The sequence below is a fragment of the Rhineura floridana genome, chromosome 4 (assembly GCF_030035675.1).
Source record: "Rhineura floridana isolate rRhiFlo1 chromosome 4, rRhiFlo1.hap2, whole genome shotgun sequence".
NCBI lineage: Eukaryota > Metazoa > Chordata > Lepidosauria > Squamata > Rhineuridae > Rhineura > Rhineura floridana.
In genome coordinates, this window is record NC_084483.1 from 50996591 (window position 1) to 51284948 (window position 288358).

The window sequence follows — 288358 nt, forward strand, 5'->3', positions numbered from 1 at the left end:
GGCTGCATAATATGTCGAGTATGAATGGAGATTAGAGTGCCCCCTCCGGACACTCGTGACGTGGCTTTTCCTCACTTCTAGTTACCTTCCCACGCTAGGCTTGTGTAGAGTAGAGCTTCCAAGTCAGGACATACTAAACCAGAGCATGACCTGTGAACCCCAGTTCCAGTCCTTGTTTACAGTTCCGTGGCGGCACTGATTGTGATTGATTCTGGAAAACTAAAGTGCCTCTGAACATTCGCGGAGCGCTTTTCTCGAGTCGTAACCCTGTCACACGTCTTCGGTCGGGGGACGGGTGGACTGCAGAGCTTCTTCCACGAAGACGTGAGCAAGCTTCACTTTTCTTGTACCGCAATGCACCGCTACCGGTGCAAGGGCGATTGGAGGGAACGACTTTGCCGCTTTGGGCGGGGACAGCTCGTTTCCTTCTTTGGCGGCGAGTCGGACGTGAGTCGTGGAGGGCCGCTGGCGCTGAAGCCGCTGCCTGCGGTGACTGTAGGCAAGCGGCAGAACTAGCGCCCGGTGGCAGCGGTAGCGGCGACTTGTCCCTCTTTGTTGCGCGGCCCGCCATGGCCCAGGCTAAGATAAGCAACGCCAAAAGCAGCGCCGGCGACGCAGGCCAGCAAGCGGGCGGGGGTCAGCTCCGAGGCCGCTTCTTTCGCTCTACCTCCATGGCGGACCGCTCCAGCCGCCTGCTCGAGTGCCTCGACCAGTTGGAGCGGAGGTAACCTGCAGGTTTGGCCAGGGAGGAAGGGAGACAATGGCATTTGGGGTAGCTTCGGGGCGTCTGTCGAAAAGGAATAGCGGAGAATATAGTCTATTGAAAGGCTGTGGTGGTTTTTAGGATGAGGAGGGAGACAAAATATAGCTGCTTTCCTGGAATGGGCTGTTATAGTTCCCAGGCATTAAGAAACAGCATTATACTGCCACGAGAGGGGCTCTGTGCTATAGTCAGAGTGGGTTTTTTGCATTCTGCAATGTTAAATTGAAAATACCCCTCAAGTCTTTCTGATGCTCCCCATTAGCTTATTTCAAAACAAACCCTTACAAAACATATAGTACTGAACTCAGAAAACGCTTGCTTAACAATCCTCTAAATGAATGAATGAATAATTTTTATTTCGGTAATAGACCAGCCAGATCCTCTAAATGGCAATACACAAAACAGTCAGAGAGAATCAAGAGTTCAAAGTGTAAAAAGAGAGAGAAAACCCCAGAGCCCTTTTGGACTTTTTTCTGTCAGAGTTCTTATAATTTGTTGAAATTAATTAAAAATCAGCCATGTTCACTGAGTACGTGTAATCCTATTACTGACCTTGCCCCATACTCTGAATTTCATCTTCTGCAGTTTAAAAGTTGAAAAAATGCCTGGCTGATTTTTAATTAATTTAAGAAATTTTACATTGAACTCAGGGATAATGTCGGGCATGCTCAGTAAGAACCAACTGTCAGTTTTAAAAGCCAGACTCACAGCTGCTGGGCTTGCCTAATCAGGGGGCCACACCCAAGCCAGACCTTTATTTCACTTTAGACAGACAGGCTTCCCCCAAAGAATCCTGAGAAGTGTAGTTTGTGAAGCGTGCTAAGAGGAGACTCCTATTCCCCTGACAGTGCTCCAGTGGCTAGAGTGGTCTAACAGTCAGCCGCTCTGATTGAAGCTCTGTGAGCAAAACAGGGCGTCACCTAGCAACTCTCAGCACCTTTAACTAACTACACTTCCCAGGATTCTTTGGGGAAAGCCATGACTGTCTAAAGTGAAATAAAAGTCTGGTGTGGATGTGGCCAGGGACAGTTTTGGTTTAAATTTGGGGGGGAGGCTACATGTGCCTGCTGTAGAATAAAAAGGTGAGGGAAACGCTGAAAAGCAATGATACTGTTCACAATGTTTTCCTTTTCAAAAGGAAAGCGGCTTCCTCTCTGCCCAGTGCCAATCCACCCAATCACCTCCTTGCCCTGCCCTGCCCCTCCCCCAGGTCAGTTTCACCTATCCTAAACATTTGCACAGAAATAAATCCCATTGAACTCAGAAAGTACGCAAATGATCAAACCCTCCCTCCTTTCTCCTCCCTCCTATCCCCTTCCCCTTGCGCCCCTTCCCTCCCCATCCCAATCCCCTTCCAGTCCCCTCCCTCTCCCTCCTTCCCTCCCAATCCCCTCCCTCCCTCTCCCCCTCCCCATGGCCAGTTTTACCTATCCTAAGTATGATTGCATGGGAGTAAATGCCATCGAACTCAGTAAGCATGCAAATGATCAGACCTGCCTTTCCCCTCCTTCCCCGCTTCTCTGCCTTCCTTCTCCCCTCTCTTTTTCCTTCTTCCTCCTCCCCTGCCCATTCCAGCCCCCCTCCCTCCCCCTGGTCAGTTTTACCTATCCTAAAGCATGATTGCACAGGAGTAAATACCACTGAACTCAATAAATGTGCAAATGATCAAACCTGCCATTCTCTTCCCCTCCCCCTCCTGCCTGTTCTCATCTCTCTCCTCCCCTCTGCCCTTCCTCCCCTCCCTCCTCCTCCCCCCCTCCCCATCCCCTGTGGTCAGTTTCACCTATCCCAAGCATGATTGCAGGGGAGTAAATCCCACTGAACTCAATAAGCATGCAAATGATCAATCCATTCTCAGCAAACTTGCACAGGATTCCATTTCTTACTTCTCGGATTAAAAAGAGAAATTCACTTGTTATTATGTGCCCTCAAGTCGATTATGACTTGTGGCTACCCTATGAATCAGTAACCTCCGAGATTGCCACTTTGGGGGAGACACCTGTCACCACCCAGGTATATGTAAGAAGAGCTAGAGTTTTCCAACTGTTAAAACAGGCCGTTTTTCTTTAAATGGATGTCATCATTTAAAAAACTTCTTAAATAGGATAAATCAGTAGATGGGGAGGTGGGTCCATTACCCCCATCCTGGTCGTTGGTCAGGATGTTGATGTTAGAACTTTAAAATACAGAGAGGAAATGGAGATTGATTGGATTTGCTTAAATGTTTCATTAGGAATTGTTAGCTGAGTTGAAGTTTGAATTGAGGCCTCTCAATGTCTGATGAGATGCTCCTCTGATGCATGAAGAACTTCTAGGGAAGTGGGAGTTTGTTAGTTATGTGTCTACAGAAGCAATTGGGCTGTTGGAAACATATGTCAAAGGGGACAGAGGTGATAACATATTACTGCAAACTTACTACAATGCACTCACTGTCTGTGTGTCTGATTGGCAGTTAGTACAAAATATTATTAAATGAAACCAGCTGTACAGAACTGCATGTCACAAACTGCATCCAACCCATTTCTTGGGACCGGGGTTCCTTGGGGACTGGCTTCTCCCATAAAGACTTCCCTTGTGATTCAGATCTCCCTTTGAGTCCTTGCTCAGGGTCCCTCTTTTTGCAGAAGTGAGGCTGATGGTGGCCTGTGATAGGGCCTTTTCAGTTGTGGCACCCCAACTCTGGAGTGCTGTCCCCAAGGAAGCTCAGTGGTGCTGAGGGCGATGTCATTTTGGCCACAGATAAAAACCTTTTAAGTTGCCCAGGGTGTTTTCTTCTGTGCTTCCTGCCTTGTTTTAGTTTAGTCTAACTTCTATCATTCTGTGCTTTTCCTGTTTTATGGGTTTTTACAGATATGATTGGTGATTATTTTAATGTCATTTTATTATTTGAAATATATGTTAGCTGCTCCAGGTAGCTGTTTTCTGACTAGTGCCTTATAAATGCTACATATTAATGAAAGTAACACAGTAGCCTTTTTTTGGCCAGGAGAGTTTTTCATATTACAAAGCTTTTGGGTGAGAATTTTCTATCTGTGTTGATTACAGATTGCTACATACACGTTTATTTTGGGATGGCTTTTTCATACATGTAAGCAATTGTTTGATGCTTCAGTAATTGAGTAAGGAGCATGCGTCGTTCCAATGCTGGATGTTGGTGCATTAGCTGGTAGTGGCCACCTCACACTTTTCCTCTATCTATGCAAGAATGAGGAAGAAATTTGCAGCTGCAAGATGGTCCAACTTTATGAGTGACGTACACAGGTGCTGCGGTGGGAAAGGCCTATATATAGTTCCAAACTGGGAGGGACCTGGGAGTTCCAGCTGTCATTCCAGAAGCCATATGGAGGCTGAGCACCTTTTTTGTTGGCAAGGCTTGGCGTAAGGATTTTAAGCATGTTTATTCAGAAACAAATCCCACTGAGTTCAGTGGAATTTGCTCCCTGCTAAATATGATTAGTATTTCAGTTTAATTTGTTAGGAATATGCAGCTTAAATTAACATGAAGAACATCATTGCAGCTCTACTTTCTTACCACAGGCAAATCATTTTACCAGAATTGTACCAAAGATCAACCCTTCGTCGTTGCCTAGAGCTTAAACCACACAGTTAAGTTGTCTGACTGTTAACGTTCAGGTTGAGGTGTGTATTTTGCATCCAGAGGAGGTGAGAAGTAGAGTCTTAGAATTTGAAGAAACTCACAGGACACATTTCAAAAATAGACACTACAAGATAAAATCTGGGAACAAACCAGGGAGCATGATTAAGGCTGGGCTATTTTCCTGGCCCTGCCTTTGTGTTTTTACAACAGCCTGACCTGCAATAATTTAGCAGATGAAGCTGTTGTTGTGATGAAGATAAAGTGAAGGGAAAGCGTTTGCATGCTTAGTTTCTGCACCATTAGCTTACCACTAAAGGCATAGGGAGCAGACAGTTTTTTAAAAAAGCTGAAAAGCTATATGCAGTTGAATAAGACAAATGCTAGAGCCAGTGTGGTGTAGTGGTTAAGGTGTTGTACTATGACCTGGGAGACCAGGGTTCGAATCCCCACACAGCTCACTGGGTGACCTTGGGCCAGTCACTGCCTCTTAGCCTCAGAGGAAGGCTATGGTAAACCCCCTCTGAATACCGCTTACCTATTCATAGGGTCGCCCATAAGTCAGAATCGACTTGAAGGCAGTCCATAATAATAATAATAAAAGACAAACACTAAGTTATTGCTAAGTAGAATAGAAAATGATCTTCCATTAAAGTGTTAAAGTGGTCTCCTTCATATCCTGCTAAAACTGAAATTGCTACTACTGCCATTCCCACATATATTCCAACTCCAAAAAAGGAAGCCAGTGAGCTTAGAAAAAGAAGGGAGGGTTTACTGGGATTGGACTGTGTTGAGATAAACAGTTTGGCTGTGAGAGTTCAGCTAGTGTACAAGATGTAGTGCTTACTGAAATGGTAAATCAGTGGCAGGGCTACAGCACTTCAGACTGCAGATGGCTGCACACTTGATGAAATACTCCTTACAAAACAAGCCCTACACACAGAAAGCTAGATGTCTGAGAGAAGAGTTCTAGCCTAGCTTTCTCTTCAACATGCTAATTTTCTGTATTATACAGCCATGAGAGTGGCTGTATACTATAGCCAGCGTGGATTTTTCACATTCTGCAATGTTAAATTGAAAATACCCCCTTGCCATTCTGATGCTTCCCATAAGCTCATTTCAAAACAAAACCTTACAAAACTTATAGTCCTGAACTCAGAAACTCTTGCTTAACCCCCCTCTCCATTTTCATGGTGATATACAAAACAGTCAGAGAGAACAGAGAGTTCAAAGTCTAAAAAGAGAGAAAAAAACGCAGAGCCCTTTTGGACTTCTTTCTCAGAGTTTTCATAATCTGTTGAGATTCATTAAAAATCACCAATGTTCACAGAGTACCTGTAATCCTAATACTGACCTTGCCCCATACTCTGACCTTCATCTTCTGCAGTTAAAAGTTAAAAAAAATGCCTGGCTGGTTTTTAATTAATTCAAGAAATTTTGGCTGGGCCCTGTGATAATGTGGGGCATGCTCAGAAAGAACCAACTGTCAGTGTTCTAAAAGCATCACAGTTGCTGGGCTTGGCTAATCAGGGGGCCACACCCACATCAGACTTTGATTTCAGTTGAGACAGTCATGGCTTCCCTCAGAGAATCCTGGGAAGTGTAGTTTGTGAAGGGTGCTGAGAGGAGACTCCTATTCCACTGAGAGAATGTTTTAACAGTCAGCCACTCTGATTGAAGGTCTGTGAGGGGAACAGGGCATCTCCTAGCAACTCTCAGCCCCCTTCACTAACTACACTTCCCAGGATTCTTTGAGAGAAGCCATGACTGTCCAAAGTGAAATAAAGGCCTGGTGTGGATGTGGCCAGGGACAGCTTTAGTTTAAATTTGGGTGAGAGGCTACATGTGCCTGCTGTAGAATAAAAAGGTGGGGGAAACGCTGAAAAGCAATGATACTGTTCACAATGTTTTCCTTTTATTTTTATTTATTTATTTATTTATTATTAAATTTGTTAGTCGCCCATCTGGCTGGTTGTCCAGCCACTCTGGGCAACGTACAAGATAAAACAGTATATCAAACAGTTAAAATTTTGGAAAGGAAAGGGGCTTCCCTTCTGACCAGTGCCCACCCACCCAATCTCCTCCCCTCCCCTTCCCCGCCTGTCCGCCGGGTCAGTGTTGGACTGGACCTGGGAGACCAGGGTTCGAATCCCCACACAGCCATGAAGCTGACTGGGTGACCTTGGGCCAGTCACTGCATCTCAGCCTCAGAGGAAGGCAATGGTAAAACCACCTCTGAATACCATTTACCATGAAAACCCTATTCAAAGGGTTGCCATAAGTTCGGTCGACTTGAAGGCAGTCCATTTCCATTTTCAAACATGATTGCACAGAAATAAATCCCAATGAACTCAAAAAGTATGCACATGATCAAACTAGGGTTGCCAGGCCCCAGTTGTGTAGGGGGAAGGGAGAATTTCACCTTGTGGTTTTTCCCATTACAATGTTGCAAGAAAACCTGTACTTGGCTGAATTTTCTCTTCTTTTAAAGATACAAAATCATTCTCAGGCTCTGAGCCTAGCAACCCTAGATCAGACCCACCCACCCTTCTCCCTCCTATCCCCTCTCTCTTGCCCCTTCCCTCCCCCTTCCTTTGCCCCTCCCTCCCCATCCCCTTCCAATCCCCTCCTTCCTCCTTCTCCCCCTCCCCTTCCTTCTCCCCATGGTCAGTTTTACCTATCTTAAGCATGATTGCATGGAAGTAAATACCATTAAACTCTATAAGCATGCAAATGATCAAACCTGCCCTCCCCTCCTCCTTCCTTTACCCCCCTTTAATACGCTGCTTCCCCTTCCCCCTCCCCCATGTTCAGGTTTTCCTATCCTAACCATGTTGCATAAGAGTACATCCCATTGAATTCAATAAGCATGCAAGTGATCAGACCTGCTTTTCCCCTCCTTCCCCTCTCCTTTCCTCCTCCCCCCTCTTCCTTCCTCCTCCTCCCCTGCCCACTCCAGCCCTCCCTCCGGTCACTTTTACCTATCCTAAGCCTGATTGCATGGGAGTAAATCGGACTGAACTCAATAAACATGCAAATGATCAAACCTGTCCTTCTCCTCCCCTCCCTGTCTGCCTGCTCCCATCCCAGTCCTCCCCTTTGCCTTTCCTCTCTTCCCTCCTCCTCTTCCTCCTCCTCCTCTCCCCATCCCCTGTTGTCAGTTTCACCTATCCTAAGCAGGATTTCAGGGGAGTAAATCCCACTGAACTCAGTAAGCATGCAAATGATCAATCCATTCTCAGCAAGCTTGCACAGGATCCCATTTCTTACCTCCTGGATTAACAAGCAGGGAAATTCACTAATAGGCAAAAAATCTTGCGGTTTAAAAATGTACCTATAGCCAACAGATATTTCTATCAAAAGTAGGGAAGTTGGGCAGCTATAGTGAATGGACCAGGGGAGCAGGAGACCTGACCTCCACTCTGAGATATTGTACTGCCCTACAAATTGGTCAAAATGCAAACACCATTTGGGTTGGTCTTTCATAGTCCAATCCACTTCCTGTGTAGCTTGGAAGGATTTGGTAACGAGCCTCTGAGCAGATGGTGAGTGGTGGCAACACCTGCAACCAGCCCAAAGAATAGAAAGAAGACATGTGCTGTGCTGATCTTGTTTTAGCAGGGAGGAAGCAACATTATTAAGACAGTTGATATAGTTGGTCACTTTGAATATGTCTGATTTCGTTTGCAATTTTAGTGAAGTTTCCTATAGGAAATCATTTTCTTTTGTTTCTATTTCTGTGAATATGTGAAGTACAGCAACACTTTGCAAAATTTACACTAAAAAACCTCCAAACATAACTGTGGAATAATAGCACTGACTTCTGCAGAATAGTCTCCAGTGGACCTCAGGAGTGTCTCAGTTTGCACAAGATAAAACAGTGGTAGGTGAAATATATTCTAGCAAAAATCTAGGTGTGCTCTATGTTTTTAATTGACCGTGCCCACCTTGCCTTAAATGAAGTGGTTTAAACATAGCAGGCTGAAAACATGCATCCTCTTTTTTCCAACAGCTAGAGTCATTGCTTAAGTAGCAACATACTGTAATCAGTCTGATTTTACATCAAACTGCAATTTCAGATTGAACTGTTAATGCACTCAAAATAGAAATAGAACATAACCAACAATTTGAAATACAAAAGGCTGCCTGCACCATCATATGACATTGACCAATAAAAAGGCATTGAAATTAATAAAAATAAATTTGACACAGATGTCTAGGATGAATAATGAGGGAAATAAATTTTTCTAGGTTAGATTCTCTGTAGAAACATTAGTAACACAGGAAACAAGTAAAGAAAGAAGAACACCAACAAACATACAAAAATAAAATTCTCCATCTTTGGAGATGGCAGGTATTGCCACCACTCACCATATGCTCAGAGGCACATGCTACCAAATTCTTCCAAGCTACACTGCAAGTGGATTGGACTGTGAAAGACCAACCCAAATGGTGTTTGCATTTTGACCAATTTGTAGGGCAGTCCAATATCTCAGAGAGGAGGTCAGGTCTGCTGCTCCTCTGGTGCATTCACTATAGCTGCCCAATTTCCCTGCTTTTTGAAGTTTGATAGAAATAGCTGTGGGCTATAGGTACGTTCTTAAACCACAAGGTTTTTTGCCTATTAGTGAATATAATTTTTTTATAATAAATAGCATTCTCTGATGTGAACACCAACCTACAGTTTGAAGAGGTACAGCTCAAGCACAGAACAAAGCCTTAAAGGGTCTTAAGTCTTTTCCATTGCTTTCTTCTTGAAAAAAAAAGTTTTTACTGAGTTTTTAGAACAGAAAAACAAGAAAGGGAATTGAAAAAGAAAATGAATAATTATACAGTACCCCAACACCCCCTCCCCCTCCCTTCGAATGGACTATCATTTCAAAGCAAATAGCTCTATCATGTACCCCTATCAAATAAAAGTATCCTTCCATAGTTCACCGTGTGTTGTTTGTGCCCTTCATCCATGTTCTCCAGTTTGCCTCATACATTCCCAATTGAATAAAGTTGTGTGTCTTTTTATGTGTCCTGCTTTCCTGAAGAGCATCAGTTAATTTTTCAATGAGGGCAAGGTCCCAAAGCTCCTGAAGCCAAATGTCCATTAAATCAGCATATTGGTTCCTCCAAAATCTGGCAAAGGCCATCATAATACAGGTGAGCAAATGTTTATGATGGAGGGCCTGTGTTTCCTCATCATAAATTGAGAGTAAGGCAATCCTTGGATCCCACAATATTGTTTGCTCCTCCTGTGGAAGCAGAAAACCATCCTTTTATGCCCACTTGTCCTGCCGATGCGGTTGACTATGAAATTTTTACAGGGATTTTTAACAAGATGTGTGAATGAAAACGGTGTTAAGCATTACTGTCTATTTTTAAAAACTGCACCAAAGACTATTGATTTTACACTTGAAGGTCTCGTCACGCATTGTATAGAAGCAGGGACCCATTAAATATTTCAGGAGTAGGGAACAGGCTTATCCCCTTATTCTAGGTGAGTTCATGAGTTTACTTCTTTCTCTAGAGAAAATGTTTTTTAAATCTTCCTGCAGAAACACAATTTTTGTCTGTGTTGTGTGCGGGTGTAATCTTGAAAATGGTCAAAGTAGCAATTTCCACAATGAATAGTTCCAGTTTCTTTGTATTCCTTTGGTTGTTGACATTTTTATTTTTGTTTAATTTATTTGGAATACTGCCCTCTCCCTCTTCTCTCCCCCCCTCCCCCACTGTTTTGCAAATACAAGGCGTGGAGAGGAATGAGATGGTGACTGAATGCTACTGTTTTTGCATGCATGCCCTTCTCATTGCACAACCCAGCCAAAGCCCTCTCTCCCACTAGAGGTGGAACTAGATCCAACCAGGATCCATTATTAGGACATCCAAATTTCTATTTTGGCAAATAGCAGTAGCAGAAACCCACAGAGTTGTAGCAGGACTGCAGTGCTGGGAAAGCAGGCGGTTAATCTTTTAACCATGCAATTTTCTCAATACCAGTGGGCCTCTCTCCAACCTTATTTGCTTATTAGGAAAAAGTCTGGGCGCCACAAGGAATTTAGTTATCTACTTTAAATGTAAAATCAATCAGTACTGCTATGATAAATGAATAATATTTTCAGTTGTTCACTAGAAATTGTCTGTACAAGTAATGATTTTAATGATCTCTCTTCCTATTTGTTTTTCCCCCTCTCAGGGTTGAAGCTTTGCGTGATACAGCATCTTCGATGGAGCAAGAAAAGGAAACTCTTCTGGAAATGATCCACAGTGTACAAAACAGCCAAGATATGAGGAACATTAGTGAAGGTGAAAGCCTAGCAGTTCTTGAATCTGTCACTTACTTTGGGCCAATGAAAAAAGATAGGGTAGTAGCCAATTGATGGAGGGAGGCAATTTTTGGCAATTTCCCTTTCTCCCTGTCTCCCCCCCCCATTTGCTCCCAAGTGTTGGGGGATCTCGCAAGCATATGCGAGGGACGAGGGGGGTTGTAAGGAGAGAAAGAAAATCACCCAAAGTTGCTTTCATCACCTGTATGCTCACAGATGCTGTCTGTCAGTGGAGGGACAATTGGATACTATCCATAATAATAATAATTTCATATTCTTGTTACACACACCACAGGATGTTCGGGCCCTTTTGCCTGACAGATGAAACACATCTCCACTCATTATCTTGTATGGAGAGCTGCTAATACTGGTCAAGTCAAAATCTCTCCCAAGAGTCACTTCAAGCATTATTGGACTCCCATTTTCTATGTCATACAGTAGGAGATGCTATACTATTAGTTTACCTTTACTTTTCAATTTAGTACAGTAATTTGGTGTAATATAAAGCTTTAAAACTAAAATGTTTTACTTTCAAAATGCAGGTGAAAGAGAAGAACTCAATCTAACTGCCAAACGCCTGATGGGTAGAACCCTCACAGTGGAGGTCTCAGTAGAAACCATCCGAAATCCCCAGCAGCAAGAGTCCCTATTGCATGCCACACATATGATTGATGAAATAGTCAATAAACTCCTGGATGATTTGGAAGACTCCAAGAGCCGCTTAATGTCACTCTATGGTGCATGTACATCTGAGGTACCACCTGGACCCAATAATCAAAAATTTCAGTCCGTTGTAATTGGATGTGCTATAGAAGATCAGAAGAAAATCAAAAGGCGACTAGAGACTCTGCTTAGAAATATAGAAAACTCTGAAAAATCCATCATGCTATTTGAGCATCAGAAATCTGCTGCAAGACAGTTTTGCAACAATGGAAAAGATTAAAAGCTGTGGAAAACTATTGAAAGAATGAATGTTTCCATAAAGCAAAGAAAATCAAAGAAATGCTGCTACCCTGGAATTTGAAAAAGCAACTACAGAGAACTGTGCATGTCTATGTAGTCCTTAAAGCAATCCTTGGCATTCAGAGCACAGAAGCATAGCTGGAAGGGGAGAATCCTGGGAAAATCCCCTAACTTTAAAGGTAAAGGTGTCCCCGCACTTATAGTGTGAGTTGTTTCCGACTCTTAGGGTGACGTCTTGCAACATTTACAAGGCAGACCGTATATATGTGGTGGGATTGCCAGTTCCTTCCCCGGCCTTTCTTTACCCCCCAGCATATGCCCCTAACTTTACCCTGGGTAAAAAGTGTTCCTGCTTCCATCAGTGATAAGATTACCAATTAAAAAGTGGGCTCATGTGAAGCACTTAATCTGTGGCAACTACAGGATTAAGCAGCTATAGGACCATAGAACCATGTGAACATCCAGCAGTTTTTATTCCATTGCTTTTGTTCCCACCAAGAGGGGTATCTATTTACTCTGTATGGGGAATATTACAGTGCTGGATATATTTAAACTAATAGGTAGCTGTAGCTGTATTTGATATTAGCATTAAAATGTAGACATTTTATGTCCCAAGGATTAACTTTTACATAAGCTGTATCTGGTGTGCTCCAATACAATTAACAGTTCAATATTTTAATACTTCTAACATATCTTCCACTCAATTCCAGAAGCTCCTCGATACCTCTTTTGCCCTTTCAGTTCTCTAGGAAGCTTCCGTGCCAACCATTGTGTACAAAATCATTATGTAGCGCACTTCCCTTCCTCACCCTCCCCACCCCCAATTGAGTGAATGAACCTGCGCATTGGAGCGGAGTGTGTGGCAGGATGATTGCTACAACAGATGTGAAGAAAACAATGTGCACTTTTTTTCTTGCTGAAGGTTCATAAATAAAAAAGGTTGTGCTCTACACTGTAAACACTTCAGTAGCCCTTTTTATTTGTTTAGATTATATACTCCATATCTATAGATCTCTTAACTGCTAAACCCAGGTAAAGTGTGAGAAGCACTTTACTAAACTAGGTACTAGTTGCACTCCCACTATTATTCCACCTGCTCAGAGACATCAAGTTGGATCTATCAGTTCATAGTCACTAGTTGCTTCACCCGTTATGGCCATGGAAGTGAGAGGGATTCTCCAGAGGGAATGCAGAGAATATTGGTGAAATTGCCTCTTGTCCTCTTCCATGAGCAGGACTCCACTCACAGGAATTTTGGATCTAGAAATAGGGGACTGGTTAACTTGGCAGGGGTGCAATATTTACAACACAAGATTCCATACAACATGCACTATAAGCATGCAGCAAAGGTCACAACACTAGTGCACTCTCTCGACGCTCTTCTTTCATGTGCATAAAGACCTACCTATTGCCATTAGGGAAAATTCAGGATGTTAAGTCCTCATAATCACTATGCACACTGATCGCATTAATATCCATAATAAATCTGGAAATGTTGCCACAAAATACAAGTGGGGATTTTGTATTTTTTAAAAGTATTTTAAACTCCTTATTGTCTGTCTAGTTTTTTCAAATTACTCTTATAAGCTAGAGTGTGCTAATTCTGTATATGTATGATTTTTACCATATGTGCCCAATGACCATTGTCTTTCAACTGGTAGACTGATAGAAGCAGCACTTTTATATGCTAATTTTGTTAAATGACAACACTCTGGGTATATAATGTCTTATCAAGTGCTTTAGTTATCAAATTTTGTTTAAGTGTATTCCTCATTAGGTTCTATAGAAAAATATTTTAAGTTACTGGCTTCAGATACCTTGGTGATTATGATGCAAGAGAAAATAGTATGTGGATCAGCTTCTCGGTGTTGCCAAACAGAGTTCCTTTTAGTGATTTTATAGAGATAGCAAAAGCAAAATTTAGGTCTAAAGCAGGTCATAGTGACAAATTCCTTTAAAAATATGAATTTACTCTGTGGGTAAATATACCCACTCATATATTTTAACAGTTGAGATCAAAAGCAGTTTGACCATACCTTTTTGGTCTAAGTAAAAACCAGTGGGTGATATCTAGTGGTGACTGTCCACTGACAGAAAGGAATCAGTTAGTGGAATGACAATCTCCCCCTCCAGTGCTTCAAGCCCCCTCTCTAAATCTGTTCTAGAGGGTTGGGGGACCCTCTGGAGTAGATTTTTAGGGGGCAGGATATTGAAGGGGGGAGGGGGTGTTTGCTGAAAATAGCCTGTCTCCCAGTTCCGCTGGTACATTCCCTTCTGTCAGCAGACAGCCATCAGCGGATATTACCAAATATATATAACTTAAGACACATTTGTAAAATACTTGGAGCAACCAGTCACAGGCCTAGAGACCCTTCATTGTGAACATGAGACTAAGGATATTCTCACCAAATTAAATGCCACTCATTTTAAAAGAACTGAGTATTCCATTTTTGAGATAGACCAATGGTCTGACTTGGTATAAGGCAGCTTTCTGTTTCTATGTTTGGGAACTGGTGGGTGAGTGCAGTGGTGGTTAGTGGGCTGTGTATTGGTGCTGGGGATTATGTAAGGTGAATGGAGGGCTTTGTGATGTGCTTGGGCAAGGAAGGCAGAAGGGATAACACTAGAGGCACTCCTAATCACAACTTGGAGGAGATAGGATGATCACAAGGTAAAATAAATGTGTAGACCATCTCATCTATTGTCCCTCCATCTTTTAAATATCTGGTTGAGTATCAGTCTTCTGGCATGATTTTGCAGTTCATAATAAGACCGCATTAATCTGTGACTTAATTGCAGGTGAGAGAGCTGGCCTGCTGTGTATTACCTAGGCTAACTGGCTGATCTGATCCAGCCATGTCCATCAGGGTACTTAGTGCAGCACCATCATAGGCTGAAGGGCCAGGGAGGAATGCTTATAGTCTATCAAGTTACTGTGTCACTCACCAGAAACCCTCTTTGCCTTCTACCCGGCTTTGGGCCATTGAGATTGGTGATCCTGTTGGTAAACGACCCATTCTGCTGCCCTGCAACTTCACGGACTGAGGTGGCGTCTAGTATGGTATTGGAAAAACCCAGAATTATTCTATGAAACTCATGGCTTCCACAACAAACATGGGGCTGTTTGCATTCCCTTGACACAATCTTTGCCTCAGGGTGTGAAAGGGGTAGTCTAGGTATGGAGGGGGGAGTTTCAAAATAATCCCTATTATCATGGCAAGGCCACTACCTAATCAAGTTTGGTCTTTAATTCTTCCCTGCAGGGGTGGGAGACCTACTAAGGTGATCTGCTCCCAGAGACTTGCAGAATCCAGTGGATTCCTGAACGCTCCAGGGGATTTTCTAGCAGCTAGAGCTCATGAGGCTCTAATCTTGCTATGGAATAGCAATGCACAACAGGCCATGGACAAGATTCCTCCCGAATGCCCTCTCCAACGCTGTGGAGCCATAATTGTCCCCCAATTTTCTGGGAAGCTCTAGCCAGTGAGACAGGTCATTTGATTACTGGAGGTCAAATGCTGTTAAGACTCACCAAAGATTCACTGGGGCTCACCGAACATGCACTGTGCACAAGTATTTTGTGTGGTCATGAAGGCAGCAAAGGCACCTTACTTTGCTGACTTCATTGAATCAAGTGGCCATCCTAGTGGGGTTTATTGGCATCTACCCAGTAGCAGGATGGTGGAAGCCTGCTAAGCATTCCAAGGATAAAAACTGCTCACCCTAACTCAAGTTCTACTATTATGACAGATCTAGGTGCACTGTCCAATACGCTGTCTTACCTGGTTTCACAGGACCAGTTTCAGCTTTTGCGGCCTGAAGAAATGGGCAGACACTTGCAGCAGTCCACTCAACTCCATGCTGTTTGGCCCTTGTTTATCATGGCTCATTCAAGCTAGCTGAGGGTTATGTGGGTTAATCCAGGGGGTGGTTAACGCATCATTATGTAACAGAATGGTACCCTTAAGGCCCTGCAATTACCTACAGAACTCCATCTGAGACCAGCACAGAGGCAGGCCTGTAAGTGTCATGAAATGAGCTCCCGTCTGCAATAAAGCAGGCACCAATCCTAATGTGTTCAAATTGTTTATTAAATACATACCTCTTTACCCAGGCATCCCTTGATGCCAGTTTTTAACAATTCCAGTACTGCAATGATGATGTTTTGCTGTTTCAGGGATATGTTGTAGTACTTTATTAGTGCATTTTTACTATTGTAAACAGACTTGGGATTATCTTTAAAATGAAACTGACTAGAACTGATTTATCAATGAATGTAGTAAAGCCAGACAGAATATCAGTCACTTTTGTGATCCTGCAACAGTTAAGACTTGAACTGTAACTCAACATCAGACACACTACAAAATAATTGGCACTTCTGAAGATTTGAGAACAGGTAAGTGTCCATAACACACTGCATTGTATCCAAGGTACATTGTTACTAACATTTCTCCTTAAAGGCCAATTGACTACATGCCATTTTTTTGGAAACAGTCAGCTTGGTGTTAAATGCCTTAGGCTCCAATTTCCTTAAAGGCAGCAAGGCCATGGAAATATGCTTTGGTACACAGATGATCCTGATGAATTGTGCTCTGTACAGATAAAGGGATAAGTAAAGGCCTTCATCCAGCACCTAGTGCTGCAAGAATACTATTTCTTTTTAGCCTGGGACAGTGGGCAAAAAGAAAGGTAATGTTTTAACCATCTAACAGCACAAATCATCGCTGTGGAGGTATAGCACCACTTGCCTTCTTCCCCTTCAAAATGGCCAGTGATCACTACTATCAAAGCTGAGAGCACTAGCCATCCATTTAGCAGGGAAATCCTTAGCAGCAGCATATGCACAGTCTTCGACTTTGCATAAAACCTCTCGATTAGAGATCTAGCGACTTTCAGTTAACACACACAGACACTAGAATTTGTTCCAAAAATGATTGATAGTGTGGTATGTGTATCTTCTTTCTGTACTTAGCACACCTATATTAAAAATGAATTGCAGATTACTTTTATAATTATTTTCTGGAAATAACAAAGGCCTCCAACCTATAGATATCTATGCACATTCACAATATGGTCAGTTGTCAGTTTTTAGCCTACTACAGGCACTCAAGTCAAACTTTCAGTTCTGAAAATAGGATGTGCTAACACCTTGACAGACAGCACAAAGACATGTTATAAACACACTTTACATTTGCACTATTTTATACAAAGGCAAACAAGTAAAAAAAACTGAGATCAGAGTCCTGTTCACAAGTACAAAACATGTAAGGCTACTAGTTTAATGTAAAAATTTTCATATAAAAATAATGTGCACATAGAGCCTTAGATATTAAACTGACAGTGGACTTACTTATATGCCCCTGCATTTGTCCCATAAAACAAGGCTTAATACAATTTGGACCCGTACATCTACAGCCATCCAGTGACTAAATGCACTTGTTAAAAATAAGGTACTTAATCCAACAGTTCAAAATGAAAAAAGGGATTGATGACTGCAATGCCTCCCTCATTGCCAGCAATGGGAATGGTTAAGAAAAGTAGAAGAATCCTGTGTTATTCATTATGGGTAACCCTCTGCTTTTCATGCCATGTGAAGAGACAGCTAGGGCAAGACTCCACTGGGAAAAAATGCACAGATGTTAGTTTTAGTATATGTACATTCATGGAAGGTTAGAAGCCTTCTCCCAAAATATAACACTTACTGCAGGATGATCTCCTAGTTCAATACAATATTTCAATATTGATGAATACAGTTAGGGAAAAGAATTGATATGGTATCTTAAAGTAATATCCATAAAAAGAGGTAATTATTCAAAAGAACTGTACAATTCAGTTGGTAGAGCTCGAGGTCATGTTATTTGTCCTTGAACGGAAGCATGTTCCTAAACTACTGATATTCCAACATTTCTCAGAATCAGAGTAATTTGGTAGTGGCAGAACATTGCTACAGAAATACTGCAAAAATATTACACAACAACATGTAAGCAGAATCAATATTATAAATACATGCTACAACAAAAAAAACTAGGGTTAAAGTTTTACAAGTGATCTTGCAGCATGTGATGTTGAAAAAGAAGCCTAATACCCTCATCCCAAGCCCCCTGAAAATGTTCCAAGTGTTGGGAGGCCCTGCTGAATGGGGTGGGTTGTGGCATGGGGTGCTGACAGAGAATCTCTAAAGATATCCTTCACAGCCCACCCCATTCAGCAGGGCCTCCTGACACCTGGTACAGTATTTTCAGGGGCCCATTATGGAAAGGAAGGAGCTGGGAAGTCTGTTTCTACCAGACCCATGATGGATGCTTAACTCGGGATCCAACCCATTTTATGGAAGTACACCAACATTAATGGGCAATTGATCCTACGCAGGTTTATACAGAGTATGTCCCATGAACTTGGTGGGCCTTACTCTAACAGCATGCACAACAGTCACTACAGCACAATTAAGAGCAGGTGCATCTTTAAAGTAACAGAACAGAAAACCCCTTAATCTGGGATGCTCAACAGATATTACAACATGCATGGGAGAAATTCCTCAAAAAACCTTTAATCTTTCAATAACAAATCTCTTTCTATTTCATTAAGAGCATATTAATATATAAGGTATAGAGTTCTATTTTTTGAAAAAGGAATTGATGTGTTCTGCCTGGCTGTACCACATGCTTGCCTCATTAAAAGTTTAGAATATATATATGATACTAAATTATATCTAAATGTAGCAGCATAAATACTTGCTTTTGGCATTGTACAATTTATAAAAAAGAAAAGAAGGCCCACAGTGCAGGGAGAGTTAAACATGCACAGTACCGTTGGAGTAAGTTTTGTTCAAAAGGTTTCTAAAAATTAAAGTTATATGTAGGATGCCAGTTTAGAAGTCATCAGGAACATATAATTGGACCAAGTGCCCCTTTTATTATCCCGAATCTTTGACCAAGTTTTTATATATGCACACTGCAGCTAGAATTCATAAGCTATATAAATATTGCACCACCAATGTTGCCAGAATGTGCACAGGATAGTTTAAAAATGATTAGTTCCTAATGAGCTATTTGGTCAGTAAGTAGAAAAAGCCATTTTATCTTTAACAGTACCAACATTTAAGTATTTCAACAACTTTTTTAAAAAATTAAACCTATTTTCACTTTAATATATTGTATCTTTCAACTGGAAGGTTGTCCTATTCAATATAAAATGAATGTGTGGGGCAATGCTTCTATATTTATGCCACCAGGGGTCTCGTTATGTACCGATAATTAACTGCATCAGGAATATCCCCTATCAATGCAAGATCCAATGGGTGCAACATTTGCTAAAGCACAGTTAAAACACTTCTACAGCCAGCTGTGTTCCTCAGGGGCTTCAGTTGAACAGCTGTGTCAGACGGTCTTCTCCTGTCTATTTAGTAGTGTTAGGGTATGCTGCAGTTGCTAAAAGGGCTTCTGTTTTTCTTGGTCCTTTGTTTGTTTGGCCTAAGGTTGATGACATCACCACCATTAAGCAAGTTAGAATTCTGGCCAGAATGGCTTCCACCTGCTGTGTTGAAAACACCTATATAAAATTAAAACACAAATACCAAAAAGGAGTTAAATATATGCAAACTGGCCATCTTTGAAGTATAGAACAAAGAGCATAGACGTAAAGGCTTTATCTTAATTATGAGCATCTTAAACGTTTGGAGATGTGACCTATACTTGTTTTAAAGATAAATAAATGAACTTAAGGTAAAGGCACAATTTGTATTCCATTACAGAAATGCACACCACTACTTCATAAGCCAAACAATGACTCCAAAAGCCAAAATTCCAGCACCAATTTAACAAAATTAATGTATGCCACCATAAACTTTTAATACTGAGACTAAACTTAAATAATTGGACATTGGCACTCATACTCATCACTTGGCAACTAAACAAGCACAGCAGAGATATACCCCCCACTCCCACACACATACAATCTTACTTTTAGACACAAGAAATGGCAAGGAAAAAAGAGGGCTTTGAAAGAAAAAAAAGAGTCAAGCTGACTGTGAAGTACTGTAAGGACGAACTACATACAAAAGTTCAATGTATCTGCACAAAAGGCAGTTTACAAAACTTTTTTCATCTGGTGCCAGATTTTTTAAAACAGCAGTCTCTTGTACATCTTCACCAGCATAATTAGCATTAATGGCAACTACATCCTTTCAAATCTTGACAATATGTGCGAAATTGTGCATTCTCCATTATTTGCACAACTTCTGTGTACAAGATTCTTTAAAAAGTGGCTGGCATGACGAAGCATCATTAGTGCCATAGCGTGACAATCTAGCATAGTAATCATCACCATAAAGGTCTATTTTACAAAAGAAAATTAGCATAGATTTTTCCTGCAATGATTTGGCAAGTTAGTGTTTTTATTTCACTTTCACTGAAATATATTAGGAACACAACAGGCACCCTATAGTTTACGGCCAACTTTAACAGCAGATAATACTGTGCGACTGCAATTTATTGCTGCATACATACCAATTTTGTTACTACTTGTGTGTATTACTTGTGGATCTTCAACTATTCGTTGCTTGAGTTTCTGAAGATACTTCTCAGCTAAATATCTAAAAACTGTACCATACAGAAAGCAACTTTAAGGCATTAAGAAAAATAATGTATAGTTTTTTAAATACTCAAGTCAAGAATATAACCTAGAGCTATTATCTGAGGTCCTACTTTTAAGCAAGAAAGCTCCAATAAAAAGACATTAGAGATAGTTTTTTGAAGGCATGATGGGCATGAACTATCAACAGCAGAAAAAGAAAAATCCAAGTACATAAATGTTTTTAAAAGTAGTCCATATTTCAGGATGCATCTCACATATAATAAGCTAGCACATGATTTTTCAAGAACTGATTTGATGTTCTTCGCCATTCAAGAACAATTTTGTAGATCAAATACAATATGTTAGCAACTAACATCTGGTAAATTTATAATATATACAGTTAAATATGATACCCATTTTCTTCTGTGCTGAACAAGTTGTTCACCCCTGCTACACACCATTAAAACTAATTGGAACATTGGCATTTTAATTCAGAAAATACAGCAAGCCGTGAGTGAGATTAACATAGGCAGGTTTTTATATTCTGCTTGTGTGATATGGTAAATCTAAGGTTGCTTAACATTTCAGAACCAGTAACAGCTCTTTCTCAACCTTAGTAAAAAACACAGATAAACACAACACACATACATTGTGTGGCCAAATTATCAGTATTTATGAAATGAACCCTGATAGCACAGCTGCATTTTTTAAAGTTCACCTTGTCATTATGATAATAGAATATAAATAGCTGCTTTTTATCAAGTCACACCACTGGTCCATGTAGTTTATTACTGTCTACATTGACAGGTCTCAGACAAGAGCATCTCCTATCCTTACTTGGAGAAGTCAGGGACCCTCTGATTGCAAAGCATATGCTCTACCACCAAGGTATGGTTGCTCCCACACATCTCTCTATCAGTCCTAGATCCATTAGTTTTTCAGTCATTCCCTCTGGTATTTGAATTCGGCTTGAGAAGTTTCTTTGCTGAAGCCTAGTTCTTACTGAAGACATGTCACTGGGCTGTACCATTTTACACTTCAGATGGAGACTTGCATGACTGAATGGTCTTCCATCCATAAGAGATTCCCTGAACATAAACAATTAGGTGTCAGGGACAACCATAGATATAGGTTTACCATTTTAGCGAGAACTAGACCTGGTATAAATGTTGGAAAATGAGCAAAGAAAAATGCTTTAAAAAGACTGACTTCTGGATAAGTTATAGCAGTTTCTTACCTTCTGTTACATTTAAGTCCTCCTTCACAGATGCTCGGTAGAATCTTAACTTCAGCTTTTTTGCCAGTGCTTCTGCTTCTTCACTGTTTACCAGAGGAGAGGGGGGGATTGTTTCAAACACTATTTTTTCAGTACAACAGACATAATTCATTTAGATTAACTTTAATTAATCACCTTCATGGAAGTAGATTAGATTATGAAAGTTAACTGTATGCAAGGGCAGTCGAATGACTGCTATTGCCAATATTGTAGCACTGTAGGTTTATTTGCTACAAGGACAGCAGAGGGGGAGCAAACAGATGGTGGACTGACAGACATTATTTAAAAAATGTAATTATTAAAAGCCATTGCAGTGTTCTTATGAAATATATGAAAAAACTCACATACAGATGCAAAATTTCCCTTCCCTACAGTCATTAAGAAAAGCATACTTCTTGCATACACAAACCAAGTTAAATTACATCCCCCTTCTTTATTATTACATTTATATTCCACCTTCCATCAAGAGCTCATATAATCCTCACAAAAACCCTGCAAGGTAGATTAGACTGAGAGACTGCCCCAGTCACCCAGTGAGCTTCATGGCTGAGTGGGGATTATTAACTCTGAGCTCCCAAGGCCTATTCTGACATTCTAACCACTACACTACACAAGCATAGCCAAATAGATATCCCAGTCCTAAATAAACTACTTAGAAATGAGTCACTGATTTTAATGTGACTTGCGGCCAAACTACACTCAAGTGTGCCATACCCATGTCTCAAAATACGGCTCTACCCGATCCATGTGTAAAGTGCAGAATGGGGCATGATTTGAAGTGGAAATAGGCACAGACAGAGCTGATCAGCCACTTCTGCTCCTCCCCCACTCTGCCCAAGCCAGGCTCACTTCCAGTACAAGTAAAACAACCCTTAGAGGTAGAATGTGAGGGGGGAAAGCAGTGCCCTGGGTTTGTGTGTGAAGCACCCCTTTTGAACTTGAACCCCCTACAATACTCTTCCCTGGGCTCGTACTGGGAGGAAGGGCGGGATATAAATTAAATAATAAAATAAAAAATAAACATATATTTTCTATAACTTCCTGTTTCAATTGTTGTTTTAACTGTTCTGCTGTTTTACTGGGCTTAATATACAGTTTAATTATGCATGCCTTAATGTTTTGATGAAATTGTTTTACTATGTATTTTAATTATGGGTAGCTATATTTTTATAATTTGGATTTATATTTCTTATTTTGCAGTTAACTTTTATGTGTTTGTGAACCGCCTTGGTATTTCTTGTTAAAAGGAAAGGCAATATATAAATTCTTTTAGCAATAATATTATCCTTGTTCATTCATGGCTGGAACAGATCCTCATTTAAGGACACAAGTTTGCCCCATCACATGTAGTTGCACCTCATTTGCATGCAGCACAATTAGAAATGCAGTAAAGTGATCAAGAAGCATCCACAGTATGCAAATGCAGTATTTCCATTATCTAAAGGGAGGTGGCTAACCTTTTTCAGGCACAGGGCCACAGTGAACAATGGGGGCCGCACATCAAAGAGGACATGACTAAAGAGCAAGAATGAGCGTGGCCAGTTGATCATCTTTAAATGGACACATTTTGGTTGTCTTTTTTGGGGTTGGGGTGGGAAAGTCACCTTTTGATATCAACGGAATCACAGCAGGGAAGCTACAGGAGCAGTCAATAAAATGTTTTTAAAGTAACACATTTTAGAGGCCTTGAAGGCCACAAAAAAACTCTAGATCATATATGAGCTGCAGGTTAGCCACCCCTGATCATATATACCCATGGCTAAGTATCAATGTGAATATTTGTAGTCTTTAAATTTTGCATTCGTGTGACCATTATAAAGTAATTTAAATGCTTGGAAAATTGATTTCATGAAGTATGGCAACACTACTTACTTCTTGATACACGATTCATCTAGGAGGTCAATCTTATTCTGAACAAGCACTGTAGGAATGTCTCCGACTTCAGATACTACTTTCTCCTTCCAGGTAGGGATTGCTTCAAAAGACTCTCTGTCAACAGTTGAAAACACAAGCACACAAGCTTGGGCTCCTAAAAGACAGAATCAGCACACAATGCTAGTGTCTAATAACTTGGATTAACTACCATACATCAAACCCATTAAGTAACTGGAATAGACCAGTTTCTCCCACTTTTTTCCAATAAAGCAATTTCAAGGTTGTCTGTGTTGAACTTGGGGCTAGAACTCAGAAATTAAGGCTGTGCACGCTCAGGGTGCAATCCAGCTCACCTTTCTGCCGGGCTAGGGTGAGTTGGATGCTGCAGATTCCCAGCTGCAGCAGCAGCAGCCCTCTGCCACGGAGCCGTGGTGTCAACAGGAGCGTACCAGCACTGCTGCGGGTCCACCGGAGATGACCAGCCCGGCGGATAGAGGGCCAGTAGAAGCCCTTAAAACGCAGCGTTCCAGCGGCATGGAGGGGGAGCAGCTGCAGGGTGGACTTATGTGAGATCCTCCTCGCATTGAGAGCCCTCCCCCGGGTCCTGCTCTACCTGGAAACTCTGCCAGCCAAAAGGCCAGGCAGTAAAATAATTTCCATTATGGCCGACAGGGAGGGCTTACTGCCCGGGAAGCCTGTTAGTGGGAGCCGGCACTTCCTGGCCAGCTCATGCGCACAGCTTCCAACGAAGCCGGCATTCAGCCAGGCCAGCGGCTCCTGAGCGGAAAGAGAATCTGATTGCTCTGTTATCTGGGAATAAGCCCATCGACCGCAGTGGGATTTATACCAGAGTAAACATGGATATGGTCAGAAAGATACAAGTACCTGTATAGCTTACACATAGGAGGATTCCTTAGCTTAGCTTACACATAGGAGGATTCCTAGAGCACCTGTTTTGAAAGATGGTTTTCACCATCTGGGAAGAATGCTGCAACCTTTTTTGCTGAATTCTGAGCAGTCACTCCTGTACTGTGAGCGATAAGAAACCTCGTGCACTTGATGCAACCCAACATTCTGTTCCTTAGCTCTAGTTCTTAAGATAGTGGGGTTGTAAAAAGATACCTGCTAAGTCACACTTGAGAGGTATGCCAATGAATTAGCTCTCTCAGTTAGTTGGAACATCAGTTATCAGAACAGTGTAATTAAGCTATGGATTAAAGTCTACAATGTTAAGTGTTTATGGCAGCATCAAACTTCAATTTTAAAAGAAGGCTAGAGGACAATTTTATAATGGCAACTGCAACTTTTTAAATGCCCACAGAAAAGTTGTACATGACATATTATGTGTGTGTATGTTTATCAATTATGTTTTCTGAACCTTTGAATTAATAAGCAATCCATCACCATACTCCTTGTTATCAGTTCTCTCATGGTTATAAACAGGGCTGGTGCCAGGGGACAGCCAGGTTGGGCCCTGGCTGAGGGCCCCTGCAGCCCAGAGGGGCTCCTGAAAGGCCCCTCCTTAGGGTGGGAGGGTAGCACTCCCATCCCTTAATTTGTGGCAGTGTTGGCTTCCAACCCTGCTGTGGGTTACAGAGAGGGAGGTCCCAGGCACCCCCCCATACAACTGCACAGGCCCGCAACGTCTGCTAGCACACCCCACCTACCTCTCCCATTGTGGTAAATGCTGTGTGCACTGCGCACACATACCTGCCATCAACCAAGATGGCAGCCAAAGCTTCCCTAAGGGGCTGATGTCCCGGCTGCCATCATGGTTGATGGCTGGCATGTGCGTGCATGAGTGCCATCAATCAAGAAGGTGGAAGAGACGTCAGCCCCTTGAAGAAGCCCGTGCTGCCATCTTGGTTGATGGCAGGCATGCGCACACAGCATTCACTGCAATGGGAGAGGTAGGTGGTGCATGTGGGCACTGCGGGCCCAGGGCAGGCTGGTTCCTAAGGGCTCAGTCATGCCTGGCGCTGGCCCTGGTTATAAAGATCTACATCTGGGCACTGCTCAGAATCCGTCAGCAAAAAATACTCAATATTACTGGGGTTTGGGAGAGAATGCAGAGAAGTTTCAGCTACAGCAGCCCTAATGCTGTGGAACAAGCTGCTAGCGACACATTGGGGTTCTTCTATATTAATTTTCAGAGCACAAAACTCACCTGTTTAAGTTAGCCTTTGAGTTTTGAAGAAGTGCTGCTTTGGGTTTAAGGATATTGGTACTCTGTATGGCTACGTACTATTTGTTTTATATTTTAATTTTCATTAAGCCCTGTCAAATTTAGGACAGATGGAATATAGACATTAAAATAAACTATATTTTATTTATTTATTACATTTATACCCTGCCTTTCTTTTCATCATAGAAACCCAAGGCGGCTTACATACGGTTCCCAGGCGGTCTCCCATCCAGGCACTGACCAGACCTGACCCTGCTTAGCTTCAGCAGGGAGCTGGCCTTATGGACCTTCAGGCCATAGCCTGGGATATATGAGTGAACTCTTAAATTTTGAGCAGAAGGAGATAGATGAATGGTTCCTAAACTTTGTTGTGTTAAGGGCCACTGTCTGGTTCATTTATTCTTTGCAACTCACTAGACTTTCTTACCTTATAGATACCATGTGGGAAGAAGCCTGAAAAGCTTCTAAATGAAAACTGAACTGCTGCGCTTGTTCTCTACGGTTAGAATCTAACAAACCATGTTATATAGGAATCATCGATATAAGTTAATAGACTATAACCACTCGTAGTCTCCTACAGAATTACTAGCATATTAACATGATCTATTTACCTCTGTAATAAGCTTTTGTAATTGCATCAAATTCTTCTTGACCTGCTGTATCCCACAGCATCAGTCGGACATCTTCATCATTGACTCTAAAAACAAAACAAAACAAAACACTCCCTGTGTTCTCAATACTCAAGCATACTATAAAAAAAGAAACTTGTTTTCGAAATACATTTGTGGTAAGCAGTGGGTTGTATTCAACGTAATGCTATGGCTAAGGTTCTGTAACAATCTTCCCTTTTCCTCCACTTCGCACTCCCCAAATCTGTTCTGGGTTTCCTTCCAACCCTCTGGAACAGATCTCGGAATGGTGCGGGGGAGAAGGGAGGAAATCCCACTATGCTAGCACTAATCCTTGTCCTAGTGCAAAAGCCTAATTGAATACTGCCCAGTGTTTACATCCCACTTCTCAGGAACACTCTAACCCATCCTACTTCTTTGCAAATTATTTATTTATGCCTTTTTTTCAAATCCCATTTTGCAGCACAAGTGCTCTCAGGGTGGCTAACAAATCCAAAGGTTCTCCCCCATCACTTTTTATCTCATGACAACTCTGCATGGTATGTGAGGCTGGCAGAGTATGACTGAGCCAAATCTAACACACAAACAGCCTCAAATGTTGGACTACAATTTCCATTATCGCCAGCCAGAATGACTGATTGACACAGATGATTGGTGAACTATACCTTTTATCAGCCATGCTGGCTAGGGAATGTGGCAATTTCAGTCTAGGAGTATCTGGGGACCCAAGATTATGAATGCTGCTATAACTGATAGACAGCACTGGATGTAATTAAGTCTTGCTTAATTTCAACTGAAAACCATCCTGTTTCTTTTCCACTTTTACTTTGAGAAAATGACTTGACTGTGTGGTAATGAAATTAAATTGTATAAAGCTTAAATTGAAAATGGAAATGGACTGCCTCCAAGTCGATCCCTACTTATGGCAACCCTATGAATAGGGTTTGCCTGGTAAGCGGTATTCAGAGGGGGTTGACCATTGCCTTCCTCTGAGGCTCAGAGGCAGTGACTGGCCTAAGGACACCTAGTGAGTTTCATGGCTGTGTGGGGATTCGAACTCTGGTCTCCCAGGTCGTAGTCCAACACTCTAACCACTGCACCACATTACTTTTACTTAAAAGTTCTTGTCTTCTACATAACATAGCAGTATTCACTGTCAGAAATATTTCCCACTCTTTCCCTCTTTCATAACTGTCCTATCTCACCACTACTGACAAAGGAGCCCTTTCCTTGAGGGCTGGTCTTTCACACAGAGTGTATGCATTTTTGCACGTATTGTTCTACTTGGCAAATCTGGTACTTCTATGGTAAGTCTGCAGAATACAATTATCATATAAATGCCTCACTTTCAGCTCTATAAAGAAAGGGAGAACAGCGTCACAACACTTTTCTTCAAGACACATTAGCCCAGCACTTACAAAAGCATTACACACACACATAGCAGAAAGAAGGAACTGTATGCCCATCTATTAAACACATACTGCATTTCTCTTTCGAGGAAATCAACTCCAATAGTTTTTTTGTAGTCTTTTGTAAAAATCCCTTTGCAATATCTCTGGATCATACTGGACTTCCCAACAGCTCCATTTCCGACAACTACCACCTTGATGGCCACTTCCAGATCTTCCTCCAACATCTTGACGAGTCACAAAAGCCTGCAATTACTTTACAATCTTAGTTGGATCTTTCCTGTATCTGAAGAGAGAGAGAAAAGCAGTGTTAATGGATTTGTGATCAAGGAAACAGACAAGCAAATCTGATTTTGGCTTCTAGTTCTTCTACAGGTTTGCCACGTGATAGTTAACAACAATCCATATCTGGAGGAAATACATACATCTGGGAGGAAGGTCAATGAACACAGTGGGACTTCTGAATAAACACATGTGTAAGAGATTATACTGCAGGTTAATTGTTCATTGTCCCCTCCCCATCAGTATTAAGCTTCTATCCTAGTTACACTGCTTCTAGTCAGAGGGCACCAATGGGTGAATTAGGGATCAAAAGCAATTTATGTGGCTACAATGCCACTAAGTACAAGAAGCTCATCTAAGCATAGAGTCCTTGGGGCAGCATCCACTGACTGTAGGGTAACAACATTGTTAATATTGGAGTGCTAAAGACTACTAGTTATTTTACCACATGTCTAATGTGAACAGAAACCACCCACACTATCAATATTCAAATGTATATACCAACTTTGCATACTTACCTTTTGTATAATGCTTCCCATTTGTGGAACAATTACAAGGCATTTAAAGCATTTCAAATACACTATCTGAACAATTCTTACATTAACTCTGTATGATAGGTTCATATTATTATTCTGGTATTGCAGATGAGGAATGGGGGAAATGATTAAGAGAAGAGCAGTGAACCTAAGGCCAACTAGTGAGTTTGTGGCAGCAGCTGTGATTGAACTGGGCACTTCCTAGCCCACAATACTGGTACACTTACAGCACATTCTTATGCCTTTTTACTCAAAAGTAAGTCCCACTGTTTTCAATGGGGCTTACTCAAAGGTAGCTGTGCATAGGAGTACAGTCCTGACCACCACAGTACACCAACTTTTGAGTACAAAATTATACAGCCACAAGAGTATGCCGTATGCTATAACCAGCATGGATTTTTCACCATGTTAAATTGAAAATGTCCCCATGCAATTCTGCTGCTTCCCATAAGCTCATTTCAAAACAAAACCTTACAAAACTTATAGTGCTGAACTCAGAAACGCTTGCTTATCAACCCTCTATGTTTTCATGGTGATACACAAAATACTCAGAGAGAATCTAGAGTTCAAAGTGTAAAACAAGAGGAAAAAAATCCAGACCCCTGTTGGACATTTTTCTGACAGTGGCCTCAAAATTTGTCAAAATTAATTAAAAATCAGCCATGTTCACAGAGTGCCTATTACTGACCTTGCCCCATACTCTGACTGTCATCTTCTGCAGTTTAAAAGTTAAAAAAATGCATGGCTGAGTTTTAATTAATTTAAGAATTTTAACATTGGAGTCTATGATAGCACAGGCATACTCAGTAAGAACCAACTGTCAGTTTTCTAAAAGCCAGACACACAGCTCTTTGGCTTGGCTAATCAGGGGGCCACACCCATGCCAGATTTATTCCACTTTAAACAGTCATGGCTTCCCCCAAAGAATCCTGCGAAATGTAGTCAGTAAAGGGTGCTGAAAGTTGTTAGGAGACTCCTATTCCCCTGACAGAGCTCCAGTGGCTAGAGTGGATTAGCAGTCAGCCCCTCTTCTGGGGATTGTAGCTCTGTGAGGGGGGATAAGGCCTTCCTCCCCCTCCAACATCCAACCAACCTGAACAACCTGGAGTGAATCTGCCAAGAAGAATGGGCCAAAGTCCCTCCAACACTGTGTGCAAAGCTGGTACATACCTGCCCCAAGGAACTTAAAGCTGTTATTGCAGTGAAAGGTGGTTCTACCAAATATTAATGTGTGGGGAATGAATATTTATGCAAACAACATGTTTCAGTTTGTTATGTTTCTTACAAATATTTCCCAACATGAAACCAATGTCACCTTACAATAATTGATTTTGAGTATCAGCATTTCAAAATAAAAAATCATACAGAACAAAACTACAATGTGCCATTTGTAATTCAGTAATATGAGAGCACTGGTCAGTGGTCTGAATACATTTGCAAGACACTGTATCTGTTGGCTATAGGTACATTCTTAAGCCGCAAGGTGTGTGTTTTTTTGCCTATTAGCGGATAGATTCCAATTTATCTTTGTGTATTTAAAATGCTAACTTCAGAAAATCACATAAACTAGCAAAACTAGGGGGTGGAATGCAAGACTGCCCCTCAAACAGGCAGTGTGACACAGTGGTTAGATACCTACTAGGACCTGGGAGACCAGAGCTCAAATCCCCATTCAGCCATGATACTCACTGGGTGACAGGCCAGTCACAATTTCTTAGCTTAACCTATCTCATAAGGTTGTTGTGAGGATAAAATGGGGGGGGGTGAGAAACATGTATGGCACCTTGAGCTCCATGAAGGAAAGACAGGATCTAAATCTAATAATGAAGTAAATAAAACAAGTAGGGAGTCTCAGCACGATGCCATTATAGATCTGTCTCCTGAATAATGCAGTTATATTAAAATGCCTTGATTATAAATTGTCTAAACAAACTCTTTCCATCAAGACATCCCGTGACAAAAAGAAATTGAACACAGGCTCAGATTCCATCAGTCTGCGGCCAACAGAGACAGTCCAAATTTCTGAGCCATCTGATCTGTTATGATTAATTTTTTCCAGCTTATATGATCTGCAGTGTATAAGGGAGAGAAGTGGTTTGTAGCACATTATATAATCTTTATCTTCTCCTCAAGAAATTATTTATTTATTTGATTTATATCCCGCCCTTCCTCCCAGTAGGAGCCCGTACAATGACACAATCTGTAGCTGAACAGACTGAAGTTGACTGAAGATGTTTACAATTTTATTATGTACATGTTTGATTTTATTCTTGTAAGCCGCCCTGAGTGCCCTATTATAGGGTAGAAGGGCAGGATAGAAATATTTTAAATAAATAAATAAAATATCCACTGTCAGCACACAGGCCTGACTTCATAGGCAACTGGGATAGCCAGCTACTAAGCCCCTGTAGCACATGTGGGTGGCCTGCATGCAGTCCTTGCCAGGCTTCAGTGTGGCCCAACACAGGTGCCCAAGCTGCAACCCTACTGCAGAATTCTGTTGCCTGAGAAGAGGGTGCATAGGGAGAGTATCATTTATAGCTCATTGCTCTGAATGAGTCGCATTAAGGAGGTACTACAATTTACACTCAAATTCCAATGTGAACAGTAACAACAAAAAGGAAATATTAAAAATAATCTACTGAAGATGTTTTGGATTGTGACAAGTAACCACAAATGCTCTTTTACATAGGTGGCTTGTTTTCTAACCAGGCATATATAACACAGATTTCTTCTGTAACAGTACTACATAAAGTATTTATTATTTGAAAAGAGGGTAAAAGCAGAAAAAGATTGGTAAGTAGCCTGAGCAAGTACAGCACAACTAACTGTATCAAAGTTATAGTCTCTGCAGTAATACCTATCTTATGGATGTACATTATCACACTTTACTAACATTATGTCACCCGTTCTTAATCCCTACCCAGGGCTGCATTTTTTCCAGGCAGTTCATTACTACACCAGCGCCTTTCCAGAGATACACCCAGGTTGAAGTCAGATGTCAGTGCAACCTCTCTGAGGATTTAGCCTCATTCCATTCAGTATGATCTGTTGCCTGTTTCCTTCCCCACCCTGTGTAATGTTCCTTCCAGCCTCAAGTTAATCCCATAAATCTAATGTGCTCCTCCCTCCCATCACCAACACAAAAAAACATTTCAGCTCCTTCCTGCATCGTACAGTTGGCTGCCTTGAGAAGCAGCCTCAGAGGTCATATTCTACACCTAATACAATTAGGGTATCAGTTCCCTGGGATGGCCTTAGCAAAACTCCCTAGGTTAATAACTATTCTGACATTTGCAATACAGAGACTATCTACATGTTATGGCTTCTTTGTGGGGAGACACCAAGACTTTTTCCCACATGGTGTCAGCTCCATAGAGGGCTGTAATATGTAGTGTTCATTACAGCATGGATCCACTGTAAATTAGGAAACCCTTACATCACCCACCACCAGGAATGTGCCGTATTAGTGTAACTCTCCATGCAATTTGGAGGACCTATATGGTAAATGGTGGAATGTGCAATAGTCACTGCATGGAGAAGTTACCATGTGGAGAAGAAAATGTACACTAGGGATAGCCAATGTGGTGCCCTCCAGATGTTTTAGACTACAACTCCCATCAGCCCTGGCCAACTCCTGATGGACAGATTAAGGTCTTCTAAGTCATAAGGCACTCTGGAGGATTTTTGTAAATATATACTCCTGATCTCTGAAAGATGCTCCGGGACCTACAGCCATAACAGCAGAGCAAGCATATACAGCCCAATTCAGAGCAGTCCCTGTATCACTGAACCCCACGCTAGCTGGTATCTCTACCTTGAGTTGCTTTCCCCCCAGCAACATTTACATAGTAGATTATGGTAATTCATATCTACAGAAGTGTTCACATGGCTTTTACCATTCTGCAAACAGAAACTACTGTGATGACACTAAAAATATAGCAGATGAATGGTTCTAACCAGACACCATTTTACATGTAGCAGTTACCTCAGACTTAACCTGTAAGCTTTAAAAGCCAACAGGCATTTATCCATTCCAGGAGAATACATACCACCACCATCTGGACAAGAAGGATGTGAGACCTGCCAAGTTACAGGCACGTGACAAACAGACAAACATGTGCAGAACTTCTACTAATATACCTGCAAGAACTCATTACCAATACAATACACCCCCTGGTTTCATTGCCAAAATTTTGGTACCGCATTCTCTCTGCAATCTCAGCAATATGAGGGACCAAAGCTTAAGTACATCTGACTGAGCACTCAATAAAGATATCAGTGTCCCTGAGCATACACTGAGTGCCATGTCATCAGGTGGAGTAATCAACAACTCCCGGAGCTTCCCCATCATACCCAAGGGCTTTGAAACAGACTTCATCTTCTCTTTTATTAGGTTACGTACTGGCTTCTGTTAAAAGAAACCAGCATAGTGCAATGGTTGGAGTGTCAGACTAGAATCTGGGGAAAAACCATCTCATCCCATCTCAGCCATGAAGCTCACTGGGCGACATGTTGGAACAGTTGCTATCTCTTAGCCTACCCTGCAGGGTTGCTGTGATGACAAAATAGGGGAGAAGGAAAACCATGTATGCCATCTTATGCTGCTTGAAAGAAAATCAGGATATAAGTGTAAAGGGGGGGGGAGAAGACGAGTTAAGGTAGCGAAAGAGAAAGGCTGGATAGGTGAAGACTGAGGAAAAACATTTTTGCAATTCTAATCACACACCGGCTCTGTCTTAGCTACTTCATTGCCCCTGCTACTCAGCCAGTCGCTTCTCTCGGTCTAGCCTACCGCCACCACCTCGCCTGCCCAGGCCGTTCTCTCCTCGCCCCTACTAGCTCCACCAAGCAGCCGCAGCAGCGCCCCGCTCCCATCTTCCACCGCAGCCCGCTTACAGCCTCCACCCAGCCTGCGCCAGCCCTCTCCCAACCCCGGCGGCACCGTCTCTAGCTGGGTTACGTGCGTGTGTGAGGAGAAGGCGCCTCCACGGCGACGGGCACCCAGGAGAAGCGTAGAGCCGGCCCAACGCGGACGCATATCGCTCCCCACCCCCCACCCCGGTACACGCACATTCCCGGAAACACCGTCAGGGCTGCGGTGGTAGGACCACTTAGGAATCCGCGCCGCCCCCCTTCCCCGACTCATCTTCCTTGGGGAGCGAGAGAGAGCGAGAAACGCTTACCGCCCTAACCAGCGTTACCCGGTCCGCCGCGTCTCCTCCAGATGGGCGGGAACAGATTCGCTGGCCCGGGTGGGAGATTGGAAAAGGAGGAGGAGAAACGCTGCAGGCGGTGAGCAACCCCTTCAGTCTGGGAGGCACGGAATTCGCCAGAGGCAGCTCAGCCCCGGCTTAAAGGCAAAGCGTCCTTGCCCTCTGGCTTTTTCATCATGGATGTGCAACCGGACCCTAATGCACGTTTACGCTGACGTGAAACCCCGTTCAGTTGCACGGGGATTACTCCTGGATACCACCTTGCAGCTCTCTTACTGGTGTTTGTTTACTGCACCATCCAGGACGCTGATACCCCGATCCTAATAATCAAGGTTTTACAGTATACTCCTATGCATGTCTAGTCAGTCCTATTAAATCCGGCGGGGCTTACTCCCTGGTAAGCGTATAGGATTGATATCTCAGTGTGATACAAGGGTTAGAGCAAGGATAGCGAATCTGTAGTCTTCCACCTCTTGAGACTACAGCTCCCGCCTTCCTTGACCATTGCCCTCGCCACCCCACCCCTAGGTTAAAGTGTTGGACTTTGACCAGCAAGATGAGAGTTCAAATCCCCATTTAAGGTACTAATTTCTGGCTGTTGGGAGGACTCTACCAACACACCGTGAACACACTAGTTGCCAGCACAGAGCGTTTCCATTTGCCACACCTGGAAGGGGAAGGGGTTGATCTGCTGATCAGTTGTGAAATCTCTTTGAAGCTGAATTTATAAAAAAATAACCGCACTTACGCTGATCCCAGGGGGTTTGAGGAATGTCGTGTGCCTCCGTTTTCAGAAGAGAGAGGTAGAGGTGAAAGGGAGGTATACATTTCTTTATAAATAAATATAAAATACCTTATACAGTGGAGACAAATTAACATTTAGGCTGCAGTCCTATATACAAGCTAATCTGGAATAGAAATCAGTCACATTGAACTCAGTGGGACTTACTTCCAAGTACATATGTGTGGGATTGTACTGTTATTTACTTGGATAAATCTGTTGTTTTGAGAACCAGAAAAATCTGTCTGCAATTCTCTTCAGATCAGGACACGTTGACCCTGTTTTTCACAACAGTCATGAGAATCAAGTCCCTTAACCAACCATTTGTCATGGGGTTCCTTAGGTAACCTTTCACCCAAGGCATGAAAATGTGCTTTCACAGGACTTAATGTAGGGATGCTTACACCACTACCATATAGTTTACCTAATTCATGGAAGCCAAGGTTGTCTGTATTTTATTTTTAAACAGCATTTAATAGATTTATATCCCACTTCTTAACTAGAGTCCTCAAAGTTACTGACAATATTTATAAACCACAAGGAGCATCAGACATTCTTTCCCAAAGGGCAAAAGGTGTCAGCTGGCCCTCTGATGAGGACGGGACAGGCTGACTCGAGCAGGCCCTGATGTTGACAATCTTGGACTTCAGATTCCATATTCAGCACAAATTATTGAGCACAAACCCCCATAAGAGGCAGGTTGCTGCCCTTGGCAATGTTTTCCGTTGTCAGGGCCAGTGTTCTGTGGCCACATATTGCTATGTTAAGAGGTTTCTCTGGGGAGTGCCTCTTCTTCACCCTCATTGCTTCCCTACCTGGAACTTAATTTGGGTATTAACAGCTCTCATGGGAGACCCCTTTGAGCCAATGGCTAAGTGCTCCCTTAAGCTGCTAACACTTAAGAATGTTGGTCACAATCACATGGAGTTAGACCTGCAATTTGTGTTTTCCATCCAGAGGTGGTTTTGCAGCCTGACCCTTCCTTTGTGCTGAAAGTAAACTTGCCGTTTCATCAGGCCTAGGAGCTGGTGCTGCCTTCTTTCTGCCTGAAGCTGGTGCATGCAAAGGAAATCAGTTAGCATAAACTGGATGTCCTGTGTGCCATCCATTTTTTATCTAGACAGAATGGCAAAGTTCAGATGTTCTCAGGCTCTCTTTGTCTCCTTGTTTGCTGGTGTTTTTCCTGCTTTTTGTTTCCAGATATAGTCTTGTGAAGTGTTGCCAGTACGGTCTGGGAAGTGAGGGGGTAGCACCTCCTCCAGAGGATGTTATTTCTGGCTCTGCCTTCCAGTAGGAGGCATCATCCACAAGTGGCTAATACCCTCCACATCCTCTGAGAATAGGCATTTCCAGCCTTGAACCTTGGGGAAAGGAGAAGCGAATGAGTTTCTGGAAACTGGGAAAGCAAAAATGCATCCTTTTTCCTTTCTCCTTACCTGAAAACTCCCCATATAACGTGGCAAGCAGAATCACACTTCCCCAACTCTAATTCTCATTAACTGGATACTAAAGCTATTTGGGGCTCAAGCACATCAGTTACCTCCTCCAGCCTTTTGTCCTCCCAAACGAAATCCTTAATATTTGGTGGCAAAACTGTCCTTATCGTTCTGTAGATAAAGTTACTGATCATAGAACCTTTTTGGGGGAGGGGGTTTAGGAATTTTCTTTTTTAATTAAAACATTTTTCTTTTAATTTATAAACTAACATATTTCCACATACCTAAGGAGTCACCTGCATGTGCACAAATCACCACCTTATTTTTAGATGGCCTCATTTCACTTCCAAACAGATTGGCACCAGACCATTGAAGTTCAGTTCTGGAAAGAATAAGGATAAAATGTTGATTGTATAAAACACCTAATTTAGCTGGTGTATCATTTTATTTGAACATGTAACTGTCAACAATACTCCTCCAAAGAAGAAAAGAAAAAATCTAAGGCAATAGTCCAATGCACCCTTCAGGTGGAAGTAAACCTTATAGACGCCGTGTAGTAAATGTGCACAGGACTGGGCTCTATAGGTACAGGACTGAACTGAGTGGTCCCTTAGGTTTTAGAATTCCAAAAGTTGGAATGGCAGACAAGTGCTGGAAAAGATGAAAGCAGGGATTGCCAGCATTATTTTTAGCATGGTATTTGAGCCTTTGAGAACCAGTGTGGTGTAGTGGTTAAGGTGTTAGACTACGACCTGGGAGACCAGGGTTCAAATCCCCACACAGCCATAAAGCTCACTGGGTGACCTTGGGCCAGTCACTGCCTCTCAGCCTCAGAGAAGGCAATGGTAAACCCCCTCTGAATACCGCTTACCATTAAAACCCTATTCATAGGATCGCCATAAATCGGGATCGACTTGAAGGCAGTCCACTTCCATTTCATTTGAGCCTTTAGGCTTTAGCAGTTACATAACAGGTAGAAATTTCTTCCAAATTTGTTCAAGGAACTCCGGGAAACATATGTACGCAATATATAACGATGCTGCCTGGTAACCTTGTATGCCAAGATTCAAATTCAGTGGCAGGTAACACAAACACAAAGACAAAAGCTTTCCATATAGCATTCAAACTGAAACATGTCTGTGCAGTTTAGTGAAACTCAGTTATAGTAGGAATGAAGAAATGTTTTGAAAGTTGCAGTACTGTTGCAAGACTGAAATAAGGGAATGCATGAGGGAAATGAGGTGGACAGGAGAGTGTCTGTGGGGCTGGGCATCATCTTTATAGTCTTACCAAAGTTGCAAAGTACCTTCCTTTTGTTCAGGCCATTGCTCTGTTACAAGTGCTTGGGCTAACCCCCATTTTGGTTCATTTGGAGCTGAAGTGATGGCAAGGCCCTGGAGTATTCTGAAGAACATTTCACACCCCACACCCCATTTTGGAAAGTGTATTTAAGAGCAAGGTTTGAGACCCACAATGGTGATCTGAGCTCCAAAATGTATAACTCTGTTCTCAACACAACACAGGACTGCAGGCCACAGATCAGGAAGGGAGTCTGTGTCTTGATGCAAACCTTGAGGCAAAGAGATTCCTTCCTGCTATTTGGTCAGAGCTCCTTCACATCACTTCAGCTGTATTCCACTACGCGCCCCTGGGCCTAGGATAGGTAATCTCTGCTACCTGTCATTTCTTATAGCAGTAGGGGCCTGTTATTTCTTTAGAGTTATGAATGGGTTAGTATATTAATGATTATGGCTGCCATGTACTCAGTGATTTTGTAATGCTATTCTTCTCTTTTGTCTCAATAAAATAAAGCTTTGCTTTAGTCTGGTTTGGACCTGCATTTTTTGGGTTATACACACACTATTTTGACACATTTCAGGGCAAAGCACTTGGTTTATCCCTAGCAAAAGATCCCCCTCCTCTCACGAAGGTGTGTTTAATAGGACACGTGGGTGGCAGGTTCACACACTCTGGTTCCCAATAGACACGTGTTAAGAGTTCTTAATAGCTAGCTTTCTGAATGGCTAGGATATAGCTGAAATGGAGATACCTCACCCCCTCCGCACCCCAACTACTGTTGCTACAATATATTGGTGTCTCTGTGTGAAGAGATACTGCAGTTTTTGTTTTAAAAAGAGAGAGAGACAATTATGGGTCTTAGGATATTGGCCATCTCACTGAAGATCTGTTGTAGGAGAAGGGGACTTTTGGGTTTCTGTTGGAATGTTTAAGCTGTGTACCTCCCCATTATTTACAATCCTGCATATTTGTAAACACAGTTATAAAATGCCAATAAGCCTCCATACAGTGACATTCTATCAAAAAGAACCAAACCTGGGCAAGCGCTGCACCCTGGAACTTTTCACCACTCTGTGTTTAGGACATGGTTGGGAAACCTCAGGCCCGGGGCAGACCTCTCTGTAAGGCCCTCAGGACTCTACCTGAGCCATGCCCCCTAGGCCACACCCCTCACTGGCCCTGCTCTGTACCCTTCTCTAGTGACTTTACCTGGCTGGAATGTGCCCTTGAACTGTGATACTACCTCTTGCTTGACTGCATGAAGAGTGGTGTGTGCCTTGCCATACCCATCACTGGTATGCAGTCCATGAAAAGCTGCCTATAAAGTAGTGGAGGCTGATCCATTAGGGTTAGAGTTGCCAGGTTCAATCCTTGAGACTGATCCTGTATCTTTAGGAGAAGAGAAAATCAGCCAAGTGCAGGTGTTCTTGCAACCCTGTAATGGGAAAAACCACAAGGTGGAATTCCCCCTTTCCCGTGCACAACTTTTAAAGAGGCCCAGTCTTCTGTATCTTTAAAAGTTGTGCAGGAGGAAGGGAGAATTCCACCTTGTGGTTTTTCCTATTACAGGGTTGCAAGAACACCTGCACTTGGCTGACTTTCTCTTCTCCTAAAACAGGATTAGTCTCTGGGATTGAACATGGCAACCCTATTCAGAACTGTTGTCAGATAAATGGTGGTTGGATTGAAGCTTCCTTCACTTGCTACCTCATATACAATATCAATTATGCGACTGGAATTCCATAGAGGACAGGGCTTCCTTAAAATTTTTTAGCAGTAGTAATTTACTTCTGCATCTCCAATGTAATTATTTCTATTGATGGAAGCAGAGAAGATATTTTCCTATCTAAAGATAATAATCCCAGGTTACATTATGTGCCTGTTCCCAAAATACCATTTCAAGTAGTGTGTAGAACTATAATTTAGCAACCAGCTCTATTTTTTAATCAGTTTCCTGCTGCTACAACTGTATATCCATAAGACTCTACTGAGAAAAGATGAAAGGTAATGAGATCAAAAGAACACTGCTCTTGTTCCTTTAAGAGTTATGTTGAAGCAGATTAAAAGCATGTTGAAACCAACACTTATCATCAGTGATACATTTCCCCCTACAAATTGTAAAGTAGTATTGTACCAAATGGCATTATGCATTAAAACAAGCTTGTGCCTACATTCCTACATTAAGAATATAATCTACCTACACTATATACAACAATACAATATTCATTCAAACTGCAATAATACATTACTTAATGTTTTATTAAAGACCATTTGTCAGTGTGAATATTCTGTTTCTCATTCTAGTAATTCAGAAATTATACTTCTTCTTGCTCAGTCTCTTCCCCCTCCATTTTCACATAATTCCAAAGGTGTTGTCAGCCTCTTTTCAGCATCTTAAATACTGTACAGCGATTCAAGTCAGATGCAATGACAAATCAGGGTTTGGTGATGGAAGTGCACTCCCTCCTCTCTTGCATATTTATTTTTGTTTGCAATAGTTACAGATCAATCCAAAACCTAATCTTTCCTTTTTAATTTTCAAAACTTTTAATTGACAATAATTTTGTCATTACATTCACAGCAAAAAAGTAGCAAAAAAGAAAACTTATAATAGAACATAAAACCAACAAAACCCAGAATTACATTTTAGGTAAAATAACCAAGATTACCAACAGAAATGTATTTATTTGCCCTTACTGATATCTCTGCATGTCATGAAGTCCTTCCACCTGGCAGTGCAGACCACAACATGGAAGAGAGGACAAAGACATGTTATCCATAGCGTTTTGTAAGAGGCTGGCAGGAGTCTTGTGGCAAACAGAAAGAGAGAAAAAGCACCATGGTCAATGGAACAGTGAGGGAGCAAGGCAAGCTCTAGTGCTTCTTATAGTGTTTATTTAGCTTGATGTGTTTCAGAGAAAAGCCTCCTTCATCAGGAGCTGTGAATGCTGTTTTCTTAATTCTGGGCAAGCCTTAAACTTACACATCTGAATGCTAACAAATTCTTCTTAATGCAGTTTTTTGTAGAGATGCATTATGAAGAATTTGTATATAAAATAAAGGGGTGCCAAACTGCATAACACTTTACTTGTTTTGCTTTGCCTTATATTGACCGTACGTTATTAGTAGCACAGGTACCAGGAGCCTGCCAGCTCAGCCAGGGAGTCGTATCCAACTCCCCCCAGCCCAGCGGTAATAAGTGTTGGATTGCACTCTAGGTGTACTGAGTGCTATTGCTAGTTATGATGTGTTGTGATTGTAAGATGTACTCCTTACACAAAAGACACCTATTTTATTTAGAACAAACTGGAACACACATTATGCAAGAGAAAAGCCCACCAGAAATCTATCTCTTCAACTGTCTCAGGAGGACCTAGGTTCCTGATTTTCTTTCTTTTTTTTTTGTAAAACCTGGTCTGGAACTGCTCTAGTCTCTACTAGTGAAACGCATAAAACACTGATTGGCTTCTCTTAACATTTCAGTGATTACTATATATTCCTGCTAGAGCCACTTGCTTCTGCTTTTCTTTTCTTGGCATTTTGGTAAAAGAATAGCAGTGATACACATGTATCATGTGGCTGACTGGCAATAAAGAGTTTATACAGTATATTAGGCTTTTGTTGGGAATCATCTTATTAAATGCAAACAGAAGTTCCTCATTGCTAAAGCAGATGCATTCTGTGCATGCTCATGCCATTTATTTCTGAAGGTTGTAATTTTTAATAATGTCTCACCCAGCCGCCCTGGACTACTGCTGGGAGGAAGGGCAGGATATAAATAAATAAATAAAGTTAAACCACTTAGGCTGTGTCACACTTTGATAGAATATTGTTGTTGTTATGTGCCTCCAAGTCGACTACGACTTATGGCGACCCTATGAATCAGTGACCTCCAAGAGCATCTGTCATGAACCACCCTGTTCAGATCTTGTAAGTTCAAGTCTGTGGCTTCCTTTATGGAATCAATCCATCTCTTGTTTGGCCTTCCTCTTTTTCTACTTCCTTCTGTTTTTCCAAGCGTTATTATCTTTTCTAAAGAATCATGTCTTCTCATTATGTGTCCAAAGTACGATAACCTCAGTTTCATCATATTAGCTTCTAGTGACAGTTCTGGTTCAATTTGTTCTAACACCCGATTATTTGTCTTTTTTGCAGTCCATGGTATCCGCAAAGCTCTTCTCCAACACCACATTTCAAATGAGTTGATTTTTCTCTTACCCGTTTTTTTCACTGTCCAACTTTCACATCCATACATAGAGCTCGGAAATACCATGGTCTGAATGATCCTGACTTTAGTGTTCAGTGATGCATCTTTACATTTGAGGACCTTTTCTAGTTCTCTCACAGCTGCCCTCCCCAGTCCTAGCCGCCTTCTGATTTCTTGACTATTGTCTCCATTTTGGTTAATGATTGTGCCGAGGTATTGATAATCCTTGACAAGTTCAATGTCCTCATTGTCAACTTTAAAGTTATATAAATCTTCTGTTGTCATTACTTTAGTCTTTTTGGCGTTCAGCTACAGTCCTGCTTTTGTGCTTTCCTCTTTAACTTTCATCGGCACTCGTTTCAAATCATTACTGGTTTCTGCTAGTAGTATGGTATTGTCTGCATATCTTAAATTATTGATATTTCTCCCTCCAATTTCACACTTCCTTCATCTTGGTCCAATCCTGCTTTCCGTATGATATGTTCTGCGTTTAAACAAACAGGGTGATAAAATACACCCCTGTCTCACACCCTTCCCGATGGGGAACCAATCGGTTTCTCCATATTCTGTCCTTACAGTAGCCTCTTGTGCAGAGTATAGGTTACGCATCAGGACAATCAGGTGCTGTGGCGCCCCCATTTCTTTTAAAGCATTCCATATTTTTTCATGATCTACACAGTCAAAGGCTTTGCTGTAATCTATAAAGCACAGGGTGATTTTCTTCTGAAATTCCTTGGTCCGTTCCATTATCCAACGTATGTTTGCGATATGATCTCTGGTATCTCTTCCCTTTCTAAAGCCAGCTTGGACGTTTGGCATTTCTCGCTCCATATATAGTAAGAGCCTTTGTTGTAGAATCTTGAGCATTACTTGCATGGGATATCAAGGCAATAGTTCGATAATTACTGCATTCCCTGGGATCCCCTTTCTTTGGAATGGTGATGTATATGGAACGCTTCCAGTCTGTGGGCCATTGTTTAGTTTTCCATATTTCTTGACAGATTTTTGTCAAACTTTGGACAGATTCAGTGTCAGTAGCCTGTAGCAACTCTATTGGTATGCCATCTATTCCTGGTGATTTGTTTCTTCCAAGTATTTTAAGAGCAGCTTTCACCTCGCATTCTAAAATTTCTGGTTCTTCATCATATGGTTCCTCCGTGAATGGATCTGTCATCCTGTCATTTCTTTTATAGAGTTCTTCAGTGTATTGCTTCCATCTTCCTTTTATTTCATCTCGGTCAGTCAGTGTGTTCCCCTGTTGATTATTCAACATCCCTACTCTTGGTTTAAATTTCCCTTTCATTTCTCTAATCTTTTGGAATAGGGCTCTTGTTCTACATTTTTTGTTGTCCTCTTCTCTTTCTATACAGTAACTATTGTAATAGTTCTCTTTGTCCTTATGTAGTAGTCGCTGTACTGTTGCATTTAGGGTTCTGACCGTGTTTCTATCTCCTTTTGCTTTTACTTTCCTTCTCTCTTTAACCATTTAAGAGTTTCTTCAGTCATCCATTGAGGTCTTTCTCTCTTTTTAACGACAGGTATTGTTTTTTTGCATTCTTCTCTGATAACATCTCTGACTTCATTCCATAGTTCTTCTGGTTCTCTGTCAACTAAGTTTAAAGCCTCAAACCTGTTCCTTATTTGATCTTTATATTCTTCTGGGATGTTATTTAAATTGTATTTTGGCATTATGATTGCTTTGTTGGTCTTCTTTAGCTTTACTCTGATTTTCGATACGACCAGTTCATGATCTGTACCACAGTCTGCTCCTGGTCTTGTTTTCGCAGAAAGTATGGAACTTCTCCATCTTCTGCTACCAATTATATAATCAATAAGATGGTGCTTGGGGAACATTGCTTGGCACCCTGGACTCTCCAGTATGGGGTTCTGCAGGGGTCCTGTCCCCCATGCTGTTCAACGTCTACATGAAACCATTGGGTACGGTCATCTGGAGCTTTGGAGTGCATTGCCATCAGTATGCTGATGATACGCAGCTCTATTTCTCCTTTTCATCTTCTTCAGGTGAGGCTGTCAATGTGCTGAACTGGTGCCTGGCTGCGACAATGGACTGGATGAGGGCTAATAAACTGAGGCTCAATCCAGACAAGACTGAGATGCTGCTAGTGGGTGGTTCTTCTGACTGGATGGTGGATGTCCAACCTGTCCTGGATGGGGTTGCACTCCCCCTGAAGGAGCATGTTCATAGCTTGGGGGTTCTCCTAGAACCATCTCTGTCACTTAAGGCTCAGGTAGCCTCGGTGGCACGGAGTGCCTTCTACCAACTTTGGTTGGTAGCCCAGCTATGCCCCTATCTGGACAGGGATAACCTGGCTTCAGTTGTTCATGCTCTGGTAACCTCCAAGCTAAATTACTGCAATGTGCTCTATGTGGGGCTGCCTTTGAAGACAGTTCGGAAGCTGCAGCTTGTGCAAAATGCAGCGACCAGATTGGCAACAGGGACCAGACGGTTCGAACACATAAAACCGATTCTGGCCTGCTTGCATTGGCTGCTTATATGTTTCCGAGCTCAATTCAAGGTGCTGGTTTTAACATATGAAGCCTTACACGGCTTAGGACCACAATACCTGATGGACCACCTCTTCCAACACGAACCCACCTGTACACTACGCTCAACATCCAAGGCCCTCCTCCGAGTGCCTAGTCCGAGGGAAGGTGGGAGTCTCGCAACAAGGGAGAGGGCCTTTTCAGTGGTGGCCCCAAATTATGGAATGAACTTATTGATGAGGTGTGCCTGGCGCCAACACTGTTATATTTTCGGCACCAGGTCAAGACTTTCCTCTTCTCCCAGGCATTTTAGCATGTGTTTTTAAATTGTTTTTTTTGTTTTTTAAAATGTGTATATTTGTTTTTATTGTTTTTAATTGCTGTAAACCGCCCAGAGAGCTTTGACTATGGGGTGGTATATAAATGTAATAAATAAATAAACAAATGAGAACATGAAAAGCTGCTTCTTTATCATTTATCAATGTAAACTGCAACACTATATTCTGCTATATACACATATTTCTTTACACCATTTATATACCTCTTATATTTAAATAAAACTCTAAGCGGTGTACAACATAAGTCAAAACATCTTAAAACAGCAGATACAAAAAACTACAACCAATAAAATACAATTAACTGAAGATCAGCACATTCATGTTTAAACATAACATTCTAAACCAACACTCAAACTTACTATTTTAGCACACCTCAAATCACACTCTACAAGCACTCACATAATTCAGCCTCACACCTTAAAAACATCACACTCCATCCTATAAGAACTACTATGAGAACCACTGAAATCTACATACAGCCTAATAATGCACAAACATATTCTAAATTCACCATTTGTATCAAACACTCCCCCTTGTCTCTCACTCAAGGGGGCAGAAACTATGTCCACCAGGCTCTCACCCTGGGGGTATAGAAACCACGATTTCCAATACAGTAGGGAATGACACTTCCCTCATCTCTCAACTAAGGAACAAAAACCATTCAAGTATCAAATATTAACTCTAAAGAAGGGCAGGCTTTCAATTACAATTTGTTGGTTTGCCTCTCTCCAGCACTTGCAGTAATTATTTTTCTTGGTGGGCGATGGATTCCAGACTCCAAGTGAGATGCTAAGTGTACACTTAGTGTCACACTTTGTTTTGTACATTATACCACCTATCTACATATATCTATTGATTCTTAATAATGTCACTAATTCTGTTTTAGGCTGTAAACATACTAGTCACCAGATCAAAGTATTTCCATTAGCCACATCTTGAGGGGGAATGAGTTCATTTGCAGATCAGTTGTGAAATCTCTTTGAAGCCGAATTGGAAAAAAAATGCACTCAAGCAGCTCCCACCAGGGGCAGGGTTTGACTATCATCTTGCGCTCATTTTCAGAAGAGAGATAAAGACGCATTGCACTGGAACTGACAAAACAGTGAGTGTGTTTCTACCCTTATTCAATAATTATTGAAAAAGGAAGCAGATTTTTATTTTATGTAAAGCAACAAGCTCTTACTATACACAGGTGAGCAGTGAGTAAGACCAGTTTACTTATACCAAATTACTCACAGTTGTTAAGACAAAAAGGATCTGAAGTACTCCAAAAGGATCTCTTCTAAACTGAGTGAATGGGCAGTAAGATGGCAAATGCAATTCCGTGTAAGCAAGTGTAAAGTTATACATATTGGGGCAAAAAAACCTAATTTCACATATACACTCATGGGGTCTAAACTGATGGTGACTGACCAGACCAGGAATGAGACCTTGGTGTAGCAGAAGCTCAATGAAGATGCTGACCCAGCATGCAGCAGCTGTGAAAAAGGCAACATTTAAAAAAAAACCTTTTTTTCCTAAACAATATGTTTTTAACCCTTTTTATTTAAGATGATTTTAAAGCTTTTTTAAAAAAATGTTTTTAAGGTTGTCTTGTTTTAATGTATTTTAAGGTCTGTTTTTATGATGTTTTAAAGTGTTTTTAGTGCTTTTGTTTGCTGCCCTGGGCTCCTGCTGGAAGGGTGGGCTATAAATAAATAAATAAATGAAAACCAAAACATGCTTGGGATTGTCTATGCTCTGGTAACCACTAGGGGCTGCCTTTGAAGATGGTTTGGAAAGTGCAGCTTGTGCAGAATTCAGCAGATAGGTTGCTGACGGGGACAAGACGGTCTGAACACATAACACCAATCCTGACATGACTGCATTACCAATTGGTTTCCAGGCCCAATTCAAAGTGCTGTTTTTTTCTTATAAAACCTTATACGTTTTAGTGCACCAATACCTCAAGCGCCACTTCTTCTGTGCAAGTCATTTGACGTCCCCCCCGGGGAAGTGCTGAGGGTAGTGACAGAATGGGCTTTCTCAGTGGTGGCTTCCTAGTTATGGAATGCTTTCCCCAGGGAGGCATGCCTGGTGCCATCACCGTCTATTTTCAGGCACCAGGCAAAAACATGCTTATTCTCCCAGGTCTTTGGACCTTAATTTCCAGCTTTGGCCTGATCTAGCATGCTCTTAAGTACTTTGAAACCAAAAGTTACCAAAGCAATATAATAAAGTTACCAAAGCAATAATAAAGATAAAATACATAACATTAGACTGAGGGCAATAAAAGCATTTCTACAATTGTGCAATTATTGTTCTATAAAATGTCTGGGTCACACCACAATGAAAGCCTTCTTCACTAAAAATCTCTTCAGTAGCCACCTAAATATCAAAATGCTAGGCTTATTGAATTTCAGATACCCAGCATCTCATCTCTCTCTCTCTCTCTCTCTCTCTCTCTCTCTCTCTCACACACACACACACACACACACTCACACACACACACTTCAGTTTCCCCTAAATTTATCATCCATCCAGGAACACTCAAGGCACTTAAAAGATTCAGGGCCTATTGGCCCACCTGCAGCTATTCCCTGGCTGTTAGTGTGACACCTATCTTTGTTTCAAATACATAAGTAATATGATTGTCAAGGCGCTGCATCCTTTTTTAAAAAAAGGAAGGCAAAGGTAGAGTCCATTAAAGTGAGTTCTGTTCACTTAAAATTTCTGCAGAGATGTCAGAGGACCAATAAATGTTTGTTTTCTTATTAATCATCCTGGTCTAGAGAGTAGCACCAGAAGGAGTTATGAAGATTTAACTGCCTGAAGGAGAATTTTATTTCAGCCAAAACAAAAGGAGAATGAGCCCTCCAGAAAATGAAGCTCTCAAGACAGCATATAGCAGGCCCTCTTGATCAGCATTGTAAAAGGCCATATCTTGGCCATCACAGTTTAGATTTTCTGATCCTCTTGAGTTCACCACTGAGGGGCCAGTACACACCTTCCTTCCCTTGGGTCTAAAGGCAAACTTTCCCTTTCTCCTCACAGACTTTCTGGTGATCCCACAACCCATTCCTTCTCATCTCCCACAAGGACTTCCCAGAAATGCCTGCCTGTTGTGAATCTCTCACATCCCAACATCTCATTAACACAATTTAAAAGATTTTTCGAAGCATGTGTTCAAACTGAGTAGAGAATTGGAAATAGCTCTCGTAATTCTCCTATCTTCTTCCTAACTGGAAGGTGTGTTGTATGACAAAGCAACCTCATATTTGGGCCTAACACTACTGTTGACTAGTTACTGAAATCCTGTATTCGGGTATGGAAGTCTTTGCCTTTCCACTCACTGGTCATCTTAGATTTTCCTTTACTGTTAAAACTCATAAAATGAGGCCTGTCTGTTCCTGTTACATTTAATGTTTCTGAGGTTCAGTAACCCTCAATGAACAGTGATATTTAGTTATTGGTAGGAAGCAAGCATTATAAATTATCAAAATGTGCTTGAAAGAGCAGCCCGTGTGATGTACGTTGAACCTGACATACCAACCAATTAGTAATTTGGATAATAATTACTCTGCAAAAAAATGTATGTTAGTGTCAGGATTTTTAGTTGGCAGTACATCATCATCAACATCATAATTTTTCTAGATCCTGATGAGATTTGTATTTTTGCACCTTAGTAGCAGCTCTTCTCTTAAACTTGGATCTGAATAACTTACTAAGGGACAACATTCACCCTCATACCACAAAAATAGCCTATCACAATCACTGGACTTTCTACAACAGAAGGCGAGACCACCCCTATTTTTTTAAAGTGAGGAAAGTGCTGCCAGGAGTCCTGTTTTCTTGCTATGAACCAGCAGGGCAGTAATTGCCACCTGGGCTCTTTCTGGGAGGAAGGGCGGGATATAAATTTAATAAATAAATAAACAAAAATAAAGTGCCTTATGGCAGCAGTACACTGTACCCTCTCTCAAGATGTAAGTTTCACCCCACTACCTTCTAAAGGACTGCAAAAACACCACTCTCACACAGCCCTTAGAAATGGGGATATTGTACTGCTGCATTAGAAATATAACGCAAAGGTTAACATGTAGCTGTCGGAACATTTGTAAATTCCCCTGCTCTCCTGAGAGGAGCTAAGGCCCTTAGGCGAATGGGACATTATCCATTTGCAAGTGGAAGGAGGAGGAGAAGCCCACCCCGTCCGTTCAATATGGGAGTGATAATGGAAGAAACATATCACCAGGAACAGAAGGCATACCAGTAGAGTTGCTACAAGTTACTGAGATGGAATCTGTCCAAATTTTGACAAAAATTTGTCAAGAAATATGGAAAACTAAACAATAGCCCACAGACTGGAAGCGTTCAATATATATATCCCAATTCCAAAGAAAGGGGATCTCAGGGAATGCAGTAATTATTGAATTATTGCCTTAATATTCCATGCAAGTAAAGCAATGCTCAAGATTCTACAACAAAGGCTCTTACTATATATGGAGCGAGAAATGCCGGATGTCCAAGGGGACTTAGAAAGGGAAGAGGTACCAGAGATCATATCACAAACATATGTTGGATAATGGAACAGACCAAGGAATTTCAGAAGAAAATCACCCTGTGCTTTATAGATTACAGCAAAGCTTTTGATTGTGTAGATCATGAAAAACTATGGAATGCTTTAAAAGAAATGGGGATGCCACAGCATCTGATTGTTCTGATGTGCAATGTATACTCTGCACAAGAGGCTACTGTAAGGACAGAGTATGGAGAAAGTGATTGATTCCCCATCGGAAAGGGTATGAGACAGGGTTGTATTTTATCACCCAATTTGTTTAATCTATACACAGAACGCATCATACAGAAAGTGGGATTGGACCAAGATGAAGGAGGTTTGAAAACTGGGAGAAATATCAATAATTTAAGATATGCAGACGATACTATACTGCTAGCAGAAACCAATCATGATTTGAAATGAATACTGATGAAATTAAAGAGGAAAGCACAAAAGCATGACTACAGCTGAACGTCAAGAAGACTAAAGTAATGACAGATGATTTATGTAACTTCAAAGTTGATAATGAGGACATTGAACTTGTCAAGGATTATCAATGCCTTGGCACAGTCATTAACCAAAATTTAGACAATAGTCAAGAAATCAGAAGAAGGCTAGGACTGGGGAGGGCAGCTATGAAAGAACTAGAAAAAGTGCTCAAATGCAAAGATGTATCATTGAACACCAAAGTCAGGATCATTCAGACCATGGTATTCCCGATCTCTATGTATGGATGTGAAAGTTGGACAGTGAAAAAAACGGGTAAGAGAAAAATGAACTCATTTGAAATGTGGTGTTGGAAGAGATCTTTGCAGATACCATGGACCACGAAAAGGACAAATAATTGGGTGTTCGAACAAATTAAGCCAGAACTATCATTAGACGCTAAAATGATGAAACTGAGGTTATCATACTTTGGACACATCATGAGAAGACATGATTCACTAGAAAAGACAATAATGCTGGGAAAAACAGAAGGGAGTAGAAAAAGAGGAAGGCCAAACAAGAGATGGATTGATTCCATAAAAGAAGCCACAGACCTGAACTTACAAGATCTGGACAGGGTGGTTGATGATAATACATGCTGTTGGAGGTCGCTGATTCATAGGGTCGTCGTAAGTCGTAATCGACTTGAAGGCACATAACAAAATTATGGGTTGCATTTGTATTTGCAGCACAACATTTTTCTTTCTCCACAGGAAGTAAGACACCACACTGGAAAGATCACAAGCTTCTGTCTTTGCTAGCGAGAGGGAGGCGGGGAAGGCGAGCCGTTCCCCAATCGCAGTTACGCAAAAGTTGTGGATTCCTGAGCTGTTGCCACTGTCACTGTGTGCGGAGACAAGGGGTAACTAGAAATTACTCTTGGGCACCGAAACGATCAGTCTAAATCTTTAGTGTATGGTCTTTCCGTTCCATATTGCGGAGGAGAAATGGAAACCGGAAGTGAGTTGTAGGAAGTGATTCTCACCTTTCTCTTATCTCTATGGGCCTGACAGACCGAATGAGGGTTGGAAGACAAGCGGCATACACCATAGACAAAGACGCTCTTTCCACCCTGAGGGAGGCCTGCTACTTCCGTCGTCATCTGTACTTGCCATTCTTTTTCTCTCCCTTTCCCGCCCAGAACCGGCCCTGGAAGTAAAGGCGAGCGCGTTGTCATGACAACCGGGGGAGACGGCGGAAGAAGTCAGGAGCCGAATCAGAACGATTCGATGCTCCATGGGAGAATGGCGAAGACGTGACCGCGGGGCGGAGCGTTGGTTATTCTCGCGCGGGAAATTGAGATCGGCTGGTTCGGGCGGTAGGACGTTCTTGATCTGAGAAGGCTGCGTGGTGAGCGACAAGTGGCTTTTAGGAGAGAGGGGATTTCTCAGGAGGTGGGGGGAAATCTTTGTTTCCTTCGCTCCCCCATCTGGCTTTGATACTAAGTGTCACTAGCAGTGCTGGGCTAATGATGTTCACTCAGAAATAAGTCATACTGAATTCCGTGGGATTTACTCCCAGGCAAGCGCGCAGAGGATTCTAGCCTAAGTCGAACAGTGGTTTTTCATCTAATCGATATATTAGCTATCCTTTGTCTCTCCTGCAATAATGTCTTTCCTTCCCTACGTGTAAGGCGGCCACTTAATGCATCACCAAAATAGGGGGTGGTATTTAATGCCAATTTTATTCAGAGCAGGCCCATTGAAGTTAATAGAGATGACTAACTTAGGTTCATTAACTTCAGTGGGTCTACTTTACATAGGACTTAGTTGAATACAACCCAAAGGAAATAAATATCCAAAGAAGAGGATACAGATTAGCATAATATTTGCATATGACATATTTGCATTATGTACATAGATGCAAACATTATATAAATAGAAACCTCACTGTAAATGCGATGGGTGACCTATGTGCCTGCTCAGTCTGCTGTCCAGGTACTAACTGCTGATGGGCAACTTTGAGTCCCCTGCTGCTCTCCTTTCTTAACATTCTTTGTCTTTATATAAGACTTAAGCAGGACAGCCCTTCAAACAGAGGAATCCTTCAAGTGGTGGATCTCTACAGTGTCCTCTACGGAGGACACATGGCCATTCTCCGTATTGTGCCTAGAGTAGGGATGAGCAACTGAAAACTGCAGGGTCAAGTCTGGCCTACTGAGGAAGACCAATCGCCTGCCTCCCACCTCCCTGACATAAGTTGCTAGCCAGGAGGTGTGTGGACTCATTGCTATAGCAGAAGCTTAAAGTGGCTTAAAAGCATCAAATATTATTATTTTTAAAAAGCTAAGCTCTACAACAGTGAGACCACTGGACCACATGAAATCTGCTGAGGGTCTTGGCAGACCACTTAATGATTTTTCTGCCCTTTCCCTCCTAAACATAATCACAATTTTGATTCCTTTCTCTCTCCAAATCTCATCATACAGAGGATCCCATTTGCATTTACTCAGAAGTAAGCCCCACCAAGATTAGAAGTTTGATCCTGTGTATCTTTACTCAAAAAGAATCCTGTGTTCTCTATAGTGTTGACTTACAAGTAAGCATCATGGTTCACATTCTGGCAATTTTTATTGGTTTTACCCCTCCTTATATGCAGGCAGTTGAGGAGGAAAGGAGACCTGCTTCAAGAGGAGGAGGCATTGAAGGGGGCATCACACAGCTGATCCCATACATATTTACTCAGAAGTAAACCCCACCAAAATCAATGGTAGATGTGCATAGGACTGCAGCCTTAGTGCATACTGTATAGGATTGCAGCCTAAACTGGTTTGTCTTAAAGGTGCTACAGAGTACTGTTGACAAGGGACTGAATAAGCTTCCAACTCTAGGGGGAAAGTGTATCTCCAACACTCCACTCTGCCAGCTTGTTCACTTCTGCATCTTTTTTTTAAGAACATGGAGTAAGATGTAAGAATATTGAGTTAGGACCTGAGAGACAAGGGTTCAAATCCTCACTTGGCCGTGAAGCTCACTGGGTGACCTTAGGCCAGTCACTGTCTCTCAGCCTAACCTACCTCACAGGGTCGTTGTAAGGCTCAATTGGGGAGGGGATGACCCTTGAGCTCCTTGGAGGAAAGCTAAAAGCTAACACAGATACATAACAAAGAGAAACTTAGCAGGTGAACTCCCTCTCCCGAAGATTGAGGCTGCAATCTTAAATTCCCTGAGAGTAAGCCTTGTTGAGTACAGTGGGACTTACCTCTGAGTAAACATGCATAGGTTTGGGCAGTGATGGGAAAGTTTCAATTCAGTGATTTTGGTGGTGGTAGGAAGTGGAAAGGAATGATAGCAAATGAGAAATGAGGAGACTCACTGCTGTGGATCTTGCAGCATAAACCAGCACCCTCTCTTGTTAGGCAGTGGGGGGGTGGGAAGGACCACCTGATGCATACCATAATTCTCCCTCCCTCAGCCAATACAATTCAGGATAATCCATCCCACTCTGCTCCATTTTTTTAACTGCTTCTACCCCTGCCCCACCAGCCATGTGAGGGAAAAGAGGAGGGAGGAGTGAAGATGGAGAAAAGATCCCATTTGACCAGTCAGCTTTTTGCATCATAGAGGATGATGCAGAATGAAATTTAACAGGGATAAGTGCAAAAGTCTACACCTACGAAAAAGAAGCAAAGCGCACAGTTATAAGATGGGGAAGGAATACTTGGCTCAGCAATATTGTGTACGAGAGGGATCTTGGAATTATTGTTGATCACAAGCTGAATATGAGCCAACAGTGTGATGTGGCTGCAAAAAAGGCATATGCTATTTCAGCCTGCATCAGCAGAAGCTTAATTTCCAAATCGTGTGACGTACTAGTTCCCTTCTATTCAGCACTGGTTAAGCCTCATCTTGAGTACTGCGTCCAGTTCCGGTCTCCTCACTTTAAGAATAAGGGAATCTGTCTGCTTCATGCTGCTTTGTTTACTGAGGATTTTCCCCATATCTAAGAGTGGTTCCATTCCAGTTTCTGTGGAAGAATAGTGCAGAAGGAAACTTGCTCTTTTGAAACAGTGGTAACCCTTTTTATAATGATCTGTATCCAGTGGAAGGTCAGCTTTCTGTAAAGTAAGCGGGGAACAGTTGCAAGTCAGAGTGGCCAAACCAGTCTGAATCATGTTGCACATGATGCAGCTAAGAACTCTTTTAAAATTGAACCTTGAAATTCTTCTAACTTAATCAAGAGACCTCAGGTCTAAAGAAAGTATTTTTTAAATGTACCTCATGTTCTGAGGCATGATTATCCTTTTGACTAATGTTCAATTATATCCTAGACTCTGTGTCCTTTATAGGTTTACTTGGAGAAAATGCAGTTTTTTAGAAGCAGCAGACGGAAGTTGGAGGCTGATAGACAAGATCAGTACCCTCTTAGCCTTCAGTTCTATCTACAACCTCCTGCTGAAAATATATCTTTAATTGAATTTGAAAGTTTTGCTGTTGATAGACTTAAACGTGAGTAGCAGTGTAGAACAGAATGAATTGTGATTTGTTTTATGTGGTTCTCAGAATGGTTGATTATGTATTTCTGTGAAACTTTCTTATGTGGAAGTTTAACTTCTTCATGATTATAAACTTCTCAACTTCTTCATGATTATAAAGTTAATACATTTATAGTTCTTTTCAGTATGGCTATCATTATTCTTTTATATAGATTTGTTATCATCTGTTTTCTAATTTTTTGTTCCCATCCATTATTTGGATGTATATTTTCAGACATGTCTTTGATAACGTACTTACTGCTACATTTCAAAGCTGTCATTGTCTCTCTTTTGCAGTACTCAAAGTAGTAGAGAACTTGGGTGTGAGTTATGTGAAAGGTTCTAATGAGTACAATACAAAGTTGGAATCAGAACTTCGGAATCTTAAGTTTCCATACAAAGTAAGTAAAACAACTATTTATTTATAAAAATATTTGTATACTGCTCTTTTGTTAAAAACATCAAAGCAGTTTACAAATGTTTAAAACAACAACCATAGAATTTAAAAAAACATTAAAAATTCAATTAAAACAAAGGTCAATTGTTGCAACAACAACAAAAAAAAAACATGTTCTTAATTATCTGCATAAGCCTGGCAAAACAGCAAGGTTTTCAGCAGGCGCTTAAAAGTTAAAACAGAAGGTGCCTGCTGAATCTGTGCTGGCAGGGTATAATTGATGCTGAATATGCATTTTATATTCTTGTGTAATTGAGGCCACTCTGGAAGAAATAGTTTGGAGATGGAGGTGGGCTGGTAGATTAAAATAGGAATATATTGGCAACTATAGAGTCCTCTGTCATGTTAGGTTGTACTAAGCCTATTCACAGCTCCTTTGCCCCTGATATGTGTGGGTGATATCGTCGGGTCACTGTGGCTTCTGAGCGTAGGCTGTCCTGTAAAATGGGGGCTTCAAAACCTATAGGAATTGGAGAGCCAGATTCTTCACCAAGTGGATGCCCATGAAAACATCCAAAGCTTTTCACCTCGAAGGGACAGTGATAGAGCTGTGGAAATGCCCTGACTCATCCCAGAATAAAGTCCATTCATTTTTGAGAACGAGTCTGAGAGCCTGTTGGAACAGAGTGGGGCCCTTTCTGAGTGAGAGACAGCAGGGAAATGAATGGGCTACCCAGGTGAGAGATGTACTGGGAATTATCGGTTAGGCCATTTGGTTGTTTTAGTCAGTTGGATGTCCCATTTTCTCTACCAGACGTTTGATTAAGTTGGAAATTCTAATTGTTTGCACTGCTCTTTAGTTTTGCTGAGTTAGCCCCCTTGTCCTACTATGGACATGAACATGTTAGCTATGAAACTTGTTTTTGGTAAAATGTGGTGGGGTGCTATGAGCTGCATTGAGCCCCCACTGATGTTTTACTGTAGAATCGACTGAGGAGGATGGCAAAGTCCCACTCTGCACTATGCCAGCTCTAGAGGCTTGAAGGTCCTGGGTTTCACACTATTGCCAGGAGTTAGAGCTCCCATGGTATTGTGCATCCTGCACATGTTTGGGGAGCATCCAGAACCTCTGAGCCTGCTGTAGTGTGAATTATGTTCTCTTTCCCCCCCTCCCCCAGTCTAATGATTCCATTACTATTGTAGATATGACTAATTTGCACTCTGTAGTATGTAGCAGTAGTGGATATGCAACGGATATTCAGGTATCCCAAAAGAATCCCTTGGAGAATTTGATTCCTTCCAGTTCAGTTTCCATCAGCTGGTTCCCTAAATCAGCTACTGAGCTTCTTTCCCTTGGAATTCAGTTGCAGGTTTTCTATTTGCGTATCTTGATCACATGCGTAAGTGGTGATCCTACTTATCTTCTGTTAGTTCTTTACTTTCAAGCTTTAGAATTCCCGCTTCTGCTTGGAAAGAAAAGGCAAGTGAGCACACAGGCAATGACTGTTCCTTTTCTCTTTCCGGCTCAATGTATTGCCCAGAGAGAGGAGTCCACCCCACTTTATTAAATATTGTGGTAAATTTGCATATCCCAACTTTCTGGTTCTAAAAGCAAAACCGCCAAAGGTGGCTAATAACATACAAACATGGTGACAGCATACAAACAGCATAGTAAACAAAATGAAATAGGCAGAGTAGCAGATAAAAAACATCACAGGGTGACAGTTAAAAATAACAATCAAATGGTGGGGGAGCCAGATAGAATCAAACATACCAAATACCTACTGAAATGAAAGCATCTTCAAATGACAAAATGACATGTGAAGTGGGTAGAGAATAAATCTCCCAGGGTAGGAAGTTCCAAAAGTTATATCCCATAATCAAGAAAGCCCTATGTGCATTCCTGTAATTTTGCATCTGGCCTTTATTTTGTACCTGGCTCAAGTTTGTGGGTCTTGTATATGTTCTGTAAGGCTGACATGTGCTCACTTCTGGCCTGTAGAATTGAAGTTGCAATCCTACACCTGTTTGTCTGGAGGTAAACTCAGTGGGACTTAACTCTAAGTAGATGTGCATAAGATTGTGCTGCAAGTCTCTATTTTATAGTTCGTTATAGTAAATCATGCAAATAATTGTGTTTATAGTGTGTTATTTGATTTGCTGGGCCTTATCTATCTATTTTTAAAACTTTTTTTGTAATTTAGGCTTTGCTTGAAGAGGATTATGATGCAAGAAGAAAAGATCATATTTCTCATTTTATACTGCGCCTTGCCTATTGCCAATCGTAAGTATTGTCTGTCCAGTTTTGTTTAATCACATATATGTGCAATGATCATCATTTGGATTTTAACATTTGTGTAGGTGCATTTGTAACCATTTGCTGACTCACATTTCAAGATCTTTAAGGATAATATGATTTTTGAAATGCTGCTCCTTCTGGAGCAAAAATGATAGTGGCCCAATTCAAACAACCTATCAAACCATAGTTTAAAATTTTGGTATGTGTTCCAAATTAAAAAGCTGCAGTTAGTCCATCTCCAGAGGCTGCTGCATGGAAAAAGGGATAAATTTATGAACCTGAGTTTTAAAAGGCTAGAAAACCAAGCAGACAAGCAATTCTAAACCATGATTTACCTATTGCTCATTTGGAAGTTCACACCATGACTTGGGTTCTAAACCATGGTTAGCAAAAACCATGGCTTGATGAGATGTCTAAACTGGGCCTGTCTCCCAGCATTGCTTACCAGCATTACACGGTAAGTGTAAGTTGCAATATGTTAAATAGGACATAAGTGATACATATATTTATACAGTTTTTTTCTTTTTTTAACAAAACCTCCCTCAAAATAACACATGAACAAAATACCCTAGAGATTGATATGGTATTACAGTTAAATACTGAAAACTATTTATAGATCAATAATGAGAAAGTTGTACAGACTTCTTAAAGAGACTAGCCATTACCCAATGGTTTTTAGGAAGCAGGTAATTGCTTTCTTAATAATGAAAATCTAGGCCTTTTAAAAGTGTAGGTTTATTATATTTTAATTTGTATCAGTTGCATTGGGCTTTATTTGAAAAGTTTGAGGTCTGTTTTAATAAAGATTATTTTAATGTTTTTAAACAAACACTTAAATCCTGTCTCATTCTGTACTCAAGTTGGCTTGCAACAAGCTGAGATAACTTCAGAAATTATTTTTCAGTTAACTTTCTGGTGTAATGGTAATAAAAAATATAAAGCTGTTCGCTACAAATTTTAGTGGTTCAATAGTGCCACCAAGAGGTAAAAGCTTGCATTTTCACTCTGTTTTTATTCACAAATGTCTTCTGGTTGTTTGCAGCCATAACTGGACTTCACAGTAAGAAATTTGTCTGACTCATCTCCCCATGAATCAAAGACCCAGCTGTTGCTCACCATATATTTAATACCTTAAACATGCTATATTAATTCACCAAAATACAATATCTACCCAGCCTATAGAACTATACCCTTTATAAATCTATAGGCCAGAGCATTGCATTTAGGGTAAATTAAGATGGTGGGCGACCAGTGGGAATGGGAGCTGAAGTTCGTTCCCATTCAGAAGCAGCACTGCCACTTGCTTACCACTAAAACAGTATTCCAGGGGCCCAGTGGGGAGTGTGGGGAGTGATGGTGCAGCCAGGTCAGGCTGGTGAGGGACCATTTTGGGCCCCTTGGCCAGTGCCCAACCGATCACTGGTGCCAGACCTGTGTTTAGGTGTTAGGGGATTTTTGTCATCTCCTGTCTTTGTGGAAGTCAGTGGGACAGGTTTAAATACATACATACCTGGATGTTCTCAAAAGTTGTAGGAGTCAGTCATTACGGAGTGGAAGAGATGCCGTTTTTCCAGACAGAAGAATGTGAGAGAAGCAAATACTGTAAAAAGAAACACTGAAAATAATTTGGTTAAGGACGGCAGCTCAAAAATGTTTTCCCAGAAATAGAAACCTGAATGTGACAGGGAGATTTCAGGTTATGTTTTTGTCTGTTTGACTTCCAAAAGAAAGACATCTAGAAAACCTTGACATGCATTTTAAAAACCATTAAATGCATTTCACCGTGTGTTAAATGTTCTACTGCAGGGAAGAGCTTAGGCGATGGTTTATCCAGCAAGAAATGGACCTCTTCCGCTACAGATTCCCTCAGCTAACTGCTACGTTGGTTAAAAAGTTCCTTGAAAATGTTAATTTAGCATTTGATGCTGTAAGTAGCTTGCATTTGTATTAAAACAAAACACTTCAGTTCCACAGTTTTAATTAAAGTGTTGTAGTAGTGTAGAAATGCTTAATATTTGGCTGGAGGGCTGAACAAAGTTTGTAAGCGCGCTTTCTTCTTCTTTTCTTTCCCCACCCCCACCCATCTCTTTTTGCCCGGCTAAATGCTACTCATCTGTTGGAAATTTGCTGCTCCATTACTCATGATTGGGCTGCAGTACTTGGTCTCCAGCAATGCCCCATAACAGCTGTTCTGTTGCTTGTGTGTACAGTGCTGTGGGTCTTCTTGAGCATACTTGTTCCTGGTATGAAAGCAGGAAAGATGCGGGTTATGCCATATACAGACCAAATATTCTGCTCCTTTTGGCATTTTGTTTGAATCCATGTTCTGATGCTGATCACCTTTGAGTTTTACAACTCATTTTCCCGTTATGGAGATGCATGCCAAATGCGACCAAAACAAGTTGATTCCTCTTTTACGGCAAGCTTATTTTTTGGCCACAAAACACTTTCACATTAGGTTGTAAAATGCATGCTGACAACTTATCAGTTTTATTGATTTTGAATTGACTAGATTTTTGTCTCAGATATAACACAGGGTTCAATATTCTCACTGAAAAAATCTACGCTGATAGGTGAAACCTATGAAGGAAATGGTTTCAATTTTTAGACATGGTCCTCTTGACTTAGTTGATAATGGGCAGTATTCAAAGTAAACTCACTGAAGTTAATAGATGTGACTATCGTAGGTTCATTAATTTCAATGGGTCTACTCTGAGTAGGACTCAGTTGAATGCAACCCAGTGTTTTACCAATTAATGTGTGTGCCTTGTCAACAGAGAGCCATCATTTAAGGAAGTGATGGGTGGAGATAGTTAAGAGCAGGGACAGGGAACCTGTGGCCTTCCAGATGTTGATGGACTCCAGTTCCCATTAGCTCCTGCCAGCATATCCAATAGTCAGGAAATATGGAGTTGTAGTCCAGCAACATCGTACAGCTTGTGGTTAGCGAGGAAAGACCAGTTTGGATGACAGTTTGGTGCAGCCTGACAGGAAAATTGGGCCATGGAGCAGTAAAACAGCTGTGAGCATCTCGCCGGGAGCCTGCATGCTTGTGTATTAGCACTAAGCCAAGGTTTGTCTTAGCATGACCTGTGAACTATGGCAGTGTATATTAACACTTGATCCTTTATGTACAAAGTTTGCTACATCTGGTTTTCTTTGATTTCTGTATTAAGGGGTGGAATTGAGGGAACATTTGTTTGAGGACATGTACAGTTACTACTTTCTAAAAAATTAGATTTTTTTGTAGATGTGCAGGTAGTGTTTGGGACAGTTTCACGATAGATTGAACGAGGTGAACCACAAGTGATAGCACTGATATGCTGCTTCAGAAGTCAGTAGAATTCTTTTTATTCTGACAGTGCTAGAGAAAGGATATGTGAAAGGGATGAGTTAAAATGAAGTTTGCGAAGGTCAGTTTGGCTGACAAAGTTGTTATAGAATGGTACAAGTGAATGGGGAAGGTTAACAAGATTTGTACGAAGATTTCTGTTCAGTTATACTTTGTTTCCTGAGAAAAGGTCAAAGCTCCAACAGCAGACAACCCGATAAACAATCTGTGAAAGCCTTCAGTTCAAAGCCTTTGACAATGGGATAATACATTTCTTTTTAAAAGAATCCTTGGGGATAGTAAAAACTGTATTGCGGCTTTCCTTTTTTGAACTTCAGCGCTCATCATGTGAAGCTGGAAAACTGTACTTTACATAGTATTTGATACTACATGCTGAATCTGGACATACTCCGCTGAAGGGAAGGGCTGCTTTTGCTCACACAGGGAACTGGGACCCTGCGGAAGCTTCCTTGAGGAAGGGTGTGCATGTATGATTTTTTGCTGATTTCCCTTTCTCCCTGCCACCTGTAGCGCTACCTCCCCTGTTTCGGAGGATCTCCCCTCCCTCCGAAGTAGCTTTTCATTTTTTTTTTTAAATAATTTTTATTCAAAGTTTCAGAAAACAAAACAAAACAAAGTCAAAAACAAAAACATAATAGTACAATAAAAATCTTGACTTCCGATTTGTCGCAGATCAGCTATAAGTATATAATATATATCAAACCTGTCCCTTAATACATACAAGATCACTTTTCTCCATAGGCTATCTTAATTAATCGTCAAATCCCAATATCATCATTTCATTTTGATCTTTCAGCAAAAAGTCTAAGAGAGGCTTCCATTCCTTAAGAAATGTATCTGTCGATTTTTCTCTGAGAAGGCATGTCAATTTGTCCATCTCTACTAAGTCCATTAATTTCAATAACCATTCTTCCGTTGTTGGTGTTGATTCCATTTTCCACTTTTGTGCATATAATAATCTTGCTGCCGTAATCATATATAATATTATTCTTCCATATTTCTTTTCTATTTGTTTATCCATAAAACCCAATAAAAAAAATTCTGGCTTTAATTGAATATTTATCTTTAGAATTTTTTGCATCATCCTACCTATCTGTGCCCAAAATGATTTCGCCTGTTTACACAACCACCACATATGATAAAATGATTCTTCTTGGTGTTTACATTTCCAACAAACATTAGGAACATTGCTATACATTTTTGACAACTTTTCTGGAGTCATGTACCAACGATACATCATTTTATAAAAATTTTCTTTAAGATTGTAACATAGTGTAAATTTCAATCCTTTTTTCCACATATTTTCCCATTGATCCATTTGTATGTTATAACCAAAATTTTTTGCCCATTTTACCATACACTCTTTTACTTGTTCTTCTTCCATTTCCATTTTTAACAAAAGTTTATACATTTTTGCAATTATACATTCATCATTTGTACACAGACATATTTCAAAATCAGATTTACTTATTTCAAAACCATACATTTTCTTATCCATTTTATATCTTTCCAACAATTGTAAATAGGCAAACCATTGAGAACTATATCCTTCCTTTATTAGTTGTTCTCTCTGTTTCATTATATATTCTCCATGCACATTTTCTAATAGTTCTTGATAAGTTAACCATTTCTCTTTTCCGGCCATTTCTCTTCTATAGAACGCTTCCAGACACATGGTATTTTGGAACAAAACCTTGGTTTATATCTATCCGAAGTAGCTTTTCAGAGGGCTCAAGGAGGAATTGACAAAATTGCCACCCTGCCCATTCCTCTATTGCCAGCACAACTCTGCTGAGTGCAAGTTTGAATTCAGCTCAATGTCTCCATTAATGGGACAAGGTCCAGCTTCCTTGCAGTAGTGTTGCCCATCCTTGTCCCTTAATTTATTGGTCCTCCTACTTGCAAGTTTCATATGATGAAAAACTAGATAGCAGAACTGGGTAAACTCCCCTTCTTTGACCTCTGTTTAGTAATAGGTCCAGATGATTACACTTTGTTGCTGGATTATCATAAGCCAGATGTTGAAGTAACAAAAGTTTATATAGAAGCTTTCATTTACAGTGTGAGACACAAACTTTTTTGGCTATAGAAGAAAAGCTTGTGTGTTTCCACCCCAGTGTGTTTACAGAACCGAGCATGTAAAATAATTGCACTGACTGAGTGTAAAATACTGTCCAAAATCTACATGTACAGTCTGTTACAAGCACAGCTGGCTGTTGGGAACCACTCAGTGTGTAAATAGTTGATGGGGCGGGACCCATCAAAGGGTCTATAGAAACCCAGGTGTGCATTTTACATATTGATGAAACTAAAGCATCATCATCTTTGTAGAAATGAGCTGGATTTACTTCTAGTGTGTCAAATTTTATCAGTGAGGGCAACTAATTATCTTTATAAATGTAGAAAATGGATCTCGAGCTTCAGGTGTAAAAAAATGGTTGGCCTTAGATGTTTTTTAAACATGGAAAAATAGACTCCTCCTCATTCAAGAACATATAATGCAATGGATTCTTTTTAAAAGAGAAAGAAAAGAACCTCTGGATAGGTAATGGGATCCCATGATTGCTATCCACAGCTCCTCATTTACCAGGCGTAGATGTTAGCCTGGTTAAAATAGAACCTGGTGTGTTAATCATGGCTGCTCTTGGTGCCAATGTAACCCTTAACCATATCTGAGCCCAGTGGGGGTGAGGACTATTTGTGCTTGGGTGGGGGCATATCCACACTCTGTGCTCCAATTCCCTTAGCAGGGTGTGTGATATTTATGCCCGTGGCCCATATATAAATTTAATAAACGATAATAAATAATTTGGAGAAGGCAAACTGTTTCTTCTATTTTCCAAATTACAGTACAGTCTGTTGGAGGCTGTGCCACTTGCCACTGGTGAATGGAACTCTGGACGCCAGGCTGTGATCTTATTATATTGCCTGTAGGCTGAGTTGGGGCGGGGGCGGCTGCCTGGTTGTCATATTAGCAGTCATATCCTGGCTGCTGTTCAGCTCAAAGGTAGGCATGCTTAAGCCTCTTCGATTATGCGTACCTCTTGAGTGTGCTTGTGGGTTTTTTGACCCTAGACTGTTAACTAGAAGGGGGATTTTTTTATTACACATTTTCTTTTTTAAACTTTTTTTTCCAGTTGTGGTGTTTGTAGCAACTTAAAATGACAGTACGACTGGATTTGTATGGTTGTGTTGGTACTAATATCTTTTCTGAGATGTGGACTGGATGTTTTTCGTAAGACAGTCTAGTGCTTGAACTTTGCTGATATCTGAATTTGAACCTCTGTGTGTGAGAGAAATAAATATTTTATCTGTATATAAACACGTGTGTGCACATGCATACACTCAAATGCTGTTAAGAGCACCTTGTAGTACCCTTTGGGGGGAGGATAAATGGTGTCTTGGAATAGTCAGCTGGAGGAGCTAATGCTCTGTAATGCAGTTACTAGCCGGCTGTGCTGGAAAAAAACCTGGGTGGCTAGCAGAAGTCAGTAAAGTCCAGTTATTCCTCAGGTAGCTGCTCTTTGATTTTGTTGTGATTTTCAACAAAATGTATTTGGAGAAGTTTGTTAAGCAGTGCAAATGGCAGTTCTTCGGTTTCCTGTTTTTATCACTGAATAGTTCGGAAGATAGCAGTCATCTTTCATTTCATTTCACTTTCCAACCTTTTAAACTGAGTAGTAATGTATGTGAACGCTGATAATTCAGCATCTCAGTGAACTGAGTGTTCTTTACTTTCTGTGAAAGCAACAAAATGATAACTTGGTTTTGACAGTATTAAATTAATTGGAAGCTTAACATGTCTGATATCTCCTGTGTTTTGACTTGCCTAGATGAAGTGTGGTTTCTCACCGATTTGAATTCCAGTAGACTGATCAAAACTGCTTTGGGTTTGATTATAGAGTTTTTTTGTTTTGGAGATCAGTGTCAGCAAAATATCTTTCCGAGAATGGCAGCTGTTAGTATACACTCACTTCCAGCAATTATGTGGCTTAGAAAACCCTATTTTGAGCAAGGTTTCCTACCCATTTTTTTTATGGGATGGTGCAGGCAGAATGGGCAAATCCAGCTAGAGGCTTGGAAAGGAGTTCCCTTAAGTCTCTTGTTCCCAATCTGGAACCTGAATTGAGTTCTAAAGACTTAGCTGGAGATCATCTTTACTGTTTTTGAAAACATACAATACAAATAAAGAATATAAACGACCAACGTGAAAATTTAAGCCAGAAAGGCAAAGCAGAAAATGCTTGATATACATCTTGAAAAGGTGTATATCTAGGTAAACAAGAGACTGGTAGTCTTGGCTTTGTAATATTCCATCTATCTCTGCTGCCCTCTCTTGATGCTAACCAAGGACTATTATATGCATTAAGGGTCATTGAACTTCCTTTTTAAAATTCCTCAGCAGTGGCAACTGCCACCTGCCTAGTACCCCACAGCCATGTGCTCATCCCGTTTCTGGCTTTTTCCGCTTAAAAATCAAGCAAAAGATGGGGAATGAGAGGAGTGACTATTACCTTGACCTGTTTTGTCACCTACCCAACTAGGGTTGCGAGGTCTCCAGCGTTCGCCTGGAGACTCCAGTTTTTTGGGGTGCTCTCTGGGTCTCTAGGTGAGTCAGCTTAATCTCCGAACTCTTACCTTTCATTTTTTATAAAAAGTTTTTAGGTGGTCTGGTTCAAAAGTTCTAAACCAAAATGTCACACATACCCCACAACTTCTGTTAGAAGCTGGCTGCTCTAATCCTTGCACTTTCAGATTTTTAGCCAATAAGATCAGGGCTGTGATTGACAGGATTTGTTGACCCCCAGGCAATACCTAAACCCTATTTCAAGTTCTGAGAAAAGTTTCCATTTCCTGCTTGTCTCACATCAGGAATTCAGTAAATATATAGCTTTCATCAGTATAAAGACTACTTTCTCTGTACACAATTGGGACTTGCTTCTGAGTAGACATGCATAGGATTGCACTACCCAGCAGGATCTTGGTAGGTATGAAAGCACACATGCAGGTTAATTACTTGCAAAAATGGCATATTATACATTTTATCTTTCAAATAATTTTTGAACAGAAGTTTTGAAAAGTGTACATGCTGCAGTGTTATACTTTTCTAATTAAGGAGTCAAACAAGTTTAAATTTTACTGGACTGTTGAAGAGGACAGTTTGTCTTATTCATAGCCTGTTTTGAAAACCTTCCCAATGTGAAACTTTTCTGGGAGTAAAGCTGCAATGCTAATTCCACATACCTGGGAGTTAACCCCATTGAATTCAGTAGGACTTATTTTTGAGTAGACATGATTAGGATTGTGATGAAAATCAGTGGGATTTTGGAGTGAACATAGAAAAGGATTGTGTTGTAAATCTTTTGCTCCCCCTCCAATCCCCCTTTTTAAGCACTTAGGCAGGGCTTACTTAGGTGACACTGTTTTTATTTGGCAGGAAACTAATACTTTTAAAAAAATGTTCTGCAATAGCCGACTGGTTTTGACAATAAACTATTACATGGGGTGTATGTATTTTTACATCTCCAGTGTGTGTGTATATATGGAATTTTTCCAAACAACCCTGTGAGGTAGGGTTGGAAACCAAGGCAGCTCACAAAAAGGAATAAAGCCATTTAAAATCCAATAATCATAAAACAAGTATAAAACAGTTACAAAACAGTGTAAAGTGGCGTGATTCTGAAGTATGGATTGGGTGAGTGAAGTTCCTTATCACTGAATTGCAGTCCTGTGCATGCTTCCCTGTCTGAGTAAGCCCCAGTGAATTCATTGGGACTTGCTTCTGAGAAAACACACAGGATTGCACTATAAGTATCTTTATAGGTTGTGTAAACAAACATATTTGACATTCATGCTTATATAAATATTTCTTCATACTATGTTTTGATATGTATCTGATTTTACACTATGGTTGTAAATTATTATTTACAAATTATTTCCTCTACATTTTAAGTGTACCCTTCTTCCTTAGGGTGGTCATGGTCCCCCTCTGTTGTTTTCATCCTGAGGGGCAGATTAGACTGAGAGATGGTGTGTAGGCCATGGTCACCCGGTAAACTTTGTAGCTGATTTCCATTTTAAACAATGAATTAAAATGATTTATATGCAGGCAGATTTATGAAGTAATACAGATCCACATAATACATTTAAAGCACATTGAACTCACATTTAAAGCGCATGACTTTCCCCAAAGAATCCTAGGAAGTGTAGTTTCCCCCCACATCACCATTAACAAACTACCATTCCGATGATTCTGTAGTGGGATTCATGGGCTTCAAATGTATGTTGAACATGCTTCAAATGCATGGTATGGATCTGCCCTAGTATGCTGTGCATTCATTAATTGAAAATAACAATTTTAAAAGATACTTTTTAAACAGGGCTGTAGTTCAATGGTAGGGCACATGTTTTGCATGCAAAGGTCCAAAATTCAATTTCTGGAAGAGACCATTGCCTGGAATCCTGGAGAACTAATGCTAGTCCACGTCATCAGTACTCAGTTAGATGGTACCAAGTGGCCTGACTCAAAATGATACAAAAGAAGAAAATGGTACAAAAGAGGAAAGACACCCAAGGGCCACAGTGACCCTGAAATTTATGTAAGTATTTCATTTACAATATTTATATACCACTTTATTGTAAAAAACCTGAAAGTGGTTTATAGAAGAATTTAAAACAATACAATTATTGACAAAAACAGTTAAAGACAGGTATTTAAAAACATTCAAAATAGTTAAACCAACAATGAGTTAAAAACAGATAAAAAACATAACAGTTTCTACATGCCTAGGTAGGCTTGCCTAAACAAAAATGTTTTTAGCAGGTGCCAAAATGAGTACTGCACAATGAAGGTGCCTGCCTAATGTAAATAGGCAGAGAGTTCCAAAATGTAGGTACTGCCACACTAAAGGATTGATTTCTTACAAGAGCAGAACAAGTACTATGTGGAACCTGTAACATGGAAAGCACACCCTGAACTTGGCCTGGTCGCAAATTGGCAACCAGTGCCGATTTCAGAGCAGAGGTATTATGTGCTGATAGGATCTCCCTTATGTCAGCAATCGTGCCGTAGCATTCTGCACTAACTGCAGCCCCCGGGTCAGGTTGTGCTGCATGGCGATTTCTGTGAGCTTGGCTGACTGACTGCCAGTTTTTTTTTAGTTTTGGTTAGGAACCCTGATTGGTTGTGGGATGCTGAGTTTTCTGTTTCACTCTTAGGAATCTTCTTGTGGTTGGCATAGTATTGCATTTAGGAAATCATCACTGTCTTTTTTTAATTCTGTTTGCATTTCATTTACCTCTGCCCTTACTCCCTTACATTCATAGAAGCAACAACAGTGGTTCCATGTGGTCAGCTCAACCCCCTTAAACCCACTGATGGTGCACCTTGTTATTTGCATGATGGTTTGTTTCTTGCCTAATGGCGGTAAAAGAGAATTCACATACTGGGAAGTGTAGCTTCAGTTGCTGTTGTTCCCAATCTATTGCTTGTGAAGGTAGACCAAACCATGTGTGTTTTCTTTCTGTCCATTATTACTCACTGGAATTGTGTTTGCTGTCAAATTGAGTTTATAGCAGCCCACATGGTAGGCAAGAAAGGCTATAGAATCTTCTTAACTCTTACTCATTTCTAAAACTTCTGTCTGCATTGAAGGGTCAAGTCTGTAAGGAAGTTTGGAGCAGCCATGTTAAAAGGCAGGTAGGGCATTCCAGGCAGGGAGTTGCCAACAGGGCTGTGGAGTCGGTATGTCAAACCTTCTACTCCAACGGCTCTATTTTTCTACTGTCCGACTCCAACTCCTTCATAAATGGCAAATGTATATTAACTAGTAATAACAAATTTACTGTAGTAAAATGGTAGCACAAGGCATTTCATCACCACCACGTGAATCATCAGGCTGGATTGATAAAACATAAAATATATTTATTTGATTAAAATTTCTGAACAAGAAAAGTTTCCTAAATTCCTATGAAAGTTTTTATTTTGAAGCCAGAGTCGGAGTCAGTACATTTCTACTGACTCCAACTCCATCCAAAATTGCTTCCGACTCCACAGCCCTGGTTGCCAACCCTGCTTTGATATGGATATCTTTGCAGAGGATCCCTAATCAAGCCTTACCAACAGCACAATCCTAACCATATTTACTCAGAAGTAAGTCCTGTTAATTTCTATGGAGCTTAGTCCCTTAGTAAATGTGTTTAGAATTGCAGCTGTAAGGGGCGTCCATCTTTACTCCTGAGTGCTCCCATCTAACATCTCCACAACACTAGGCTCCCTTCTTCCTACAATGGCTTTCTGGTGACTTGCCTGGCCTGAGGGCACATAAACCCTTCTTGCCTGAAGCAAGTAGGCTAGATTAAATGTTCCTTATCCAAGCTCTCTAAGCAGGTGAGGAGGAATGATCCTGTCACTTCAGCTCCATCTTGGAACACCCTCATTTAGCTAAGATTTCCATCTTAATTTCCAATCAGAGAAATGTTTTTGTTTGAGTGGTATGCTTCAAGCAATTGCGTTGATGCTTAATGTGAAATGCTTAAAGACATCACTAGGGCACACCCCCTATGACATCACTTGGGCACACCCCCTATGACATCACTAGGGCCTGCCCATGAAATTTCAGGGTTTGGGATGTTTCTGACCTGGCAGCCGTAACTCCAGCCCAATGTGCAACTTCATTCGCAAGCAGCCTAGCAGCAAGTCTCTTTTGGGAACCTTCTATTTTAGCTCTTTTACCATAAGTGGTGATTGCCAGCCTGCCATCCCTTTTGGGACTCCTTCTGTGAGCATTTTCCAAACCCCAGTTCATTTTAAAGGATGGGAGAAGAAATGTCAGTTATAAGGAAGAGCAGCGATGAAGAATTACAGTGACAGCTGTCCAGTGAGGCCCTAGAATTGTCATGGCTAATAAAGATCCTGCGTGCAGCCTAATACACAGCTTTTGAAATCTTAGGCCCTGAAATATTATAATTATTCACTAAGAGGCAAAAAAAAGTTGCCGTTTAAGAACATACCTATAGCACCAGATATTTCTATCAAACTTTAAAAGCAGGGAAATTGAGCAGCTATAGTGAATGCACCAGGGGAGCAGGAGGCCTGACCTCCTCTCTGAGATATTGGACTGCCCTACAAATTGGTCAAAATACAAACACCATTTGGGTTGGTCTTTCACAGTCCAATCCACTTCCTGTGTAGCTTGGAAGAATTTGGTAACATGTTCCTCTGAGCATATGGTGAGTGGTGGCAACACCTGCCATCTCCAAAGATAGAGAATTATATTTTTGTATGTTTGTTGGTGTTCTTCTTACTTTGCTTGTTTCCTGTGTTACTAATGTTTCTACAGAGAATCTAAACTAGAAAATTTTATTTCCCTCATTATTCATCCTAGAAATCTGTGTAAAATTTATTTTCATTAATTTCAAAGCCATTTTATTGGTCAATGTCATATGATGGTGAAGACAGCCTTTTGTGTTTGAAATTGGAGGTTATGTTCTCTATCTATTTTGGGTGCATTAACAGTGGAATCTGAAACTGCAGTTGGAAGTAAAATCAGACTGATTACCAGATGTTGCTACTTAAGCAATGACTCTAGCTGTTGAGTAGGCCAAGTTTGTTTTTCCCAAGATGCATATTTTCTACTGTACTTAAACAACTTCACTTAAAGAATGGTGGGCTTGGTCATTTAAAAACATAGTGCATACCTAGAAATTTTCTAGAATATATTTCACCTCCCACTGTTTTATCTTGTGCAGACTGAGAGAACTCCTCATGTCCATTGGAAACTATTCTGCAGACTAGTCAGTGCCATTATTCCACAGTTGTTTTTGGAATTTTTTTAGTGTTAACTATACAAAGTGTTGCTGTACTTCACATATTACAGAAACAGAAGCAAAAGAAAATTATTTACCACAGGAAACTTCACTAAAATTGCAAAGTAAATCAAACATATTTAAAGTGAATATCTTAAAGATATCAACTGTCTTAATATTGTTGCTTCTTCCCTGCAAAAACAAGATCAGCACAGCACATGCCTTGTTTGTGTTATTTGGGCTGATTGCAGGTGCTGCCACCACTCACCATGTGCTCAGAGGCACATGTTACCAAATTCTTCCCAGCTACATGGGAAGTGGATTGGACTGTGAAAGACCAACCCAAATTATGTTTGCAAATTTTGACAAATTTGTAGGGCAGTCCAGTATCTCCGAGAGGAAGTCAGGTCTTCTGCTCCCCTGGTGCATTCACTACAGCTGCCCAATTTCCCTGCTTTTTAAAGTTTGATAGAAATATCTGTTGGCTAGTGTGGGGTACTGGTTACAGTATTGGACTATGACCTGGGAGACCAGGGTTCGAATCCCCACACAGCCACGAACCTCACTGGGTGACCTCTCAGCCTCAGAGGGAGGCAATGGTAAATCACCTCTGACTACCACTTACCATGAAAACCCTATTCATAGGGTCGCCATAAGTTGGAATCGACTGGAAGGCAGTCATTTCATTTCATAGGTATGTTCTTAAACCGCAAGGGTTTTTCTCCTGTTAGTGAATTTCTCTGCTTTTTAATCCGGGAGGTAAGAAATGGGATCCTGTGCAAGTTTGCTGAGAATGTATTGATCATTTGCATTCTTATTGAATTCAATGAAATTTACTTCCCTGCAATGCTTAGTATAGGTGAAACAGGCTACAGGGGATGGGGGGAGGAGCAGGAAGGGCAGAGGGGAGGAAGTGGATGGGAGAAGGCAGAATGTGGAGTGGAGGAGGAGGGCAGGTTTGATCATTTGCATTGAGTTCAATTTGATTTACTCCTGTGCAAAACTTAGGATAGGTAAGCATGCTTAGAATAGGTAAAAGTGACCATGGGGGAGGAGGAGCGGAGGGAGGGAGGGCAGGAGTGGGCAGGGGAGGAGGAAAAAGGAAGAAGGGAGGAGAGAGGGGAAGGAGGGAAAAGGCAGGTCTTATCATTTGCATGCTTATTGAGTTGAAAGGGATTTACTTCCATGCAGTCATGCTTAAGTAAAACTCACCATGGGGGAGGAGGAGGGAGAGGGGAGAGGGGAGGTGAAGGAGGGGATTGGAAGGGGAAGGGGAGGAGAAGGAGGGGATTGGAAGGGGATGGGGAAGGAGGGGCAAGAGGAAGGGGGAGGGAAGAGTCAAGAGGGAAGGGATAGGAGGGAGGGGAGGGCAGGTTTGATCATTTGCATGCTTTTTGAATTCAGTGGTATTTACTCCTGTGCAATCATACTTAGGATCAGAGCTTGGAAAAGTTACTTTTTGGAACTACAGCTCCCATCAACCCAATCCAGTGACCATGCTGGCTGGGGCTGATGGGAGTTGTAGTTCAAAAAAAGTAACTTTTCCAAGCTCTGCTTAGGATAGGTGAAACTAACCTGGGGGAGGGGCAGGGAGGGGAGGAGGAGCACAGGAAGGGGAGGGAAGAGGGAGGGCAGAGGAGAGGAGATTCAGTGGGCGGGCACTGGGCAGAGGGTAAATTCTTTTCCTTTCCAAAAGGAAAACACTATGAACAACATCATTGTTTTTCAGTGTTTCCCCCTCCTTTTTATTCTACAGCAGACACATACAGTCTCCCATCCAAATTTAAATCAAAGCTGTCCCTGGCCACATCCACACCAGACCTTTATTTCACTTAGGCAGTCACGGCTTCCTCCAAAGAATACTGGGAAGTGTAGTTAGTGAAGGGTGCTAAGAGTTGCTAGGAGGCACCCTGTTCTCAATCAGAGCAGCTGACTGTTAAACCACTCTGGCCACTGGAGCTCTGCCAGGGGAATAGGAGTCTCCTAAGAACTCTCAGGACCCTTCACAAACTACAGTTCCCAGGATTCTTTGGGGACACCATGACTGTCTAAAGTGAAATAAAGGTCTGGCATGGGTGTGGCCCCCTGATTTGCCAAGCCAAACAGCTGTGAGTCTGGCTTTTAGAACAGGGACAGTTGGTTCTTACTGAGCATGCCCGTGTTTATCATTGACTCTAATGCTAAAATTATTAATTAAAAATCAGCCAGGCATTTTTTTAACTTTTAAACTGCAGAAGATGAAAGTCAGAGTATGGGGCAAGGTCAGTAACAGGATTACAGGTACTATGTGAACATGGCTGAGTTTTAATTAATTTCGACAACTCTGACAGAAAAATGTCCAACAGCAGTCTGGTTTTTTTTCTCTCCTTTTACACTTTGAACTCTTGATTCTCTCTGACTGTTTTGTGTATCACCATTAAAATTGAGAGGATTGTTAAGCCAGCATTTCTAAGTTCAGGACTATAACTTTGTAAGGTTTTATTTTGAAATGAGCTTATGGGAAGCAGCAGTATGGCATGGGAGGTATTTTGAATTTAACATTAAAGAATGTGAAAAATCCATGCTGGCTATAGTATACAGCCGCTCTTGTGGCTGTATAATCAGTCCCACTGAATGATGATGATAAATTTTTAATCCTAGATTAATGATTTAGTGGGTTTCATCAATTTGTTGATTTAAACTTGCAGACCTACAAAGATGGAAATGTGATTAGAAACAAAATTATGACATTAATTACAAGAATTATTGGGATTTTAGAAATTAGGCTCTTGAAATTTGTTGGTACATTTAAAAAGGAATTTGGCGCTAGTTAGTTTTTTCCCCCTTAGAAAGTGCTTCATTTCAAAGTAACTGATCCAGCTATCTATTGACAATGAAACCATCAACGGAAAGTGAAACAAAGCCTTTTAGTGCTTACATGTTACACAAAGGAGAGAATCTCATCCAATTCTGTTTCAGCCAACTTTAATGAATCTGCTGCTTTAGCAAATTCAATTAAGGAATGGCCTGAGACAGGAAGGGTCTGAAGAAACACTTGGTACTCATGTGTGACCTACATAGTTAAGTCAGAATGTGGAAGTTTAGATTAAAAGGGTAGCATTTGCCTAATCTGACAACATGGGGAAAGAAACAGCTAGACTTTACCTTTTAGAAACGTCTTATTTTAGAAGAGGCTTTTGCAGTAAATGATCCAGTGACTTAGGAATCCTTTTTACCTTTTGGATATTGAACTACTGTTTAAATAAAGCACAGGTACATGTCTTCCTGAAAGATGATGTTTGTTTTCTCAAGAATGCGCTCTCTTCTGACATTCTCAGAGTCATGCTGTTCTTGTCCTTGATAGGTTAGCAATGTGTCTTCTCTACAAATTAGTGTCTTGAGTTCCAAGATCAGTTAAGTTAAGGAAGTTCACTTAAGGAACGTTTCTCATCCCCTCCTCTTCCCCATGACTGATGAATAACTAGTGTGGCTGCCTCTTCTCACTTCCATAAACATAATGAAAAGCAATCTGAGGGAAATAACACAAATTGCTAATTAAGGGTTTTAATTGGTTATTGTCTCAGTTTGATTAGAGACAGATGCTGATTATTAATAGAAATCGAAACGGTCCCTTCTAAGACGGTTTTTAGTAATGAACTTGTGAAAATAATTTGGAATAAAACAGAACTGTGTACATTAAGTCATAGCTCCATCTTATACAACCTTTTATTTAAAAATGATTGATTCATTTTTGAAATAACATGAAGAGGCAATGGATATAACTGGTTTTGAACATGGGAGGTCCAGATGCTGGCTCAGCTACAAAACCTACAGGAGCAAACCTATGGAGCATTATAATGAAAAATATACTCTCTGTGGTGCTTTTGTGACCGAATATAAAATGCAACCATCTCTACAGTCTTTTCCTCATGGGTATTGGTCCTAAATACAACTGAAAACATTGGTTGTTGAATCTTCTGGAAGATGTACTAATCTTCAACTCAGTCATATATTACTAACAGAGTGATAGATGTCTGAATTATTACTGTGGGAAAGCTCATGAGCTATATGGGGGGGAAATCAGTGAATTTCTGTCTAAGTTAAGTATGGGTCGTTATACTTTTGCTATAGAAAGCCAAGGATTATTGCTAGGGCTGCAAGGCAGAATGCTGACCTGCCTCTTCAAACATGGTATAGTATCAGTTGGTTTGAAGATAACGGTGGTGATCTCTTGATTCAGTTCCACCCAAGAGTGAACTGTTCCAGGGCAAAGTAAGATTAAGGAAGAAAAGAGGCTACTGCTGCTAGGATAACTCAGATAGAATATTCATGACTTGAAGGTAATTCTAACAAGGGTTGAAAGTCTGAGGGCTGTATGGCTGGCTGTGTTGTCCATGAACATGTCCCATTTTTATGGGGCTAATATATTTGACTTTCTAGTGTAATGTAGTTTTCCAGATACTTACAAATAAAATTATTGCAAAACAACAAAGGGCTACACCCTTTAGGTACTTTTTTAAAAAAGAGGAAACTATGCTACAACTAGGGGAGTGTATGCTCTGGCTAATGGGCATTCAGGTTTCTGAGGTACCAAAGAGATGAGTAAGGCAGACTGAGATGCAGGTTTACTTAAAGGAGATAGTTTATTGGGTAACTTTCAGCACTCAGGCGCACCCATCGTGGAACAGACTGCACGTCCTGCACAGAGCGTGACCAGTTCTGAACAACCCACTGGGCACAAGAAGCACTTTTATAGGATACATGTTTACCAGCTCAAAAATGAGATTACATAACTGATTGATTATTGTAAAGCATTAAATCATTGCATCTCAGCATATAATTGCTAGAAAAGGCTATATCATGCTACTAATTACTACAAAGAATTAAGTTATTGCTTTAATTGCATAGCCTTCCAGTGATGGGGCTGTTTCCCAGGATCATACAGCATAACAATAATTGATAAGCTGTATGCCCCTAATTGCCTGGCAGGGAGTTAACTGCTCCAAGGCCTACCCTATCTGGTTAACAAGGCACCTTCCCAGCATCACACAGACACTCTTGGCAGAGCATCACACCGAATGCTTGTTAGGAACCCCAGATTAGACTCCAGGTGGCTCTGATCTCACATTGGCTGTCCTTGACCCATCTCCCTGCATACTTAGACACTAAATGCTAAACTAACGAGAACTAAGGTGGGGGGGATACAAGCCCCCCTTGCCTACAGGCAGCTATTCTGCTGATATAGCTGCTGAGCTTGCCCAGGGGCCAATACAGGGAGTTAGAGCAATGAGAGAAGAATGACTTGAGCAGCTGAATTACTGCAAAAGTTTTTTTTAAAAGAAATCTTTACAAGAAGGTTATTTGCTTTTTATTCATTAAGACACATTTCCATTACCGCATGTGAATTACAGTAGGGCCCCACTCATACGGCAGGTTAGGTTCCAGACCCCCGCCGAAAAGCGGATCAGCTGTAGCGCAGGGGTCTGGAACGTAACCAGCTGATCACGCCAGAGGAGAAGATCAGCTATAGCATGCTGCAGCTGATCTTCTCCGGCGGGATCAGCTGTAGTGTGGAGGTCTGATCGCCCCAGAGGAGGAGAAGATCAGCTGGAGTGTGCCACAGCTGATCTTCTCCTCCAGCAGGATCAGCTGTAGCGCTGGGGTCTGATTGCCCCTGAGGAGGAGAAGATCAGCTGGAGCGCGCTGCAGCTGATCTTCTCCTCCTCCGGTGAGATCAGCTGGAGCGCAGGAGTCTGAGTCTGATCGTGCCAGAAGAGGAGAAGATCAGCTGGAGCATACTACAGCTGATCTTCCCCTCCTCCGGCGAGATTATCCGGAGCGTGGGGAGCTCCAGCCCCCACTCCAGCTGATTGCCCCGCTGGCACTGTATTAGCGGAATGCCGAAAAGTGGGGTGCCGAGAAGCGGCGCCCTACTGTATGCTGTGACAAAAGTTACTTCTTAATTATTCATTTTAAAACATTTCTAGACTGCTTTTCATTTTAAAGAATCCCAAAGAGATTTAGAGTAGCAGATCAATTATGGTAAAGCATATCAGTATGATAAAACAGTTGTGATAAAACATCTCAGTACAATAAAGTATCATCAAGACACTACAGAAGGCAGTTTAAAACTGGCATCAGTGATCAGGCAATACTTGAGCAAAAAGCTGTTTTAATAAATGATGGACAATTCATCATTGGTGCCTGCTGGTATTGGCAGGTTGAGTTTATTCTACAAAATAGATGCCACTGTGAAGAATGCCCACCTCCATGTGATCATTCTGAAGGCTTGAGAAGTAGCTGTGGGGAGAGCCTCTTAAGATACTGCATTCCATTCCAACTGCCTTTTCAAATGTGAACCACGGGAACTGCCCTTGAGAGTGTAGGTTCAGTTTCATGACTGTCCAGATGCTTAGTTCTGAGGCTGGAGGATGACATCTGTTTGGGAAGTTGAAGGGAAAAGAGCTTTATAATGTTACTTCCATGTTTGTTTCTTAACATTTCATACTTCGCTTATCTAATCAAAATACCTATTGCCTCTTTCATAAGAGCCTTCTTCCCTTTCCATTCTTTCTTACTCATTTTTCTTTAATAGAACATTTGAGTTCCACGTTTCTGCTAGGGCTAGCTTTACCTCATTTATTTTTACGTAGTCACTGAGAGGCCTTTGCTTAAAACATTTTCAGTGATTTTAAAAGAACAATGGGTTTTGTTTTAGATTTCAGAAACTGAAAAGGTGAACATTGGAGACAAGCTGCAGAATTCCACTCCTGGTTTTGGTGGCATTAAAAAAATAGAAGAACATGTCTTCTATAAAGTAAGTGAGCAGGTCGAGATTGTGTTTGTATTTTGTATAAATGAAAATTCTGCACTGTCATTGTCATAACTTCAGTTTTTTCCCCATTTAGGTGACTAGGGCAGCTATTTCCAGTTATTTATGTCCAGGGTTCTTGTGTAAATGACTTGTCTTAAAGGAAATTATTTACCAATGTATACGCTAATCCTAAACTGCCGGTATCTGTGCAGATAAGCAAATGAAGTAAGCGGGTCTTAAAACAAACATTATACCAAGGAAAGCACTTTGTGTGAATGAATTGCTGTTTGCGAGAAAATTAATCTCCCAGATTTAGACTTGGAAACTTGTTTTACACCAGGCTTCTCAGGACTAATGAATGTGCCACAAAATCTTGTGTATTGCAAATAGCCTGGTCTAGTTCATCCTTTATCGATTACATCTGCCTTTTCTTTTAAAATCCAGGTTCCTTTCTGTGATGCTGTGGATTTAGTTCGTGTGAGAAGGGTTTACTTTCATGGCGGCTTCGCCTATGTACCTCAGCAAGATTTTGTTACCATTGTCTTGAACAATTACAGAACCAAACTGTCAAAAGCCCTGGCAGTAAGTCTTTTTCTTCCTAATTTGCTTTGTGCTTTACAGTCCCTCTTTTGTTTTTTTTATAAATGATAACATTGCATTTAGACTGGAAAAGCTGATTTGGGTAGAGCATGGGGATTTGCAGGATTTAAATACTTCCAACTTCTTCTTTGGAAAAAAAACTTCTTATCCTCATTATGTAACACTTCCTCTTACTATACAATGTAAAATTCTGCCAAAGGTGGAATTAGTATTTTGCAATAATTTTATGTGACAGTTCTAATTGACCACAAGGTTTTTTTAACATTCTAGTCAACTTCATAATAATTTTAGGAACAGTTAGAAATAGTGATGATTGTTTTTGAACTTGTCTGTAAACCATTTGGCTGTATTTCTCTTACTGATGGAATAAATGCTTGTGGTTAGCAAAGGATTTGACTCCATCACACTCTAGTTAATGGCCCCATAGCAATCATTAGATGGTGCCTATGCTTTCAGTGACCAGAATGTTGGAAGGCTGCAAGAAGGTTAATAAACAGTAAGATAGAAAAATGCCTACATGCTCCTTCTCCTCCTCCTATCTGTTAATCAATATACAGGCTAGAGGCTTGCTGTTTTGCTTATGAAAGAATAAAAATCCTGAGTGAGTTTGATGAAAGATGAAAATTCTATGGATAGAAACTCGTATCTGTAGCTGCCTCCCCAATGTCATGTAGTTAAAAGACCTGAGGGCTTGCAGTTATTATGTAATATATCATCAGACAGTAGTGGAACTAAACCAAAAGGCATGGATGTTCTAATTTAAACTGTTTGTAGGTTTGGGGTGACATTTAAAGTTTTCTGCCAACAAACCATGGTTTGTGGTTGGCTTGGAAACTGTGGTATCCTGCATTTCCACTAGCAGAAGATCATAGAATCATAGAATAGTAGAGTTGGAAGGGCCATCAAGTCCACCTCCCTGCTCAATGGAGGAATACAAATCAAAGCATTCCCAACAGAGGGCTGTCCAGCTGCCTCTTGAATGCCTCCAGTGTCAGAGAGCCCACTACCTCTCTAGGTAATTGGTTCCATTTGTGGTATGGCTCTAACAGTTAGGATGTTTTTCCTGATGTTCAGTCGAAATCTGGCTTCCTGCAACTTGAGCCCATTATTCCGTGTCCTGCACTCTGGGATGATGGAGAAGAGGTCCTGGCCCTCCCCGTGTGGCAACCTTTCATGTACTTGAAGAGTGCTATCATATCTCCCCTCAGTCTTCTCTTCTCCAGGCTAAACATGCCCAGTTCTTTCAGTCTCTCCTCATAGGGCTTTGTTTCCAGTCCCCTGATCATCTTTGTTGCCCTCCTCTGAACCCGTTCCAGTTTGTCTGCATCCTTCTTGAAGTGCGGAGACCAGAACTGGACGCAGTACTCAAGATGAGGCCTAACTAGTGCTGAATAGAGGGGAACTAATACTTCATGAGATTTGGAAACTATGCTTCTGTTAATGCAGCCCAAAATAGCATTTGCCTTTTTTGCAGCCACATCACCCTGTTGGCTCATATTCAGCTTGTGATCAATGACAATTCCAAGATTCTTCTCACATGTCGTATTGCTGAGCCAAGTATCCCCCCCTTATAACTGTGCATTTGGTTTCTTTTTCCTAGGTGTAGAACTTTGCATTTATTCCTGCTCAATTTCATCAAGTGCTTGAAGAGTGCTATCATTCTCCCATCAGACTTCTTGTCTCAAAGCTAAACATGCCCAGTCTTTCAGTCTTTCCTCATAGGGCTTTGTTTCCACTCCCCTGTTCATCCTTGTTGCCCTCTTCAGAACCTGTTCCAGTTTGTTTGCATCCTTCTTAAAGTGGGGTGTCCAGAACTGGATACAGTACTCAAGATGAGGCCTAACCAGTGCCAAATAGAGGAGAACTAATACTTCATGCGATTTGGAAACTATCCTTCTGTTTACTTTCGCATTTGCCTTTTTTGCATCCACATCGCACTGTTGACTTGCGTTCTGCTTGTGATCAACAACAATTCCAAGATCCTTCTCACATGTAGTATTGCTGAGCCAAGTATCCCCCATTTTATAACTGCGCATTTGGTTTATTACTGTTAAACTTCATTCTGTTGTTTTCAGCCCAATGCTCCAGCCTATCAAGATCCCCTTGAATTTTGTTTCTGTCTTCCAGGGCATTAGCTATCCCTCCCAATTTTGTATCATCTGCAAATTTGATAAGCATTCCCTGTACCTCCTCATCCAAATCATTGATAAAAATGTTGAATAGCACTGGGCCCAGGACTGAGCCCTGTGGTACTCCACTTGTTACTTCCGCCCAGTTTGAGAAGGAACCATTGAGAAGCACTCTTTGAGTACGATTCTGTAGCCAACTGTCGATCCATCTGATAGTTGTTCCATCCAGCCCACATTTAGCTAGCTTGCTAATCAGAATATCATGAGGCACTTTGTCAAAAGCTTTGATGAAGTCGAAATATATTATGTCCACAGCATTCCCACAGTCTACAAGGGAGGTTACCCAATCAAAAAACAAGATAAGATTAGTTTGGCAGGATTTGTTCTTCATAAATCCGTATTGGCTCCTAGTAAAGTTACAGATTGACTGCTTTATAATCTGCTCCAGAGTTTTTCCAGGGATTGATGTTAGGCTGACTGGTCTGTAGTTCCCCGGTTCTTCCTTTTTGCCCCTTTTGAAGATAGGGACAACATTAGCTCTCCTCCAGTCATCCAGCACTTCACCAGTCTTCCATGATTTCGGAAATATAATAGACCGGTTCTGAGAGTTCTTCAGCCAGTTCCTTCAATACTCTAGGATGCACTTTATCGGGCCCTGGAGATTTGAACTCGTTCAAAGTGATTAGGTATTCCTTGACTGTTTGTCTATCAATCTCAAGCTCCAATCCTGCCCCTTCTACTTTATGTTTCCCAGGAGGGTCATAGACTGAGCCAAAGTAGGAATTGAGGACTTCTGCCTTTTCTTTGTCATCAGTTATCATTTTGCCATCCCCATTGAGTAGCTGTGCCACCATTTTTCTGTCTTTTACTATGGACGTAAGAAAGCTTTTTTGCTGCTTTTAGCATCTCTCACTAACCTCAGCTCATTCTCAGCTTTAGCCTTCCTGACGCCTACCTGCAATTCTGTGATACCTGCCTGTACTCTTCCTTTGTGGCCTGGCCTTCTTTCCACTTCCTGTATGTGTCCTTTTTTGTTTTCAGGTCATCTCTGAGCTTTTTGTGAAGCCACATTGGCTTCTTCTGCTGTTTCCCTCCTTTTTTCCTTATTGGAATTGCCTGCCATTGTGCTTTTAGAATTTCCTTTTTTTAGAAACTCCCACCCATCTTGGACTCCTTTTCTCATTAGGGTCACTTGCCATGGAACCATACTTACAATTGTTCTGAGTTTAATAAAATCAGCTTTCCTGAAGTCCAGGGTGCGCGTATGGCTACTCTCAGCTTTTGGTTCTGTTAAAATCAAGAATTCAAGTATGGTGTGGTCACTTTCCCCCAGAGTTCCTGTAACTGCCACTTCATCCACCAAATCATCTCTGTTAGTTAGAATCAAGTCCAGGATAGCTGATCCTCTGGTTGTTTCCTCCACTTTCTGTAGGAGAAAGTTATCTCCAACACATGTCAGAAATTTCTTGTAGGGGCCGTGTTTGGCAGAATTTGTCTCCCAACAGATATCGGGATAATTAAAGTCCCTTGTTACTACTACATCATGCTTCCTCGAAACATTGGCAATTTGCTTTTCAAAAGTTACATTCTCCTCTTCTTCTTGATTGGGTGGTTGGTAGTAGACTTCAACTCCACATTCCTTTTATTACTTGCCCCATTAATTTTAATCCACATACTCTCAGTGCAGCTACCAAGTTCATCTTCCTGTATTTTTGTGCAGGGATATATATTTTTAACATATAGCGTGACTCCACCTCCCTTTTTATTCCTTCTGTTTTTTTTGAACAAGTTATATCCTTTAATTGCTGTATTCCGTTCATGGGAGTCATCCCACCAAGTCTCAGTTATACCTGTCAAGTCATAATTGCCCTCCTGTATTAAGAGTTCAAATTCGTCCTGCTTGTTTCTCATGCTCTGCGCATTAGTATACAGGCATTGAAGACCATGTGATTTATGGCTTGGCTTCCTTACTACATTTTTCTGAGGACTGTTAGATGATCCACTCCACTGCTAAAGTCCCCGGAACTGTGTTGTGTTCAAGGAAATATCTACTTTTTTAAAAAGTTGTTGCTGATCTTCATGATTCTTCAGGAAGGTGTTTGCAAAAGGGGCACACAGGGCTGTCTTTCTTTCCCATCTTTTCTAAAGTCCAGTGTGGTGAGTGAAAAATCCTGCCCTTTCACCTGAGTTCTCTGACACTTGCAGAGAACTGGGAATGAGGTGGGGTTGGAGTGGAGTCTTGTCTGCCTTCACCTTGGGCTCTCTTTTTGGAGAGGGAGAAGTAGCAAGAGAGACTTATGCTACTTCTGCCTTCTTCAAAGCCTGGGCTGACTCTACAACAGTCTACCTTAAATGTGCTTCTCTTAAAGTTCAAGCTACACTTCCTGCTTTCTAGATATACTTCTAAAATTGACCTTTTACTTCCTTATGCCATTGCGGTACATATTTACATTATCAGAGAACTTGAGATTTGGAAGGGAGTGGGGTGGGAAGTAAAAGGTTGGTCTCTCATGCCACTTTCCCTCTTCAGGGAGATCTTGAAGAGGGGATGATATCTTTGTGCTAAATATGGAGGGGGGTCACCAACAGGGAGGGGCAGTTGCCACTCATTACCAGGCTTGTGCACACTGCAGAGGGTTTGTAGCTTACATTATGCAAAACATTATTGCTACCCTGGGCTCCTCTTGGGAGGAAGGGTGGGATATAAATCTAGTAAAATAAATAAATAAAACGATATGAGTGGATTGTACATACTTCTGGATTTAAATGCCAGGATAGACTTCAAGTTGGTTGTGGTTTCAGTTCCTATTTATAACATGATAGTGGAAACTGATTTCCTCACTAAGTGGTTGTGCTGATGAATAGAGATTATAAAATGCATACATAATATGTATATATTTAAAAAAGTAGACAAAAGTAATTTAAAAGTCTCTGGATGAGTTTCAATGAAGTATGGGTGGGCTTCTGCTTGCACTACAGGCTTTTCCACTTGAAACTATGATTTTTACACCCTTTGGTCAAGGATTCATCCTTTCTTCACTACTCAGATCTGTAAACATCATTTATCATGTAGCTTCTTGCAGTAATTTCTGTTTGGAATTGAGAGTGGGGACATGCAATTTGGTGCAGATGGTGTTCAATAATATTTGATCACCTAAAGTTTCAAACTGTGAAGAAGAAGGCTTTGTGTTGTGGCATTAATATCAGAAAATTATGATTAATGAGCATCTTGTCATTTGAGATTCGTTTCAGGTATTGAGTTTTGAGTGTTAACCCAAAGTAATTCACTGTAACATAAATGGATGATTTTTATAATATGCATATACAAGGTTAGGAAGGTAATAACTTCGACAGTGCAGTATAAAACATGATTAAAATGACTTTGTCCTTTGGATGCTTCATGCTGAAGTGCAGTAGAAAAGTGCTTTCATTTTAGTATAATTTCGTTTAATGTCTTCCTATTATTTCTGTGCCATTTATTATTTTTCCCATTTGTGATACTGTGGAGCACTTAGAAGATGTTTGGCACTGCTTGTGAGCTCAAGGTATTTGCAATATGAAATACTTTTAACAATTTCAGACGCTGAGCTATGGAGTGCATAAATATTATCTCTTGCAAGGCCATTGTCTGAGGTATGCTTCTGCCACTGCATATGTCACAACAAAGTCAAAATAGGTTTAGAGAAGAAATGTTGTTTTGTAGACGAGACATTCTGGATGGACTGAAACTACCCATGAGCATTGCTGGTCAATTGTACTGTGTTGAAGACTTTCCCCTTCACCTGGATTCCTTCACTGGTTATCAACTGTGGTTCAGGCCCACACTTGGAAAATGTGAATGCCCCTCCCTGCTGATATGACAAGCATCTACAACTTTATCATAATTCAGGCTGGTGGGCCTCAGATGCCGTGCTGCTCTGTGCTGAGCTCTAATCAAGTGTATGGTTTCAGACAGTGTTGTTGTAAGAACATACTGTAGGATCCAACAGAAGGGACAATCAAGTGTGTGGTGACTAGGGATATAAGGGAGTTATTTTGAAGAAAGTAATGTTATCTTATTGTGGTGTGTATGCCTTTCAAGTGACTGAAGTAGATTGAGAATCACTGTGCTGATGGGGCTTCCATAAGTTGATTCTTCATCAATGCAGTAAACTAAGAATTCAGAGTATATCGACCCATATAGTATTTCAGCGGATAGTAATTGGATTGGAAGGTGGGAGATCTCAGTTTGATCTGATCTTGATTGCTAATACTTGTACATTAATGTGAGTTTATTTCATCTCCTTAGAGATAATAGCATGCAGTTAGCCTAATGTGTCAATAAAACGTATTTAGAGATTATTCTGATGTTATATGTGGTGGAAGAGGCTCTTTTTTGAATGACATTTTGCCACTATGGATATGGAGGAGGGGTTTTTGTGTCATTCTTATGGGGACTGGCATCTATGATGGCCAGGCTATATTGGCTAACTTTGCATTACCCTGTTGATGGCAAATGCTATTGATGGGGTGAGCAGGCATTTTTTGTTTGTCCAGCTGTTGTATTCTGGCACTGTAGGCTTCAGGTGAAGTATGCTTGTTAGGTGTGCAAATTTTCTTATTGCTGAAGTCAAGAAAGTACTCTTGTTTGCTACACAGAGCAACATGGCCTGGCCTAATTGTAGCTTTTCCTGTGGACTGCTGAACCACTCCTTTGCTATGAAGTGCACCCTAAGCACTGAACCCCCATTCTAGGGCTTCGTCTCAGAAAACAAGAGAATGCTCGCTCACATGTTGTGGTATTAAGAGTTGTGGGTTATGGAGTTGAGAGAATGATCTGAGGAATGTGGTCATTCCTCTAGCATCAGCGGGCTTCTCTTGTGGAACAAGTGTGTGAATGGCCTACAACAGGTGTGGACAGAAGGTAGATTTTTAGGTGATTTACATTAGAACAGTAAGGATTTCTGTTTCCTAATTCTTTAACAATTTGTCAAGTTGATTAGCAGCAACAAAATGATTCCTCCACCTGGGTAATCAGAGTGCAATTTTGCATGGAAGGACTTTGAGCTCTTTTTAGTTTTGGTACTCAAAACAAATTCTTGGACTCAGAATTTTTAAATTTCTAAATATGTCTTTTGCACCAGGGTCCACTTCAAGTAAAAAACAAAGCAGATCCTACAAGTCTAAAGCCTGCCCCAACCCTCTTCTAGAAAGATGTTGGTAAAGAATATTTGTTTGCAGTGGTGGCTGCAGAAGTGGTTTGCTAAGAAAAACTGCTTGCAGCTGCAGTGTGACATCAGAAGGAGGGGCCTTTCCCCTTCTTACCCCAGGAGATGTCCTTGGAGGTGAGGGGTGCTGAAGCCAGCACCATGTGAACGCATGGTTGCTGACATCAGCAACCTGCTTCTGCACCTAACAAACTGTCTTAGAGGTCACTACTATCTTTTTGCTTGACACTCACCTTGGGTTTCTTTTTTTTAAAGTCTATTTTACTGAGTTTTTCTTGAATTTACAATACTGGGATGTAGAAAAACAAACAGAGAAATAAACCTGGGTCACTTTCATTAATGTTGCACCTTCAGTTTTTTTAAAATATGGAAACAGGACTCTGGGATGATGGGTTTAGCTTCCCCCATGCTACTGGGGATTTGCACTGTTCCCTTGGTCTCATGACTCTTCAGGGGAAAAGGGTCTTGAGTTTTGTTCAGCTTTTTAAGCCAGTGTGGTGTAGTAGATAAGGTGTTGGTCTGGACCACGACCTGGGAGACCAGGGTTTGAATCCCCACATAGCCATGAAGCTCACTGGGTGACCTTGGGCCAGCCACTGCCTCTCAGCCTCATGAAAACCCTATTCATAGGGTCGTCATAAGTTGGAATCGTCTTAAAGGCAGTGCATTTACATTTTTAAGCCCACAAATGGAGAATTCCATCCCTCTTGAGCATCCTGTGCATTTCTATGCTGGGGGCTTTTTTCTTCTGGCAACCCATTTGGTTTCTCTGCTGGGCATGGAGGTGGGACGCATCACACTCTCTGCCATTAGCCTGCTCACTTGCCTGCATGCAGTTCTTTGTTGCCAATGGCTATCAGGTGGGTGCTTAAATACAAGGGCAGTTTTGTTATTGCATTGGTGTTGCATGCTTCTTTTATGTTTTACTGATTGTTTACTCCAGGAGGTTTCTCTCATTTCCCCCCCAAAATTAACATTTTAGCAAACATAGCATAAATCATGGCGAAATAGTATTGGATCTCCTCTTACTCGATTTTTGTTAAGTGCAAAGGTGTCTTATTTTAACATTTATTTATATAAAATTCTACCCTGTTCTTACAGTGCCCACCAACTGCTCAGGGTGACTTATAGCAATTAAAAATCACAATACAAGAAAAACAAGATTAAAATACATAAAATACACCATATTAAAATACATTTGAAAAGCAACAATGGCAGAGATCAGATAAAGTGACTTTCATTTTATCTCTTGTGCTTCAGCAGCAGAAATGACATTTTATGTCTTTTGTAAAACACATACTCAGGTTGCTCAGGCACAGATTTTTGTGACTTCCTAACGACTGTAACAATGTTCTAGATTCTCATTGCCTTTGGGCTTCTTACTCCCTGGTAGTTAAAGAGGTAATATAGCAATCATGGGGTGTTTCAGGTATTTTGTTGGGCTATAGACACAAGAAACAACTAAGAAGCTGTTAACAAATATGGTCCCCAGAACTGTTGTATAAACAAGCCATCTGTTGTGCATAACCTATTGCAATTCTCATAGATTCATTTGAGTTAACAATTTATTTTTAACTGGTAAAAATGGTCACAGATGGCAAGTTGTTAAAAGAACAAAGTACTTCTGTTTGCCACATAACTCTTGGGGTTTTTTATTGGCTTAGTTGTAGCATCATAGTGGTTCAGTTTCAAAATCTGAATCTAGTATTAATGATTTACTGAAGTAAAATCAGTTGAAATGGAGTAAGAATTGGAGCTGTATGTGTGGTTGCCATGAGATAACAGCAGTCTACGTGGTTGCATTGATCATTTCTCACAGCAAGACAGGATAGAAACATTAGAAATAAAATATGCGCTATATGCAGAGCTAGTCAACGTGATGCCTTCCAGATTTTGTTGCACTAAAATTCTAGACTTCTTGGCATCATAATAACATTTTTTCTTAGCAATTGGAGTGTTGGTATATCAGTTATGGGAGTCAATGCTACACTCACCTACCTGGTAGTAAGTCCATTGAAATCTGGGATTTTAAGTAGACATATATAGGATTACACTGTAAACTTTGTTATTGAATAGTTTCAGAACCCCCAAGCCCCAATACATTTTGAACTTGTAGTACCTTTACTTGTGCTGTTCCATGAATTGGTTTTAAAGAGATGATGGTCTTTTATTTGAGACTGCAGCAATAACTGTGATGAGTTCCTAGAATTCTAGAGGCTCATCACAGCATACTGCTACCATGGCATTTGGAACATCTTCCTGTGTCTATTTGCAATAGCTCACTTCAAAACTTTTTCTCCCTGTGCCATTACCTCTTCAACTTGTTCATGTTCGTGTTCTTTAGGTTAATTTTGCAATTGCTTCTGGCATACAGATTGTATTAAAATCCTGACATGAAATTGTCAGTTAAGTACCTTTCAAGTGAGATTAAAGAGAGCAGGTAATGACTTCGTGAAACAAAGCCAGAATTCTTATATATATTCACTAATAGGCAAAAAACCTTGCGGTTTAAGAATGTACCTATAGCCCACAGCTATTTCTATCAAACGTTAAAAAGCAGGGAAATTGGGCAGCTATAGTGAATGTACCAGGGGAGCAGGAGACCCGACCTCCTCTTGGAGATATTGTACTGCCCTACAAATTGGTCAAAATGCAAACACCATTTGGGTTGGTCTTTCACAGTCCAATCCACTTGCTGTGTAGCTTGGAAGAATTTGGTAACATGTTCCTCTGAGCATATGGTGTGGGTGTGGCCCCCTGATTAGGCAAGCCCAGCAGCTGTGAGTCTGGCATTTAGAATTCTGACAGTTAGTTTTTACTGAGCATGCCCTGCATTATAAAAGCCTGCCAGCAAAACTTTCTTCACTTAATTACAAATCAGCTAGGCATTTTTTTAACTTTTAAACTGCAGATGATGAAGGTCAGAGTATGGGGCAAGGTCAGTATTAGGATTACAGGTACTCTGTGAATATGGCTGATTTTTAATGAATTTCAACAGATTATGAGAACTCTCAGAGAAACAAGTCCAAAAGGGCTCTGAGGGTTTTTTCTCTCTTTTTAGACTTTGAACTCTCTATTATCTCTGACTGTTTTGTGTATCGCCATGAAAATTGAGAGGGTTGTTAAGCAAGCATTGTTTTGAAATGAGCTTATGGGAAGCATCAGAATGGCATGGGGGGTATTTTCAATGTAACATTGCGGAATGTGAAAAACCCACACTGGCTATAGTATACAGCCACGAGAGTAAGCACATTGTTTTTTTCTTTAGCTAAGTCAGTTTTGTTCTAAATCACTCTGCTTCAAGAATTGATGTTTGTACAATTTTATATCATCCTATTTCTATTCTAATGTCATGTAAATGGAAGTACCTCAGTTATTATTTTACACTACATTGGTTCAGTGATTTACTAGTGCATTGTGTACTTGATCTTACTGAATGCAAAAATATTAGAACCAATATGGGAGGTGTGCAAGTGATTTCTCCTCTCATTTTCAAGGCTTTCCATTATAGAAAAACAGCCACGCTATTGAAAGAGGCTTTATAGAAGGCTTTGTATGTAATGTTGCATGAGTGGATACTGCCACTTAAGTTTTACTGCTTGAGAGCTACTTTGTTCTAAAGGTGAAACTGCAGTATTGCAATTTTAAATTAATTTTTGTTCTTCCTGCCCCCACTTTACCCTCTAACTTCTCTATGCTGGATAAAAAGTAGAATGCAATTAGAAGCATGTTGTCCATTTTGTTGTATTAAGTTATTTATTATTAGATGCAAAATATTAATGGGAAGAGATTTTCTGATTTTCTTCTCTTCCAGAACTTGCTGAGGCTTGTCCACTGAGTGATGATGTACCTTTTGTGCAGTTAGTTCAATAACGTAAACTTAAAGTTCTAACTTGGCTCTCCCCTTTATTCACCATGATCTTCTGAAGATTAGATCGTATCCATATCTAGAGAGTGGCTGTGAACCAAAGGCACCTTTAATTGTATGCCAAGGCCAGGCTTGTGTATCCCATAGTAGAACTATCAGCTCTTTTTTTGCCAAACCATGACTCTTTGCAGTGCACTGGCAGCCACTAAGAAATGCCATTCTAGTTTCAAAAATGGTTTAAGTGGTGCATGGGGCTCCTGGTAGGGGCTTTTTTTTTTTTTTAATGTGAGCCTCTGGATTACAAGTAGTGTTCTTGTCTTTGATGTGCATGTTCAATGGTAGACCCTAGTATGAGAATCCAGGTCTTTACTCAACAACTTAAATGTATGAGAATGGAGAGACAATTTTTTGTGGTAGAAAAAACTGTGATGGTTCTCTGCATTAGATCTTCCCTCCCACAACCAATGGAAATGCAGATGCCCAGACCTGGGTTTGCTGCCTTCAGCCCAAATGAGTAGAATTAAGGTTGATGGATATATTTCTCTGATAATAAATAGTTTATTAACAAAAACAACTATTTCTCACTTGATTCTAGGAGTTATTCACCTGAAGTTGTTAATTGTACTACAGGCCTGAATATTCCCAATAAATAAGATGTCTCCCCTGATTTAGGAACACAGGAACATGTCCCATTAGATTTCACGTAAGTGTGCTGCTTACATAATTTTGTGATCTCCCTCCAGTCTCCTTGGTGTGATAAAAATATTCTTTTTATTACTTTTGCCTGTTTGTTGAGCAGTTCAGTTGAGAGCCATTGTGGTGTAGTGGTTAGAGTGTTGGACTGGGACTTGGGAGACTAGGTTCAAATCCCCTCTTTGCCATGAAGCTCACTGGGTGACCTTAGGCCAATCACTGTCTCTCAGCCTAACCTAGCTCGCAGAGTTGTGAGGATAAAAATCAAGAGGGGCAAACCATGCTTGTACATCACTTGGAGCTCCTTGAAGAAGAGGTGGGATTTAAATGCAATAAGAATAAATACATAAATCTACCCAGCATTTTCTCACTGGGCGTGTTCTCATTTAACAGTAAATCATGGTTTATGCTGCCAGAATGAGCCCAAGTGCTAATCTCTCCTCCTCCCAGTTGCCTGGAGGTACACTTAGGTAGAGTTTAGTTTCACTTTTACAGAATCCTGGCTTAGCATTATGTTTGAACAAGGGATCCTGGTGTCATGTCTAACCCTGATGGGGTACTCAGAGAATGAACCCAGACATCTCATAGGCTGAAGATTTTGAGAAGCAGGAAGTGTCTCCAGACCATTAATGAGGTCCGCTTGAGGGGGACCTCTGGTGGTGGTGGGGGAGAGGCTTGCTGACGACTCTTTGGAGCTATCAGAGGAGGAGGTAGAGCCACTTCCCAGTCCTCAAATGCCCGTGCCAAAAGAACAACGACATAGTGTGCACCTATGGACCCAGATTTGTTGTACAGGTCATGAATAAGGGGTCTCGCTGTTAATAAACAATCCCTGAAAGTCTTTCCCTACCAACACCTGGTTAGGTTAGGGTGTAGTCTAGGAGGCCAGAGTACATAAGGGCTCCCTCATGAGCCTTCTAGTTGCTGGAAACAGTACAAGTCTTGGGCTCCTTGTTCCTTGCTCCTTGCTCTGAAGTTTTCATAAGTCAGTTTATGAAAATTAGCAGGGTTTGTGTTAAACCAGGATCCTTGGTTTAAATGTAATGCTATGCTGGGATTCTGTAAAAGTGAAACGAAACTCTGCTGGCCTTCCTCCTAGTTGTGCAGGAGGAGAGGGGGGAGTATGTTACCCCAATGTTCCACCCAGGTTTATTTAGACATGCCTAAGCAAAGCTGAACCATAGTTTAGTGTTACATATTAATACGACCACTGTCTCTTGTATTTTTTCCTTGTTTCGGGTATGTTGTTCCAACTTGACTGTGTTATCTTTTTGTTTTAAGAGTTCTTAGATGCTCACATTAACTGGACATTATGGAATAGGGAATATCCTTTTTATGTTTGCATGGCTGCCATCATATGCACCTAACTAGGAGTAAGACCTGTTAAACATAGTGAGACTTACTTCTGAGTAAACATGAATAGGATTATGTTGCACAACTTGCATGAACATGAATGGGTTATAAGTTACTTAGTAAAGACTTTGCAAATATAACCTTCCACCCACATCTGCTGTACTGTAATGGGTAACTTAATTTCTTTGCATCAGTAATATAAGACACTATAAAACCAAGAATCTATTAATATTCTTCACGACAAATTACTCTAATATCTAAATATCTCTTTTCTGGTATTTAATTTAAAATGTCTGTTCCTTGAAGCAGATTATAAATGAAATTAAGAGGACTGGCAATCCTTGTATCTTCTGGACTTTTTTTAATAAGAGAAATGGCCTTATTGCATGCTGCTGCAATGAGACAAATTGCTTGCTGGGTTATAATAATCATTTCTTGAACTATATCAAGTGAGTTAGCACTCTGGTTAGTCTCATAACTTACATACAGAGACAGAATTACTTCTGTGATTTCCAAGTACGTGTCTAATTTGTAACTATAGCATAATTTAAACTTACCTTTCTATGTGGGGAACTTTTTGGGTCTGGAAACGTGAAATAAATGACTCTTGCTTTTGCTCTTTTTCCTGTGCCAGGATGATAAACTCTTTTTATTTAGGACATCAAAGAAAACTGATTTAAGACTTTACAATACTACCTTCTGTTTGTCCTGTTCACTTTCATGCCTACAGAAATGTGAATATGATGAAGGTGTACACATTGCTTCATGGTTTTAGCTTATTTCTCCATTGTCAGATGTGGCAAATTATTAATCTCCTAAGAGATCTAACTAAATAGTTTATCTCCCATGCTTTGTTGCCATTGTTTGAGATGGTCCTTCTCTGGTCACTGTTTTTGGGCCATCCTCTATACATTTTCCTTCATCCAAGGAGTTGTCAAATCCTGTATTGTCTTCCTTTTCAGCTTCTACCAAGAGCTACCCTTTCCTCTCATAACTTCTAAAACACAAGTTTGTTACCAGTTTTCCTCTTAGGTTATTACAGCTGCCTTTTTGTTTGCTTTCTATGGGTGACGTACAATGTTGTGTGGGCAGGTTTCTCCTTCCTCTTCTCCCCACTACCTCTCTGTCCCCAAAACCTGTTCTAGAGGGTGCCCCAAACCTCTGCAGTAGATCTTGGGATTTGTGTAGGGAGTAGCAGCGGGAGGGTAAAATCAGTTCTACCAACAGTGTTCATTCCACTAGTAGGCAGACATTGTTGGATGTCATCCTGTGTTGTTATCCCTCTTTTTAGCAAATTTATTTACTTGTTTCATTTTATTTGTATCCCACATTATTTATTTATTTAGACCATTTATATACCACTTATATTTAAATAAAACTCTACGCTGTGTATGTGACGTCCTTCCCCAGCACCACCTGTGAAGCTCTCACTTGTGGCTACCAGCAGACAGGAACGTCAGGTTTTCCTCTTGCCCTTTTCAGCTCTAGCACAGATTCAACTAATCCCACTGCTAGGCAGCACTACCAGTCACTTTCTGTAACCCAAACTCCCAGAGACTTTGCCTAAGTCTCTCTATAGCTTGTTACTTTGTGACTGTGTGCCTATGCTGTTCCCAACCCCCTTGTATCTTTATTTTTAAAGCATACAACTCTGGGTTGCTCTGGATACGTGACTTGTTACAATCTCTCCCTTCACCACTGCCACCAATTAGATACAGTTTCTGTTCAGCCTTGGTAATTACCTTGCCCTCCCTTCTGGTCTGTATATTTCCCCAGCCACGGCTCAGGCCTTTGGTAAACCAAATAAGTATTTATTAAATATCAGAAATAACAAGATTACTTAAGGAATGTTTCACAAGCGTTTGGTTTCATCTATATTCTGTTAGGTACTTGACTGCTTATTAATTGCCTCAGAACTCCGACTCACTCTCAACACCACCACCTCCAAACCTCCAACCTCTCTCTCAACCTCTCAAAGACACCACCTCAACCACAACCTCCTCGATTCAACTGTCATTCTTCCATTTATACTCCCAGCCATTCAAACGCTCAGCCAATCATCCAGCATTCTACTGCTCATGTACTCCCCCCTCCTCTTTCACTCCACTTACCATATGTCTTCTATATAACCAGCACTTACCATATTTACAATATAAGCAGGAACATCACAGTGTACGACATAAATCAAAACATCTTAAAACAGCAGATACAAAAAAACACAATTAACTTAATAAATCAGTAAAACACAATTAACTGAACAAAACATCCTCTTTAGTATCAACCTGTAATATAAACATTGCATATAAAATTAAGTACAAGAAATACAAGAAAAAAATCAAAACATACGTAGTAGACTAAACAAAATATTCCCTGGGCTTCAAAAAAAAAAGTTAAAACAAACTTATTTTTAAACTTAATAGATTAAACAAATCAACTAATTTCTTAATCACAGTATAATAAAAAGCAAAACAATTAAAACAGCGGGGCCCCTTTATAACAGAATTCCATCTAACTACAGTTGAAAAAAGATATCATTTAGTTTACTCAAACACACCCTTAGAAGATTGACACATTTGTGTTTAAAGATATCAACATTCTGTACCAACACACTCAAGCTTACTATTTTAGCACACCCCAAATCACACTCTAGAAGCACTCACATAATTCAGCCTCACATCCTAAGAACAGCACACTCACATATCCATACCATGAGAAACAGTCAAATCTACATACAGCCCAATAATGCACACACACATTCTAAATACAACATTCATACCAGACATTCCCCCTTATCTCTCACTCAAGGGGGCAGAAATTATGCCCACCAGGCTCTCACCCTGGGGGTATAGAAACCACTTTTTCCAACATAGTAGGCAATGACACTTCCCTCATCTCTCACCTGAGGAACAGAAACTATTCAAGTATCAAATATTGACCCTAAAGAAGGGCAGACTTTCAATCACAACAACTTGTTGGTTTGCCTGTCTCTCTCTCCTGCACTTGCAGCGATGATTTTTCTTGGTGGGGGATGGATTCCAGACTGCAAGACAACTCCAAGGCAGCCCCTCCCCTTTATATACCTGGAGCAGAAGAAAATATGGCAAAGTTGTGGCAAATGGCAACAGCTGCAGCAGCACACAGAGTCCTTCCAAACACACAGTTTTCTACTTAAAGATGCAAAGCAGCATACAGTAAAACATGAATACAAACACTAAAAATAGTGACAGGAAAACAACAACAAAACAAAAGCAGCAGTAAAGCTACATAACAATAACAATTAAAATCAGCAGAGAGAAGATACTAATCAAATGCATGCCTGAATAAAAACATCTTTGCAGTATGTCTGAAAATGGGAAGGGAAGGAGCCTGTCATGTCTCTCCCAGGAGGGCATTCCATAACTGTGGCATCACCACCAAGAAAACCCTTCCTCTGATTTCAAGTATATTGTTGAAATGAGAGAAAATTGAAAAGCAGAGCACCTGAATAGGTTCTAATAGGATTTGAAAAGTGTATCCAGTTTTCAGGTAGTGAGTTTGATGATGGGATGCTATGAAAAAACTAGACCCTATTAAAATGTCCTTTTGTTATGCTTAAATAATTATTCAGGAGCCAAGAGGTAGTTTGGGTAATACAATTACTGTGTCAGTGGTCACTTCAGTTAAAAAAAGATGTGTAGTTTAAGCATATCAACAAAGAATCTAAAGCCATATTGGGTTAACTACTGAAAAGGGTTTCTGAAGTGTGAATGTGTAGTATCTCTGTCTTATTATTTATAGTCCCCTTTGCTTATTAGTAATCTGGTCATCGTGCATTCTGGTATTTGAATTCTTTTTATGTTGCAACCACTAAGCAAAGGAATACTACTGATTAAATGTATTGTAAACCAGGCATGCAATTGGCATCTTTTATCTGATGTTTAATGGAAAGAAAATGTTGATTTAGGGTAATGAAATAAGCCTCCAAGTATGATGGGTGAATAGACCATTAGGTTAATTAAAATGAGGATATGTATCGCTGCTGTAGTGGAACTATCATTTTGAAGGAGACAGTTTCATTTAGTGCTTGAATAGTGAAATTCAGAATGTCTCTCTCCCAAACTGGATTTACGACACATAAGACCAAGATAAATGGCAAGGGCAATTCAAACTTGTATTCATTTACTTTTACCTGCCTACCATCACTTGTCAGTCTTGACTGCTTGTCACATAAAGGTGAAGATTTATCCAGCCTTGTTTAAATCGATTAAATGTAAATTGTGTTGCTTCAGTGTCCATCACACACACAGTGAGTTTAGTACAAAAGGCGTTAAAAAGTTGTAACAAACAAAAAAATTTCAAACCTTTGTTAATGACTGCAGTCACCATCCATGGATTGCAACGCTTGTTTAGTTTTTTTACAGTACTATAAAGAAGCTTCTGGAAGAGGAACGAGTTGTGTTGATCCATAGTTTATACTTAGTTCTTTGGCTTTTTGGAAGTACCTAAAATTGCTGCAACTGAAGCAATAGTAGTGTTGGAGATAACAGGTGAGGGAGCACTATAATAGGAAGAGTTGCAGAACCAAATTGGTTTTCTTAAATACTTGGCCACAGGGCCAGTTCAGACCATGACGAGCTTTCATGTGCTCAAATGTCTCCAGATGACTGCAGCACTTATATAACTGCTAGCCATGATGGCTGTGCTCTGCCACCATAGTCAGAGGCAGTATGCTTCTGAAAACCAGTTGCCAGAAGCTGCATGAGGGGAGAGTGCTCTTATACTCAAGTCCTGCCTGCAGGCTTCCCATGGGCTTCTGGTTGGCCACTGTGAGAAGAGAATGCTGGACTATATGGACCACTGTCCTGATAAATAAATAAATAATAAATAAATCTAGCAGGCTGTTCTTATTTCTAACTGTTATAACTTTTATAGCCCCAAAGAAATCTTTGTTCCAGCCCTCCCTCAGCACAGTCACCCTCCCGGCAGCAGCTGGGTTCTCCATAGCAACTGTGTCCTAGTGCTGGGTAAAATGAAGCGGAGCATCCTTTGCATCAGTGGAATGTGTTTTCACTCAAATAAGGAGATGCCTGTCCAATTTCCACCAATTCCCTCTGTCTTGTGTCCTGCTGCTCCATATTACATGCTGTCCTGGAGGGCCCCTAACTCTGGAGCAAGTAATCGGGGGTGGGAGATAAGGGCTGCAGCAGGAGGTGGTGGAAAAGCCCCATTGCACGCATGGAACTTTGTTCACTCTTCTTTCACTTCCTACTGTTGGAGTTGAGGATTGATTGATTGATTGATTGATTAGATTTATATCCCGCCCTTTCTCCCAGTAGGAGCCCTACTGTTTTACTAAAAGATTATATATAATTCACACTATTATTTAAAGTCTAGGAGACCTTGAGATATAATGTTGTAATACTATGATACCAAACCCCAAAGGGTTGTTTTATAACTTCTAGCCAAGCCAGACAGCAAAAGACTGAGGAGCACATTCTGACATAACTTGTGCTCACCCCCCCCACTTTTGGAATAGCACTTTGACAGTCTTGTAAAGCTCTGCTAAGAGGCAGTGTTCTTGCACATTTCTAGAACTTTTAGGTTAAAATACTTAAAAGAATTAACACATTTGAAATTATTTTGAGTTTAAAACTACCAGATTAAAATATTAAATTGCAAAGTAAAGCAGCATACGTTAGTGACCTTCTACTTGTTTCTTTGTATTGACAGTTTGTTCTCTTGACTGTAAAGAACAAATCCTTTGGACAAATAACTTTCCATTAATCTTTGGGTCTTCAAATAAAATATAGTATGCATCAGGGTTCTTTTGAGTACTCTTGCATTTAGTAGTTTTACCCTTTGCTTTTCTTAATTGTCTCCTACAAATATTTGAGGGTTTTTTTTGCAAGGACTATGATCTTGTCCTTGCAGCACTTTTTGCATATGTGTCTTAAGTGTTACCTGTAACATGGATATTGGAACTACTGGTAGAGCATGGTATGTTGCTGCCACTAAGTACATAGGATGCAGTCACTATTAACCAGCAGTCAGAGTGTTCATAGTAAGGCCAGTCATAATGGTTCCTTAATTAAGGCTGCTGTCAACAGTTGTTCTTAATTTTTGACCCCTAATAACAAGCTAGTACAGTAGAGAGATGCTCTGGGAAGCCCAATGAAGGGTAGACAATAATAAAAGCTTAAAACTCAATAAAAGATAGAGAAGATGTAGTAAGTACTTGAAGAAAAAAGGAATCATTCTTAACAAAAATCTATGACTAAAAGTCTGTCCAAATAAATCCTAAAGTAACAAATCTTAATGCTTCAAAAGAAAGAGGACAAAAGAAACGGACTTCTGTACTCATCCAATAGGAAAGCAAACGACTGGATTCTAGGCACAAATCTGTGGCTAAATGGATTAGTTGGATGAGTGCCTGTGTCTTTTGGGCTGAATATATATGCTCCAAAGGATTAACTGAGCATTCCTACATTCTAAGCATTACTTTGTCTTCTAGAGAAACTCTGTAAGCACCATATGCATGTACCAGTTCTTAAGTACTGGAAAGTGTCTCTATCCCCAAATATATCCTGCCTACCTACCTACCTACCTATCACCCTATCAATCTACCAGTCTATCAATCTATCACCCTATCTATCTATCTTCTATTTGCCAAAGGCAGAATACAGAAACTTCAAAGAATGCAAACAAAAGTTCACAGATCTTACTGTGCCCTAAACTAAACATTGCTTGTTTCATGGACCAAAATATAGCTTCCTTGCTTGGCATGTACTTTCTCATCTTATGCCGAATGGTTTGGGTGGTACACTGGAGATGATATATTGAAGCAAACAGGTTGGTTCCATTGAGGTTTTGGGCTTCATATATGTAGCTTTGTTAAGTTAGTTTACTTATAAAATCTAGCTGATTACTTCAGACAGATAAAGCTTGCTGTGGCTAGAATCTAGAGAGCTGCATAACTAACCATGCCTCCAAAGTTGTAATGGCAGAATATTAGGCAGGTGCCATCTCTGCTATCTTTTCGGCGCCTTTTGAAGACTTTCCTCTTTCAACAAGCCTTTTAAGCTGAGACCCATCCCAGTCTGCATCTGTGTCAGAATTGTTTAATATGTTTTTAATAATGCTTTTAACCCTTTTTTAAAGTTTTTTTAAAAATGTTTTTAATGCTGTTTTTGTTTTAATGTATTTTAAGATCTGTTTTTATGATGTTTTAAAGTGTTTTACTTCTTTGTTTGCCGCCCTGGGCTCCTGCTGGGAGGAAGGGCAGGATACAAATTGAATGAATGAATGAATGAATGAATATTAAGAAGGGTTTTATGGCATATCACAAACTACCAATCAAACTGTCCTTGGGTTTAGTGCAATTTCAAAAGGGTGTTTCTAACTCTTTCTGGCTAGAGCATAGAAGCCAGGGTAAAAACAGACACTGCATAGAAAGCCCTAACAGAGGAGGCAGTAGCCTCGTGGGACTTGGGAAGGCAATGTCAACTCTCAGCTCAGTAGCCTCCTTGAACTAGGAGTCCCCTTCCTTGGGGAGGAGCGACTTGGAGACCACACTACAAATAGGGGCATCCACCCTGGGACCTTCAGTAAGTCCATAAAGGCAGGGTACAAGAATAATATGTATTGGCCTGAAAGCTATCCTTTGTGATTACAAGGGGGGAGTCCCACTCGGCCTGGGCAATTTTCTTGAAAGGGCCAGGAGCTAGGAATGTACTGATGGGTTCCTTCAAAACAGCTGCCCCCTTTGTAGGTGTGGGGATAGGCTCCACTCATAGTTCTCCTAATCCCAGGAGATCCAGAGTCTTAGGAAGGAAGGGTATGAAATGCATTGACTGCAAAAGGGAAAGATGTAGATTCCTCCACCTCAGGGTGGTCACTCTGCTCCCCCTCAGAGCATTCAGGATTGATGGGGTCAAGGGGGTCCAAATTTTCAGCATATGTGAGAGGCTGAGACTATCCCATTAATCTACCATTTGGGGCATCATAGGGATTAGGGGGCATGTTAAATTAAAACTGTGGAGCCAACTGTGCTCATTCTCGCAGATGTCTGATCTGACCACAGTGACACATTCCTTAGTCGCATCCTGTTTGGATTATTGTAATGCCTCAGTGTGACTGCTTTTGAAGTATATTTGGAAACTTCAACAAGTCCAAAGAGCTGCTGCCAGATTACCTGGGACTGATTACAGGAAGCATACAATCCCCTTGTTATAACAGCTTCGCTGGCTACTAGTTTGTTTCAAAGAACAATTCAAAGTGCTGGTTTTGACCTATAAAGCCCTATATGGCTTAGATCCAGGCTATTTGAAGGATCGTGTCTTCCCATATGAGCCTGTTGGAGCTCTAAGAACTTTGGGGGATGCCCTTCTCTTGATCCCGCTACCCTCAGAGGTACTTCTGGTGGGAACACAGGAGAGAGCCTTCTCGGTGGCTGCCTCAAGGCTGTGAAACTCCCTTCTTAAGGAGATTAGACTGGCTCCCTCCTTGCTGTCTTTATCTCGGATCAATCTTATGCACATTTATCTGGGATCAGGTTACATTGAACTATGTGGGACTTCTGAGTTGAGTTTACCTATGTGTGTTCAGGCTGTCAAGTAAACATTTTCAGAATCCATACCTACCAACTTGCAAATCTTCCATTTATTCCCTTGCCAGTCAGGAAGTACCCAACATTGGCTTGCAGTTTCCTAGGGGCAGGGGTTGGCAGGGCTTATCTATTATTCTTCTCTCATATAAATCTCTCCAATCCACATCACCATCCCATGTGCATGTCTGTGTGTGTGCTTGGGCATTTTTTCTTTCTACATTCTCCTTCCTTCTCTCCTTATTCCCATCATGTCTTACTGCTGAGGCTCATACTACCGCCTTGCTGGGCTTTGTGCATGTTCATTCCCTCCTCCCTCCCCGAGCATGAGCACGCATGTGCAGTGCTCAGTAAACTGTTTTGCTCCCTTTTGAAAGCACATTTTTTGAAAGAAAAAATTTTTTTTTGAAAGCACATACTTGTGCATCCTGTGGAGTTCTCCAAACATGCAAAAGTACACATTTTGTTAGTGGACTTGTTTTGTTTTCAGAGTGATGAGCGTGGAGCCACCAGTGATTCTGTAATATTCACTTGTATAACAGCAAATCAAGATGTGGGGGCCCTTTGACAATATGATGAATCTAGGCTTTCATATTTTAGAACAACGTTTCTGGAATGTTTGTGTTTGAACGTTAACAGATTAGAAGAATGAATACGCATTTCATTCTGTAAGTAATGGGGGAATAACTGCTTATCATAGGAATAAAAATATCTAGGTTAAACAAAGTGAAACAATCGCAGCTTCTGTTCAGATTGTACTATTTATTTGCTGTCTGTTCCACTGGACAGGTTTATTTTGTTTACAGGATATATAGCCCGCCTCAGCACAAAAAAAGCTTCAAGGCAGCTTACAGTAAAGTTAAATACTAGATAGATATAAGCTCTCTCTCTCTCTCTCTCTCTCTCTCTCTCTCTCTCTCTCTCTCTCTCTCTCTCTCACACACACACACACACACACACACACACACACACACACACACACACACACACACACTCTCACACACTCACACACACGAGCAGCAAATAAAAATAAGTCTCAGACAGGTCAAGATAAAACATTGAATAGGCAAGAAAAATGTTAATTTTGAAAGGGTGTCAAATATTTTATAAGCCACTCAGTGCATGAGAGAACAGCGCAACCTTCAAAATTTCAAAGAAGCCTGTTTGAAGAAGTGAGTTACATAATTTGGCTATCAATACATATAAACAAAGATAGAGGCACCCAAAGAAGAGCCTCTGAAGCGGATTTCAATTGCCAGGCAAGCCCATGTGGAATAAAGACTGGTGGTCCTTTAGTTTGTGGTGGGGGGAATCATAGACATAAGCAATGTTGAACCCAAGTGGAAAAGTTACAGAAATTATTACAATGTCCAACTAAGAAAAATAATTTGGTTGTTCATCGCGATTACCTTTCCACAGGAACAAAGTAAGGGTTTTTCTTTTTTCTTTTAATCCCAGTCCTTCTTGCTTCTCCCATTCTCTCCACACACTGCAAACTGCATGTCAGACTCCAGGGAAAAAGGAAAGTTTCTTTCTCTTTGTCTCCTCCCCCCCCCATTCATGATGTATCAGATGCACATGTTTCACAACATACATGTTGAACAGCCACCACAGCAATTTTAAGACTTGCATTTGGAAAACAACTTAATTTGGAGACGTTATAATCAGTGGAATGAGAATTAGCTACTTACTCCAGTGTCTTTCAAAGACACAAAATAAACTACATATTCTACATATTTCTTTCTGCAAAACTGAGGCAAATTAGTTTTTCATACTGGTTTGATGTTAAAATGCTCTGCTGCTGAATTTAGAATAGAAGACATGAATTAATGAAAAGAGATGCTTCCGCTTAAATTTATCTCAAGTTGTCTATGTAACTTTGCAGAAGATATGAAAGATTCATATTTTACAATGTACTACTAGGTTATGAGAAAAGGAATCAGCTGATTTTAAAAGTTTAATCAACTCACTGATCAACTAACTTGACTAAACTCCATATTTGAGGTAAGAAAGGCAGTAAGTCACCAATCACAGGAAGGAAGGAAGACTCCAGGTGCACAAGAAGAAGAAAAATATTTTTATTGAGTTGGATCTAGGGCCTGTTTTGTTCATGGTAGGGACCAAGACTCAGCAGAGGCTGCAAAATTTTTGTGTATTCCCTTCAGCCCCCAGGGTAACCTCCTGTGCTGTTCTGGAGTATCTCCTGATCCTCCAGAGCAGTGTTTAGGATCTGGGTGGGGAGGTGAAAATCCCATCACCCCCCTTCCATCAGCAGAGCCTGGATCTAATCCATTGTGACCAACAAACATGGTCTTTTCACTGGGAGAAGTGATGAAGAAATACTGAAGATATTATGTTAGATGTATTAAAAGGAGTGACATAAATCTGGAGCCATTCCAAGAGTTCTTGCCCTTCTCCTTACCTCCTAGGAATTGCTGGTAAACAGAGGTTTCTTCAATTTCAGCCCTGTTGCTAAGCACATCACAAAACAAAACCAGTGATTACATCCAAACAGATGTCTAATTCTGTGATTCAAGGACTCTGTGGTCCTTGGCAATCCTTTTTAGGTCTTGCCATGAAATGGACTGGAGCAACTGGCCTCTGAGCAACAGATTCCTCCTTGACTTTTATAGTGCATTTCCTGTGCTCAAACACTAAATGGCATTCATAACCACTTGAATGCACTGGATGCACTGTCATCCAGTAAAAATCACTCTTCAGGTGAGACTAATGATCCATTTTGTTGCAGGCTTTATTTGTCTCTAAAAATGGTGAACTGTGAGATGATTCTCATGTATAGAGCATTTACCATCTAATGATAGTAACTCTATTGCAGTACTTATCCCTGCATCCTGATTCACATCTTCGAAATGGCTGAATACTCTGGTCCTAAATCGATGAAGTACAAGTCAGTTCTACTGAAACAAATGGGATGTAGGATTGGCACAGATTTCAAGTGATTCATTTTCTCACATAATAGATAAGATCAAAGAAGGGGTACATGTGGATAGCATGTGGCTCTACGTGCGGACGGAGCCTTGCTTTCTGAATAGCATCATGAATGGTGTGACAGAAACAACAATAGCTACATTTACATGAAGCAGTTGTTTCCCAACTGTACATACTGTATACTATAGCCAGGGTGGATTTTTCGCATTCTGCAATGTTAAATTGAAAATACCCCCACATGCGATTCTGATGCTTCCCATAAGCTCATTTCAAAACAAACCTTACAAAACTTATAGTCCTCAACTCAGAAACGCTTGCTTAACAACCCTCTAAATTTTCTTGGCGATACACAAAACAATCAGAGAGAATCGAGAGTTCCAAGTGTAAAAAGATAGAGGAAAAAAACAGACCCCTTTTGGACTTTTTTCTGTCAGATTTCTCATAATTTGTTGAAATTAATTAAAAATCAGCCGTGTTCACTGAGTATGTGTAATCCTATTACTGACCTTGCCCCATACTCCGACCTTCATCTTCTGCAGTTTAAAAGGTAAAAAAATGCCTGGCTGATTTTTAGTTAATTTAAGAAATTATACCTTGAACTCAATGATAATGCTGGGCATGCTCAGTAAGAACCAACGGTAAGTGTTCTAAAAGCCAGACTCACAGCTGCTGGGCTTGTCTAATCAGGGGGCCACACCCACACCAGACTTTTCTTTCACTTGAGACAGTCATAGCTTCCCCCCCCAAATCCTGGAAAGGTAGTTTGTGAAGGGGGCTGAGAGGAGACTCCTATTCCCCTAACAGAGCTCCTGTGGCCAGAGTGGTTTAACAGTCAGCTGCTCTGATTGAATCTCTGTGACAGGAAAATGGCCTCCTAGCACCTCTCAGCACCCTTCACTAACTATACTTCCCAGGATTCTTTGGGAGAAGCCATGACAGTGTAAAGTGAAATAAAGGTCTGGTGTGGATGTGGCCAGGGATAGCTTTGGTTTAAATTTGGGTGGGAGGCTACACGTGCCTGCTGTAGAATAAAAAGGTGGGGAAAACACTGAAAAGATGTGATACTGTTCACAATGTTTTCCTTTTAGAAAGAAAAGGAGCTTCTCTGTCCAGTGCCCACCCACCCGATTTCCTCCCCTCCCTCTCCTCCTCCGCTTCCTGCCCCTCCCCCAGGTCAGTTTCACATCCTAAACATGATTGCACAGAAATAGATCCCATTGAACTCAAAAAGTATGCAAATGATCAGACCCTCCCTTCTCCTTCCTATGCCCTCCCTCTTGCCCCTTCCCTCACCCTTCCTTTGCTCATCCCTCCCCATCCCCTTCGCTCCTCCCTCCCCATCCCCTTCTAATCTCCAACCCAAATTGTGTTTGCATTTTTACACATTTGTAGAGCAGTACAATATCTGAGAGGAGGTCAGGTCTCCTGCTCCCCTGGTGCATTCTGTCAGGCTCCCCCCCCCCCGGTGGTCTCCACCTTGTCACAGTCCCACCTCCGGGTCCTGGTCTATTAATGGTTCTCTCACCGGCTCTAGCAAAGATCTCTCAAGATCCCACTGCTAGACAGCACCACCAGACACTCCCTGTAAACATTATTGCCTTGAGACTGTGCCTTCGTCTTTTCCTGGCTTATTGCTACGTTGTGTCTGGGTGCACTTACAGGCCTCAGCCCCCCTGTATCTTTGTGCCTATAAAGATTACAGCCCTGGGTTGCTTTGGATACCTGATGATGTTACACTATCTCTTCACCGCTGCCACCATTGATACTGTTTCCCAACCTTGGTATATGCCCTACCCACCCTTCTGGTCTTTGAAAGCCCAGCCAAGGATCAGGCATTTTGGTAAACCAAGAAATATTTATTTATATACACAGGGAATAACAAGATTACTTAAAGGTTTCGTCAACAAGTGTGTGGTTTCATAAGATGCGTTAATAACCTGCCTCACTACCCGCCTAATCCAATCCACCCAAGAACCCTCTCCAAAACCAACCAAATGAGCAACCCCTCTGAACCAACCAACCTGTCATCCTCTCATTTATACCTTCAGACACTCAAACGCTCAGCCAATCATCATACAACATTCTTCAACATTCCAACCCATGTACTCCCCCCTCTCACTCAGTCTACTTACCACATATACTCTAATAAACCCGCACTTACCATATTTACAGTATTATATATATACAGGGACATCACACATTCACTATAGCTGCCCAATTTCCCTGCTTTTTAAAGTTTGATAGAAATATCTGTTGGCTATAGGTATATTCTTAAACCGCAAGGGGTTTTTTTGCCTATTAGTAAATCTTTTTAATCCTAGCCCTTCCCATCTTGGATACTTGAAGCAGTGAACCTCTCTGCAGGGAGGAAGGGAGCTCAAGATTCCTTCCATCGGTTTGCTTTTGACCTATGTGGTGTTGTTGGTGTTGTTATTACCTGCCTTGAATGTTTCTGTTGAAAAAGGCAGAATTTAAATGCAACAAATGTGTTGCAAACTAATTACCTGGTTTCTTTCAGTGTGAAAAGATTCTGGCTATCTATTAACGGGGGGGGGGAGCTAATTCTTCACATGGAATTACTACTAATTAATAGTTTATTTTTAAAATGAGTCTCTAGATGTCCATAGTACTGAAGTATAATTTAATCTTTGTTAAGATTGCTTATTTTGAGTGTTTCTTCAGAATTGCAATGTGTTAAAGGTTAAAATCAAACTTTTTCAAAACTGATCAACATTGAAATGTCAGCTGTCTAGTTATGGCAACATACCAGCATGCAAACACTGGTCTAATATTGATTTCCCTGGGTGCATAACATTTGCATTGTGACATTTTGCTACAACATTAGCAAAGTGGTTGTTTCTTGATCAATCATTTTCAATAGTACACACCATACAATCGTATTCAATGTGACCTATTTGGAATTACATATAAACTACTGAGCAAAAGTGTGTGTATCACATGCACATACATTTTAATGTAAGCCTAGAGCAGAAATTGTGTTCAGCTGAAAGAGATGCCATTGGCAAGCATACATAACAAGCTATATAAAACACCTCTTGAACATAGTCTCCTATACACTGAGAGCAATCCTATATATTGCATTCAGTGGAACTTGCTTACAGGTAAGTGTATATAGGACTGCAGCCTTAAGTAACAAAACTGGGAATCTTGTGAGAGCTGCATTTGAGTTTTGTTGTATTGGTGTTTTCTGAAATTAATTTTTTGCTTTTTCTTTCAGTCTCACTAAGATATTCTGTAAAATAAGACTTACCTTCAACTTTTCCCCTGGCACCTTCTGATACTCAGCAAGTGTACAGTCTGTGTACCAAATAGCTGAGCTGTACAAATCACATATTTGGCTATATAAATCAACAAGCATATACTCTTTCACAGAAACACTTGTACATGTGTAGAAACAAGAGTATAATTAAATTAGCATATATCAAATAATTATAATCCATTATTATCAGTGCTATGGAGTTTAACAAAATGTTGTTGCTTACCATGATTTGATGATGATGTGATGGAGCTCTACAACCATTACAATTCTGACTGACATAAGTGGCAAAGTGTGCGTGTTCTCTTGATGTGAACAATGTGAAATGTTGAAGAATTATTTCAACATGCTACATTTTTGTTCCACTTTGGATTGTCCATTTTAAAAGATGGTGGCTGCTGCTTAAGCTTGTGCTTTGCTTGTCTGGTTATTTATCAGATGCTATCACTGTACCAAACAGCATGAAATACTTGTATTGAAAACCAACCAATCAAGTGAATGTCAAGATCTGTCTTTAGAATTGTGATGAGTAGGAAGGAGCTCCCAATAGATGTTCCAATATCTGAGCATTAGTACCTGTTATATCATTACTTTCTGTACAAATGGTGTCATATGAAATTCTAAGAACTGATTGTTAAAAGCAAGATGCATTTTGTTGATATTTTCAAGGGCATCAGATTTGATCATAGAAATTATGGTTTAGCTCTATATTTTCTGTTAGAGAATCTTAGCTATTGTAAAATGTTAAAATCATGGAGCTGGAAGGAACCTCCAAGATAATCTAGTCCAGTGGTTCTTAACCTTTCTTGGGTCATAAACCCCTTTGAGAAGTCCATGAAAGCTATGGACTCCTATAACATAAATAAATAAATACAATTAATTTTATTGTCCCAGTAATTGATTTTTTGTGCCCAGTTCACAGACCCTCTGAAGCCCACCCATGGACCTCCTAGGGATCCATGGACCACAGGTTAAGAACCCCTGGTCTAGTCCAACCCCCTGCTGATGCAGGAAACTCACCACTACAGCATCCTCAATAGGTGGCTATCTAGCTTCTTCTTATGTATAAAGTAACTGCCTAAGTCTTTTCTGTTTGAAATATTTGGGAAAGATCTCTGCTTTAGACCTTGGGGAACAGCTGCCAGTCAGAGTTGCCAATCCAGAGCTAGATATACAAATTATTTAATTCTGTAGAAGGCAGCTTCATGTTTTTCTGTGTTCAACATCCTATGTTATATTCCTGCTCGCATACTTTGGCTGCTGTTTGACTTCTGTATGAGGATGCTGTTAAATGTTCAGTTTATTGTGCAATAGCCATCCAGGCTTTTTGCATATACATAAAATAACATCATCATATACATAAAATACAGATTGAAATAGAGATTGAAAAATAATAAGATAAATCAGTTATATAACCATACTAAAATAGTATAAAGATTGATTATTTAACAGTAGATTAAATAAAATGGCCCTAGGATCATATATTATCACCAGAAGAAATAGCAACTTTACTCCTCTCTAGGGCTAGTTTAACACATTTAACAATCCAATAAGTCACATAGAAATCTGTTTGTCTCAGTAAAAATACAATTTTATTTAAAAAGAAATTATCTCTGAAACTGGCAATGAGGGGGATAAGATACGAAATTCATAGCATTCATACAGGGTTGTGGGGTTCCCAAGTTTGGATAATTGGTCAGTTGCCTGCTTTGGATGCGTTGTACTGCCTCTGAAAGAGCAGGTCTGTAGTCTGGGGGTGCTCCTGGATCCATATTTGTTGCTAGAAGCCCAGGTGACCTCAGTGGCTAGGAGTGCCTTTTACCACCTTTGGCTGGTAAGATAGCTGGGGCCATTTCTGGACTGGGATAGCCTGACCACTGTTGTCCACGCACTGGTAACTTCCAGGCTGGATTACTGTAATGTACTCTATGTGGAGCTGCCCTTGAGGTTGGTCTGGAAGCTGCAGCTGGTGCAAAATACAGCAGCGAAACTGCTCACTGGGGCAAATTGCCAACATGTCACCCCACTGCTGAATGAATTGCAATGGCTGCCATTAGCTACTGGGCTAAGTTCAAGGTACTGGTTTTGGTATACAAAGCCCTATACAGCTTGGGACCAGGATACCTGAAAGATCGTCTTACCCCTTATATACCCGGTTGATCACTATGCTCTGCAGATGAGAGCCTCCTGCAGATACCATCTTATCAGGAAGTCCAGTCTGCACAACTTAAGAAACAGACCTTTAGTGTGGCGGCACCTACCCTTTGGAATTCCCTCCCCTTAAACATTAGACAGGCGCCGTCTCTGTTATCTTTTTGGCACCTACTGAAGACCTTCCTCTTTCAACAAGCCTTTTAAGTAGAGACCTTATCCTAATCTTCATCTGTGTTGGAATTGCTTTTTAATATGTTTTAAAGCTTTTTTTAAATAAAAATGTTTTAAAAATGTTTTGTTTTAATAAATTTTAAAGTTTGTTTTTATGATGTTAGAGTGTTTTTAGTGCTTTTGTTTGCCACCTTGGGCTCCTGCTGGGAGGAAGGATGGGATATAAATCAAATAATAATAATAATAATAATAATAATAAACACTAGGGTCCAAAAATACCCCAGCAAAAAGCACCAAGAGCAAATATCTGACTTTTATTGTGTAATTTAGTCATGAGTAGACCTATAGGAGTATCCTCCTAGGACATTGTCACAACCTGTCCCCTGTACAACATCCCCAAATTTCAGCTGTTTACCCATACCATTTTCCTCCTGGAAACAAAAAACCCACTGGAATCTAAAAACATACCCCAGAAATTGTGTTTTTTACTCAATGTGCATGAGGAAGGGGCCAGCTCAGAAAAATTCTACTTGCTCTGAATAAATTTTTTTGGCTCAAGGTGCTTTTTAGTATTGTGAGGCACACTGAAAAAATGGTCTCTGAGGGACAAAGTTACCCTATCCTTTCATTGGAAATCGATCCAAATATAGTCCAAAGTCAGCCTGTGGATTTTTTTGCTGGGTCTGTATGAGGGGTCTGAATATAAAGGACATTCTAATGGAAACTGGACTGTGTCTACCTTCCAACATCCAGCAGGGCAATATCTGCTAATCTGGCACTGACCATTACATTGTCCCTTAACCTCCAGCTGCAGAGAAGTTTGTGTTTGGTTATAAGCCCCTTAAGGCCATACAGACAGATAAAGGCCAAATACGGTGGCAATTTCCCCGGGGTGACGGTAAAAATTTTTGTATAGCGTGTTAGAACAACAATTAGACATTAATGTGGAAGTAGCCTGGAAGTCAGCACAGCTAAACTCATTGTGACTTCCAGACGGGCACCACTATAGCCCATTGTAATCAAATAGGCCACTGAGAAGCCCAAGTCAGAATTAATCTGGCAGATTTTGATGGCCCATGACTTTGATCCCATATCCTCATATGTGATTAGGACAAGGGGGAAGGCTTGTTGAAAGATTATCTTAAGCTAATTATAAATGGCTGCTTTCTGGGCTAAAGTTGTAACTGAGCAACAAGGTATGTCCAAACATACAATTCCTTTAGGAGTAGATCTGTGAACGAACACCCACAGTTCTTGTCCAGAATTTATGATGTTTTGAATCCAAAGCTACAATATCTGAGATGTACCAAACAAGCTCCATACAGCAGCTGGGACAAGAGATTAGAACTGTAATGCTCAGACATAGCACCACTAGCCTACTGCCAGGTCCTGGTCTTACGACTTATGGCGACCCTATGAATCAGTGACCTCCAAGAGCATCTGTCATGAACCACCCTGTTCAGATCTTGTAAATTCAGGTCTGTGGTTTCCTTTATGGAATCAATCCATCTCTTGTTTGGCCTTCCTCTTTTTCTACTCCCTTCTGTTTTTCCCAGCATTATTGTCTTTTTTAGTGAATTATGTGTCCAAAGTATGATAACCTCATTTTCATCATTTTAACTTCTAATGATAGTTCTGGTTTAATTTGTTCTAACACCCAATTATTTGCTTTTTCGCAGTCCATGGTATGCGCAAAACTCTCCTCCAACACTGCATTTCAAATGAGTTGATTTTTCTCTTATCCACTTTTTTCACTATCCAACTTTCACATCCATACATAGAGATCGGGAATACCATGGTCTGAATGATCCTGAGTTTGGCGTTCAGTGATACATCTTTACATTTGAGGACCTTTTCTAGTTCTCTCATAGCTGCTCTCCCCAGTCCTAGCCTTCCTCTGATTTCTTGACTATTGTCTCCATTTTGGTTAATGACTGTGCGGAGGTATTGATAATCCTTGACAAGTTCAATGTCCTCATTGTCAACTTTAAAGTTACATAAATCTTCTGTTGTCATTACTTTAGTCTTTTTGATGTTCAGCTGTAGTCCTGCTTTTGTGCTTTCCTCTTTAACTTTCATCAGCATTCATTTCAGATCGTTACTGGTTTCTGCTAGTAGTATGGTATCGTCTGCATATTTTAAATTATTGATATTTCTCCCTCCAATTTTCACACCTCCATCTTGATCCAGTCCCGCTTTCCATATGATATGTTCTGCATATAGATTAAACAAATAGGGTGAAAAAATACACTCCTGTCCGATTGGGAACCAATCAGTTTCTCCATATTCTGTTCTTACAGTAGCCTCTTGTCCAGAGTATAGGTTACGCATCAGGACAATCAGGTGCTGTGGCACCCCCATTTCTTTTAAAGCATTCCATAGTTTTTCATGATCTACACAATCAAAGGCTTTGCTGTAATCTATAAAGCACAGGTGATCTGTGGTGCTTCTTCCCTTTCTAAATCCAGCTTGGACATCTGGCATTTCTCGCTCCATATATGGTAAGAGCCTTTGTTGTAGAATCTTGAGCATTACTTTACTTGCATGGGATATTAAGGCAATTGTTCGATAATTACTGCATTCCCTGGGATCCCCTTTCTTTGGAATTGGGATATATATTGAACGCTTCCAGTCTGTGGGCCATTGTTTAGTTTTCCATATTTCTTGACAAATTTTTGTCAAAATTTGGACAGATTCAGTCTCAGTAGCTTGTAGCAACTCTATTGGTGTGCCATCTGTTCCTGGTGATTTGTTTCTTCCAAGTATTTTAAGAGCAGCTTTCACCTCACATTTTAAAATTTCTGGTTCTTCATCATATGGTTCCTCTGTGAATGAATCTGTGAGCCTTGCATCTCTTTTATAGAGTTCTTCAGTGTATTGCTTCCATCTTCCTTTTATTTCATCTTGGTCAGTTGGTGTGTTCCCCTGTTGATTATTCAACATCCCTACTTGTGGTTTAAATTTCCCTTTCATTTCTCTAATACAGTGATTTTCAACCTTTTTCATCTCATGGCACACTGACAAGGCGCTAAAATTGTCAAGGCACACCATCAGTTTTTTAAGATTGTGTTTAAAGTTCAATAACTAAAATTTTAATCGTGTTATTTTTTAAAAAAATAAATCAGTGGGAAAGCTGTGCTTGGTGATTTTTCATGATGTCCCTTGTCCGAGGGCGGATGGTTGACAGGCATACCCTCAAGTCCTCCTCCAGTGTTTGAAGCTGCTACCTGTTCTTGCTCTTCATTGTGTTCATAGCAGAGAAACCAGCCTCACAAAGATAAGATGTTGAGAAAGAAAGAAGTGCTTTAATCGCCATCTTTGTGATGATGGGGTATTCCTCTCGGAGAGACAACCAGAATGAGGCCATATCTGTTGATGAGTGTTTCAGTTTCAGTCCTCTATTATTTCTTTCTGTCAGCTCATCTTCTTCTGCAACAGTTAATTCTGCTGACTTGCACGCACTTAACACAAATGGATCTCTCACCCAGTCCAAGGAAGATACATCAAGTGATGGGAAATACTTTTCAATGTTTTTACTCAGCAGTGACAAACTTTGTAGAATTAAATCAACAAGATTTCTGTCCAGTCTGCAACTTTCTGTCAGTTCATACATTTCAACTTTGTTCTCTTTTTTGATTCTGGCTCCCCACAGTGTTAGTTTTTCCATAAAGGAGATAACTTTGTCAGTACAAGTAAGAATATTTTCATTCTTTCCCTGCATACTCTTGTTAAGAGTGTTCAAAGCTTGGAAAATGTCAGCTAGGAATGCAACTTTATTGCACCAGGTCTCATCACTAAGCAGGTCAGCCAGCTCAGACTCTTCTGACGTAAAAAAAATTAGAAGCTCTTCCCGCAGTTCATACAACCTTGAAAGCACCCACCCTCGAGATAGCCATCTCACTTCCGTGTGCAGTAGAAGTTGTGTGTGAGCAGCTTCCAAGGCAGAACACGGTACTGAAAACAACCTCCATTTTAATGGCCTACTCTTGATGTAGTTAACCATTTTGATCGTCTCAGCCAGTACTTTTTGGAGTTCAGGTAGTACTGATTTTGAAATGAGGGCCTCTGTGTGCAGGAAACAGTGTGTAAAAACAATGCCAGGGTTCTTTTGTTTGGCCAGTGCGATGAATCCTCTTAGGCCTCCCGACATAGAGGGAGCACCGTCTGTGCAGATGCTGATGCATGATTTCCATGACAAATCATGAGAATTGAAATAGATGTTGGTAAGTTCAAAAATGTCTTGGCCTCTTGTTGTTTCTGGAAGTGATTTGCAAAATAATTGTTCAATGATGTCTCCATTAAAACAAACCTGCTGAATGCTAGGAATTGAGCTTTTCCAGTGGTGTCAGTTGACTCGTCCAACTGGATAGCAAAGAAATCGGCTTCTTTAATGTTAGCTATCACTTGTGACTCAATGTCTTGAGACATGTCCTGTATACACCGACTAACAGTGTTATCTGACACAGGGATTTTCAAGATCTCTTTTTCATATGTTTCGCCAAACATAATATTTACAATTTTACAGCACGCTGGTAAAATTAATGACTGAGCAATTGTATGAGATTTCATCTTTTTTGCCACGATTTTGGCAATGGCATAACTTGCTTCTTGAGCTTTGTCAGAAATAGTTGTTATTTTGGTAAATTGTTTAGCCTGACGTTTGATCAGCTATAACCCTTTTAAAATAATCAATTGGTTTCTCACATAAATGTGAGTGCTTTGTGTGACGGTGTCCCTGCCCTTCGGGGATTCAAACCTCCTGCCTAAAATTAGATTGCGCACAGCTGATGGGTGGACAGCAGCACAAGGAAGCCACTCAGGCATGCAGCCAAAGAGTCTCTTCCCCCATCCGCACGAACAACTGACTGACTGACCGGCCGACAAAGTTCTCGAGGATGGAGCTCTTGCCTGCGCTGTGAGTGCCCACCATGTTCTCGCGTGAGCAAACTCCTGCGGCACACCTGCGGACCATTTGCAGCACACCAATGTGCTGCGGCACAGCGGTTGAACGCTGCTCTAATATTTTGGAATAAGGCTCTTGTTGTTCCCTTTTTGTTGTCCTATTTCTATACAATATTGTAATAGTTCTTTTTGTCCCTACATACTAGTTGCTGTATTGTTGCATTTAGGGTTCTGACCGTGTTTCTATCTCCTTTTGCTTTTGCTTTCCTTCTCTCTTTAACCATTTAAGAGTTTCTTCAGTCATCCATAGAGCTCTTTCTCTCTTTTTAACTAGAGGTATCCTCTGTTTGCATTCTTTCCTGATAATATCTCTGACTTCAATCCATAGTTCTTCTGGTTCTCTATCAACTAATTTTAAAACCTCAAACCTGTTCCTTATTTGATCTTTATATTCTTCTGGGATTTTATTTAAATTGTCTTTGGCATTAGGATTACTTTGTTCTTCTTCTTTAGCTTTACTCTGATTTGCGATATGACCAGTTTATGATCTGTACTGCAGTCTGCTCCTGGTCTTGTTTTTGCAGAAAGTATGGAACTTCTCCATCTTCTGCTACCAATTATATAATCAATTTGATTCCTATATTGACCATCTGGTGATGTCCAGGTGTACAGTCTTTTTGGTTGCTCAAAAATGTGTTTGCAAGAAACAAATTATTGGCTTCACAGAATTCAATAAGTCTTTCTCCTGCTTCGTTTCTGTCTCCTAGGCCCCATTTCCCCACAATTCCTAGTTCTTCTCTGTTCCCTACTTTTGCATTCCATTCCCCCATGATTATCAACACATCTTGTTTCGGTGTGTGATCAATTTCCTCCTGTACTTCTGCGTAAAATCTGTCCAATTCTTCTGCGTTTGCCATTGGAGCATAGACTTGGATGATGGTTATGTTAATAGGTCCTAATTGCTTTTGCTACATTACTTCTCACTATTAAAGCAACCCCGTTTCTTCTTGATTTCTCATTTCCTGCATAAAATATTTTGTAGTTGCCTGACTGAAAATGTGCCATTCCTGTCCATTTTAATTCACTCACGCCAAGTATTGTAATGTTGATGTGTTCCATTTCTTGCTTGACAATTTCTGACTTTCCCTGATTCATGCTTCTCATATTCCATGTTCCTATTGTGTGCGTTGTACAACTCTGGATTCTCCTTTCGCATCTGTGCGCATCAGCCTCTGGGATTCCTTTTGGCTTTAACCCAGCTGCGTCATTAGTCACAGCGCTACTCATACTTGTCCTTTGTTCTTCCTCAGTAGCTCGGTGAGTGCCTTCTGACCTGGGGGTCTCATCATCCATCACTATCTCGTGTTGCATTTTGGATCCTCTGTTCATAGGGTTTTCATGGTAAGAGGTATTCAGAGGTGGTTTACTATTGCCTTCCTCTGAGTTTGGATGCATCTTAGTCTGGTGTCTCAGCTTTGACCATTCCTCCTTGGGTGCCCCTGCTAGGAGTCTAGCCTCTTGGTCTAGACTCCCAATGGCATTACTCTCAGCTTCTTCAACACTCTCAAACCCCCTCACTACGTTAAGGTGTGCATCCTAAAGGGGGGAAATGTAAAGTTTGTTGCATGCGTCTTAAAAAATAAATTAACTTGTAATCCTTATCACAGCCATTGAAGGTAAATTGATTCTATTATGACCATATTGCAGATGGTTCTGGGGAGGGGTAGAGGTTGAGAATCGTTATGACTACTTGTTGATTTTAGTGATAGGTCTGAACTGGGAACTTCAACCGTAGCTGCTAAGCTCCAGCAGCATAGAAGAAACCTTGGATGTTCATCTAAAGAAACAAGTGTAATATTGTAAAGGAATTCTGTTTTGTAAGACTTAACTATACTGAGAGTCGGTTGTAGCAGAGTTTTCTGTGGAAACAGTTATTGAAACATTGATTTCTTTAGTACTTTGTCAGGAGTGTATTTGGCACAGAAGTGGGTAGGTGCTCCTTGTCATAAGCAGAAGTAAGGTAGTTTAAATGCAATGGTTAATGGTTCTCTGAAGCAGCAGCTGGTGAACTAACTACCTTGGGTTGATTTAGGGATAGATTTAATTGAAAGGTTAAAAGCGTATGTGGAAGACTGATAGAAATATGAGCTTAATGGAGAGAGTACAAAGATGGTAAACAAATGGAGGTTGCAAAAGTGTTGGTGACAGAAGAGCTGTTGATATTTCTTTCCTAAGAATGGACTCAGCAGGCAAGATTGAATGTGTAGGAAACAGTGAAGGTCCAATTGTTTTATGAAGGCTAACTGATGAGTTAGTTAATATGGCATTGTTTGGATTATTAGTAACTGTGTAGTTTGTACTAAGAATAGTTTAAAAAATAGAATGCATTTCATTGGATCTTTGTGACCTTTTAAAATACTTTTCAGCTAACAGCACGATCACTGCCCGTTGTACAAACTGATGAGAGACTCCAGCCTCTGCTCAGTCATCTCAGGTAATATATCTACATATTTTTCTGTAATATTTACCGCCCCCCCCAACTCAAAAGGAGCAGTATTTCTGGGTGGTCCAACAGGCAACAGATGGGGTGGTGACTGGGTATGTGGCGGCACCTAGAGGCACTGGAAGGAGTGCCAGGCAGTTGTAACTGTTGCCTTCAGCAAGCAGCTATTTAAATTTTCACATAATTGGCATTGATATAGTGTTGATTTTGAGAAATGCTACATTGGGATGGGGCCACAAGCATTCTGGAGAAGTTTAAATGGCGTCTCGCTTCAGGCAGCAGATGCTGCTGCTATCTTGTGCATCTCACTGTTCTTAAAACTTTTTTTAAAGGGGGCCAGCCCGACCAGTGCAGGCATGTTTCAGTGGTGGTGGACCTTATTGGGCCCTTGCCATTTGCCCAACCATTCCTTGTGCAGATGCTGGGCCTGATCTGACTTCTGATAGCCTCACGGTTTTAGTTATTTGGTCTAATGTGGCACTTGCTCCCTCTCCCCTCTGAATGTATTCTTCTGGTTGCAGCAGCTGAGCAGGGTCACCTCACTACCCCTAATGTTGGGCTCAGAGTGGGGACCGCAACATGAAGTGCTGCACTCTGTTTCTTCTTTGGCCTCTGCAGCACATGGTGGAGTTCACTCATCTCTCTCCCAACTCCAAAATATGGAAATATGTTGTCATAGATATTTTAAATACATAGAATAAAGTAGATCTTTGGATTTGTATTTTTATTTACAAACAGTTTTAACCTGTACTTGGATTGATCACAACATAATCTTTGAATATCATATTGCAATAATTGTGTGACAACCTGAGTAACATTAAGTAATGCAAGTGTTTCTACATAATGAGCTTGTCTTAGCAGATAATAAGCAGTGTTGTTGTCACACAACATCTGCTTTCAGTCAACGCTTCAACCTTATCCCTTAAGTAAGATTTGTCTCCTATTTCAACAAAAAAGTTTTGTCCTTGGAAAAATGAGCCCCACTACTTGAAATTAATGCAGAATATTATCCTTCACTTAGAATATTTTTTAAAAAATAGTCATGGTTTTATTCCATATACTATTGAGTTGTCTCCTCATAGAGCTCTATAATATCTCATTAGGAATGTTGATATAATTCTCTGATGAATTCAAGAAGATACACTTTTTCTAGTACCTTTAATGTAAAAAATCTAAGGAATCTATGCCCCAAGTCCAGAAATACTTTCTTTGGGCAACTGCTTTGTTAATCTTCAGATATTTTGCTCATACTTGTAATGTAATGTCTACCTTAAGTTAGGATTCTGGGCACATTTCCCAGGGGGGGAAATGCTACAAAAGAAATGTATCAGCATGTCCATATGGTGAAATGTCAGAAAAGTGTTGGATAAAGACAGTTTTTAAGTAGTTTAGTATGTTCTAATTACATTTGCTGAATTATTAAATGATTTCCCCCCTAAAATTCATGGAAACGAATGCATATTTAACGTTAAGTTTCCATGGTAACAAGACTGCCTTCTTGAATTTCTGAAAATTGCATTTACCACAAGTAATCTCCTTCCTTTGTATTTCACCATACAGTCATGCATATGTTGGCCCAGATTACAGCACTGCAAAAAATACTGGGAAAATTTCATTAGAACAGATTGATGCTGTAAGTATTTTATGCTTTTAAATTGAATTTCATATTGCCCTGTTCCAGCATGCACTTTAGATGAAAAAGCTGACTTCCATATGCAAATAATAATAGGTTGAATTCAGAGAAAGTTGCTTGTGCATTAGTCCCATTGAAATCAGTGGCACAAGGTTATGGTTTAACATGAAATCAATGAGATTAATGCACAACTCACTTCCTCTGGATCTAACCCATATAAAGGGTATAAAGTAGTGGAATTGGATATACAGGTTTGCTTTAAAACCACTCACACAATAAGATTTGCTCATATGAATGCTAGCCTGAAGGAATCGCAGGATAGCAAATATATCAAACAAAATATTTTGTGTATTTTAAAATATGGAACGTAAGAAAAGCCCTGCTATATCAGACCAAAGACCCATTCCTGTTCTCACAGTGGTCAACCAGATGCCCACGAGCAGGACCTGAGTGTAACAGCACTCTCCCTGTGATTCCCAGCAAGTAGTATTCAGAGGCAGATTGCCTGTGACAATGGAGGTAGGATGTAGTATTTGTGGCTATTATTATTTGGTGTTATTTCTGAACAGGCCTAGTAACGCTTATAAAATGCCTGTAAGGTAGACCAGTAGTGTTGTCCACATATTATAACATTCATTTACCTTAATATAGTAGCTTAATACTGCTGATGGTTATTTTATTATTAAAGCTGACATCTTATATCTAAGAAATGAAAGCAATAATAGTTGAGAAAACAAACTTAAATTGTATCCAGCAGTGTATTTGAATAAATGTAAGTCTCTTTTAAAGCTTTGTCTGATATTTGTGTGTTTGTTTTATGCACCAGTCTTCCCCAACTTGGTGCCCTCCAGATGGTTTGGGCTATGATAGGAAGTGTAGTCCAACAACATCTTGAGAGCACCAGATTGGAGAAGTGTGCTTTAGACAAACCTGAAATCTGATAGGATGATGGGCAATATAAAAATATTTGTAATATATTCAAGAGATAGTCACAGATATTTGATATCAGTGCCATCAATATAGAGTATTTATTTATTATTTTATTTATATCCCGCCCTTCCTCCACACTTTCTTTGGGGAAAACCGCTATTAAGATAACAATCAGTATCCATATTTTAAACTGGTGACTAATTAACCATACTGATTAATGCTTTCCGCTAGAATAAAGATAATTTCTTTTTTAATAAATGTACTTCTGTGTTGCATTTATTCTTGTATTATGTACAGAAAGAAATATTAGATTTGAATGCTTATAGGCATATTGAAGTTGCAAAAGAGATTTACTCATAGTCCCTATAGCCTCTGCATATACTTCTGTCCTCAAGATGTTCACCTTTGTAAATGGATTTAATTAGTGATCAAAATACAGCCTGTAAGCTGCTCTAGTCAATAGGTCTTTAATACAAGTTTTCTTGTTGCAGCTGTCTGTTAAATCATTTCCTCTCTGCATGCGCCAGCTGCACAAAGCTCTGTGTGATAACCATCATCTCCGTCATGGAGGCCGTATGCAATATGGCTTGTTTCTAAAAGGTATTGGCTTAACACTAGAACAAGCTCTGCAGTTCTGGAAATCTGAATTCATCAGAGGAAAAGTGGATGCAGACAAGGTAAATTACTTGTTGGGAGTACTGTTCAGTCCTTACTTGATCTTTGATGAATACTTGCATAATCCGCACACATTGTTTATGCACATTGGGGATAGTTGCTTAGACTACAACTAGTTAACATAAATAACAAAAGCATCTGCTTTCCCATCTATTCTTCACAGTGGATACTCATCATGATTCTGTTCGCATTATAAGTTTATTTTTTTTAATTCCTTTTGATGTTTGGAAAAATCACAAAAAGAAAATAGAAAACGTATCTACAATATTGAAAAACATTATCAATATTTGTTTTTAAAATCAATAAAAGGACCCAATTCCACTACAAAGCCATACATTCCTTTATCCTCCATTCCTTAACCTGGCAATTTTGATAAGCTTGTACATTTTGAGCTATTCTCCAAACTCTACTGATCGAGTTTTTTGTATAGCATGGTTGAATAAACAAATATGCACCACTTGCTTTACCAATTGAAAAGTAGCCAACATAACACCAGTTTTAAAGGAGAGATTGATCGTGGGGTGGGGTGGAGGAAATTACAGACTTGTTATGGCTAATGTCTACCCTGGGTAAATTTGTGGAAAGCATAATTAAAACTAGAATGAATAAATTTATATGTCCTCTTCAGGCATTCTAAATGTGTTTCTAGAGAGGGGTGTAGAACCATGTGAGCACATTGATTGGGAAGGTCAGCGTGGAGGGGCAAGGTTGACTTGCACAGTCCCAAGGCCTCTTTGTGGATACAAATGAAACCTGAAGAGTGCTATTGAAGAACAAGTTTGGCAGAGGAACAATTCATATGACTTCTACAAAGGAAAGCCTTGCCATCACCAAGAGGAGCAAGTTTTTTGAGAGTATCAGCAAGCACATGAAATAGCAGTTCGTGAAATAGAAGAGGTATGGTAGACATTCCATACTTAAACTTCCAGAAAGCTTTTCCAGAAAGCAATTGCAAAAAGCTTCCAAGTAAGTGTAGAAGTCATGGGGTAAGAGGAGAGATGATCTTGTGGATGAGCATCTAGGTAAAGAATAGGAAACAGAGGATGGTGGTAATAAATCTACAGTTCTCAAAGCGGAGGGAAGTAAGTAGTGCTCTGCCTCGGCACCTGCTTTGCTTCATTTTTCTGCTGAGATTGGATATAAACTTTATATGATCAAGCAATTGTTTGCCATTTCTCAGTGCTCTTGATGATGATGCCAGAATGGCATAGAAGGAGGTCTGCCACACTATTGCTGTAGTGTTGTCCAGTGGGAACTGCATGTAGCTGTGCATTCTTTTTCTTCTGCCTTTTAAAGGCAAGGAAAAAGTGCTTTGCAGTGGCAGCTGCTCATCTAGCTTTAAATGAAGGAGAAAACTATCTATGAGGTGGGAGATGGTCTGTTATGACATTGCAGGAATTTCACCTTGAAGTTAATGTGTTCAGGAATGAAAAATGAAAATGAGCAACTTGATGCATGTTTGCAGTAGTGCTTTTGTGCCCCTGGAAGTAGCTTTCCAATTTAAGATATTCCAGGACATTAGAATGAGATTTTAAAATGAAAGGATATAATAATGCATACAGCTGCTTTCTTTCTCCTTGAGCTTATAAATATATACAGTACTGCTTATTCAAAGTGAAAAATGTTATTCCTGTGAAATTTGTGGAAACAAGAAAAATTGATTTGCAATACCACAGAATGACAATTAATATTTAAATATTTTTCTGGAACAGATAATTCCTCTTTGCATGAGTCATCAAGAGACAAGCAAGTCATGTAGTTAATTAAATTATGGTTTGATTAAATTATATTTTAGATAAGTCAATTATTAAAATGAAATGGGTGCCTCTGATTATATACATTAGTTTAAGTAGAAATAATTTTTGTTATATTTCATTTTCCATATTCTGTACATTTTTCACACTTCTATGGTGACATCTGAGTAAGTCATATAGACCCATTGTAATCAATTTACTTAATACATTGAATCAATAGACTTAAATATATCTATTCTGAGTATGACAGACTGGACATCACCCTATTTTTTTTTTGTTTAGTAGTACTGAACTGTATTGTGACAACAGTGTCTTGAGTAGGTGTTTGTATGAAATAATCAAACCCAGATAAATGCAAAGTGAATGTTGAACTGAAAAATGTAAGAATATTGACTGAGCTTGAGGATTAATTCAGGGTGCTTGTACTAGCTTTTAAAAAAAAGTTTTTAACAATTGACCCCTCTGTCATATATAAAATTCCTTGGCAAACATGCCTGAGTAGTTTGGTTTCCCATCTCACCCCCAGATGGAAATTACTTATTTTTAGTATTATTTATTAAATTTATATTCTGCCCTTCCTCCTAGAAGGAGCCCAGGGTGGCAAACAAAACACTCTGAAACATCTTAAAAACCAAGCATCTTTAAAAACATGTTAAAAAAACTCATTAAAAACATCTTTTAAAGAAAACTTTTAAAAACATCTAAAAAAGGAATCCCAACGTATATGCAGACTGGAATAAGGTCTCTACTTAAAATAATTGTTGAAAGAGAAAGGTCTTCAGTAGGCACCAAAAAGATAATAGAGATGGTGCCTGTCTAATATTTAAGAGGAGGAAATTCAAAAGGATAGGTGCCACAGAACTAAAAGTCCACTTCCTATGTTGTGTGGAGCGAACCTCCTGATAAGATATCTGCAGATGAATAAGATGGTATCTAGTATCTTACCTGCAGAGTGACTGGGTATATAAGGGGTAAGACTATCTTTCAACTATCCTGAAAGCTGTACAGGACTTTGTACACCAAAACCAGAACCTTGAACTTGGCCCAGTAGCTAATAGACAGCCAGTGCAATTCTTTAGTAGTGGGGTAATGATATTGGCAATACCCTTCCAGAGTGAGCAATTGCACCACCGCATTTTGCACCAGTTGCAGCTTCTGGACCAACCTTAAGGGCAGCTCCACATAGAGCGCATTATTTATTTATTTATTTATTTATTATTATTATTATTTATTGCACTTTTAAACCGCCCTTTAGCAACAGGCTCTCAGGGCGATGTACAACAGAATAAAACCACATTTAAAAATCAGCAAATGTGGATTACAACATATAGATATAAAAACACATTAAGACAAAATTAATAGAGATTACAATTAATTAACTATAAAATTAAAATTAAAACTAAGATTAAAATGCCTGGGCAAAGAGGTAGGTCTTTACCTGGCGCCGAAAAGATATCAAAGAAGGCGCCAGGCGTATCTCGTCAGGGAGGGCATTCCATAATTCGGGGGCCACCACCGAGAAGGCCCTAGATCTCGTTATTGCTCTCTGGGCCTCCTTGTGAGTTGGAACCCGGAGAAGGGCCTTCGACGTCGAGCGCAGCGAACGGGTAGGTTCATAGTGGGAGAGGCGTTCCATCAGGTATTGCGGTCCGGTGCCGTTAAGGGCTTTATAGGTAAGAACCAACACTTTGAATCTGGCCCGGAAACGTATTGGTAGCCAGTGCAGTTGGGCCAGGACGGGTGTTATATGATCAGATCTTTTAGTCTGAGTGAGAACTCTGGCCGCAGCATTCTGCACCAGCTGAAGTTTCCGAACTGTCTTCAAAGGTAACCCTACGTAGAGTGCATTACAGTAGTCCAATCTAGAGGTTACCAGAGCATGGATAACTGAGGCAAGGTTCTCCCTGTCCAGATAGGGTCGTAGTTGGGCTACCAGCCGAAGCTGGTAGACGAGGCTACCTGAGCCTCCAGAGAGGAGCGGATCTAATAAGACCCCCAAACTACGGACCTGCTCCTTTAGGGCGAGTGTAACCCCATCTAGGGTAGGTTGGACATCAACCATCTGGGCAGAGGGCCCCCCCACCAACAGCATCTCAGTCTTGTCAGGATTGAGTCTCAGTTTATTAGCTCTCATCCAGACCATTATCGCGACCAGGCAGCGGTTTAGTACATTAACAATCTCACCTGAAGAAGATGAAAAGGAGAAATAGAGCTGCGTATCATCAGCATATTGCTGAAAACGCACTCCAAAACTCCTAATGACCTCGCCCAGCGGCTTCATATAGATATTAAAGAGCATGGGGGACAGAACTGAGCCCTGCGGGACCCTATATTGGAGTACCCAGGGCCTTGAGTAATGCTCCCCAAGCACCACCTTCTGGAGACGGTTCTTGAGGTAGGAGCACAGCCACTGCCAAGCAGTGCCTCCAACTCCTAAATCCGCAAGTCGCCCAGAAGGATACCATGGTCGATGGTATCAAAAGCCGCTGAGAGATCAAGGAGAACCAACAGAGTTACACTCCCTCTGTCCTTCTCCTGACAGAGGTCATCATACAGGGCGACCAAGGCCGTTTCTGTACCAAACCCCGGCTGAAAGCCCGATTGAAATGGATCCAGATAATCAGTTTCATCCAAAAGAGCCTGGAGCTGGCGAGCGACCACACGCTCTAGGACCTTGCCCAGAAAAGGAACATTTGCTACCGGTCTATAGTTGTCAAGATTGTCGGGGTCCAAGGAGGGTTTTTTTAGGAGCGGTCTCACCACCGCCTGCTTTAGGCAGAGTGGGACCACTCCCTCTCGTAAAGAGGCATTAATCACCTCCTTGGCCCAGCCGGCTGTTCCATTTCTGCTAGCTTTTATTAGCCACGAGGGGCAAGGATCCAGAGCAGAAGTGGTCACCCGCACCTGTCCAAGCACTTTGTCCACATCCTCGAGCTGTACCAACTGAAATTCATCCAATAAAACAGGACAAGACTGTGCTCCGGACACCTCATTGGATTCAACTGCAACAATGTTGGAGTCAAGGTCCCGGCGGATGTTCATGATCTTGTCTTGGAAGTGTCTCGCAAACTCGTTACAGCGGGCTATTGATGGTATCATTGCGTCCTGAGGACCAGAATGTAAAAGTCCCCGGACAATTTTATAAAGTTCCGCTGGGCAGTTAGAAGATGACTGAATGGAGGCAGCAAAGTACTGCTTCTTTGCTGCTCTCACTGCCTTCACATAGAGTTTGGTAGAGGCCTTCACAAGTGCATGATTACAGGCGTCGGGAGTTCGTCTCCATTTCTCCTGTCGAAATCAGAGGCTTTGCTGTAATCTATAAAGCTCAGGGTGATTTCCTTCTGAAATTCCTTGGTCCATTCCATTATCCAACGTATGTTTGCAATATGATCTCTGGTGCCTCTTCCCTTTCTAAATCCAGCTTGGACATCTGGCATTTCTCGCTCCATATATGGTAAGAGCCTTCGTTGTAGAATCTTTACTTGCATGAGATATTAAGGCAACAATTTGATAATTGCCGCATTCCCTGGGATCCCGATTCTAGGGAATTGGGATGTATATTGAATGCTTCCAGTCTGTGGGCCATTTTTTAGTTTTCTATATTTGTTGACAAATTCTTGTCAAAATTTGGACAGTTTATGCCATCTGTTCCTGGTGATTTTTCTTCCAAGTATTTTAAGAGCAGCTTTCACCTCACATTCTAAAATTTCTGGTTCTTCATCATAAGCTTCCTTCGTGAATGAATCTGTCATCCTGTCATCTCTTTTGTAGAGTTCTTCAGTGTATTGCTTCCATCTTCCTTTTATTTCATCTCAGTCAGTCTGTGTGCACTCAATCCGTCTCCTATCTTGCTTCATCACTCTTAGCTCCGAGGTATACCAAGGAGCCAATTGAGCTCTGCAGCGGAGAGGGCGCACCGGGGCGATCGCATCAGCTGCCCGGGTCATTTCCGTATTCCACAGAGTGACCAGGGTTTCGACAGGAGCGTCAGTTTTATCAGCCGGAAAACTCCCTAGAGCCTTTTGAAAACCTTCAGGATCCATCAGTCTCCGGGGACGGACCATCTTAATTGGTCCTCCACCCTTGCAGAGCGGAGAACACATTGTGAGTCTAAACCTCAATAGGCGGTGATCTGTCCATGACAAAGGAATAGATGTAAAATTCCTCACTCCCAGATCACCATCCCCTAATCCAGTGGCAAAAATCAAGTCTAGAGTGTGCCCCGATATATGCGTAGGGCCAGTAACAAATTGAGACAGCCCCATGGCTGTCATGGCGGTCATGAAGTCCTGAGCCACTCCAGACAAAGCGGTCTCGGCATGAATGTTGAGATCCCCCAATACCAAAAGTTTGGGGGATCGCAACAGTAAATCCGAGACCACCTCTGTCAGCTCAGTTAGGGAAGCTGTTGGGCAGCAGGGTGGACGGTACACCAACAGTATTCCCAGTCTGTCTCGCTGACCCAACACAATATGAAGACACTCCAGACCATTAGCCACATGGATAGGGTGCCTAACAAGAGGGATGGAACTTCTATAGACCACAGCGATTCCCCCTCCCCGACCCTCGGATCTACCCAGATGCTGGACCGAGTACCCAGGTGGGCACAACTGGGTGAGATTAATACCTCCCAGATCCCTCACCCAGGTCTCGGTAATAAATGCCAGATCGGCCACCTCATCCACAATTAAATCATGGATGAGGGAGGTTTTATTATTTACCGATCTGGCATTAAAAAGCAGCAACTGGAGATCCGAGAGTTGGCTGATAGAACTACCAGCAATCCTATGGGTGTGGGGAGGACCGGAACACGGCACAGCCACCAATTGTCTGGGCCGAGTTCCCCTAGGCTGGCATGTCCTCACAGCGCCATACCTCCCATTACCCGTCACTACGCTGACTGGGGCCCCCGCTGGTCCTCCCTCCCAATACACTATCCTCCCGCCCAGGCACATGATAAATAAAATAAATAACAAAACACAAAATCTATACACACTCACACACTCACTCATACAAGCACTCATAGATCCAAACAATATAAGAGTAACAGCAGCGCCTCAACAGTCAACTGGCATCATGAGCGGTAGCCGTGGCGGTAGGGGCCCAAGAACGGTGGAATGGCAGCGCCCCACAACCAAACAAACAACGGCAATGGCAGCGACCACGAAGCCGTAAAGTCCGGGCAGAAGCAACAGCAGTCAGCGGCAGCGGCGACGACCCCCAGAACAACTCGAGGCCGTCGAGATGGAACAAAAATGAAGCGGCACCCGGGGCTGCGACAGCCGCAAGAACGGCAATGGCGGCTCGAGTGAAGGACCGCAGTAGCAACAGCGGCGGGCAGCACCCAGGTCCGCGGCAGCCGCCACAACGGCAGCAGCGGCCCGGGGCGCAAGGCCGCACAGCAGCAACCGCAGGATGACGCCCGGACCCGCGGAACCGCAACGACGACGACGACATCCCAAGGCGCAAAACCACAGCAGCGGCAGGGCGACGCCCGGGTCCTCAGCAGCCGCGGCGGCGGGCAGTGCCTGGGCCCACAGCAAGAGCAGCAACGGTGGCCCGAGCCGTAGGGCGGCAACAACAGCAGCAGCAGGGCGGAGTCCCGAGCAGCAGCCAGCCTGCACGCGAGCAGGCAGCGACGGCGGAGATGGAAGGCCGTGACGGCATTACAGTAATCCAGCCTGGAGGTTACCAGTGCATGGACAACACTGGTCAGCCTATCCCAGTCCAGAAACAGCTGCAGGTGTCTTACCAGCCAAAGGTGGTAAAAGGCACTCCTAGCTACTGAGGTCACCTGGGCCTCTAGCAACAAAGATGGATCCAGGAGCATCCCCAGACTGTGAACATGCTCTTTCAGAGGAGACTACGACCCCATCCAAAGCAGTCAGCTGACCAGTTATACAAACTTGGGAACCACTAATCCACAACGCCTCCATCTTGCTAGGATTCAGAGTTAGTTTATTGGCCCTCATCCAGCCCACCAACTAGTCCAGACACCAGTCTAGGGCTTGCACGGCCTTTCCCATTTGAAATGTTACAAAGAAATAAAGCTGGGTATCAGCGTACTGCCGACACCTTGCCCCAAATTTCTTGATGACGTCTCCTAAAGGCTTCATATAGATGTTAAACAGAATTGAGGACCAGATGGTACACTGTGGCACCCCACAGCATAACTGCCAGGGGACCAAGACAATCACCCAATGCTATTCTCTGAAAATAACCTTGGAGATGGGATGGGAACCACTGTAAAACAGTGCTGTCGATACCCATCTCACCAAGTCAGCTCAGATAGTATACCATGGTTAATGGTATCAAAGTTTATCAATTCCCTAAAAACTGGATGCTGATAACTAGGTTTTTGCAATATTTTTTCAGCCTTGGGCAAGAAATATAGTTCTACAGAAAAGTGTGCATTTCCATCCCTGATAAGTTTCCATTGATCTATCCTTTGTTACTGGTAACGGCTTCCTATTACAACATAGCTTTAACTGTAGTAAAAGGCTTCAAATTAGTCTGGGAGCAAGCTTAGTAAAGGAAAGTTCTTTTCCTTGATTCCAGTTGCCAGGGGCTCTGGTTGGGTGCACATTGTGACTGGGTCAAGTGAGTGTAGTTTTTGTAATGCTTCACATTAAGAGCTTTCAGATGATACCAGATACTAGTTCTGTTAACAATGCAATATCATAGTGTATACTGATCAGAAGTTCTGGAACAAGGCAAAGAATGGAAGTCTCTCCCTGCCATGTAACAGAGGGCGATGCCATAGAAATTATTAGTCTGTAGACATTTCACTCAAATGACACCTCCGTTTATCTTTGTGTTGCATACCTACCCTCAGGACGACACTTTTGATGATGCAGTTATCAATGTGAAGGATTTTTGTATGCTATTGAAACTAGTACATCCATCTATTAACTGAATTTAAGGCCAAATTACTTGTTAAAGAACATTATTTTGAATAAATATTGCAGCTCTATTACCATAAATTAATGTCTAAATTAATGAAGCTAGTCGGTTGCTCCATATTTTCAGAATTAGCCCTGTTCATTAAACAGTGCTTGATTCAGCTTTTTAAAGGCAGCTTTTGTCTGATAATTTTTAATGAGTGTTTGGGATTTTTTGTGGTCACAATAATAATTCATAGATGATAAAGACCACGTTCACCATTATGCATCAGCTGTTTTACTTTCAGCATTACTTTTAAAATAAAGAAGTCTGACCTTGTAGACCTGAGGCCTCTTCTGGGTTAGCTGCAAAGTAGAAGATACTAATGAGAATGTCTTTGGGATATAATTATGTAGATTTAAAGGAGTGATGTACGTTTAATTATGCCCTGTAGCTAATGTAGATGCATATTAAACTAAATTGTGCCTCTGTGTATTTCCCTCTGAAATTTCTCTTTTCTCAGGCCTTAAATTACTAATCAGCTCGTTAGTATACACCAAGGTTAAGTAAACTAGTGGAATAGAGGCAGATTAGATTTTATATTGTGTTTCTAAAGCATCCTTTGAGTTGGTGAACTTAATGGTCTTGGTATAAAATAGTTTAGAATAGAACTTAGTCCTTCGGGCAGTTCGGCACTATACATGTGTGGAATATGAAAATATTGGTTTGAGATGTCTTATTGAGGCATGTGACTCCAAATAGATGAAAACCAGAGTTTTCTCTCAGTGCAAGCTATTTGTTAAAATTTAGTCACGCATAATTTAATATTGACTGTAGTATTCCTTTTCCTGCTTTAACTGTTGGCTTCAAAGCTCCAAAAACAGAGCAAGATAGAAAGTTTATTGTGTATATGTTATAATGCATTTTGAGATTCCAGTCTACTTTGAGGTGTTCATTTGGCTGTAGCTTTCTGCCCTTTCTGCTTTGTTCCCTAAGAGCAAGAAGGTGATTGTAACTTTCTCACCAGTTTGGAAATCCAGGCTTGGCCTGTTTTGAAGGTACTCTTGGTTCTGTTGTTCTCCACCCCAAAACCCACAACAAACTTGGCAGAATGCATGAGCAAATTTGATTTACTAACCACTGGATTCAACTTCAACAGATTATCAGCACTGCATTCACATGAGTCCTGCAAATATATTTTCCTAATTGTTTGAATATTGTTCTGCCACCTCCTATCCAGTCTTGAATTTACACTTTTGCAGTCAGACTATTTGTATCAAGCATTTGAGTTTGGTTCTGCCCTCTCTGAATTAAAGTAAATCAGACAGGATTCTACCAATTCACTTGTTGGGGCTGTTCCTTTGGGAAGAATTAAGAAAGGAATTGAGTAACAAATTATCTTATTTAGAAATGGGAGGACAGACCCCTTTCCCCCCAAAACACTGCATGTACATGTGTGTCAAAAGTTATTTATAATGTTTTACATTTCCTGAAAGAACATGTTTTTCCTCTTTATTTAGAATGCCAAATTTTATTGTTGCTAGATGTCTGAATATTATATACATTCCTTTGTAATTTTTATTAACGCATGCTTTGAGCTTGCAATTGTATCATTATAAGCCAATGCCAATTACTTTAAAGAAAAAGTCTGTGATGAAAATATAAGTTTTCCTTGTCTTGTGTAACAAAGCACCCCACCTTATATTCCCTACTGAATAGTTCATAACAAAGTATCAGAATGTGTACTTGTATGCACACTGTGGAAACTGCCATGTAAAACAAGAAAGCATTTCCAACCAAATTAATTTGAATTTTCTGCCACGTGTATCCGGAATTCATTTGATTTAAGGTAGTGGGAGGCACAACTGTTACGTTGATTACTAGCACAAGAGTTGTAATTTGCATTTCCAAAGTTTGAATGGATTGATCTCTGGAAGAACTAGACTGTGAGCTTGTCAAATTAGTATTTCAATGCAAGCACCATAATTTTTAGAATATAGAGTGAACAAAACTCACATAATTCTTCTTGCACTGTTTTGCTTAGAAAAATAACATGTTTTGTAAAATATACCATTAAATATAAAAGTCATAGCACAATTTTATTTCTCTTTCTTAACTAAAGGCTAAAACAACAGATTTCTTTAAAAAATACCTACTGCCTCATGTAAAATCCCCATATCTTGGAAACACAGTGGGAAAATAGGTACTGATGTAGGGAGATTTGAACAGCTGGGTTCATGTCATAGGCTGTTAATGTTTTGAAATGCCCTGTCTGTCAGTTTGATGGATGGCCTCATTAACTGCATGATTGACGTAGGATCAAATCCTTGAAAGTCCTGCTCATCCTTGAAAGTCCTGCTCATCCTTGAAAGTCCTGCTCCCTCTTCCTTGGGTGGAACTGTAACGCTGATAGGAAAGAATAACGAGGTGGCAGAAATCTTAGTTTAGATTTTGAGAAAGGGCAGGAGTACTTCATTTTCCTTTCATTTTTAGAGTTTCAGCAAATGATATGTGCTTAATTATTGCACATGTTTCCCAGGAAAATAATTATTTGGCTGTCTAGCGAATAACTTGAATTCCTTAAATATTATTTGCCTGTCACTGTTAAAAGACATGGGGTGGTCTTCAGATGTGCAGCTGGCCCTGAAATACATGCACCTCAAAGTTAAACTATTTTTTAATCTTTCCTCATTGTGTACAGCTAAAGATCGAAAACAGAGTGCTTATTCTGTCATGCTGAAGTTGTATTAGTTAGTGTGAGGTTTCAGTTGAAAGGAAAATTATGGGGAGTAAGACCCATTGAACTCACTGGCACTATTTCTGAGGAGACACACTTAAAATTGTGCTGAAAATGACAGCCAACTTCTCCTGAAGTTAAGCTCTTCCATCCCAAGGTAGCTTGGTTGTTCAAGGTAGCTCTCCAGTCACATGAGGAGGATTTTACCACACATCAGAGCAATCTGTTTGGGATTCATGATATGAAATATCAACAGAAAAGGCGAGTATATATTGGAAAGGAGCAAATTATTTTCAACAAATTAAGTCTTGATGGGGCTTGAATTTTGCTTAGAAAAATTCTTAGGTGCTCTTCAGTTTGGAACATGTTTACCTACTTGTACAGTTTTAGCTAAGATAATAAATATGATGGATTGGATCCAGAGTGTCCCTTCCATTTGCAGAAGAACTTTCATTTGCAGAGGAGACTGAGATCCAGCAGAGCCTCCCACTAAAGGAAAGGTTTGAATGATTTCCCACCATTGCCACCAATTCAGCCCTCTGTCACTGTGTACCTCCCATACTGTTCTGGGTAGCAGTAGTAGGCAGGATGGTGTTGTGTGCCTGGCTTCCAAGTGCCAACATCACTAATGCTGAGTATCACTGCTGCTTACCAAGAGGGAGAGGGGCAAGGCACGGGGTGTGCAGTGTGGGTGCAGTGGCAGGAGCCAATCAGGAGCTCCTGCTGCCACCCCCACCCTAAACCTCCCATGCCTTGTCACTTCCCCTCTTGATAAGTGATAGTGATCGGTGACAGCTATGCTCAGTGTTGGGAAAACAAGCACACAACACTGCATTACCAAGCACTGCTGGTTCTGAAGGGTCCTCTACCCTCAAGAGGAGTTGTCTAGGGAGAAGGAAGAATGACAAAAATTGTCATTCTTCCTCCCAATTGGGAGCATCCCATGAGTGGAATTCTGCACACAGGAACTCTGGATCCATCACAGTAGTTTGTCCCTTTCTCAATCATGCAGGAACTTCCCCCTAAACCATTTCTGAAGCATTATCTTGTAAAACAAACACTTTGTCATACATATACTTCAAAACCCTCATTTTGTGAGTAAGAGTTATAACATTTTAAAACCTTGTTCTCAAATTGGCTGTCAGTTTAGCTTTGATTAATTTGATTATTTTTAATAAGCCCAGCAGAAGAGGTAATTATTGTAGAAAATTGAGGAATAAATCTGCAGTGTCAACTCGCCATATTCAGAAATTATTTCCAAGTTCTATAGTAACGTACAAAAAGTCTTGCTTAACTGTCTTATGGTAACATAGTTTCAATTTTCACTCTAAAACTGTTTAGCAAGGAGATGTTATCAAATACAGCCACTCAATATCCCAGGATTTCATCCTTTTGTAGTAGCTGAAATCTGATTCCCCCCATGTGCAATTCAATTGCAAACTGACTGCTTTTTTATTAATGTTTTTGCTATTCAGTTTGACAAAGGATATGCTTACAGCATCCGGCATAACTATGGAAAAGAAGGCAAGAGAACTGACTATACTCCCTTCAGCTGCATGAAAATTATCATGTCCAATCCACCAGGCCAAGGGGATTATCATGGTGAGTGCTTTCACCTGACATGTTCACAATGCATGGAAACCCAGCTGCTTGGAAGGCAGCTGATTGGTTGGCTGTATTACTGGCAGAAGTTAGTTTTTTGCAGTTCATGGCAGTTATCCCTGGCAAGCCCAATGTGTGGTTACTGTTCTGGTGATTTGTCTCTAATAAGAGAACTAGTTCAAGCAAGAGAGATTAATTCTGCAGTGCTTCTATATATGTTTCATGAAGTTTTTTAGTGTTTCTTTTCTCTTCTTGATTCTGCTTTTCTACTCCCCGGCCCCCAAAAATATGTCTGATGACAAACAACAAAGTTCCTCAGTGCTTTTGTTTTGCTTGCAATCAATGCTTTGCTTTGCTGTCAGACAGTAATAAATCATTTGATATTTCTAATAGTGTAATATTCTCTGGGATCGTATTAAATATTTCAAATCTTATCTCTCTAGAATAAAACACTAATGGGGTAAATAACATATTTCTATTACTTGCATAAAAAATTCTTGCATTAAAGCATGTAATATGGATGCTTTATACATATATGTATTTAACTTTCTCTCTTAAGCAGAAATTAAAAATAATTTAACATCATAGTGATGTACCATAGAAATCTTTGGTTTCATTTAAAAAAAAAATGGTTCCCCTCATTCTCTCCACACAAAGGTCTCTGGGACTGTCTTGGAGAAGTGAGACCTTAAAATTGTTGGACTAAATCAAATTATAGCCCATTTTGCCCGTTGACAGTCACTGGTGGGAGATCTGCTCCAAAGGAAGTCACCAGCCAATTACAGTGACTTGTTTACTCTCATCTCCAATTCGTCCCAGTCAGTAAAGTCCAATACCCTAAAGAATGGATCTCCTGTGTGAAAAGTTCCTTGTTAATTGTATTGAGGGGAAGATATAAGTTTGTTAATTGTATGTTTTCTGTATGGTAAATAAGGTAAATAAACAATCCCCTAGCCCCATCTTAATCGCCACTCATGTTCTTCAGTGTCATTCGTACTGGAATGCACAGCCTGGATGCTTTTATACAGAGTACTACTACATTGTTTAGGAGATATTTTGAAAAAGCTAAGGACATGTAGTAGGAGCAGGCAGAGCAACCCAAATCATGGGAAGCCAGCAGAAGGGGAGCAGTGGAAAGCTCTGCAGCGTCCACTCCTTGTTCGAGAGCCGCCGGCCTGGCTTAATGCAGGCTTCATCGGGAGCTGCGTGTGAGAGCTGGAAGGGAAGAGCTGGCTCCCACGAATAGTACTACCAGGGAGTAAGCAGTCCCCCATTGACCTGCACCGACCTTTTTGCCAGCAGAATTCCCATGCAGATTGGGACCTGCAGGAGTGCTCTGAGAGGGACTTGGTTACTGCGTAAGCCCCCCCCCGTGCGGCTTCACCCCTGCCATGCCCCGGAATGCCCCATTTTTGGGGCTACTGCTGGCTCTCTGTCTGCTGGGTTGGCTGTCCTCGGCAGTGCTGGCAGGTTCCTGGCATTGCCATGGCTCAGCTGGGACGGGGGGCTTCTGCTGGCGGAGCCCAGCAGAGCTGGGTGTTGTGACCCAGGTTGGGAGGGGAAGTTTTGAGGCATCTGACTCTAACATTGAGGACTGAGGATGAGCCAGGGGTGGAGACAAACAGCAGGGACAGTACACTGAGCGTGCAAATACCAGTCACTGACATCTCGACTTCCCCCAATCCTGCCCCCTCCCCGTTGAAGTGTAATCAGATCTTTTAGAGATTGCCCCTTTGGAGACTGTTGTGTTAACACACCCTCCTTGCCCATGCCTGCAGCAGAGGCGCAGCCTGTTTCACCTGACGTTTCCCAGCTGGGTGCTCCACAGTTTCCCATGGTCGAGCAAGCTGACTCCCCACCACTTTTGGAGGAGGAAGCTGAGAGCCAGCCTCCATTGCCCCATGCGCGCCAGAGGCACCAACAGCTTCATGCGAAAGCCAAGCCTTCTTAAGGGGACTCAGGGGAGGGGTTCATTGCTGAGTCAATGTCATAGCACTGCGGAGTCATGCTTAGTCAGAGTTAGTCAGGGAAAAGTTCCTAGAAAGCATAGTTAAGTTAATGAGGCACACTGCTTTTGATGTAACTGTAACTTTAATAAAAAGGGGAAAAAATCACAGCCATGTCTGAATCTGGATTTCCCGACTTCGGGCAGGTGACTGGGAGCATCCATCTACCTCAGCCTGGTGTAAACACAAGTTGGATTGCTCCCTAAGTTATTGATGGGCTTTTGAGCACTTTTTACATAAATTTTAAACTAATGCATGACTATTAGTATCCAGTGATTTAATAATCAATAATTTAACTATGGTTGTGATGTCATATACTAGCTCCGCTATTATACTTGGGCGTTAAAGCAGTGTACTTAGCCCCAGTGAAATCAGTGGAATAAAATACTCTTAGGTGTAAATGCTGCAACTTAATTATTTTTATCAGCAGCATTTCTTCCCCCATGGAGACCCTGAAGTTTAAGTTTTTATGCCCTTTAATAATATACCTTACATAATGTCACAACTAAACTCCTGCAGCCCTTTCTTTTTGTGTAGCTATACTATAATATTTGGGTGAATTTGAGTCAGGAACCCAATTAAAACTGTTTTCCATTCAAATGAATCAAGAACCTTGGGCTCCTTTTTTAAAAATACATTATGTAACTTCTGAGCCTATTAGTGCCATGATACCATACAGTGAACTAGTCATTTAGAAGACAAGTAAAGCAATTGCATACATGGGTAATTAACTTCATTAATAAGCTGTTTGATGATTAAGAACTGCTTAGCCAGGCTCTCTCAAGTGTGCTGTTGTACTAAGTTCTGGGTAAATAGTCTTGTTTGTGTGCTTGTCTGTGTTCTTTGTTGTTAGGGTGCCCATTTCGTCATAGTGATCCTGAGCTGCTGAAGCAGAAGCTGCAGTCATATAAAATCCCTCCTACTGGGATCACTCAGGTAGGGAATATTTTCTTTGGATATGTCAGTAATGTGGCATCAGGCATTTCCTTTCAGTTTAGTTTAATACTGATGTACAATTTGTGACTGACAATGTTCAGCAATATTTTTTTTTCCCCAGGAAGTGTTCTCACAACTCTGACAAGCAGATTGATAGTTTTGTTTCTCATTATTATAATGCTTTTCTTTTTTCTTTTTTTGTATTTTATCAAGGACATTGAGCAATCTCATGGAGTTCTGGTTTATCACAGCTTCTTATAACTTTATGTTGTTAATAAATGCTGAAGCTAATGACATATTTCTTCAGGATTTTTTAATCTTGTGTGACACTGTGAAATATGTTTTGCAACCAATGGGTACTGTGACATGTATTAATCATTATCCTATGTAATATGCAGTTTTAGTGATCCATTAATTCAGGTACATATTTGCTTTAAAATGCTTTATTGTACTGAAGTGCTATTTTTTCTAAAAAAAAGTTTTTAAAGATGTTTTGTTTTAATGTATTTTAAAGTCTGTTTTTATGATGTTTTAAAGTGTTTTTAGTGCTTTTGTTTGCCGCCCTGGGCACCTTCTGGGAGGAAGGGTGCAATATAAATCAAATGATAGATAGACAGATAGATAGAACTGCCAATGCAATCCTACACATGTCTGTTCAGAGGTAAGTCCTGTTGAGTTCAGTGGGACTTGAAGTGCTTTGCAATATACTTTAAATTCAGACCCTTCTTAAAATATGTGAATATAAAGAGAGACATAAAACTGTTGACGAAAGGATTTCTCCCCTTTATCTCATTCTCTCATTTGCACAACAGAACCACTTGGTGCGTTCTGTTTCCTTTCCCCAGAAACATCTTTTCCTGCCCCAGTGGACGGCCAATTTGAACAGGCTAAACAACCATTAATGCTCTTGCACATTCCCTTTCTGTCCCCCTCACACACTCATTCTGTTTGCTGTCATCACAGCAGGCAAAATAGCCCCATTTCTAGTCCAGCCAACCTAAGATAATCTTTCCATAGCTGCTGGAACCTATTGAAAGCCTGTTATTTGGTGCCAGTCAAATCAGAGCTGCTGAGCCCTAGTTCTCCTTTCTTAATCCATACTTGATTCAAGTAGGTCATGTTGCGAGCCAGTGTGGTATAGTGGTTGGAGTGTTGGCCTAGGACCTGGGAGACCGGGGTTCAAATCCCCACTTGCTGAATGACCATGCTCCACTCAGTGTCTCAGGCTAATCTGCCTCGCAGAGTTGTTGTGAGGATAGAATAGAAAGGGAGAAGAACCATGTCTACTACCTTGAGCTCCTTGGAGGGGATAGGTGGGATATAAATGTAGTAGTAGTAATAGTAATAATAATAATGATGACAATTTTAAAATTGACACATTACTTTAATTTCTAATAATTTCCAGCTACACAGGAGGGTAAGATATTTATCAGTTTACTTTTCCAAGTCTTGCCCTCAAGGTGTTCTGATTCTCATGATGGCTGCAGCCACTTCTAAATTGTATTGCTTCTGGGCATGCTTGACAGGGAATTTTGGGGTCCATTGGACCAGGGGTCCTTGAGGAAACTGAAGACACAAGCTTGCAGCAAAGTTAGGCCTTTACTGGTTACATGCACATGGTCAGTCTCCCTTGAGTGGACGGAGAGCTGCAACATGGCACTGTTCACCTGGTTTTTTATACATTCCAGGACAAAGACATTAGCATTTCTTAATCGTGGAGCTACACGTAAGCAGTACGTAGAGGTTACACTGTCTCTTTTCTAGCCAATCAGGTTAAAACAATATCTAATTCCAGCACATTTCTACTATGAGCTAATACTTCCGGTGCTAATACTTGCGTAGCAGGCAGAGATGTCAGTACAAAGGAGAGGATTTTTAGCTGGCCTGCTATATTATTACACAATTATTATCCTTATAATTTCTAAAGAATATGGTTTGCCTACTTTATATATATATAAAGAACAACATAGACCTCTACAATGGTTTTTAAATGTGGTTTTATTCTGTTGTACACCGCCCTGAGAGCCTGTTGCTAAAGGGTGGTTTAAAAGTGCAATAAATAAATAAAAATAAATAAATACAATAGGGATCCTCTGCTACAGTTTCTGCCACCTAAAACTTGGACACCGAACATTAACAGGAATCCAGTCCTAGAAACCTTTCTCTTATCAATAAACAGAGTCATCAACAACCACACACCAACTCCTACTCACGACAACCTTTCAAAAGAAGAAAAAATAGCCCTAAGGAACCTTCAGATGAGAAGGGATGTTGTCATCAAGCCTGCAGATAAGGGTGGTGCTGTTGTGGTATTTAACACTGCAGACTATATAGCAGAAGGTCAAAGACAACTAAAGGATGAAACAACATATAGATTTCTTGACAAAGACATCACCACAGATCTCAATACTCGTATCATTGCATCTATACGAAACCTTACAAGTAGGAAACTTCTTAAAGAGGAAACTGCTGATCTCCTTGTTAATCCAAATCCCACCCCTGGAAGGTTTTACACGCTGCCTAAAATCCACAAAGCCAACAATCCTGGTCGCCCAATTGTCTCAGGTAACAACACAGCTACTGAAAGGATTTCTCTGTACATTGACTTAAATTTACAAAACATGGTGCAAAACCTCCCATCATATATCAGACACCAAGGACTTCTTGCTTAAAATTGAGTCTTGAAACAAGCAGTATCAATTCCACAACAATACTATACTAGCTACTTTAAATGTCACATCTCTTTACACCAATATACCACATAACGATGGGATTCAGGCTTTAAATGAGTTCCTTAACACCAGACATATGAACAATCCTCCAACAGAGGTTCTCACAACTTTAGCTACACTAGTCCTGACTTGTAACTACTTTACATTCAATGGAGAACACTACCTGCAACTACAAGGCACAGCTATGGGGACTCGCATGGCTCCACCGTATGTGAATCTCTTTATGGGTAAACTGGAACAGGAGATCCTCAAAAAGGCCATCAACAAACTACTTATATGGTGGCGATACATTGACGACATCCTTATGGTCTGGACAAATGGTAGAGTTTGGAACAATTTAAAAATTTCATCAACTCTATCCATCCCTCTATTAAGTTTACATTTAATAGTACAAATGACAATCCGCACATCCCTTTTCTAGATGTCCTTCTCACCATTAAAAACAACAAAATAGCCACTGATCTCTACAGCAAACCCACTGATGCCCACACCTATTTAAACTGGAAATCCTGCCATCCTAGGCATATAAAGAAGAACATTGTGTATAGCTTAGCTCTGAGAATCAAACTTATTTGCAACACTGAAGATAAATACCAGAGAAGGATCAGTGAACTTAAAGAACACCTTCTTCGAAGAGGATATTCTCCACATATTATGAATTGCAACATCCACCGAGCCTCCATTCTGTCCAGAGAAAACCTCCTCCATCATACTGAGGTGTCAAAGAGCAGAGAGCAACGGATTCCATTTGTGGTAGATTTCCATCCAGCTTCTCCTAGCTATCACCGAGCAATCAGGGAGAGCTACCCATTGCTGGCAAACTCTGAACATCTTACTAGAGCCATCAGCAGGCCTCCTGTTATAGCATTTCGCCAACCTCCTAATTTGCGCAGACTGTTGGTGAGAGCTGTGCTTAAGCCACCTGTCACCAATCCTGGGTGTCATCCTTGACACTCCAAACGCTGTATCACCTGTGTGTACCTCAGGGAGACATCCACTTTTACAAGCACTAGGACAGGCAGGACATATTACATCAAACAGAACATCACCTGCAGGTCCTGCAATATAGTTTACATCACTGAGTGCAAAAGACCATGATGAGACAGTTTCGAAAGCAACAAACAGAACTTCACTCAAGCTTGCTCTGGATCCCTATAAGGATTCCGTTAATCATCTAAAAATATATATGAATGTAATTGTAATTAACTAAACAGAGGTTTTTATTGTATTAACAAAATGTTTCAGCTTCCGCCTTCATCAGCAACTAACATACAAATGCTGTTACCAAAGTGGCAGTTATAGAGCTTTGAGGATGGAATGCTCAGAAGGGCATCATTTGCAGAAGCTAAGTAGTGGTGGTACTGTCCTCCAGGTTCAGGCCATGTGGTGCCAATGTGTCCAGAGAGTAAATCCAAAAGTTCTCCCTTTTAGTCAGTGCTGCTGGATCTGCTGGCATCTCTATCGCTGTAATGGAAAAGTCCAACAGGCTGTGACCCTCGATGTTAAAATGCTTTGCAACTGGTTGCTCCCCTTTTTTGTCAAGATTGCCGACTTGTGGTTCCTGAAGCACATGAGTAGGTCAGTTGTGGTCTTTCCTATGTATTGGATATGACATATATAAATATATATATAAATTCCCCATTATCTCCCCCCTCTGAAGCTATCCAGCTTCACACAGTTACATTTTCTATTTCGTTTATCATGAAGGGTCTGGTGAAGAAACGAGAAGAATAGCATTGCACAATTACTGGGTGCGTGGCAGCATTAATCATTAATATCCTAACCCATTCATAACTTTTAAATTAAAGAAATAAAAAGTCCTATTTCTATAAGGAATGACAGATAGCAGAGATTACCTATCCTAGGCCCAGGAGTTGGCAGTGGAAGTGGTGTGAAGGAGCTCCGCCCCAAAAGCAGGAAGGAATCTGTTTGCCTCAAGGCTTGTGCCGCGACCCAGACTCCCTTCCTGTTCTGTGGTCTGCAGTCCTGTGTTATTGTTATTATTATTATTGTCTTTATTTATACCCTGCCATTTTTCCAAAACTGGAACTCATGGCGTGTTGCATTCCTTGAGAGCGTAGTTACACATGTTAGAGCTCAGATCGCCATCGCCGCCCACCTAGGTCTCAAGCCCTGCTTTGTAAATACACTTTCTGTTTTACTAATCAATGTGAAAAGGAGGGGTCTTGGTATGAGGTGATCTCATATGCGTGTGTGTGTCTTGCTGACATTCAGAAAAAAAAACTCAGGCTACTTTCTAACGCTGTCTTTTAAACAATGGGATTGTTCTGTTGAGCTTGAAGGAAGCCTACCAAGGAAGAAGGTAACATTTATTTCAGTTTCTCTTTGTTATTTTAGTTGCCAACAGAAAGGCCTTGCTGCTGTCCTCTTTCACAGTACCTCAGGAATGCACAACAAGCCATAAAACGGGGTGTGTGGGGTGGGAATTATAGTTCAGAAGGCTCCAGAGCCTTGCATTCCCTTGATTCCTCATGAACTAAAATGGGGTTAGCCCGAGCACTCATAACAACTTCCCCCATTGAAAAACATCTGAATATACTTATACAGATGTCTTTTCACACCCTAGACTCCTCTGTCCTGCCATTGACTCTTATGCGTACTTTCATCTTGCATAACTGCCATTTGGGACTTTATCCATCCATCTTCCCATGGCAATCATGATAACAGCCAGTGTGAAAAATCAGAACCATCACAATGGGATGGGTTATAGTTGGGAGAACTCCCATGGCATTTTCACTCCAGCTGAGTAGAGGTCCCACAATTTATGTGTGCCTATATTTTTAATCTTAGCTGCAATATTGCTGATATTGTGGTGTTTATGCTTTACCTGTAATGTGGTTTGTTCTCCCATTAACTATTTCTAAATGTGTCTGAAATCAAGGGTGAGAAAGATGCAACAGGTTCAAGATTTAATACAATGTTAATATCACATCTTAAAACAAATAGCTGAAACATTGCAAAAACCTCAGTTAGGAAAAGTGATCATGCCATTCACTCCTATTGACAAGCACATGCTGACACACCCATATTGATGAGCTTATTTTACAAGCGTATACTGACAACTAGTTGTTATATACAAACATTCTTTAACCACATAGACCAAAGCTAAAACCATTCTTTAAGACTTTGTTAAGAAAACCAAAGAACATTACTTTTCTTGGGATTTGGAAAGCAAATTCTATAACACTTGGATTAGGTAATGAAAGATAGCAATGGTTAGATAATCAAATCCTTAAAGCACAATGCATGAGTATCAATTACATTCAAGAATACAATGAATATCTACCAATTGTGGAATAAAACAGTTTTTGTGATCTTGAAACATACTGCAGGGTGGCTTGTACAAAGTTCATCCTCAGGAGACCAGATGGTTATGGTCAGTGGAAGCTTAACTGAACTGTCTATGGTTTATTGATGCTAGCCAGAAAAACTTGAATGAGAAGAATCAACCCCCTCCCCCCCCGAGTGACTTTGTAAGCTTGCACCATATGAGACATCTTGCCACAAGACTTACTGGTGTCCAAAGTAGACTTGTCACCTTCTGTAGTTGGAAGAGAATGAAGCAGACCTCTTCACTGCTATTGTAGCAACGCAGGAAAATGGAATGCCAGCTCCATATTTGTGTCCTGGTTCTGGAGCAATTCATGTTAACCAAAGCTTTGGTATTAGCTTCATACCAGTGATCTGTTAGGATCCAGTCAAAATGCATTTAATAAAAATCTGTGATAAACACAAAAAAATAAAAATAAAACATTTCCTTGAGGGGGAAAAAGTGCTTCCCTAGAAAAACAGAAGTAAAATATTTACTACAGGAAAGAAAACGTTATGTGCCTTCAAGTTGATTATGACTTATGGCAACCCTGTGAATCAGTGATCTCCAATGACATCTGTCATAAACCAACGTGTTCAGATCTTGTAAGTTCAGGTCCTTTATAGAATCAATCCATCTCTTGCTTGGTCTTCATCTTTTTCTACTCCCTTCTGTTTTTCCCAGCATTTTTGTCTTTTCTAGTGAATCATGTCTTCCCATTATGTGTCCAAAGCATGATAACCTCAGTTTCATCATTTTTAGCTTCTAGTGATAGTTCTGGTTTAATTTGTTCTAACACCCAATTATTTGTCTTTTTCGCAGCCCATGGTATGCACAAAGCTCTCCTCCGACACCACATTTCAAATGAGTTGATTTTTCTCTTATCCCCTTTTTTCACTATCCAACTTTCACATCCATACATAGAGATTGGGAATACCATGGTCTGAATGATCCTGACTTTAGTGTTTAGTGATACTTCTTTGCATTTGAGGACCTTTTCTAGTTCTCTTATAGCTGCCCTCCCCAGTCCTAGCCTTCTTCTGATTTCTTGACTATTGTCTCCATTTTGGTTAATGACTGTGCAGAGGTATTGATAATCCTTGACAAGTTCAATGTCCTCATTGTCAACTTTAAAGTTACGGTAGGGCCCCACTCATATGGTGGGTTACATTCCGGACCCCTGCTGAAAAGCGAAAACCACTGAAAAGTGGAACTCATTGAATAGAATGGTGCGTGACGCCCAAAAACTGCCAAAAAGTGGAACAGATGCCATATTAGTGGGGGTTTCATCTAATTACTTCTAATTGAGACCACCACATTAGCGAAGCGCCGTAAAGTGGGGCCGTACTGTACATAAATCTTCTATTGTCATTACTTTAGTCTTTTTGATGTTCAGCTGTATTCCTGCTTTTGCGCTTTCCTCTTTAATTTCATCAGCATTCATTTCAAATCATTACTGGTTTCTGCTAGTAGTATGGTATCATCTGCATATCTTAAATCATTGATATTTCTCCCTCCAATTTTCACACCTCCTTCATCTTGGTCCAATCCCACTTTCTGTATGATATGTTCTGTGTATAGTTTAAACAAATAGGGTGAAAAACTACACCCTGTCTCACACCCTTTCCGACTGGGAACCAATCGGTTTCTCCATATTCTGTCCTTACAGTAGGCTCTTGTCCAGAGTATAGGATGCACATCAGGACAATCAGATGCTGTGGCACTCCCGTTTCTTTTAAAGCATTCCATAGTTTTTCATGATCTACACAGTCAAAGGCTTTGCTGTAATCTATAAAGCACAGGGTGATTTCCTTCTGAAATTCCTTGGTCCATTCCATTATCCAACGTATGTTTGCAATATGATCTCTGGTGCTTCTTCCCTTTCTAAATCCAGCTTGGACGTCTGGCATTTCTCGCTCCATATATGGTAAGAGCCTTTGTTGTAGAACCTTGACCATTGCTTTACTTGCCTGGAATATTAAGGCAATAGTTGGCTAATTACTGCATTCCCTGGGATCCCCTTTCTTTGGAATTGGGATGTACATGGAACGCTTCCAGTCTGTGGGCCACTGTTTAGTCTTCCATATTTCTTGACACATTTTTGTCAAAATTTGGACAGACTTCCAATATACAAATTTATACAGATATAATTCCCCCAAAATGACAAATTCTAATTTTCTGGGCTTTTGGGAGCCTACAGCTTCTGACCATGCACAAAGTGTTGTGCATGAAAAGTTGGTCTGGAATTCCCATATCAAGGTGCCAGCATCTGGCTCACTTGCAGTCAAAGACTAGCTCAATGCAAAACGTTTTTTTAATTTGTATACCAAAATGTTCTTCAGAACCAATTAAAAATAAAAATACAACCATACTGTTTTGAAACGGTCTGGAAAAAGGAGGGGTTGTTGTTGGAAAGACGCTCTCCTTTTCTCTCAGCCTTAAACTTACAATCATTTACTGATCTTAAGCCTCCCTTCAGAGAGCCGGGGAAGAGGAGGGGTTGAACTGTTGGCATTAACCTGTTCTCTTGCTGTCTCCCTTTTTAGTTAATACGTTTGCCAATTAAACATTTCTTAACCCTTCCAAACTTTTGTTATCTCCAAAGCAATTTAAGCAGAAAAATAGTTACCATTTCCTAATTCTTCAACTTAGCTCTCCAGCCTTCTCCACACACCTTCTTCACAATATACTGTATCCCAACTATTTGTAGCCTTAACTTTCCCTTCCCTGTAATGGGCACATGGGGCTTTATTTAGAACATACATAGCTCTTGCACCAACTGATGCCTTTGCCTTTTATTCGTTATAGGGAATGTTTTAACACAGTTCCCTAGTCTCTAACTCTAGCCACCTTTACACATGCTTCAGCTACATTCTCAAATCACTTAGGCAAACCTGTGTTTTGTTCATGAGTCAGACAGCAGGAAGACTTTCTCACAGCATTATTTAGGCAACACCTCATTTTAGTTTCAGTGAAAGAATCTATAACACCTCCTGGGTTCCCTTCTTTAAATTCCTTGGCTTCAAAAACTTTTTTCCTTGGGAGTCCTTAAGACTTCTTACCCGGGATTCATGTAATGTCTTACTAGTTTCCTCATACCAATCAAAAATAGGCATTCCATTGAGTCTGAGGCATTTTGCTGGCTCTAAACTCAAAAGGTTCTGCAGAGGTGAACAATTTTATCTAAATCAAAAGTTCCCACCAGGGTAAACTAAGTCCAGACTATCTCTAATATAAAATTTCCATTCATCCAAAATCTGCAATTTTGATGGCCATCATTCTTAAAAGCTGATGTTCCTTTTTTTGGCAGGGTCCTTCACCCCCCTCCCAGTTTTCTTTCTGAATTCTCACAGGTCTTTCACAAAGGAAGGGCTCATTCGGGTTTGTTTTCACTCACACAGGAAAGGCTTATTTTGGAAGTCCCGTTCTGGTTGTGGGGTCTGTCACGGCACAGCAACACCTACTTAATGCACAGAAACTGAGACAGCAGCACAAAAAGCATTTTTCCACAGTTAGATCTGGATCATAAACTGATATACACATCGGAGAAAGGGGAGGGAAACTCATTCATCCAAGCCTTGGTTTATTAGGAGAGCTCTCAATGCACGCAAAAGCTCAGGGCTCACTCACTCAATTCACACTTAGAGTACACAGCTCATATACTCAATTCACACAAGGAGGGTATAGGCTAGTCTGATAGGAAGGAAGGGAGCAGGAGTTGTTGGGATGGGCCGGGTTTGAGGAAGGGGCTGAGGGAGAGGCACAAGCACAATCTGTCTCTGTCTTTTAATTGCTTCTTCATCTCAGCCAATTGTTTCTGGATTTTTTTTCAAGAGAGTCCTTTTTATTTTCTCAATAGAGGAGTCTTTTTGGCTAGCCATTATGCTTTTAACTCTTAATTTAGTGGCCTGATCATCCCAGAGGTAGAAATAGTCCATCTGGGCAGGGTGTGGATCTTCCAGGAACTCTCTCAAATACTTTAATTTGTCCAATTCAAAAGTACCTTCCAAGGGGAATTGGAGTGCACTGTCCTCATAGGTATACCCATTCCACACACACACCAGATCAATCATTCTTCTCAACTTCAAACCAGCCGGCAACTTTCCAGGTTGACTGTAAATTTTTGTCATTTTTTGTAGGGGTGTCCCTGTTGAAGGATCAGCCTTAGACCCCTTGTTTCCCATTTTTCTTTATTTTTCTGTTTTCTGTTTTTTATTGTTTTTTTCATTTTTCATTTTTTTAATTCTTTTTCTTTTTCTCTGTCTTATTAGTTCTAGTTCAGTTTGTCCAAGGCTGAACTGGGGCTTTTAACAGCTGCCGCTACCAGTTTGCAGGTTCAGTCTATCGAAGGCTGAACTGGAGCTATCAACAACAATGCAGGTTCAGCCTATCCAAGGGTGAACTGGGGCTTTTAACAGCTGCCAATACCTATCCCTAGTTTCTTCAAGGCATAGGATGGGACCGTCATTCACATTCAGTCACTCAGAAACACACATACACAACACTCAGGTTTGTGTTATTCCGGAGCTCGAGCAATACCAACAATATCAGTGCCACAGCAACGAAAGGCAACTAAGAAAACACAACAATGCCCCCCTTTCCCCAAAAAACAGTTTGCTACAAGCCTGTATTAATATAACATAGGGATGGACTCTTACCGCCAGTGAAATGGGAGCCTGGAGGACCAGGGAGAAAACGAACTGCAGAATATGAGGTTTTTAACCAGATCTCGTACAGAATTTGATGAGGCCTCTGGCTGTTCGGTCGCCCTCTCTCCAACCTGGTCTCTGTGTTTACCTGGTGTCCCAGTTACATTCCACTTCTGACACCAGAATTGATGGGGAATTTTGGGGTCCATTGGACCGGAGGTCCTTTAGGAAATTGAAGACACAAGCTTGCAGCAAAGTTAGGCCTTTATTGGTTACATGTGCATGGTCAGTCCCGCTTGACTGCAACATGGCACTGCTCACCTGTTTTTTTATACATTCCAGGACAAAGACATTAGCATTTCTTAATCATGGAGCTACACGTAAGCATTACATAGAGGTTACGCTGTCTCTTTTCTAGCCAATCAGGTTAAAACAATATCTAATTCCAGCACATTTCTGCTATGAGCTAATACTTCCAGTGCTAATCCTTCTTAGGCCTTGAATAGTGCAGGCGTTGTTCAGTGCCAATGTTCTTTTCCCCTTGTTTTATCGTGTGGAGCCAGGCTGTTCCTAGCATACCATGCATACCCTGTTGCCATGGATACACTTGCATAGCAGGCAGAGATGTCAGTACAAAGGAGAGGATTGTTAGCTGGCCTGCTATACTATTATACAATTATTATCCTTATAATTTCTAAAGGATATGGTTAATTCCCCATTATGCTCATAAGAAGCAAAATGCTGATATCACAATGTAGGCAAATTTGAGTTTTTGTTTTCTGCCCCAATCCCATTTTTGCATCACATCCCTTAGGTTTGAAACTTTGTATCAAGCTCTGGTTCAGCTGCTTTCATCCAGAGGATATACCTCCTCCTTAGTATCCAAATACGTGCGTTTTGTAGTTCTGGATAAAACTCTGCAAAGTCCCCATAGGTTTTAGAGGGACACTCAAATGCCTGTGTTATGTATAGTTTTCTAAACTAGCTTTACATGTACTATGAAAATGTGGTCAGGTATTCCGCTCTGAGTAGTCCAATATGTATGACAAGTTTATAGCTTTGTGCCCTACCTTTGATATGCCCTTTATTTATTATATACAGTATTGTTGCTTTTCAGGCAAAAATCTCTTCTCTTGTTAAGTGGCTATTGGTACTTCAGATCCATTACAAATAGCAATGAAAATGAAAAACAAACAATATGCTTCTGAGGGGCGCATTTTCAGCTGGAGCTGGATGGATGGATTGTGGAGAGATGCCTGGCTGCTGCCTTCCTCCATCTGGTGGCCTCAGCAATGGCTTGCGGTAGCTAGAGCGCAGTGGGCTCTTGGCAAGAGCTGAATCTAAGCATGATTGTAGTGGGGCTGTACTTTTCAGATCTATTCCCAAGTGTGTAAATGTTTCTGGGGTAAATTATCATGCGTCTGTACAGTTTCAGCTATAAACTAATCATTTCTTGCATATAAGAAATGTAAATAGTTTTAAAGTGAGTGAACGGCCTGTTTGTCTTAGTGCCACAATTTGTCAGGAAACCATTTCTGCATGAAACGTTTAAAAGATTTAAATGTTTTAAGTTCTTTCATTGGCAGTGATAACAATTTGCTATCATCCCGCCCATTTTCAAGCTAGATTTCTTCACACCTTGGCTTGACAAGTACTTTACTGAGATTCCATATAAAGGTTTAATCAAAATAAGCAAAAGCTGTAGGTCAGAGATAAGATTTAAAAGTAGTATAAATCATTTCTAGTAGTAGATTAAAAAATCTCCAATGCTGATGTAATTTAGTTCTTTTGGATGGTTGAAGTCATTAACTATGGTGACTGGCAGAGTATGTTGACTGGGATTAATACTAGGATAATTTCATATACATTCTGTAGAAAGACTTCAGATTTCTTCCCTTCCAAATGAATCCTGTTGAGTTAGCAGAACCCTCTTTCCTAGGATAACCCTAAAACATCAGAAGACAGTGAAGCTCATTATAGCAAGTATCAGGAAACCACACCCGGACTTCCCAGGAGGATCCCTACGCCTGTGCAGCCTCTGAGACGAGTTCCATCTTGGATGAAACTTATCCAGTTTAAATTCAGTCAGAAGGCTCTTTTCTGACTGGGAATAATTTCTTCCGGTTAAAGAAGAAACGTGAGATTTCCCACATAACTTTGTTTTGATTGTTGGAGTCTGGAATTCGTCAGAATTGTCTGTCTTCCAGCAGCTCAGACAGAGCGAGGATTTTTATGCTAGCTCAGCTGGATAAGTGACCCGTTTTTTTTTATACGGATTAACAGGCAAACATCCTCCTGTCTACATTCATCATTTTCTTATCTATACAGCTAAAGAGATTTGTTAAAATAACAGCAATTGAGATAACCTAGGTGAGGTAAGACTTTCCTTTTTTTATTCACGGAACTAAGGGGGAAGAAAATATAAATAGCTTATCTTTTTTTTATTGCAAAAAGCTGACATGGAAAATAGCATTTTAAAGATTACAACGGACGAGAGATTTCTGATTGGAAGAGATAAGAAACCTTTTTGATTTATGGCTGGGACTATTTTTCCTGATCTACTTTTTTTTTGACGAATCTGCTCATTCTCTCTGCTACTAGCTATTTCGACGCTGTGAACTAAAGCCGTTCTTACACTTCCGGGCAGATAAGAGATAAGGGCTGTCTAGCGTGTGACGTTAGTTTGTTGGAAAGATTAACTCCTTTGTAACTGGTTAAAGAAATAAGCTGCTCTTTGTTTGGGACATTGAAAATTGAAGGAGTTTTGTTCCTTTGGCTTTAAGAATGACAATTAAGAAGATCATGGATGTACAAGAAGGGACTTTATCTCTAGACATGTTTCAGAAAATAATGAATGGGATTAACTCAATAAAACAAGAACTGAGAAATAATAGACAAGCGTGGAGAATTGAATTTCACGAAATGAGACAGGAGCTGAAAGAAACTCAGGATTCTATGAGAAAGGAGAATAAAGATAGATCTGGAAAACAAAAAAAGGATGAAAGAGAAATTAAAGGCAAGGTTCAAACTATGGAGATTGGCTTAATTATGGACATGAAAAAAGATTTGGATTTCCTGGCTGTGATGGATCCTGGAGACAAATATTACAGTTTGGAATTCAGCGCTGTCCCTGAAGGAATTGAAGAGATTGGAGATAAAGATATTATCGGTTCAAAAAAATTCTTGGACTGGAAGGATTTGATGGAACTTGAAATGGAGAAAGTTAACAGAATTAATCCCTGTTTTGTGTCAATGGAAAAACCTTCAAGAGATGTACTAGTGTATCACGTGGAAAAGAGGAACAGAGATGTGGCTTTGCAACAACACTTCAGTGATACGTTTGGATTTGATGGCAAGAAAATAACTGTGATGGAGGAAATTCCTATCAGACTTTTATTATATGACTATGACAGCAAGATTTTTGGGTGCGTAAAGATGGAAGATGGAAGATGGACCCAATATGGATAATGACAGAAGAGCGATTTAAAATTACTGGACTTAGTAGATTTGATGAGTTGGATTAATTGGCATGTTTATTTAGAAAAAAAAATTGATTGACATATATCTCAAGGATTGGAAACTTCTCTTTGACTTTTTGTGGAAGATTAAAATGATATGATGTTAATGAGATTTGAAACCAACTAAGATAACCGTTGGAGGAAGGTGATTTTATAATCTATTAAGAGATAGGTTTGTTATATATTATAGATTTATAGCTGAACTATGACAAATTGGAAGTCAATATTCTTTCTTATATATATATATATATATATATATATATATATATATATATATATTTCTTTTTGTATTGTACTAGTTATTGATTTGTGTTGTTTTCTTTTTGTATTGTTTTGGTTTTGAAAATTGGAATAAAAATTAATTGAAAAAAAAAAAAAAGGAAACCACACCCATGGTGAATAGTCACTTTGCTTCAGTATACCTCACAAGAATAATGTTTGAATCACTTTTCTCTGCTACTGTTGCTTTGATTTAATCACTTGCTTTTCTCACAATCAATGTGTAATAATCTGTACAGCATTCTTTCTGAAAAATGCAGTATTGTATCTGTGAACAAGTCGGTCTTCAGAATCATGTCTCCTTGTTTATATTTATGTATAAATAAATGTATATACTGCAAAATGATATGAAGTATCAAGGTGGTGTACAACAATATATACAAGTACTGTGTGTGTGTAGATCTATATATACACACAGAGTACTTTTCTTTGTAACAAATGAGATGCTAGTACTCATATCTTGATAAATTGAAAAATGCCTCTCCTACCTCTCCTCTCTTCCTGAACCCTTTCTCTATTGAATTTGTCAGAAACTTTTTATTAAAAATGGATAATAAACATGAAAACTACATAATAAAAATCAAAATGTTTTACATTTTATAGTTGATGTTCATTATTTTGTATATAAAGGATTAAAAATGAAGACTGGTGCCAAGAGCACCAGTCACAAAATGGCCACTGAGGGGTATGTGGCATAGCTCCTCATGTCTGCTGTAGAGGCATGGCATAGTGCAAAATGAGAGAGAGTATGGTCATTGCCACTTGCCCCACCACTATCTTGTGCTTATCACAAGAACTTAGTGCTATATCTTGTTGGTCCTGTTTGTGCCAATCACACAATATTGATTTTCTCTCCCCCCCCACATACACGATTATGCTGTTTTTGTCTAATAACAGGTAGCATTCTCTGGTATCAAAGAATATATACAAGGTGGCCACGCCACATTGCTCTTGCTAGCACACAGAGCACATATATGCACTCCCTATATGCATACAGACCACAGACATACATTCATCTCCCTGTCTTGGTTTTCATCACTCTTGGAACACGCATACACAATCACACATATATGTCTCCCTCTTGTCCCCTACATGCATACCTTGTTTTCTCTCTCATGCCCACAGACAGCATATGGATCTCTCCCTCCTTCCCTCCATCACTCACACACATTCTCCCTCTCTCACATAAATCACACATGTTACTTGAGTGCACACACACCCCAATTCAGAAATGCTCCTCTCTGGGGCAAAGGAATCACCTGCCACCAGCTCCACCTCACTGGCAGGCAGCAGAAGCCTGAATATGCCCACTGCAAAACCCCCACTGCTCCTTCCCCCTCTGCTCCTTCCCTCTCACCCCAACCTTAAAAAAAAAAAGCACAGGATGAAGGAGATGCCTGCCAGGCCTGAGTGTGTGTGTGTTTGTTTATTTATGTAGGGATACTTTTGCTGCTCCTTCCTTCCCAAACCTTTTAAAAAAAGCACGTGCCAGCATGGGGTGAAGTGGCATGCGGGGATATCCCCCACTTCCCACCCTCCCATGAGACAAAGGAGGTATCCATTGCTGACAGGTAGGCAGCAGCAGCCTGAGTGTGCAGCCACTCCTTCCTTTCCTCCCAACTTTTTTTTTTTTTAAGTTAGCCCCAGCATAGTGCAAAGGAAATGCCCGCTGCTGGCTGGCAGGCCGTGGCGGCCTGAGGAAAGGTGCTAGTACTGCATTCCAGAGCATTCCACCAGGAGAAAAAAGCTATCCATCTACATGATGCAAAGCAGGAGTGCATACTTGGACTTTCTTAACACTTAAAGCATAACTAATCTCTATTAACTGGCTGGACATTCTTGCTTAAGATAATACCAAAAGCTTTGTAGAATCAACCAAGGTTGCCGTTACCCAACATTTTTGGTGCATCCTAGCAATTAGCAGATACTAGAGGGCTGTTTGCACACTTGCCCTCCACATATATATTTTACTTGATGTCACCCCTTGACATCAACATATTTAATGTTGGGAACAAGCACCTATGTACCTAGGCCCTCCTTCCTAATGTTCTGTTCAGTGCATGGACATCAAGGAACAATGCAGAGCGGTGTGTGTATTTTGGGAGCAGGGCTGGCTATTCTTGTGAGCAGCCCTTGGGAAATGGATTGAAATCTGGTCGGTATTTCATTGATGGACTGCAGCCTACCTTTTCCCAGCATCTTCCAGAAAGCATTTCTTTACCTCAGCACGGCACCTCCCTCTGGCTAGGTAGGATAGGCAGGGTGTCATACTTCTTCTGCCGAGGCTTCACCAGTGGGAGGGGTCATCCTGCCCTCCAGGGTCAATCCTGTCCAATGCTGGGATTGGTAGGGTTTGTCTGGATCACCCTATGAGCCCAGCCAGTTTTGCTTCTGATCAGTATTTGTGTAAATACTGGCCAATATTTCTTTTGCAGGCTATACTCTGCCTTTTGCCCAAATATGCCCCAATGCATCACGTTTTACAGAGGCCCAACTGGCCTCTACTAGAAGCCAAGCATTTAGTGGTGCCAATCCCATGTTGTGGAACACTCTTCTAGCAGAGATTTGGCAGGCATTCTCACTTTTGACTTTCTTGAAGACCATTTCGTGTTTTTTGATCAGTCATTTTAATCATTTTGTACTGTTCTTATGGCATTTTATATTTTATTGAATATACTGCTGTACACTGCTGTGGTATATTGTATGAATTTACTTTTATAAATAAATAAATCTTAAGGAGTTAACCTTTGAATTTGGTATAACTGTAATCCTAAAACTGCTGTCTAGGAAGTGATTCTCATTGAACTCAGTGAGGTTCCTAAGTAAACATAATTTTCCAGCTCTTTATTAATCCAGTTTCTGTGAAGGAGGTATGATAGTTTCTTTCCACTTCCTTGCCCACATGATTCTAGCTGCCAAAGGGAGATAAAAAAGGAGATCTTTAGGGGCTGGGTTGTAGGATTATCGCTAACTATTATTTGCAGAACTCATTTAAGATCTTTGTCTTAGTAGTAGTGTAGTATTTCACCACACATGGCTCCAGAACTTTCATTCCTTTTTCATACCTTAAGAGTATGAAGACAGACACATATAAATTCTGTTCAGCATCTTGCAAGCCAAAAATGAGTCATATTTATAAAAACTCGTTCAATCCCTGTAGGATGTCAAAAGTGGAGTTTCTGTAGATTTTTGACATTGAATGTTAGAAATAAAATGCACAAAAAAAGAGTAGATGTTTGTTTCATGTAAGCAAATCAATGAAGGTCTTTGCAAAGCCCTAAGAGAACAAGCTGAGGTGGTGAGGAATTGACCTGGAACTAGGGGAATATCTTTAAATATGTTCCAGTAGCTGCACCTCAATCACATTTTAAGCCACCTTTGAAATAAAAATGAAGGTTAGAAATAGATAAAATGCAGCAAAATCTTTGCTGGAAAGATGGAGTCTTTTAAGAATAGAAGCAACAATTTTATTTGAAAATGGCTTCAAACTGACCTTGTGTACTTGAAAATATCAATGATTATGAAGGTGAAGCTAATTAGCTATTTTCAGCTTCTGGTGTCAGCAGCAGTGCCCCATCATTTGATCTCAAAATCTTTTGAGTTATACTGCCAAGAAAATGTTTAATAGTCATGAATGATGGAAAGGTGAAGGTTCCAGTACTTCTATTTTTTTAGAAGAGAATTTTAGCAAGTGTATCTTTTCTCATTCTTCCTTGACAAGTTCCACTTGCCAAAAATCCCTTCTATGCAATTGTTAATGGTACAGGAGTTTTGTCTTACTTTGCTCTAAAGTTTGATTTTATGCAAAGATCCAGAAGGTAACATGTTAGCAAGTTCATGGTAAAATGTACCATTGGTCTCACCTGAAAGGTGATTTTCATAGGAAGGGGCCATCACTGTGGGAAATAGTTCCACCTATCGTGCGAAGGCAAGAATGTTTTTGAAGTCAAGACTAGGGACGTCATGCCCCTCCCACTCTCCAGTTCATTCGTAGCGAGTCTAAAAGAGATATCTAAAAATACAAGAACAAGGCCAACAGGCCTGCCAGGAAAATAACATAATAGTCACATGCATAACAACATGACTCTAACATAACTTCATAACATAACAGAACTAAAAGTCTTGACTTCACTCTTACATTTAAATATAATGTGGAAACAATAACATGTAACCCATTGATAAAATCGCTAGTCATCCTCCAACTGGGAGGGTCGTGATGGCCCCTTCCTATGAAAATCACCTTTCAGGTGAGACCAATGGTACAATGTTCTGACGGAAGGCCAAAGCAGAGGTAAAATGCAAGGTATATGGAGTGTATCCTGATGTTGGCCTTTTATTTTTTCTTAACTGCAGCCACGGGGCTCCAAATTGGATCAGAAAAGTGAGTGGGGAAAAGGGGGAGCTTTAGCTCAGGCCAATGAAAGTTAATCCCCAGCCCCCCCTGCTTTAGATGCAGTAAACTTAAAATGAATGGGGTGAGGAACTCCACATGTCTCCAATGTCACATCCAGTATAAGCAGCTTGTTATGTTAATACACTAAGTATCTTGGTCAAGGCACTTCTCAAAGATAGTGAATTCCACCTACCAGGGACAACAACCTTGCTATGCTTTACTTATGATTGCTTGTTAATGGTTAGGAGCTCTTTATCTTGTCTTGACTCTCAATTAACTATCCTCTTCTCCCAGGCATTTTAGCATGTGCTTTAATTTTTTTTAAAAAAAAAATTAATTTCTGTTTTTAAATTGTTTTTTGTGTTTTAGAATTTGTGTATTTGTTTTTATTGTTTTTAATTGCTGTAAACCGCCCAGAGAGCTTCGGCTATGGGGTGGTATATAAATGTAATAAATAAATAATAAATTAACTACAAGTGTTGATCTACCCACTGAAACCAAACAGAAGTTGAACTAACTGAATGTATATAGGGGCCATAAGTTTACAACAACAAAGTGTAAAACCCCTCAAATAACTGTGGGACCTTCGCTGTTATTTAGAATTTTTTTAAATCCTCATGAAAATTCTTCATATTTTAGTGTGGATCGCTCTTAATAAACACACTTTTAATTCAGTTTTGACTAATGTACTCGTTTTTGCAAGCAATTTCTCCTAATATATGCATTTTTGTAAACATTCTTTGGTTGGAGATAAATCTGAATGTGCATGAATTTCAAAGGATGGCTATATTTTGGGTCTCATATAGTTTCAGCAAGTGAGAATTTGATAGGCTTTTTCTTCCCCTTCCCTTTTGTAAGCTATTACTCACCTTTGTTTGTCAGGAATCCCTGGGTACCTGTAGCTGGTCCTTCACCATTTAATACTGTTCCGCTTACAGCTCAAAGAGAGAAAAAGAGAGAGGTTTAAGATTCAGTGTTCAGATACTATGAAAACAGCTCTTTCATTATATTTTAGAAGTTTAAGAGTGGCCTTGGGGATATGTGTATCTGATTGGGGCCATGGAGCTGGGAATGGAGGGTTTAACCCTTTCTTTTGTGCCATTTTCCACAGGAAAATCACCTCCATCAAAGCTGTCATTTGTCCCATTGGGCCACATGTTCAGACACCATCAGTACATGTTTTAAGAGGGCTTGTTTTAAACAAACCATATTTAATGCTAACCACATTTTGATGGTTTGGACAATCAATAAACCATGGGGAGGGGTTCATTTATGCCACACTAAACTATGGTTTGGTGTGGCATGCAAATGCAATCACAGCATGACTTGCCTATGGTCATCAAACAAGTCAATGGATGAAAACATTTTAAAGCCAATTCTCTAAAGTACACTGTGGAATCTTCATAACAGCAAAACATTTAAGATTTTTTTACACACCACAAAATTAGTCCCAGATCAGCTCAACCCAAGTGCTAGTATAACTGTAGACGTAAAGACACATGATAATATGATGGTGAAATGACAAATTTTGTACAAGTACTTGTATACAAATTCTTCTGTGAAAATCTGCCCTAAGTACAAGATAACACTGTCACACACTGATTGTGAACAGTGCGCATATCCATTATTTGCAGCTTGGAATCAGGAGACCAATCTCTTTTTTATTGCCCGTTGCAAATATTTTAAAGCAGAATATAACCCATATTTGCACCCAGCAGAACTGACCTTGTTCTGGGACATATCTGTCTAAAATGCTACATGAAAGCTGTACTAAATCAGCAGCTCACAATAGACATAGTGGAATTTGTGCTGAGCTGATTTTAGAACAGGCAAAAGGATGAATGAGAGAGTGTGCCCCAAGTTATCTTTATATACATTATTTTTTCTTTACCAATTTTCCATTTTATGAAACTGACTTCAGAAACACCCTCTTTTGGGTGGCCTACAGCCAATTTCATGAAGTGTCAAAGTATCCATTATTTATGAAGGGAATAAGAGTACTCAGTAGAATCTACTGCATGCCTACGTAAGTAAAGAGCCTGAAGATGATTATTTAATGGAGCAGAATGTACCATTGGTCTCACCTGAAAGGTGATTTTCATAGGAAGGGGCCATCACTGTGGGGGATAGTTCCACCTATCGTGCGAAGGCAAGAATGTTTTTGAAGTCAAGACTAGGGGCGTCATGCCCCTCCCACTCTCCAGTTCATTCGTAGCGAGTCTAAAAGAGATATCTAAAAATACAAGAACAAGGCCAACAGGCCCGCCAGGAAAATAACATAATAGTCACATGCATAACAACATGACTCTAACCTAACTACATAACATAACAGAACTAAAGGTCTTGACTTCATTCTTACATTTAAATATAATATGGAAACAATAACATGTAACCCATTGATAAAATCACTAGTCATCCTCCAACTTGGAGGGTCGTGATGGCCCCTTCCTATGAAAATCACCTTTCAGGTGACACCAATGGTACATTTTCCATAGGAAGTGGGCCATCACTGTGGGATGTACCAAAGCAACCCATATAGGGAGGGACCACCCACATGTTAATCCTCATTAAGAACCTGTTGCAACACTCGTCTGCCAAAAGAAGCATCAGCAGAGGCATAACGATCAATTTTATAATGTCTTATAAACGAGTGTGGGGAAGACCAGACTGCGGCCCTACAAATATCGGCAACAGGAGCATTAGTAGCAAAAGCAGCCGAAGTGGCAGCTGACCTAGTAGAATGAGCTGTTATACTAGCAGGAACTGGCAGCTTCAGGGACTCATATGCTAAGGTAATGCATGCCCTTAACCAACGGGATAAGGTAGGATTGGATACTTTATGCCCCATAGACCCTGGATGAAAGGATACAAACAGAGACTCCGTTCGTCGAATCTCTTGGGTCCTAGACAGGTAGGTCTTGAGAGCCCTCCGGACATCCAACGAATGCCAAGCCTTCTCGAGAGGATGGGTAGGATTCGGGCAAAAGGAAGGCAAAACAATGTCCTGGTTGCAATGAAAAACTGAATCGACCTTGGGACGAAAGGAAGGGTCAGTCTTCAGCACAACAGAGTCCTTATGGAAGACGCAGAGGTGTCTAGCAGAAGACAATGCGCCCAACTCCGAAACGCGTCTGGCAGATGTGATTGCGATCAGAAACAGGACCTTGAAGGACAGTATACGTAGGGGCACAGTCCTGATGGGTTCAAACGGAGGGCGTTGCAAAGCCTGCAGAACTTTCGGCAAACTCCATGAGGGGAACCGATGGACAACAGCCAGAGAGCGTAGGGCGACTCCCCTCAAAAAACGTTTGATGAACGGATGTGAGGAGATATGATCTCCAGGAGAGGACACTGAGAGAATGGATGACAGAGTAGACGCCTGTCGACGTAGAGTGTTGGGTCGAAGTCCCATCATAAAGCCACTATGGAGAAATTGGAGCACCTGGTGCACATTGGCCTGGGATGGATCGTGGTGGTGGGACTGACACCACTTGGAGAAAGCCACCCAGGTATGTTGATAAATGCGAGTGGTAGATGGTCTTCTCGAGGCCAAAATAATATCAATCACAGCATCAGACAGTCCAGCTGACCTCAAGTGTCTCCGTTCAAACGCCACGCTGTTAGATTGAGCCAAGTAGGGTCCTGGTGCAGTACTGGGCCCTGGGATAGGAGGTCTGGCGTTACTGGAAGTGTCCAAGGATCCATCATTGACATTGCCAGTAGATCTGAGAACCACGGTCGGCGTGGCCAAAATGGTGCTATCAGAACCAGCTGTGCCCTTTCGGTTCGCGCCTTCCTCAAGGTTTTGGCTAACAATGGTATGGGAGGAAAGGTGTACAATAGACCGTCTGGCCACGGTGTTGTCAGAGCATCCACTGCTTCTGCTGTTGAGTCCAGGTATCGAGCAAAGTACCTTGGAAGCTGGCAATTGTGACTGGAAGCAAACAGGTCGACTGAGAGGGCGCCGAACCAACACTGGAGACGATGGACAATGGCTGGATGAAGTTTCCATTCTCCTGGGAAGACCTGTTGTCTGCTGAGCCAGTCTGCTGTCACATTCCAAATCCCTCTGAGGTGCTCTGCTTTCAGGGATTGTAGATGTTGTTCTGCCCAGACAAAGATGAGGGAGGCTAAGTCCTGCAGAGGACGAGACCTGGTGCCCCCCTGTCTGTTCAAATGTGATTTTACACACGTGTTGTCTGTTCGAATGAGCACATGCTGCAAAGGGAACAGAGATTGAAAATGACATAGAGCCAAGTGGACAGCCTTTAGTTCCAGCCAGTTGATGCTTCGAGATTGCTCTGCGTTGGGCCAAACCCCTTGAACGTACTGGGAGTTGCAGTGGGCTCCCCAACCTATGAGGCTGGCGTCTGTGGTCACGACGGTTCTGCGGGGTTCTCTGAACGACGTGCCCTTGGAGAGGTGTTGAACCTTGGTCCACCAGCGGAAGGAGAGGCGCAGAGCGGGGCTCAAACGAACTTTGCGATGGTTGGAGCTGGCAATGTCTTTTTGAAAAGGCAACAGAGTCCACTGAAGGGGCCGAGTGTGAGCCCGAGCCCAGGGCACAATGTGGATTGTGGAGATAAACATCCCGAGCGCTCTGGCGAGAAGCATGACGTCTGCGGATGTTTGTTGCATCAGGGACCTTGCGATGCTTGTGATGGCAGTGATGCGATCTGGAGCCAGGAAGACCATTGCCTGCAGGGTGTCCAACATTGCCCCAAGATGTAGTAGGCGTTGGGTTGGTTGGAGATGGCTTTTGTCGAAGTTGACAAGCCAGCCGTAGGTCTGCAAAACATTGAGGGTGATCATTAAATGATGATGAGCCAGCTCTTCAGATTTGGCCCGTATGAGCAGATCATCCAAATATGGGTAGATATGAACCCCTTGGGTCCGAAGGTAAGCCACTAGGATGAGTAGCACCTTGGAAAATACTCTTGGAGCAGAGGAGAGGCCAAAAGGCATCGCTCTATATTGAAAATGTTGGTGGCCAAAAGCAAACCGAAGAAACTTTCTGTGGGCTATGCAAATGGGTACATGGAGATACGCTTCCTTAAGGTCGATAGAAGCCAGGAAGTCTCCTTCATGCAGACTCTCGGTAATGGAATGGAGAGATTCCATTTTAAACTTGCGGTATGTTACAAAACGGTTGACAAACTTGAGATCCAATACCGCCCTCCAAGATAAATCTCGTTTTGGCACAGCAAATAGGAGGGAGTACACCCCTTCCGATCTCTCAGTTGTGGGGACTGGCTCTATTGCCGCTATGTGCAAGAGGTGATGTATAGCTGTCTGCATGATGTTGTGCCTGGCTGGTGCCCTTGGGCAAGGAGACGGATGGAATCTGTCTGATGGGGTTGCCCAGAACTCTATGGTATAGCCATAAGTGAAGAGGTCCCTGATCCAGGAGACCTTAGTGAGGCGCAGCCATCGATCTCCAAAATTAAGTAATCTGCCACCTATGGGGATGGCGTTAATACTACTTGTGTAGGCGAGGACCTCCCCTATATGAGGACGATGAGTTGCCCCTGCGCCCTTGGTACTGACCTCTGCCCTGGAAGCGTCGGTTCCAGGAACCCCTGAATGCGTTGGAATCATAGGGTCTGAAATCGCGGCCTCGTCCTCCTGGCCGCGTTCCTCGAAAAGGCTGGTTAGAACGAAAGGAGGGAAATCGCCTAAAGGGCCTGTGGTCGATGTTCTTGACTGTGGCTAGAACCGGTTTATGGGCGTCTTTTGGATCAACCAGAACTGCCTTTGGAGCTTCCTCGCCGAAGAGTAGAGATCCGGAGTAAGGGGCCTTGGACAGGTTCAATCTGGCCGGTGAATCAGCTTGCCAGTGGCGAAGCCAGAGGGTACGACGAGCGACTATTTGAGTCGTCATGGCTCGTGCCCCTAATTGGATGGCATCCAAAGTGGCATCGGCCACAAAAGCTGCTGTCTTACGTAATTTCAATAGTGCTCTTTTGAAGGCGACAGGATCAGGGTTATCATCCTCTAGAAGGTCATCCAGCCACATCATAGATGCTCTGGAGAAGATGGAGGCTGAGGCGGAGGCACGCATGGCTAGGGCAGTGGCCTCGTGGTTCTTGCGGAGGGCGAAGTCTATTCGACGTTCAGTAGTATCTTTTAGGTGGGATTCCCCTTCCCTGGGCAAGATAGATCGTGAAACGAGGCGAGCAATCGGTTCATCTATGCCAGGGACCTCTAACTTGGTGGCGAAGTCTGGGGCTAGGGCGTAAAGTCTGTCAGCCATGTTCTTGAAGCGTCGAGCTTTGAGCGGGTGGGCCCATTCATCGGAAGCTAATTTGGCAATTGGGTCCGGCACCGGGATGTAGTGTTCAGTAGGTGCAGGGGATTTGAGGACCTTGGCCCCTTTGAGAGTTGGAGCGGACGAAGTTGAGGGCGCAGTCTGGAGACCAAGGGTATGAAGTACCCTACATGCGAGCGGTTGGTAATCTGAGGTATTGAACAAGCGATACGATGTATCCTCCTCATGATCTGAATAGTCGCTCCAGTCGTCTCCTTCAACATGGTCAGTGAAAGTTAACTCCTCCGCATACGAGGCTTCGTCCGTACATCTGCCTCTGGCTACATCGAAGGGATCTGGCGAGCAGGAAGGATGAGCAGCATGGAACGCGCGTTGGTCCATGTTGAGTGGGGGTATGGCAGGAACCTGTGGTAGTGACTGCATTTGTGTGAAATAAGCCAGCATGGCTTGGAGTTGGGAGAGGAAATCAGGAGACAGCTGCAGACCAGATGTGTGAGATGTATGTGCCTGGTGGGCTGTTGGAACAGATGTCTGAGGCGGTAAGCCAGAGGTAGGTTCGTTAGGCGAACCGTGAGGGGGAAAGCCAACAAACTCTTCCTCGTCAGAGGCAGTAGCAGGAGAATGGAAAATATCACTTATGTGTGTCTGTGCTGTGGTGGTTGTTGGCACAGAAACATAACGAGGACGCTTTGGTTTACTATGGCTGGAAAGATGTTTTGTCTTAGCCAGTGCTTTGGCATGTCTGGTCTTAGACGTGTTAGTATGTTGTGGCTTGGCTGATTGTGGCATGTCTGGCTGATCTGGCACCATGTGTGTTGATGGTGACATGCCTGGCTGTTCTGCCATCTTATATGAACCTGGGTGCAGTACACTGCCACGGAGGGGGCAGAATGTAAAGACCCGAACTGGCACAGCGTACTACCACGGAGGGGGTAGGATACACTGACAGATGGCGAATGCACTGCCACAGAGGGGGCAGAATGCACAGAGGTATCCACGTTAATATAATATAGGCTGTTTTAGAGTTGGCACACTCAGATTAGTGCTGTGGGCTGGGTTTTTGGCTTGTTCACGGCCCCATAGGGGGCAGGATATGTAATGTAAATCAGATTTAATACAAGTCAGCCACTGATATTAAAGCTCCAGCCTTGATAATGTAATCCAGCCACTAGGATTAAAGCTCCAGCCTTGATAATGTAATCCAGCCACTAGGATTAAAACTCCAGCCTTGATAATGTAATCCAGCCACTAGGATTAAAGCTCCAGCCTTGATAATACAATCCAGCCCACTAGGATTGGAGCTCCAGCCTTAATAATACAATTCAGCCACTATGATTACAGCCACAGTAAAAATGTGTGTAAATCAGCCTTGTGTAAGTTTGTCAGCAGCACATATACACAAACATACAGATAGGTAGCCTGCAGGGGAGGTATCCGAAGCTAAATAGATGGTAACAAAAAAAGGCGGGGATTTTGAATTTCAAAAAATGGCGCCCGGAAAAAAAAAAACGGGCGGGAAAAAACGATCAAAATGGGGCTGAGGGAGAAGGAGCAATGGCGGCCGTCGCAAGCGAACTGGGGGAAGGGCTGGCCAGCACGGACTCGCCGAAAGCCGCAGTAGCGGTTGGAAAAGAAACTCTGGAAGAGCAGGTAGAGGAACACACGGCAGCCGCCGCAGAGAGAGCCGCCGTCGCGGTCTGTAAAGCCCTTCGCAGTGGGATTTAAGCCACGTAGCGAGGGCGATCTGCGGTAAGGTAGTAACGGCGGGAGCCGCAGCTGCAAGCTCCCGCAGAGATCGGATCAGCCGCAGCCGCGGCAACGATCGGGGGGGAGGGAGAGGGATTCCCCTTCCCTCACAAGCGATCAAAAGCGATCTAAAAAAAAAAAAGAAGAAGAAGAACCGCAGCCACGGTCACTGAGGGAGCCCCCTGGCTACGGGGGGGGGGAGGGGGCTTGAAACTGCAAAAATAAAGAGAGCCGCAGCCGCGGTCTCAGAGCACCCCAATCAAGGGAATAAAAGGAATTAAATAGCCCTGAGGAAAGGGGGAAGAGAGCCGCAGCCGCGGTCTCTGAGGGGATCCTCAGTAGGCTAGACACAAAAAACAGCAAAAAGGTTTTGAAGAGAAAAAGAGAAACAAATACGAGACTTAGCTAAATGCTACGTGAAATTCCAATCTTGTTCGTACGAAGGCAAGAATGAACTGGAGAGTGGGAGGGGCATGACGTCCCTAGTCTTGACTTCAAAAACATTCTTGCCTTCGCACGATAGGTGGAACTATTTCCCACAGTGATGGCCCCTTCCTATGGAAAATCTGGTACAGTGAACTCAGCTTATGCTGTGATTCTTAATGGGGGCATTGTCTTGGGCACGGCAAAACCTGCCAGTCATTTGTGATAATGTCATTGGGGATTGTAGTTTAATGCTGCCATTATACTGTCTATCTCTTACAGTAGCCACAGTAAGTTTTTTTACAAGATAAAATGTGTGACATTTGTGTGAAATGTGGTGAAGCTTTCCCATAATTGTATTTCCTTACTAGAAAAAGCTTAACCTGTTGAATTTATCTTTTTGGTGCCTACTGAAGACCTTTCAACAAGCCTTTTCTGTAGAGACCTTATCCCAGTCTGCATCTGTGTTGCAATTGTTTTTAAGATGTTTTTAAGGGTTGTTTTTTTTAAAAACAAAGGTGTTTCTAAGATGTTCTTAGAACTCTTCTGCTGCTGGTACTATTTCAATTTTGTTTGAAGATGCATTAGCACTTTTAATTATGCAAAACCAAGTTTTTTAATACTGAAATTTAATATTTACATTTTATTATCTATTTCATTTCCTACTGAGAGGAAGGGTGGGATATAAGTTTAATAAATAAATAGTTTCAAAAGCACATAGACAGTGCCAGATATGAGGCTTTTCTGGCTGGTTGACTTCTTTTTCACATGATATTTAACAGGAAGTGACAGGAAAGGCAGGCATTTAATCAGTTGTGCTTGTAACAGCAAAACAGACCCAGTAAGCACTTTAGCAGCATTGTAGTTTGATATATCCAGCAAATATTATTTGTACATCTGTCAATAACTATCAGGCACCCTCCAGTAATGGGGGCAGCAGGGATTTGTGCTGGGGTTTATTGCTGCACTTGACATGGAAAGGTCAGTCTTTGGAAGAGGAATGGGAATTTGCATTTCTCGAGAATTTTCTGTCTACTGAGGCTATCTCTCAGTTCCAGCAGTTTCCTGAGCTTGATAAGCAGCGAATATACAGTTTAATTATATAACAGTGGAGAGGAAAATGACATACAACTTAAATTTTCAAATGGCATTGCATTCTGCTGATAAGAATGACTGTTTTATGCAGGACAGAGGAGATTACATGAGGTAGAATTGGAAAGCAAATTGTGTTTACAAGAGATAGAAAGATGTTTCTAATAGGAATTCAAAACAGACCATTTCCCTTTCATGTTCTGAGGAGCATTGCTAGAAACAACTTACTTTGAGGGCTGATCTTGCAGAGGGTAGAAATGTACTGCTTTCTGCAACTTCTTTTCTGGATTACATTCGTTACATTTTCTAGATAGGAGCACAGTCATACTATGTCACACAAGTTATGTGCAAAACAAATAGTGATAGCATACTTGATTAGTTCATGTTTCAATTGCTCAAATGTTAGACATATTTGCAACCATAGAAGAGATTTTTCAGTACAAAATACCATGACAGCAACTATTAGAAACACATTGCTCCTCATTTTTCTGTTATTTGTGAAGTAAAAATAATTGAGTAGCAATTGTGAAGGCAGAACTTTTTTTCTGTCTATGGATAATTTGACTTTTAATTCTTAAGTGGAAGGAAACTTTGCCAGGAGCATTGTATCTTGCACGAATATAGCTGCTTGTATTATGTCAATCCTGCCATAAATTGTAAAGGTCATATGCTCACATTGCACAATAGATTGGGTGTTTTAAAGACTTTTAAATCTATTAATCCTCTTCCCCTTTTCTAGATTTTGGACCTGGTGAAGGGTATGCATTATCAGCTGGCCTGTCAGAAATACTTTGAGCTGACCCATGATGTAAGTGCTTGTTTATTTATCCAACTATAGTGTCTCTTGTTTCTAGAAAGTCCTGTGTGAAACTTCAGACATTCTGTTGTTCACATTCATCATGTTCTGCCATCCTTGTTAATTATGCTGAGTTAATGGGTATATAGCAGATGTCCTTAATTCCAAGTATGAATTAACACTCCACATTTGCTAACTGTTTAGTATACACAACCAGTAAATGTGCTATGAGGTTATGCTGTTTTAACTTTGTAGCAAAACTGTTTATATTTATGGAGAGGTGTTGCATTGGTCCTAGTAATGAATTGTACATAAACTGATAACATTTGATTTCTGTTCATGTTTTTTCTCTTTCAGTTTTTTCCTTGGAACTGTATCTTCTTCCAGCTTATAAGTTGCATTAAAATAACAGTACATAGAGTTTGAAGAAATATACTTGTAGTGAAAAGTTAGTCCTACCCTCCTGAACTCCCTATCTTCCATCCATAATCCTTAATGCCAGCTCTTGCATAGGTACAGTGGTTTGCATCATTCCACATAGGGTGCCTTGGATGTAAGGAAGAAGACCTCTGCTTACATAGTTTAGAGTACTCCAACACCAGCGCCAAAATTAGGGTGGGACCCTCTGGCTCTTTAACCGAATCCATAGCGGTTAAGGGGTAAAACAGGGCTGTCTCTTAGCCCCAACGCTGTTCAATCTTTACCTTAATGACATAGTCTCCGAACTATCAGGCCCAGCCTTCCCCCCCCCATCGCTAGGGAATAGGAAAGTCTCACTACTCTTATACGCAGATGACATGATTTTACTCTCCATCACTCGTATTGGTTTAAAGAGACTTTTGGCGAGTCTGCATGAACACTGTAATAAGGAACGTCTCCAGATTAACTATCGAAAAACAAAGGTAATGGTCTTTGGGAAGAAGTCATAATAACTTTAAATGGATATTGGGAGGCATCCAATTGAACAATGTCGCACTTTTAAATATCAGGGCATTCAGTTTCAAGATACCCTGTCATGGAAAAACCAACTTGCTCTCATGAAATCAACAGCATTGAGATCTATGGGGGCTATCCTCAGATTCTACAGGACTGCTGGAGGTAGTCTTGTGGCTCCTGCACTGAAAATCTTTCAGAGCAAGGTCCTGGCGCAGATCATGTATGGGGCAGCAGTATGGGGCTGGGAGGACTCCTTTTCCGCCAGCCTTGAGTCCATTCAAAATAATTTCCTTAAAAAATTATTGCAATTACCTACTGGTACCCCCGCAGCGTTTCTCCGCACAGAGTCCGGTTTACCACCAGTAAGTGCATGAGTCCATAAAGCCCTGTTCACATTTTGGGGAGCTACAATTAAGGCACCAGCCAAGATTATACTGAATGCTTGCCATGTAGCTGCCTCTTCCGAAAGCTTCTGGCTCAACAAAATAGAGAAGGTAGCCCATCGATACCACATCCCGGTCCAGGCTCTTAATTCACTTAGCAGAACCAAGTTATGGGAAACCATCATCCGGCACAGTGAGTGGATGGACAGATTAGCGATCATCAATCTAAATTCTCAAGGTGGTACGCTTACTTTAAACAGGACCATCTGAGGGCCAGATATCTAACTTACCCCATATCGGTACATCTAAGGCATGCCTTTGCTGTGCTTAGGCTCCAGACGATGCCAAGTACGGCTCTTTTTGGCCGGTACCATCAGATACCATGGGAGCAACGACTATGCATCTGCGGATCTGGGGTTGTGGAAGATCTGCCGCACTACCTGCTGGACTGCCCACTGTACGTACATCCCAGGTCCAAATTCTTAGGTGACCTGACTTCCTGGATGGGAGTTTGCCAGGACATCCAGCTTATTGCTTTTCTATTAGCCCACAACTATTATATGGTCACATACAGGGTAGCCCATTTTGCCCTGGCGGCGCAAAAACTTTGGGCCAAACATTTGGATGGCCCAGAGCCTTAGGGACAATAATACCGTACGCTACCCTTATGGGGGAGTCTGCTAATTTGCATGATTTTATATGTGCAAGGTTGGTCTGGAGCTGCTGGGGCAAATATTAATCCTGAATGATATCACATGTATGTAACCTCAGACTTACAGGGAGAACCCTGTTCTTTTAGGAGATTTTAACTAATGCCGTGTTGTTGTTATGTATTTGTTATGTATTGCGGCAGCTTAATGGCTATGCAATAAACTTTCTACTACTACTACTACATAGCTTAGAAGTCCTAAACCTTCTCTCAAAAATACAAAGTGGTGTTTCTAATTTGCCTGATAATAACAAAGGGAGGTCTTCTTTAATGTACACCTCTCCTTCCTGCTCCTCTTCAAGGACAAGTACTTAGCACCCATCACCATCTAAGGGGCAAACACCTCACACAATTTTTTATAATAATAATAATAATAAAATTTTATTTGTTAGTCACCTATCTGTCCGACTTAACGGACACTCTAGGCGACTTACAACCAGAATTAAAATACAATATACAATTCATCCAATATCAATACATCTAAACACAACAAAAAGCTAATCCACCCCAAGGTTCTTGTAGGCCTGCCTGAATAGCCAGGTCTTTAAGGCTCGGCGAAAGCTCATCAGGGAGGAAGCATGTCAAAGATCATAAGGGAGAGAGTTCCAGAGGGTGGGGGCCACAACTGAGAACGCCCTCTCCCGGGTCCGCACCAGCCTAGCTGTTTTGACTGGTGGGACCGAGAGGAGGTCCTGTGTGGCTGATCTTGTAAGGCGGCCTGATTGGTGATACTGGAGGCGGTCCTTCAGATAAACTGGGCCGAAACCGTATAGGGTTTTAAAGGTCAGTACCAACACCTTGAATTGGGCCCGGTAAACCACTGGTAGCCAGTGTAGATCTACTAACACTGGGGTAATGTGATCTTGGCGTCGGCTAAGCTTGATCAAGCATGCCGCCGCATTTGTACCAGCTGCAGTTTCCGGACCGTTTTCAAGGGTAACCCCACATAGAGCGCATTACAGTAGTCTAAATGAGAGGAGACCAGGGCATGTATCACCCGTGGGAGTAGATGCACAGGAAGGTAGGGTCGCAGCCTCTGTATCAGATGGAGTTGATACCAAGCTGCCCGGCTCACTGCCGAAACCTGAGCCTCCATGGACAGCTGGGAGTCAAGAATGACCCCTAGGCTGCGGACCTGGTCTTTCAGGGGTAATCTTACCCCATTCAGGACCAAGTCGATGTCTCCCAGCCTTCTCTTGTCACCCACGAGCAATACCTCGGTCTTATCGGGGTTTAGCCTCAGCCTGTTCTCGCCCATCCATCCACTTACAGACTCCAGGCACTTGGACATGGTTTTCACAGCCAACTTCCTTTTGATTGGATAGTTCTCCCACCCCTCCCCCACACATCATCCACCAAGCTGGAGAAACTCCACAAACTGCTGTTTGTGTTGTTTTTTAATGCAACATACTATAATGTCTTGTTTTCTTGGTTATTCACATTGGATTTCTAGAGTGACTTGGGGTTTGTTCCAGATTGTCTCACCCACCCCATCTGATCTGCTTGAATCCATACTGCAGATTGATTAACTGAGGTCCATGGGAATCATAGGGTTAAGTTCAGCTGGTAGTGAATGGTGGACCTAAGGAATGTATTTCCCTAGTCATGCGAGAGCTCATAAATTTGAAGTACTTTCAGCTTCAAACCTAGGCACAATCCGAGGTGGTGGCAGCTACAGATATTACAGAGGTGCAACATCCCTAAGAATGTTCCCTGTTTGTCACAATACTCTTCTAGGGCCTTCATTTTATGTTGGGGGTGATTGGACTTGGTGTACATTAGTCTATTTATTTTGCAGTTTCTCTTACAATTAGAATCTGTTCACAGATAATTATAGAAGGAATGGCAAACTATACTACACATATATTCTTTTCTACAAGACAGAAGCACAAGCTGCATGGTATAGCTCAGGGGTGGCCAAACTTGCTTAACATAAGAGCCACATATGATAAACTTCAGATGTTTGAGAGCCGCAAGATATGAACAAATATTACAGACATGTTTTTATTGTTACATGCACATTTTGTTACAAAAAATTATATAAATATTAAGAAATATATGTACGTAATAATATTTATTCATGTGTATGTATTTATTTATTGAATAAACTAAACACAGTCATTCTTCAAAATTCACACTTATTTAAATTTTACAATACAGTTTGCCAACCAAACAATGTTTACAAAAATGTGCATATTAGGGGAAAGTGTGCATAAAAATGAATTTATGAGTGACAATAACATTAAAAATACATTATTTTTGGCTGGCAAAAATGGATACATTAGTCAAAACTGATGACAAAAATCTGCTTATTAGGGGAAATTTGCACTAAAGTGCTGGAGAATTTTCATGAGAATTTTTTTATTTTAAAAAATTGCAAATTGCTGATAGCTGGAAAAACGACTTCCCAGGAGGATCGCTCCGCCTGTGCTGCCTCTGGGACGGGCTCCCGTCTTGGAAACTTTTTCAGTTTTAAAACCAGTCAGAAGGGCTTTTTGACTGGGGAAAATTTCTTCCGGATAAGGAAGAAACGTAGAGATTTTCCACAGAGCTTTGTTGTGTTTGTTGGAGGCTGGAATTCTGCGAAAGAAGGTCTTCCAGCAGCTCGGACGGAGCTAGGATTTCCAACCAGCTCAACTGATTAAGTGAGCCGTTTTTTTTTCTTCAAAGAAAAACGGATTAACAGGCAAGCATTCTCCTGTCTTTTCTCATTATTTTGTTATCAATACAGCTAAAGAGATTTGTCAAAGAACCAGCAATTAAGAAACCCTGGGTGAGTTATAGCTTTCTCTTTTATTCACGGAGCTAAAGGGAAGAAAATAGAAATAGTTTATCTTTATTTTTATTGCAAAAAGCTGGCATGGAATTCAGCATTATAAAGATTACAAACGGCTGAGGGGTTTCTAATTTAAAGAGAATTTTTTTTTTTATTTATAAGACTTTTGAGTAATATATGTCTGGGACTATTTTTTCTGGTTTACTTTTTTTTTTTTTTTGACGAATCTGCTCATTCTTCCTGCTACTAATTATTTGGATGCTGTGAATTAAAGTTGTTTTGGCACTTTCGGACATACAAGAGATAAGGCAGTTCGTCTTGTCTAGAGGGTGACGTCAGCTGGCTTGAAAGATTAACTCCTTTGTAACTGGATAAAGAAATAAACTGTTCTTTGCTTGGGACATTGAAAATTGAAGGGATTGTGGGTTTTTTTGGTTTTAAGAATGACAATCAAGAAGGTGGTTGAGATCATGGATGTACAAGAAGGGACTTTCTCTTTAGATATGTTTCAGAAAATAATGAATGAGATTAAGTTAACAAAACAAGAACTCAGACATAACAGACAAGTGATGATAAGTGAATTTGGCGAAATGAGACAGGAGCTGAAAGAAATTCAGGATTCTATGAGAAAGGAGAACAAAGATAAATTTGGAAAATTAAAAAAGGATGAAAGAAAAATTAAAGGGAAGGTTCAAGCCCTGGAGATTGGATTAAATATGGTCTTGGAAAAAGATTTGGATTTCCTGGCTGTGATGGATCCTGGAGACAAATATTACTGTTTGGAATTCAGCGCTGTCCCTGAAGGAATTGGTGAAGAGATTGGAGATAAAGATATCGGTTCGAAAAAATTCATGGACTGGAAGGATTTGATGGCACTTGAAATGGAGAAAGTTTACAGAATTAATTCCTGTTTTGTGACAATGAAAAACCCTTCAAGAGATGTGCTAGTGCATTTTGTAAAAAAGAGGAACAGAGATGCGGTTCTGCAACAATACTTCAGTGATACGTTCGGAAATGATGGCAAGAAAATATTTGTGATGAAGGAAATCCCTATCAGACTCTTATTATATGACTATGACAGCAAGATTATTGGGTGCGTAAAGATGGAAGATGGAATCAACACGGATAAAGGAAGAAGAGCGATTTGAAATTACTGGATTTAATAGACTTGAAGAGTTGGATTAATTGACATGTCTATCTAGAAAAAAATTGATGGACATATATCTCAAGGATTGGAAACTTCTCTTTGACTTTTTGTAGAAGAATAAAATGATATGATGTTAATGAGATTTGATACCAACTAAGATAACTGCTGGAGGAAGGTGATTTTATAATTTATCAAGAGACAGGTTTGTTATATATTATAGACCTATAGCTGAACTACGACAAATCGGAAGTCAATAGTTGTTTTTGTTTTTGTTTTTGTTTCTTTTTATTGTATTAGTTTTAATTTGTGTTTTTTTGTATTGTCTTGATTTTGAAAATTTGAATAAAAATTAATTGAAAAAAAAATTGCAAATTGCTGCAGAAATGTGGAGAACTGGATTTAAGATTGAAAAAAATGAGATACTGAGAGAACCAAAATTGGCAGATCTTTCCAGGTTACTGCTAGCAGTCCACTGTTGTTTTTGTTTTTAATTGTAAACATCTTACTTTCCCTTGCTCCTTGCCCTGGCATGGAAGACTATGGGTGCAGCAAAGAGAACCATTTTACAAATCCCAAGGGGCAATATACTTAACTGTTATGCTGTGAATTGGAGATTGTTTAATATTATTTATATTCTCTTTCAGGATGTGAGCTGCCTTAAAAACATATGAGAATGGTAAGGCATGATATACCTCTAAAAGTAATAATAGTGCAATAAGGCACGTGTGTGAAGCACTACCAATGCATCAAATAATATTGCTGCTTGTTAGCAGCTCTGATAGCCCTGCCTCTTTTGAGCTGGGGGTAATAATGCTTTAAATAAGTAAATAAATGTGGGCCATTAAGAATCAGCAGCAAGGAGCTCTCCAAGAAAGCTCAGAAAGCACAGACTCATAACAAACAGAGATAGGATGCTGTGTGTGTGTGTGGGGTGGAATCTTAACACTCACCAATGGCAGCTACTATGTAGGGTAACTGCTACCATTTAATCAGCACACAGAAGCTTTGCTCAGGCATTCAAAAATATGCGCAAGGGATGGAAAGATCTGTCACTTTTGGTTCTCTCATTTTTCCAACCTAAAATTCAAGTTCTCCACATTTCTGCAACAATCTGCATTAAAAAAAAACCTCATGAAAATTCTCCAACATTTTAGTGTGGATTTCTCCTAATAAAACACATTTTTTGTAGGAAAATATGTAAACCAATAAAATTAGAGATATTTTAACCAGATACCACCTTACAAAATTATAGTCTTATTTATGACACAAACAGATATTGCTACAATTATCAGGCTATATTATTATTTACTGCTAGTAGAGGTCTTATGAGCCTCCATCTTGGCTGTGAGTCATTAAAAATCCGGCTGATATGTTGTCAAGGATGTACGAATTAGCTCCGTCAGGTGTTGATTTGTAAGGATAGCACGATGCTTTGACTTCACAAACTTCATTACAGAGTACAGTGATTCACAGCTGTATGTTGTGCTGATAATTGAGATGAGTCTCACACTGGTTTTCTTCAGCTCAGGATATTTTATTTCTGGAACTTGCTTCCAGAACTCAATTGTAGACAGGGATTTATGGATCATCTTTAGACCCAGGTCCTCCTGTAATTCTATTAGTTCCATTTTCACAGCAGATGATTCTGTAACCAGAGGTTTGAGAATTGGACAGCCATCATTGATCACATCAACCATGAATGGATTTACAAGAAAGGCGAAGCAGGGCTTCAGCTTCTGCAAGTCCTCAAACTTGTCTAGGAAATTATCAAGCAGTCCTTGTAATTTATCTTTGTATTCTTCTAGTTTGTGGTCTTTTATTTCAATATCAGGGAATGTATTTACTCTCCTTTTGAGACTGGGAAAGTAACTGAAGTCTTTTGACAATATGTCTGTTTGAAAAACTCTGATTTTATTCTGAAAGCTGAAAATTTTCTGAGTAAGATCAGAAACAATCTTATCCTTCCCCTGGAGTGCCAAGTTGAGAGTTTGTAGATGATTCATTACATCAGTAAGGAACATTAGATCTTGCATCCATTCATCATTTTCCAGTTGAGGATAGAATCTTTTCTTCAAGAAAAGTAATAATAGACTTCAACAGATCCACAAACCTACTTAAGACATTGCTGGTTGACAACCACCTCACAGTGCAACAGAAAGAGACATCACTGGGTTTATCTTCAAGCTCCAGTTCTTCAACAGAATTTTTGAACTGTCGGTGGGTCTTCCCATTTCAGCGTATGAAATTGACAATTTCAAGAACAGATTTCATAACATCTTCATACTTGAAGTATCTGGCTGCCAGGTGTTCACGATGAATAATGCAATGAACAGGGAGAAACTCTGGAAAGCTGGGATCACGTTTCATAAGTGCAATTAATCCTACATTTCCCCCCACCATTGCAGGTGTTCCATCTGTTGCAACACTGACGAGTTTATCCAGTGGAATATCAGCATTTGTTAAGGCTCTGTCAAGTGCATTTTTAATGTCAACACCGCGAGTTGTTTCTTTTAATGCCACTAAGTCCAACATCTCTTCTTTCACAGTTACATCAGAGGAAACATAATGAACAAATACCGCCAGTTGTGGGTTGTCTTGTATGTCTGTAGATTCATCAAGAGCTAAGCTGAATGCAAGGGAATTCTTTAAATCATTTTGCATTTTGCCTGCAACATCAGCACTGATCTGGGAGATACGCCTCTCTGTAGTGTGGCGTGAAGCTCGTGTTTGTGCTATGAGTCGCTGAAGTTTTGTGTTATTTGGATCTAACACTGCAACAACTTCAGCTATATTCTTCTTAACAAATTCGCCATCACAATATGGGCGTTTAGCACAAGCAATATTCCATGATATCACAAAACTAGCTTCAGTCGTTGTATCGGCTTCCTTACTGAACGTTGTCAACAGTCTCTGCTGGCTATTGAGTGATGATTTCAACACAGTTAACTTGTTTTTCCGTAATTCTGATTTAAGTGGATAATCAGACGAAAAGTTTTTGTGGTTTGTTTCATAGTGGCGTTTCAAGTTACTGGCCTTGTAATGACTGAGTGACACATTGCAGATAAGGCACAAAGGTTTACCTCCTTTAACGGTGAATGCAAATTTTTCCTCCTACTCTGGCTTAAAAATTCTGTTTTCATGTTCATACTTTCGCTTCTTACAATTTGATGATGCCATCCTCCTTCACAAAATATTCACCGACACTTCTAAAAAAATTAAAGTGAAAAGAAACAAGCTCCAGCACACGCAACATTTTTCTGAGAGCAAGTCAAGCAGACATACCAAAATGTCAGAAAAAAGTACTCTTGCGAGCAAATAAGCATCTTGGTCACTGGAGTGGATTTTCAAATAGTCTGCATGTTCTCTATGCTTTGCAAAGCGAATCACTTCGCTCTGAACTTCAGAGGCTTTCCCTGACACTGGGTTATCTCCAAGCAGGTAGAGAGCAAGCAAAGCCTCACAGAGTTTAAAAGGCAACCCTAAAAGTCTCACTCGTGTTAAGGAGATCTTCTGCTCTGCTTTCAACTGCATGCTGGACATGCAAGACTGTTAAATATTAAATGCCAAGTACAGCCAGATGCTAAAGTTGTTAATAATTGTATACTGTCAAATATCAAATGTGAATATGTCATGTATTCAGCAAACATTTGCTAAGGAGTATTTTGAAGAAGAATTTGGGAACAAATTCTTTTGAGCTTTATCTGCAACTTTACACTGCTGATCCCAGCAGCCTACTGCGTTAGTTCCCCCTTGGAGTTGCAGAGCTCTGCATTGATCTGAGACATCAGAGGCAGCCCCTGTCCCTGGCTTCACCCATCAGTGAGATGAGCAGGGATGACGTGTCACCACTTATTTCACCGCAGGCTGTGCCAGAGCCAGATTTCAAGGGGCTGTTGGCATGGTACCAGTGATGCCCCCTACCCCACCCCACCTCAACCAGGGCAGGACCAGCCACCATCCTCTCTCAATTACCTTCCCCAAGCAAGAAGGGACATTTGTAAAAGCAAAATGTTTCATAGATTCTATGGGTCTGGGTCAGGGCACTTTGGGGAACTTTAAATGGTAGGTGGTCACCGTGGCTAGGAGCTGAGCTGGGCTCCCATACAAAAGCAGTACTGCCCTTGAAAAGCCTCCAGAGGCCCAGCGGGGAGCAAAGTGAATGGCTGTCCTGAGCCCCGCGCTTCTGGCAGGGTCTGGGTTGGGATGGCAGTGTTTGACAGACGAGGAGGAAGAGTACCTGGTCACTTCTTCACCTCCCACTTTTGCAGTAAAACTCTCACTTTGCACAGCAGCCCCTGTTCTTGTGGCTCTGTTGCTCTGCCCTTTGGACCACCTGCCGCCCTTACTTTCATGCCGGGGAAAAGGCGTGAAAGAGTGAGGAGGACCCATGCAGCTGCGGCGGTAGTACGGGTGAAGTAGGGAGGTGGCTCTGGAGCACCGCTTCCGCCCTCATGGCGCCCCAGAGCCAATGGCGCCTCTCTGGAAGCAGCACGTGGTGAGGGCGGTGCTGGCACTGCTTCAACACTCTCACGTGCGGCCTGCCTGCCCAACCTTCCTCAGCGTGGAGGGAAAGCAGCGGCTGCAACGCCAGCAGCAGCAGCATCTCCGCCGGCCCTGCGGTTATTTCGCGAGCCGCACATATATTTCAAAGAGCCGCATGTGGCTCGCGAGCCGCGGTTTGGCCACCCCTGGTATAGTCAGTGAAGTCTTTGTTAACATAGAGTAGTGCTGATATGGTTGCTCGTGGACCAACAGAGAGAGCCACAGGTGGCTGCTAACATATTAGGCTATGTATGTGGATCTGTATCTCTTTTCTGATTTACAGGCCTTTTCAGGCAGAGGAAAGTCAGAACACCACATGTACAGCTTAGCCATGCTGCAAACACCTTACCTCTACCAGTTTCCTTAGGCTAAGGAAGACGAGAGATTTAGGAAATCCTCAGCCTTTGTTTGTATTGCTGGTATATGCTTTTCTTCAAGTGTATGAAGTGTTTTTTCCCTATTATGTAGCTATTTCAAAACTCAAAAGTGCACAGTGAGCTTCACATTTTAATTTGCACACATTGAGTTATGCCACCATAATATATGTAAAAGGCTGTTTGTTATGTAAAATACAATTATTTTTAAAGCACATTTCCAAAATGTCAATCATATTTATATGTTGTGTATAATCAAGAGTTGAGCTTTGACCTTCTGGCCCCAAATTCATTTTTAGCTTTATTGCTTAGGCTAGCAGTAACATTTTCTCTTATTTGCAGTTTGATAACTACAAAAAAACTTCACACAAAAAGTCAGCAAGTTTCCATCAAAACTTCATAAAGAAGAATTGCAGTTTGATAGATATTAGAAGCCACAGTTGCATTCCTATAGTGTTAATGTAGTGGTACTAGCAAGAGGTACCGTACCCCTTCCCCCCCCTTTCATCAAGTGTTAGGCCAGTTTACCTACCAGCATGCAAGCATTGGCCTGTCCAGGGAGTAAAGTTGTCCATCTAATAAAACAAAGGCTCACCTGTACAAGTGAATTTGCTTGGAACTCCTCAAATTGCCTGTGGAATACTGCTCTCTGGGGCTGTTGCTGACCTTGACTTGTAGCACAAGTATTCATATATGGTACTCGAATGTCTTTTTTTTTTTTAATAATTTTTATTCAAATTTTTCAAAAAAACAAACAAAACAAAGTCAAAAAAACATACAACAACAAAAAATAAAAATAAAATAGTTGACTTCCGATTTGTCGCAGATCAGCTATAAGTATATAATATACATCAAACCTGTCCCTTAATGTATACATACAGAATCCCTTTTCTCCATAGGCTGTCTTAGTTAATCGTCAAATCCCAGTATCATCATTTTATTTTGGTCTTTCAACAAAAAGTCTAAGAGAGGCTTCCATTCCTTAAGAAATGTATCTGTCGATTTTTCTCTAAGTAGACATGTCAATTTATCCATTTCTACTAAGTCCATTAATTTCAATAGCCATTCTTCCATTGTTGGTGTTGATTCCATTTTCCACTTTTGTGCATATAATAATCTTGCTGCCGTAATCATATATAATATTATTTTTCCATATTTCTTTTCTATTTGTTTATCCATAAAACCCAATAAAAAAAATTCTGGTTTTGACTGAATATTTATCTTTAGAATTTTTTGCATCTTCCTACCTATCTGTGCCCAAAATGATTTTGCCTTTTTACACAGCCACCACATATGATAAAATGATCCTTCTTGTTGTTTACATTTCCAACAAACATTAGAAACATTACTATACATTTTTGACAACTTTTCTGGAGTCATGTACCAACGGTACATCATTTTATAAAAATTTTCTTTAAGATTATAGCATAGTGTAAATTTCAAGCCTTTTTTCCACATATTTTCCCATTGATCCATTTGTATGTTATAACCAAAATTTTTTGCCCATTTTACCATACACTCTTTTACTTGTTCTTCCTCCATATCCATTTTCAATAAGAGTTTATACATTTTCGCAATTATATTTTCATCATTTGTACACAATCCTATTTCAAAATCAGATTTACTTATTTCAAACCCATACATTTTCTTGTCCATTTTATATCTTTCTAACAATTGTAAATAGGCAAACCATTGAAAACTATATCCTTCCTTTGTCAGTTGTTCTCTCTCTTTCATTATATATTCTCCATGTACATTTTCTAATAGTTCTTGATAAGTTAACCATTTCTCTTTTCCAGCCATTTCTCTTCTGTAAAACGCTTCTTGACTTGAGACACATAATGGTATTTTCGAATAAAGCCTTGGTTTATATCTATTCCATATTTTCAACAGAGGACGTCTTATAAAATGATTGTTAAAGTCTACATTTAGTTTTACTTTGTCATACCATAGATATCCATGCCATCCCCACTTCAAATTATGGCCCTCCAAATCCAATAATCTTTTATTCCTTAATAAGATCCATTCCTTTATCCAGACTAGACAGCAGGCAGCAAAATAAAGTCTCAGATTTGGTAATCCCAGTCCTCCTCTTTCTTTGGCATCTTGTAGTAGTTTAAATTTAACTCTTGGTTTTTTTCCTTGCCATACAAATTTAGAGGTATCTTTTTGCCATTGTTTAAAAGGTAAATCAGAGGATATTACAGGTATTGTTTGAAACAAAAACATCATTCTCGGTAATACATTCATTTTTATCACAGATATTCTACCCATTAATGACAATTGTAGTTTATCCCATCTTAGCAAATCTTTCTTAATCTCTGTCCATAATTTTTCATAATTATTATGAAACAACTTTGAGTTTTTATTTGTCATAATGATACCTAAATATTTCAACTTTTTCTCTATTGTAAAATCTGTCTTGTCCATTAACTCTTTCTGATCCCTTAAAGTTAAATTTTTCACCAACATCTTTGTTTTTTGATTGTTGATCTTAAATCCTGCTAACGGTCCAAATTCTTTTAATTTGTCCATCAATACATTAATTCCTTCCAAAGGGTTTTCTAGTACAATTATCAAATCATCAGCAAATGCTCTCAATTTATATTCTTCTTTTTTTATCTTTAATCCCGAAATTCTTTTATCTTGCCTTATATCTCTAAGCAGCACTTCTAAGACCAGAATAAATAAAAGGGGAGATAAAGGACATCCCTGTCTTGTACCCTTTTGTATTTCACATGAATCCGTTAAATCTCCGTTAACAATTATCTGAGCCTTCTGAGATGTATAAATCGATCTAATCCATTTTATAAAATTGTCTCCAAAATCCATTTGCTCCAAAACCTGAAACATAAATTTCCAATTCAAATTATCAAATGCTTTTTCAGCATCTAAAAAAATCAAAGCTGCTTGTTTATCATTTCGTTGTTCTAAATATTCCAACACATTCAAGACATTCCTGACGTTGTCACGTAATTGTCTTTTAGGTAAAAACTCTGATTGATCTTCCTGAATAAATTGTTGCAATATTATTTTCAATCTTTCTGCCAAGATCATTGTAAAAATTTTATAGTCATTATTCAATAGAGATATTGGTCGATAATTTTTTGTTTTAGTTAAATCTTGCTCCTCTTTAGGTATTAATGTTATATTAGCATTTTTCCAACTATCCGGTATCTTTCCCTCTTGCAGAATAAGATTCATTGTAGACTGTAAAGGTAGCAAGAGTTCTTCCTCCAAACATTTATAATACATTGCAGATAACCCATCTGGTCCTGGCGCCTTTCCTAATTTAATTTTGTTTATAGCTTCAGATATCTCTCTTGACGTAATAGGGCCATTAATAGCTTGTCTCTGAAAGTCCGTAATTTTAGGCAAATTCTGTTTAGATATATGCTCTTCTATTTTTTCAGATGGAATTTCCTGACACTTGTACAATGTTGAATAATATTGATGAAAAATCTTTTTGATTTTTACATTATCTGTCAGCGTCTCATCTCCTTCTTGTATCTTTAAAATAATATTTTTTTGATGTTCTTTTCTTAATTTATATGCTAACCATTTCCCAGGTTTATTTGCAAATTCAAAAGTCCTTTGTTTAGCAAAATTTAGTTTCCTTTCAATTTCTCTAACTGTCAGCATTGATACTTGCTTCTGTAACATTTTAATTTGATTTACAATAGAAACTTTAGTTGGATTCTTTTTCAATTCTTCCTCTTTTTGTTTTATTTCTTCCAAAATTAATTGCATTTTCTGTTGTTTCTTTTTTTTTAATTCAGAGTTACATTTAATAAAATATCCCCTCATAAATGCCTTACTTGTATCCCAAACGATATTTTCACTTGATCCTTTATGTAAATTATGTTCAAAAAACTCTTTTAATTTCTTCTTACATTCTTGTACTACTTTGTCATTCTGTAATAAAGATTCATTTAGTCTCCATCTAAATCCAAGATTTTTTTTTTTAAAGTTAATATCACAGGATTGTGGTCCGAAAAAGTTTTTGGTAATATATCCATTTTAAAAATATCCTTCACTAGGATTTTAGACATCCAAATCATATCAATCCTCGAGAATGTTTTGTGTCTTTCTGAAAAATAAGTAAATTCCTTTGCGTTATCATTTATATATCTCCAGGTATCCACCAATTCTAAATGTTCCATCAGTTCAAAGCAAATCTTCGGTAATTTACCCTGTGTCTCTTTGATATTTTTTTCAGGAAGCCTATCAATTTTTGGTGAGATTACCCCATTCCAATCACCCATGACACACCAATGATCATATGAAAACTCTGACAATTTTTCCATAAGTCCTGTGTAAAACCTTGTTTTATCTTCATTGGGGGCATAAATACCCACTATCAAAATGTTTGTACCCTGTAAAGTAATTTCAACCCCCACAAATCTACCACTATCATCCAATAATACCAATTTAGGAAGCAATTGTGGGTTAATGTAGAGAACAACTCCATTTTTTTTTTTTGGTCCAGCCGAAATAAATTCTTCCCCCAAATTTTTACAAATCAAATATTTGGAATCTTTCTTCTTAATATGAGTTTCTTGTAAACAAATTATATCCAATTTTAATTTTTTCAAATAATGAAACACTTTCTTTCTCTTCTGCGCCGTGTTGGCTCCATTTATATTCCAAGTTAGATATTTGTAATCCATCTTTAAGCGTGTATTTTAAAATGTGCCTGATGCTCCTTTTAATCCATCATCTTCCTTCCCCTCCTCTGCATATCCTTGTTGACTTTGTTCCCCAGGAATTATATCCATATCTTTGAGTTTATCTTCATCCATATCTTTTGAAGCTTTTCTCAAGAAGTCCCTTGCTTTTTGAACAGTATTCAATCTATATTTCTGTTGTCTGAATGTAAAGATCACTCCTTCTGGAACATCCCATCTAAATTGAATTTTGCGTTGTTTAAGTTTTTCTGTAAGAAAAGCATATTCTTTTCTCTTACGTAAAAGTCTAATAGGAATTTCTTTCATCACCAGTATTTCCTTACCATCAATTTTAAAGGTATTTTTAAAGTGTTGCTGTAATACCATATCTCTGGTCGTCTTCTTTATAAAGTGAACAAGCACATCTCTTGGAATTTTTTTCATTGTTGCATATCTGGAATTAATTCTATACACTTTGTCTATTTCAAATTCCATCCGATCTTCATTCAAATCCAGAAATTTTACTAAAGCATTAACAATTTTATCTCTGATGTCTTCACCTGTTTCCTCAGGGATTGCACGGAATCTCAAACAATGTTCTTTATTTCTCATTTCAGTCACAGCCATATAGTCCAAGTTTTTTTCTAATTCCAGATTTAATATATCTGTTCTATTCTCCAAGATTTGTACCTTTTCTTTAGTATTTTTTGCATCCTCCTTTATTTGCCCAATTGTCCCTTTAATCTCATCCACTTGTGTTTTAATATAGTCTTTTATATCCATCAATTCAGTTTTCATTTCCTGTTTTATATCATTAATCCCTTCCATTATTTTTTGAAACATATCTGGGGGTATAGCCCCTTCCTGTGGGTCAATAGAACCTCTTCGCTCCTGGGCCTTAGTTGCTTTTTTAGTTGTCATTTTCAAAAGAAGCCTTTAATTTCTGATATTAACCACTGTTCCAAAACCTAGAGGCAGTCTGTTTCTTTTTTTTTTTCCTCCACCAACAAAAGAGTTAATATTCCAGGCCTGTTATTATAGTCCAGCCAGCACAGCACAGTTCTTATCTACGTCCAAGAATGCAAAACAATTCTGGTTCCCAACACCAAACGATTAGTAACATATACGAACAGCAGATTTGTCCAAAAAGAAATAGTCCAAGGAGAAAAATAGTCCAAAATATATTTCCATCAAATAATAATTACCTCTCATCCGTTTTTAAACTTTAAAACTCCAAATTCAGGCCAGCTTTTTGTCGTAAAAAAAGTATATAAGTTGTTTACATTTTCTTTCTTCCTTAATTATATTTAAAAGAGAAAAAGTATGACTCACCCAGGTTTCTCAGTTGCTGATTCGTAAACAAATCTCTTTTATTGTAGTAATTTAAGCCAAATGATAAGATTTAGACAGAAGTAGGCTCGTTGGTTAAGGACGTTTTTTTAAGAAGAAAAAAAAACGCTTCGCTTTTTTCCAGTACAGCTTGCATGGAAATCCTGACTCCGTCTTCAGCCGATCGGCATGCCTTCTTATCTCAGGGATTTCCTGATCAATTCCAGCCGCCGACAGCTCAACGAAGTCTTGTGGAAAATCTGATCGGTTCTCCTATACCTTGGAGAACATTTAAGCCAGTCAAAGTTTCCTCTTGGCTGGCTTTTAATCTGAAAAAAGCTTCCTCTGAGGCAGAGATCTCTCAGAGACAGTCACCAGCTGAGCACTCACTTCCGGGAAGTCCCCATATATGGTACTCGAATGTCATGATGTGGGAAGACAGCTAGCATCAGTGATGTCAGTGTGGCCCAGGTGCATTGGAACGCCATAATCTGACTGATAGGAGGAACAATCTGTTAGAATAGAAACACTGTGTGACTGCTCTTCAAGGTGTAAAATGAAATAATTATTGAAGGACTCTTGTGAAGGAGAATTGGAGGAGCTTTTTGAGTATACGTGATCAGTGTAGTCTTGCATTTTGGATATAGAACACACTGGTAAAGACTTAACCCTCCTGCTGGGTCACACCAAAGGCCTGTATAGTCCTGCATCGTGTTCTCCACAGTGGCTGACAAGGTGCCTTCTGGGAAGCCCACAATCAGGGCAGAAAGGCAATAACTCTCCCACAGCAACTGGTATTTGGGGCATCCTGCCTCTGAACCTGGAAGTATCATATAGCTATCATGACTAGTAATCATTGATAGCCTTGTTCTCCATGAAAAGGTGGGATGGTGTTTTTTGATGTGTGTTCATTTTTGTTTTTCCCTATTGCTGTATTGATAATGATGCTTTCCTTATGACCCCAAACACGTTTGCTAATATAACATTATTTTGGATTCAACTGTGTTACCTTTCTTGATGGGATTTGTGTTTAGATATTAGATATTAACTATGATCAGTTAATATAGCAGCCGTGTTGGACTGGGTGCGGCTGCTGTTGCGGTCTGCGGCCGGGGTGTAGCAGGCCGGATTGGACCATTGCTACAAGCGGAGGTGTGGGCGTGGCGGTTGCTGATGCCCTGCCCCTGTCGTTGCGGGCGCTGTCGTCGCCGTCATTGTCGGTGTGGCCGCGGCCGCCGGGACATCGTTGACGCCGCGGTCCCGGATTCGGACTTCTGCTGCCGCGGTCCCGGATTCGGACTTCTGCTGCCGCGGTCCCGGATTCGGACTTCTGCTGCCGCTGCTGCGCTGGGCGCGGCTGCTGCTGCAGCCTGCTACCGAAGTGTTACTGGCCAGGCCTGTACTGCTGCCATTCTGTCGGGGCGCGGGTCTGTTGCGGCCGCGGCCAACATCTGCTTTCGTTTACTATTTGCCGGGTGCAGTCGTCGTTGTTGCTACCATTGCCACCGTTATTATGCTGCTGCTGTTGACGCCCTGAGTGCAGATACTGCTATTATTACTGCTGCTACTCTGGTTGCTGCTATCATCTGGCCTTTTACCTTCTTGGCCAAGCTGGATGGTTGCTGTTCCTCTCTGTGGAGCGTTTAACTCTTGTGTTATTGTTCTATTTATGGTTTGTGTGTAGTATGAATGGAGTCTGAGTGGTTATGACTGGTGCAAGCTTGAATTATTGTATTTAATTTATGTATTGTTGAGGGTGAATGAAATTGAATGAATATTGAGTACGTAATTGTGAATTTTATATATTTTTACTACGTGCCTGGGAGAGAGGACTTTTCTTCGAACGGGGGGACTTTCGGGGGCCCCAATTAATGTAGTGACGGGTAATGGGAGGTATGGTGTTGTGAGGAGGACAGGCCAGATAAGGGGAACTTGTCACAGACAAGTTGTGCCTGTGCCTTGTTCCGGTCCTCCCCACACCCGCAGGAATGTTGGTTGTCCTATCAGCCAGCCCTTGGATCTCCAAGTGTTGCTTTTAAATGCCAGGTCGGTATCTAATAAGATCTCCCTCGTCCACAATTTAATTGTTGACGAGGGTGCCGACCTGGCATGTGTAACCGAGACCTGGGTGGGCGATCAGGGAGGAGTTGCTCTTTCCCAGCTTTGCCCACCTGGCTATACGGTTCAACGCTGTGGTAGATCCGAGGGTCGGGGAGGTGGGGTAGCTGTGGCCTATAGGAGTTCTCTCTCGCTCATCAAGCACTCTGTCCAGTTGACGACTGGTCTGGAGTGCCTCCACCTTGTGCTGGGTCAAGGAGACAGACTGGGAGTTCTGTTGGTGTACCGCCCACCCTGCTGCCCAACAGCTTCCCTAACTGAGCTGACTGAGATAGTCTCGGAGGTATTGTTGAGGTCTCCCAGACTATTGGTGCTGGGAGACTTCAACATCCATGCCAAGACTGCTCTAACTGGGGCAGCTCAGGACATCATGGCCTCCATGGCAACCATGGGGCTGTCTCAATTTGTTATTGGCCCAACGCATGTGTCAGGGCACACTCTTGATTTGATCTTCGCCACTGGACACGGAGATGGTGATCTGGAGGTGGGGAGTCTTTCAATGACCCCATTGTCATGGACAGATCACCGCTTGCTGAAGTTTAGGCTTACAGCGTCCCTTTCCCTCCGCAAGGGTGGGGGACCTATTAAGTTGGTCCGACCTCGGAGACTAATGGATCCACAGGGTTTCCAAAGGGCTCTGGGGGATTTTCCGGCTGAGAAGACTGGCGCTCCTGTCAAAGCCCTGGTCGAACTATGGAACACCGAAATGACCCGGGCCGTGGACACGATTGCTCCTGCGCGCCCTCTCCCTTGCAGAGCTCATGCAGCTCCGTGGTATACCCCGGAGCTGAGAGCGATGAAGCAAGAGAGGAGGAGGCTCGAGTGCAGATGGAGGCAGACTCCCGACGGATGCAATCATGCCTTGGTAAGTGCTTCCACTAAACGGTATACAGAAGCGGTGAGGGCAGCAAAAAAGCGATATTTTGCTGCCACTATTAAATCATCTCTCAACCGCCCAGCGGAGCTTTTTAAAGTTGTCCGAGGGCTTCTTCATCCTAGCCCTCCGGATATCTTAGAACCATCTCAAACCCGCTGTAATGAGTTTGCTGGGCACTTCCAAGATAAAATCTCATGCATCCGCCGGGACTTAGACTCCAATATTATGGCAGTTGAACCTAATGAGGTATCCGGAGCACGGTCTTGTCCTCACTTATTGGATGAATTTCAGTTGGTACAGCTTGAGAACGTTGATAAGGTACTTGGACTGGTGCGTGCAACCACTTCCGTACTGGATCCTTGCCCCTCTTGGCTAGTGAAAGCTGCCAGGGTTGGAACTGCCGGCTGGGCCAGGGAAGTGATAAATGCCTCCTTGAGAGAGGGAGTGGTCCCCTGCTGTCTGAAAGAGGCAGTGGTGAGACCACTCCTGAAGAAACCTTCCTTGGACCCAGATAATCTGAACAACTACAGACCGGTTGCGAATATCCCATTTTGGGGCAAGGTTCTAGAGCGTGTGGTTGCCAACCAGCTCCAGGTACTCTTGGATGAAACCGATTATCTTGATCCATTTCAATCCGGTTTTAGGCCCGGTTTCGGCACTGAAACAGCCTTGGTCGCCCTGTATGATGACCTATGTCGGGAGAGGGACGGGGGGAGTGTAACCCTGTTGATTCTGCTTGACCTCTCAGCTGCTTTTGATACCATCGACCATGGTATCCTTCTGGAGAGACTCACGGAATTGGGAATTGGAGGTACCGCTTGGCGGTGGCTCCGCTCCTACTTGGTGGATCGTCTCCAGAAGGTAGGGCTTGGGGAACATTACTCAGTGCCCTGGACTCTCCATTGTGGAGTCCCGCAGGGATCGGTCCTGTCCACTATGCTCTTTAACATCTATATGAAGCCGCTGGGAGCGGTCATCAGGAGCTTTGGAGTGCGTTGTCACCAGTATGCTGATGACACGCAACTCTATTTCTCCTTTTCATCTTCAGGTGAGGCTGTTAATGTGCTGAACCGTTGCCTAGCCGCGATAATGGACTGGATGAGAGCTAACAAACTGAAGCTCAATCCTGACAAGACTGAGACGCTGTTGGTGGGCGCCTTCTCAACCCAGGTGGTGGATGTTCAACCTGTTCTGCATGGGGTTACGCTCCCCGTGAAGGAACAGGTTCGTAGCTTGGGGGTCCTTTTCGATCCATTCCTGTCGCTTGAGGCTCAGGTGGCCTTGGTGGCACAGAATGCGTTCTACCATCTTCGGTTGGTAGCCCAGCTACGCCCCTATCTGGATAATGATGACCTCGCCTCAGTCGTCCATGCTCTGGTAACCTCGAGATTGGACTACTGCAATGCACTCTACGTGGGGTGCCTTTGAAGACAATTCGGAAACTACAGCTAGTGCAAAACGCAGCAGCCAGACTGCTGACGAGGACCAGACGGTCCGCACATATAACACCTGTTCTGGCGCATTTGCACTGGCTACCTATTTGTTTCCGGGCTAGATTCAAAGTGCTAGTTTTGACTTATAAAGCCTTACACGGTGCGAGACCACAATACCTTGTGGAACGCCTCTCCCGCTATGAACCTACCCGCTCACTACGTTCAACATCTAAGGCCCTCCTCCGAGTCCCATCCCATAGGGAAGCTCGGAGGGTTGTTACTAGATCCAGGGCCTTTTCAGTGGTGGCCCCCGAATTATGGAACAGTCTCCTCAATGAGGTGCGCCTGGCGCCTACTCTTCTATCTTTTCGGCGCCAGGTTAAAACCTTTTTATTCTCCCAGGCATTTTAATGCTTAATGTTTAATGTTTATTGTTAAGTTAATTTTATACCAAGTGGTTAAATGCTCAAGCTGTATGTTTTTTAGTGATTTTAGCTGATTTTTATTTTACTGTATTGTATTGTATTTTATTCCTTGCTGTGAACCGCCCAGAGAGCCATAGGCTAAGGGCGGTATAGAAATGGAAATAAATAAATAAGTAAATAAGTAAATAAATGGGGTCCCTCCAGCCTGTGGGCCTAATTAGGCTCACTCGGACTCAGGATTTTGGCCCGTGGCATAGATTGGCCCAAACCACATAATGTGATGTTAGGCATGGTACAGGTAAACCCTCAGGGCCATATTGAAAAGGAAGAATTGGGAATTTCAAGAAATCTTGGTACCTTGGGCTTAAAAACCATGGTTCTCCCCTGTAGAATTGTGGGTAAGATCTTGCTGCTGGAAAGAAGCCTGTTCTCATTAGTAGAGACATGATCTCATGACTGAAGCCACCTATGGTTATCTGGTGAGAGCAGTACTCAAGGTTACTAGAAGGATGGTTCATACTCTTTCTTCAAAGGGAAGGCCAGGTTTTATAGTACTCAGGGCCCCTCAGCTCTGCTAGAGTGGGGGAGGGGGGTCAAAGAAGCAGGCGAACCATCCATCTATTCCATCCATAATATCTGATGGGTGATGTATCATGACATGTATTTCTGTGTACTTTGTACTTTGGCTCTGTGATATGACTTAGAGTTTAACTCAGTCCTTCAACTATTGTAACTTGTTTTAACTAAGATGTGCCTTCAGCGTCTTACACTTTCATGTTAAATGGATATCCAGCAATTTCTTTCATGCTGATACATATATTTCTATTTTCCCGTTTTCTGTTTCTGCAATGATGGCTAAGGCCACATGGAATGCATTTTATTAGTTGTGGTGTGCAAGATATGAATAAATAGCATATATTATAAGGTCTGTTCTGTTGTCTGAAGGAAAAATGGGGGGGGGAAGCCAGTATAGTGTTGTGGTTAGAGTTGTCTGAAGTCTGACTCCCAAATAGAACATTTCTGGTACCTCCCAAGACTCAAGAATTTTTGAGTGAGGTCTCCTCTGTTCTCTGCCCATGCTAGACGACTGCTGTTGATAACCTGTGAACTTAGGTGACCTAACGTTGGACATACAAGGACTTTATGTAGACACGGAGTAAGGGAGAAAGCAAGAACCCTTAAACCTATGGACTCACTGGCAAGGGGGCTAGTCTTGCCGGAAACACTCTAGTGACGATTGGAAATATTTATGAACATAGTAAGAGGAAAGAACCAAATTAAATATGGAAGGATGCTAAGCAATAAAATGCCAGGATATCCTTTCCCACATAGTGGAATATATTCTTTGTTACTTGCATATTAGTATTTTGCTTGGAAACATGTTGAGGAATTAGGAATGTTGATGCCACAGGTGAGCTTCAGGTTTTATTTAAATGTAATGAAATTGCTTTCTGTTGTCATAGTATTAAAACAGAGCCCCAAACCCTGAAAATAAGACTGTAAGCAAAAACACTAGAGTTAACACCAGTATTATGGCCACAGCAATACAGCATCATTAAAATGAGATAAAACAATGATATAACCAACACAAGCTATAAGTAATCAAATTTATTCTTTAACACATGGTCAAGGTTAAACACTGGTGGCATTGCAGTTGCCACAGTGAAATAAACTACTTTCAGTGTGGCTTCTTTGTCATGGTTAGAAATGTATTGATTTATTTTTTAGCATTTGTAACTTGCTCTTTGGCTGACAAGGCTCCCTAACGGCTTAGGAAAGATCAATAAAAAATAACACATCCTTAAAACAGTAAAAATGCACATGGTCTGCAACAGTGCAATCCTATACAGCTCTACTCAGAAGTAAACAGCTTTGCATTCAATGGCTTAATCCCAGGTGAATGTATATAGAGGACTATAGCCTAAATAGCCTGATGATAGTGGAAGCCATGTTATACTGAATTACACCATTGATCCCTGTAGCTCAGTATTGTTTACACTGACTGGCAGCAGCGCTCCAGGATTTCCTACAAGAGTCTTTCCCAGCCCTACTTGGAAATGCCAGGGATTGAACCTGGGACCTTCGGTATGCAAAGCAGGCCAGCAGCCCTTTGTTCTCTTCCTCATGGGGCATTTGGTTCTAGTGGCCTCTGTGAGGGGCAGAGGCAAATAATACACAGTCCAGTTTTTGTAGGAGCAAACTGAGGAAATAAATTGTTCTTATGATAAACTGCTGGAATTGTTTCCATTCAGTTTTTTGTGTCAATTGTCTGCCCTCACTGCTAAAATGGTGCCTTTTATATCTAAATGAATGTGTTTTGTGCTTGGATAGCTATAAATGTTTTGCTATCATGACTGATTTGATTGGGCCAATATTATTAATAAACATAATAAAACATGCTCAAGCACTTTTTAGTAAGCTGTCAAGCTCATTGGGTTGCAAGCAATATAATTAGAGTGGTTGCCATTAAAATGGCAGTGCTCATACCCTTTGTTATTAGTGCCACTTATAATGAAGTTTTGTAAACACCAATGCATTTGGTATTGTGGTTATTGTTCTCTTTCTAATGCTTTTCCTTCACTGAAATATATGTACCTTGATTTTGTTTATAGACAAGAACGGCCAATTTGCTTTTCAGTTTCTTGGTGGTCAAAATTCAGTTAAGAGCAAGTTATTAGCCTGTAAATAACACTGCAGCATACAGTATCTAAAATAATTCCATATGGCTTTTTTGCACTAGCAGCTTGCCTCATTATCACTTGTCATTTTGCATCTTCTTGATTAAAACCCCAAGGTTCAACATCGTTACTTCAGATCCTTATTACAATCATGCAACATAACAGCAAAAGGAAGCCAAGCTTTGTGTGAAGGACACTACTTAGAATGAACAGAATCTGAGGAAAGCTTTGAGGCTTCAGTAGATGAAATATAAAGCGGATGAAATAGAGACCTGTTTTTAAATCCAGTGTCCTTTACCCCTTGTTGGTCTAGATGACAAGTTTTGCTGGGGTGTTTTTTATAGGGCAAAATAAATGGTTTTGTTTTTTCTTGCACGTTAAAAGTTTTGCTTGGAACCAACTAGTTGGAGCGGCGGGGGGGGGGCAAGAGAGGATCAGTTTAAAGCTAAATGCCTTTTCGGGTTTTTCTTTCAACAGAAACTATGGTAAAAAAGCTTTTGAAAATAGGATCAGAGAGAATAGATATCAAACATTTACCATATTTAAAAAACAGTTTTTCCCTGCCCCGACCCAAACAAATGTAAGTACCTCACCCTCTTCAATGAATAGCTTTAACTTACTAGCTTAGTATTAATGTTTTATGCAAACATGCTGTAAATGGAAATTTATTTTGTTGTTGTTGTTTGCTGTTAAACCATTTTCAGAAGTTTCACAGGAAGCAATTCCTAAGTGGATTTAAAAAAAAATCACCAACGTAGTCTGTATAGAAGCAGCAATCTCTGAGTAAAATAACTAGGGCTTACCTCCAAAGAGAACTAATTTAATCATAGCTTGAACGAACTAGTTTTTTTTAACAGAAAAGATACAAAATCTATTCCAAATGCAGAAGATTGAGTACTGTGAGGATTTGGTAGCATCAGGTTCTGACTTCTGTGATTACTTCCAATTGTGACTTGCTAGTAGAGATTTTCAATTGTGATCTGTAAAATTGCCAGTGATTTGCTTGACTTCCTATACAGAAGTGTAAACTAGGGCGGTATCAGAGCCTGGAAGTTACTAGTTACAGGTAACAAATTCATTACTTTTTTGAGGAACAAGTGGGTAATTCTTTTACATTTTGATTGTAATAGAACTAGGAGTAATTTTATTACTTTTGTGGAGTAATTGTAATGTTTCCAGCATTACTTTGGGGCATTACTTTTGGGGGGGAGGCAGGGGAAGTCTTCTGCTCCTCTGATTTGTGGATGAAAATCATGTGCCTCAAACTGGGCTTCTGTGCAGTGTCGCTCTACCCTCATGCTCTGTGGGTGTGGAGGAGGCGATGAGGGAGGAGGCGGAGAGTGAGACGGGGTGGAGTGGAGAAAACAATGGTTTAAAAAAGTGGGTGGTGGTGGTGAAGAATGGAGTTGGGGGGGAAAGGAGCCGGAGGGTAAGAACATGGATAAAGAACAAGGAGGCAGCAGCAGAATGGAGATAAAGAACTGTGAAGGTGGAAAATGACTCTGTGTGTGTGTATAAAGTGATTGCACTTTGCACACAAAGTGGCCTCCACCACCCTCTCTGGCTACTGGGCTGCATTTGCAGTATTTTAACTTTTTTGCATCTCAGGAGAAAATGTTTGCTTAGGTGAGTGTCCTTTAGTTGGCAGCAGGTCAGGGTCTGGGAGGTGGTTAAGTGAAAGAGATTATGTTTCCTGGCTGAGTGGGGGGGAAGGTTGCACTTGGTTTGACGTGCAAAGATCTGAGTAGTGGCCTCTGCCTCCCTCCCCACATCCCTTAACAGTGGAGAGACCACCATTGCTATCTTATGGATAAAAAGAATTATTCTACTACCTCTGTATGTGTGTGTTTATTTTTCATGCTGTTTTAGGCTACTCAGATGTTCAGCAGCCAAGGCCAGCACCTTGAAGGCATTTTTTTAAAAGGGTAACTGAAATGTAATTGTTGTGATTACTTTTGAGAAAAAGCAAAGTAAACAGTTACTTTCAGAGCAATTGCAATTGTAACAGTAGTTACTATGTTTTTGGGCCATGTAATTGTAACTGTAATTTATTACTTTTTAAAAGTAATATTCCAAACTGTGCATTATTTGGCAAAATACATGCGCAAGGATCAGTCCTAGTGCAATGGGATTCCCTTGCTTCCCCCTCCATGTGTCCTGTGCCATCCCCAAATCTGTGCTGGAGGGTTTGAGGGGCACATGTTCAGTTATGCAAGGAAGAATCTTTGCACTGATGGAGTGTTCACCTTTGCACTACGTTGAATACAGCTCTCTGCAGCTTTATTCACTAATAGGCAAAACTTGCGATTTAAGAACGTACCTATAGCTAACAGATATTTCTATCCAACTTTAAAAAGCAGGGAAATTAGACAGCTGTAGTGAATGCACCAGGGGAGCAGGAGACCTGACCTCCTCTCTGAGATCTTGGACTGCCGTACAAATTTGTAAAACTGCAAACACAATTTGGGTTGGTCTTTCACAGTCCAATACACTTCCTGTGTAGCTTGGAAGAATTTCATAACATGTGCCTCTGAGCATATGGTGAGTGGTGGCAACACCTGCAATCAGCCCAAAGAATAGAAACAAGACACATGCTGTGCTGATCTTGTTTTAGCAGGGAGGAAGCAACAATATTAAAAGAGTTGAGGCAACTGTAAATGTTCAGCATTACCTACACTTCATTAGGCAATTGTTTCTTAGGATTGTGGTCTATGTATTTGCCACTTTTTTAAAACTGTCCTTTTAGGTTGTGGTTGTTGCAACAAAACAGGGAAACCAAATATAACATTTTTTGGCTCTTAGTAATTTTCATGGAGCAATGCTTTAGGGAGGCTGAACTAATGCATAGCTTTCCTCTCAATGCTGGCTATTTCAAAGCTTGAACAAAATGAAATTTAGTGTGCATTTCATCTTAAGAGTTTGTGAAGTGCAGTGATAGATCACATTTTCTTCTCTGTTTGCACAGGTCGATGATATTGGGTTTTCTTTGAACCATCCAAATCAGTATTTTGCAGAGAGTCAACAGCTCCTTGGTGGCATCAAGGATATCAAGAAAGAACAAAGGCAGCCCGAAAGCTCCCAGCCGAAGCACAGCAGCCAGAAAAGTATAACTACAACCTCCACTACCTCCTCTTTAAATGCAACAGAAAAAATGGAACTGGAGGGACTAGAGGACTACTTTGCTGAAGATTGAGGAGCACCTGTTTCTCTTTTACAACATACATTTTACCATCTCTCTATATATTTTGAAGCAGCTCTCTTGAGAATCAGGAGATGGCATCATGGTTAACGCTGGCCTGTTGCATTCTGCATTAAATAGAAAATGGGAAACTCACTGTAAAGCATCCAGCTTGTGCATCAGTTTTGAACTACAGTCATCCCTTATGACATGGAAACTGCAAAGTGTTTTGCAAGACTAAGTGATATTGCAGTTCAAATCACATTTTTATTTCTGTGAACGAACCTCTGTGTTGCTAACCCTTCCATCCTCGGCTCATTGCTATTGTGCAGCTTATGTCCTCTATTTTTCTTAATAAAGCAGATTCTGAAATGTAGATGAGTGCATGCATGGCTTGTGAGTGTTAGGTGATGACCGCTAGATAACATATGCAATTCATAACTCCTTATGAATGGCTTCTATAAATATAGGGAAGCAGTCTTCCTGTGACTTAAAGTAGCAAAGGCAGCTGTTTGAAAAAGAAACTAGGTTTTAACTGCATGTTGCCAAATATTTTTACATTTAGCTGGTAGACAGGTCATAGCCAATGTAATTAAAATGAAGGGCTTCACATCCATTACTAGAGTTCCATCTATGATTCCTAGAATCATAAGAGTTGGAAGGGGCCTATAAGACCATCAAGTCGAACCCCCTGCTGAAAGCAGGAATCCAAATTAAAGCATAACTGACAGGTGTCTGTCCAGCTGTCTCTTGAATGCCTCCAGTGCTGGAGAGCCCACCACCTCCCTAGGTAATTGGTTCGCAGCTCTAACAGGAGGAAGTTTTTCCTGATGTCCAGTCAAAATCTGGCTTCCTGCGACTTGAGGCCATTATTCCGTGTCCTGCACTCTGGGACGATCGAGAAGAGATCCTGGCTCTCCTCTTCATGGCAACCTTTCAAGTACTTGAACAGTGCTATCATATCTCCCCTAGGTGTTCTCAAAGCTAAACATGGCCATTTCTTTCAGTCTTTCCTCATAGGGCCTCCTCATCTTTCTTAAAGTATGGTGTCCAGAACTGGACACAGTACTCAAGTTGAGGCCTAACCAGTGCAGAATAGAGGGAACCAATACATCACATGATTTGGAAACTATACTTTTGTTAATATGGCCTAAAATAGCATTTGCCTTTTTTTCAGCCACATCACACTGTTGACTCATTCAGCTTGTGATCAACAATCTCAAGATCTTTCTCACATGTAGCATTGCTGAGCCAAGTATCCTCCATCTTATAACTGTGCATTTGCTTTCTTTTTCCTAGGTGTAGAACTTTGTACTTATCCCTGTTAAATATAATTCTGTTGTTTTCAGCCCAATGCTCCAGCCTATCAAGATTCCTTTGAATTTTGTTTCTTCCAAGTTATTAATTATCCCTCCCAATTTTGTATTGTCTGCAAATTTGATAAGCATTCCTTTTACCTGCTCATCCAAGTCATAATAAAAACGTTGAAGAGCACTGTGCCCAGGGCCAAGCCCTGTGATACCCCACTTGTTACCTCCGCCCAGTTTGAGAAGGTACTATTGATAAGCAGTCTTTGAGCACGATTCTGTAGCCAACTGTGGATCCACCTGATAGTTGTTCCATCCAGCCCACATTTATCTTGCTAATCAGAATATCATGGGGCACTTTGTCAAATGCTTTGCTGAAGTCAAGATATATTATGTCCACAGCATTCCCACAGTCTACGAGGGAGGTTACCCGATCAAAACGTGAGATAAGATTAGTCTGGTAGGATTTGTTCTTGATAAATCCATGTTGTGTTCTAGTAATCACTGCATTGTTTTCAAGGTGCTTACAGATTGACCGCTTTATAATCTACTCCAGAATTTCCCCAGGGATCGATGTCAGGCTGACTGGTTCCCAGGTTCCTCCATTTTGAAGATAGGCACAGAATTAGCCCTCCTCCAGTCATCCGGCACTTCACCCATCCTCCCCAATTTTGCAAAGATAACAGACAGTGGTTCCGAGAGTTCCTTCAATACTGTAGGAGTTTATTGGGCCCTGGACATTTGAACTTGTTCAAAGTTATTAGGTATTCCTTGAAAGTTGTTAGGTATTCCTTGACCATTTGTCTATCAATCTCAAGTGGCAATCCTGCGCCTTCAATTTCACATTTCCCAGGAGGGTCATAGACCCTCTTTTGTGAGAAGACTGAGCCAAAGTAGGAATTGAGCACTTCTGCCTTTTCTTTGTCATCTGTTATCATTTTGCTATCCACGTTGAGTAGCTGTATCACCGTTTCTTTTCTCTGTTTTTTACTATGGATGTGCCTGAAGAAAGCTTTTTTATTGCTTTTGGCATATTTTTAGCTCATTCTCACCTTTAGCCTTCCTGACGCCATCCCTGCAGTTCTGTGCTACCTGCCTGTACTCTTCCTTTGTGGTCTGGCCTTCCTTCCACTTCCCATGTCATTTTTTGTTTTCAGGTCATTTCTAAGCTTTCTGTGGAGCCACATTGGCTTCTTCTGCTGTGTTTCCCCTTTTTTCTTTGATGAAATTATATGCCATTGTGCCTTTAGAATTTGCCTTTTTAGAAACTCCCATCCATCTTGGACTCGTTTTCTTATTAGGGTTGCTTGCCACAGAACCTTACTTGCTATTGTTTTGAATTTATTAAAATTGGCTTTCCTGAAGTCCAGGGTACTCATATGGCTACTCTCAGCTTTTGCTTCCTTTAAAATCAAGTATAGCGTGGTCACATCCCCCCAGAGTTCCCGTAACTGCCACTTTATCCACCAAGTCATCTCTGTTAGAATCAAGTCAAGAATAGCTGATCGTCTAATTGCTTCCTCCACTTTCTGTAGGAGAAAGTTATCTTCAACACAAGTCAGGAATCCTGTTAAGAATAATAGAAAACGTATCTGAAACCATAAAGAAAATTGTGTGAAAAGCAGTGGAAGCTTTCCATTAATATAAGGATGCTTAGAACTCTAGAATTATCACAAAATTAGACATTTTAAAGGTATATTTTGCATTTCCAAGGACTGCATATTTGCTGTGAAACCTTACATTTCATTATGTTTTATACATACTACATTACCTGCCCTGTCAATAGCATAAATTTAGTTTTTGGAAATCAGGAGTGGGATTTAAAATAACTTTTGCTAAATGAAGTATTCAAAGAATTCTAGGCTGCAATCCTAATTATCCTTTGACTGAGAGTAAACCCCATTGGATTTACGAGCTTCCTTTTGAATAGACATGCATAGGCTTGCACTGTGGTAGGATTGACTACCAGCACAACAGGAATGTGTTGTCCTCTTGTTGAGAGAGGTGAATCTCTTCATTTCTCATTTTTCTGGTCTTCAGTTTTCCACATTTCCTCATCAGCGATTAAAAAAAAAAGCCCTCATGAAAATTCATCAGAATTTTAGTGAAAATTTCTCTTAATATACATGATTGTATGCAATTTTGTCTAATGTACACAGTTTTGCAAAGCAATTTCCCATAATCTGAAGCATTTTTGTAAATTTCACTAATGTATGCATCTTTATGCACACTTTGACCCAGTGTACGCATTACTTGGCTGGCAAACTGCATTGCAAAATGTGAATTTCAAAGGATGGCTCTGTTTTGGTTTGCATATTGTTTCAGGAGGTGCAAATTTGATAGATTCACCTTTAAATGCTAACTGAATAGAATTTCTCCCCCATCCCTACTCCTTGTGCCTAACTATCTCATCATTCTGCTTTTAGTTACTCTCTCCCCTTAGCTTAAAGTAGTCACATCTTAAGAAAAACCTTCTGTGAAGTTTTATTGAGTATTTTGTCTGATAAATATTTCCAGATAAAGAAATTCAGCAGTGAATGCATCTTTTATTAACTCAGGCTGGAGTCCTTCCTCCAGCCAGGGATGTCCCATTAATTGTTCTTGGGCCAGACACTTTATTTTAATTTAATTTAATTTGAATTTTCTTTAATTTATATCCCCCCTTTCTTTCATCAAGAAACCCAAGGTGGCATACGTGTGATTCCTAGGTGGTGTCCCATCCAGGCATTGGCCAGAGCCACACCTGCTTAGCTTTAGCAAGGTGGTGGCCTCATGTGCCTTCTGACCATACCCTGGGACCACTCTAATGGTCCTGTTGTGCTAGCTGGCCACTCGTAGCACTGCAGTGTTGGTGTAACTCCTGTTGGTATCCTGTGCACTTTGAAAAGGGGAAGAAGTCACTCCCAAAAACACAGAACGACATACTCAGCAGCAACACCACTGACTCCCACCAATCATTAGATGGCACACAGACGATGCCTCTGTAAGAATCATAGAAGCAGGAAATCCATTTATGGCAATGGGGAGATGCAGATGAAGGCACGCTGTTTGCCTAGGCCTTCCGGAAAGGGTAAGGTGTATTGAGGATTCATATGTTTTGGTTGCTGCTGCTGCCTCCTTATAAGCTTCTTTTTGTATTTGGCTGTTTTGTGCTGTTTTTAGCTTTTTTATGGTTAAATTTGATTTTTGAATTTACGCCCTGGAACCTTTGGGTGAAGGACTATTATAAATATTTTTAATAATAAAATAAAAATGCTCCCATGGTACCTACCTCCATATACAACCTGCCGGGCACTATTATTGTTGTTGCTGTTATTACTACATTTATGCAGTATATTATTATTTATATCCCACCATTCCTCCAAGAAGTTCAAGGTGGTATACATGGTTCTCTCCATTTTATCCTAACAACCCTGTGAGGTAGGTTAGACTGAGAGATGGTGACTGGTCCAAGATCATGCCCAAGTAGGGATTTGAATTTTTTCTTGCTTTATGAGACTCGCATGGCCTGCCATATTTAATTCAATGCCACGTTAAAAGTCCCATTCTTCAAAGCTGTGGTTTTCTGTTTCTGATCCCCCCCCCATTCCCTTCTGTGTAAAATCCAAACCTTTCCTCCTCCAGGCACTTTAGAGAATTTCTAATTTTAAAGAAAGGTTCAGGGTGCCTGGCCATCTCTTCTGGTAGTTAGCTACCTCGTTCCTCACCCTCAAATATGTAGTGGAAAACAGCGGGAATGATAAAGCATCATGTTTTCACCTTTCCTCTTGACAAGCTGCCTTAGAAGCATCTTTGGTTTTCAGCTCTACTTCAGCTGAGCAATTGAAGAGTAAACCTGTGGTTGCACTGCAAATGGAAATGGCATTACCTTTTGTCTGGGCTTTTAATGTTTCATGCCTGTGCAGCCATTGGCTGAAGGACAGCTGCTAGAAAAGCAATGTTTTGGGAAACAGAGGAGTATGAGATGAATTGCTCCCAAGAGAAGGCATGCTTGGCACTTCTTACCAATCAACAGCTCAGCATTTTGTTGTAGATAACATTGGGCTGCCATGAGGCAACTCTGGAACATTGACCGATAATAATGTTACAGAACCAAGGCTGGTTTTTCCCCACATTGAAGGCAAAGTACCATCTAGAATTCATTTCTGCTGTGTACATTGCTGTGTGTGCACATGTACAAGCACACATACACCTTTTCTAGATTATATACAAGAACAATGATAAAACTCAACAATACAGATTGAGGAACTGCAGCATTATAGTCCTGGTTAGTCATCAATTCTACTATTTTTACCAGTGTCTTTTTAAAAAAATGCCAATGATTTCAGGGAAGTTCTAAAAATTACACGTAACATGTACTTGCCTATTAGGTGAGTTTCCCACTGTACTTTACACCCCCGTTCCAAAGTCAGCACAGAATGAAAACGGCTAAACTTTACAAACATACAAAAAACAGCAAATTCTAAAAGAGCAACATGAAATCAAGAGGAGAGAAACAATAGATTAAATCAAGGGTGGGAGCATCAGACCTATGGGCTGAATGTGGCCCTTTGGGGATTTTTCTCAGGCCCTTGCAACTCTCCCTAGGCCACACCTCTCACTGGCCCTGCTTCACATCCTGAATGTTTTTGGCCAGCTGCAATGTGTCTTTGAACTCTGATTAATGATTCTTGATTGCCTGGATGAATATGTAAGTTTGGGTAGAATCCAGCCTGCTATACAAAGGTAAAAGTTACTTTGGTTCCTCTATTTCTGGGAGGAAGGGTGGGATATAAATCAAATAAATAAATACAGTTTACTTTTGCCTCTGGCCTTGCCCACCGCTGCCCGTAGAAGGTTGCCCAGAAGGAAATACAGACCTCTGGCTGAAGCAGGTTCCCTGCACCTGGATTCAATTAAACAACTAAAAAGCCTGGGGAAATAGGTCTTCACTTACCATTGAAATGGCATCAGAGTAGGTTCCAAGCAAGTGTCCCTGGGGAGAGCATTCTTCCATGGGGTGCCACCACTGAGAAGGCCCCATCCCCACTAGCCACCAGCCTCACTTTGTATGGAAGGGGCACACACAAAAGGGATCCAGTTGAAAATCTTAATGGTGAAACAGGCACATGTACAAACATTATTTGGATTTATAGCATGTGGTGTTGCAGAGCTTAGGGTAGGGAAGTATATGATAACTAAATATAGCAAAAAAAAAATTCAGTTAATTTGAAATCCCCCTTATCCTCCACAACCACTAGGACTCTGGGAAACTCTTTAGCTTGCAGTGAGATTTACAGTACTTCTTGTATAGCACCTAGGGTTGCCAGGTCAGACGAATCCGAAACCCTGAGATTTCAAGGGTGGACTCTAGCGATGCCATGGGGCAGGGCCCTAGTAGATGTCATTAAGCATGATACGTTAAGCATCAACCACAGTTGCTTCGAGCACACCACTCAAACAAAAATTCTCCGATTGGAACTTAAGATAGAAATCTTAGCTAAATGAGGGTGTTTCCAGGTCCAGCTGAAGTGACGGGATCATTCCTTCTCACCTGTTTAGGGAGCCTGGGTAGGGAACATTTAATCTAGGCTAGTTGCTTCTGACAAGAAGGGTTTAAGTGCCCTCAGGCCAGGCCAGTCAGCAGAAGGCCATTGCAAGAAGAAGGGAGCCTACCATTGTGGAGATGTTAGATGAGAGCACTTGGGAGTAAAGATGGATACCCCTGAAGGCTGCAATTCTCAACACACTTACTAAGGAACTAAGTCCCAACAGGACTTACTTCTGACTAGATATGGTTAGGATTGTGCTGTTGGTAAGGCTTGACTAGGGATCCTCTGCAAATATACTGATATCAAAGCAGGGTTGGCCACTCCCTGCCTAGAATGCCCTACCTTTTAACATGGGTGCTCCAAACTTCTTTATAGACTTGACCCTTTACTGCAGAGAGAGATTTGGGAAATGAGTAAGAGTTAAGAAGATTCTCTACCCTTTTCTGCCTATTTTGTGGGCTGCTGTAAATTCACTTTAACAGCCAACCCAATTCCTGTGAGTAATAATTGACAGAGAGAAAGCACACATGGTTTGGTTTACCTTCACAGATAGTAGCTTGGGATAACACTTCCCAGCATGTGAATTCTCTTTTACTACTATTGGGCAAGAAACAAACCATCATGCAAACAACGTGCCTCAGTAGTTTTAAAGGGGTTGAGCTGAGCACATGCAACTACTGTTATTGCTTTTATGGATGTAAGAGAGTGAGGTCAGAGGTAAATGAAATGCAAATAGAAAAGAAAAAAGACAGTGATTCCCTAAATGCAATACCATACCAACCACAACAAGATCCCTATGAGTAAGGCAGAAAACTCAGCATCCCACAACCAGTCAGGGTTCCTAACCAAAAACTAAAACTAAAACAACATGGCAGCTGGTCAGCCAAGGTCACAGAAATCCCCATGCAGCACAACCAGCCCCGGGGGCTCCAGTTAGTGCAGAATCCTGTGACACAATTGCTGCCATGAGTGAGACCCTATTGGCACATAATTGCTCTGAAATCTGCACTGGTTGTCAATTTGCTACAGGCCAAGTTCAAGGTGTGCTTTCCTTGCAACGGGTTCCACATAGTACTTGTTCTGCTCTTATAAGACATTGATCCTTTAGTGTGGCAGCACTGATGCTTTGGAACTTCCTGCATATTGACATTAGGTAGGAGCCTTCATTGTACTCTTTTCGACACCTGCTTAAAAATTTTTTTTGTTTAGGCAAGCCTACCCAGGCATGTAAAAGCTATTATGTTTTTGATCTGTTTTTAACTCATTGTTGGTTTAATTATTTTGAATGTTTTTAAATACCTGTCTTTAACTGTTTTTGCCAATGATTTTATTGTTTTACTTCCTTTTGTAAACCGCTTTAAGGTTTTTAAAAATAAAATGGTACATAAATGTTGTAAGTAAAATACATAAATAAATTTCGGAATCACTGTGGCTCTTGGGTCTCTTTCCTCTTTTAGGAACAAAGGAATGTGCCTTATAATGACTTAGGCCATTTGGTGCTATCTAGCATAGCACAGTGGGGAGGAGTCCAGAGTCTGTGAGTTCAAATCCCTGCTCGCGTCTCCTGGGTATAAAGCTAAAGATCACCCCCACAGTGAGTGGCTCAGGGGTTACGTGCCCTGCCACCTGTGCAGCCGTGGGCAAGCTGCATAGTCCCAAGGAGCCCAGTTGCCCCCAGCTGGCAGTTGCGGACAAGGAAGGGGCTGGCTTGTGCAGCTGTGGCAAGCTGAGCAGGCCCTAGCCAGCTGGGGAGGACTAGCCTCAGTGGGAGGCAATGGTAAACCCCCTCTGAATACCGCTTACCATGAAAACCCTATTCATAGGGTAGCCATAAGTCAGGATCGACTTGAAGGCAGTCCATTTCCATTTTTCAGCTCAGTACTGATGACATGGACTAGCATTGGCTCTTCAGGATTCCAGGCAATAGTCTTTTCCAGAGATTGAGCTACAGCGCTTCCTCTTAAAAGTTATGTTTTAAAATTGCTCTTTTCAGTTCACTAATGAATGCACAACATACCTTGGGCAGATCCACCCCATTCATTTAAAGCACATTCAACAAACATTTGAAGCCCATGAATCCCACAACAGAATCATGGAAGCTGCAGTTTGTTAAGGGTGGTGGGAACTATAACTGTGAGGGGGAAACTACACTTCCCAGGATTCTTTGGGGGAAATAATGTGCTTTAAATGCAAGTTGGATGTGCTTTAAATGTATTGTGTGGATTTGCATTACTTCATAAACTTTGCCAGTGTATAAATCATTTTAATTATTTTTTAAAATGCAAATCAGCTACAAAGTTTACTTGGTGACCATGAGCTACTCACCATCTCTCAACCTAATCTGCCTCTCAGGGTGAAAACAACAGAGGGGGACCATGACCACCCCAAGGAAGAAGGGTACACTTAAAAAGTAAAGGAAATGATAATGTACAACCATAGTGTGAAATCAAAATACATATTGAGACGTAGTATGAGGAAATATTTATGTAAACATGCATGTCAAAGGATGTTTATTATTTACACAACCTGTAAAGATATTTATAGTGCAATCCTGTGCATGTTTACTCAGAAGCAAGTCCCAATGTATTCAAAGTATTCAAACAGGGAAGCATGCACAGGATTGCAACCTCAAATGATAAGGAACGTCACTCACCCAACACAAAATTCAGAGTCATGCCACTTTAAGCTGTTTTGCAACTATTTTATACTTGTTTAATGGTTATTGGATTTTAAATGGATTTATTTCTTGTTGTAAGCTGCCTTGGTTTCCAACCCTACCTCACAGGGTTGTTGGAAAGATTCCATATATACACACACTGGAGATGTAAAAATACATGCACACTTTTTAAACAATCAGTATAAGTTTCCTACACAATAAAAGCATTGACCTTAAAGGGTGGGTAATAAATTCTAATAATAATTTTAAATAAGCCCTGCCTAACTGCGTAAATATATATATATATATATATTGTAAAGGGAAAAATTTACAACACAATCCTTTGCTAGGTTCACTCAAAAGTCCCATTGATTTAGATTTAGAATCCTAACAATCCTTACTGAATTCAATGGGGTTTACTCCCAGGTGTGTGGGATTAACATTGCAGCTTTACTCCCAGAAAAGTGGGTAATGGATTAAAATTTCATATTGGGAAGGTTTTCAAAACAGGCTATGAAGTTTTTAATAGCTCTTCCACATTCCTATGAAGTCAGCAGAGATCCCTCTGGTGGAAAGGGCCTGAACAACATGGAGTGGGTTTGCACAGCATTCGTCATCATCCATCCTTCCCCAATGGAAAATTACAGGTACTTTGATACTGGGGAGGATGATTTAGCCAATTTTGTGTTACCTCTTTGAAGTGTGTGGTGTGTGTTGCCCTCTGCTATGATGCTATTTTGTATCTTCTGATAGCAATAACTTTTTAGCCTTATTCTGAAATTGTCTATTGTGCCACTCCAAACACCTGTTGTGATATTGGAGGGATTGTTGTGCTGTTATGGTGCCATCTAATAGTGCCAAACTAGTCAGAAGAGGGCAAACATCCAGAAGTGCAGGAAGTGACCCTGGAAAAGGCAAGGCACTATTTTGCTGTGGACATCAGTGAGCTGGAGCAGACAACTTAGCCAAATAGAATGTGCTCTTTCTTGCAAAAGACACTCTGCAGCAACCAATTGTATGGGTGGCTTGAAAAACTGGCATCGACTTAAGCACCCTTGACATTTGCAGTGTGAAAATCATATAAAGGGAAGTGCCATCTCTTTCTCTGAATTAGTACTGTGTGACTATGTTGCACCAGTGCAGGAACAATGATCCTTCCAGTGGCATTAAGGCAATTGAAGGGCTATTTCCTCTCCGTTTTCATTATGCTCCAAATCATAGTTCCTTTTTGGAGGTCAAGTCCAGTTTCAGAATTTTTACTGGACAACAGCAGCTGGAAGAGGCTGCTAAAACTACCAAGGCAAAGGCCAGATCTCAAATGTGTGTGGTTAGATTAATCAATCTAACTAGGTACACGTTACAGAAATTAGTCATTGACACATATTAGTGGGAGGTGGGGGAAGGGCAAGGGAATACACTGAATTTCCACTTCCATTATTGTTCCAGGGACAGGTTTTCAAAGAGAAAATTAATTGCCCTTCCTTCAAAAACAAAGCTCAGTATTGATTTTTGATGGTTCTCCTAACTTCTCTTTGCCAGCTGATTAATTTTCTTCCCTTTATTTTCTTTATTTTTCCACATTTAGTTAAAAATCAGTATGTACTTAAATTAACTCTTCATTCACAAGAAGTTTGACCTACTTTGTCCTCTGCAGAATTTAGTTAGTTTCGATGGTGCAGAGAAGCTTTTTAAGAACAAATTTGCTGTCACTTAGGGTTCCTCCAGACACCTGTTCATTAAGCATTCATCCTGATTTGCTTGCACAAAGTTTATGTGGTTAGATTTGTTGTTGTTATATGCCTTCAGGTCGATTATGACTTACGGCAACCCTATGAATCAGTGACCTCCAAGAGCATCTATTATAAACAACCCTGTTCAGATCATGTAAGTTCAGGTCTGTGGCTTCCTTTATGGAATCAATCCATCTCTTGTTTGGCCTTCCTCTTTTTCTACTCCCTTTTGTTTTTCCCAGCATTGTTGTCTTTTCTAGTGAATTATGTCTTCTCATTATGTGTCCAAAGTATGATAACCTCAGTTCATCATTTTAGCTACTAGTGATAGTTCTGGTTTAATTTGTTCTAACACCCAATTATTTGTCTTTTTCACAGTCATTGGTATGTGCAAAGCTCTCCTCCAACACCACATTTCAAATGAGTTTATTTTTCTCTTATCCGCTTTTTTCACTGTCCAACTTTCACATCCATACACAGAGTTCGGGAATATCATGGACTGAATGATCCTGACTTTAGTGTTCAGTGATACATCTTTGCATTTGAGGACCTGTTCTAGTTCTCCCATAGTTGCCCTCCCCAGTCCTAGCCTTCTTCTGATTTCTTGACTATTGTCTCCATTTTGGTTAATGACTTTGCCGAGGTATTGATAATCCTTGACAAGTTCAATGTCCTCATTGTCAACTTTAAAGTTACATAAATCTTCTGTTGTCATTACTTTAGTCTTCTTGACTTTCAGCTGTAGTCCTGCTTTTGTGCTTTCCTCTTTAATGTTCATCAGCATTCATTTCAGATCATGATTGGTTTCTGCTAGTAGTATGGTATCTTCTATTTCTCCCTCCAATTTTCACACCTTCTTCATCTTTTTGTATTTGCATTTACAAAATAGTGACACACTGATGCTACCCTTAGATTCTGCAGTGCCCATCTATGTGGGAGGGCTGTTGAATAGCAATGCCCTTTAAGGCTGGCACTATTCATTAGGTGCAGTGCCTAATGGCCTCCACTCCCCCCCAATCTTTCTTTTACTATTTAAAGCAACTCTGGATGGCTTCAGATTGAGTAGAAGGCCTGGTGTGTGTAAATGAATGGGGTTGTTTAACCCATTAAAAAATATTGGTTCCAGTGTCTCTCCTTGTTTGAGATGGCGGGCCTCAGTTAAGTAGAATGTGTCATCTTGCAGCGGTCACCAAGGTTGCAAAGCCCTACAGAATATTACAGATGTAAATCAGTCTCCATAATTAGGAGCATGAGTATTGCACAGACTGCATCCAACTGAGGAAAGTGTGCTTAATTCCTGTTTGCACACATGTTGCAAGAAGTTCCTTTTCCTCTTGAATAAGATGAATGAGCGCAGGGTCGCCAAACTCCCTACTGACTACATTTTATTAGGCACCAAAATGAAATTCAGAACCACCTTTGAGCCATATGTTGGCTTGTTTCTGCTAATAGGCAGGAAAAAAGAAAAAGAAACAGTTGAAAGCTGCACTTAAAACCTGAAAAAGTTAAAATCCGTGCTTTCACAAGCACTGTCATTGACTATGGTGCTGTGGCAGCAGAAATACTGCATTTGGAATGCTTCTTTAATGGCTGCAATTCCCCACACAGTAATGTATGCAGTCATCTTTTTTTTTTTTTGTCTCAGTGGAACATTATGTGCATAGAAGAGGCTGCTGGGAGGATGATCACGGACTCCTTGCCTATGTTTTACTTTTGGGTCAGGCTTTGATTTGCCTTGGCTGTCCTGTTGCTTGCATTGTCCTGTTGCTCCTGGAGTCTGTGGGCTCATCTACACAGCGGTTTAGTGTGTGTTTGCTGCTATTTGCATCTCCTTTTAATTCGCATGGTTGACATGATGTTACTGGCAAACAGAAGCTATCACACAGTTTTCCCCCTGTAAATCTGTACTAACCCAATCCGCTAAACAAAAAGTTTAGAATAATACAGCTCCACTCCGCTCCACACATCTTTGAAGATGGTTTGCTTTGATGTTTTTTAGTGGGCAGGTGAATTGTCACTTTCAGCTATTCTCCTTTCTCTGCCCACTAACTCTCCCATGAATTCCATCTTGTTTCTGGTGGTTTATCTAGCAACTTCTGACTGCTCTGTCCGCTCCTCCTTCAAAGTTTTCTGGAGCCCTCCCTTTCTCCCCAAGCAAATTTCCTTCACTTCTTTTGTTTCCTAAAAAATCTAAAGTGGATTTAAAAAAAAAAAAAAAAAAAGTCAGCTCAAAAATATATCAATATTGATATTTTCAGAAAATTTGCAATACTGATATTTTGGGAAAATATCAATATTGATTAAAAAAAAAAAACCCGATATGTTGATTTGTTTTTCCAGCAGGGAAAAATTAACTCAGAAAAAGCAAGGGGCAGCGGAGAAAGGGGGGCAGATGACCCCACTTCTTTTCCACCAACAAAATTTAGGAAGCAGGGGGGCAGGAGGGAGTGGGAATGCTGCTCAGGTCAAAAATATTTGCACATGCCTAGTAACTGAGCAACCGGAGGGAGTAAAAATGTAAAATCAGAAGGCAGGGCCACAAGGAAACAGTGCCACAAATCCTTCCCAGAGGAACGCCTACTTGTGTGAATGGAAAACAACGGATTTGAAGCTACTATTGAGCATGAAGTGTGGACCTTGCAAATCTATTACGATGGCGAAAGCTGTGTATTTGCTATGAAGAAATGTTTACATGTGGATAAGGCCTCTATCTCTCCTGAATTCCATCCTGGCCTGTTTGCCCATAGTTTTCACAGTCTTGCTCCCTGAACAAGCTATGCTATACTCGCTCATTCCCTACATCCCAAGGTCTGGCAAAACATACTCTATTGCTTGTCCCATGCTATACCACCTCCACCCTGAGAAAGAAAATGGGAAATTTTAAAAATATTCCCAGCAGGTTTGTTACCCAGAAGAGGAGTTCAGCTTGGCAACTTGCATGAGAAAGATACACACCAGTGAACTACCAGTGCAGTGTCATCCCTCACCTTCTGCACATTTTTAAAGCAACATACACACATTTATTTATGTACCCACCCACCCCTCTATCAAAAATTTTTTTAGCACAGCTGCTAGGGATTGATTCCACAGGCATGCTAGGGGTCATCAATCTTTTGGGGCCAATGGGCACATTTGGAATTCTGAGAAAATGCCATAGGTGCCAGTCACAAAATGGCTGTTGTGGGGTGTATGGCAAAACACAAAATGGCTGCCACAGTGTGTGTGCCATAACATCACCTACATCAGCTACGGCCGTGGTTGCTCTCAGAGAAGCTTTTTATACTTCTCTGTTCAGAATGGAAGGGAGGGTTGACATCCAATCGTGGCATCCAATGAAATGTGAACATGTTTTAGAGGGTGTGCTCAATATAGGCAAGGCTGTGCCAGGGCCAACAGGAATGGAGCAGAAAGAGCAAACAGTCTCATGCACCGTGGATTTTAAGAGACATATTCACAGAGACTTTTTGTGAACGCTACAGGAGGTATTGACACGCACTAGGTTGGCGAGCTCCTAGTCAACAGGGGCCCTTCACAACTGCAATTTTTCTGTTCAAGTAGACAAAAACCTACAGAACTTAGTAACTTTTAAAAAAGCTTGTCCCTAAGATATACTGTTCGCATAGTAGTAGAGCTGACAGGGAATTTAGGGGTCCGATGGACCAGGGGTCCTGAAAAGATAGAGGACACAGGCTTGCAGCAAAAAGATAGGACTTTATGTAAGGATACATACAGGAAGTCAGTTTCCCATGATATTCGATGGAGCTCTGCCACATGGCACTGATGCCTACATTTTTATACCCTCCAAGACAAAGAAATTAGCATCTTCCAATCCAAAAGTTACACATAAGTATTACCTAGACATTATGCTGCTTACATTAAAATCTAGCCAACCAGATAATAGTCAGAAATTGTAATACCAGCCCATCCCTTCTATGACCTAATACATTTCAAAGCTGACCCTTCCTGACCCTTTGGAGACACTGAGGCTGCTGTACCAGGGTCTTACTCCCTTTATCTTAACTCCAGGCCTTGCTGTCCCAGCATACTGAACATTCCAAGAAGGGACCCTAAAGAAACAGCATCATGCAGAGACAAATAGATTTTTAGCTTTGATTTACCTATTAAGATACTATAACATTATTCCTAAAGAATATATCGTTTATTATAAGAATTCCATATCAGAGCCACTTCCAGAATGTCATGGGTAGGATACAGAGAAGAGGAAGCAGAACTCCACTTATACTGTTATACAGTGGGGTCCTTCTGGATCCTTCCCCTGAATACAGCCCCCTGTACCTTCCAGAAAGCCACTTCTGAGGGTCAAAGGGCAATTTGAGATGGGATGGGGTGTGGAAAGCTACAGGGGATGGGGAAACTGGAAGAATTTGATGAGGCTGCCTTGCATGTGTAGAAAACCCTTTTTGCTCACACAAGACATCTTTTGATCCAAGCCTGTGCCTTCACCTTCACAGATGTTCCATGCGGTTCCCATCCAGAAAGCTTTATAGACTCAGCTCTGCTTACCTTCAGCAATAGGACCATGTTGTGTGCCCTAAGACCATTCTCTGCCTCTGCTGTTGGAAGCAGTATGCCTCTAGATACCAGGTGCTGGGAAACACAAGTAGCGAGAGTGCTGTTGCCCTTGCGTCTTGCTTGTGGCCTTCCCATGGGCATCTGGCTGGCCACTGTGACAACAGGTTGCTGGACTAGTGGGCCATTGGCCTGATCAAGCAGGTCTCTTCTTATGTTCTCAGGACCACGTTTGCTCCGTATTTCACTAGGTCAGAATGTTGGACAGATGAATCAGACATCTGCCCAAAGGGATGCACCTCTGATGTATTTTGCATCACACTCAGTTGTCCTTCATTAAGACATCTGTCTCCCACTGAACAGTTCAGTTCCCAGAGCCCATGATAAACCCCCTGTTCTAGGAATCCCACAAGATGATGGCATGCATGTTAGACAGAATAATCAACCAATCTGAAAAATATCAGGTGCTGCCCTTGTGAAGTTCAGTGGGCTGTTCTCTTTAAAGAGCAATTATTCTTTATGGCTATATCCTCCTCCTATGCACACTTTGAAATGTAAACAAATCCTTTGATAAATGCCATAGATGGGTCACGACACTGTAATGCATACAGATTAAATATCTTAGCTTTATTACAGTGTGTGCGTGTGTGCGTTAGTACTGACTTTTTAAAAAAAGGAATGCATCTCATTGACATTGTCAGGAAGCCCTTGATTTCTGATACTTTAACTGAGTCTCTTAATGTTTGACAATGATTCCAGTTCAACATCTGCCTTTGAAAGCAGAAGATAATATGGGACTGGCTCAATCTTAAACACTTTTTCTAGGGCAACACACAATTTGATGGGCTTCAGGGGAAGCTAACAGCTTTCCAGAATGGCCTGCTTCCAAATAGGCACACAATTCTTTTCCTTATGTTGAAATTACAGTGTGTTATAAAGGGGGGAAAGGCAGGGGGGAATTTCTTAGCTATGATGTTCCTTATTTATTGAAGATTGGAAAGCTTCAAGTGCAAGTGAAATGCACTGTCTAATATTTGCAAATTGTTTCAGAACTAAAGTGAAGCAATTGGCCTCTGCTCTCTGCCATATTTCTGTATTACTATCATTAAGTCCTATTGGATTGATGCTTTGATAAGTGGTGGTCAGATGGTGGTCTTCAAGATTGCTATACATAAGCTTTTCGGGGGGAGGGTGTTCCTATTTCTTTTGTATTCAACAATACTTGATGGTATATCATGGAAAGTGAAATATAAATGTTAAAATTGGAAGCAGAGGAAAAGCTGAGCAGGGTAAGATTCCTTAGCTGTGATATCCTTTCTTGCTTTCTGCAGGAATTTCTTATTCTTCAAAATAGTATGCTAAACATATCCTGTAAACATCTCCTCTGGGTGCATAAAATCCCATAGTTTCCAAAATAATAGGAACTGGTAAGACTCAGGTCTGACGAAGGTGTTCATTGGACAAGGAAGGCAACTCTGTATGTGCTCAGAGGCACACTAATTTTAATTATTCCTTTTCAGGTTCTCTACCCTGAGGGGGAGAGAAAATATTAACAGTGAGGTCAGAGGGGAACAAAATGCAAGTGTTGTTGTTATGTAAATTCCATAAACATGCCTAAAGCAGATCACAACACAAGAGCAAAAAAAAAAAAAAATTACAGTAAGTCTAATGCCAATTGATTTCAAAACATAATACATGAATCCAAATAAATAAGTTCATTTTAACAATATGAACATTCTAACATTTTAAATTCATTGCGAAATAAACTATTATTAAAACATATCAGTTGATATCAGTTGGCTAAAACAGTGTAGTGACAGGTAGAGGGAGATATGGCGTTGTGAGGAGGACTTGCCAGGTAAGGGGAACGCAGCCTAGGCAGTTAACAACTGTGCCATGTTCCGGTCCTCCCCACACCCGCAGGTTTGTTGGTTGCCCTATCAGCTAGCTCTCAGACCTCCGGATGCTGCTCCTAAATGCCAGATCGGTGCATAATAAGATCTCCCTCATTCACAATTTAATTGTGGATGAGGCAGCTGATCTGGCATGTATAACCGAGACCTGGGTGGGTGAGCAGGGAGGAGTCAGTCTCTCCCAGCTATGCCCGCCAGTGTACCTGGTTCAGCATCAGGGTAGACCTGAGGGTCAGGGAGGGGGGTTGCTGTGGTCTATAGGAACTCAATCTCCCTCTGCAAGCACCCTGTCCATGTGACTACTGATCTGGAGTATTTTCACCTTATGCTGGGACAGCGGGACCGACTGGGGATTCTGTCTGTGTACCGCCCACCCCGCTGCCCAACAGATTCCCTAGCTGAGCTGACGGAAGTGGTCTCAGGTGTACTGTTGAGATCCCCCAGACTGTTGGTTCTGGGGGATGTCAACATCCATGCTGTCAGGCCCAGGATGCGACTCAGGAACCAGACCAGAGGTTGTAGTTAATTCGTGTTTTATTAGAGTAATGTCCAACAAAGACTGCGCTTTCTCATGAAGCAATACAGGGATACAGGTCCTGCGACATCGGGAGAAAGTTGACAGAGCAAGGGGCTGCTTCCCGCCTGTTCTTTAAGAAGGGGCTAAACGGGCGCGCAACCTTTCGCTCCTCCTTAACTCCCCCTCAGGTACTGCCCGCCTTCCCCCCCTTCTCTCCTGTCTTTTCAACCGTCTGCGTGTGCGTGGTGAGGGGGGAGGCATCACCTCCTCCTCTTCTGAAGTGTCCGATTCCCCTATGGGTGATAAAGGAGGAGCTGAGGGTAAACCATCTCTCCGCCTTTCTGCTGTGATCAGCCCTCCCTCTTGCTCTGAGCTGCGGAGAAGGGAGGGCCTGGGAATGTCTGGGGGGGATTCTAAAACTTCAAGGCTCTCAGGCTCCCCGTTGCTAGGCGACCCTATCTCTGGCATGTCCTCTGTTTCGGCTTCGCTCCACAGAGGGTAAGTTCCTCCCTCCTCCCTCTGCCAGCCATTTGAATCCTCTTCTGACAACCCCCCAGGAGCCCAGCTCATCCTCCCGACACATGCCGAGGCCACCTTATCCAGGGCGGGTCAGGATTTCATGGTCTCCATGACAACCATGGGACTGTCCCAATATGCCATTGGCCCAACACATGTAGCAGGGCATACTCTAGACTTGGTTTTTGCAACTGGACATGTAGTTGGTGATCTGAATGTGGGGAGCCTTATATCAGTCCCTCTGTCATGGACAGATCACTGCTTGCTGAAGTTTAGACTTACAGTGGATTTTCCCCTCTGCAAGGGTGGGGGACCTATTAAGTTGGTCCGCCCCCAGAGACTAATGGATCCGGATGGTTTCCAAAGGGCTCTGGGGAGTTTTCCGGCTGATAGGGCTGGTGCTCCTGTCGAAACCCTGGTTGAACTGTGGAATACAGAAATGACCCAGGTGGTTGACATGATTGCTCCTGAGCGCCCTCTCCTGTGTAGAGCTTGTACGGCTCCATGGTATACCCCAGAGCTGAGAGCGATGAAACAATATAGGAGACGGCTTGAGTGCAGATGGAGACGAACTCCTGGTGGATGCAATTACACACTGGTAAGTGCCTATGGTAAGCTGTATTCAGGGGCAGTGAGGGCAGCAAAAAACAATATTTTGCTGCCACTATCAAATCATCAATCTGTCACCCAGCGGAGTCTTCAGAATTGTCCAGGGGCTATTACACTCTGGCCCCAAGGACATAGTAGAACCATCTGAGGCCCGCTGTAATGAATCTGCTAGGCACTTCCAGGATAAAATCTCTAGTATCCACCAGGACTTAGACTCCAGTGTTATAGCAGGTGAATCAAGCAAGGTATCCACAGCACAACCTTGTCCTGATTTCTTGGATGAGTTTCAGTTGGTACAGCTTGAGAATGTTGACAAGGTGCTTGGAATGGTTTATGCAACCACTTCTGTGCTGGATCCTTGCCCTTCTTGGCTAATAAAAGCTAGCAGGGATGGAACAGCAGGCTGGGCCAGGGAAGTGATTAATGCCTCTCTGTGAGAAGGGGTGCTTTCTGGCTGCCTGAAAGAGGCGGTAGTGAGACCACTCCTGAAGAGACCCTCCCTGGACCCAGAAAATCTTAATAACTATAGGCTGGTAGCAAATGTTCCGTTCCTGGGCAAGATCCCTGAATGAGGGGTGGCAGGCAAGCTCCAGACACTCTTGGATGAGACCGATTATCTGGATCTATTTCAGTCGCGTTTCAGCCCTGGTTTTGGCACAGAAACAGCCTTGGTCACCCTGTATGATGACCTTTGTTGGGATAGAGACAGGGAGAGTGTGACTCTGTTGGTTCTGCTTGATCTCTCAGCAGCTTTCGATACCATCAACCATGGTATCCTTCTGGGAAGACTGGCTGAGTTGGGAGTGGGAGGGACTGCATGGCGGTGGTTCCTCTCCTACTTGGTGGGTTGGCTCCAGAAGGTGGTGCTTGGGGAACATTTCTCAGCACCCTGGACTCTCCAGTATGGGGTTCTGCAGGGGTCAGTTCTGTCTCCCATGCTGTTCAACATCTACATGAAACTGTTGGGTGCGGTCATCCGGAGCTTTGGAGTGTGTTGCCATCGGTATGCTGATGACACGCAGCTCTATTTCTCCTTTTCATCTTCTTCAGGTGAGGTTGTCAATGTGCTGAACCAATGCCTGGCTGCGACAATGGACTGGATGAGGGCTAAACTGAGGCTCAATCCAGACAAGACTGAGATGCTGCTAGTGGATGGTTCTTCTGACTGGATGGTGGATGTCCAACCTGTCCTGGATGGGGTTGAACTCCCCCTGAAGGAGCAGGTTCATAGCTTAGGGGTTTTCCTAGAAATATCTCTGTCACTGAGGCTCAGGCAGCCTCAGTGGCATGGAATGCTTTCTACCAACTTTGGTTGGTGGCCCAGCTATGCCTCTATCTGGACAGAGATGACCTGGCTTCAGTTGTCCATGCTCTGGTAACCTCTAAGCTAGATTACTGCAATGTAATCTGGGGCTGCCTTTGAAGATGGTTCGGAAACTGCAGCTTGTGCAAAATGCAGTGGCCAGATTGGTAACAGGGGCCAGACAGTCTGAACGTTTAAAACTGATTCTGGCCCACTTGCATTGGCTGCCTGTATGTTTCTGAGCCCAATTCATGGTGCTGGTTTTAACCTATAAAGCTTTACACGGCTTGGGACCACAATACCTGATGGAACGCCTCTTCTGATACGAACCCACCCATACACTACACTCAACATCTAAGGCCCTCCTCCGGGTGCCTCCTCGGAGGGAAGCTGGGAGTCTGGCAACAAGGGAGAAGGCCTTCTCAGTGGTGGCCCCCAAATTATGGAATGATCTCTCTGATGAGGTGTGCCTGGCGCCCACACTGTTATCTTTTCAGCGCTAGGTCAAGACTTTCCTCTTCTCCCAGGCATTTCAGCATGTGTTTTAAATTGTGTTTTAAATTGTTTTTAAAATATCTGTTTTTAAATTTGTATATTTGTTTTTAATGTTTTTAGTTGTTGTAAACCGCCCAGTGAGCTTTGGCTATGGGGTGGTATATAAATACAATAAATAAATAAATAAATAAAATAATTACAGTGACTATTAATATTGGTAAACATCCAGGCATTGGTAAGTTAATTAACACTTTTAGTGGGGGGGGGGAACCTGTAGTTTTGATTCAGGCCACAGATAATAGAATCAAACTTCTTTATAATTCAGTAGTTTCATGCTGGGGCTATGCTGCTGGGAGGCCATCACTGCAGCTCTGACCCCATCAGCCAAGCTGCTATTGTGTCTCATTCCATGCTTTCCACACCATTCATAATTTTATACAACTCTGTCATGTTATCCCTTTTTCTCACATTTATTCTAAACTGAAAAGCCTGTAGTGTTGTAACTTTTTTCCACAGGGGAGTTGCTTGAAACCCCTTGATAATTTTGGTTGCCTTTTCTCTGCACCTCTTCCAGCTCTGCAGTATTCTTTTTGAGGTGCAGCAACCAGAACTGTACACCAAATTCCCAGTGTGGTCGTAGAACAGATTTGTATAACAGCATTCTGATATTGGCAGTTTTATGTTCACTCCCTTTCCTAAGGGATCAACATGGATTTCACCTTTTTCACAGCTGCTGTAAACTAGATTGACATCTTCATCAAGCTATCCACTACGACTCAAATGTTTTGTTCCTGGTCACTTCTAGTTCAGAACCCATTAGCTTGTATGTGAAATTAGGAATGTTTTGCCCCAATGTGCATCACTTTACATTTGCTTTGTGTTTGCCGTTTTACTGACCATTGGGGATGGAAGCTGTCAATTAAGGTTCTCTGCGTTTCTTATTTTTTCAATCTTAAATTCAGTTCTCCACATTTCTGCAGCAATATGCAATTTAAACAAAAATCTTCATGAAAATTCTTCAGCATTTTAGTGTGAATTTCTCTTAATAAACACATTTTGGATGTGTTTTTACTAAGATTCACATTTTTGCAAGCAATTTCTCCTAATGCATTTTGTATGTTATTTTCACTAATATACTTACTTTACGCATACTTCCTAAATTTTGGAAAACCGCATTGCAAAATTTGGATAATATTTGCCAATTTTGAAGAGTGGTTGTGTTTCAGTTCTCATATTGTTTTGGAAAGTGCAAATATGATAGATTTGGCTTCAAATTTCTCCTTCATCTCTCCTGCCTGTCCACCCAGCTTGGTGAGATCCTTTTATTGCATTCCCCTTTCGTTTTTACCATCTTCAACAATTTAGCATCATCTGTAAACTTAGCCACCTCACTGCTCACTGTGATATTCCTATATTAATGTATATATGGTAAGTGTTGGTTGTTTAGAAGATATATGGTAAGTAGTGAAAGAGGAGGGGGAGTGAATGGGCAGTAGAATGCTAGATGATTGGCTGAGTGTTTAAAATGGCTGAACATATAAAAGGAAGAGTGAGAGTGGAATCAAGGGGGGAGAAGAGAACTGAGTGGGTTGCTTGGTGGGGTTTAGAGAGTTGTTTGACAGGAGAGAGTGGAGAAGGAGGGAGGTGGAGTTCGGATTAGTATTGAGTAAAACCATATGCTTATGTGCCTTAAGAAGAAATCTTGTTAATCTTGTTAGCTTTGTTATCTTTAATAAATACTTAATTTGGTTTACCAAAGGCCTGATCCTTGGCTGGGGTTTCACAGACCAGAAGGGAGGGTAAGGTAATGACCAAGGCTGAAGGGGAACTGTAACAAATGGTGGCAGCGGTGAAGAGAATAACAATACCAGTATTCAGAGTCTCTGGGAATACTAGTATTAGGACGTGACTGGTGGTTGCCTAGCAGGGGGATCTGTTGAGATCTGTGCTAGAGCGGGGAGAGAAAAAATAAAATAAAGGACAGTCCGGACTGGTGGAGTCCCTGGTGGTGCCTAGAGACAGGCAGTAACCACGAGCAGGTAGGAACCTGACAGGGAGAGCCAGGGAAGGACGCCTCACACTCACCCCTATCTCCAAATCATTTATGAAGAAGTTAAAAAGCTCAGGTGCCAATACAGATACATTCTGATGGTCCCACAGTGAGTCAGCCTCAGGTATGTGAATGGGCATGCACAGAGGTGCTGAAAACCTCAGGCTTAGGAAGTAGTTTAGACGCAATCAGGCTCAAAAGATGGAGCCAAATGGTTGGCTGAATCAGTCAGTCAGTCATAAAACTTTACTGCATATAGCCAAAGGCTATTACAATGTATTAAAATAACATTATTTAAAAGATGAAAGTATTATAAAAAGCTCAATGGATCGGCTTTTAGGCATTCCATTTCAGACTGACTTCTAGGAAAATCAAATCCTCAAATCTTAACAATTATGATTTTTAATACAGCAAAAATGCAGCAAAAATGGCTGCCAGCATGAACAAGGTTGCCATATATGTAATATATAGTTGGTTATTGGTTAGTAATCCTACAACAGCTTCTTGTGGCATTCGATCTGAATACAACTAAAGAATGGATGACAATTTTTTTCCTTTGAGATCCACATACAAAGGACCGAATAGCAAATAATGAGTTACATCTTCAAACTGATTACAACCAAATATACATTTCTGTTCTGTAACTGGAATTCTAAGAAATCTCCTTTCAAAATATGGGGAGGGCATTTGCTGGAACCTGAGTTCTACGCAAGCCCTACAAAGCTGCAAGAGAGTCAGTGTCTCAAGGTACTGTGCCCTTGTGTGATGAACCCTGAGCCAAGGATACCAAATGTAGAAACAAGGGCAGGCTGAGTCCCAAAGATGAATGTACCATTTTAACTGAGAACCATTCTGGAAACCCCTGTCTTGAGAAGAGGAACTCATCCTCTTACCCTTTTCAGCATTTGCTTCACCCATCAAATCCCATCTAAAATGAGTCTGAATTCTCCCTGTTTTGTTTTGTATTGTACTGTTTCTCCCTTAGTAATGCTGGGTTGGGTGGGGTGAGCCATTCAGGGCTTCTTGGTATTACTGTCCAGTAATTGATCTAACCGATAATAAATCATCCCCAAGTATTGTGTGCAACTCTTTGTTGGATACTCAGGGGGGGCATGTGTGGTTTGATTGCCTACTATCAGTGCTCTGCATGCATACTTTATTTCTTCCAGAAAAAGAACCAAATACAATGAACTAGAATTACAGTGTGAGTGGCACTGTTTGGGAGATAATACAGCATGTCACAACAGCTCTGCCTGTTCTCAGTCAAAAAGCAAACAAATGAACCCAGCATTCAGTTGACTACATCTGTGCGGATGGCAAAACATACAATTTTAAAATAGCTGGCACTTTGTTCAGATCTCCTTGATTGTTTCTCAGTTCTTTACCCATTTTTTCCTTTCAGGATTCACTGCTGTCACATCCAGTTGCACTGTGGTCTTCTGTTGTCTTGAGCAGAAATATGTTGGGCCATGTCAGAGTTAAGAACAAGGCCCAAATCTTCATGTTTTAAGGCAGAGTAATATAAAATTTGTTTGAATGGCATTTATGGCTGCTGCAGAATTTGAGTGACAGATTCTTCAGTGTTGTTAAGAGCAAGCAAACATCTCTGTTATGAGCAGGGTTGAGGAACACATGGCCCTCTAGATGCTGTTGGGTTACAATATCAATCATTGGTGCCCATGGCCATACTTGCTAGGAGTGCTGGGAGTTGTAATCCAGCAACATATGGAGGGCACCAGCTTCCCCATCCCTCCTTTAAAGAGTAAGGAGTTGATTATTTCTCCTCAGCAGAACAAATCTGATACAAAGTTACTGAAGCACAATAAACATAAAATCTTACTATACTTTTAAAAAATTTATCCATTCATCCATCTATCCAGGGTATCTTTTCACAGGCCCTTAAACAGCACTTTGCTAAATTCAGGATGATGATACTATATTCCAGTGATGTACTTCATGTTAAGTCAGTGAGGAAAAAAGCATACTTCAAGGATTTTGGAATAATACAATAGGCACATAATTAATTATATTTTCCCCCTGTCCTTGCTCCAAGGGAGTATATGTGTTTCTTCCTCTGCTCGTTTTAGTGTTACAACAGCCCTGTGTGATAGGTTAAGCTGAGAGGCAGTGACTAGCCCAAGGTGAGCTTCATGGCTGTGTAGAAACTTTAATTTAGGTGTTACTGATCCTTACCCAACACACTTACACCTACACCACACTGGCTGAGATTAGCTGCTTCGCACAAATGTCAGGTTTTCAGACAGATCATTAAATGTTCTCACTTTGGATAGGACAATCTGTTTTGTGGATAGCAAAACTTAATACTGGAATTCTCAGGGTGTATGTATGTGTGTGTGTTTAAAAAATTGCGCCTTGCTTTTCAAAAGGATTTTTTCAGGGTGGCTTTACAAGACACAAACTGAACTACAATCAATAAAAGTTCACCAGTATCAAAACCAATAAAAGATTGGCCAGCTCCTTGAGCTAGAGGGAGCCCCAGCTGATAAAACGTCAAGGCAAGTTAAGCAGCAGATTGACTTCAGCAGCAGGGTGAGGAGGCCAGGGCACACCCCACTGCCTGTCCGTTCCTTGACCTAAAGAACCCATTAAGTTCTATAGTATTCTACATAGTAACTCAATAACCTACAAAAACTGTTACGTAGGTAGGAAGCCAGCAGGGGTGTGGGGGCTTTCCATTGTCTTGCACTGTCTGTCCCAGAGAGGACTATCTGTCTGTTGGACAGAGGTCATGGGTCTGTCCTTGGTGCAATGAGCTCCTGGCTCTCCAGGAACAAGTTTGTTCCCTTGAAGACAAAATGGTTGACCTGGAAAAGAGAGGCAGAAAGGTGGGTGGCTGAGGTCTTCGGGGACATTATAGCTGTGTCCCATTCCCAGTATGATAGCTCCCCTGCTGTCAGGGAGAATAAGGGTTTCTCACTCTGAGGGGAAATGATCCCTTAGAAGGGACTCATTCTTCTTGTGTCAAGGATACTTCTTTGAGGGGTGGAAGGATTCTGGTAGTGGGTGATTTGATCATTAGGAATATATTATATAGTGAGGTGTGTGATGGGCATGCAGAATGCAGGGTGAGTTGCCTGTTTCGTGCCAAGGTTGCCAAGGTTGCCCATCATCTAGATAGCCTGGTAGATAGTGCTGGGGAAGAGTCAGTGGTTGTGATGCTTGTTGACACTAATGACATGGGGAAACGCAGTCAACAAGACCTGTGCCAGGCATGACTGGGCCCTTGGGCATCTTGGTTGATGGCAGGCATGTGCGCACACATGTAGTGTACCGCACATGTGTACCATCAACCAAGATGGCGGCGGGGGTATCAGCCTCTTAGAGAAGACTCCACTGCCATCTTGGTTGATGGTAGCCCTGTGCACGCAGCACACAGCAGGAGACCGGAGAGAGGTAGGTGGAACAGGCAAAAGCCATGTGCCCGGGCAGGCTGGTGCCCAAGAGCCCAGTAATGCCTGGCACCTGCCCTGGGGAAGCCCCAGCTGCCATCTTGGTTGATAGCAAGCATGTGCGTATATCATTCACAGGGATGGGAGAGGAAGGTGGGGCGTGCGTGCGTGCCTATTGAAGCCTGCACTGACTGTATTGGGTGTGAATGTGCCTGGAAGCTCCCTTTCCAAAATCTATAGCAAGATCAGGAGGCAATGCTGCCATGGATCACAGAACAGGAGCCCTCCTCTTGTACCTAAGGAGGGGCCCTTTAGGGCCCCCTCTAGACCATAGGGCCCCCTCTAGACCATAGGGCCCCTCGGCCACTGCCCAACCTGGCCACCCTCTGGTGCTGGCCCTGGCAGTTATGAGGTCCTGGAAGCAAAATTTAGGTTGCTAGGTAGGATGCTGAAAGCCAGGACCTCCAAGGTAGCTGTATCTGAAATGCTACCAGTTTAATGCATAGAGCCAACTAGAAAACAAAAAGGGATTGTGAAGAGCTCCAAAAGGACCTCTCTGAACTGAGTGAATGGGTAGTGAAATGGCAAATGCTCAAGTGTCAAAAAATCAAGGGATGTGTACCCGTGTGAATCAGGTCATCATGTACCCACTCAAGTACCTTAATAGGCCAATCTAAAATTCCGTCATTGAAAATGCCAGTGATTTGAAAACAATGGATGCCTGACCACAGTAAGACTTCATAGACTACTACTAGATACAGGAGATTTTTTTTTAAAGTCAAGTATAAATGTGACGTGAAAGAACTGCAGATGTATTTAAGCCTGAAAGTGTCACCAAAAATTCTGAAAAATAGGTGTGACATTTAATGTGCCTTTGCATTTAATGTGTTCCATTTTAAAAATGCAAATGTCAACTTCTGGAAGGCTGATAATGACAAGGAGTACTTCCAGATGACCTGTTTATTGAGCATGCATTCTGATTTGTTTACAGGGACGTTAGATGATTTTGTATCAAAGTAAGTGTGATCCCACACATTCAAGTATATTTTACTGTCATTTTCCTTATCTCAAAAACTTGGTCTTTTGGGGAAGCAGGTTCAAGGCATTTTAAGTAATAGTTGTGTGTCCAAATGGACACCCAGTCCTAGCTTTTGGACACCCAGTGGACTCACATGGACACATAAAATGTAATCAGTGAACCAAGAACACAAACTCAGATTGGAAGCCACTGAAACACTGACCAGAGGTATGAAGTTTTAGTGAAATTGAATAGAAACAGTGGAACATAGAGGCACATCACACAACAATTCTTAGGGTTCTTACAAACCTCCAGTCTTCCTGAAAACTCTCAACAAAATCTGTCTCCTTGTACACTGGTTCTCTGTTTCTTCATTCTTTTTTGTAAGACATCTGCTACAGCAGGGTGTAGATCACAAGCAGCAATGTTTAATTTTATTTTGCTTTTTAATGCATATATTTACTGGTAGGTGGGCAGGCTAGTAAGAATTTTGCCACGCTAGTGATTTATGTAAATGCATTTGAAAGGCTGCATTCACTCCCCCCCCTTTTTTAGTTTGAACTACATAAACTCAATCCAAATGTCAGGGCTTGTACATGGTAGAGAGGCTTCCATGTGCAAGCTATTTGAATGAAAAAATGGACACCCAGTAACAATTAAAAACGCCCTGAGCAGGTTTGTTGCGCAAGACTTCCCAATCAACTATAATGGTGCAACCTGAATTTGCTGGTATGGGATTGAATCCCATCTGAAAATAGTGACATGCTGGGATTCCAGCAGGTATTTCCTCCCAATCCAAAGAGCCCCTTCGGAGGAGCAATTTTCATCAGGATCTCAGCAGGAGGAAAAGGTTAAATTCCATCTCCTGGCCTGCTGTTACCCTGATGATGATGTGATGTCTCTCTAGTGAATGCTATTTGCATTTTTAAAAACATTGCATTTTTAAAACCTTAAATGCACTGTTCAAAGCTTTCCCTGTGCTGGCGACTCATCTCTGGAATGTCCTCCCTGTAGTGGTACAACTGGTGCCAGTGTTACAATAATTTCCCAGGCTTTTGGTGGATTGTTGGAGATGGAGTTGTGTGTGTGCATATAACTTCCGATACCTATATTTTTCTGAGGATGCCATCACTCAGTGTGACAACAGCCATCCAGGTGGGGGTGTGTGTGTGAGTAGGGAGGTGGGTGACTGGAGTGAGTGAGTGAGGTGGTGGCAATGGGAGGCAAATGGATGAGATGGGGGGGGGAAGCTGCGGGACCATGGCAGATGGCAGGCAAGCAACTGAGGTGGCAGTGACTGGGCAATCCACAGAGCAACAGTCAAGACAGGCTGGGACAGCTGTTCCTGTGTGGCTTGCCTTGGCCTGCTGACTTCTTCCTTCATTTCTCCCCTTCTCACAGGAGAAAGTCTAAAGGGAAGAGGAGGCTTGGTGACCTGTGGCAAGGGGGGAGTCTTAGCCTGATCTAAGGGGTGAGTTTGGCAAGGCCTGAGGGAATCTTGCAGCTGACATTCCTTGGGTAATGTGCTGGAGATGGCACGCAAAGAGCACAGTGACGGAAGCCTTTAGTGTGTATATGTATGTGTATCTGAATTGCAGATGTTTTGTATGAATTTTGATAACATTATAATCTATATGTTTTTAAATGTGTAGTAAGCCACTTCCAGACCTTTGGATAACAACAACAACAACAATAAAGTTTCAATGCCAGGTGAAAACTCATTAATTTACCAGGCATTTTGAAGTCCCAGGTTTGAAAGTTATTAGTATCCAGCCCGTTCTGCTTCCTTTTTAAACCATTTCTATTGTTTTTATTTATGATGACTTTTTTACCTTAATTGTACTTTATTTTATTTTATTACATTTCTATACTGCTCTGATACCTGTGTAGATGCAGGGTGGTCTGGAAGCATTTCTAATAAATAAATGGATTGTTTGGCTCTTAGTATGCTTGTTTTGAAACTGAGCTCTTGGGTCTGAGTTACCTAGCCTTTTTTAGGTGATGAGAAGAAGTCTGGATCACTTCAGTTGAGATTTCTTGTCTCTTGGCTTACCTTGTCAATGTAAGAATCTGGAATCTGGGCTGAGTAGGTGGCATGGTAACTGATTAAATCTTTAAACTGATTAAACTGTCATCTAATGTTTAATTATGTGACCTGTATTTTACAAAAGAAAATATTGGCATAATTTGAAGGGTGCACCAGGTTGCAAGGACAAACCTCTCTTTTAATTTAATCACACCAAAAACATCAGAAATCTTAACTAGTAGCAAGTTTGAGAAAAAATATTCCACATACCATCCTGTCTTATCAGGGCTTACCAAACCAACAAGCCATCACCCATGTGGGCATTGTGTACATTGTAAGTATATGTGTAAAACTAAAAAAACACACCTTAGGAATCATTGAAATAATGCTGACTGTCCTTTAAAATTGTTTACCAATGCGTAATACATATTATCAAATCTTCATACAAAAAAATTCTACATGGGTAAAATGCTCAAATGCTAGAATGCTCAGAAGAAGAACAGGGGAGCATCTGGGTCACATCAGAAGCCAAAGGAATTACATCCTTGGGATCTAGACATGTAACCACAGACCTTCAGTTCTAGCAGTGGAACAAGTCCATCAAGCACAAGATTTTTTTTTTATTTCGAAAATAAATACAATGGATTTTGAGGTTTAAAATGTTGGCTCCTCAGGGCCTAAATGAGGACCTAGATCCCCCATAGTTGCGTGATAGTTGCCAATGAGTGCTGCACCCATATCACGGATAGTAAGGATGATGTATTAAAGCACTTGAATAATATTGGACAAATTTATCACGATGTTGAGGGAATTGAAAAATTCTCTCTATTTTCCAGTGTGTCTGATTGGTTTTCTAGCTGGTGTCAGCTCTACACTGTATCAGCAGTGTCAGGGGGGGCTGGAAATTCCTGGGTCTTTGGCAGGGAAGGAAAGTCCTTAGCCAGCAGTCGGGTTGTAAATCTGCCAGGCCTATCCGAAGCGTACTTGCCGAGTCAGAAGTCCAGAAGCGAGGTCAGTGGAGGTCCGGGATCAATTGCCAAGGAGGTCAGTCAAAGAGATGCTGCAGGGAAACTAGGTCTACACAAAGCCACGCCTGACGTTGCAGTCAGCAACAAGCTGCAGCCAAGGTGTGCCTTATAAAGAGTAGGATGGACAGCAGGTGTGAGCCCTCAGCGTTTGGGCCTTAAGGAGACAGGCCTGCCTCTCTTCTGCCTGACCTTCTGCTGTCTACGTTCTGCAGGTGAGGGGGGAGTATCCTGTTCACTGTCTGTGTCTGGCTGCAGGGCCTCTGCTGTCCCTGGGGTGCTCTGCAGCTGAGGGGCAGAAGGAGCTGGATTCTCAGGAGGCTCCTCCGTGTCTCCTGCTGCTCCTGGGTCTGCTGCTGTTACTTCCGAGTCATCCTCATCTGAGGAGTCCTCTGACGGGGCCATGACAGCTGGCCTAGCTGGCACAAAATATTGTTTTACATAGCGCTTGTAATAGCCCTGCTAATATTTAGTTGTTGTTGTCTCCAATGTATTCCGAATATACTCCAATTATTTTCCACATGTTTGCGCAGGTCCTTTGCTTCCTTTTCTGTAAAACCAAAGCCAACCTTCACGGAATTGGCATTAAGGCCTCTTTGGGAGATGAAGAAAATTGAACAGCTAACAGAGTGAACACGTGTTCACTCAGTGCTGAGAGGGGGGACTGTTGGGTATGGAAATCTTGAGGGCCTGATATAAATTAAATATCGGTTTATTTCCTGGTGACCTGACCTTAAACATTCCAGTGGCTACTTGAATAAAAGCCTGTTTGAGCTGGAAATGTGTTCCCCTCCCCATTTCCTCCAGCATATCTATACTAAAGGCCTGACATAAAGTTACAAGTTGTATTACAAAAGAGATGCCTATGCTTAATTATATGTTTGCAGACCTTGACACGCATATTCTTTGAAATGTAGAAGATGTAACCTGAGTTTAATGATCTTTTCTTGTAATGAGCCTCCTCTGCCACTATCTGTCTTTTGAGTCTGAGTGCTTATCTCAAGGTCGTAGAAACTATGCAAGCCTCTGCTTTTGAAAGCATGATGTTCCTGGCTTTTGTTATTCTAAAAGTACCCCTCTTTTCATATCTAAGATATTACTATGGCTAGCAGTATTTTTTATTATTTTATGACGTCTGCTCCCCATCTTTTGTAACCACTGGGGAATCTATATAATCTACTGTATTTTCAATAAATGGGGTTCCCACTTCTGAAAGGCAACTGGCTGGCAGGTCTTGGGACCCCTTTGCAAAGGTAATATTGTGTAGCTTATTTCCTGGCCTCTGGCAGTGGGTTATTGCTCTCAACTCCACACCTTACCCGGGTGGATGTGAGCTGAGTAGACAGTGATGGCTCGCGTGTTGGGTTTGGACCTAACAATTGGGGGCTTGTCCGGGATCCTTTGCGGAACCGCGTGTTGCCGGGTGTCCCTCCCTTCTTAGCAACGGGCGCCACGAGAGATTTTCTCGGTTGCTGTGGAAGGAGGGCCGGTTGACAGCACGTGGGTAAAGCAATAGTTGAGAAATCTCTGCCAGACGTCATGGGGCAGAAAGGGAGTGTTCCGGTAGAGGACGGCCTTTTGGGAATTATGTGTAAATTCTGGGAAGTGAAGAATTTGCCGGTGTTAAAAGGCATGAAAAAGAAAAGAATGATTGAGCTCTGCGTGGAAGTGTGGCCGCGGATAACTGCAGTTTCGGCACCTGGTGAAAGGTGGCCGAGAGGTGGTTCCTTTGAAGCCGCTCCGTTGCGAGGAGTGTGGAAGCGGATTGAGGTAAACCACCCAGACCAGGTTGATTTCTGGCTCCTGTGGCAAATGGGAGCGCAGAAATGGAAGGGGTTTAAAGTAATGACTGTGAGATCTTTGACCAGTGAGGACCCCCCTCCTAGTTATTTTATCGATGAAGAATCGGATAGAGGAATGGTTTTAAGCCGTTCCATTATACCTTCTGCCCCGGCTCCGCCTCACAACCCCGGAGGCGGAACTCCTCAGCCGAGGTCAGAAGACTCCTCTTTTGACTCAGATGATGAGCCAAAGGAGAAGAAGAAAGAGGAGGGGGCGTCAGGGGGAATGGTCATGCGCAAGCGAAAGGAGTACAAAGAAAAGATGGAAAAGGAATTGGATTTACTTCTAACCAAGGAACTGCCTTTGATTGTTCGTGACCAGCCGTATGTGGACGCTGTTGGGCAGGTCCAACATACGGAGGTAGTCGAACAAAGAACTTGGTTGGAATGGGATCTTAAAGAGTGGAGTAAGTTGGCAGGAACTTTTGGAGAACAACCAAGAAAAATAAGGGAGTTGCTAGGCAGGTTGTTTGAGAGCCATAATCCCACGTACGGGGATGTGGAGCACCTGCTTAGAAGAGTGTTGACTGGAGAGGAGCGTAGTAGATTGTGGGTGCTGGAAAATGCTTGGGCAGCTGAATTAGTGACACGGACGTCATGGGCGAATAGATCGCAGGCGGCTGCAGCTTGGAATGTGGGGGACTGGACGCAGCCTCGCCGCGCCCAGCTGCAAGTCGATAGGGAAAGGATTTTGGGATATCTAGGACAAATGTCACAGAAACCCTCCAATCAAGCAAAATTTATGGCTATTAAACAAGAAGCCACTGAATCTCCAAGGCAATTTTGGACTCACCTATTGGAGGGAGCACGTAGTTTTACCAATTTGGACCCAGAGAAAACGCAAGATCATCCTACCCTGATTTCTTCTTTTGTCCATCAGGCACAACCGTCTGTTCGGGACTATTTTTTAAATTATAGACCAGGGTGGGGGGGGAAAGCTGTGACAGTGATCCTAGAGGTAGCGGATTTCATTTGGGATAAGGAGAAAGAACGGAGTGAGAAAAAGGAGAAAAAAGAGGATTTTCAGATGTTAGCGCTGGCAATTTGAGGCCAGCCTCCAGGAAGAGGTTTCCGAGGTAGGGGAAGAGGATTCCCGAGAGGATTTCAGGCAGGAGATCAGAGAGGAAGGGGGCAAAGTCTTGGCAAGGAGATAGGGCCTGCTTCCAATGTGGGGATTTTACACATTTCAAACGGGACTGCCCGTGGAGATCGGGAATTTCCGATCAAACTCAACAATATTCCAATGTTTCTAATAATTCTTCATATTCAGACTTTTCAGGTGCGTCTGTGGATTTCCCTCCTCCACCGCCGCCAGTCTGGCCGCAGCAGCAGCAGTGGGTGGCGCAGCAGCAAATGCCGGCAGCTTGGGCACAATACGATCACCAACAGTCTGCTTCTCAATGACTAAGCATGGAGGGCGACGCGCCTGCTTCGGGATTGATGAATTTAATGTCTTTGGCTGGTCTTTTTCTCTCTTTGTCTTCCCCCACTGTGGAGCCCCGGCTCTCTCTCAAAATAGAGGGTATTGATATGTCTTTTCTGGTTGACACAGGGGCCACCTACTCTCTGGTTAATGTAGCGTTGCCTGAATGGCTAAGTAACGACATGAAGTTAAGAATGGGAGTGGATGGAAACCCTGCTTCAATGTGTCTCACTTCTCCTTTGACTGTTACTTATAAAAGTAAAACATTTAACCATGTTTTTCTGTATTCTGCTTCTTGCCCTATTCCTTTAATGGGGCACGATATGTTATGCAAACTCGAGGCCACGTTAACCTGCACTCCTAGCGGGGTGGGGTTATTAATGAATATGTTAGGATCACTAGATGGGCAGGTAAGGGAAACGGTTAAGGGATATCGTTTACCAGAAGATTTGTTGGAGTTGCCAGCGGAACTTTGGGGCACTGAGGAAACTGATGTAGGACTGCTTCAATCAGCGTCCCCGGTAAGGATACAGGTAAAATCTTTTCTTCCCCCACCACGAGTAGTGCAATATCCATTGTCATTGGAAGCAAGGGAAGGAATAAGACCTATAATAGAAGGTTTTATAGAAAAGGGCATTATCAGACCTCAAAGGACCCCATGCAACACACCTATTTTGCCTATCAAGAAACCACCAAAGAAAGCAGGGGACCCGAACAGTTGGAGATTTTGTCAAGACTTAAGGGCTGTAAATAAGTATGTGGTCCCTTTGCACACCGTAGTACCAGATCCAGTGACTATTATCAGCCAGATTCCTTGGAACGCTAAGTGGTTTACTGTAATTGACTTGAAAAATGCTTTTTTTAGTATTCCCTTGCACCCAGACTCTCAATTTCTTTTCGGGTTCGAATGGGACCAGAAATCTTTCGTTTGGACCCAAATTCCACAAGGCTATTGCGACTCACCCGGAATATTTAGCTAATGTTTACGTGAAGATCTTGAAGGTTTTGTTCTGGAACAGGGTTCGACCCTTGTGTTGTACGTGGATGATATTTTGATGGCAAATGAACAACAAGACAGGCTGCGGCATGATGGTAAGACCTTTCTGCTTTACTTACATTCAAGGGGCCATAAAATTGACCCGAAGAAAATACAGTGGCTGTTACCAAAAGTGAAATATCTGGGCTTTATTCTGACTCCGGATGGAAGGCAAATGGACCCAGGATGGGTAGCCACAATACAGAATTGTCTGCTCCCGTGAACGAAGTGGCAGTTGAGAGGGTTTTGGGGACTTATTGGATTTTGTAGACCGTGGCTGCCATCCTGCGGTGAGTTGAGCAAACCACTTCATATGTTAACTGCAAATAAGGCACCAGATACCATACAATGGGACCGGGACAATGAAAGAGCATTCCAACTGCTCAAACAGAGCGTAGCCACATCTATGTCTCTGAAGCCCCCGAATTACAACAAACCCTTTCATTTGTTCGTACATGAGAGGGCGGGGGTCGCGAGTTTTTAATCTATATCAGGTTGTTTACTTGTTTAATAATGTATACTTTGCTGTTTTTGTGATTTTATTGTATTTTATCCATGTTGTGCACCGCCCTGAGAGCCCTTGGGCTGTGGGCGGTATATAAATCGAATAAAATAAATAAATAAATAAATAATGTTGCAAGAGGCACACCGACATGCACACGTACATTAACAGCAGCAGCCTTACTTTTGACAAAGGTAAAGGGACTTACACTTGGACATTTTACAACTGTTTGGACTTCCCATGCCCTTTCGGCGTTACTGCGCAAGGGTACTACGCAGGTTTTCTCTGCTCAGAGACAGCAGCAGCTCGAGGCAGAGCTACTGGAAGACCCAAATTTGCACTTTGAACGCTGCGGACCATTGAACCCTGCCACTCTATTGCCCGATTTACCTACTCAGCTTCCTGACCATGATTGTGTCCAGGTTTTGCAGTCAACACTGCAGATTAGACCGGATCTTTCCGATGAACCGGTGCCGGACTCTGAGCTTGTTTTATTCACAGATGTAAGTTCTTATTATCAGGATGGAGTAAGATATATGGGGTATGCAATTACTACTCAATGGGAGATTTTGGAAGCCGCTGCATTGCCCGGAAACTGGGGCACACAGGCAGCTGAGATATATGCCCTCGCAAGAGCTTGTCAGCTGGCATCAGGTAAAAGAGTGACAATTTATACTGACAGTAGGTATGCGTTTGGAGTTATTCATTGTCACATACATCTGTGGAAATACAGAGGGTTTACTACAGCGGGGGGAAAGCCGATCCAACATTTGCAACTGCTGCAAAAATTGTTACATACTATTCTTGAACCACAGGAAATTGCTGTAGTACATTGCAAGGCACACACAAAAGAACAAGATCCAGTGACTTTGGGAAATGCCTTAGCTGATCAGATTGCAAGGCAAGCAGCTCTTTTGCCCTTAACTGCACCCACATTGGCATTAATTACAACTGATTTTGTGCCACCTTTAACTGTTTCAGTTCCTCCACAGGAATTCAAGCGATGGTCTGAACTAGGAGCTTCGGTCCAACAGGGGCTTTGGACGATGCCGGATGGTAGAGCATGCCTACCACGTTCATTATATCAAGTAGCAGCTGGATGGTATCATACACATGGAGGGCACTATGGCACGCATGCTTTAGTGGAAGCCGTAACTTGTTTTTGGTATGCCCCCGGAATCCAGCCCATTTGTACCGCAATAGTGAAAGCATGCCATACTTGTCAGGCAAATGGCCCGGCTTTGCTGAACAGGGCCCCACAAGGGGGTAGACCGATGCCTGCTGCTCCTTTTCTCCATATTCAAATGGACTTTGTTGATCTGCCAAAAGCAGAAGGAAAGCGCCATTTGTTGGTGTTAGTGTGCCCACTTACAGCCTGGATAGAAGCATTTCCAACAGCAAATGCCACTGCAACTACAGTAGCACGGATATTATTAAAGGAGATTATTCCTCGTTTTGGCATCCCGGCAGCGATCGATTCAGACCGAGGAACGCATTTTACGGGACAGGTGCTGACCAAAATCGAGGAAGGATTGGGCATCAAGCATTTATTTCATACTCCGTACCATCCACAATCCTCTGGAACCACTGAGAGATATAATTAAGAAATTAAGACGGCTTTGGCTAAGTATACGCAGGAAACAGGGTTAAAATGGCCTCAGGTACTTCCTTTAGTTTTGTTTCATTTGTGTACGTGCCCCACGTGAGCTTTGGGCCTTTCCCTGTTTGAATTAATGTATGGGAGACCTCCCACAAAAGGCGGCTCCCTGCCAACCATGGATGTTTCACTATTGGGGGAGGATCATATAATTGTATTCCAGTATCTTTCATTACAGCAAAAGCTGCGGGACTTGTGGAGGACCGCCCGATATTCAAAGACGGTACCTCTCGAGGACCAGGTACACCTGTACCAACCGGGAGACTTTGTCTGGGCAAAAAAGTTCGTGAGAGGCGACTCTTTACAGCCGTGTTATACGGGACCACATCAAGTCCTTTTATCTACACAGACGGCCGTTTTCCTGGAAGGAAGGAAGTCCTGGATTCATCACTCTCATTTAAAACCCGCAGTAGTTTCAGGTACGCCACCCCCATTGGTTCCTAAGCTTTGCCTGAAACGAAGCGAAGAAACAGGACTCTGGCAAGCAGATCAGCTTCCATTTCAAGATGCCGATCCTGATTAAAAAAGTGCCTGCTCATAGACTATTACATACGTTTCGATATGTTTCTCCTTACATTTTGGCTTTTTATAATTTTCTTGTGCTTTTCGTGTGTACAAGGTTTGTGTTGCCCGCCAGGTGTCAAGATCTGTGATGATCCAGACTATCACAAACTTGTGGATTGGGGAAGAACAATCCCAAAGACACTCGAATGCCCAGATCCTTTTTGGTATGATGTAACTCATATTCCCCAAGGCGTGGTAAAAGCGGAAATAAGTAAGTAGCTCCCATTTATTCCATTATTTAATTGAATTAAAACAGCTCAGAGAAATAAGCAATAAGGGCAGCCTAAGGTCACCCTGAGCTAGGAGCCAAATCCTGAAAGAACCTATATCTTAGGAGACAGATCCTAGGAGAAGGAAGCCTATAGAAAGCTAGTGTTCAACACCACCCTAGCAGGAAAGCTTCAGGGGACACTGTAAATAAGGCTAAATTCCAGTCGGAGAGAAGGGGAAATAGGAAACTCCACCGATACATACAGGGAGAGAGTCAGCTCAGTCCTTGCTAAAAAGGGCAGCTTCAGCCTTCCTGAAACACAACCACAAGCTCTGTTTCCCTAGGTTAAAGAAAGGTCAGGCTGTTCTAGGTGGGAAAACAACAAACACAAAAGACTTGCCTGGAAGTCGCAGCCCCTTGCTGAGATTAAAAGCAGCCAAAGGCTTAAACAGCCCCGCCCCTCGCTCAGGAAGGAAGCCTGCCTTCCTGCCTTCAAAGGAAGGAAGCCTGAGATAATACTAAAGAGTTAAGCCCCAGCTGATAGTTGAGCCATCAGCCTCAAGTAACACATCATTGGCTGGCAGCAGTAGCTGGGAGGAACCAGCCACACATATAAAGTCAGAGCACCTAGCGAGGGAGCCTGCTCCACGAGCTAGAGGGAGCCCCAGCTGACGAAGCGTCAAGGCGAGTTAAGCAGCAGAGCGAGTTCGGCAGCAGGGCAAGGAGGCCAGGGCCCTCCACTCTGCCCTTCTGTTCCCTGACCTCAACTAAACCACAGTCTCCAACCTATTGACGTAATAAATCTTAAACAAAACTATGCAGGTAAGAAGCCAGCAGGCGTGTGGGGGCTTTCCAGTGTTTTGCACAGCCTGCAGCATGTACGACTATCTGCCTGTTGGACAGCAGTCGTGGGTGTGCTCTCGGTGCAATGAGCTCCTGGCTCTCCGGGAACGACTTCATTTCCTTGAGGCCAAGGTGGCAGACCTGGAAAAGCTGAGAGAGGCAGAGAGGTGTGTGGAGGAGGCCTCAAGGGACGTTATAGCTGTGTCCCACTCCAGCGATGATAGCTCTCCTGCTATCATGGAGAACGATGGTCTCGGGGAAGGAGAGCATCCAGCTGAGGAAGAGGCAAACGATCCCTTAGAAGGGACCCATTCCTTGGGGGATGAGCAGCTATCCTCTCGTGCCGAGGATATATCTCCAGGGGGTGGAGGGATCCTTGTAGTGGGTGATTTGATCATTAGGAACATAGACAGTGGGGTGTGTGATGGGCGTGTAGACCGCAAGGTGTTTTGCCTGCCTGGTGCGAAGGTTGCGGATATCGCCCATCGTTTAGATAGTTTGGTAGACAGTGCTGGGGAGGAGTCAGTGGTCGTGGTGCACGTTGGCACCAACGACATGGGGAAATGCAGCCGTGAGGTCCTGGAAGCAAAATTTAGGTTGCTAGGTAGGATGCTGAAAGCCAAGACCTCCAAGGTGGCTTTCTCTGAAATGCTACCGGTTCCATGCGCAGGACCAGCCAGACAGGCACAGCTTTGCAGTCTCAATGCGTGGATGAGACGATGGTGTCGGGTGGAAGGGTTTGGATTTGTTAGGCACTGGGGAACATTTTGGGACAAGCCGGGCCTGTACAAAAGGGACGGGCTCCACTTGAACCAGAATGGAACCAGACTGCTGGCACTTAAAATTAAAAAGGTAGCAGAGCAGCTTTTAAACTGACTGAGGGGGGAAACCTGACAGGAGCTGAGAAAGGTCCGGTTCGGAATAAACCTCCCCCCTGGGATAAAAACCAAAGAAATGATGAAATTTTAAAAGGGGTAGGCCTAGAAGTAGGCATTGTGAGAGCAGGGGCACAGGATATAAATTCAGAAGAGCAAAATTACCACAGGCCAAGCCACAAGTGCCAAAGACACTTGAAGAGAGACACTGCTTACAAGTGCCTGTACGCTAATGCTAGGAGCCTCCGAACCAAGATGGGAGAACTGGAGTGCTTGGTCTTAGAGGAGAGCATTGATATAGCGAGCATAACAGAGACCTGGTGGAATGGAGAAAACCAGTGGGATACGGTTATCCCTGGATATAAACTATATCGGAAGGACAGGGAAGGACGTATTGGTGGCGGAGTCGCTGTATACGTGAAAGAAGGCATTGAATCCAGCAAGCTCGAAACCCCAAAAGAGGCAGACTCCTCCACAGAATCGTTGTGGGTGGTGATACCATGCCGCAGGAGGGACTTAATACTGGGAACGATCTATCGTCCCCCTGATCAAAATGCTCAGGGAGACCTTGAGATGAGATATGAAATTGAGGAAGCATCCAAACTAGGAAATGTGGTAGTAATGGGTGACTTCAACTACCCGGACATAGACTGGCCGCATATGTGTTCCAGTCATGACAAAGAAGCAAAGTTTCTAGATATTCTAAATGACTATTCCCTAGACCAGTTGGTCATGGAACCGACCAGAGGGACGGCAACCCTGGACTTAATCCTCAGTGGGGACCAGGACCTGGTGCGAGATGTAAGTGTTGTTGAACCGATTGGGAGCAGTGAGCATAGTGCTATTAAATTAAACATACATGTAAATGGCCAATTGCCAAGAAAATCCAACACGGTCACATTTGACTTCAAAAGAGGAAACTTCACAAAAATGAGGGGATTGGTAAAAAGAAAGCTGAAAAACAAAGTCCAGAGGGTCACATCACTCGAAAATGCTTGGAAGTTGTTTAAAAACACTATATTAGAAGCTCAACTGGAGTGCATACCGCAGATCAGAAAAGGTACCGCCAGGGCCAAGAAGATGCCAGCATGGTTAACGAGCAAAGTCAAGGAAGCTCTTAGAGGCAAAAAGTCTTCCTTCAGAAAATGGAAGTCTTGTCCGAATGAAGAAAATAAAAAAGAACACAAACTCTGGCAAAAGAAATGCAAGAAGACAATAAGGGATGCTAAAAAAGAATTTGAGGAGCACATTGCTAAGAACATAAAAACCAACAACAAAAAATTCTATAAATACATTCAAAGCAGGAGACAATCTAGGGAGGCGATTGGACAATTGGATGATAAGGGAGTCAAAGATGTACTAAAAAACGATAAGGAGATTGCAGAGAAGCTAAATGAATTCTTTGCATCTGTCTTCACAGTGGAAGATATAGGGCAGATCCCTGAACCTGAACTAACATTTGCAGGAAGGGATTCTGAGGAACTGAGACAAATAGTGGTAACGAGAGAGGAAGTTCTAGGCTTAATGGACAATATAAAAACTGACAAATCACCGGGCCCGGATGGCATCCACCCGAGAGTTCTCAAAGAACTCAAATGCGAAATTGCTGATCTGCTAACTAAAATATGTAACTTGTCCCTCGGGTCCTCCTCCGTGCCTGAGGACTGGAAAGTGGCAAATGTAACGCCAATCTTCAAAAAGGGATCCAGAGGGGATCCCGGAAATTACAGGCCAGTTAGCTTAACTTCTGTCCCTGGAAAACTGGTAGAAAGTATTATTAAAGCTAGATTAACTAAGCACATAGAAGAACAAGCCTTGCTGAAGCAGAGCCAGCATGGCTTCTGCAAGGGAAAGTCCTGTCTCAGTAACCTATTAGAATTCTTTGAGAGTGTCAACAAGCATATAGATAGAGGTGATCCAGTGGACATAGTGTACTTAGACTTTCAAAAAGCGTTTGACAAGGTACCTCACCAAATACTTCTGAGGAAGCTTAGCAGTCATGGAATAAGAGGAGAGGTCCTCTTGTGGATAAGGAATTGGTTAAGAAGCAGAAAGCAGAGAGTAGGAATAAACGGACAGTTCTCCCAATGGAGGGCTGTAGAAAGTGGAGTCCCTCAAGGATCGGTATTAGGGCCTGTACTTTTCAACTTGTTCATTAATGACCTAGAATTAGGAGTGAGCAGTGAAGTGGCCAAGTTTGCTGATGACACTAAATTGTTCAGGGTTGTTAAAACAAAAAGGGATTGTGAAGAGCTCCAAAAAGATCTCTCCAAACTGAGTGAATGGGCGGAAAAATGGCAAATGCAATTCAATATAAACAAGTGTAAAATTATGCATATTGGAGCAAAAAATCTGAATTTCACATATACGCTCATGGGGTCTGAACTGGCGGTGACCAACCAGGAGAGAGACCTCGGGGTTGTAGTGGACAGCACGATGAAAATGTCGACCCAGTGTGCGGCAGCTGTGAAAAAGGCAAATTCCATGCTAGCGATAATTAGGAAAGGTATTGAAAATAAAACAGCCGATATCATAATGCCGTTGTATAAATCTATGGTGCGGCCGCATTTGGAATACTGTGTACAGTTCTGGTCACCTCATCTCAAAAAGGATATTATAGAGTTGGTAAAGGTTCAGAAGAGGGCAACCAGAATGATCAAGGGGATGGAGCGACTCCCTTACGAGGAAAGGTTGCAGCATTTGGGGCTTTTTAGTTTAGAGAAAAGGCGGGTCAGAGGAGACATGATAGAAGTGTATAAAATTATGCATGGCATTGAGAAAGTGGATAGAGAAAAGTTCTTCTCCCTCTCTCATAATACCAGAACTTGTGGACATTCAAAGAAGCTGAATGTTGGAAGATTCAGGACAGACAAAAGGAAGTACTTCTTTACTCAGCGCATAGTTAAACTATGGAATTTGCTCCCACAAGATGCAGTAATGGCTACCAGCTTGGACGGCTTTAAAAGAAGATTAGACAAATTCATGGAGGACAGGGCTATCAATGGCTACTAGCCGTGATGGCTGTGCTGTGCCACCCTAGTCAGAGGCAGCATGCTTCTGAAAACCAGTTGCCGGAAGCCTCAGGAGGGGAGAGTGTTCTTGCACTCGGGTCCTGCTTGCGGGCTTCCCCCAGGCACCTGGTTGGCCACTGTGAGAACAGGATGCTGGACTAGATGGGCCACTGGCCTGATCCAGCAGGCTCTTCTTATGTTCTTATGTTCTTAAATAGCAGGCCGCTTGTGCCAAAAAGCAGCAGTAGTTTTGCAACACAATCATACAGGAAAATGGGTTACACATTGTGTACGTGTAGAAATAGAGTGGCCAATTCGGTTAGCATTACAGTGTAAAAAGTTATGTGGGCCACTTAATAAAAAAGTTGTCTTCTTGATATAAATGAAAGTACTGTGAGGAGGGAATATAACATGATTTCCTTTAGGCTTAAGAAATATAATGCTGTGAAATATTGCATAGGCATCGGTGATGGAACATGTTATAAGGAACTGAAAGAGAAGCTTGATAATCAGGACAAAGCATGGATTTTGGCAAACCCCCATACTTCATTGGTAAAAACAACTATAGAAACACCAAAGACTGCGAAGGCGGCTGCAGGATGGGGTGGAAACACTTTTTTGGCACTGATGGAGGCAGCAGCACCAAAAACAGGAACTTGTTATGTTTGCGCACACACTCCGCCACACGGACAGGCGGGAGTCCCCTTAACAGGGGCCCCTTTGCCGCTCAGAGAATATGTTTCTTTTGCCTCCCACTCTAGCTTGGAGGTGCTAGAGGGGGGGTTAGTAATCAGTGGATTCGTGAATAGCGATGTGTGCGTAAGCAGTAACAGGCAAGTACAAGGGGGAATGCTGTGTAAAAATATAATATTCCCGCTTGGGGGAGGTAATTGGACTTTAACAAATGGGACATGCACCACTGGAAATATGTCTTGGTTGTCCATTTGGCAATATTTGTTGCAATTGACTTTTGCTGATCATCATTTGGTGCCTTTCTTAGTGGATTTAGCAGATCGCCAGATGCCAGCAGGCCTTTGGTGGCTGTGCGGACATTCTGCTGTCCGGAAACTGCCAGGGCATGGTATATGGACATGCACATTGGGCAGGGTGGTCCCCGGGCTCCGTGTGTCTCCCTTGCTCCCGGTATCCTGGCACCGAAACTGGAGGGGCATAGGGGAAGCCATAGCGAGAGGAGCTTTTCCTCATTATGGGGCAGCCCAAAATTACCGAGAATTAATTGAGCTTTCTCAATCCTTTGAACGATTCATGAACGAATCTGCCATTTCCTTTTCAGATCTTACTAATGAACAGGGACAAATAAGGACTGTAGTTTTACAAAATAGATTAGCCTTGGATTTTTTATTAAGTTCTCACGGCGGTGTTTGCGTGATAGTTGCCAATGAGTGCTGCACCCATATCACGGATAGTAAGGATGATGTATTAAAGCACTTGAATAATATTGGACAAATTTATCACGATGTTGAGGGAATTGAAAAATTCTCTCTATTTTCCAGTGTGTCTGATTGGTTTTCTAGCTGGTGTCAGCTCTACACTGTATCAGCAGTGTCAGGGGGGGCTGGAAATTCCTGGGTCTTTGGCAGGGAAGGAAAGTCCTTAGCCAGCAGTCGGGTTGTAAATCTGCCAGACCTATCCGAAGCGTACTTGCCGAGTCAGAAGTCCAGAAGCGAGGTCAGTGGAGGTCCGGGATCAATTGCCAAGGAGGTCAGTCAAAGAGATGCTGCAGGGAAACTAGGTCTACACAAAGCCACGCCTGACGTTGCAGTCAGCAACAAGCTGCAGCCAAGGTGTGCCTTATAAAGAGCAGGATGGACAGCAGGTGTGAGCCCTCAGCGTTTGGGCCTTAAGGAGACAGGCCTGCCTCTCTTCTGCCTGACCTTCTGCTGTCTACGTTCTGCAGGTGAGGGGGGAGTATCCTGTTCACTGTCTGTGTCTGGCTGCAGGGCCTCTGCTGTCCCTGGGGTGCTCTGCAGCTGAGGGGCAGAAGGAGCTGGATTCTCAGGAGGCTCCTCCGTGTCTCCTGCTGCTCCTGGGTCTGCTGCTGTTACTTCCGAGTCATCCTCATCTGAGGAGTCCTCTGACGGGGCCATGACAGCTGGCCTAGCTGGCACAAAATATTGTTTTACATAGCGCTTGTAATAGCCCTGCTAATATTTAGTTGTTGTTGTCTCCAATGTATTCCGAATATACTCCAATTATTTTCCACATGTTTGCGCAGGTCCTTTGCTTCCTTTTCTGTAAAACCAAAGCCAACCTTCACGGAATTGGCATTAAGGCCTCTTTGGGAGATGAAGAAAATTGAACAGCTAACAGAGTGAACACGTGTTCACTCAGTGCTGAGAGGGGGGACTGTTGGGTATGGAAATCTTGAGGGCCTGATATAAATTAAATATCGGTTTATTTCCTGGTGACCTGACCTTAAACATTCCAGTGGCTACTTGAATAAAAGCCTGTTTGAGCTGGAAATGTGTTCCCCTCCCCATTTCCTCCAGCATATCTATACTAAAGGCCTGACATAAAGTTACAAGTTGTATTACAAAAGAGATGCCTATGCTTAATTATATGTTTGCAGACCTTGACACGCATATTCTTTGAAATGTAGAAGATGTAACCTGAGTTTAATGATCTTTTCTTGTAATGAGCCTCCTCTGCCACTATCTGTCTTTTGAGTCTGAGTGCTTATCTCAAGGTCGTAGAAACTATGCAAGCCTCTGCTTTTGAAAGCATGATGTTCCTGGCTTTTGTTATTCTAAAAGTACCCCTCTTTTCATATCTAAGATATTACTATGGCTAGCAGTATTTTTTATTATTTTATGACGTCTGCTCCCCATCTTTTGTAACCACTGGGGAATCTATATAATCTACTGTATTTTCAATAAATGGGGTTCCCACTTCTGAAAGGCAACTGGCTGGCAGGTCTTGGGACCCCTTTGCAAAGGTAATATTGTGTAGCTTATTTCCTGGCCTCTGGCAGTGGGTTATTGCTCTCAACTCCACACCTTACCCGGGTGGATGTGAGCTGAGTAGACAGTGACGGCTCGCGTGTTGGGTTTGGACCTAACACTGTCAAGAGAAGAATTACAATTTAGAAGCTGCATCGCTTGCTCTAGGCAAAGTGTTCAACAACATACTGAATCCAGAGGACCTCAATCAATTGTGTTCTCTCCTGTGGCATGTAGAAGCTTGTGCTTAGTTTGTGTTGAATCTGCTAGCGCACTGCCTCAACGCCTGCAGGCATGTGGTATTATATTATTTGCCTCTGGTGATATGAACATATGGTGGGCGTTTCTGGGGAAGGGCCGTAGCACAGCGGCAGCGCATCTGCTTTGCATGTAGACGGTCTCAGACTCAGTCCCTGGCATTTCCAGGTAGGGCTGGGAATGTCCCCCGTTTGAAACCTCAGAGAGCTGCCGCCAGTCAGTACTGAGCTAGAAGACTAATGGTCTGACTCAGAGGGTCCCAAGCTGTGGTCCGTGGACCACCAGTGACCATGAGCTTCTTTCAGGTGGTCCCTGGCTTGTCCACGTTAAATGTTAATATGGATTTTTTAATTGTATTTTTGGTGCTCCTTTTATTTCATGCGTTGTGTTTCATTGTATTATAATTTGAATTCTACAGAATGCAAATTGTAACAAAAGATAAGAAATAAAAGAAGCAATAAAGATACAATTAAAAATCATACAGCATCCGGCACAGCGTGTTGCAATTGCTGCAACAGGCAGAAAAATCATTAAGTGGTCCACCAAGACCCTCACTAATTTTCAAGTGGTCCATGGGGAAAAAGGATTTGGGAACCACTGGTATGACTCATTATAAGGCAGCTCCTTATGTACCTACATTATATTTTTGGAGAGGATACTGTGCAGTTTATCTCGTAATGTCAAAACCCTGCAGCCAGAAATGCCCCATGGCACTAGTGATATGATGCATCAGATTTTTAGCAAGCAACATTTACTCTTCACCCAATATACAATAGAGACTCTGTAGAGCAAACCAGCTTCCTGTCCAGTCTAGGCAAAAGAACTCATCTCTTTCTTTCTTGCAGATTGGCTTCCATGCAGTTTTGCCCAGCAGCCCATCTCTGTCTTCTAAGTGCATGTCTCTGCCTCAGCTTCCCCTGTATTTGATAGCACTGAATTGGACAGTGCTGCAAGAAACAGGTAACCAACTAGCCCCCTGGTTTTATATAACAATTACTGTTTGGACTGTGCCATCCAGTAGCGTAGTGGCAAATTCAGAAGTGCAGGGTCCCTTCATAATAGTCATAACTACCCCTCTTCTAAAATTATACAACCTTCTAAGATTATAGAGTAACCTAGTCAAGCTTGAATGCTGCTTTCTGTTTCTCTATCACTGTAACCATTTGACTGCCCTTTCTCACTGTCAGATATTGCTTGAATTACTGAATTCAGTGTCTACATGCTAATCTCCTGATGCTCATGATGTCATAGATGGGATGCTATTATCAGGATTCATTGGGTCTTCTTCTGCAATTAAAGAATTCTCACTCTCCACAACTTGGCTTTTTGAAGTAGGAACTAACAGGAACGCCTTTCACTCTGATTGACTCCGATCAGCAGGAAATGACAAGGAAGCAAGTTAGAAGACTCTTCTCAGTGGTTAAGACACTCCTCTTTCATGCTGATTGGCTTGTAGGATGCTGGGGAACCTGCTGGGAACTGGCTCACAAAAAAGTAAGGATAAGACCCCCTGAGACCCTGGATGACTACACCCCTGGTGGCATCAGGCTGCTTTGCTGCTCTTTGGTATGCCATTTAGGCCACCTTGGCACACATTTCTTGCTGCATGGGAACCACTTGATATGATCCCATGTCTGCTTGCATACTGCAGCTATGTGAACAGGGTCAACCGATGGGTCTTGCCCACCCAGTATTGCAGAAGTAATGGTGTAGGAAACGGCATCCACATGGCTGTAGGTATGCATGAAGGGAGGCCTTTCACTTGAATGACTTGGTGTAGCTGAAAAAGCAATAACCTGGTAAATATGAACAGTTGTCATAAAATGAATAGATAATCAGCATTGGATTCTGCGCAATCCAACCAATGTACAGAAAGTGGCTTGCACCAACTTAGTGGGAATATAGGAAGCTGCCATGTATCAGGCAATTGGTCTGTCAAGCTCAGTATTATCTATATTGACTGGCAACAACTTTGCAGGGTTTCATACAGGAATGTTTCCCAGACCTGCCTGAAAATTCCAGGGAAGTCCAATGACAACGAAAAACTGCAAACTTTCCTAGGAAAGCAGAAGTACATTGGACATTCAACCATTGTTGTTGGTCCTTGTCCCTTTCCACTGATAGCATGCATTCCTAAGATCTTTGTGCTGACAGCTCCTGCACAGTAAGAATATTTGTGAACATTCCATAATATCAGCCAAAAGCCTTACTGAAACCAGAGTGCTAGGCTTTTGTGCCTTCATAGTAGCTCAGCTGCAGAGCTTGCATGAACTCATTGGTAATAGCCAGGCTGGGTGCACCTCTAGTTTCATCCTTTTATAAATTTTGCTGATTTGCTTTCTTATAGGGTAGCCATTACAAAAAAAAGATAAAAGAGAATATCAATTTGCATAAAATATGCATATGTTTATATCTGCAAATTTACCAAAAAAACCACCCTATAATTTAAAACAGAAATAAAATACATCTCACCATAATGGGGAAGACTGTGACCAGGTGACCTGTGTGCTTGCTCAGTCTGCTATTCAAGTGCTAAGTGTTGTTGTTGGCAGCTTTGGGGCCCCTGGTCTCCCTTCTGATGGTTTTTATGTTTAATCTGGACTTGGACTGGATAGTCCTTTAAAAAGAGGACTCTTTCAAATTGACTTGAGGCCTTCAAGAGACTGCTGGACAGACACCTCGGGTATGCTTTAAGTTGGATTCCTGCACTGAGCAGGGAGTTGGGCTACATGGCCTTATAGGCCCCTTCCAACTCTACTATTCTATGATGATTCTATGACTGTAAAGTAGAACGTATGGTAATCTGTGCTCTATATCCTAATTTCACTTCTCATCTATATCTCTACTGTTATACAACCAAGGTAACCAAATATAAATAGTGCTTAATTATTTGGGATTTTTAAAATGCTTTTGCTTTGCTTTTATAGTAAGTATGCAGAATAGGTGGACTAAAACTCAAAGCAGTAATAACAACAAGAGCAGCAAGATTATGGGACCTTAATACACAAGGCAAGCCTTCCTAATCTCCTTGTATATATATATATTTCTTTATGGGATTTTGCTTACCTACAGGGCATGAATCCAATACATGCATTCACTGGCCATTTTCTATGTGGCAAGAGCAAGGCTAGAAGGTTCAGGTTGTCAGATTGCTCTGGGCAGCTTCATATGCATTGGATTACACTTTAGCGTAGCTTTTCACTTGTGCTGATATAGTGTCATCCATAGTCTGTATCCTTCTCTGTGTTATGCCATTTTACTGTGGTCTAGTTCTGAGATAGTAAACCTGTGTGCATGGGGCAATATTTCTTCACATTGTAGGTGGAAGCTCATAGGATGAAATGCTTTCCCACAAAAACAATTAAAATACACAGAAAAGAATGCGTCTGGGAGGAGAGCTCACTGACAATCTGATCTGAAGTACAGACCACATGCAGATTTACCATCTTGATGAGCATTAAACACCAGACTTGCCTCCCATCTGAATTGGTACAGTCTAAAAAAAGGAAGATGGAAGCAATACACTGAAGAACTCTATCAAAGAGATGCAAGGATGACAGATTCATTCACAGAGGAACTGTATAATGAAGAACCAGAAATTTTAGAATGTGAGGTGAAAGCTGCTCTTAAAATACTTGGAAGAAACAAATCACCAGAAACAGATGGCATACCAATAGAGTTGCTATAAGCTACTGAGACTGAATCTGTCCAAATTTTGACAAAAAATTGTCAACAAATATGGAAAAGAAAACAATGGCCCACAGACTGGAAGCATTCAATATATACAGTATCCCAATTCCAAAGAAAGGGGAGGTTATCATACTTTGGACACATAATGAGAGGACATGATTCACTAGAAAAGACCATAATGCTTGGAAAAACAGGCAGCAGTAGAAAAAAACGAAGGCCAAACAAGAGATGGATTGATTCCATAAAGGAAGCCACAGACCTGAACTTACAAGATCTGAACAGGATGGTTTATAACAGATGCTATTGGAGGTCACCAATTCATAGGGTCGCCATAAGTCGTAATCAACTTGAGGGCATACAACAACAACACGCCCCCAAAAACCTGATATTGTTTGCATCAAAAAGCTATAAAGCGGAAAGGAAAATTGCAGTATATTTGAGTGGGTTGAGAAATCCCAGTGCTTTTGCTCTGCCAATCCAAGTTTTTGACATAACATCTGATGTAACAGGAAAAAGAGATCAGCCTTTCAAACTGTAATGGAATAAATTCAAATACTTGCCCATGATCTGCAAATGTCTGCCTTTTTCTTGTTTTAGAAAATGTAGGATCAAAGATGTGGGAATGAATGAGCTAAGTGAAGTGGTTTCAAAGAGAATTATTTTAAATGTATCACTTCTATTCTGTGGCCATTGGAACAGATTCACTATTTCATAGCATACTACCAATGCAGTGTAAAATATAAAATAAAGAAGTTATGGTATTTACATGTCATTCATTTATGGCTGACTGCATATGTAGAGCACACCTTTCTTTAATGACAGAGACTTCATCTGTCAATTACTTTAAATTGATTTTTGACTTTGTGATATATAAAGTCTCTGTGTGTACGTCTGTACTGTAAAGCTTACACAGAAAAAGTGTCACTTGCTATCCAACCAAGGGCAAGTCTGAAACATATGGTTACAATATCTTTGCCTTCATTGGGCTCCTGGGAGCATTCAATGACAAATCAATGAAAATATCTTGTACATGTGTGAGTGTGAGGTGGTGTGTGCGCTTGAGGATAATAATGGAGTAGTCCTGTATTACAGTATCAGTTGCTATGCTCCCCTACCCTGAGCATGAGAAGCTATTCTTGTTTCGTGACTGAGAATTATAAGGGTTTAACTTAAAAATACAGAGAGGTGGAAAACAGGTCTGGATTTCTACTTACGTATCAGAGAGGAAAATGTTCCATAAATCTGTCAGATTAATGGCTCCCTAAGCTGTTTTCCTTTGTCTGTTTATGAGCAATATTGGATGATTCAGAAGAAAATCTGAAAGACATGAAAGCATATTATTATGTGGTCCATCCATCATTCCCAGGGTATGGCTTCACCAGCAATCCTCCTTGCAATTCTTACACTGCAATACTATGTATTGTCTACTCATAAGTAAGCCCCACTGAATTCAATGGGATTTACTCCCAGATGTGTGTGTGTGTGTAGGATTATAGCCTATTTTGTAGTGGGGTGCTACTGTTTGCGTATTGTCCTCTCTTACACATTTTTTTCTCCTGGGATTATATGGAACTCTCTTTAGATTTTATTTCTATTATTTTTTTAAAAATAGTGCTGAATTTGGACACGGGTAGCTGTGCATCCACATCCACTGTGTGTCAGCAAACAAGGAAGGGGGGGTACAGACTTCTATTTGAGAAAGCTGTCCTCTGAGGAATGCAAAAAAACAATGGGGCTTTCAGATTCCCTAAGCAGAGTAGTTCATACTGGAAAGAGAGGGTGCTTTATGACTCAGTCTATTTAGATTTATATTAAATTATAATTTTCAGCATGCCTAATTGATTAGTATGATAAATCGAGCTTGTCCTTGAATATTCTTTCCAGGTCTTCTGTGACCTTTCTAGTTGAAGTAGTGGATTGCGATGTAGCTCTTCCACTGTTATACAGCTAAGTTCTTTGATGCTACAAAATGTCACACTCTCCTCCTTGACAGTTTTTCCTATTTTATTGTTTAGTTGAATATTGATCTTTATTCAGTGCAACTTATCCTTTCTTCTTCTTCTTGCCAGAGTGCTGGCCTTATGCTGTAATGTACAGAAAGAGCAGCTACATCGATGCTTTATTGTTTTGAAAGGTAAACATTTCAAGGTGAAAGTTCAGGTGATTTTTTTCCACATTTCCCCCCCTAATGTTTACATTTCTTCCGATGTTTAGCTATACCAATCTGTATTTGCTGTTGGTTATAAAGTAAAAGGTTTGGCAAGAACCTGCTAAAGCAGGGGTTGGGAATCTGTGCCCCTCCAGTTGTTGCTGGACTCCAATTCCCATCAGCCTTAGCCAGCATGATTAATGATCAGGGGTGGTGGGAGCTGTAGTCCAACAACATCTGGATGGCCACATATTCCCCATTGTGGACAAGCATATACAAGGCATACCATGATTGCTAACCAACCAGAAAAACTTAGGCATACATAAAAAGGGTTGAAGGCCCGCACTGTCTTAAGAGGCATTGCCCCTTCTTTCTCGTGCAGGAGGAAATGTAACTTTTATGAGGATGCCTATTACAACACATGTGTGTATCATCTGTGTCTTTTGGGGGAGGAGGTTGTACCAGGAGCACTGTTCTGTAATGATTCCAGTCTTATCTCTGCCAATGGTTCCAAAAGGTAGCATTGGATGAGTGTATCTTGGGCCCCTGGTTCTTATTTATTTATTTATTTATTTATTTTATTTACTTTCATGTCTAGACCGCCCATAGCTAATAGCTCTCTGGGCGGTGTACAAAACGAGATTAAAATATAATATAGAATAAAATCAGTAACAGAGAGGACACATTAAACTAAAACATTAAACATAAAACATTAAACATAAAACATTAAACATTAAAATGCCTGGGAGTATAGGCAGGTCTTAACCTGGCGCCTAAAAGAAAGAACCGTAGGCACCAGGCGTATTTCCTCCGGTAAGCTGTTCCACAATTCAGGGGCCACCACAGAAAAGGCCCTAGATCTAGTAACAGTCCTCCGGGCATCCTGGTGAGTTGGTACCCGGAGGAGGGCCTTAGATACTGAACGAAGTGAACGGGTAGGTTCATAGCGGAAGAGGCGTTCCACAAGGTATTGCGGTCCCACACTGTGTAAGGCTTTATAGGTCAACACCAGCACCTTGAATCTAGCTCGGAAACAAATAGGTAGCCAGTGCAAGCGAGCCAGGACAGGTGTTATATGCGCAGACCGATTGGTCCTTGTCAACAGCCTGGCTGCTGCATTTTGCACTAGCTGAAGTTTCCGAACAGTCTTCAAGGGCAGCCCTACATAGAGCGCATTACAGTAATCCAGTCTAGAAGTTACCAGAGCGTGGACAACCGAGGCGAGATCATCACTGTCCAGATAGGGGCGTAGTTGGGCTACTAAGCGAAGGTGGTAAAATGCATTCCGTGCCACCGAGGCCACTTGAGCCTCGAGCGACAAGGAAGGGTCAAAAAGGACCCCCAAACTACGAACCTGTTCCTTCAAGGGGAGTGTAACCCCATCTAGAACAGGATAAACATCCACCATCTGAGCAGGGAAAGAGCTCACCAACAGTGTCTCAGTCTTGTCTGGATTGAGTTTCAGTTTATTAGCTCTCATCCAGTCCATTATCGCGGTCAGGCAACGGTTCAGCACATCAACAGTCTCACCTGAAGAAAGTGAAAAGGAGAAATAGAGCTGCGTGTCATCGGCATACTGATGGCAACGCACTCCAAAACTCCTGATGACCGCACCCAGAGGCTGCATGTAGATGTTAAAGAGCATGGGGGACAAAACCGACCCCTGAGGGACTCCACAATGGAGAGTCCAGGGTGTCAAGCAATGTTCCCCAAGCACTACCTTCTGGCGACGATCCGCTAAGTAGGAGCAGAGCCACTGCCAAGCAGTGCCCCCAACTCCCAACTCCGCGAGCCTCCCCAGAAGGATACCATGGTCGATGGTATCAAACGCCGCTGAGAGATCAAGGAGAATCAACAGAGTCACACTCCCCCTGTCCCTCTCCCGACAAAGGTCATCATACAGGGCGACCAAGGCTGTTTCAGTGCCAAAACCGGACCTAAAACCGGATTGAAATGGATCCAGATAATCGGTTTCATCCAAGAGCGCCTGGAGCTGGCTGGCGACCACCCGCTCCAGAACCTTGCCCAAAAAAGGGACATTCGCCACCGGTCTATAGTTGTTCAAAACATCTGGGTCCAAAGAAGTTTTCTTTAAAAGAGGTCTTATTACTGCCCCCTTGAGACTGCCAGGGACTACTCCCTCTCTCAAGGAGGCATTTATTACCTCCTTGGCCCAGCCGGCGGTTACAGCCCTGCCAGTCTTCACCAGCCAAGATGGGCAAGGGTCCAGGGCAGATGTGGTCGCCCGCACCATTCCAAGCACCTTGTCCACTTTCTCGAGCTGCACCAACTGAAATTCATCCAATAATAAAGGACAAGGCCGCGCTCTGGACACTTCAATGGATTCATCTGTCATAACATCAGAGTCTAAGTCCCGACGGATGCATGCAATCTTGTCCTGGAAGTGCTCCGCAAATTCGTTGCAGCGGGCTTCTGATGTTTCCTTAGTATCATGAGGGCCAGAATGTAGGAGCCCTTGTACCACCCTAAAAAGCTCCGCTGGGCGGCAAAGGGATGATCTAATGGTGGTAGCAAAATAAGACTTTTTTGCCGCCCTAACTGCTTTTATGTACAACTTAGTGGAAGCACTTACCAAGAAATGATTGGCTTATAGGGTGCTGCAGGGCACTATCTTGTTTCCAATGCTATTTAACATCTACATGAAACAGTTGGGAATGGTCGTTAGGAGATATGGAGCAAGGTGTCATCTTATGATACTCAACTCTATTTCTCTACAACATCTGAATCAGGAATGACTGAGATAGCCCTGAATGAGAGTTTAACTGAGTCTGAATCCTGGCAAGACTGAGGCTCTGTGGGTGACTCATTCCTGGATCTAGGAAGTCTGTAAGTTGCCTCCCTGGATCGGATGGTACTCTCCCTGAAGGAGCAGATGTGTGGTTTGGAGGTGTTCCTGGATCCGGCTCTGCCACTAGAGGCACAGGTGTCCTTGGTGGCTAGAAGTGACAACTGTAGCCGTTCCTGTATCAGGATAGCTTAACCACAGCTGGTCATGTATCTGTTACCTCAAGGTTGGATTATGGCAATGTGCTCAATGTGGGGACAAATCTGCCAGCATGTAACACCTTGCTTACAGGGTTTACAAGGGCTGCCAATCTGCTACTGGGCCAAGTTCAAGGTTTTGGTACTAACATTTAAGGCCCTATACAGCTCGAGACCAGCTTATTTGAGATACTGCCCTCTCTTCTCCATTCAGTAGATCACTGCATTTGCAGGAGAGCTTCCTAAATTTCCAAAGATAGCAGAAGACCGAACCACAGTAACTTGGAGCAGGGCTTTCAGTGCAGCTGTTCCTGTTTTTCCCACTGTCTACACTTTCTGGAAATAACTGGAGACATTTTGTTCTGCAAGGCTTTCTCAGCTGGGTGAATAGGCCTTTGCCATAGCTGTCCATTTTGTATTGTTTTTAAACTCATCTTGTTATTTTGGTAACTGTTTTATAACTGTTTTTATTATATCTTATACTTTGCCTTGTGACATATGTGGAAGGTGATTAATAAATCACTATAATATTATATATTATTATTACATGAATGATATATGCTTCTTATATGCATATACCCTCTAGGTTTCCTAAAAGAGCCAGCAAATAAACAGATACGTACAACAATGTATATAACCGTATAAAAATGCTTATGTATTAATACTTATAAACTTATGCTGCAGAAGTATAGTACTGCATGGGGCTTGACTCATATGTATTTTATACATAATATATTTGTGCATATGTTTTGCATACACTTAGGGTTTTTTTTTAATCCCATAATGCATGACCAGCTCAGACATGCGAGTGCTTGATTGAAGAGGTATTCTGGTATAGGCAAAGCTTGATCAGGTTAGAACTACCAAATTCTGTGTATAAACTTGTTTAAAACATTCATAAACCTTCTCTCCAAAAGTGGAATTCTGCAAGAGAAGGAAAAGACCAGGTGTGATGGCTAAAGAGCCATGTACAACTTAGAGGATGGGGGCTGCTCATGGAGGACATGCCATCAAATCTTCTCACTTTTTGGCAATACCAAATGATGGGTTGCACCTCACAAGGACTGGGAAGAATGTGCTTGGCCACAGCATGGAGAAATTCATCAGGAGAACTTTAAACTGAATCCTAAGAGGGAGGGAAACATAAACTTGGTGGTAACAACTAACAAAGCCTTGTGCACAGTACAAGGAACTGACAAAATGGCTCTAATGGGGCTCAGTAATAGCCTTCATAAAAATGTAGGATGTAAGTCATATGGTCTTCCCTGTCTGTACACTAATGTCCAGAGTATGAGAAATAAACAGGATGAACTTGAACTCTTAATACAGGAGAGTAAATACAACTTCATAGGTATAACTGAAACTTGGTGGGTTGACTCCCATAACTGCAGTACAGCAATTGAAGGATATAACTTGTTCAAAAAGTAGCATGATATGTTAAAAATATATATCCCTGCACAGAAATACAGGAGATGAGCTTGGTAGCTCCATTGGGAGTATCTGGATTAAAATTATTGGGGCAAGGAATAAAAAGAACATGGTGATTGGAGTCTACTACTGACCACCCAATCAAGGAGAAGATGAGGATGAAATTTTGCAAAGCAAATTGCCAGTGTTTCGAGGAGGTATGGTGTAGTAGTAATGGGGGGGCTTTAATTACCTCAGTATCTGTTGGGAGACAAATTCTGCCAAACACAGCCCCTCCAAGAAATTTCTGACTTGTGTTGGAGATAACTTTCTCCTACAGAAAGTGGAGAAAGCAACTAGAGGATCAGCTATCCTGGACTTGATTCTAACCAACAGAGATGACTTGGTGGATGAAGTGGCAGTTACAGGAACTCTGGGAGAAAGTGACCACTATATTTGAGTTCTTGATTTTAAAGGAAGCAAAAGCTGAGAGAAGCCATACGCGTACTCTGGACTTCAGGAAAGCCGATTTTAATAAACTCAGAACAATGGTAAGTAAGGTTCCATGGCAAGCAACCCTAATGAAAAAAAGAGTCCAAGATGGGTGGGAGTTTCTAAAAGAGGAAAGGCACAATGGCAAACAATTTCATCTAGGAAAAAAGGGGGAAGACAGCAGAAGAAGCCAATGTAGCACGGAATTGCAGGGATGGCGTCTTGAAGTCTAAAGCTGAGTATGAGCTGAGGTTAGCTAGGGATGCCAAAAGCAACAAAAAAGCTTTCTTCAGGTACATCCATAGTAAAAGACAGAGAAAAGAAATGGTGGTACAGTTACTCAGTGAGGATGGCAAAATAACGGATGACAAAGAAAAGGCAGAAGTCCTCGGTTCCTACTTTGGCTCAATCTTCTCCCAAAAGAGGGTCTACGACCCTCCTGGGAAATGTAAAATTGAATGGGCAGGACTGCAGCCTGAGATTGATAGACAAATGGTCAAGGAATATCTAATCACTTTGGACAAGTTCAAATCTACAGGGTCCAATGAACTGAATCCTAGAAGATTGAAGGAACAGATTGAAGAACTCTTGGAACCACTGTCTATTATCTTTACAAACTTGTGGAGGATGGGTGAAGTGCTGGATGACTGGAGGAGGGCTAATGTTGTCCCTATCTTCAAAAAGAGCAAAAAGGCAAAAACAAGGAACCGGGGAACTACAGACCAGTCAACCTGACATTGATACATGGGAAAATTGTGGAGCTGATTCTAAAGCGGTCGATCTGTAAGCACTTTGAAAAAAATGCAAGTGATTAGTAGAAGCCAACATGGATTTATCAAGAACAAATCCTGCCGGACTAATCTTATCTCATTTTCTGATTAGGTAACCTCCCTGGTAGACTGTGGGAATGCTGTGGACATAATATATCCTGAATTCAGTGAAGCTTTTAACAAAGTGCCCCATGATATTTTGATTAGCAAGCTAGCTGAATGTGGGTTAGATGGAACAACTATCAGGTAGATCCAGAGTTGGCTACAGAATGGTACTCAAAGCTTGCTTACAATACATTTAGGTGAGAATGTTAGAGTAACATCATACACAGCTTTATTCTTGATGAACTGAAAGAGACCAAGGATTTTCTCATGCCTCCAGGGACAAGGGATCCTTGACAGCTTGTGTTGCAGCTTAATACCGTAATTGATCTCATTCTGCACTGCTGTCCTTTCAGTCTCATATGCTAAATAATTCAGACCTCTGTTTTCCCACAGCAAAACTTCCATCGCGCTTTTTACAGCTGCAAGAGCCTGCAGAGCAAAGGAGTAGTAACAGCAGGCCCTTGCGAGGTAGGTCACTTATGTGACAACTTTTTTTTTTTTGCTGTGAGAATGTTCACCATCTTGGTACCTATTTTTATATTTTAATGATTAAGGCGTAGTGTAATTTTTAAAAATAAAACACACCACCACGATTATCTTTTTAATGGGAAAAGTTGTAGCAGTGAAAGATACATCAAATTGTTTATGACAATGTGGTCAAATTAGCAGCACATCTAAATTATTTTTTTTTTACCAATGAGACAAGCATTCATTTTTTTTAAAGAATGAACAAATCTATTCAAAGGTGCATGTATAATTTACTATACGTGTACATGTGCTTTCAGCCTCTCCAAATCTGCCCCAGAAGGCTAGGAAAACCCCTAGAACAGATCAAGGGGGCTTGCAGAGGAAAGAAAGAGGGAGTACTGTATGTTTCATTGCACAAGCAGAAATCCTTGTGTTGATGGAACACTTGTCTTAGCGTTAGGTTGGATTCCATCATATATATTTATTTCTTCCCTGTCCTTCCTCTGAGGAGCTCAGAGCAACCCACATGATCTCTCCCCTCCACCTTTATCCTCACAGTATCCTTGTGAGATAGGTCAGGCTAAGAGATAATGACTGACTTGGGGGTCACTCAATAAGCTTTGTGGCAGGGTGGCAATTTGAATCCAGGTCTCCCCCGTGTTGGCCCAATGTTCGAGCCATGACATTGCACTGGCTGAATTAAGGGCTAGTTGAAGTGTGAAGCTCAAAACCAGAAAAAGTGGGCCCCCAATTTGTATATCTAAACAAATGCTTCTCCAGCCCATGCATTTGAAAGATAAAAAGCAAATCCTTTTATTTCAGTATAGAAGCTTTGATCCTAACATAAGTTAATTTTCAGGAAATTCAGGGATAGAAAACTCCTTGTTTCTTCCTGTCTGTCCACTCCTACAGTCACCTGGGACCCTCCAAAAAGCTGCTCCAGAGTCAGCGGGCTTTCTTGGACAATTTGGAAGGAGACATGGGGGCTGCTGGAGGAACTTCCTTAAATAACCTTAGGATCCCAACCCAATGTTGAGAGATTCCCTTCTCCTCCAGCAGTACCGAGGTCTCCATCCTACCTTTTTGGGGGGGGGGATGGCTTCTGAAGAGAAGCTTTGGGGGAAGGAATTGCAGGTATCTGCAGGGGAGAAGGTACTGAGATGTTTCCTTTTGAATTTCCTTATCTTGGGATCCAAGCCAGGAACAAAAGAAAGGAAATATAACACAAACTGGCTCAGTTTCCCCCCCAAATGTATAGTCAGTATGCAGCTGAAAAACAGCTCTATAAAAGTTCTGCTTCATCTTGAGTCAGCGTTTGTTGATTTCCAGTCAAACTAGTTTACCAGCAGAAGAGAATTTATTTTTCATCTTGTTCCTGCTTAAAACTAACTTCAGATGGATTGGTGAACTAATCTAAAAATGATCTAAAATAGGATTTTTTTGCGACCTAAAATGTCACGGTTTTATGACCCAATATCTTTGGCCTTTCTACAAGTGGAAGCAAGCATCTTAGTATTTCCATTTTAGAAGCAGGTGCTGCTTTCCTCTGAGTTGATAAAAAGTTTCCACTTCAGAACCTCCCAGGCGGTACAGATTATTGGAGACTTTGATTATTGGTTTCATAGGATGGAACTGATTTAATTGGTACTTGGAATTTTTGTGGGAAAATAAAGTTTTAAGGCTCACTTTGGTGTTGGTGGTAAGAAAGTAACTTTGTCACCTCCACCATTGTATCCCTACAGTGCTGGCTAGGGATTGGCAAGAAACTAAGAGACTAATAGATCCGGATGGTTTCCAAAGGGTTCTGGAGAGTTTTCCAGCTGATAAGGCTGGCACTCCTGTTGAAACCCTGGTTAAACTGTGGAATACAGAAATGACCTGGGCAGTTGACATGATTACTCCTGAGCGCCCTCTCCTGTGCAGAGTTCGTACAGCTCCATGGTATACTGCAGAGCTGAGAGCAATGAAACAATATAGGAGACTGCTTGAGTGCAGATGGAGACGAACTCCTGGTGGATGCAGTTACACACTGGTAAGTGCCTATGGTAAGCTGTATTTAGGGGCAGTGAGGACAGCAAAAAAATAACATTTTGCTGCCACTATCAAATCATCAATCTGCCACCCAGCAGAGCTCTTCAGAATTGTCCGGGGGCTATTACACTCTGGCCCCAAGGACATGGTAGAACCATCTGAGGCCCGCTGTAATGAATTTGCTAGGCAGTTCCAGGATAAAATCTTTAGCATCTGCCAGGAGTTAGACTCCAGTGCTATAGCAGATGAATCAAGCGGGGTATCCAGAGCACAACCTTGCCCTGATTTCTTGGATGAGTTTCAGTTGGTACAGCTTGAGGACGTTGACAAGGTGCTTGGACAGGTTCGTGCAACCACTTCTGTGCTGGATCCTTGCCTTTCTTGGCTAATAAAAGCTAGCAGGGATGGAACAGCCAGCTGGGCCAAGGAAATGATTAATGCCTCTCTGCGAGAGGGGGTGGTTTCTGGCTGCCTGAAAGAGGCAGTAGTGAGACCACTCCTGAAGAGAACCTCCCTGGACCTAGAAAATCTTAATAATTATAGGCTGGTAGCAAATGTTCCATTCCTGGGCAAGGTCCTTGAATGAGTGGTTGCGGGCCAGTTCCAGACACACTTGGATGAGACCGATTATTATCTGGATCCATTTCAGTTGGGTTTCAGGCCTGGTTTTGGCACGGAAACAGCCTTGGTTGCCCTGTATGATGACCTTTGTTGGGAGAGAGACAGGGGGAGTGTGACTCTGTTGATTCTCCTTGATCTCTCAGCGGCTTTCAATACCATCGACCATGGTATCCTTCTGGGAAGACTGGCTGAGTTGGGAGTGGGAGGCACTGCATGGCGGTGGTTCCTCTCCTACTTGGTGGGTTGGCTCCAAAAGGTGGTGCTTGGGGAACATTGCTCAGCACCCTGGATTCTCGAATATGAGGTTCTGCAGGGGTCAGTTCTGTCCCCCATGCTGTTCAACATCTACATAAAACCATTCATTTGGTCATCTGGAGTTTTGGGAGTGCATTGCCATCAGTATGCTGATGACACACAGCTCTGTTTCTCCTTTTCATATTCTTCAGGTGAGGCTGACAATGTGCTGAACCAATGCCTGACTACGAAAATGGACTGGATGAGGGCTAATAAACTAAGGCTCAATCCAGACAAGACTGAGATGCTGTTAGTGGGTGGTTCTTCTGACTGGATGGTCCATGCTCTGGTAACCTCCAAGTTAGATTACTGCAATGCACTCTACGTGGGGCTGCCTTTGAAGATGGTTCGGAAACTGCAGCTTGTGCAAAATGCAGTGGCCAGATTGGTAATAGGGACCAGACAGTTCGAACATATAAAACCAATTCTGGCCCACTTGCATTGGCTGCCTGTATGTTTCCAAGCTCGATTCAAGGTGCTGGTTTTAACCTATAAAGCTTTACATGGCTTGGGACCACAATACCTGATGGAATGCCTCTCCCGACACGAACCCACCCATACACTATGCTCAACATTCAAGGCCCTCCTCCGGGTGCCTACTTCGAGGGAAGCTGGGAGGTTGGCAACAAGGGAGAGGGCCTTCTCAGTGGTGGCCCCCAAATTATGGAATGAGCTTTGTGATGAGGTGTGCCTGGCGCCAACACTGTTTTCTGTTCGGCACCAGGTCAAGACTTTCCTCTTCTCCCAGGCATTTTAGCATGTGTTTTTAAACTGCTTTTTAAAAATGTGTTTTTAAAATTTGTATATTTGTTTTTAATGTTTTTAGTTGTTGTAAATCGCCCAGAGAGCTTCGGCTATGGGGCGGTATATAAATGCAATAAATAATAATAATAATAATAATAATAATGATGATGATGATGATGATGATGATTTATTTCCAACATTTGATCCTCAGGGGGATATTGCTCTAAGCAAGAGGTTGGACTCGATGGTCTTATAGGCCCCTTCCAACTCTACTATTCTGTGATTCTATGATTCTGTACAGAAAGCTTTTGTGTAATTCTCACAGCTAATAGTAGACGACAGACAATGAATTTCTCCAGTGAATGTCTCTTTAAAATAGAGATGGGAAACCTGTGGCCCTCCCAACGCTGCTGGACTTCAACTCCCATTACTCCTGACCATTAGGCTGATAGGGGTCCAGCAACATCTTGAGGTTCCCCACCCTGCCTATTTTGCCTAAACTTATGGCCATTGCCTTGTCATTTGGTAATATAGGAATGGTGTCTGTGTGTGTTTATGTAATGCATGTGCTTTTTTTTGGAGGTCCCACAATAATGCCAGGAAGAGTCAGTCTATTTCAAATGGTGCAGTAATTAAATCCCTGTCAGCTCTGAAGTCCAGCTTGGTACAGCCTAGTGAGACAAAAGGAAAGAGAATTTTGACACTGGATAGATGCAATGTGAGAAATTGGGCATAAGATACCTAAACATCTCTATTTTGTTCTAGCAGTAACTACAGTACTTACTTGAAGCTTTTCACCTTCACTTTCCTGCCTTTTCATTATTTTTGAGGAATCCATGAGGTGATAAGAGGCTGTGTGTGTGTGTGTGTGTGTGTGTGTGTGCACGCATGTGCGCGTGTGTGAGGAAAAAACCTTCTGAGCTATTAAATCCTGCATGCATTTAGCGTATTAAGTGTAATGTCAAATGAACCTGACTTAAAAAGCTGTAGAGGGGCAATTAGGAACACTAGCCTGATTCTGAAGATCTTTTTTTAAAAAAAATTACAAATTCAACACTGAATGGACTTAGGTTCACTAGTCAAGGCTTTTGGCCTACCAGTGTGGTGTCCATGTCCAGAAGAAGATCAAAGAAGGGACTTTAAATCAGGAGAACTTTCATTTTGTTGTTTCCACTGGCCTTGCTCCTTGGCTAATATGGATTTCTTCTAGCAACACGTGAGAAATGGTGTCTCATTCCAAGAAAACTGTCATTCTACACTAAGCAGCAAGGAGATAGGAAGGGAAAAGGCAGCTCTGAGTTCCTGCTATGTTCTTAAGCAGTTTCCCCGCAAGTATTCAAGGAAGGAAACTCTCCTAGGCATCCTGAGCGCATTTTTCTAAGTGCTTTAGATCAAGAGAGATGCCTCTTCCTTGGAGGAAAAGGGAAACTCAGGCTATTTTGAATAAAATGGGAAAAGGCATGCAGCCTACCTCCTAGGATTGTTATGACAAGATAAAGCAGGTTAGCTCATGCGTCACCTGCATGGTACCTGTGGGTACAAATGTGCCCCAAAATACTTTTTCCAAGTCAAATTGCTGTTAGAGGAGGGAGAAAGAGTGTGTGTGTGTGCTGTTGTCATGCATGGTTGCAGTGTGTGCATGGTGCCCACAACAGTTTCTTCAGTTTGTAACTGTGCCTCTGGGCCCAAAAAGGTTGGCAACCCCTGGGTTAACCCATGTCAATGTATGCAATGTATGCACCCTGAGCTCCTTTAAGGGAGGATGGGATTACAATGTTGTTGAAGATAATAATTTATTCTTTTATTAACAAATATTATCATTATAGCAATAAGTCAGAGCTTGGAAAAGTTACTTTTTTGAACTACAACTCCCATCAGCCCTAGGCAACATGGCCACTGGATTAGGCTGATGGGAGCTGTAGTTCAAAAAAGTAACTTTTCCAAGCTCTGCAATAAGTATAGTAATTAATGTCATCATAGAAATGCCTGCAGACAGCACAATGTGTATATTTTGTTCCTATAAAAGTTTAGGTGTTTTAGAGGAATCTCGAACCTCTGAATACCGCTTACCATGAAAACCCTATTCATAGGGTCGCCATAAGTCGGGATCGACTTGAAGGCAGTCCATTTCCATTTTGAAATAAGACAACGGTTTGTGCAAGTCCAATGATGAATGTTGTGAAGTGGGGTATATGTGTGCCTTACATTTTAAAGCAATAATGGCAGCCACATTTTCAAACCTTCCCCCCCAAAAAAGCTATCTTCGTCTTCGCATATTTGCTTTAGTTTCAAGATCAATAAAAGAAACACCAAAGCAGCCCAAACTCTTAATAAGCTGCTATGAGTGTTGGCCCTTTGCCTGTTCACCAAACCAGTTTTCCCCAACATGGGCATCTTGTCTCTTTAAGAACCCATCTTTGATGCCCACTCCTGGCCTAAAAGTGAGGAACAAGGTCTTGTTGGCTATTTGTGGGTCTTGTGTCACAGGCTGATGGTTGCAGTGCACTGTGGAATGAATCAGAGGAGAATCTGAATTACAGAAGTTGTGTAATCACTTTGGTATTCTGGCCACTCATTTCCCCAAAATAGAATTTCTTTGGTTTTCATTCATGTTTATCAGGCGACTCATCATGGGTGCCAATGTGGAAGTAGCATTATTCTCTTATTTACCGTTTCCCCTTTCTCTTCAACAGTAAGAATGAATAGGAAATCAATGCTATTAGCGGGAAGAATGACGAGTTCATCCCCAGGCAGCTCTGTGCTCATATATATTGTCCCTCATCCCATCTGCATCTTTTAGCTCTTTGAAAACCTAGTTTGTAGGATGGAACTGTAAGAAAAATAAATATGTCAGCAAAGACTCATAGAGTTGCAAAGGGACCTCAAAAGTCCTCTAATGTAGCCTCCTGTGATGCAGGAATGCAAGAAACCCACTGCTACAACATCCCTGAGAGGTGGCCATTCAGCCTTTGCTTAAATGCTGCTGACAATTCTATATCCTGTGACCTCTGTGGTTCCTCCCATTATAGTCCATTAGTCCATAATGAGAAATGGGTGAAAATAATTAAATGCACTGAAATGATTGATAGACTGTTTATGTAATGTAACTTCTAACCAGGGAAGAATGGATTGAAACATAGGTGACAATCTTTTTTTTTCTTCAAACCTGGCCATTATCATGCTCTGGAAAGAATAAATCCTATGTGTATTGGCTAGTGAAGGTAGATATCCAGGGCAAGCCCCAGGTATGAAAGGCCCTAGTAGGCCGCTTCCTGCGATGCCCGCTCCAGGACTATGTGGCAGTGGCAGCAGAAGTGGTGGGTGGCAGCGGAAGAGGAATCCAGCAGAGTGGCCTTTAAATTTCCCATAGCACTCTGCTACATGACCTGATAGATACCAAATCTTGTGGCGTATCAGAAATGAATTTTTTTAAATGATTGTTGAGTCTTGAATTCTTCATGCCTTTCCACAGTAGTACACTAGATGGCAATGCAGAGGCAAAGAAACCACTGTTTCTCTGTGTACTGCCTTGAATGTGCCAGGCTGTATTTGATGGGTTGTTTATTACAGTGATTGAGGGATTAAGTGGCTCGCTTCACAAAACTGGACAGTGGAACTGGCATCAGAGCAGGGATGGGATTTGAGGACAAACAAGCCACCCTTTCAGAAAAGAGCAGGTCATTCACCTCATTCAGTGCAGCGCAATTGGCTGGGTAATACATATATAGTCCAGCAACAGGTATATTGAATGCATTTACCAGTCATGTGGCTGAGCTCATTGTACCCTCCTACTTTAGCATACCACCAGGAGCATGGCAGTATCCATCCATGCACCACAGGTGTAATGGGAATTTGGACTCCAACATGGCTCCACCCTTACACAAAGTGGGCACCTTGTAGGCTGACCATAATTTCCTGAATTGGGCATCTGATGTTGCTGTTCTCTTGTGTTAGGCTGCTTTCACACATGGGGCTGATTGTGTTAGTTTAACAGATTAAAAAGATAGTGCTTCATCCTGATTTCTAAAATTCCTTTCACACTGCAGTACCTTTTGAGTTAAGGAACAGCAGCCTCTTCAGCTGTTATACTGGCATTTTGCGCCATAATCTCTCACACAGCTTGTTTTTTATTTCTTATTTTATTATTATTACTCTTTATTTTTACCCCGCTCTTTTTCCAAAACTAGAACTCAGGGCGGTTTACAAATAAAAACTACACATAGATAAAAAACATACAAAAATATACAATTAAAATAAAATTAAACTATTCGTAACATTAAAACCATGAAACATACACTTAAAATACTAAGACAATTTAAAACATTAAGAATAGGACCATAGAAAATACAACAGACCTTATGAGGTCCTAACTTAAACATCTTCTAGTCCAAAAGCCTGTCGGAATAAAAAAGTCTTTGCCTGCTGATGGAAGGATAGCAAAGAAGGGGCCATTCGTGCTTCCCTAGGAAGAGAATTCCAGAACCTGGGGGCAGCCACCGAGAAGGCCCTATCTCGCGTCCCCACCAATTGCGCTTGTGAAGGTGTTGGGACTGAGGGAAGGGCCTCTCTTGAGGATCTCAACGCCCGGGCAGGCTCATATGGGCAGGCTCACCCATTATTACACATGTACATTGTTCCCCACTGTGTAGGAGCTCGAAGATCTCATCCCGTCGCCATGCAAGCCCTTTAGGATCCGACTTTTTAAATTATTTTAGTTGTATGGACACAGGGGTATGGGTGGGAAATGCTGCTATCTGCGCTGATGCCAGAATACCAGTACAATTTTCATCAGGCAAAGAAACCCCCACGTGACTAAAAGGTGGGAACGCACTGCATGCTGGGATGCCTGTCACATGAGCGGATGCAGCTAGTGAGGAACTCCCACAATCTTCCAGGTTTCTAGCCTTGCAAATGGATTATTTCTGGTATTATTTATCATGAACATTTATGCTAAACTTGCACTATATTCCATTAGAATTCCAGAACTAGCTTGTATGTCATGTGAAAGGTCAAATATAATGTGCAAATTACCAGGTAAAAAATTGTCAGAATAGCGGAATAAAGTGCAGTGTGAAAGCAGCCTCAGTAAGTCATGCGAATAGACTTTTAAGACATTTCTATGTCAGGGATGGGGAACCAGTAGCTCTCCAATTCCCATCATCGTGTGGTGAATGTTCAGGAATTATGGGAGTTGTTTTCCAGCAATGTCTGGAGGGCTACAGCTTCCTTATCCATATTCTACATGGACAGTGCTTTTTAAAAAGAAAGATACGATTGGTTTCAGCTTCCCATCACATGCACGTTTCCTCTGTCCTTGGTGAATCAGACATCCTATATGGTAGTACATATGTGGCATATTTAGAGGTTTCCTTTATCTCTTTATTATATAATATACCACTTATATCTGGGCTCTTCCACCCACGTAGAGTGCTTAGAGTGGCTTACAAAACTGATAGAAGAAACTGAAATCGTAACACAACAAAATAAGGTTACACATACTGTATAGCTATACAGCACATAAACTAAACAGCATTCAAATTTTCTTTCTTTCTTTATTATCACATTTGAATTGCACCTTTCTTCCAAGGAGCTCAAGGTGGCATACATGCTTCTCCTTCTTTCCATTTTATCCTCACAACAACCCTGTGAGGTAGGTTAGGCTGAGCTATAGTGACTGGCCCAAGGTCACCCAGTGGGCTTAATGCCTGAATGGGGATTTGACCCTGGGTCACCCAGATCCTAGTCTGACACTCTAACCACTACACTGCTAGATTGTCTTAAGGGATTTTAAGGAAAATTAATTTTAAGGTTTTTTTGTGTGTGAAATGTGTATAACAGTGATATCATTTTAAGAATGTTTCATTTGTGAAGGACCTCCAGTGTGTATTACAGTTGTGTATAGGCCAAACTACTAAATAAATAGCTGTACTTCTCTCAACAGTAGCTAAGCTGCAGTTTTTCTTCGTGACCTTAGAATATAAATGACAGCTTAAATGGAAGGTGTGTTTTCTTGAGTAATTGTGATGGTTGACATTAGGGAGGTCTTTGGTACAGCTGTTTCCTGAAACACTTCTACAGGCAGCTATAGAGAAGGACTCTGTTAACCTGAACATCTGTTAGAATACAGCTGCTTTGCAGTGTGAATGTTTTCTGTTTGATTTACTAAATTTCTAGCTCACTCCTTGACACTTGTTCAAGGTGGTAAGCGACACAATAAGAATACAATCTACAAAAATATAAAACATGCAATGTTAGGGGGGGAACGTCATAATAATTAGCAGACAGGAGGCAGAAGTTGCATTAGTTCTTAAAAATGAGTTTTTTTTAAAGTAATGAGCTAGAGACACCACTTGCTGTTAATCTCTTGGAAGTTTTATTTTTTAAAAATTTTCTCATGGTCTACTAGCTGCAGGTCTTGTATCCAGTTTTCTGTGGCTGGCGTGGCCCAGGCTTTCCAATGTTGAAGGACTATTCGTTTTGCTGCCAGTGGGGCTTTGTAGAACTATCCTTCCTGTCCTTTTCATAGCTGCCACCTGACAGTAGGGTTGCCAGGCCCGGCCTCCAAGAGGTCTTCTGTATCTTTAAAAGTTGTGCAGGGGGAAGGGAGAATTCCACCTTGTGGTTTTTCCCATTACAGTGTTGCAAAAACACCTGCACTTGGCTGACTTTCTCTTCTCCTAAAGATACAGGATCAGTCTCAGGCCATGAACCTGGCAACCCTACCTGACAGGTATGTAGCCAATTTCTATGTTGGTGTTTCCTGTTAACAGGGATTGTCCACAACCAAGTTAAATCTAGTCTGTACTTCCTTCCAGAAGGGTTCAATTATTGGGCAGTTCCATAGTAGATGAGTTAGGTCTGCTTGTTTGCATCTCCAGCAGTTGTCCATAGGTGTGATACCCCTGCACTTTAGGCATGCTGGTGTCCAGTAGGCCCAGAGGAGTATTTTCTGTTGGATTAACCTCAGCCCAATGTCATGGATGGCTAGCTTAATATTACATAAGGCTTTCCCCCATTGTGCAGTTCTTAGGTGAGCTTCTAATTCTTTGCTCAGCTTGCATCTGATTGGGTCTAGATCAGGGCTTAGTGTGTTACATACCGATGTGCATAGGAACTTATTACCTTTCCTTGAGAAGATGAAGTTCATGTTGTCTGCAAGAGATCTGGAGTATCTGCTGCACCTACTGCATATGGGCCAAATTTTGCTACTATGCTGTGCTTGAGTTGTAAGAATTGTCAGGCAGCAGCAGAGGGAAGATCAAATTCTTCCTGAAGTGTCCCTAAAGTTTTAAATTCATTATTCTGTATAATGATCTGTCAGAGGTTCATGGTGCCCATCTCTGCCCATGTTTTCCAAAGCTAGGAGATCACTCACAGGCTTGTTTAGGGGCAGGGGAGGAGATTACCAATGCCACAAGTTCCTTCATTTTGAGAGATAGAGAGAAAACTGCAAAACACACAAACCTGCTCTAAGAGGAAGGGACATTGTAGAGTGGCACTGCAAATGGAAGTTCCAGGGCATCACTTACCACATCATCAATAGATCACTCTTTGCACCAGGTATTTCAGTTCAACATTTTCTTGTCCATCCTTTGGAAATTGCACTGCTATTCTTTACCAAAAGTTGGATTTACTGTGGTCTCAAAAGAGATAGTTAGAAAAATGTCCTAACTGTTAGAGCAGCACAACAATGGAACCAATTACCTATGGAGGTGGTGGGCTTTCCAACACTGGAGGCCTTCAAGAGGCAGCTGGACAGTCACCTGTCGGGTATGCTTTAAGTTGGATTCCTGCATTGATCAGGGGGTTGGGCTTGAGGTCTTATAGCCCCCTTCCAACTCTACAATTCTATGATTCTGTAAGTCTGTGAGTTAGACCATTCATCCATCTAACAGCATTATCTACACTGGTTGGCAGCAGCTGTCCAGGGTTTCAGACAGGGGTTTCTCACAGGCCTACATGGAGTTGCCAGGGACTGAACATGGGACCTTCCGGATGCAAAGTATGTGCTCTACCACTGAGCTACGTACCTTCCCCCTAAGCTTTCAAGGAGAGGAGCAGTAGTCTTCCATCATCATCTACCTTCTGGAAACCTCTGGCAAGATGCAAAGTAGTGCTCTACCACCCAGCCTGCATAGTCAGTCCAGAATAAGACCATGGTGGATAGCACTGAAACATGATGAGTCAATAGATTAGCACTCTCCTTGTCCTCTCTTGGTCCTCAGCTTGGTTCACCAAGCCAGTTTCAATCTTGACCCCAGATGGAAGCCAGATTGAAACAGATACAGAAAATTCATTTCATCAAGGAGCACCTGAAGTTGTTGTGCCACAGACTGCTTTACAACTTTGGACCGAAAGGGGGAAGTCATAGTCTAGGAATTCCCAGTTCAATCACAGCCTAGTCATGACTGGAGTAGACTCACTGAAATCAAAGGGACTTGTTAGTCATAACTGAAATCCCATTGATTTCAGTGGGTCTACTCTAAGCATGAGTCTGAATCTAACTCAATATAATATAATAAACCCTCCCTATAATAAACCTGGGAGAGCCATCCGCTTTATAAGGCTATTATGGGCAGAGTGCAAGAGTTCTCAGAACTTGATTTGATTTTTCAAAACCTCTTACAAAACAGAATAAATAAAAATGTGCAGTTATTAAGGCCTAAAAGATACAGAGGCACACAAAACTAGATTGATTACATACTGGGACTTAAATGTAAGCTCAGCAAAATACAAGTTTTTGTACTTTGCATTCTTTATTTAAGCTTTGGCCAGCTCAGACACACCACAATAAAAAAAATTTCAAAGGTTGCTATAGCCAGATTACAGTTACAAAGTTTAGATAGCACAGAAAAATGGCTTCCCACTGATATAGAGATTAACACTGATTGGCAAGGGAAACCAAATTAATGAATCTCCAAATAGAGTTCAGTCACTTTTCTCTACTGTTACATAGGCAGAAAGTCCATTGTTGATGAATCAGGAACTCTCCCACCCCGAGAGATGCACAATAATTATGTAATCAGAACAATCATTGCCCACAGCCCATATCTAACATCATATCTGGGAGCAGATAGCCTCACTTCCTTATTGTTAGAAGATTATTTTGAAAATTAAACTGCCAGCTCTGGATACAAACTAAGAAGAAAGGTTGTCTTCTGAGTTTTGCTTTTAATCTACTTGCAAGGAGAGAGGCAAGGATGCTAGGGTTGCCAGGTCAGAACAATCCCAAATCTTGAGATTTCAGGGGCGAGCCCTCGTGATGTCATTAAGCATAATATGTTAAGCATTGACCACAATTGGATGGAGCATATCACTGCTCCCAAATTTTGAAATTTTGAAATCTTTGCTAAATGAGAGTGTTCCAGCTCCAGTTGGAGAGATGGAATCATTCCTTCTCACCTGCTTAGGGAACATTAAATCTAGCTTACCTGCTTCTGGTAAGAAGGGGTTAAGTGCCCTCAAGCCAGGCCAGTCGGTAGAAGGCCATTGTAGGAAGAAGGGAGCCTAGTGTTGTGAAGATGTTAGATGGGAGCACTCAGGAGTAAAGATGGATGCCCCTTACGTCTGCAATTCTAAACACATTTACTAAGGGACTAAGCTCCATAGAAATTAACAGGACTTACTTCTGAGTAGATATGGTTAGGCTTCTGCTGTTGATAAGGCTTGACTAGGGATCCTCTGCAAAGATATTGATATCAAAGCAGGGTTGACAACCTGTGCCTGGAATGCCCTGCCCCTGCCTTTTAATGTGGCTGCTCCAAACATCTTTATAGACTTGACCCTTTACTGCAGAGAGTGGTTTGAGAAATGAGTAAGAGTTAAGAAGATTCTCTACTCTTTTCTGCCTACCCTGTGGGCTGCTATAAACTCACTTTAATAGTCAACCCAATTCCTGTGAGTAACAATTGATGGAGAGAAAACATACATGGCGGTACTTTGGGAACAACAGCAATTGAAGCCACGCTTCCCAGTATGTGAATTCTCTTTTACCACTATTGGGCAAGAAACAAACCATCATGCAATTAACAATGTGCTTCATCAGTGGGTTTAAGGGGGTTGAGCTGAGCACATGAAACCACTGTTGTTGCTTCTGTGGATGTAAGGGAGTGAGGTCAGAGGTAAAGGCAAATAGAAAAGAAAAGAAGACAGTGATTCCCTAAATGCAATACCATACCAACCACAACAAGATTCCTATGAGTAAGGCAGATGCCTTCATTGTACTCTGTTTGGCACCAGGTAAAATTTTTTGTTTTGTTTAGGTAAGCCTATCCAGGCATGTATTATGCTTTTAATCTGTTTTTAACTCATTGTTGGTTTTATTATTTTGAATGTTTTTATATACCTGTTTAACTGTTTTTGCCAATAATTTTATTGTTTTAATTCCTTCTGTAAACCACTTTCCATTTTTTACAATAAAGTGGTACATAAATGTTGTAAGTAAAATACATAAATAAATTTCAGAGTCACTGTGGCCCTTGAGTCTCTTTCCTCTTTTAGGAACAAAGGAATGTGCCTTATACTGACTCAGGCCATTTGGAGCTATCTAGCTCAGTACTGATGACATGGACTGCCACTGGCTGTCCAGGCTTCCAGGCAATAGTCTTTTCCAGAGACTGAATTTTGGATCTTTGCATGCAAAGCATATGTCCTGCCACTGAGCTATAGCCCTTACCCTGTTTTAAAAAGTCTCTTTTAAAATTGTTCTTTTCAATTTACTAATGAATGTGCAGCAGACCCACACTATGCATTTAAAGCACATTCAACATACATTTGAAGTACATGAATCCCACCATAGAATCATGGGAACTGTAGTTTGTTATGGGTGGTGGGAACTACAACTGTGAGGGGGAAACTACGCTTCCCAGAATTCTTTGGAGGAAATCATGCACTTTAAGTGTGAGTTGGATGTGCTTTATAAATGTATTATGTAGATCTGCATTACTTCATAGACTTCTCTGGCATATAAATCATTTTAATAAATTTTTAAAATGGAAATCAGATACAAAGTTTACTTGGTGACTATGGGCTACTCACCATCTCTCAGCCTAATCTGCCCCTCAGGGTGAAAACAACAGAGGAGGACCATGACCACTCCAAGGAAGAAAGGCACACTTAAAATGTAGAGGAAATAATAATGTACAACCATGGTGTGAAATCAGATACATATCAAGACACAGTATGAAGAAATATTTACAATATATAAGCATGAATGTCAAAGATGTTTATTATTTACACAACCTGTAAAGATATTTATAGTGCAATCCTATGCATGTTTACTGTTGCCCCAGGAGCAGGGGAAGTTAGATCAAAGAGAGGAGTCAGATGAAGACAAGGTCCCTGGGGACATTATAGGAGGGGGGGCTCTGTCAGCCCACAGACTTCCTTGCCCATCCCTCCTGTTGAGGCAGATCCTGCCCCATGTGTGAGTTCCCTGCCTGAGCCATTGGGAAGCAACCCATCCCACACACCAACCCTGCCCACGCCGGAATCCCCACCTGGCACTTTAAACACTTTCCGCCAACCAGCTTCCCGCTCCCTGAGGTTGCGCCATCACCTAGCGAACCCCCACTGTCAGATGGGGCATCAGAGGCTCCCCACCCCTACCCCATGTGAGAAGGTGTGAGAAGCAGGACTCTCAGAGGATGGAACTGCGGAGGAGCCAGTTATGGGTTATGGTTATGGTTATGGGTGAAGACCTTCCCTACTTAAGCAGGTGCCCACCCAGATTCTAGTGCTGAGTCCCCTCTCCCCACATGCTGCAGAGATTGCTTAGTTAGACTAGTTAGGGCAAGTCGTGAGTCAGAATAGACAGGTGTATGAAGCGCACTGCTTTGGATGTAACCATCACACTAATAAAATGAGAATTAAACCAAGCCTCACCTCCGTCTTGTGTCTCAGGCTCTAGGCAGGACAGCTTGACTCAGCCACCACCTCTCTTCATCGACGCTCCCATGACTGAAACCATGGAGGCTACTGCCACCGCCGAAGGGGACTTCAGAGAACCGTCGAAGCCTTTTTATTTATTTATTTATATTTATTTATTATTTCATTTATACCCCGCCCTTCCTCCCAGCAGGAGCCCAGGGTGGCAAACAGAAACACTAAAAACACTTTAAAACATCATAAAAAAACCTTAAAATACATTAAAACAAAACAATGTTAAAAACATTTTTAAAAACTTTAAAAACATCTTTTTAAAAAGGGTTAAAGACATATTAAAAGACATATTAAAAGCAATTACAGACTGGGATAGGTCTTAACTTAAAAGGCTTGTTGGAAGAGGAAAGTCTTCAAAAGGCGCCAAAAAGATAGCAGAGATGGTGCCTACCTAATATTTAAAGGGAGGGAATTCCACAGGGTAGGTGCCGCCACACTAAAGGTCCATTTCCTATATTGTGCAGAACGAACCTCCTGATAAGATGGTATCTGCAGGAGGCCCTCACCTGCAGAGCGCAGTGATCGAATGGGTATATAAAGGATAAGACGGTATTTCAGGTATCCTGGTCCTTGTGCACTGAAGTCCAGAATCTCTGTGCAGAAACCCAGAATCTCCAACTCAAGAATCAAAACTTTCGAGCCTTGATTACCCAGGGAGGAGTGGCACTAGTAACCCTGCCACCCACATGAGTCAAGGCTCCCGTGGGACTACCTCCTTGCTATGGTGGCCAGAGTGACCAGTTCACCATGTTCCTTGCTCAATGTGAACTGTACATACGCGTATGACAAGCCGAGTTTCTGAATGATGATGTGAAAATGGCATTTATCATCAGTCTCATGAAAGGGGAAGCAGCCAAGTGGGCTACCCCACTCCTAAGAACATAAGAACATAAGAAGAGCTTGCTGGATCAGGCCAGTGGCCCATCTAGTCCAGCATCCTGTTCTCACAGTGGCCAACCAGGTGCCTGGGGGAAGCCTGCAAGCAGGACCCGAGTGCAAGAACACTCTCCCCTCCTGAGGCTTCCGGCAACTGGTTTTCAGAAGCATGCTGCCTCTGACTAGGGTGGCACAGCACAGCCATCACGGCTAGTAGCCATTGATAGCCCTGTCCTCCATGAATTTGTCTAATCTTCTTTTAAAGCCGTCCAAGCTGGTGGCCATTACTGCATCTTGTGGGAGCAAATTCCATAGTTTAACTATGCGCTGAGTAAAGAAGTACTTTCTTTTGTCTGTCCTGAATCTTCCAACATTCAGCTTCTTTGAATGTCCACGAGTTCTAGTATTATGAGAGAGGGAGAAGAACTTTTCTCTATCCACTTTCTCAATGCCATGCATAATTTTATACACTTCTATCATGTCTCCTCTGACCCGCCTTTTCTCTAAACTAAAAAGCCCCAAATGCTGCAACCTTTCCTCGTAAGGGAGTCGCTCCATCCCCTTGATCATTCTGGTTGCCCTCTTCTGAACCTTTTCCAAGTGAGAAATTGGTGAGAAACTGGTGAGAAATGACCCAGTGTTGGGGCAGTATGCTGCCTTTGTTGCAGCCATGACTGAGATGTTTCGTGACCCTCAACGCAAAGAGACGGTCGCCCGTCAATTAGAAGCCCTGAAACAGGGGAAGGGCTCAGTGCGGACTTATACTAACACATTCCACATCTTAGCCTAAGAGGTGGAATACAATGACCCTGCTCTGATGTACTTCTACTGGAATGGGCTTAACTCAGAGGTTCTGGACGAATTGGCATGCAGCTCCCCACCCAGCAGCCTGGCAGGGTTGATCCAGTTATGCCTGCAGATAGACAGTCGGATTGAAGGTTGCTGCTTGGAACGCAGGATGGAATTTCCACATTCCCAGGCCCCCACACCTCTCCCCTGTGCCTGTTTTCTTCCTAGCGTGGGAACCTCAACTTCATTGGTGGAGCCCATGCAAATAGGAGGGGCTAGACCACACCTGTCGGAGGAGGAGAAGGAGAAGCGCAGGAGGGAGAGGCTGTGTGTGTACTGAGAGAAAGGGGGCACCTGGCCCATGGGTGCCCCTCCAAAGGAGAAAAGGCTCCGGAGCCAGAAAACTCCAGATCCCAGCTCTCGTAGAGGCCAAAGAGCTGGGAGTGAAACAATTACTGTGGCCTTGCCAGTGGCCCTTCCCACCATAGACCGCCCTACACCTGCCAGTTCGGTTAACCCTTCCTTCGGGTCAAAGTCTCTAGGTCAGAACCATGATTGACAGTGGGGCGTCTTCAAGTTTTATGGATTGGAACTTCGCCCAGGAGCACGGCATGCCCACACAGATATCCAATAAGCCCCTGTATGTTGAGACCATCAATGGGCGGTCTTTGAAGTCAGGAGCTGTTACCAGGGCAAAGGAGATGCTGGGAATGGAAATCCCAGGACATGTGGAGAGACTGTCATTTTATGTGGCGTCCCTGCCCCGCTTCCCAGTGGTTTTGGGAATGCCCTGGTTAGTTCAGCACAACTCCACAATTTTCTGGGATGAAGCGGTTGTGGTGTTTACTTCAGAATATTGCCATCAGCACTGCCAACTGCAGAAGCAGCCTCCCCCCAATGTAGTGGAGGGGGTTGCTCTGCAGGACGAAGTCGTCCTGCTGGACAAGTATGAGATGTACCGGGATGTGTTTGACAAAAAAGAAGCCGACCAGTTACACCCCCTGACCCTATGACTATGCCATAAATCTGATGCCGGGGTTGCGCATCCCTTCGGGATGCATCTACTCCTTGTTGGAACCGGAGTTGGTGGCACTAAGAGAATTCCTAGACACTAACCTCAAGAGAGGCTTTATTCGACCGTCCCAGTCTCCAGCTGGGGCCCCTTTGCTGTTCGTTAAGAAGAAAGGAGAGTTATGCCCATGCAATGACTACCAATAGTTGAACAAGATCACCATTCCCAACAGCTACCCCCTGCCACTCATCACAGAGATGCTGGAATGACTGCGGTCGGCCAAGATTTATACCAAGCTGGATTTGCGGGGGTCTTACAATCTGGTACGAATCAATGAAGGGGATGAGCGGAAGACAGTGTTCAAGACACAATATGGACAGTTTGAGTACCTAGTCATGCCATTTGGACTATCTAATAGTCCAGGGGTCTTCCAAAGCTTCATGAACGACATATTTAGGGATTATTTGGACTGGTTTGTGATTGCGTATTTGGACGATATCCTTTTCTATTCGGACTCTCCGGCAGAACACGATGAAAATGTGCACGTGGTGTTACAATGTCTCAGGGAACATCGTCTTTACTCCAAGCTGGAAAAGTGCAGCTTTGACTTAACCACGTTGGACTTTTTGGGGTACTGCATTTCTCCCTCTGGAGTGGAGATGGACCTGGACAAGCTCCACTGCATTCTCACGTGGCAGCCTCCCAAAACAAAGAAAGATCTTCAGCAGTTCCTGAGGTTCGCCAACTACTACCATCGTTTAATCTCTAATTACTCCGACAAGACTGCGCCCCTTAAGGACTGCCTGAAGAGCACGGGTCCCTTCTGCTGGACTGATGCCACACAGGGGGCCTTCAAGGAGCTGAAGATTCGGTTCGCCTCTGAATCTATACTGCAGCATGTGAACCCTGTATGCCCCTTTGTGGTGGAGATGGATGCATCAGACATGGCCATTGGAACAGCGCTTTTACATCCAGCGCAGGGGGGGGTCTAAGATCCTGTGCATACTTTTCACGTAAGTTGACAAGTTCAGAGCAGAGCTATACTGTGTGGGAAAAGGAGTTGCTGGTGATCTGGGATGCCTTTGAAACTTGGCGACATCTTTTGGAAGGAGCACAGCACGAGATAGAGGTGCACACCGATCATCAGAACTTGGAGAGCCTCCACACTGCCCGTATGCTGAACCAGAGACAGGTGCGCTGTGCTCAATTCTTTGCTCACTTCCACTTCAAAATCCATTACATTCCCCAGGCACAGAATAAGCAGGCAGACACTCTGTCCCGCAAACTGGAATACCTGGAGAACTTGACTCCGAGACCACCACAACTGATTATACCTCAAGAAGATGGTGGCAGAGGTGTGCCAGGACTCCTGGGTGGAAGAACTGCGTTCGGCACAAGAACAAGATCTGTTTGTCAAGGAGAAGTGCACTGAATTAGAGGGGCACCCTACTGGGAGTACAGAGGGCTACACGCTGAAGGGGAGTACTGTATTATTATGATGCTATGTACGTGCCCAATGTTGGACTGGGACCTGGAAGACCAGGATCCAAATTCCCACTTAGTCAACAATGGTAGAAGTATTGGGACAATGGAACCAATTACCATCTGCACCATACGTATAAAACACTATTATACCATTTTAAACAGTCATGGTTTCCCCTAAAGGATCTTGGGAACTATAACTTGTAAATGGTACTGAGAGGAGACCCCTATTCCTCTCACAGAGCTACAATTCCCAGGGAAGAGGGATTAATTGTTAAACCACTCTGAAAACTGTAGCTCTGTGAAGAGAAAAGGGTTCTCCTAACAAGTCTCAGCACCCTGAATAAACTACAGTTCCCAGGATTCTTTGGGGAGATGCCATAACTGTTTAAAGTGGTATGATACTGCTTTAGATGTATAGTGCAGATGGGACCTTAGTAGTGGGGGTGAGGAGGCTCTTCTTCACTGCAGATCTCCAAGCAGAGTCTGGACTGCCATCTCTTGGGGATCCTTTAACTATGGGTTTTCCTGCAAGGTGCAAGAAGTTTGACTGGATGAAATAAAAGCTGTCTCGATATCTGTGATTCTATGCATGCAATTTCTACTTTTGTAAAGCGAGGCATAGAGTTTAAATGTACCAACTCCATGAAGCCTTTTTCTGTTTCTTGGTGTCACAATTTTGCACTATATTTTGTCTCGTGGGATAAAATATTTCTGTTCCAACAACGTTGCACAAGGAGTACACCTCTCTCTTTAATGTAATTGGTACCTTCCCTAGAGAAGAGTAGGTAGCTGCACATGTACCTGATACTGCTAAAGTAAAAGGTGCCTGTAAAATAGCAATGTAAGGCTTGTGAATTTTCTCAAAACCTTTCTATTTCCCCCCGGTAAAATATGTGCCATTTTGACTATCTATTATTAGTCAACTAGAGCTGACATTTCTCAGAAGACGTCTTTTCTGAAAAAACTGGTATTTCTCATTTTCACATTTCCTCCCCTTGAAAAAGAAGACCACTTTCTCCAAATAGTCTCCACTATTTTTTTTAAGTGACCACCATATTCCTCACCCCCACAGTGCCCCAGAATGACAGACTGAAGGTCTGGGGTTATTGTGGAGTATGCAAAATGGAGGATGCTTCAAAAGAGTCAAAGCAATAGTTAAATCTACCATGTACTGTTGGATGCCGTCTCTGAGCCTCCCTCCCTCCCTCCAACTTCCGTGGATCATCTGCATACGTGTTTTGTCTCAATTCATTCTCCCCCTCTTGCTTTTTGATCAGCCTGGCCCCTATTAGCTTCTATATCCAACAGTACGCCTCAGGGATTATTGTTTCTTCTTAGTTTCCTCTCACTGAGATCGTGTATTCCTGGTTCCAGCTACACAGGCTTCAAAAGTAATTGAGTTTTCTAAAGAAATACGTCTGTGTTTCTGTCTGTCTAATCTGAACATCAAAGAAATATTTGTCTAAGAGCTCTAGCTTACTTGAAAGCCTTCTCCCTTACTGTTTTTGAGTTTGTTGGCTAACACCTACAAAATAAGTAACTTATAGCACCTAAATTTACTTTGTTAATATCAATAGGAATATAACTTATTTCAGAAATACTAGGATGGGAACATTAATGTGAAATATGCTCTTATTTCTCCTTCAGGATCTAACCACGAAATGCCCTTTGCCCCTTCCATGCCTCCCCCCTGCCCCCCCAAAAGCTGTTGCCCCCATTGGTTAAACCAGTTGCTCAGCCAAATATGTCACTTGCACCCTAAGACAATCTATTTACAGTTATCCACATGTATGTTCAGTCTGGGGGAAGAAGAATTCTGTAACATACAGTTAGTGGTGTTATAAGCTACTACTACTACTATTATTATTAACACAAGTGTAAAACCAATTAAAAAGCATAATTAAAATACACAGTTTTTCCAGGGTTTGCATGCCAGTTAGGAGAAAGCTAATCTAATCTAACATATGCCGTAATAATTTTAGAAAGCTGATCTACTTAAAGTAGGTGTGTGTGTGTGCGCGTGTCTGTGTGAGAGAGAACTGATATGAAAAACCTGCAAAAGGATGTTTCAGCAGCTGTGCTACCAGCTAGCTAGTTTGGCATTTCCCTTGCTGCTTCCTTCAGCTACAGCAGATTGCGATTCAATAGAATCAAATCTTTTGCAGCCTCCAGCAGCCAGCAGCTGGCCCAGAGGTCCTTTCAATTCAGGGGTTTTAAAGTTTTTTTTAATCCACAGGAGATGGTTAGAGTTCTATTCCTTTACAAAGACAAAAAGCCTCCCCCCAACAGAAGTGTAGGATTTGGGGAGCATAAATTCTTTAGTAGTCCAGGCAGGATAGCATTGTAGCGAAATGAGGTCAGCATGAGTTTTACTGCAGTCTAGATATGGGATCAATCATTTAAAAAAAATCTTGCATGAATGAGGAGAGGAGTTTCCTTTAGTGGTCCTTGCCCCTTGCTTGTGAGAAGGCATATCTGCACTGCAAACCCTAAGAGGTTTAACAGTGTGCTGAACAACACCAGGCAGAACGCAGAGATGCTGTAACCTCTGCCACCAATGGTTACAATCAAAGCTGAGCACAATCAGTTTTACATATTTATTATGATTTATATCTTGTCTTTCCTCCAGGAAGCCCAAGGTGGCATACATGGTTTCCCATTTTATCATCACAACAACCTTGTGAGGTAGGTTAGCTGAGAGTTAATGAGTATCCAAAGGCCAGCCAGTAAGCTTCACAGCTGAGCAGGGATTTGAACCTGGGTATTCTCAGTCCTACCCTGTAAATCAAGGGTAGTCAATGTGATGTCCACCATATCTAGCTAGCATGGTCAAGGATGTTGACCAAGATTGTTGTAGTTCAAAATATCTAGAGGGCACCATGTTGGCTGTCCCTGCTATAAAATGTCATGCATACTAGTGACACTACCTATTTAGGTTGAAGAACTGAATGATATGATAAAATGGGACAAATGAACCTGTCATATATGTCACTTATGAGGGGTGTGACACCACAAGCCATGAGCTTAAGTGAAGGGCTATTGCTAAGTGATAGAGCAGATGCTTTCTATACAAAAAGTACCTGGTTTTATCTCTGGCATCTCCAGGTATGCCTGGGGAAAATGAACCCTGTCTGAAATCCTGGAAAGACGGTCAGCATAGGCAATACTGAACTAGATGGACCATGAAGACAATGCATTTAAATCTTTTGACCAGGGCTGGCCTTAGTGATGGGCAAGCTGGGTGGTTGCCCCTGGCTTCATGATGAGGTGGGCACCAAACTGAGATGAGGAAGGTGCCAAGCTAGGCTGAAGGACTGTGTTTATTGAATGTACTGTCTGCACTGAGCTAGGGTGACAAAAAGCAAGTGTCTTTAACCTTTCCCCCCAAGATTCTACGGGTTGTTTGGGTACTAACTACGAAAATGATCTTCCTTCAATTAATTTTAATGTATCTTTCTTTGTCAATTCCAAGGAGGAGCTGCATGTGAGAATTCTCACATGTAGTCCGTGCATGCAGTAATTCGCACATGTGGCCTCCAGCTCTGGACAAACATGCAGGGATCCTTATGGGGGAGAAGCAGCAGGGCCCCAAACATCACACCTGGGGTGTGGGGTGGCGAAGACTCTCCTAGCCTAGAGCGCTTTTTACCTTAGGTCTGGCTCTGGTTCTGACACACCAAATAACACAACACAAAATTAAAAATACAGCATAGATGAACACTTCAACATGTAGCAACACAGATGTGAGTTTCTACTCTGCATAAAAACTTGTGGCAAGGATTGTGTGTAACATCCTGACATTATCATAAAGGATAAATCTACCCTTTAGATCAGCCTTTCCGAACCAGTGTGCCTCCAGATGTTGTTGCACCACAATTCCCATCTTTCCTGACCATTGGCAATGCTGGCTGAGGCTGATGGGAGTTGTGGTCCAACAACATCTGGAGGCACACTGGTTCAGAAAGGCTGCTTTAGATGGTAATAGATTTTTTTTAACCTTTCTGTCTCCCATGACCTCACCTAAAAGCTGGTGGCATTATTCACTCTGCATCTCTTCCTATGTGGCTTTATTCAATGCTGCTATGTTGTTCTCCTAGTGGTTGCAGATAATAAGAGGAGGTGAACGTTAAGCTTATTATTGCTGCTGTGTACTTTGGCAGTACATTCTCAGTACAGTAATCTGATTTGTCTCTACACAAGGATTTGAGAGATACACTTCAAGTCATTTATGCTACTGGATGACAGCAGGGCTACGTTCTAGGAGGGATTTAGGAATGTAGATGTCGTACAGTGCTGGATCTTGGTTAACTAGCTGTTTTCTGATCTGTCTTTGTTTTAATGTGATTTCTCTACATTATTTACAGTTTCTCTTTCTACCTTGTGTTACTTAGAGTTGGGACTAACAATAGTCTATTCCATGGCAAAGGGGAAAAATGCTTAATGGGTTCTTTTCACATTCAGTACTGCAAATATTCATGAATAGATGTTTTGATTTTAAAAAAAGCAAGCAAGCAGTTTGTGAAGCAGCCATTGCTCAACATTATCAATAGATTTCATATATGTTGGGCTACCATCCAAGTAGCGAGGCATGCTAGACGTGATTGCTGGGGAAGCTGCTCCCCATCAGTTCCATTCAGAAGCCCATCTTCTATGTGGATCTTGTTATATGTGAAAGAGTCATAATTGTATCTCAGGAACTTTTTAAGTAGGAAACTGCCTACCAAAATTCTATGCTGCAAAAAAAGCCAACTTTATTTGCTTTTTAAAATACAAACCCACATTGGTATGAGAACATACACACGTGTGTTTGTGTGAGTGAACTGTAACAAGCTACTCAGGTTGAAGTTATTTGTCATCTGCTGATCTTGTGTATTTTAATGATATTGTTGTTGATATTGTTTCTTGTGTATTTTAATGATATTGTTGTTGTTGTTGTTGTTATATGGTTATTGTTTTATTGACGTGTTACTTTATTGTTGTTTTCATGCCCTGGGACCATTTAGTGAAGGGTGGGTTAGAAATACCACATATGTGTGTGTGAGTGTGTGTGTAGGACACACACACATCTGCAACTCAGAATAACACTTCATGGATCTGATAAAGTGGATTATAGTCCCCAAGTGGATTATGCCATAATGGATTTGTTAACATTGTTTGCTGCAGGAGACTAACACCACTGCTCCTCTAGGAAGAGAAGTGTTAGCAGTGTGTTCTGAGGCTACATCTTTTTTGTGCAAAGTGCTGTTTCTCCTGCATTTCTCCTCGCCAGAGTCCCTCCCCCTTTGTGGGCTCTAAGTTTGTGTGACCTGTGGCCAGTGAGAGAGAGCCCTGTGCCGCATGCCCTATCATCTGGAGTTATGTTTTTCTGTATAGTGTTCATATACTGGTGGGATGCTGTGACTGAGTGCTGAGTTACACCATATCCTGTGCACAACTGTGGTGATATGGATGGAACGGTAGCAAATTTTAAAATTGCCCCCTCTTACCGAAATGAATTCTTGTGCTGGGTGTGGGGCTGGTGTAAAGTTTGCAGCCCCAGACCAAGTCTAGAGGAACGTACTAGGTAGCTAAGTGTTGCCTTCCCTGTGCTGATTACATTTCCACCCTGTTTTAGCTGTCCCACCAGTGGTTTCTGTCTTGGGGCCTGTTTACATGCCGGAAAAATCTGCATCTGGTGCTTTTTGCAGATCCTTTTAATTTGGACCGTTTACTTGACGTTTTAGCCAATGCACATGCATTCTACTGCTTTTGCCTTTAACTCCGGATTAAATGGATGCAACAAAAACCTGAAATTGCTTTTCAAATCCACACCTGCTTCTACCGTGTATTACCTTTTATGTGCCTTTTTTTGCCTGCGTAGTTTCTTTGCCATTAGATCCTCCCTTTTCTCCACCCCTTTAACTGTCTCTGGGTGTCATTTTGTTTCCTGCTGTTGACGAAGCAACTTCCGGTTGCTCTTGCCTTCTTTTCTGCTGCTTTCTCCCACTTCCCCCCAATACATTTCCTCCCCCGCTCCTTTAAACAAAATCACATTCCCCACCCCTTCATTCTCTCTCTTCTGCAGCGACACCAAGAACTCCCCGAGGGTAGCAGGGCTAGAGCTCATAAAATTCCTTCCTCGGAGCTGTGGTTTTGGCACTGTTGTTTACATCTAGCCCGATGTGTGTGTGAGAGAGAGAGAGTGAGAGAATGAGAAAGTGTGTGTGTGGAGGACCTCTTCTGTCTTGTAGCATCCCTCCCCCCAAAGCTGGATCTCTCTCCCCCCTCAAGCTGATGCATGCGCCCTTTTTGCAGACAGAGGAGGCTGGCGAAGACGCCGTTGGGGTAATTTATAAGTGCCCAAAAGCACAGGGGAAAGGGGAGCTGCCTTGGCGTCTCATCCCAGCATCTGCTCCACTCACGGAGAACGATAATATTAAACAGTCAATGCTTCCTTTAGTAGCTGCTTTTAATGTCTCTCTAAAGATAATTGTTTGGGTTTTTTTTAATGTTTCCCAGAACGCATGCTGAGGCTTGTCCCGGGGTGCCAAAGGCACACCAATCTCGCGCAGGGACAGCCTAACAGCCACGGGTGGGAGTGATTCCCTTTTTTCCAAGTGTCTATTCCTTCATTTAGGGAAACACTGCCTTCCCTGCCTCCGCAGTTAACATGCTAATGTGTGGGCATGGCAACAAGGAAACACTGATAGCAATAAACACATACGCGTGTGAATGCTACAAAGAAAAACAGCCAATTTATTCGTAGTGAGGGCAGAAGTATGTGAACTGTCAAAATCAATTGCGATGGAAAAAGCAGCATTTTTAATGTGGATCTTGGCTCATATGTGAACCAGCCCTTGGTGATATCCTGCATTCTGTCAATATAGTTTGCCTTCTGCAAAATCCAATGTTTGCTTAGCGAGCTAGCAGATGTTGAGTATAGGATTGTGGCCTGAGTTGAGTGCAGAAAATACAGTTTCATTTCCTTCTCTCTAATCCCACTAGTCCCGTCAGTTAACAGTGGCCCTATAATTTATATTTTTTCTGAAAGTCTTGCAATACCATACATGCCATATTTTATGACCTATCTTTAATGGAGGAAAATGTAGGATATTGGAAAGAAAAACGAGCAGAAACTATGAAGGTTTAAATAGTGTCAAAAATAACAATCCTTTGAGTTCACATTTAATATAGATAAGTTATTCAGTCTACAGTAGTGTAGTGTGTTGAGGCTATTTATGTATAAATCACTTAGTTCAGCTTGGATCCAACGCTGATAGGACATAATTGATCTTTAAAAGTTTCATGAAGGAATCACAGACTGTGAAATTAAAGGAGGGTTCTGTTGTTTAACTTTGCATTTCTATCAGTTGATGGAAATAGAACAGGCCATGGAAAGATGCCTCTTTTCTTTGCAGGAAGAATATTTTACAGATAGCATTGCTGAGTTAATTCAGTAACTCCAATGTCTGCAAAAGCTGAAGTGACATTTTTCGTTTTGAGTGAGAAGGTACATAAGAACTGATTAAAATAAGAGTCCATCTTAATCCAACAGATCAGCTAGCTGATTCTGGGAAGTTCACAACAAGGACATGAAGACAGCAGCCCTCCTCTGATGTTTGTCCTTTGCATCTGGTATTCACAGATATAACCCTTGGATCATGGAGGTTCAGAAGCTGTGTGTCTCCCTCTTCTCATTTATTTATGGAATTGACTGAATAACCAGCCTGCTAATTCTGAATTCCTTACTGGGTCACTACTACTATAACTCCACAGAAGGATACAATTCAGTCATAAGTCACTGCTCCCTTTAATATGAGAAGGAAAGAATATGGCTGGATGAGGTACTTGTGAGGTCCTGAAGCCATTTGCTCATGCTTCCTACAAACAGCATCATGTTACATTCCCTTTGGCAGCTGAAGTGGCCAATCCTAGATCAGCAAGGCTTGTTAGAAGTGCTATATCACAACTACTCCTGAGTTGTTCATAGTTGTTTTTTTGCAGCTGCCTTGAATTGTGTAGGTAACCTACGGATCTAACCGTTCCCCTTGCCTTTTGAGTTTTATTGCTCTGATATTCTTGGCTTATTTTGATTTTATATAATCCATGAAACTAATTTCCTTGATTATCTCATCCACCCCATAATAAGCTATATTTAAATGCTTCTTTCACCTGCTTCCTCTGAGACAATTAATGCTCGCACATCAGAAGGAACGCAGAGAGCTGCAGTAATATAAGGTGTTCAAAGCTGGAAGGTAACGGCTCAGGCGATGAGGGAAATATTGGTTTATTCTAGTTGTTATAAACTTTGTTGTAAAACAGGCTACTGTTCTTTGTAGATTCCCACATTTCTTACTCTGTATCAACCAATAGATGGCCACTTGAATTACGACTTAACTCCTTCTACATTCTGGTGTAGCTGTTCTCTGTGAATCAATCAAAAGAATGAATACATGGCATGAAATGAAAAGGAAAGCATTGCTAGGGAGTATTGAGACACTGATAAGAATGTATCAGTGACATGAAATATGCATGAAATAAGCTAGCACTGCTGTCCTTTTGCCTGTGCAATACAAAAGACATGGAGTTTTATTTCAGCTCTGGAAAAGTATTTAACTTTATGCATCTACTTTTGTGGTGGTCTGGTGGTCCACTTGAAAGTGCCCTGTGGATCACAAGTGATCTATAGACTACTTTTTAATTTGCAAATCTGTATTTTGTTTGTTTAACAATACGCCATGGCACAATATGGCACAAACTTCCCAATCCACCTGCTTCCTTTGGTCCAACAACCTGGTGCCCATGGCCACTCCATCCACTTCTGTGGCTGCTGCATGCTTACCCTTAGTTCTCAGAGGAGTCCCCAGGGAAGCATTGCTTTTTTATATATTACATTTTATTCATTTTCTGTAGGCAAGAAAAAATTCAAATAAGAACAAGAAATTACATAAAAAAGCAAAAAAATGGATAAAGTGGGGGGTATGCACTAATCATCTTTGTATATCTTTGCAAGTATTTCAGTGGAAACCATAAGTCCACTGTGCTTATTTTGTCATTCAGAAAGGAGGGATTAAACCAACTAAAATGAGGCAGATAAGGCTGGTGGATGTCTTGTAACACTTTTTTTGTATAAGTAATAAAGATGTGGCAAGTTGCCTGAAAAGCTTCTGGTTTTGTATGTTCTTTTGTTACTCATATATTATGGCCTTGTTCACTTCTACTAACAGTTGAAAAGTGAACCCCCACAAGTAGGGCACCTTCCTTTCATGAAGTTTCCCTGTTGTGGGCCTCAGATTGTACTGCCTCCTCAATGTTTTCACAGACAGGTCTTGAAGAATAATAAGAGGTGTGCATTTATGTACACTTACGTATAACAAGGAAGGACACATTTTGGTACCCCAGAGCACAACTCTTTGCTTCACTATGTACTGCTCAAAAGAAATAATAATATCCCTTTGCTTGGAGGAGATTGCTGGCTTGGGACCAAGTGCTCAGTGGGCTCTTCTGATATTTGCCTTTATAAGCTCCAAATCAGGGAAGGTCTGTTGCCATCATTGTAAGAATAACTCAGCTACATCCTCTCTCATACCTCACTCCATGGATTCTAGGATTCAGCAAATGTGTAGTTTTTCTTTTCACCTTCTATTATCCAGATCTTCAATCTTTAACTGAAAGTCACTGGTTAGACTCATTACCTAAGGAAGTTGTAAAGAAATCAGGATGCTAGGCTTATCCACACAGGAGCAAGTTGATCCCAACTGTTTTTATCTTAGTTTTCTATTTGCACTGTCCACAGTAAGGGATCAAAGCCATCTGCAAACACAGTGTTTTCTATTCACAATGAGGGAAGGATCAATCACACAGTTTCCTAATGACCACACTCTCTAATTTAACATTTCCACTCCCTCTGGTTGCTTGTCAACTGAGTGTGCTCAGTTTGTTCTACCAGCAGCAGTAGGTTCCATTTACAAAACCAACAATCTGGAAATGCGATTATTTGTATTTTCACTGGTATGATACAGCTGAAATACAAAATCTTTGCTTGAGTAGTGTTATGCTTTTGCACACAAGTTAGGGGGAAAAGAAAACTAACAACACTATTTGCAGAAACATAAAAAAGGCTAGCAGAATGGAGAGCAGCCGGAAGTTGCTTGTCAGCCCACAGGAAATGAATTGAAAGAAGGGAGGAGAAAATAGTGGGCATGGAGAGGAGAACAATTGACACACCCACCTAAAACCATAGGAGCAAAGCGTCTCCAAGGAGAAGTGGAGCACATTGGAGATGGTTTTTCTTCCACTTTTCATATTATCAGTGGGTTGGGTTAGTATGGATTTACAGGGGGGAAACTGTGTGATAGCTTCTGCTTGCCGGTAACGTCATGTGGACCATGTGAATTAAAAGGAGATGTGAGTAGCACCAAGCACACAGCAAACCACCGCGTAAGATGAGCCCACCATATTCAAAAGTTCCATGTGCAGTTTCCCCCCAGTTTTTTCCATCCCTCCTCCTCAGTAAGCTCTACATTGAGAACTGTAGGGACTGCATAGTTGCATTCCAATATTCAGTTAAATTTTCTGTTGTTTTTCAAATTGTTTTACCATCTCCACTAGTATTATCTCAAAGTCCATCAATTGCTTTCCCACTGTGCGAGCCTCCCCTGTCATTTTAGAACTCTGGGAGAGGCCGTCCTCTCTCAGTGATTCTTTAGCCCCACAAGCTTTAAAGTAAATCAAGAGGTTGTGTTCTTGCCCCCCCTCACCTGTGCTGTTAGCCATACCTCTTCATTTCAAAATAAAAAATAAAATGTAGATGTGGAGAAATTTGATTCAGTTTTTACATTTAAAGATGAACCTACTAAATTCACACTTTCTAAAAAAAAAAATACAAGAACTGAAAGACAATTATCTTTTGAAACTTGGAGAGAGGAGAAGGGAAGGTGGATTTGATCGTTTGCATACCTTTTGAGTTCAATGGGATTTATTTCTGTGCAATCATGTTTGAAAATGGAAATGGACTGTCTGCAAGTCAACTGGACTTATGGCGGCACTTTGAATAGGGTTTTCCTGGTAAATGGTATTCAGAGGTGGTTTTACCATTGCCTTCTTCTGAGGCTGAGAGGCAGTGACTGACCCAAGGTCCCCCAGTGAGCTTCATGGCTGTGTGGGGATTTGAACCCTGGTCTCCCAGGTCATAGTCCAACACTGACCCACAGGAGGGGCAGGGAGAGGAGGCAGAGGGTAGGAGATTGGGTGGGTGGGCTCTGGGCAGAGGGGAAAAACCTTTCCTTTCCAAAAGGAAAACATTGTGAACAGTATCATTGCTTTTCAGCTTCCCCCCCACCTTTTTATTCTACAGCAGGCATATGTAGCCTCCCACACAAATTTAAACCAAAGCTGTCCCTGGCCACATCCATACCAGGCCTTTATTTCACTTTGAAGAGTCATGGGTTCTGTCAAAGAATCCTGGGAAGTGTAGTTAGTGAAGGGTGCTGAGAGTTGCTATGAGATGCCCTGTTCCCCTCATAGACCTTCAATCAGAGTGGCTGACTGCTAAACCAGTCTGGCCACTGAAGCTCTACCAGTGGAATAGGAGTCTTGTCTCAGCACTCTTCACAAACTACACTTCCCAGAATTCTTTGAGGGAAGGCATGACTGTCTCTCGTGAAATCAAAGTCTGCTGTGGGTGTGGCCCCGATTAGGCAAGCCTAGCAGCTGTGAGTCTGGCTTTTAGAGCTGTGACAGTTGGTTCTTACTGAGCATGCCCCACGTTATCATTGGGTTCCAGGCAAAATTTCTTAAATTAATTAAAAATCAGCTAGGCATTTTTAAATGTTTAAACTGCAGAAGATGAAGGTCAGAGTATGGGGCAAGGTCAGTATTAGGATTACAGGTACTCTGTGAACATGGTTGATTTTTAATTAATTTCAACAGATTATGAGAACTCTGTCAGAAAAAAGTCCAAAAGGGCTCTGGTTTCTCTCTCTATCTTTTTAGACTTTGAATTCTCTATTCTCTCTGACTGGTTTGTGTATCACCATGAAAATTTACAGGGTTGTTAAGCAAGCATTTCTGAATTCAGGACTATAGGTTTTGTAAGGTTTTGTTTGAAATGAGCTTAGGGGAAGCATCAGAATGGCATGGGGGTATTTTCAATTTAGTATTGCGGAATGTGAAAAATCCACGCTGGCTATAGTATACAGTCACTCTCGTGGCGGTATAATTATCACATAAGATTTATTGGGCTATAGTGCATTATTCTCGGTAGTTGATGAAAATGTATGTAATGCAATTGCTAGCCTTTGAAGTGCTACTGGACTATTGCTTTGTTTCACCTTTAAGCAATAGCTTATTGGCTACCCTTTTGACTGAAAGCATACTATACCCATTTTTTTTAAAAAAAAACCATAAAGGCAAATCCTATACTGTTGCAGAATTAGCAAACACGTTTTTTAAAAAATAATCATTTAAGTCATCCCAATTTCCCTATTTATAAAAGAAAAATGGTATAAAAGTAAAAAAAATGTTTATATTACAAACAAGAGGGGGAAAGTATCTTGGTAGTATCTTATGCTGCAATGGGTTGCATTCAACATAGTGCAAAAGTGAATGTTCCGTCAGTGCAAGGATTTCTCTTTGTGCAATGGAACATTCTCCCCCTCTCCTCCTCTGCATGCCCCCTAAATCTGTTCTGGGCTTTCCCCCAACCCCCCAGAGCCAATTTGAGGATGGCGTAGGGCACATGTGGGGAAGGGGGAAAGTCCTTTTGTGCAAGTAGAGATCATTCTGCTTGTACAAATATTTAGTTGAATACTTCACAATATATCAGATAGTGTTTAATGTACCCTAAGAATCTTTAATGTGTTTGCTATAACAGACTAACAAAACACTACCACAACATAATGGATTGGTGATACCAATCTCTGGATACATTAGTATGCCATATGTTGGAACCCTGTCCCAAGAGGATCCCAAATCAGTACCTTTTCCTCCATTACTGGGAAAAAACAATGTCCCAAATGTCTACTTCCATACAGAAATTATTATTTCTAACAGTGCTTGTGTAAATCCAATTGTTTTCAATTTCCTATATTGATTCTGGGCTAGCTATTTTGCTCACTGGAAAAGAATGCCTGCTGTTGCAAGTGTACTTTATCAAATTAATGCATCTTCTTCTGTTTCATGTAGCATATTGCATTATTTGCTACACTTCACTTCCTGGCATTCTTTCATTCTAAGGAAGCACTGAACAGGGTATCGCATCAGTTAAAATGTGTCATGTACTATCAGGGATTTGTTTATCTTTGTATTTGTATGTTTTTATTTTTTCTTAACCTTATGGCTGAAGAATTGTTATGTGCTCAATTAATTCTGGCTGATGTGCTCTTTGCACTTTAAGACCGTATTGCTCTTTCTCTAGGGAAAAAAACACCTCTGATTGTTTTGGGCATAGCAGACCAAACAGCAGTGTGGCGGTCCATTATTTTATCATGGGTCAAGAGAGAACAGATGTAGCTACAGAATACAGGGTTGAAAGGGGACATACTCTGTTACTGGATATATTTATTCTGTACCCACTCTCAATGCTGAATCATCCACTGGAATGGGACTTTAAAAATTATGAAATAATCCATATTATTTTGACCTAACCTGCAATAATTGTACGTTTGTGTTAAAAGACTCACAGGAAAATAATAATGTTGAACAGCACTAATTTCCATTGGACAAGGATTTCTATTCCAATTTAGAGAATAATGCACAGAATAGAAAGTTGCAACAGAAAACCCCATTTGGTTCTTTCTTTCTTTCCTTCCCATAATTCTCTTTATTGAGTTTGTCAGCAGAAAACAAAAGTAAAATGAATTGAAAAAAGAATCAACATCAATTAACAATTCCCACTTAACCTTCCACTTTCCATCACATTTGTGTGTAAGACCTGAAGTTGACTATTTTTGATAAAAACAGTTGGGATCAACTTGCTCCTGTGTGGATAAGCCTAGCGTCCTGATTTCTTTACAACTTCCTTAGGTAATGAGTCTAACCAGTGACTTTCAGATACCTGAAGTATCCTACTGGGACTATGAAGGAGTAGGAGTATAAGTTCACTAATAGCAAAAAAAACACAAAACCCTTGCAGTTTAAGAATGTACCTATAAGCAACAGATAGTTCTATCAAACTTTAAAAAGCAGGGGAATTGGGCAGCTATAGTGAATGCACAAGGGGAGCAGGAGACCTGACCTCCTCTCTGAGATATTGCACTGCCCTACAAATTTGTAAAATGCAAACACCATTTGGGTTGGTCTTTCACAGTCCAATCCACTTCCTGTGTAGCTTGGAAGATTTCTGTAATGTGCCTATCTGCTTCCTCCTTCCCTGGCTGTCTCTTCTGTCTTCCTCCCTGCTTATAGCAGTATAATTCACTTCACAGGTTTTACAATTCGTGCCCATCCTCCTAGTAGCCACTGCTGGTGGCCAGTCAATGTTAAAATGCTGTGCCATTCTGGTACTCGTGTAGGTGAGGGCCCTGCAGCGCTGTCAGCTGGCTTGAATGTCTGGTGCAGCTATTTTTGTTTCATTGATGTGTTACATACCTGTGGCACTTTTGAACCAAATGGATCAGTTAAGGAAATGAATCAAAATCAATGGTACGAAGACCAATGGTTTTGTTGTTATATGGAAATAGGAGTTCCTTAACAAGGGCACTTTTACTGAAAAAACACAGTTCTTAATAGCCAACAGTCCTTCTTCTGTTCCACATCCAGCTCAGCTTGAGCCAAAAATCCTCTAAACATAGAGTAATGTTTTTTTGGTGTATTATAGGCAATTCATCTAATAAACATAAAATATCAGCAGTGCAAACAGTGCTAGGAGAAGCAGGGTGCATCAGTGCTGTTGAGGCCCATGATACAGCTGTGTTACTGTATATAGCTGGACACTGGAGAGGGATGAACATTGAAAAAGCAGTCTTCTCTGGCCTTAGGTGTGTTTTTGTGTGCTGTTGAATGCAGGGCTTTTTCATTTTCTTTTATTGCTTGCTGTGAAAGAGACAAAAAAAACTGTTAAAATCAGCAATTAAGAACAACGATAGCAAGAAAGAATAGCTATTCCCCCCCCCCGGTTCCTTACTAGGGAAGCATTTTATAGGTGCCAATACTTTGTTTTTCTATCTGTTCCCTTTCATAGATTTTTTTATATGAGATTGTACAATTTGGTTCAGTGTACAATTACCTGAGAAAGATGGTGAATATGAAAGTGTAGCGTTGGTTGACATGTCATGTGGCACTGTGATGTTCCTGTAGGTTAAGCATCTGTAAATATGGTAAGCGTGGGTCTATTAGGTGATGTATGGTAATTGACTGAGAGAGAAAGGGGGAGTACATGGGTGAGAAGCTGAAGTATGCTGGATGATGATTGGCTGAGTGACTGGCTGGCTGAAGGTATAAATGGAGGTTTGTGAGTGATGAGGGGGGAAGAAGTTGTTGAGTTGGTTGGAGTGAGGTCATTTAGTGAGGGTTGGTTGGCAGAGTTCTGAAGGAAGTTTGGATTGTATTTGGCTGATATTTAAAGAGTATATATATACGAACAGAAACATAAAGAGTGACCATATATGAAATCATACGCTTGTGAAACATTCCTAAAGTAATCTTGTTATTTCTTGTTGTTAGTAAATAAATACTTATTTGGTTTACCAAAGGCCTGATCCTTGGCTGGGGGAATATACAGACCAGAAGGGAGGGCAAGGTAATTACCAAGGCTGAACAGAAACTGTATCTAATGGTGGCAGCGGTGAAGGGAGATATTGTAACAAGTCAAGTATCCAGAGCAACCCAGAGTTGTATGCTTTATATATAAAGATACAAGGGGGTTGGGAACAGCATAGGCACACAGTCACAAAGTAACAAGCTATAGAGAGACTTAGGCAAAGTCTCTGGGAGTATCGGTTACAGGAAGTGACTGGTGGTGCTGCCTAGCAGTGGGATCAAGTGAGATCTGTGCTAGAGCGGAGTGAGAAACCATATAAAGGAAGGTCCTGACTGGTGGTGTCCCTGGTGGTGCCTAGGGAAAGGCAGTAGCCACAAGTAGCTGGGAACCTGACAGGGAGAACCAGGGAAGGACGTCACAGGCACCTTCTGTTAAAATGTTTTGTTTTGGTCAGAGATAAAGCAACTCTGATGTCATCCTAATCTTTCTCATAGGAATAACATGTTGTTTTCTATGCTGTTCCATGGACCGTTCTGTATAGGAACTTTCCATAATCTGATTTAATACTTCAGCATTAGGTAGTCCATTTGTTTCTTTGTTGCTCAGACCATGTGGTTCCCTCTTTCAAACCTCTACACTAGCTTCCTGTCCCCTTCCTCATCTGGTGGAAACATATCTTCCTTATTTTTAAAGGGCTCCACACCTTTGCCTCACCCTCTGGGTGATAGTTAATGCTAGTCTTAGTCAGAGTAGACTGACTGTAGTTAGTGGGCATGACTAATTTAGGTTCATTAATTTAAATGAGACTACTGGGTAGGACTTAACTGACTACATCCCTATATCTTTCGCCTTATTTCCATGTTTGCTTCCATGTCTATAACCTTAAGGTGACTCAAAGTCTTCTGCTCTGTTAAACGATTCCTCTCCTTTTCCCTTCTAAAAGGAGAGGGTGGCAGATCTGTGTGGTAGAGGACATGCTTTGCATGTAAAAGGTCTTAAGTTCACTTTCTGGCATCTCCAGCTAGGCCTGGGAAAGACTCCTGCCTGAAACCCTGGACAGCCACTGCCAGTCACTGTCCACAATGCTGACTTGATGTTAGGCTGCATCTCCTCATCCCCAGCTGAAACAGTAACTGCATAATTCTATGCATGTTTCTTCAGAATAGCACTGCCATGTCTCCAGTCTTTACCTGGAGTCTCCATTTTTTTTGGGGGGGGTCCTCCCGAGGTCTCCTGCCAAGTCACTCCAACACTCTCAATTTCCTGTTTTCCAGAAGGACCAGCCACGCATGTATGTTCTGGTTGCTCGTCTGCATATGCGCTGCCACCCACAACCAGAGTCTCTACTCTCTGGAGACCTGACAATGCTAATTCAGAAGTCTAATTGTGTTCAATGGGACTTTGTGTATAGGATATTGCAGCCTAAGTCCATACAAATGCATTTGTTCATGGTCATCCCTTGTTTTTTCTTATTCTCCCTGTGCTTTCTCATGTTGAAATTTAGACGGCAAGCTCCTCAGGACAGGAACTTGTCCTTTTGTTTTGTTTGCCATTCTGGGAAAACCATGCACTGTGTATGCTGATGGCACTCTGTACATAAATAATAAAGACAGATATGAAAGAGGTCATGTGCAGGCTGAAAGCACTAAATGAGCATATCTGATCCATAAAATGGTCATGTATGTAGTCATTTCTGGAGAACCTTCAATGATAGGGCCAGCACCATAGGGTGGCCAGGTTGGGCCCTGGCCAAGGGAACTTGTGGTCTGGAGGGGCCCCTGAAGGGCCCTTTTTAGGGTGGGAAGGTGGTGCTCCCCTTCCATCATCTATGGCAGTGTCAGGTCCTGCAACCCGACCTGCCACTGATTGCGGAGAAGAAGCTCTCAGGCACCCCTTCCAATACAGACAGCATGGGCTTCAATAAGCCCCACCCACAGGCCCCATCTACCTCTCCTGTCAGTGTGAATGCCATGCATGCTGTGCACGCATACCTGCCATCACCCACAGTGGCAGTGGGGGCTTCCCTAAGGGTTGCCATTTATGCCATTCACATGACACGAGAGGTAGGTGGGGCACATGGGTAGGCTTATTAGTCCTGTGTCACCTGTTTTGGGGGGGTTGTGATATGATGCCATGGACCCAGGGCAGGCTGGTGCCCAAGGGCCCAGTCATACCTGGCACCGGCATTGTTCAATGATTATCCCAGTGTTTTAAGACATGAGTATATTATCCTTTGGTGCCATAGATTTAATTTCCCCTCTGTGACAAAATGCAGTAAGATCAGGAGGGCCAAGCCTTGTCCAGCTTTCTTGACATTGGCACAACCTTATGGATGTAGGTCTTCTGACAGGTCTTCTTTCTTTCCTGCTTTTATGCCTTTTCTCTTTTGTGTCACTGAAGAAAGAGAATAATAAATTGAAGCTTTTGAACTTTTCAGTACCATCCTGTGCGTATTTCTAACACAGTGAAAAAAGAAGAGGAAAAAGAACAGGCATTCCTCCTGAATTTATTTTCTATGATGTCTTACGAGCCACTATGACCAAACCGCCATGAATAAGCCTTCTTTCTGCTATTTCTGTCAACACTCTGAAGCTTGCTTTTATTTAACTTCACACATTTGCTGAGAAACTAAATACCTTTGTATTTCAATTTTCTAAGTACCTCCCCTCCAATCTCCAAGATATTGTGGCAAGGGAGAGGGAATGGAGTGAATGGATGACTGAACCATAAAACAGCACTTACGTTTTAAGGGCATTACCACACCTCAAAAGATCTGAGAGAATGACAAGACAGTCAAGTCATTGCTGTGGATCAGGCTAAGATTAGTAAGGGTGAGGAAAAGACTTTTGTGAGGTAAAAAGTTAAAACCTACTTTTATGTGCCCTCATCTCCCCCCCCCGAGGATTAATTTTGGTCTATAGTACAAATTATCTACAGAGCTGTTACCTTAAAAAAAATAAATCAAATTCCTGTGGTGTGATGTGCCAAACTTTAAGGCGAGTGGTGTGGGAGTAAGGATGACTGAATCTGTCATTTTCTGCTTCTCTCAGTTTCTCATTTTCCAGTCTTAAATTCAGTTCTCCATAATTCCCCATCAGTATGCATTTGTTTTGTTTTTTAAAAAGTCCTCATGAAAATTCTTCACCATTATAATGGGAAATTCTCCTAATATTCACATTTTTATATGTAATTTGCTTGATATACACATATTGGCAAACCAATTTTTCCTAACATAATGCATTTATGGATTATTTTCAATAATATATGTATTTTATGCACATTTACAGTAGCATGTGAATTTTTGTAAAATTACTTGGCTGGAGAATTGGATTGGAAAATTTGGAGAAGTGTGAATTTTGAAGGATGGCTGTGTTTTGGCTTGCATATTGTTTTGGAAAGTGTGAATTAGGTAGAGTGACCTTTAAATATGATTGGCACTGAATTACTCCTCATCCCCCAGTTAGATTACTTAATAAGCCATAAAAGTGTAAATTTGCACACATGTGGTCTTCCCTCACTTGACTGCAACATGAATTAATAACTTTCATGTATGACTACCCTTACTCAAGAAGTATTTGTATGGGGACTTGCTAGTAGGGGGAAGAGTATGTTGTTGTTGTTGTTGTTAATATTAATAATAATAATAAAAAGATTTATATCCTGCCCTTTCTCACAGTAGGAGCCCAGGGCGGCAAAATAAAAGCACTAAAAACACTTTAAAACATCATAAAAACAGACTTTAAAATATATTAAAACAAAAACACCTCAAAAACATATTTTTAAAAAGTTTTAAAGATATATTTTTTAAAAAAGGTTTAAAAACATATTAAAAAGCAAGTCCAACATAGACACAGACTGGGATAAGGTCTCAACTTCAAAGGCTTGTTGTAAGAGGAAGGTCTTCAGTAGGCGCCGAAAAGATAACAGAGATGGCACCTGTCTAATATTTAAGGGGAGGGAATTCCAAAGGGTAGGTGTCACTACCCTAAAGGTCCATTTCCTATGTTGTGCAGAATGGACCTCCTGATAAGATGGTATCAGCAGGAGGCCCTCACCTGCAGAGTGCAGTGATCAACTGGATATATAAGGGATAAGATGGTCTTTCAGGTATCCTGCTCCCAAGCTGTATAGGGCTTTGCACACCAAAACTAGAAACTTGAACTTAGCCTAGTAGCTAATAAGTAGCCAGTGCAATTCTTTCAGCAGCGGGTTGACATGTTGGCGATACAATGCCCCAGTGAGCAGTCTCACCACTGCATTTTGCACCAGCTGCAGCTTCCGGACCAACCTCAAGGGCAGCACCACATAGAGGCACATTAC

General features: G+C 41.6%; 4 protein-coding genes across 10 annotated transcripts; 2 read left to right on the forward strand and 2 right to left on the reverse strand.

The window, feature by feature from the left end:
- The first annotated feature begins 349 nt into the window (after positions 1-349).
- BAG2 (BAG cochaperone 2) lies at positions 350-12594 on the forward strand. Its single transcript, XM_061626251.1, has 3 exons — positions 350-724; positions 10543-10652; positions 11215-12594. The coding sequence occupies exons 1-3, from the start codon at positions 570-572 to the stop codon at positions 11613-11615; spliced, it is 666 nt and encodes a 221-aa protein (XP_061482235.1). The 5' UTR covers positions 350-569; the 3' UTR covers positions 11616-12594.
- Positions 12595-16881: 4287 nt separating this feature from the next.
- RAB23 (RAB23, member RAS oncogene family) lies at positions 16882-33797 on the reverse strand. 5 transcript variants are annotated; one of them, XM_061623041.1, is made up of 7 exons: positions 33585-33797; positions 27653-27866; positions 26154-26239; positions 23355-23511; positions 21444-21526; positions 20140-20232; positions 16882-19183 (listed from the first exon to the last, which is right to left on the reverse strand). In XM_061623041.1, exons 2-7 carry the CDS (start codon positions 27805-27807, stop codon positions 19044-19046), a joined length of 714 nt encoding a protein of 237 aa, XP_061479025.1. In that variant the 5' UTR covers positions 27808-27866; positions 33585-33797; the 3' UTR covers positions 16882-19043. The 5 variants fall into 5 exon arrangements, with proteins under 5 accessions (XP_061479025.1, XP_061479026.1, XP_061479029.1 ...); XM_061623042.1 differs by lacking the exon at positions 33585-33797 and adding an exon at positions 33473-33561; XM_061623045.1 differs by lacking the exon at positions 33585-33797 and adding an exon at positions 33366-33455.
- A 16433-nt stretch (positions 33798-50230) lies between these two features.
- On the forward strand, positions 50231-195615 carry PRIM2 (DNA primase subunit 2). Of its 3 annotated transcripts, XM_061623048.1 has the most exons (15): positions 50231-50553; positions 51632-51741; positions 53492-53651; positions 53975-54078; positions 56279-56358; positions 58180-58300; positions 76230-76328; positions 76770-76907; positions 114636-114703; positions 116273-116345; positions 117767-117952; positions 130799-130925; positions 133785-133867; positions 163038-163106; positions 190454-195615. In XM_061623048.1, exons 3-15 carry the CDS (start codon positions 53507-53509, stop codon positions 190679-190681), a joined length of 1521 nt encoding a protein of 506 aa, XP_061479032.1. In that variant the 5' UTR covers positions 50231-50553; positions 51632-51741; positions 53492-53506; the 3' UTR covers positions 190682-195615. The 3 variants fall into 3 exon arrangements, with proteins under 3 accessions (XP_061479032.1, XP_061479033.1, XP_061479031.1); XM_061623049.1 differs by lacking the exon at positions 51632-51741 and having other exon boundaries at positions 50231-50597; XM_061623047.1 differs by lacking the exon at positions 51632-51741 and having other exon boundaries at positions 50232-50553.
- Positions 154905-158002, reverse strand: LOC133384334 (uncharacterized). Its single transcript, XM_061626252.1, has 2 exons — positions 155643-158002; positions 154905-155002 (listed from the first exon to the last, which is right to left on the reverse strand). Exons 1-2 carry the CDS (start codon positions 157016-157018, stop codon positions 154990-154992), a joined length of 1389 nt encoding a protein of 462 aa, XP_061482236.1. The 5' UTR covers positions 157019-158002; the 3' UTR covers positions 154905-154989.
- Positions 195616-288358: the final 92743 nt, after the last annotated feature.

What these genes read in the sequence shown, in the direction of transcription:
- LOC133384334 (XM_061626252.1), bottom strand. Translation starts at nt 157,018, where the DNA reads ATGTCATTTTCAATCTCTGTTCCCTTTGCAGCATGTGCTCATTCGAAC.
- RAB23 (XM_061623041.1), bottom strand. Translation starts at nt 27,807, where the DNA reads ATGTTGGAGGAAGATCTGGAAGTGGCCATCAAGGTGGTAGTTGTCGGA. An exon ending in GATGAATCGTGTATCAAGAA is followed by an intron (nt 21,527 to 23,354) that starts GTAAGTAGTGTT and finishes TCTGGTAAACAG; the next exon opens with TGAAGAAGCAGAAGCACTGG. An exon ending in CACAAGTAGTAACAAAATTG is followed by an intron (nt 19,184 to 20,139) that starts GTATGTATGCAG and finishes AATTTTATATAG; the next exon opens with GTGTTTTCAACACAGCAGGT.
- BAG2 (XM_061626251.1), top strand. Translation starts at nt 570, where the DNA reads ATGGCCCAGGCTAAGATAAGCAACGCCAAAAGCAGCGCCGGCGACGCA. An exon ending in CTCGACCAGTTGGAGCGGAG is followed by an intron (nt 725 to 10,542) that starts GTAACCTGCAGG and finishes TCCCCCTCTCAG; the next exon opens with GGTTGAAGCTTTGCGTGATA. An exon ending in TATGAGGAACATTAGTGAAG is followed by an intron (nt 10,653 to 11,214) that starts GTGAAAGCCTAG and finishes TTCAAAATGCAG; the next exon opens with GTGAAAGAGAAGAACTCAAT.
- PRIM2 (XM_061623049.1), top strand. Translation starts at nt 53,507, where the DNA reads ATGCAGTTTTTTAGAAGCAGCAGACGGAAGTTGGAGGCTGATAGACAA. An exon ending in AGGCCAAGGGGATTATCATG is followed by an intron (nt 130,926 to 133,784) that starts GTGAGTGCTTTC and finishes CTTTGTTGTTAG; the next exon opens with GGTGCCCATTTCGTCATAGT. An exon ending in ACTTTGAGCTGACCCATGAT is followed by an intron (nt 163,107 to 190,453) that starts GTAAGTGCTTGT and finishes CTGTTTGCACAG; the next exon opens with GTCGATGATATTGGGTTTTC.